This window comes from Schistocerca cancellata, chromosome 12, assembly GCF_023864275.1.
Source record: "Schistocerca cancellata isolate TAMUIC-IGC-003103 chromosome 12, iqSchCanc2.1, whole genome shotgun sequence".
Taxonomy (NCBI): domain Eukaryota; kingdom Metazoa; phylum Arthropoda; class Insecta; order Orthoptera; family Acrididae; genus Schistocerca; species Schistocerca cancellata.
In genome coordinates, this window is record NC_064637.1 from 134,136,938 (window position 1) to 134,379,980 (window position 243,043).

Sequence of the window (243,043 nt, forward strand, 5' to 3'; positions counted from 1 at the left end):
TAGTTTGACATTGGTCAAACAGAAAAGATCAAAAAGTTGAAGTATCCAGGGAATGGGTCATTCATATTAATGAATGTATCTTAATTTTCTTGTCTAATGACCTTGTTGTTGATGAGAAGTTGAACACCAACCTTCCTTCCTTCCTATTTAGACCACTGACTTAATTTAGGGTTGAATTAATGTAACAGATAATTGTATTTTAATGGTTCAGACTGCTACACTTTTAAATGTTAAGAAATCATTCTGAGGTTAGTTATATGGATGAAGTCCAAAAGCCATTTTAAAAAAAGGATGCAAAAATGGAAAGGGCCTATTGAACAATACAGAACAGATGCAGTAAGGAGTGCATAGGATGCAAAGATTATACATTACAACATGGTAGTGAATTCAGAATTCATCTATGCAAGTGAATGTCTAGCACTAAATTATAAATTAGACAAACTAAAAATATTAGGAATAAGAATTACAAAAAATTTAGATCCAATAAAAAGCAAATATCAACATTCAGAAGAAAAAGAAAAGAAGACTGGACATTTATATAGGGTGAATGACAACACGCTCTCCAGGAAGCTATTGGAAAAAATAAATCTAACGAACTAGGCCCATGAAGTTAAAAAAGATTCAGAAATACACAACATAAAAGCAGAAGAGACAGTAGAAAGGAAAATTTCCGGAGGAATTTAGGATTTCAAGCCAGAAGCAGTAGGATCCAGATGTGAAGTGGCCTGAAGAAATAAAAAAAGGGGAAATGATGAAAAGATGAAAGAATACTGGAGGAGAGTAAAAGAGTAAATGACAAGGAATTATGGAAACAGAGAGTGGAGGGGAATTGTAATAACCTTAGAAATAAGCTAACAGAGGTTGGGTCTTACCTAGTTTCCTGTATTGGTATGTGTTACAGTTTTAACACTTTTTTTTACTCACTCTCCACCTCATTTTTTCAGCACCTCATGACAGTTGGTCATTCTTACTCTCTTAATGAACTGTCCCCGTCCCCCAAATCCATATATCTGCTCTCTCTGAAGAAGAAACCTGTTGTTCTAAATCCGTAGAGTGCTGTATGTATTTGGAATTTCTGCAGAAGTATGCTATATTTTGAGACAAAGGCGTAAGCTGATTTCGTTTAGCATTAGAAAGCAGGTGTGGGAAATCATTGTCACATAATATATAGGCAAGAAAAATTACTTTCAAATTTCCATTTCATTTATTTAAGAAACATCAATTCCTAATACAAAGAACACCCCACATTTACAATTTCACTTGTCTACAGTGAAAGATCTGTTTTTATCTGTCGACATATTTGTGAAGTACTGCAAAATGATGAACCATGTTCCGGTGATTTATTCTTCACACATACTGGATGTTAAGAATTTATCTGATGTTTCAGGAAGACAGGTTGGCACTTGCTGAAACAGAAAATTCTTTTTCATACTTAGCCTTCTTATACTAACAGCTCTAATTCAGGTGTTGAGACCACAGCAGAAGAAACATTCTTATCTGCATAGAAATCTGGTGATTCATTCATTATTACGTATAGTTGGTTTATAATTCACCAGGTCAGATCGACAGAGAAGGTTCAATATAAAGTGTTGTTACTGTGTCACAACATAAGTTCGTTTAACAAATGGCATCGTCATCTCAGTGTGTACTCTCCACTTTGTGAGCCATAACAAAACTTCCAATAGAATATGCAGCAGTGAAATTTTATTTTATCTCTAGCTGCTGTAATCAAGTGCATAAACTTTATTCAAATCTGTTTCATTTGCAAGGTAACAGACCACGACACTGCCAAAAAACAGTGCAAGAAGAAGGAGACTAAGAAACAATACAAAGCAAAATTAAACATTTGTATTATTTAAACTGTTAGCTACAATACAACATTATCAAAAAATAAAATTATAATTTTGATGAGTTATACATCAGTTAAATGCTTCAACATTAATAGTTAAAATACACATTTGATTTGCACCATAATTCAGCGTAAAAAAATGAAATTCTTCAGAACAACTTAATCATGCACTTTTTTACTAACACAAATAGTGCAGTATTTTTAGGTATCAAATATAGACATCCAGAAAAATGTGACTAGAAGTATAGATTGTGGCTCTCATACTGTACACTAAATATGAACTTGGCCCATAACAGAAATATTCATCCCACTGAAAACATGGAAATTGCTATTACAGGAGGCACTAACAGCATCAACATACACAAACCACCCAATGTTCAACTGCTGGAGGATTGCAGGAATGCTGTTCTTGTCAAATACAAAGTGACATGTCTAAAGAAAGAGGGGAAAGGGTTAATAGCAGCCACAAAAATGTATAAATAAGTACAACATTGGTCCCCAGACTGCTGCAAATGTTCTAGATAAATGGTTAAAGTAAATTATCCAAAATTTCAAACAGTTTCCATTATCACCTGTAAATAAATGCTTTTTATTCAGTTGCCCAGAAACAGCTTTGGGAGGGGGAATAAGAAATTTAAGTTTGGCATTTCCAGTTCTGCTGCCAATGTCAATGAAATAGCCTGCAGAAAAAAATCTGGAAACAACAAGAAAATGAAGGATAAGAAGTAACATCATTTGAAGGAAAAGTCCTTTTTAACAATTTAACTAATAGAAAAAAAGAGGTATCAAAGTTCACCCAACACACCATTTTGTTAAGCCCCTTTTTCTGTATTAAATGCACAACACAGTATACTGATAAAAATCAAGTAGGAACTACTATTGTCGGATGCTTTCCACTGCACCAACGGCTTGACACAAGTTTGGAGATTCTGACTGTTGAACATGTACATTAGTTCTTTCATTAGTCTATCAACACAGTAACACAAATAACCTGCCACCAATGAGGTAAATCACTTAATTTCCACAGTTATCTTCTACGTGTATTTTGCATTTATCTTGTTTCACGCGAGTCACACGAGATCAATCTCTCTCTCCTTCACGCGAGCACATAAATGTGTTGGGAAGATCTGGGGGAGGGGGAAACTGCCAGTGTCAGTCTTTCGGGCAAGACAAGTCAATTGCTGCTGTGCCACTTGGAAGTGACCTCACTTCGGAAACTGGCACTCCACTCGTAGGGTCCGCAGTGGCGAGGTCTCTGTCAGCGCCAGCCGGAGAGGACACGCGATCCTGCCCACGAGAGGAAGTGGCGGGCCGAGGTCGACCCACGTACGTTTTAGGGAATGGCGGACGTCAGCGGGCATCGGGCCACGTCCGGGCCTGTGGTCACTGAGACTGCTGTGCTATCGACTGCAGCTGCTGGCGGTAGAGCTCCGCCTCGCGCTCCTTCTTGCTCAGCAGCAGTTTGTACGCCTCTGCCTCCCGGCGTGCCTCCTCCAGCTGCCGAGTGATTGTGGCGAGGTCCGTCAGCTGTGCCTCACTGCTACTTCCGTTGACCTGTTTGGTAGAGCAGAATAAGTAACGAGTTCATTTGTGTAAACTTAAGTTACAGCCAGAATTTTGAAAGAGAATGCCATCGCACCTCTCAGGGAACTTGACGGAACATTACCCAAATACTGCAATGTGATGGTAGGGTATGAGGGAAAGCACTCGATGATGTGCAGCTTCTGCCCCGATGACACACAAATCGCAGGTATTGCACTTGATGACCCTAAAGTGGTACTGGTACAAACGACGACTACCCTCACACAGGTTTATTACAATTGTTTTGTGTTAAAACATTACCGGTACTTGAAAAAATTGAATCTGTGGCACGATATGCACAAAGGTGAGTTGAAAACATAAACAATTTGCACTAACACCGATTGGCTGGCTGATGTAGCTCTGTTAACATCTGAATTGAGAATATTGTCCAACCATCAATACTTGGCCTCACATGTTCAGTATGTTGACAATATGGGGAATATTTTGAGGGCCTTCTATACTGTTCGTCGATATTTCTAGCACTGACAAGACATCAATACGCGCCCTCAGACTGTCAGTATCTTAACGGTTTGACAATATTATTGAATGTGTCTGTGTCCCTTAAGCAAAGGAGGGAAAGGTGAAAGGAGTGTATAGATGGTCTACACAAGGGAAATGAACTTCACAGCAATATTATAGAAGTGGAAGAGGACATAGATGAACATGAGATGGAAGATATGACACTGTGAGAAGAATCTGACAGAGCACTGAAAGACTGTGTCGGAACAAGGCCCTGGGAGTAGACATTTCTTCAGAACTACGGTTAGAGTTGGGAAAACCAACATGACAAAACTCTTCAAAGGACTTAGAAGAGCAGTTGAATGGAATGGACAGTGTCTTGAAAGGATGAACATCAACAAAAGAAAAACAAAGATAACAAAATATAGTCAAATTAAATCAAGTGACGCTGAGGGAATTATATTAGGAGATGAGACACTGAAACTAGTACATCAGTTTTCCTATATGGACAGCAAAATAACTGATGATGGCCAATGTAGAGAGAGATATAAAACACAGATTGGCAATGACAAAGAAAGTGTTTCTCAACAAGAAAAATTTGTTACCTTCGAATATTGATTTAAGTGTCAGGAAATATTCTATGAAAGTATTTGTATGTAGTGTAGTCATGTATGGATGTGAAACATCGACAGTAAACAGTTTATACAAGAGGATAGACTCTTTCAAAATTTGGTGCTACAGAAGAATATTGAAGATTAGATGAATATATGACATAACTAATGAGGAGGAAATGAACAGAATTTGGGTAACAATAAATTTGTGGCACAATTTGATCAAAAGAAGGGGTAGGAGAAAGTAGCATTCTGGGACATCAAGGGATCACCAATTTGGTATTGGCAGGAAGAATGTGTGTGGGAGATGGGGGATAAAAACTGTACAGGGACACCAACAGATGAATACAGTAAGCAGATTCAGAAGGATGTAGTTTGCAGTAGTTATTTGGAGATGATGAGGCTCACACTGGGTAGAGTAACATGGTGAGCTTTGAACTGGGGACCACAACAAAATCACACTTCTGAGAGTTAAAACTTTTAAATACCTGGGATCAACAATATCACAGAAAAGATCAACTGACATAATTCACACAATTTGAACAAAAGGCATATGCGAGTCAGTGTGATGCAAAAATGGCCATAAAAACCAGAGACAAAATTTATAAAACAGGTATAAGATTGGAACTATTGTATGGCGGTGAAGTCTGGACATAAAAAAAAAACCTCAGCAACAGAAACTCCATATAATAAAGATGCAGAGGTTAGGATAGGTGATTAGGGGTAACATTGAAAGATAAAGTGCATGATGAATTTGTAAGAGTTAGTTTTAAAATTGTGCCTATAGACGAAAAAAAATCAGAATCCAGGCTCAGATAGTATGCTAATGTAACATGAAGTCTGCTGACCATGTCATGCAAAACTGTGTTTCCATGGCTGCAAAGGAGAGGGAAGGATGGGACGGCTGAAAGCTTAATGTGTGACAGTCTTTTTATTGTGCCCGTTGCGACTCAACATGTCATCTTTATGGTGTGTAGCACTCAGTTCTTTCCATAACTAACGTGGTTCCTCTCTGATCGGTGAAAGTCAACTGAGTTCGTGCCACTCCAGAATGTTTATGCTTGTTGCTAACCATAGCTCTGTAACAGACTTGTTTGGCATGGCAATAAATAGCCTTTGTGAATCCAAGTGTCAATTCCTGTGTGGTTTTCATCCCTAGAAATCATCAATATTTACAAAAATGAGTGAAGATGTTGTACCAAGTTGTTCTAGTGTCCCCATCAAGTTTCATGTCACTTCTGTGAAACATGTTCATTTCTTCTATAATTTGTAATCCAGCTGCCCCGATAGGAGGAGGTGGGGCTTGCCGTACTGCCAATGCGCTATGAGTTGATTGTGAGCTTCCACTCTCGGCATTTTCCACTCGGGATCCAAGTTAAAGTGTGCGACCTATACAAATTTATGGGTGATCCAGTAAATGTTAAGATTAAACAGTAAGAATGGTACAAAACAGAAGGACACTTCCCAGGAGAAGAGATAGATCAGTGAGGCATGTGCTAAAATTAGTCTGGTACTGCCAGTAGTATGGGTGAGCTATTACCCGGAACCCAGTACCAGTTGCAGGTCGCCGACAAGTTGTTTTTCAGTATTTCACGTAATTATTGACCAAATGTAAAATGCTGTCATAACCTACTCATTAACATGTATAATCTTACGTGAAAAGCTTAACACAATAGGGCAAGTATTACAGTTAGAAACTGTGTTTGTCTAGCAACAGTTCAAAGTTCAAGTGACAGCACACTAATACCTGGACTTTATTTGTACAATATTTGAGAATGAGAGCACTTAGTGACTTCCAACAAACTTTACACGTAATTTCAAACATTTATGAAATCTTTTGTTAGTGATGAAAGTAAAAAGTTTTATCCCTTACTAAATTTTCACTGCTCATGCAGTCTAACTTCAACATCAGGCATGACATTTGAATTAATAACTTATTTCCTACTGACTATTCACAACAGTTTGCGGACAGTACCCACATATACCACTGAATGTACCTCCAAAATTACACTACCTGTGAAGTAAACAAACATTTGAAGCTGTTTTATATATGGGAGTTTGGTTCTTTAAAGAATTGGAGGTTTATTGGCATTTACTAATCATCATCATCATCATCATCATCGTCATCGTCATCCACTAAATGTCTCTTGCCATCTGCAACCCATATCTGTAGTTTTTCTCAATTCATTCCACTGATCACACTTTGCATTACTGATGTTCTGAGTCTGACCTTCAATTTTCTTCTCAGGATTTTTGCCATTATGATTAAAGTGATCTTTTTTTTTAATGTAACATCTTGAATCAGATACCAAACTAGCTTGATTTTTCTTTTTGTAACATGTTAATCAGTGACATTATTTATTTATTTCATTATTCTCTTTCATACTCACATCTCTACTTCTTCTAATAATTGCAGAGATGTTGATATTGGAAAATTAACATTAGTGGGGAAGAGTCACTGTCAGATGATGGTATGGTGGTTAGTTTTGGTTAATCATTGAAGAACCACTCACAGCACACAAACATTAAGCAAAATGTGTGTAAAGTAGCTGTTTGGCAGAAGCTGAGACCAACAACATGGCTTCAACTGTTGTATGACAAATATTTTTAACAATTTTGTATGATACTGGAAAGTTCAGTGTGGAATACAAATATATACTCTCCTTACATCATCGGTGTGGGGGTAATCTGAAGTACTATGAACAATGAATAAATTTTGAATTGCGAAGATGCCTAAAATCATTTATTCACATAGATTAATGGTTTCAGCAATTATCTGTTGCCATATTTGGGTCTATGTTTACATCATGACACAATCTTCTCCTTTAGTACAGTAAGTGGTGCTATACAATGTATGTCCATGTTCATATCATGAGCTACACTAGAAGTCAGCATGTCAATTTACTTTGTAAAGTGGTAACGAATGTGAGCAACTGTAGTCGGCACACGTTTGTGTACATAACTGTCATTTTGAAATTGATTCTACTCTAGCTCACGATACCAACACGGACATACAATGTATAGCACCACTTACTGCACTAAAGGAGGAGATTGTGTCATGATGTAACATAGACCCGAAGATGGTAACAGAGAATTGTCAAAACCAGTAATCTATACTAAAGGTAACAACTCATGTTATAGTTGAGGTGTAAAAAAAGTCATTCTTGTTTCCATGATTTTCAACTGCACAACAATATGGTGACTGGTTGTCATAATTCATTATGTAATTTGTGTGAAAGGAAGATTCAATTGACAAAACTAACATATTATGAGGTAGAATTGCTAGAGAGAGAGAGAGAGAGAGAGAGAGAGAGAGAGAGAGAGAGAGAGAGATAGAGATAAAAAAATAAAATAAAAACAACCCCGACACCCAGAGGAGAGAGACTCACTCTTAGTAAGATCTTGATCTTAATTAAATTTCAAAATGGTACAAAGATAGCCAATTTGCCTTCAAGGTTAAGAAATTGAGCACTTCAAAATATGCAAAAATCGGTATCCTAAGAATAAAATATCTATGAGTCACAACTGAAAATTCAACTCATACAAATACCTTGCTATAACAGTTTGAAATGGTACAAAATGGAATGATCACACAGGCTGTGTTGTAGGTAAAGCAGTTGGTAGAAATGGGGGAAATTTTGTCAATCTACTAAGGAATCCACAAACAGAAACCGATCCCAAAATATCATTCAGATGTGTGTCATATGTACTAAATAGGACTACTGGTAGAGATTGTACAACAAAAGGAACAGCAGTATGAATGGTCAGAGGCTTGTCAAACTAATGGGAGAGTGCCACAGCTATGCCAAAAAAAGTAGAATTGGCAGACACATGAAGAAACATGTAAATAACTATTCTGAAAAATCCTACTTACGGAAGACTAGTATTACATGAGGAATATAGGCATATACTACATTTCTCGGCATCCACATCACATATGGACTGCAAACACAAAATTATACTGTACACGTAGACATTTGACATGTCAACTGCCACAAGGCTGCCTCCAGACACAGCAGACTCCAAAGCATGTTGCTGTGTGCCCGTTGGAAGCCACGCACTCCACTCTGTTTAGAACTGTATATACTGCAGTACTGTGCATAAACTTGTAGTTTTGACTGAAATGATACTGGTATATAGTAAATCACCTACACTACTAGCCCAGCAGCTAGAATTTTGTGTTTTGTAACTTTACCTTCAACAGAGTTTTTATTATTAATTCTTACAAAATTTCAACATCCCTCTACATATACAAGGGTTGTCCAGAAAGTAAGTTCCAATCGGTTGCAAAATGGAAACTGCAGTGGAAACCAGGAACGTTTCATCTGCAACAGTTAGGTACACCTTCTACCTACTGCTCTACATAGTTGCCACTCCAAATTCGAGTGTTGTCATAGTGTTGTATCAACTTTCCAATATCCTCATCATAGAAAGCAGCCGCCTGTGCTTTCGGCCAGTTATCTTCACTGGTCTGCAACTCGTTGTCTGTGGAAAAATTTTGTCTTCATAGACAGCAGTTCTTGTGAGCAGAGATGAGACTCAGGGGGGAGCCAATGATGGACTGTATTGTGGGTAATCAAACATTTCTCATCGTAAACCCTGCAAGGAGTGTCTTCATTGCCTCTGCAGTGTGCGGCTGAGAATTGGCACGAAGAAGGAACTGCTCGACAGTTGTGTTATGTGGGCTGCATGACACAGGCGAGATCTCTAACCAGGCCCTCATACTTGGCGGGAGACACTATTCCCTATGCATCTTTATGTGCTCAGTGTTCACTCAAAACTGAAAAGAGTGACCCGACCCGACCCGACACGACCAACAGGCATACTAGAGACACTTCCCAACATATCTGCGCATAGCTTTACCAGATTTTCGCAGTGGTTTCCATTTCGCAGCCGATCGGAACTTAGTTTCTGCACAACCCTCATATTATAAAGTTGACTGCTAATTTATATTTTGGTGCAAACAGTGGGATTTACTTTATCATATATGCAAACTTAAGTGGTTTTAGCTAAAATGGACGTACATTTGTTCTGCCACATGTTCGACTTCCACGGCGGAAGGTACTAGACCAGTGGATGCTGCATCATGACAATGCCCCCTGTCATACGGCCAGTTCCGTCACCAAAGATTTTACCTAAAAAGACATATGTATTGTCCCACTCTGTTCACCCAATCTGGGTCCTTGTGAATTTTTTGATTTCCTGAAACTGAAAAATGTCTCAAAAGGACATCACGTTGAAACTCTGGAGAACATTCAAAAGAATGTGACTGATGTAAACAGTCCTACTAACTGAAGCCTCTCAGTGCTGCTACTGAGGCTGGGAATGATTCTGCCGGTGTATAGCTGCTAAAGGGAACTACTTTAGAGGGGACAATATTGTTTGAAAACAAAAACAAAAAAATAAAAGCTTTGGTGGATAACGAATCAGTCTCTTGACTTGTCTCACACACCATGTATACTGTATTACAGAGAGTGCAGCTTATGGCCACTGGCGGGTACACAGTGTCAGAGGAGAGGCTCTGCTGCATCTGCCAGCCCCTCCCCCACCACTCCAGATGCAAATGGAAAGGGAATACATGATCTGGATTTACTGAGCTATATCCAAATACACAACCTGCTCAGTGTATCCTGTGACACAGTTAGCTATTCCGCATGACACTGGTTCACATTTCATAGCATACTTCTGAAATCTATCAGGATGTACCAAGCGTTCCAGCATGCAGGCTCCCAAAATGTCAAGTCAAAAAACTTGTCCTGCTCCACATCCACATCCCATATGAGGACAGTTAAAAAGTCATTAACACTCTTTGCCCAGTGATAATACATAAAGAGAGACTGAACTTACCACGACCTTTGTCACAGGTGGTGACCTGACCAAAACCTTCGCCGCAGGGGGATTCGAACTTGAACTCGAAGCCGTGACCACGGTAGGCGAGACGACGGCAACCCCGACACTCGACGCGACAGACGAAACCACGACGGGGGCCGCCGTGCGCTTGAGGATGTTGGGAGCGTAGCTGACGGCAGCTACGGTCGAAGTCGGCGGTCGGCCACGCCGGGGCAGTAAGGCGACGGAGGCACGGGGCTGTTGTGGCTGTTCGGGCAGGGTGCGCTTCTCCACAGAGCTCCTGTACAGTTTCTGTTGCAGTGGCGATGAGGGTGTCGCCCGGATAGTTATCACTTTCTTCCTGCCCTGCGGGATGCTCGCAGTACTGGCCGTGCCGTCTGCCTGCACTGTCCCCGTCAAATTCAGTGCCAGCTTACCCGCCTCTGAAATGGAGTTTTGTTTCACAAATGACTGGTTTGAATCTTGCTTAAGAAAACAAACTAAAATTTGAACAAAATAGTCCACACCATGCTGGAAGAGAGAGAATTTTAACAACTGGGAAGACATTGTGAAAGCCACAGGGATCAGTTTTGCATCCGCTCTAATTCCTTCTGCTTAATATTCATGGTGCAGAGTTGGTATGTTCTGCATATGTGACAAGCATTATAATTCAATTTAAATAATATAATTCAGTTTTAAGTAATGTCTGCCATATGTTAATCAATTATTAAGATCTTGTTTGCCACAACGTTCATCACAGTCAAAAGTACACTGTACATTTCACGCACTGGCAGTGAGAGCCCCAGAACAAAAATGCACATAACAGAGTGGAAAAATGGTTGTAAATAGGAGTAATTCACGAACAGTTCTTAAATTCAATCTGGTTGGATTTCAGTCAGGGAGCACATTTAAGGTCATTATTTCTAGTGCTTGATAGACGAAAAAAAGGTATCATCAACCCAGCTGCACACTTAAAAATATTACCAAAATATGCACTGCTATTTCTGATTGTGTAATCTTAAAAGATAGGTTAAGAAAAGGCAAACCTCAGTTTGTAGCATTTGTAAACTTAGAGAAAACTTTCGACAATGTTGACTGGAATACCAAAGATATGAGGGGTAAAATACAGTGAGCGACAGGCTATTTACAACCAGACGGCAGCTACAAGAGTTGCAGGACATGAAAGGGAAGCAATGGTTGAGAATGAAATGGCACAATGTTTATGAATCTGTGCACTGAGCAAACAGTTAAGGACACCAAACAAAAATTTGGAGATGGAATTATGTTTCAAGTAGAACAAGAAAAATTTGAGGTTTGCCAGTGACATTGTTATTCTGTCAGAGACAGCAAAGGACTTGGAAGAGCAGTTAAATGGAATGGACAGTGTCTTAAAAGGAGGATATAAGATGAATATCAACAAAAGCAAAACAGGGATAATGGAATGTCATCAAATTAAATCAGGTGCTGCTGAGGGAATCAGATTAGGAAACAAGACACTGAAACTAGTACATGATTTTGCTATTTTGCCAGCAACTGATGGCTGAAATAGAGATGATATAAAATGCAGATTGGCAATGGCAAGGAAAGTGTTTCTGAAGAAGAGAAATTTATTACCTTCGAATACTGATTTAAGTGTCAGTAAGTATTTTCTGAAAGTATTTTATCAAGTGCAGCCACGTATGGATGTGAAACATGGACAATAAACAGTTTAGACAAGAAGAGAATGTAAGCTTTTGATACTTCAAGATACAGAAGAATGTTGAAGATTAGGAGGATAGATCATGTAATTAATGAGGTGGTACTGAATAGAATTGTGGCACAACTTGATCAAAAGTTAGGACACATTCTGAGACATCAAGGGGTCACTAATTTAGTGGTGGAGGGAAGTGGGGGGGGGGGGGGGGGCAAAAATCATACAGTGAGACCAAGAGATCAATATGATAAGCGGGTTCAGAAGGATGTAGGATGCAGTAGTTAATCAAAGAAAAAGAAGAAGAAGAAGGATGCATAGTATAGAGTAGCATGGACTGTGTGTGTGTGTGTGTGTGTGAGTGTGTGTGTGTGGGGGGGGGGGGGGGTGTGAAATAGCTAAAAGTATGGGATACCATCATGAAGTTGAAGGGCAATAGACAGATTCAATATTCATAGATTTCCAGAAAGCATTTGACATGGTGCCCCACTGGTGACTGTTAACAAAGATCCGAGCATGCAGATTAGGCAGAGACAAGGGTATCAAAATTCCCCAAGGAAGTGTGAAAGGACCACTCTTTGCTGATGATGCCACATTGTATGGGAATGTGTTGCCAATGAGTGACTGTAGGTGGATGCAGTATGACTTAGACAAAATTTCTAGTTGGTGTGACGAGTGGTCGCTTACTCCAAATGCAGAAAGATGTAAGTTAATGAAGATGAGTAGGAAAAATGCTCCCATAATATTCAAATACAGCATTAGTAGTGTGTGCCTTGAAACAGTCACTTCAATTTAACATTTAGGTGTAAGATTGCAAGGCGATACGGAATGGAATAAGCATGTAGGGACAGTGCTAGGGAAGGTGAATGGTCAGCTTCAGTTTATTGGGTGAATTTTAAGAAAGTGTGGCTGACATGGAAACAGCATGTAGACTACTAATGTGTCCCATTCTTGAGTACTGTTTGAGTGTTTGGGATCTCCACCAGGTTAGACTGAAACAACCAATTTAAGTAATTCAGAGCATGGTGCTAGATTTGTTACTAGTAGGCATGATCAAATGCAAGTACTACATGCTTCATGAATTCAAATGGGAATCTCTCAAGGAAAGACAATGTCTTTTCATTAAGCACTATTGAAAATATTTAGAGACTTGGCATTTGAAGCTGACTTCAGATGTTTCTACTGCTGCCATCATATGTTTCATGTAAGGACCATGAAGAATGTATGTCCATAACAAATAATATTAAAAATAGTTACTGGAAGAAACCGGAATAATCTTGGAAATCAGGAAGTAGTTTTCTCAAGATACACAAACCAAAACTATGATACTTCAAGCTCTTGAGTTTCTCAAATACTCATTATGTCCCATGAAACTCATATTCACGAACAAAAGGTGATGATGAGGATACAAGAATTGGAACTGAGGCAAGCAAAATAATTTCTTGTGGTAAAGTGCCATCTAACTATCCCCATCTTTTTCTTCAGTCATTCCTCAGACTACATAACTCTTTCCTTTCTGTGTTTAAAACAGTCTTGGCTTGCCGAAAACTAAACAGTATCTCGCTACAGGGTCATCTGTCAGGGATTTGATGAACTGATAAACTGATAGGTAATCTGAATCCCGTGTGTCAGCAACAGCCATCAGTTAGACATGACAGGTAACCTTTTTTTTCGTTAATTTTAAAAAGTTTTCCAATTATTTTGAGCAAAATGTATCATAAAAACACAATTCTTGTGAATGAAATTTCCAGTTTTATTTCTTATAAATTGGCCTCACGCCTTTTTATTTCATATGTTGGTATTGGAAACAAGAAGCTGCACTCGGTTCACTTGCTTTCTCAGTGTTTCTTGTTCATTGGTGTTTTAATTGTTACATGCTGATGGTTGGGAGCTGTTCACATCTATTTTGAGTCAGTCTACCTTAAATCAGTGCAATCATTCTTCAAAATGAGTAAAATAAGTAGTTTCTTTACGTCAATTAGAAAAAATAGGAAGGCTGAAGAAGCAGAAATTGTCCAAATTATTGAAGACAGAATTGAAACTCCAGTTCCATACTACAGCACCTCTCTTCAGAGTAAGGAGACAATGAAATTCAGAAGGACTGAAAAAAAAAAAAAAAAAAAAAAAAAAAAAAAAAAAAAAAAAAAAATGAAACACATGCTCCTGCAATTCGTTCATCCGATTTTTATAAAAATGTCTGCCCCACAGGTGGCAATTACAGAGTGCACCAGATCCATATTCTTCAAGGAAAAAAACCTTGTTTCACAAAGTGCCTAGCACCCAGCGGATGTTGGTCTGTGAATTATTCATATGATTTTGAAATGCATCCCTGTTGGTTTTGGAAAAGTTTTGAACATGTTCTAAGCTGATTTTTGAATGCATGCATAGTGAATGTGATTTCTCTGCCAGGGAAATTTCCATTGCATCAAGAAATAAATAACTTCACCGCAGACAAAAGGAGACAGGGCTATACGAGCTGAGCCAAATAAAACGGAATGGTGATTACCAATCGCTGTTTGTTTATGTGGTTCATTGGGTGTGTGAATGATCAGCGTTGTTTTAATTATTAGCAGAATCAATAGACTCGAACTACCAGAGTGGAAATAAATGACTAATAGGAATAACAGATAAGAAAGATTACATATTATCTTCTTGGTGTGCCCAAGAAAATGAAATTTTGATAGAAAATTTTTGCCAGTTTGCTACACTACTAAGGGCCAGTTTTACAGCCCTGATTAGCAGCCTTTGAAGTTCTATTCTCAGAATAGCACAGAAAACACATTGTACGAACACATAATAATGCCTAACCAGAGAATAAATGAGGAATAACTAAACTGGTGATTCTGGTAGAGTTAGTGAAGTTAACCAGAGAATAAGTTTTGACAATGGCAGGAATAGTTACAGAATTAGTGATGACAAGATTTTCTGTCAGGACAGGGAAGGAGAAGAAACAGGGACATCACACAAATTATATGGAAGAATATGATTTTTCCAAATTTCTATAAAAATTTCATACTACTGCTACTTTTCAATCTCATGCTTGAAAACTGGAGCGTATGAATGAAATGTGAAACAATTTCCTAAAATAAAACTTTTTGCTTGTAATAGGCCTAACAGGCATTTGATTTGGTACTTCATTAATTAAATTATGTTGTGTTATTTATGTAAATGAGGTAGATGAAAATGATCATTTGTGACAAAACAGTCTGCTTATTTGGCATGTGTTACAACTGCTGCAGTATTAGAAAGGTCTATTTCATTTTATCTAGCAGACAGTGACAAAACAGATGTAATCAAATTGAGAAACCACACCACTCTTGGGTACCATTCGTATTAACAGTTTTTTCCGTGCTAGACAATGACACTTTGATTTTTCAAGTAGCAAAATGTTTGACGAACTCTGATGAGGTAATAGATTCTTTTGCAGAAAGGAAAGCATGCCACGTACAGCTGTAGCAATATCAGAGAGAAAAAACGCTGGGACTTAAGGATTAAAGAAATGTGTACTGTCTTGCTTGTCTCCTGTCTTTACAGGTTTTATGTTTTCTGTATTTAATTATTTCATTTTATGTCAGACAAAGATGAAAGTTGGCAATAAAGAGTGCAAATTTTCTGAAGAGTTCTTATTCTCCCGGTCAAAAATACTCTCAGCCAATATATTTCTTTAAATTTTTTATTTTTTTATTTTTTTTAAGAGGGGTAGGATGTCAAACTGGCCGCCTGGGAGTAGGCGAGGCACCACAGGACATCTTAATTTCCACTGTCCTGAATATGGGTTTGGTGGCTTCCTTTACAAATAATGCACATTTGAATGCCACAGAGCGAAATACAGTGATGTGTGATAGACAAATGTTGTGTGAAGATGTGTGGCACTGCACTTTAGCACATTTAAGAACAGATAACATATCTTACATTTCGTCAAACATATACGTTTTATATATCAATCTCCTCAGAAAGAGGTGCGGTACAAAATGAACATTTTTCTTGAAAAATCGATTTTTCCTATCTCAAATGGTCAAGTGGGAAGGGGTGGGGGATGGGGGGCGCCAAACATCAAGTTTTTGCCCTGTTTCGAATACGTCATAGATCTGGGGGCTATTAGATGCATATGTCTGTGTCATAAAGATATGTCAGCAATGGCAGAATATTAAAAGCAGCCATCTGGATGGAAGCCCAAGCAGTATATACTGGAGAAGTCTATATTCACAAAAGTATAAACACACTGATAGAAAAAAAATCGTAAAACCAAGAAATAGTAGTGCAACATAAATGAAAGTTGGTAGGTGAGTTTTTACATCTGAAGGATGATGTCTATTCAGATTTTGCACCAGCCACATAAGAGTGGCACTAGTTGTGCCACTGTGAGGACCCAAATCAGGTATACTTTAAATACAAGCTGTAATGGTCATGGGCGTTAGTTATCTTTCACACTGGACGTGGTGAGTTGATGTCAGTCAATAATGCCTCTAAGGTGACAAAGACGCCATTATTTACTCCTCACTGAGTTGGGTTGGTTGGGGAAGGAGACCAGACAGCGAGGTCATCGGTCTCATCGGATTAGGGAAGGATGGGGAAGGAAGTTGACCGTGCCCTTTCAAAGGAACCATCCCGGCATTTGCCTGGAGCGATTTAGGGAAATCACGGAAAACCTAAATCAGGATGGCTGGATGCGGGATTGAACCGTCGTCCTCCCGAATGCGAGTCCAGTGTGCTAACCACTGCGCCACCTCTCCAGGTACTCCTCACTGAGTTTGGAGGAGTTCGTGTAAAAGGCCTCCAAGAAGCTGGATGTTCCTTTTTTGATACTGCGGAAAGACCTGGCAAACATGTAGCCACTGTACATGATCACTGGCAGCAGTGGTCACGAGAATGTACAGTTGCGAGAAGACTGGGCTCCGACAGCCACGTGGCGTTACCAAGAGGAAAGACTGTAATGTGCAGTGTATGGATCTGACAGTTCGTACTGCAGCTGCAGCAGCAATCTGAGTAGCAGTTGGCACCAAAATGACAGAATTAACTCTACAAATAGCTCGGAGCCAGAGGCCTGCAGTGTGCATTCCACTAACCCCAAGCTACTGACATTTGCTATTTCAGTGGAGTCAAGTAACAGCTCACTGGAGGGCATGGTGGAGGTCTGTTGTGTTTTCTGATGAAAGATGGTTCTGCCTCAGTGCCAGTGATGGTCACATGTTGGTTAGAAGGAGGTCAGTTGAGGGCCTGCAAACAACGTGTCTGCATGCTAGACAAACTGGTCCTATACCTGGAGTTATGGTTTGGGGGTGCTGTTTCATGTTACAGTGGGACCACTCTTGTGGTTATCTTATGTACCCTTACTGCAAAATTTGTTCACCAATCTGGTGATTCGAGCCATTTGTGAACAGGGTTCCAATGGATGTTTTCCAATAGGATAATGCTTGTCACGTACCACTGTTGTAACCCAACATGCTCTACAGATTGTCGACATCTTGTCATGGCATACTTGATCACCAGATCTGCCTCCAATTGAGCACATTAGGGACATAATTGGATGGCAACTTCAGTATCATTCACATACTGCATTAACCGTCCCTGTATAGACTGGCCAAATGCAACAGGTGTGGAACTCCACCCCACAAATTGACATCTGGCACCTGCATAACACAAAGCATGCACATCTGCATGCTGGCATCCAACATTCTGGTGGTTACACCGGTTATGAAGGCAACAGGATTTCATATTAGTAATGGCTTATCTCGCACTTACATTAACCAGTGATCTTGCAATTTTAATCACTTAAGTAGGTTACCTAGATGAATATATTCATGAAATTTCATTACTCTACATTAATTATTTTTTGGTGTTGTGATTTTTCCCTCGTCAGTGTAATACACATAGCAAAATTTCATTTGAAGAAGTATTCACAATTTATGGTTTATGAAAACCACATGCTCTTCAAATTTGATCCTGCTAATAGCCCGTTTTATGCCTGATGTAGCTTATCTGAAATTGCTAAGTTCCTTGTTTCTAAATACTATTTTGTCTATTTCTGAAAACAATAAAATTCAAAAGTTGTCTTTATTCAAAATTGTTGTAGAAGGCCCCAAACTTAAAATGTAATCCTTTAAAAAAAATCAGTGTCATAATAATGTAACCCAATATGGCTGTTTCCAAAAATGTATAATTTTTACCTGATAATTTGTTGGTTAATGAAATATTTCAATTAGAAAATTTGAGTTTCTAAAAACTCTTGGCAGACTTTAGTAAATCTCAATGCACATTCAAACTTCTGCATCATAAAATAGTAGCACCATTTAAGTCAGTTTAAGGGCAATGATCCAGTTGTCAATCAAAATAATTTCTCTGACTGATGTGTGTATGTATGTTCTACTCCATCTATCTTTTATGTTGTTATTTAAAAAGTAATAACTTCATATTTTAACAGTTTGAGATTATTATCCTATATGCGGCTTTAAATAGGAATCATTCACACACCACAGCCATCATTCAGTCATGTTCACAGGTCTAATATTCAGTATACGGGAAACGTTCATTATGTTATTCATCAGTCAGTTTCTTCAGTCAGCATCCAGCATTCGTCGAGCAAAGTTCCACGTTACGTAGTCAGTTTTGAAAGTCAGCTTGTGTATAGCAGTCAGTCATTTAAAGTTCCATGTCAGCAGGCAGTGCTGAAATATGATTGAGTTATGTACAAGGGCTGTTTGGAAAGTAAGTTCCAATCGGTCACGAAAAAGAAACTACAGTGAAAATCAAAAATGTTTCATTTGCAACAGTTTGCTACCCACTTCTCCACATAGTCATCGCTCTGACTTAGAAATCTGTTGTACCAACTTTCCAACACCTTTTTTCATAAAAGGCTTTCCACCAATTCTCTGCATTGGTCTGCAGTTCATTGTCTGTGCCAAAATGTTGTCTGTATGCCTGGTGGTTCATGTAGGCAGAGAGGAATATCAGAAGGCTGTATGGTGGGTGATCAAACACTTCCCATCAAAAATACAGCAGGCGTGTCCTCAGTGCCCCTGCAGTGTGCGGCTGAGAACTGTCATGAAGACGGAAATGCCTCAAATTACGTTATGTGAGGTTGTATGAAATCAGGTGAAACCTCACAATGTGCACCCATGCTTCGAGGAATAAACTAATGTTCTAGGCACCTTTACATGCTCACTAGGTGCTAAGAACTGAAAAGAGCGATGTGATGCCATTGACAGGCATACTAAAGACACTGCCCAACACATTTGTGCAAAGCTTCATCGATTTTCACTGTCATTACCATTCTGTGATCTATCAGATCTTCCTTTCTGAATAGCCCTCATACATACAGTCACTTTTATTGAACAGTTATTGTGTGTCAACGATGTGTTATTCCCATTTGTTAGCACAGTTTAGAGTCATCAAAGTCTATTGAGTTTACTGAGTTGGCATGTTAAATACCATGGAATGTCATATATAAAAGCTGATCAGGCAGCGATAACAAATCAGACAAAAATTAAAACAGTGTAGTGTAAAAATCAAGCAATGGAAAATCCAGAATAGAATGTAACAATATCATGAAAAGGAAAGTTCTACTCACCATATAGCTGAGATGCTGAGTCGCAGATAGGCACAACGAAAAGATGTCACAAATAAAGTTTTCGGCCGGTAAGGGCTTCGTCAAAAATAGACACACAAACACACACACACACACACACACACACACACACACACACACACACACACAAACGTGTGCGCACAATCACAACTCATACACATACGACTGCAGTCTCAGGCAACTGAAGCCATAATGTGAGCAGCAGTACTAGTGCATGATGGGAGTGGCTACAGGGTGGGGGTAAGGAGGAGGCTGGGGTAAGGAGGGGGAGGGATAGTAGGGTAGGGGTGGCGGACAGTGAAGTGCTGCAGGTTAGATGGAGGCCTGGCGAGAGGTGGGGAGGAGTGGGGCGGAAAAGGAGAGAAGTAAAACTGGGTGCGATGATGGAATGAGGGCTGTGTAGTACTGGAACAGGAACAGGGAAGGCACTGGACAGTTGAGGACAATGACTAACAAAGGTTGAGGCCAGGAGGGTTACGGGAATGTAGGCTATACTGCAGGGAAAGTTCCCACCTGTGCAATTCAGGAAAGCTGGTATTGGTGGGAAGGATCCCTATGGCACAGGCTGTGAAGCAGTAATTGAAATGAGGGATGTCACATTTGGCAGTGTGCGCAGCAACAGGGTGGTCCATTTGTTTCTTGGCCTCAGACTGTCGGTGGCCATACATGTGGACAGACAGCTTGTTGGTTGTCATGCCCACATAGAATGCAGCACAATGGTTGCAGCTTAGCTTTTAGATCACGACTGGTTTCACAGGTATCCATGCCTTTGATGGCATAAATGATGTTCATGATCGGACTGGAGTAGGTGGTGGTGGGAGGATATATGGGACAGGTCTCGCATCTAGGACTATTACAGGGGCATGAGCCATGCGGTAAGGAGTTGGGAGCAGTGGTTATGTAGGGATGGACGAGTATATTGTGTAGGTTCAGTGGACGGCGGAATACCACTGTGGGAGGGGTGGAAAGTATAGTGGACAGGACATTTCTCTTTTCAGGACACAATGAGAGGTAGTCAAAACCCTGGAGGAGAATGTAACTCAGTTGCTCCAGTCCTGTGTGGCACTAAGTTATGAGAGGAACACTCCTCTGTGGCCGGACAGTGGGACTTTGGAGGGTGGTGGGAGACTGGAAAGACAAGGCACAGGAGATTTGTTTTTGTATACATCACTGCAGATGCGCTGACCACATGTGGCTAGGCTGTATGGAAGGGACTTCCTGGTATGGAACCGGTGGCAACTGCCGAAGTGGAGGTATTGCTGGTGGTTAGTAGGTTTGATATGGATGGAGGTACTGATGTAGTCATCTTTGAGGTGGAGGTCAACATCTAGGAAGGTGGCTTGTTGGTTTGAGTAAGGACCAGGTGAAGCAAATGGGGGAGAAGTTGTTGAGGTTCTGGAGGAATATGGATAGGGTGTCCTCACCCTAGATCCAGATCACAAAGCTGTCATCAATGAATCTGAACTAGGTGAGGGGTTTCTGATTGTGAGTGGTTAGGAAGTATTCCTCTAGATGGCCCATGAATAGGTTGGCATAGGATGGTGCCATGCGCGTGTCTGTAGCCGTACCCCAGATTTGTTTGTACGTAATGCCTTCAAAGGAGAAGTAATTGTGGGTGAGGATATAGTTGCTCATGGTGACTAGGAAGGAGGCTGTTGGTTTTGAATCCGTTGTGCATTGGGAAAGGTAGTGTTCAATAGTGGTAAGACCATGGGCTTTAGGGATGTTAGTGTAAAGGGAGGCGGCATCAACAGTGACAAGCAGGGCACTGTGTGGAAAAGGGACATGAGCTGAGGAGAGCCAGTGGAGTAAATTGTTGGTATCTTTTATATGGGAGGGTAGGTTCTGGATAATAGGTTGAAGGTATTGGTCTACAAGAGCAGAAATTCTCTCACTTGGGGCACAGTAACTAGCCACAATGGGGTGTCCTGGGTGGTTAGGTTTATGGACTTTAGGAAGTATGCAGAAGGTAGGTGGAGTGGTAGGGGTGAGCAGAGGGATGGACTCCGGGGAGAGGTTCTGGGATGGGCCTAAGGATTTGAGGAGTGACTGGAGATTCTGCTGGATTTCTGGAATGGGGCCACTGTGGCAAGGTTTGTAGGTGGAAGTAACTGACAGCTGGCAGAGTCCTTCTGCCAGGTAATCCTTGCAATTCAAAATAACAGTGGTGGAGCCTTTGTTCACAGGTAGGATTATAAGGTTTTAGACAGTGGACTGCAGTTCTTTCTGCAGATGTAAGATTAGTTTGCATGTCGAGTGATTTGGGGAATGATGGTGAGGCAAGGTTCGAGGTTAAGAAGTCTGGAAAGCAGTGGTGATTTGGAGGTAGTGGGGATGGATCATGATTGGATGGAGGAGTGAACTGAGTTAGACAGGGTTCAACATTGCTCTTTGGTTGAGTCTGATTGGTAGAGTTGGTGGTGAAAAAATGTTTCCACTGTAGAGACTGGGAGAAGAAAGGAAGGACTAACAAGTCCTGCATGATTGAATTTGGGAGTGGGGCAAAAGTTGAGGGCTTTGGAAAGGACTGATATTTCTGTGCAGCTAAGGCTTCTGGAGGAAAGGTTCACGATTGTGTTACAGGTCTGTTTAGATTCTAGATTCTGTGTGGTGGTGGGAGGGCACTAAGGATGGTGGGATAAGTGTAGTAGGTCGGCGAGACAGGGTTTGTCAGTTATGAGGGAACGTGGGAGAATTTTGGAGGTTGTTGTAGAGGTGGTGCACAGTGGCACTCCAAGGCGGGAGTAGGAAGTGAGCAGGGTGGAGAGCTTTTTGAGGTGGCGTTGCACATGTTACTCTAGTTCCTGGAGGGCAATAGTTGTGGGTTCTAGGAATTTGGGATTGCATAGCAGGGGAATTTTGCAGATGGAGAGAAGGTACTGCAATATGGTTTGGGCTTGGTTAATATGATTTTGCAGGACTATGTTGGTGAGAGCTAGGGATTGGCAGAATCTGTGTGGAAGGAGGGGTGGCAGCTGGAGATGGGTAATTTGATGGTAATGCCACTAGGGGGGATTCCATGAGCCAAGCAACAACACAGGAATAGTATGTGGGACTGGGTTCTGGCTAGGGATAAGGAAACTTTTCTGTACTGATGCACATGGAAGGAGCAGGGATCCACAGTGGTGGAAAAAATACAAAAAATTACATAAATAACGTAGAATTACGTCCGAAAAAATTCGCAAAAATATATCCAAATATGTGTGAAAAATCACAAGAAGAATGAAATGTACGCAAAAGGGGGGAAACAAGATGACATACAAGGGAGCTGACAATAGCAAAAGCCCCTTCCCTGCTCCCATTCCAGCACTACACAGCCCTCATTCCACCATCACACCCAGTCTTCTTATTTGTCTCCTTCTCCACTAACCCCCCCCTCCCCAACCCCCCCTGCCCTCCATCTAACCTGCAGCATTTCATTGTCTGCTAGCCCTACACTACTATCACTTCCCCTACCTGCCCCAGCCTCCTCCTTACCCCCACCCAGTCGCCACTCCCATCATGCAATGGTGCTGCAGCTCGCAGTGTGGCTTCAGTTGCCTGAGACTGCAGTTTTATGTGTGTGTGTGTGGGGGGGGGGGGTCTGTGACTTTTTGTTGTGTGTATCTGCGACTCACCATCTCCACTGTATAGCAAGTAGCAACATTACTTTTCATAATAGTGTCGTCCAAAGTTATTTAAAAGTCTTTCAAAGCTTTTAGCATTCAGCAACTGCAATAAAGAAAAAGAGGGATACTTATGAGGCACCACTGTGACAGGTCAAGAAAAGTTACAAGTTGTTTTCTTGCAATCACCCTATGGGTCACTCTGAAAAATATAACTCCCGTCAGAGAGGGTTTGTCATTTCATTCATGAGGAAGGCTACAAATTTGTTACTGGTGTGGTCAAATTCGCGAATGCTGAAGAGTTCTAATGATTTTTTTTGGTCACTTTTCAATTAAGTTTCAAAGTAAGTGTTTCGTAAGTTCTGTCTAATGTAGGTGTTGTGAAAACTGTCAGAATGCACCTCATGTAACGAAAAGGAAACTTGCAATAATGACAGATGTTTTGCACCCTCGTTTCATCTAATCATTAGCAAAACTCTCGCTCAGTGGTGACACTTATGTTACTCTATGCTAGTGCATTCTCATGCGATATTTACAAACTTAAATATTTTTACCACAGGGACCAGAATTGCCAATACCAGATAAAAAAATATTTTACACTATCAAAACATTAATATTAAATGTCAATTGATAAAATTTCAAAATGTAATAGAATCATACAGAGACAGGGATTTGAGATTGATGGATAAGCCACTCTGTCAATTCACTTTTGTTGTAAGAAGCAGAATGTGAGAACCGTATGGAGGTTGGTGAATTCTCTCACGCTCAGCTTTTTGAGCCTTAAAACCACTGTTACATGGGGGTACTCAACTTTTCCAAGGTGCAGCATTAAGCCTACAGCCTGGAAAATGTCACTTCAGTGTCAACAGTTCTAAAAACACTGACTGTCGTTACTTACATCTGTGTAAAAAATATTCTAAATGCTCTCTGATAATTTAACTGCTATGATACATAATCCTTCATCTTTCAGATGTCTGCACCTTAGAGCCTTAAACCACAGGTTGTGCTTGTGTTTCACAACAGCAAAGCAAGGCCTCTGATGGCCCGGTGCATCATCTCGTGCCCACTCACCCGTAAGCACGACCGTCTGGCCACTCTGGATAGCGGAGGCCACCAGCGTCTGCTCTTCCGTGGGCAGCATGTGTATGCCGTGGGCCTGCAGCAAGCGCAGTGTGTTCTGGCTGTTGGTGTCTATCACTGAAACAGACCATGAGCAACATAACCAACCATAATGTGACCTGGCTAGAAACTAAAGCCAACACTAAAGAAAAAGTCAAAGGCATGCTCAATGGCAAAGTCCTTCACAGAAGACTGAATGACTAACAAATGATTGTCAGGGTCATCTGCAACCATTCTGCATAAAAGCCGAGCCTGGCAGCAGTACGCAGTGGTAAACATTACTGGGACTCCAGCCACACCTCATTATCAAATACTCATGAGCCCTTGGGTGACTTTTCCTCCTCCTGTGACAATTATGCAGGTGTTGTACCTCCACTACTGTCTGTGATATGACATGTGCCACACCCTTCCATTAGCTGTCCATACGTCCACTTCATTCCTTTGTGTTTCAAATTGCATGATATGGCAGTCTGAAAAGATGACTTTTAACAGAATTGATCAAGGTAGTTCCCTGCATATACAGAGAGGTCATAAACAGTCTAAAAAGCTTGTAATGGTGTTGTAGGGTATGTTGTACTGAGAAATAATTGTTACGAAAAAATATTCGATATGTTGTACCATTTCTGAGTTAATTAGCATTGAAGTTAGCCAATTAGGATGTTGCACACACAAATTCGAGTAGCCCAAAAGGGACAGAGTAAGCAAGTGCGTTCTTTGTTTGGTTGCTTAGAACCGAACAAAAGAGCGATACCAAAATTAGTCATGGGACGCTAGTAATGATTTAATCCGAAAGGTCAAGCAATCTCATATGCTATCATCCACGCCGTGAGAACTGTCACTAATTGTTTCCAGTGGGCCATTTGAATCTCCACCCACAATGGCCTTATTGACAAAGACAATGTTAATTAGCTTGGAATGGCACAGTGTATAACAATTTTTTTTCTTAACAATTATTTTGCAGCACAATTTACTCTGCATCAACCTTACAAACTCTTCAAACTGTTTATTACCACATTGTATATCATCTCTGTATTAGACAATATGCTGAATAAATATCCACCTCAAATTTACTCTAACACCATGCAGAGTATATTTCAAAAATTGAACAATGACCTGCCTCATGCATCAGTTCTCTCCCCTACATTACTCCATTTTTTAAATCCACCACACACTGCTAACTGTATCTTACATGTTATACAGGGTGAACTATTAAGGTGAAATCAATCCACAAAATTTCATAAGTTGTTCAAGAATATTTTCTAAGTATTCTGTTATGAGGGGCCCATGGTATCCTGTGGCTTGTTCAAGAGGAAGGGTGTAATTATGATTTATTCAGACTGTTACTCCAATTACCTTTGTTTTCTTGAAAATACATTAACAACAGAAAAAAACTACAATATGCAATTACCAAAATGTACGAGGGATGTTCAGAAAGTATGTGTACTGTGACCTAATGGTTTTTGTTTTGTTTTTTTGAGCATTGGCAACACTGAGTGATACAGGGGGATCCCCCGAGAAAACCGTGCATCACAAGAACACAGTAGTAGGTAAACTAATGTTGTAGTGTCCAGTTGCATGAAAGATGTTGGTTAGAAATTCTGCCAAGTGTGAGTCACATACTGTGACCCACTTTCTACTTATGGAAGGAATAACAACTCTGGAAATTTTTTTATGAATCAAAATGGTTTATGGCGAACATGTTTTGAACAGTACAAATGTGTTTAGGTGGTTTAGGGAGTTTAGTGGAAGGAGAAAAAAATGTTTACGATGAACAGAGGAGCAGAAGACTTTCCATTTTAAATGAGTCGGTGCAAGAAATCGAGGAAACTGTTTTCGAAGACCGCCGATGGAGAGCAGATGAAATTTCTGTGATGTTTTGACAACTCTTCACAACTCTCTTATATGAGATACTCATAGAAATACTGAGATACTGTAAACTGTGCACAAGATGGGTCCTAAAACAGCAGGCAGAGCAGCACAAGAAAAGTTGGATCAGCAGGACCTGCAACTTTCTTGATCGACTTGAATTGGAAGGTGAGTATCTTCTGAGCTCTCTTTTGAGTGGACATGAAAGATGGGTGGCTCATTAAATGCCTGAGACAAAAACACAAGCATTACGGTGGCATCACACAATTCCCCATCTGTCAAAAAGTTCAAAGCCACAATTTCGGGCAAAAAAAAACCACGGCCTCAGTGTTTTTGGGCCAAAAGGCAGCATTTTGGTTAAATTTCTGTTTCATGTGGAGACCATTAATGCACAACAATACTGTGCGACCTCAAAAAATCTCGAAATGAGCATTCAAAGCAAAATGCTGATGAGAGGAGTGTGCCTGTTGCATGACAATGCCTGGCCTCACAAAGCCTTAGCAACTAAGGTGCTCTAGAGCTCATTTGGTTGAGATATTATGAGCCATCCTCCTTATTCCCCTGACTTGGCAACTTCAGATTATCGTATTTTCTCTCCCTGGAATGCACACACGAGTGGAATTAAATTTTCAACCGATGAGCTGGTGCAAAAAGAGGTTCTGAAATGGGGGAAGGAGAAGGCCAGAGAGTTCTTCGAGGAGGGCATAAGGAGGCCTGCGCCATGACTCACCACATGCAATGAATGGGTTGGTGATTATTTGGAAAAATAGTCAACAAGCGTATCAATAATATTCTGTTTTTTTTTTTCCCCAAATACAATTACAAAATAAATAAAAAAATCTGGTAGACTTCCTTTGTGAACATATCTCATACAACATAAAACACAGATCAATGTGACAACACCAGATAGGAACAGCTCAGCACAGTGTCACTGTGCCACTCTTCCATTGCATTCAGTGAACCCTTACATGAGGCGCATATAAGCCAATTCTTAATCAGTGAACTTATCAGTATGCTGTCTGTCGAAAGAGATCCACAACCGTTTGTATTCCTGGTGTACGAGAAACATCAGCACAGCATCTTGAACTAACAACAGATGCACATTTGACCAGTCAGTTGTGAGCAGTGGACGTGCAACTGTAGTGTGTCAATGTTTCTGTGTCACAAATCGAAATGGAGCAACATCTATAAATTGAGATATTCTCCAGAACGTTTTGAAGGAGAGAAAAGTGTATGCAAAGTTTGTTCCAAACACCTCGATTGCCGAGTAAAAAGGAAACATAGATACCTGCTGCAAATTGATTGAAGTGCAAAATGTGGACCTAAAGAAGCAATGGCAGCCCTATGACAATCTGTAAGGGAAGGGGTGGGAGCGTGTACACCTGTAGGTATGGCGTACTCATAATACCTTGGAAGAAGAATGGTGACCTATAAGTAGTCATTAGAAAGCTCCAGTTTTGACTCCATTAAAAACTTGCATAATATCAACTTGTAAATCATTTACTTGAATGAAAAACACCTGGTTACACTATAGTGTGCACACTAATGTTTCCAGATACTATTCAGAGAAAATATTCCACAGTCACAAATCTTTCAAACTATCTGAGGATAACTCTGACTACATTACTTAGCTCTCGACATTCTCTTTAGAAAACAGCTACAAAAGTGAAAAGCAGCAATAATTTATTTCAAAGATTAACTAGAACTTTGTGGAAAACTGAAGCAGAACATCAGCACTCTACTCAGTTTATTCACCAGCTGAGTGTTGTTCAGCCAAGTTGTTCAGCAGTTCCCACACCTCAACTACTGTGTGTTCATCTTTGACATGCCACACACACTGTACCAGATAACGCTTATGCCTACGACTGCTCAGTGGCTCACACAGCTAAGCAATCTCACCTCACTTTGCATACAAAGACAGCGAGCTCTTACTCAGTTATGGGTAAAAATGCAGAAGAAGCATGCTCCCCCTTTATATGATATACAAGTCTTTGATTGTTTGGAAATAATTTTATTTATTCATCTTCATTAGTGTTATCACCTTCATAGTCAGCCCTATTAGAAATTATACACTTTCAATTCACAGATCACTTTTGGAACTTGATCTTTGGGATAGCACTTGGCTCTTCCAGGGATTTCATCTGAGCCTGTAAAATGATGGCCCTTTAAGGTTCTCTTTATTTTTGGAAACAGAAAAAAGTCACTTGGGTCATATCTAATGAATGTGGAAGCTGTGGCATCATTACAGTGTTGTTTTCCACCAAAAAATCACTAACTAGCAATGAAGTTTGAGCAGGTGCTTTATTGTGCTGCAAAAGTAATGAATTGTTTTGTCACAAACATGCCCCCCCCCCCCCCCCACATGTTTTCCACAATCAGTGTCAAACTTGTAGGTACTCCTCATTGATCGTTTGACCTTTTGGCAAGAACTTATGATGCACTATGTCGTTAAAATTGAAGAAAACAGTGAGCAGAACCTTCACATTTGACCGCACATGCCGAACTTTCTTCGGTCTCGGCAATGCAGAACGGCTCCACTGGGACGATCGAGCCTTAGTTCGATGTCACACCCATACGCCCAAGCTTTTTCACCTGTTATGGTACATTTCAGTAGTTCTGCATCATTGTTTACTACATTTAGCATTTCCTGAGCAACTTCCATTTGCCGCAGTTTTTTGCTCAAAATTCAACACCTTTGGCGCAAATTTTGCTGTCACACATTTCATACCCAAAACATCTGAAAATATTTCATAGAATACACAAATTGATATGCCAACATCATCAGCATCTTCTCATACTGTGATTCAGTCATTGTTCATAATCGTTTCTTTCAGTATCACCATGTTTTCATTAGTTGTTGATGTGCTACGGCATCCAGAAGATTCATCGTACTGAATTTCTTCATAGCCATCTTGAAAACACTTTTACCACTCATAAACCCTTGTTTTACTCATAACAGACATATCAAAAGCAATATTCAACATTTCTAAAACTTTGTTACATTTTATTCAATTTTTATCACCAAATTTAATGTAAATCCTCTGATCCATTTTTAAAACAAATAATCAGCACACTCATAAGCAAACACATGTAACTAAACATCCAATATGGCTATTAGTGAACAGGTATGTTTCAGGCATGTGTACCAACACAACAACAAAAATCGTATGAATCAGACTAGTACAACATGCAAAACTACAAAATTTCCAATTTTTATCAAACACACTCCATAATATAGCAAGGTTCTGTTCAAGAACCGCTATGAGCTTGTTACCCAGCACTTCCTATATCGAGACTGCTTGTAAACCGGAGTCATCACCTTAACCTGACTGAGGCTTCTCGCAAGTCAGAAACTCTACTCTAAAACATTTGGGCTTCAACCTTCCCCCTGCAGCCAACTGAACTGCTTTACACATGGGAGAGGAGGAACTGCTACTATTGTCCTCAGCTGAATCCCAGGAAGAAATGCACTCTGCTGGTTTCTACACTCCTGGAAATTGAAATAAGAACACCGTGAATTCATCGTCCCAGGAAGGGGAAACTTTATTGACACATTCCTGGGGTCAGATACATCACATGATCACACAGACAGAACCACAGGCACATAGACACAGGCAACAGAGCATGCACAATGTCGGCACTAGTACAGTGTATATCCACCTTTCGCAGCAATGCAGGCTGCTATTCTCCCATGGAGATGATCGTAGAGATGCTGGATGAAGTCCCGTGGAACGGCTTGCCATGCCATTTCCACCTGGCGCCTCAGTTGGACCAGCGTTCGTGCTGGACGTGCAGACCGCGTGAGACGACGCTTCATCCAGTCCCAAACATGCTCAATGGGGGACAGATCCGGAGATCTTGTTGGCCAGGGTAGTTGACTTACACCTTCTAGAGCACGTTGGGTGGCACGGGATACATGCGGACGTGCATTGTCCTGTTGGAACAGCAAGTTCCCTTGCCGGTCTAGGAATGGTAGAACGATGGGTTCGATGACGGTTTGGATGTACCGTGCACTATTCAGTGTCCCCTCGACGATCACCAGTGGTGTACGGCCAGTGTAGGAGATCGCTCCCCACACCATGATGCCGGGTGTTGGCCCTGTGTGCCTCGGTCGTATGTAGTCCTGATTGTGGCGCTCACCTGCACGGCGCCAAACACGCATATGACCATCATTGGCAACAAGGCAGAAGCGACTCTCATCGCTGAGACGACACGTCTCCATTCGTCCCTCCATTCACGCCTGTCGCGACACCACTGGAGGCGGGCTGCACGATGTTGGGGCGTGAGCGGAAGACGGCCTAACGGTGTGCGGGACCGTAGCCCAGCTTCATGGAGACGGTTGTGAATGGTCCTCGCTGATACCCCAGGAGCAACAGTGTCCCTAATTTGCTGGGAAGTGGCGGTGCGGTCCCCTATGGCACTGTGTAGGATCCTACGGTCTTGGCGTGCATCCGTGCGTCGCTGCGGTCCGGTCCCAGGTCGACGGGCACGTGCACCTTCCGCCGACCACTGGTGACAACATCGATGTACTGTGGAGACCTCACGCCCCACGTGTTGAGCAATTCGGCGGTACGTCCACCCGGCCTCCCGCATGCCCACTATACGCCCTCGCTCAAAGTCCGTCAACTGCACATACGGTTCACGTCCACGCTGTCGCGGCATGCTACCAGTGTTAAAGACTGCGATGGAGCTCCGTATGCCACGGCAAACTGGCTGACACTGACGGCGGCGGTGCACAAATGCTGCGCAGCTAGCGCCATTCGACGGCCAACACCGCGGTTCCTGGTGTGTCCGCTGTGCCGTGCGTGTGATCATTGCTTGTACAGCCCTCTCGCAGTGTCCGGAGCAAGTATGGTGGGTCTGACACACCGGTGTCAATGTGTTCTTTTTTCCATTTCCAGGAGTGTATGTAACTGAGTGGTGGGAAAATCTGTCTTCATTTTTTGCTTGTAATTGTTAGAAGTTATCTACAACTTGTACAGAAACTAGACTGGAGTTACAAAAGACGAAAGATATGAAAGGGAGCAGTGGTTAGCCTGTCTCCGATACAGTTCGATATATACATTCAGTAAGCTGTGAAGGAAACCATGGAAAAATCTGGAAAGATAATTAAAGTTGAGGTGAATGAAATAACAATTTTGAGTTAACCAATTCTTCTGTCACTTCCTGGTAGAACAACATAATTATAAATGAAAAGCAGAATACTTTATATCTTCTATAGAATTAATTTATTTTGTTAACCGGTTTTCCACATACAAGGCCATGATCAGACTTCAACTATTGTCATCAAAGAGTACAATATTGATGAACAATACAGAAAAATATTATGCTCATCAAGAGTGAGGCATGAACACAAAGTAAATGTCATCTTTGACAGTGTAATGGGAAGCAATTAAAAAGGTTAAAAGTTAAACACTAAACAAATATAAAGGAAACAAATCAGGCAAACATTAACAATGAATTAAAAAGGCAGCATCTATCTAACAATTTAAACTAAATTAACAGTCCCAATAAAATAAAATTCATACTTGATAATAGTATAGAAGAATAGCCTGAAGAGATATTACATATGGAAACTGATACAGAAACAGAGTAAAACATAGAATTGACAACTGTACCAACAGAATGACTGAGACTCAGTCTCAGGCCCTTTGCTTTTCTCAGGCAAGTGCTCTACTGACTGAGCTGTCCAAGCACGACTCACGACCCATCCTGACAGCTCTACTTTCACCAGTATCTCACCCCTACCTTCCAAACTTCACAAAAGTTCTGCTCCAAAACTTGCAGTATGAGCACATCCGGAAGAAAGGACACAGGAGAGGCATAGCTTAGCAACAGCCTGGGGGAAGCAAAGCTATGAGGCCAGGTGGTGAGTCATGCTCATAGCCCTGTCGGTAGGACACTTGCCCGTGAAAGGAAAAGGTCCCAAGTTTGAGTCTTGGTCCGGCACACAGTTTTAATCTGCCAGGAACTTTCATATCAGTGCATATTTCACTGCAAAGTGATAGTTTCATTCTGGCACAATAAAATAAATAAATATAGGTGTGTATTTTATTGTCATTACCTATGTACTCCATATATCTGTTGTTACAGTTGTCAATTCTCTCTATCACTCTGTTCCTGTATCACTTTCCATATGTAATATCTCTTCAAGCTACTCTTCAGTTCTCTTGTAAAGTATTAATTTTATTTTATTGGGATTGTTAAATTAGTTTAAACTGTTATACTGTTTCCTGAAGTTTAGTGTTAACTTTTTTTCTTGTTAGCTCCCTTTATATTTATTTACTGTATAACCTTTAATCTTTTTAATTGCATTGCCATTGCACTGCACATTTACTCTGTGTTCATGTGACACTCTTGCTGAGTAAAATCTTTTTCAGTGTTGTTCATTACTGTTGTGTCTTCTTTGTTGATGTTAGTCAATTAAAATCTGATAATGGGCTTGTAAAACAAAAACCGGTTAACAAAATAAATTAATTCTGTAAAACATTCACAATACTGTGCTTTTTCTTTTATAATGACTTTGAGGTCGGCTGATGACATTGTAATTCTGTCAAAAACAACAAAGGACTACGAAGAGCAGTTGAATGGAATGGCTAGCATCTTGTAAAGACGAACATCAACAATAGGGATAAGGGAATGTAAAAATTAAATCAGCTGATGCTGAGGGAATTAGGTTACAAAATGAGACATTAAAAGTAGTAGATGAGCGTTTCTTATGTGCAACAAAATTGATGATGGTTGAAGTATAGAGCATATAAAATGCAGACTGGCAATAGCAAGTAAAGCATTCCTGAAAAAGATAACTTTGTTAACATTGAATATAAACTTAAGTGGTAGGAAGTCTTTTCTGAGAGTATTTGTTTGACAAATTTTCAGGCAAGAAGACAATCGAAACTTTTGAAGATTATATGCATAGAATAAATACCTAATGAAGAGGTACTGATTGAACTGGTGCATAACCTAACCAAAAGAAGGGATTGGTTGGTGGAACACACACTGAGGCATATAAAGGAATATTCCGTTTGGTAATGGAGGAAAGAGGAAGTTGAAGGGAGGGAGGAACGGGAGAGGGGGAGGGAGGGAGAGAGGGAGGGAGAGAGACTGGGGGTGGGGGGCTGTAAGGGAGGGGATGGGGTAAATTTGTCGAGGACACCAAAGCTTGAATATTGTACACAAGTTCAAATAGATGCATGTTGCGGCACTGATGCATAAACTTGCCCAAGATACACTAGTGTGGAGAACTGAATCAAACTAGTCTTCTGATTGAAAATCACAGTAACAAGAACTGTTTCTGGAATGAAATTTTCGCTCTTGAAGCAGGGTGTGGGCTGATATGAAATGTCCTGCCGATTAAATCTGTGTGACAGACCAAGACTCAAAGTTGAGACCTTTGCCTTCTGCGGGCATGTGCTCTAGTGACTGAGCTACCCAAGCACGACTCACAACCTGCCCTCACAACTTTACTTCCACCAGTATCTCATCTCCTACCTCTCAGACTTCACAGAGGTTCTCCTGCAAAACTTGCAGGACTAGCGCTCTTGGAAAAAAGCATATTGCAGAGACATGACTTAGCCACAGCATGAGGTATGTTCCCAGAATGAATTTTTCACTCTTAAGTAGAATGTGCGCTGATATGGAACTTCCTGGCAGATTAAAACTGTGTGCTGGATGGGGACTCAAACCTGGGAGTTTCTGTGAAGTTTGGTAGGCAGCAGATGAGGTACTTGCAAAATTACTGCTGTGAGGACAAGTCATGACTTTAGCTTGGGTAACTCAGATAGTAGAACATTTGCCCTTAAAAGGCAATGGTCCCGAGTTTGAGTCTTGGTCCAGTACACAACTTTCATCTGCCAGGAAATTTTAATAAAACTGTTACTTTATCACAGTCTGTACATGTTTGTGACTGTGTAATAACTTCAACTTTATAATCCCTGTTGAGTTCTATCTTCTGCATAGCTCCAATACTAGAAACATTTCATCTATGTTCAGACCAAAGTGTGTCCACTTGCAAGTGAGTGGCTGGTTTCAAGGGCCTGCTTTGTTGCAGCTGAATGTCCAGATTAGTGCTGCTGCAGGTACCTTTTTACAGTCTTCTATCTTTCAGGCAACAAATGTATAGTCAGTTCACTCACAATATCTTACAGTTTGTGGGTGCACATGTCAGATCACTGGATACTGTGTGCTGAAAACATACCTGTCTCCTCCACTTTTACTTCCGGCAGTTTGTCTTCCGTCGTAACGTGCTCGGATGCTTTCACAGACTCCTGTAGGAATACCTTTGGAGGGTTCGGTTCCTCTGGATGAACTGTAACAAAAGACAGATATTTCAACATTAGATATATATTTTGCAATCATTTACTCAAATGGATAGCTGACACAAACTAAATGATAACATGTTTTAACTCATATACAAGCTTCAGAAGACAGAAATGAAATGTTTTCCTACCAAAAGAACGAGAAATAGAAAAAGGGGGAGATGGGGAACAAAAGAATGGACAAAACTGTAGCTTGTGTAGAATTCTCTTGCTGAATTTTGGGATATTTCAGTATAAAAAGGAGAATTCTACTAAAAATTTGTTAAGGTAACTCAGAGAAAGATGGGCCAACCAGAATGTAGCTTCAGGAAGTGTGATTTGCAGACAATGGACACATGCCTAACTTAATAAAGAACAGTTATTGGAAGGAGTAAAGCTAACAACTCACCATGTAGTTCAGGCATTGCATTGCACAGTTGACAGGCATGCAAACAAGAGTGAAATTGTCACAAATATTTTGGACAATATTGGGTTGCAGCATCAGGAGAATGTAGCCAGTTATGACAATGGCACCTGTGAATGCATTTTGTCAGTCTGTTAGTTCTGAAGAAGGACAATGCCTGGAACTTTAGTGACAATTTCATCTTGTTCATGCTGCTATCAACTGATCACTGTAATGTATCCTTTATCCCCCAGCTGTGGCATAACTCTTTCCATTTAGTTTCATGATTTTATGTAATGTTTTCATCTTTTTTATCTCACCTGAGCAATTTTATATCTGCTGCTGCCTTATTTTGTGTTATCTTAAAATGACTGAAAAATGTAGATTCAGATGTAATTGGTTTTCTCCTGGTGGAAGTTGAGCTGAGCAGATGTAAAGAGAGGTCTGCTCATATTTTTAGCATATTTTGTTAACAGACAGTGAATTTCAAAATACTTTGACGCTGACTACATTAATTAACAACCTATTTCATGATTTTATCTAGATGTTATTAGAAGAAAGACAGAGAGTTATTGAAAGAAAAGATTTCTTCCAGCAGTTGCTGTCTATTATATCAGACACTACCTAAGCTATGCAGTGAGCAGTTACCTCTACTCCTCCCAGTATCATATAATTAAAGAAAAGTACTCTTATTTTTCAGAACCTCATGTTTCTTCTTTAGGGCAAGGTAAGATGAGAGACAAAGGACAGTGGGAAGCAAATGGAGAACGAGTCATTCAAAAAGATTAAGAAACCAAATAAAATGGAAGCAAATATTAAAGAGAATGTGATTACGACACAGACTATTTCTTTCATAATTGCCTCCCTTCCTCCTCATTGTGCAAACCTAAGTTCTGAGTGGTGATCCTCTCCCTGCCCTCATTTGCTTCTGCTTCATCTTTTCCCATCCTTAAGAAGGAGTTCTTGTTCTGTAAGCTAGGTATACATTTTTTTGAATTTTTTTAAATTTATGTGTGACTTTCAAATGTACTAGGAGTTGCCCCTCCAAAAGATAATTACTGGGCAGCCTATCTGTCCCTCTGCTTACTTGGTACTATTGTTAGCCTTTTTGTTCCTTTAAGCCTCTTTTATATTTCTGCAATAATTATTTTATTTTATGATTTATTGTACAGTTGTTTTATCATAAAATGCAGTTAATATATTTGGACAGTAACATTTCTAACATGGGATCAACAGTTTTTGCAGAGCAAACAACAACTATAATTTCAGACCTACTTGCTCAGTTGCTTTTCACAGAGATCACTCTCACACCCAATAATTCATAATATACTAAATCCAGTTTCATGTGCAGGTGTTGGACAAAACTATGGAAACATTTCAAGCAATGCATGCCTCAACATAAATGCAGATGCTAATCAAATGGTTCAAATGGCTCTGAGCACTATGGGACTTAACATCTGTGGTCATCAGTTCCCTAGAACTTAGAACTACTTAAACCTAACTAACCTAAGGACATCACACACATCCATGCCCGAGGCAGGATTCGAACCTGCGACCGTAGCGGTCATGTGGTTCCAGACTGAAGCGCCTGGAACCGCACGGCCACACCGGCCGGTGGATGCTAATCAAGCTTGTACATTGCGCTGTTATGTTTGACCACGAACGGCCCCTGTGCAATGTTCTCAATACAGGGTTGAAAGTGTCAGTTATGGTCAGAACGATGTTCTGTGTAGTTGCAATTGCATTATGTCAGAGCTTAGTGAATTCAAGTGTGGGCAAATTGTTGATGCTTGTGTGGTGGTTGCTTCAGTAACCAAGGTAGCTGAAGCGTTTGGTGTTTCAAGGGGCACCGTATCGAACATTTATTCTGCATACAGACAATGCAGAGAACTATCATTCACTAAGTCGCAACACAGATGAAAGTGGGTGTTGAGTAATCATGACGGACGTTCACTGACAAAGACTATGACGAAAAATAAGAAGAGGGCAGCTGCAGAAGTCACTGCAGAACTGAATGTCAAGCTCTCAAACTCTGTCAGCACCAAAACAACGTAAAGGGTGCAGCATAAGCTAGGGACTGAAGGGCGAGGTGGATTCCCAAAACCACTCATCAGCGATACAAATTCCCCTAACAGGGTGTATACGTAGACAAGGAAAAAAAATTCCCGGATTTTTCCTGGATTTCCTGATTAAAAATACACTTTCTCCCAGGTGACAGTATATTTTCCCTTATCAATCCTTTGGATGGTTATGGTTTTATATACGGGCACACAATTTCCCAGCACTTTAGAAAACAAAACTCAGGGGAAAAGACACGTTTTGGAAATATCATTGATGTGCAGCAACATGTACACTGCGTATTTTCGTATTACGGAAGTATACATTGGAATTCCACCAAACACAGCATGTTACTTTCCGAATGATTGAAATCGAGATTTCGATGCACTTTTGTAAGCCCTTTGTAGCTCATGTCACGTAATCTCGCCAGCCGATGACAGCAGATATTCAGAGCATGGGACACGTGATGTATTCAGCCAACAGCAACATCACTGTTAAGTAGCACGAACACACAAACAAGGAAAGTTAATAGTTTAAATTAATATACATAGTGTTGCTACAAGAAAAGCGAAGCTTTCACATATAATATTGGTCTCAAGCTGAAAGAGAAGATAAGCTTTCGCATATACTGTTGATATTTTTTGCGCGCGTTACACTTTAAGATATATCACACAAATGTGCCAGTAAAATTTTTAATAATGACATAAATGTCTGATCTTCAGGGTTCGAAATTCTTCTAAATGAATGGCTTGTCATCAAAGAAGATTTTTAAATGAGAGTCAAATGCTCTGTGATTTAATAAATTAATGGTACATTCTTGCACATAGTTCAACTTACGTAAAAGGATTTTTACTTTGAAAGTAACGCTTTTCAAGCACTATTCGCAATGTTTTCCCGCAACCTGTTAGAAATAGGTTCGTTTCAGCAGTTGCCAGAGAGCGCAGATAACAGGCGATACTGCGCTTGGGTAGCTATCACGATGTAGGAAGCCCGGATGTACATACGTGTAAAACATTGAAAATCATACATTATGCCATAAAAGAAACAAGACATCAGAGGATACTGCAAGAGCATTGGAATTTCATGAACCATATTAAAATGTGCACATGTAAAGTGCATACTTAAAGGGCATATTCCCAATGAGGTAGACCTCGACCTGATATTAAGCTTTTCAGTGTGGTTTTCGGGATGTAAATTTTCTTGGAGCACAATTACTGTATTATAGCATGTTTGATTCTTTATTATGGCATAATGCCATACGTGGTATAAAATGAAAACCTGCACTTGAAATGCAGCGAACAGTTGAAACTAGCCAGTATGTGGAATTAAACATTTCTTTTCAAATACATTGACTGCCTCTGCAGAAAAGGTTAACAAAAGTCAAATTTCTTTTGCAAACAGGCAAAAATAACTTCATTGTTCCGCAAGGCGTTTAATGTTTGACTGTCAGAAAGGTGGAAATAAAATAAAATCTGAAACTAATGACATATTTCAGGCTTCCGTAATTATGTGAATAAGTTTTAATGCCGGTCGGAGTGGCCAAGCGGTTCTAGGCGCTACAGTCTGGAACCGCGTGACCGCTACGGTCGCAGGTTCGAATCCTGCCTCGGGCATGGGGTTTGTGATGTCCTTAGGTTAGTTAGGTTTAAGTAGTTCTAAGTTCTAGGGGACTGATGACCTCAGAAGTTAAGTCCCATAGTGCTCAGAGCCATTTGAACAATTTGTGTGTGTGTGTGTGTGTGTGTGTGTGTGTGTGTGTGTGTGTGTGTGTGTGTGTGTTAATTCACTTGTTATCTCCCGGCCACAGATATCCATTTTGTTTTCATTTGACGTGGGAGTAAACGAAGGGGAAACAGCAAAATCACTAAATGTTAACACTGGTCCCGTGGAGACTACCCACTTTAACTCGGACTACTCTGGGCATCAGACCCGGATCTATGACATTTGCGAACCGGGTCAATACTAAAAAAAATTGAATTTTCAAAATATGTTCATTTTGTAGCGTACATCTTTCTGAAAAGTCTGAAACATAAAACATATGTATTCAAGGACATGTAAGACATATTATTTGGTCTTAAGTATGCCAAAGTGCAGTGCCACGCCTCTTCATAAAGCATTTTTCTACCGCACGTCCAAACTATATTAAGGAGAGTGGAAACTGAAATGTCCTGTGGTGCCTCTCCTGCTCCCAGTCAGCCAGTTTGACAGCCCGCCCCTCTTTAAAAAAATCTCGCAATTAATAGCGGATGGGATTATTTGTAATCGAGAGAACAAGAACTCTTCAGAAAATCTGAACTCTTTATTGACTATTAGTTAATAACTTGCTGTTTTGTGTGACATAAAATTAAATATAGGATATATAAAACCAATACTGACAAGAGATAAGCAAGAAATTACACATTTCTTCAAACGTTAAATACTAGCATTTTTTTTTCTCTAATCTTGCTACAGCTTTACATGGCATGCTTTCCTTTCTGCAAAAGAATCTATTACCTCATGAAATTTCGTCAAACGTTTTGCTACATGAAAAATCAAAATGTCGCTAACTAATACTGAAAAAGCTGTTAATACAAATAATACCCAAGACTGGTGTGGTTTCTCGATCTGTTACGTCTATTTTGTCACTGTCTGCTAGATAAAACAAAACAGGCCTTTCTAATATGGCAGCAGTTTTGTAACACACCAAATAAACGAGACTGTTTTGGCACAAATGGTCATTTTTATAATACGACAGAATATAACCCATGAAGTACCAATATCAAATGCCTATTAGGCCTACTACAAGCTAAAAGCTTTATGTTAGGAAATAGTTTCACATTTCATTCATACGCACCAGCTTCTCAAGCATGGGATCGAAAAGTAGTATTACGAAATTTTTATATGAATTTGGAATCGACTTATTCTTCCATAATTTGTGTGATGTCCCCGTTTCTTCTCCTTCCTCGTTCTAACAAACAATCTTGTCACCACCAATTCTATAGCTATTGCTGCCACTGTCAAAATTTGTTCGCCGATTAACTTCACTAACCCTGCCAGAATCACAGGTTTAGTTATCCCTTGATTTTTTTCTGGTTAGGCGTTACTATGTGTTCGAACAACATGTTTACCGCGTTACTTCCAGAATAGAACTTATGCGGCTGCTAGCTGGGGACTGTCCTTAGTAGTTTAGCGATCTGGCCAAAAATTTTCTGTCAAAATTTCATTTTCTTGGATGCACCAAGAAGATAATACATAATCTTTCTCACCTGTTATTCCTGTCGGTTGTTTATTTCCATTCTGGTAGTCTGAATCTATGGATTCTGCTAGTAATTATAACAATGCTGATCATTCGCAAACCCAATCAACCACATAATCAGACAGCGATTGGCACTCATCCGTCTGACTTTACTCCCTGAGCTCGTATAGCCCCGTCCCCTTTTGTCTGCGGAAAGTTTATTTCTAGATGTGACGAGGATTCTCCTAACTGAGACATCACGTACACTATGCATTCATTCAAAAGTCAACTTATGATTCATTCAGAAATCAACTTAAAATGAGTTCAAAAATGTTCAAAAACCAGCAGGGCAGTGTTTCAAAATCGTATGAATAATCGATAGCTGGATGCTAGGCGCTTTGTGAAACAAGTTTTTTTCCTCAAAAATATGAATTTGGCACCCCTTTTTCCTGATAGCATCTAGCTGCTTACTGCGACTGAGTTCACAGCCAACAGCGACATTCCTGTAGCCAGAAGCGGGAGAATCTACTACTCAAACGTGACTCAACTACACATGCGCACGAGCCCGCGCGTAACTGCTAAAACAAATCAAATGTAAACAGTTGTGACTTCACGCTCATTGGAGGCAATTTGTTGTTAGGAAGCACTCCGTAGTCTTCCTAAAGCCTTTGACACATTTTCAATTGGCAGACGCTTGCATGAGCACTATGTGTTATTGTTGTATATGGCGCATTTCCTTTGCAATTTAAGTTATTTTCGTTTTAATCTCTCATTTATGTTTTATTGTTGAAGTATTATTCTGCAGTAGCGGGATACAGTAATATCCTTTGTTGGAGTGTCGGTTCTTACCAGCCAAAATTACAAAAATGTAACTGAAATCTAAAACAATGAAAAATTCTCGGAATTCTAAAAATATCCCGGGTTTTTCCGGTTTTCTCCCGGATTAAAAAATTCCTGGGTTTTTCCTGAGTTGTATACACCCTGCCTAACCAGGAAAACGTGGTGCCGGAGTTATAAATCTGGACTATGGTCCACGTACGAAAGTCATTTGGTCAGATGAGACTTGTTTCACATTGTTTCCAACCTCTGGCCAAATTTACTTCCCAAGAGTGAAACTTGGTAGGGGTTAAGTGACAGTTTGGGCAGCCATACTGTGGTACTCCATGGCCATCCACAGTTACTCTGCAAGGTTGCATTACTGCCAAGAATTATGTGACTGTTTTGGCTGATTATGTCTATCCCATAGTACAATATCTGTTCCCTCAGTGGTGATGCTGAGTTCCAAGATGACAGGGCCACTATTCACATTGTTATCGTCATATAGTTTTGTGAGCACAAGGACGAACTGTCACATCTTCCCTGGCCATCACAGTCACCACATCTCAATATTACTCAGCCTTTGTGGTCAACTTTGAAGAGAAAGGTGTGCTACTGTTATATATCCCAGTCACTGTTACCTGAACCTGTCACTATTTTGCAGGAAAAATGGTATAAGAAAACTATGTATTACCTGCTTTATCCACTCTGAGATAACTGGAAGCTGTTTTGAATGGCAACAGGTTACCTACACTGTATTAGGCATGACATTGTAATGTGTTCTGTTTTTGGTGTTTCCATATTTTTGCCTGTCACCTGTAAATATGCAAACATTCTATGTATTCACCGGCAATTTTGGGTGGAGTTTATGAGTTGTACAGATCAATATTATTTTCATAAAGTATATGATGGATTTAATACAATCACAAAACACCTAGAAAATGTATCTCTGAGTGAGCCTACATTCAAGTTTTACAACTCCCTAAGAGTATGAAAGTCATTTTCGTGTCACTTAATGGGTGGTGGTGGGAGGATGTATGGGACAGGTCTTGCGTCTAGGTCTATTACAGGGGTTTGAGCCATGAGGTAAGGGGTCGGGAATAGGGGTCATGTAAGGATGACGGCAGAATACCACTGTGGGAGGGGTGGGAAGCATAGAGGGCAGGCCATTTCACATTTCGGAGCATGACAAGAAGTAGTCAAAACCCTGGCAGAGATTGTAGACCTAGATGCAAGACTTGTCCCATACATCCTCCCAACACTACCTACTCCAGACCGGTCACTAACATCACCTATCCCACCAAAGGCTGGGCTACCTGTGAAACAAGTCATATGATCTACAAGCTGAGCTGCAACCACTGTGCTGCATTCTATGTGGGAATGATAACCAACAAGTTGTCTGTTCGGATGAATGGCCACCGACAAACTGTGGCCAAAAAACAAGTGGACTACCATGTTGCTGAACACGCTGCCAAATATGACATACTTCATTTCAATGACTGTTTCACAGCCTGTGCCATATTGATCCTTTCCACCAACACCAGCTTTTCTGAATTGCGCAGGTGGGAACTTCCCCTCCAATACATCCTATGTTCCCATAACCCTCCTGGCCTCAACCTTCATTAGTCACTGTCGTCACCCATCCAGCACTACAAAGCCATCATTCCACCATCACACCCGGTCTTTTTATTTCTCTCCTTTTCCGCTACACCTCCCCCCCCCCCCCCTTCCCCACCCTCCATCTAACCTGAAACACTTCACTGTCCACCAGCCCCACTAACGATCCCTTCCCCTCCCCACTCCAGCCTCCTCCTTACCATTACCAGTTGCCACTCCTCCCATCATGCACTAGTGCTGCTGCTCGCAGTGTGGTTTCAGTTGCCTGAGACTGCAGTCGTGTGTGTGTGTGTGTGTGTGTGTGTGTGTGTGTGTGTGTGTGCGCGCGCATGTGTGGTCTATTGTTGATGAAGGCCTTAATGGCCAAAAGATTAATTTGTGACAGTCTTTTTTGAGTGCTTATCTGCAACTCAGCATCTCCACTATATGGTGAGTAGGAACATAAATACTAGTCAGTCATCATTGTTACACCAAATAATTTTAACATTTATGATAATTTACAGTAATAGACTTGCTCATATGACCTAATCAATGCAGCAATTTGTAAAATCCTTTGGGTTGTAAGCTGAAAATGTGGTATCAATGGATTTTCAACAGTGCTCTATAATATACATACACTTCTGTGTATGGCTATAAAGTAGCTGTGTAGAAAGAAGACTTTTCTTCAGCATCACATTCATGAGCCACATTCCAGATTGCCGGTCTCAAGTAGCTGTACACAAAACCAACTGAGATACACGTAGAGACACAGCTTGCATGAGATAACTTATACAAATCTCACACCCTTTTCCTGGACAACATTGTACTGAAGATGTTTTCTACATTGGCTACATTATTGCCGGCACTATTGAACACTTAACCACAGCTCTGGTAGCTGTCACTCTTGGAGGTTCTCATGTGGCTCTCGCTGCTCCTGTACTCGTCTCCACATCCCTCTCTATGAGCAGAATAAAAGTTGCGAACCTTTCTGCGAGGATGTCTGTGAGGATGTCTGTGAAGATGTCTGTGAGGATGTCTGTGAGGATGTCTGCACTTCCTCCTGGTGAGCTGGGACCGGCACCTGCCCGAGGACCAGTGCGAGGCTTTCTGTTGCCTCGAGAGTGGCAGAAGCAGTCGCCGCTGCCGTGATGGATGTCTGTAACCGATAAATAATAAATAAATATCATGTTCCAGCACATCCCAGTGCAAGTCTTTCAATGGGATGTCATTCCAGCGATTTGCGTGTCCTTAAAACCAACAGCACCCAGTTTTCTCCAGGCAGTCACCCATCCAAATACTAAGTGGGCCCAATGTTGCTTATCTTCCGTATTCAGATGGGAACTGGTGTTACCAACATGGCAAGGCCATTGGCTCTGTAACCCACGAGGGTACTTGTCACATCCTGAGTTCGAACTGCAGTCTCACATTAGGAGATTGCTCGAAGTTGACAATGGAGTCTTATTAAGACAATGAATGAATTTAACATGAATTATTTTCTAAGAGACTAGATTTTAATGTGAAAGTGGTCAACATTTATATGTTTGGTGAGAAAAGGAAGCTGAAGCAGATAATTCAACAGAGAAAAATGTTCAAAAATCAAAATACGGAGAGGCATCTTTCAGAAAGATCAGAGAAGAATCACAAAAAAAAATCCAGCTGTATTACAAGAAGCACATTTTCTCATCACTGGGTTAATGCAAGCACTTGTCTATCATCTTTTCCCAATCAAGAATTAAAATGTGGTACACTTTTTAATATGAAAGATTCACACTCAGCATAACACTGACAATCAGGAAAGTACTGAGATAAAAGGTTAACAGAGCATAACCTTGTCCACATTTTATACCATTCATATTTTGCAATAAACTACTAGAAAACTAGAATGGCACAGTGTCTCCGAAGCAAAAAATTTAATGCCTTGTACAGATATTCTTAGTCCCATCACAAAAGGTGTTGAAAATACAATCAATGAAAAATACCTAATCTACAACTAGATACAACTCATCAATTAATGTAAGTCTATAGAGATGTCGGCATTGTTTTCCAATGCAAGAGAATCTCGTTCATTAACAAATATCAGGCACAGTAAACTACTGTGAGCACCATCTCATCACCTCATAATGTACCAGACCTAGATTCTTTTATTCACTATTCAATACACTTTGGTTGTGATGCACTCGCTACGAGATTCTGTGAATCAATGTGTTTCATAGTTACAGTTTAAACTTTTGTCATTTGTTGTATGTTGTTAGACATGTGTAAAAAAAAAAAAAAAAAAAAAAAAAGCATGTGTATTTCACTGTTACTAATGTAATGTAGAACCAATTTTTCAAAAACAACACAATGTAGCTTCTATTTTACAGTATATTTCATTATGTAAGAAACAGATAATCAATCTGAAATGTATAACTTCTATTCAAAACCTAAGAAACATGAAGGCGTATTTGTAATTCCATAATTAATATGAAATTCAATATCATTTGAAATTAATTGTTGAGGAGTTCATATTTGTTAAAATTTGCAAGGAAAACCAATTTTCCTCAAAACTTTCATAATTTCAATTAGTTTTTGTCATTTGGTAAAACAATAATGTGTATTCAAAGTTTTGTAAACCCATAAATTTTAATTATAAGTTTAATCTTATAAACATTTAAAGAATGTTATCTAATATTGTAATGTTTACAATTCTATTTTTATGGGTCATCTGGTGCTTACCAAGACAGTAGAGTCAAATTAAATGTTGAGAGAGAATTGGGACAGTGTTAAAAATGTGAGAATAGATTGCAAATTTTCAGATCATGTATATACACTGAGGTGATGAAAGTCATGGGATAGTGATATGAACATATACAGATGGCAGCAGTATCGCATACACCAGGTATAAAAGGGCTGTGCATTGGTGGAGCTGTCATTTCTACTCAGGTCATTCATGTGAAAAGGTTTCCGACATGATTATGGCTGCATGACAGGAACGAACACATTTTTTAACATGGCATAAAATGCATGGGAGATTCCATTTCAGAGGGAATTCAATACTCCCAGATCCATACAGTCAAGAATGTGCCAAGAATACCACAACACAGTGGCCAACAGCCTTCACTTAAAAACTGAGACCAGCGTTGTCTGTGTAGAGTTGTCAGCAGTAACAGCCAAACAACACTGCTTGAAATAACCCCAGATATCAATGTGGATATACGACAAATGTATTTATTAGGACAGTGTGGAGAAATTTGATTTTAATGGGCTTCGGTAGCAGATGACCAACGTGAGTGCCTTTGCTACACATTACCTGCAGCAGTTCTTGGGTTGTGGCCACATCGGTTGGACCCTAGATGACTGGAAAACTGTAACCTGGTCAGTTCAGTCCCAATTTTGGTTGGTAAGAGCTGATAGTACAGTTTGAGTGTGCTGCAGACCCCACAAAGCCATGGCCCAAACTTGTCAACAAGGCACCGTGTAAACTGGTGGTGGCTCCATAATGGCATAGGCTGTGTTTACATGGACTGGGTCCCCTGGTCCAACTGAACCAATCTTTGACCGGAAACGGTTATGTTCAGCTATTTGGAGACCATTTACAGCCATTCGTGGACCTCATGTTTCCAAACAACAATGGAATTTTTATGGATGACAATGTGGCATGTCACCAGTCCACAATTGTTTACAATTGGTTTGAAGAACATTCTGGACAGTTCGAGTGAATGATTTGGCCACACAGACTGCCCAACATGAATCCCATAAAACATTTATGGGATACAACTGTGAGGTCATTCCACGCACAACATCCTGCACCAGCACATTTTCACAATTATGAATGGTTATAGAGGCAGCATGGCTCAATATTTCTACAGGGGACTTCCAGCAACTTGTTGAGATCATGGCACATTGAGATGCTGCACTCCGCCAGGCAAAAGGGGGTTGAGCACGATATTAGGAGATATCACACGACTTTTTTCACCTCAGTGTATACTGTGAGCTGTCGCTTTGAAAGGAGAAAATATAGTGCCAAAATGCATTTGAAACAGTCTTAATTATTTGGTGGGATGCATGAACAAGATCGCACATGCACAAATATCTTAATTAACTTTCTGCAGCGAACAATCATAATCACCCCATTATTTACTTGAAGACCATGAGACAATTGTTTGCTACAATTTATTTGATGTTTATAATATGTTGCAGATAGGTTGTAGAAGTGAAATACAAATTTTTGGACTCTGTTTTATATTGTGATACAATCTGTAGCTCTCACTACTCTAATGCCACCTCCCATACATGCATTGGCATTCTCAACATGAGAAGTTTTAAGAGCTCTGCTGGAATTGAGCCCACTCCTGGGAAAAAGCTGGGAGAGTTATCATCAGTGGCTGGCAGACTACATTTCGAGATCTAACTGCCCAGACCACATCATTTACATCTAGACTCCATAAATCGCTGTGAAGCACTTGGCAGGAGGTACTTTTTCTTCTACTCATTTCATTCACAGATGGGAAGTGGGAAGATTTACTATTCACACACCTCTGTAGGAGATGTATTTTGCCTGATTTTATGTGTATCATCACTATGGGACAGACACACAGGGGACATTAGATTATTTCTAGTTTGAGCTGTGAAAGACAGTTCTCAAAACTTTCTAAACAGCTTCTGTCGAGATGTACAGCATCTTTCTTCAAGTGTCTGCCATTGAAGATTTTTTATCATTTATGTTACATGTTCACTCAGTCAAAAAGGCTGTGACTGTTCACACTGAACTAATTTGTATAAGGTCAATCTCCACTGCTAGCCCAACCAGAATGCATGTCCTGCCACTTGAGCAGTGTTTCGGTACAATGCATACAAGAATTTTGTATGCAAACTTTTTTGTTGATAAACTGTGGTTTCCCAGTATCCTACCAATTAATTGTAGGATGTATGGTTGCCCCAGCGGATACCTCTACACATCACTACTCTCCAAAATTTGTATGACAATACTGAATCTGGCTTTGAGTAGTTGTTCCTGTAATCAAAGGATAACACACTTGTATGCAACTTCCCACTTTTCTACATGAAGAGCTAGTCACCAGTATTTGCACCAGGCTCATACTTTGACAAGATCTAAATGGATATTTCTGCCATTTTCTGCACACAGAATTTCCTTCTAGATAGGTGCATCATCTGTAAGAAGCCTGAGGTTGCAGTAATATTATCTGATAAGTCATTACTGTACTGGATAGCAATTATCAGCCCAAATCTGTATATTTAAAAAAAAGAGGAAACTTATAAACATTCAGCATGTATCTACATTTACAAATTAATTTGTGATGTGAATGTAAACTGACTCGTTCCACATCATTACGTTTTATCATGCAAATGATTCATGGAACATGAAACTGAATAAGTAACTTAACTAAAAAACGGATGCACCCAGTGCAGGAGGAGGAAACAAGATGAAACTTCTCAGGCTGACAGGGTATGTAATGTTATTACAGTGAATGCAAAATCGAGTAACATTTACAAAGAACTTGGCAGTATGAGCCCATTCAACAGAAGGATGTTGCATACTGCTGTGGCCTGGATGTATGCACTGACTCAGTTGGTGAAGGTGTCATAAAGCCACTGTAACCTCTCCTGAAGCAAGCTAGCCTACAAGTGATGTAACTGGTCATCGATATCCTGAATACTAGCATTATGACGTTTGCGCTCACAACACACGTGTTCCTTTGTTGTTGTTGCGATCTTCAGTCGATTTGATGTGGCTCTCCATGCTACTCTATCCTGGATGAGTCACTTCATCTCCGAATAACTACTGCAACCTATATCCTTCTGAATCTGCTTAGTGTATTTATCTCTTGGTCTCCCTCTATGATTTTTACCCTCCACCCTCCATGATAATAAATTGGTGGTCCCTTGGGGTCTGAGAATGTGTCCTACCAATCAATCCCTTCTTCTAGTCAAGTTGTGCCACAAATTCCTCTTCTCCCCAATTCTATTCAGTAACTCCTCATTAGTTACGTGATCTACCCATCTAATCTTCAGCATTCTTCTGTAGCACCACATTTCGATAGCTTCTATTCTCTTCTAGTCTAAACTAGTTATTGTCCATGTTTCACTTCCATACATGGCTACACTCCACACAAATACTTTCAAAAAAGACCTCCTGACACTTTAATCTATACTCAATGTTCACAAATTTCTCTTCTTCAGAAACACTTGCCTTGCCATAGCTAGTCTACATTTTATATCCTCCCTACTTTGACCATCATCAGTTATTTTGATTCCCAAGTAGCATAACTCATTTATTACTTTAAGTGTCTCATTTCTAAACTAATTCACTCAGCATCACCTGATTTAATTCAAATAGATTCCATTATCCTCATTTTGCTTTTGTTGATGTTCATCTTATATCCTCCTTTCAAGACACTGTCCATTCCGTTCAGCTGTTCTTCCAGGTGCTTTGCTGTCTATGACAGAATTACAATATAAAAGCCAAACCTCTGAGTTTTTATTTCTTCTCCGTGGATTTTAATTCCAATTACAAATTTTTTCTGTTTCCTTTACTCCTTGCTCATCATACAAATTGAATAATATTGGGGATGGGCTAAAACCCTGTCTCACTCCCTTCTCAACCACTGCTTCCCTTTCGTGCCCCTTAACTCTTATTTACCAAGATCAAATATGAGGATTTTACTGGCCATGAAAGCACCTCTGTATCACACAGGCAATTCACAGACACATAAGCTATGTATGGATGAGCATCCTCCTTTTGAAAAATGACATCATGATATTGTCACAGGAGCAGTAACACATGGGGTGCACGATGTCCATGATGTATCATTCTTCCGTCAGAGTTTCCTAAATCACTAGCAGCTGTGACATGAAGTCATATCACATGCAAGGAGTGAGTGCACAACATTTTGAATTGGAACCCATGTCCAGAAATGTCATCCATCGACACTACAGAGCATCAAAGTTATAGGCACCAATGCCTATAAATGTAAGTATAAACAGAACGATTCCATGATGATGTTAAAAACTTTCTAGGATGAGGGAGATGGATAAATATATCAATCTGAAGTAAGGGTCCCTATACCGCAAATGAACCAGTCAAAAGTTATAAGCATAAATCATTTTGATACCTCTGCCAGTGGCCAACATGTACAGATACTGTTGTTGCTAAGATTGTAAGGTAGACAACTTTAAGTGGTAGTATGGAACAAAACAAGAAAATATGTCTAGTAAACACGGACTCCAAAATGCATACATACCTTACAAGCTATGTGCACTTGTTAAGTAGATGAGATGTGGTTCACAGTAGCAAAGGTGAACAAATGCTCATAGTTCCTCTCTCAGACTCTGGAAGTTGGCTACCCTACCATCTTAGCAAAAACAGTATCAGTACGTGTATACCACAGTCAGAGATATCAGAACGGTTTTCCCTTATAACTTTTGACTCATTTGTTTCTGGTACAACTATTTCTCTCCACCACCCTAGAAAGTTTGACACATCATCATCACAGACCTGTACATACATACCTATACAGGTGCCGGTGCCTACAACTTCGACACTCCGTATTGTCACCATATGACGTTTCGGAACATAGGTTCCTATTCCAAATTCACTCACCTCTACAAGTTCTAGAATTTCTGAATACCATGTTTAGGGGTGTGAACAATTTATTTACAGGTAGGAAAAGTGGATTGCAACTGTTAGAAAAATGCATGCTAAATTTCAGCACCCTGGCAAATGTTTGCTGTACTCAAAAGAAACAACATTCAATGTTTATAACAGGGAGAAGGTGGCTGGATTACTCTAGAAATAGAAATTTGGTTTCTTCTGTTTTGGTTGCACTATTTCTGTCAGAGACTTCAGTTGTCGCCAAGATGCACAGTCAGTGGACTAACCTCGAGCATCTCAAGAATGTCGTGCCGGTTGGCCTCGAGTGCCATCGTGAACGCCGTCTTGTCGAACTTGCTGACGTAGTGGGGGTTGGCTCCGTGCTGCAGCAACAGTCGAACACACTCTACATGCTCCCTCTCCACTGCCCAGTGCAGAGGTGTCATTCTCAGCTGCACAAATGAGGATATCACCAAAATGTGTTATTGCAAAACTTAACAAAAATTCAAACCAGAATGTTGTAAATTTGTGAACAAACAAATTTTCAACTTTTCCATTTTCATGTGCCATATTGCTGTATAAACATACATAACACCTAATTAAGTTTCATCTTGCTGTTACACGCTTGATTTACTTATCAGAAACAACAATGTTCATCAGGTGGCTACTTTGACACAGCACTTTACCCTTGAGTACATCATATAAGCTTTCTTCAGAAATATTATGAAACAACGATTTATAGCAAAGTTATTTCATATTTCTCATCACCCACTAAAATGAAAATATACTGAAATTAATTTTTGGTAGATGTGACATTTTGTCCACGAAAATACCAAATTACCATAGTTGAAGATACATACTAAATATAAATTTCATGTGTGATGCATTATATCAAAGTCGTAAGGCTTGTGTTGCGTGGTTTGAAAATAAACCATTAAGTGTGGTTGTGTATGCTACATGATTTGTATCTACATAACAGTTACAGTCTCCTGACCTTTCCCTTCCCTCTCATACAAAGCAAATTCATGACTGAATTCATGGGTTGTAGTACTAATTTCAAAATTATTTATACATATTTGTTAGAATATAATTTACAACTTCGCACTTGGCACCTCATCTAGGTGTACTTTGAGTACCTTGATACAATAAAAATCTCTGTTGCCAGAGTCAACTGTTGTTGGTAACAATGTATTAGTGACAGAGATCATATCAACTATTGCAAATTGTAACAGGGGATGAATGGGTCAGCACATAGCAAATCACTAAATGGTGGACATTATTAACAGATGAGCAACTGTACTACCTCCTCATTGTGGGCTTCTGAAGCAACCACATCACACACATATCTTCGCTCACCACACGTCACAGAGCACAGAGATTAACACCTCCAATAAACACTGGAGGCATAGAAAAAGACTGCCCAGACTTTAGTAGAGTGCATACAAAACAACTTTGCCCGTACCAGTGCAGTACGGGATGGGAAAATAGTTTTGGTGGGGCCTGCGTAGTCAACGACCTCCACACACATATGCATATTTTGCAGAACTTGTAAGAAACAGCTGGTGTGTCTGTAAATGATTGTAATAACATGTTATGTCAGTGAAACCAATAATTCATCAACTATGGACATTCAAAGTCAATAATTTCTCACTAGAGTACCAAAAAAGAAATAAACAAAAGATCAAACTGAAGCCAAACAAGTCTGCTTGCTTGCCAGCAGGAGCAAATCTCATAAAACAAAAAAGGAGTAAAAAAGGTAGCACTGCAGACAATGCTGCTTACTACGTTACTGACAACACAAAATGAATTTGATGTTTTAATGGAAAGGTTACATAATTATTCCATTATAAAACTGCTGATCCATTCAAAAGGTATGGTATTAAACTAAGCTATTATAAAAATAATAAAATAAAGCATGTCCTTCCTCGCAGTTGCAACAAACTTGACAAACATAAGCAACCAGCTGTTTACAGGATCACATGTAGAGACTGTCCCAGTTTTTACACAGATACTACAGGTAAATCATTTTCACATGATATAGTGAACACATCTCAGCTCTATCTTTAAATGTACCTCATAAATCTGCAATGGTAGCTCACCTTTATGACACCAAAACTGGCTTTTAGATATCAATAAAGATCTCACAAACTGCCACAGAAAACTTTCAGGTTCAAAATTTAGTATAATGTAGGCACTACAAATATGCAGATTTTCCAACCCACTGACATTGTGAATGAATGTACAGATAGTGAATACAACAAATCAATTCCTGTTTTCAGTAATGACTGTCTCTTAGCACAACAGCCTCACAAGAAGCAATGAACACAATTTCCTTGTCCCTGCCTCACACATAAATACACCCTCTTACCTCCATCAACTACCTTGTTCTTTATTCCTCTCATTTCTCTGTTATATCTGTCATTAATCCCATATGAGACAGCTATCTTGTTAAATTTAACAACTGTGCCATTCTGTTACTATTAAATGAAAAACTGAAGCAAATGTAATGCACTTTGTATCTATACAGTCCTTGAAGTGGAAGTAGTAGCTCAGAATCTGATTGGGCAGCAATCAGAAAATAAAAATATTGTGACAAAAGACAGAATATTATTATTAAATACATCCCTAATGTTCATGGGATCTGTCAATATGGAAAAAAAGTTTGACAGTTTAAAATGGTGCAAGATGTTCAACTTTCTGAGAAAAATGTGATTAAGCTATATGGAAAGAAGGGATTACCTGTCTTTCCCTATGGTTTAATCCTATTTCCCAAGAACTTTGAGGGAAGAATAAGAATGGATGACTGAGAACAAAGCACTTGGATTAAAAAGGGTGTAAGACTACACTACTGATTAATCTATACATCAAAGAAGCGATGACAGAACTAAAAGAAAGGTTTACAAGCATCAACCTTAATTTGAGGAACAAATTTCTGAGAATACGTGTTTGGATCCCAGCACTATATGGTAGTGAGTCACGTACTGTAGGAAAACCGATGTAGAAGACAATTGTAGCATTTGAGATGTGCTATAGGACAATGTTGAAAATCAGGCAGACAAATAAGATAACGAATGAAAACATTCTCCATGGAATTGGAAAAGAAAGGAACATATGGAAAATTCTGATAAGAAGAAGGGACAGGATGATAGGGTGTGGGAGCTGTATGAGGCAAAAGACTGCAAGGGTAGACAGAGACCAAAACACATCTAAAACAAGGGTGCTACAGAGAGTTGAAAAGATTGGTACAAGAGAAGAATTCATGGCAAACCACATCAAACCAATCAGAAAACTGATGACAAGAAAACACTTGACTCCTCTCTGACTCCACACAGTCATTTCATACTGGGACAGTGAAAGGAACTGGATGTCATACCATGTCTTTGGCATCAACGTCAGCGCCCGTGTCCAGGAGCAGTTCAACAATGTCTGCGTGGCCCTCCTGGGCTGCTACGTGCAGAGGGGTTCGGTCGACCTTGGTCCGCGCATCCCGTGATATGCCTGCTCGCAACAGCAATTCGCATGTCTCCAGGTGGCCATTGGCTGCTGCTGCGTGTAGTGGGCTTGTCCCCAGCTGAAAATATGCCTAATTGTTTCTAACAAATATTGGAGCAGAACAACAAAGTAGGCATGTTAACTACATTAATAACAGATTTGCACAATGGATTCATGCCAGAGTACACAGAAAATAACTATGCAGTATACTATCTTTCATGTGTAGATGAAAAAGATGTCTGCCAAGATGTTGTGATTCATTCCAGTAGAGTATGATCACTATCTAAGACTTACACACACACACACATACACACACACACACACACACACACACACATGGTATAAGTCTAAAGTTCTTCTTTCTTTTTTCCTTAAATAAAGGTTCTTGGATGATAAAATCACTGTAATAATTATTATTTCAATGCTTTCAAAACATCTTTTCATGATGATTTAAGACTCTGAATAACTTTTTCAGTGTCTTAAGTTTTCTTGTCCTTCACTGTCTTGCTGACTACAAAATTTCTCAAAGAGAGAAAAGAGAAATACAAAACCTATGGAGGCACATAATGCATATTACATTGGGCAAACACTTTCATCTACCACATCTGTTCATGCCAACTTTACATCATTCTCTGTTTTCAGCTCCTGAACATTCATTCTTAAAACATTAAAGTTTTTCGACAAAAATGTGTGTTAGCAATCAAAATCAAATATAATCACATTTTATTATGACAACAGAAATTCCAGGATGAAAATAACAAACAAAACATGAGTGCACACTCTCACAGCCGCTGGAAAAACATATAGACCTTTGGCTTTAGGTATAGATGGTGATGAAGACATTAACGGCAGTATCTTCGCATTAGAGAAGAAAATAGGCCATGCCTTTTTCAAAACAACCATTACAGCATTTGCCAAAACTGATTTATGTAAATGAAAGAAAATATCAATTTGGCCAACCAAACGGGGATCTGAACTGCCATCATTCGAATCAGTCAGTTACAACAATGAAGCTGTGTATTTGGGAGTCTGTGTGAGAGTATGTTTCCATCAAGACCATAAAAATAGCATATATTTTAAAGTTAGGGTGACCTTTTTTCATTTTTTTGGTGTCATTATACATCCTCCACTATCTATCTGCAAGGAGTAATTGGTTCTCATTCGGTTTTGTTTGTTAGCTGAAAAATAATTATCTCCCTGCTATAAAATTTTAAGTACCTAGCCAGAGAAACTTCTAAGGCAATAAATCTTAAATATTTGGAGTAAGAAACATAATGCTATGACTTACTAACGGACTTTCATCATTTCTATATACTTCTCAGTTCACAATAAAGGTCTTCATAAATAATAAACTCCATGTTCACTGATCTTCGCCTTTTATGGGGATTAATTGAATACTGAGCACACTGGTGGATGACTGCTTGAAACCTAGCAGACTGAAACAGTTATAGATGATTCAAAATATCAATTTGTTGCCACACAGTTCGTTCATAACCATAATTCAGACTAGAGACATCACAAAGGCTTATTTCAAGCCTTAACAACTTCCAGTCCAGTGGTAGCAAGAGCTATGCACACTCCAAATCAGTTCATGGCAATTGCACACAGAGCACTACTGGCTTCTGTTGACAATATATACACTTCCCACAATGCCTAATTTCATGATTTTGTACATTGTCTAAGCTGGAGAATGCTTACACCAATATTTCAAACAAATATTTAAATAGGCTGATTTCATACAGTTTATGGTCATGAATTTAGACAGTAGCATAACATAATTAACATACATTTCTTTGTGGCTCTCAGTAATGTGCATGCCTTTCTAAATATTGTTAAATCAGGTCTCACTTCTTTAGTGTGGAACTCAAATAGTGATCTTTATTGTACTTCCTTAAACTAAAATTACTTTCAAAGTATTGCAGTCATAAAACTTAGTACTTTAAATCAGTAAAGGCCAACAAAAGTTTATTAGCAGAATCAAAATTTTTAGAGCACATGGCACTAAAAAGTTTTAAATGTGTTCTTCTCTAAAATAAGTACTTCCCAGCAAAACTAACAAGGAGAGATCCCTAGCGGTGGGATCGACTTTTTGTAACCATCTATCTAGTGATGTAGGTTGAGATCCCAGCGATAACGCTTTGCAGCCATTCATCCTGGTAAGACCTCATTATTGCCAGAAAAAAAAAAATAAATAAATAAAATAAAATAAAGAAAGAAAAAACACTGGAAGTTTACATGACACTCAACAACATTAAAAAAAGTAGAATCATATCGACTGATTGTGTGGTGTAATGGATAGGCTAAGTACAGATCATTATTTTTATTCAATTAATTTGTTTAAACATAATTTTTTATTTCTACTCCTTTGTCACATCATTTTAATCACCTTATCAACTTCTTCATTCACTCCAATTTTTCTTCCTATCATTCTTTTTCTGCTTGAAATCTTTTTTCATGTTATTTTACTTAATATTATCTATTAATTTAAATTCAATACAGGGTGTGAGAGCTGGGATCTTAACCTACATCACCATGTAGACGGTTCTAAAAAAGCTGATCCCACCGGTGAAGACCTCTCCTTGCAAGTACAGACTATGAATTAGCTAAATGTAAATTAATTTTGATATTTACTGGGTAACTGTTCAAAGGTAAATTACAACAGGATGAAAGCTAATATTTATTCACTCTAAGAGTAATACATGAGTAAGTGGAAAGGCTCCACTCTGCTACATTTCAGAATGTGTTGACATTGGTCACCCCTCATATATTTTATGCACTTACACTGAGCCAGTCAAGCCATGTGGGTACACATTCGGCCCAATTACCTCAAGCACTCTCTCATTCCCTGTGCCACCCATACAGCCAATACACGACACGAGAGACTCACCCAATCGGTGGCGAAGGGCGCGCCACGGCTCATGAGCAGCCGCACCTCGTCTGTGTCACCGAGCTCGGCACTCGTCAGCAGCCGCTTGCCTAGCTCGATCAGATTGTTGTTGGCACGCTGTACAATCGCCTCACTGCCAGTGAAGCCTGCCAGCATGCTGGCCTGCAACAGCATTCCCATTTCCTAGTTTCAAAAATAGCAGTTCCAGTCAGTCACATAGTGCTGTACAGAAATGTTGGTATAATTTCAGCAAAATTGCAAGGAGAGAGAACAGCTTGTCAGTATGTACCGCTGAGTGACAAAATTTTGAGAACTTATCAATAACAGCTATTTAACCAAAACAATAGTAACAATGGGACCTCATTTATCGAGACCAGGTGGGACCGTGGGTAATCGGGATTACTGGAAATCTGGATCCAGAAATTCAAAAACCAATTAGAATATATTGAAATAATCAGCAACCATTTGCATAAAAGAAATTTAATTTCCTTAGCCAGTTTCAGGTACTCGGCATCCTTCTTCAGAAGGTTATAACTGCAGCATTATTTGTGAGTGTCGACGACAAGATGTATGCAGCATATTGCTGTGGGCACAGGATGTATAGTGCCCATACAAATTGGTATAAAGAAGCCAAGCAACAAGTACAGACATCGTGCCAGAACTGGAGCTAATCTGCTAACGATATGCGTGTCATTAGCCGATTAGCTCCAACTCTGGTGTGATGAAAAATGGAATAAATAGTGCAATTAGAAATACGGGAAAGCTGGAAAGAAGGGGTAACCAGAGAGAGACCAAAATGAAAGAGTGAGAAAGATGAACATAAAAAATAACAAGTATTATGCAGTGAATAATTGTGTAAATAATTAAATTCTAGACACAAGGAAAAAATCTACAACTGAAGAAAAAAGTTTCCACTGAGAATGTAAACACTGTTGGTGAAGCTCGCATTCTATGAGCAAATAGAGGATGCATCAAAATGGATGGCAGAATACAAGGATAAGTTGAAGACCAAAATGTATATACTGGCCAACCATTTTGTCTCCATGCAATTTTACAGTTTTCTTGGTCAAATTTTCCTTGTAGTTCAATATAATTTCACAGATTCTATTCTCACATGATCAGTCCTAGTATTATATTTAAATGCTCCATCTCTTTGTAAAGTCTTGTCACAGTGGCTACTGTGTATAGCGTCATTTGACAAACTGATTCATGACTGATGCAGATCATCAGATACAAATATTCTTTTAGACAAGGCTGCTACTGCAAATGATTTCATGTATGTCTTTGTTGCCTTCTATTTCACTTTTTTTTTTTATATTGACACATGGTTCATCATCTTATTGCCTAAACGTCATCATGCTTTGCATACTAGTCCTATATCTAAAAAAACAGTAAGAAAAAATGCATACAAGGATTTAAAAAAAAAAGAAAAAATGAAATCCATCAGTAGATTAGAAAAATCATTACATGCACCAACATTGCATTGACACAGAGGAACAACAACTATATTTTATTATTTACTAGGCTTTTTCTCCACGTCTTTGCCTGTGTATGTGTTCAGCACATATTAAATACACCTCCTCTCCCCCTCTGTGTTCACCCCTTCCTCCCTCTAAGTGTCCAGCTCGTTCTTACATGCGTGCTCTCTCTCTCTCTCTCTCTCTCTCTCTCTTCATGACCACCTCCCCCTCTCTTTGTCCCCAACACAACACCCCTACAATGAAGAGCAGCAGGGAAATATTCCATGTGGGAAAAATATATCTAAAAACAAAGATGATGTAACTTACCAAACGAAAGCGCTGGCATGTTGATAGACACACAAACAAACACAAACATACACACAAAATTCAAGCTTTTGCAACCAACAGTTGCTTCATCAGGAAAAAGGGAAGGAGAGGGAAAGACGAAAGGATGTGGACGCGCGCGCGCGCGCGCGCGCGCGCGCGCCACACACACACACACACACACACACACACACACACACACAGAGATATGTCTGCTTATATGTGCGGATGTATATTATCCGACAGACGTCTACGGGTGTTTGTCCTTTGGCAGCCGAGAAAAGAATAATGGCATTTTGATCCTGTTTGGGAAGATTTGGTTATAACATTGACACAGCAATGCACTAAAATAGAAACTTTTTGATTGCCCTTTATGTTACACTAGAATTATTTTACAGTCACACAATAAACACACAGGCAATGGTTAAAAAATGAATGGACTCATTTGAAACTAGTCACCATTAAGGAATATTATGCAATTGTGAGAGAAAACTAAATAAATAATAAAATCATTATGCCCCTGAGAAGCAGTAAATCTTCTGGTTATGATGTTGTTTCCAAAGAGAATTAAAATCTTATGCTGACTTGATAAGGGCAGCTTTGAGCTATGTTTGGAATGAGTCTATGCTTCAATGCACAGTTCCTGACAACACTTTAATATGCAGTAACAGCAATATTTAAAAATTAAGAGAAGCATATCAACAGCAATTACAGAAACTATGTAAAACCTAAATCAGGTAATCAGGATAGGGATCTCAAGCAATGTTCTCCCAAATACTAGGTCAATGTTTTAATCACTGCACCCTCTGATACAAGAAACCATTCACTGATCAAAATTCAACAGAAAATGAAATTCACAATGCAGAACCCCAGGTCTTCTTCTTCGGCTTTTCCTGCTCTCGGCTCAGTTCTGAGTTTTAACTGGCCATCTATGTACCTCTTTCCTTTGTGTTTGTATTGTCAGGCCATCTTTGGAATCTTTCATTTCTTCCATCTGTTCCAGATTTGCCTTCCACTTTTGTTTCTGTTCTTTATTGTCATTTACTGCAAAAATATTAATTTCTTACCTAATTTTTTCATTAGGATTTCTGTAGCACTTTTTTCAGCAAATATTATGGACAGTAAGTCTCTCAAGCCAGTTCCTGCCATTATTATGCGGATACACCCTGAGGAAGACATTAGAAGCTGAAACCCACCTAATCATATAATGATGTGTTCTAAATCACTGCCTTTGCTTCTTACAACATCCACAGCCTTCAGATAAAGTGGCTGATTTAAAGTGACACAACACCAACTTTGATCATGTTTTACGCATTTTTTTCAGTGCTATTATACGAGATGTAGATATTATGTTGTACAAAGTTGGAGGATAATTTAAGAATGGGAGGCACATTATTTCTGAACGAACTGACTGTTGGTGATTTGTGGCTTCTTCCGGGAGTCTATTTCACTATGGCTCATCAGTGAATTTCTTCCACTTTCCATAAAGCCACAGAATCTCATATCCAGAGAACGATAGCTTCAAGCACTCTAGGTCAGTCACTGAAATTGAGATCCTTTCCAATAATGCTGTTTAAGCCAACATCATTTGCTTTGTGATAGGTGATCAGCTGAGGTACACCAACTGTTGACAAAAAATTCAGAATCTGAATGTCTTCCTTCCTCATCAGTGATCTTGTCAGACTCTGCAGCTGTGTAGGGTGTGACTACCACATCCCTTCATGGAATGGAAAGTATTCACCCCATCATTCATGCAGGTGTTGAAATGCAACACAGGAAATCGGGATTATCAAAGATGAGCTGGATGAATCCTTCACTGGTTATTTTAGGATGCTCAGGTTGTGCAATTGAGGGCGTTTCAAATAGGGAAGCTTCCATGTATGGAGCTTCGAATCCAACTGCACTAAGAGTGTTGACAATACGCCTTGATCCAAATCTTTTGTACAGGAATGTACTGAGCCCAATTGACAGTGAAGATAGGAATGACCGTGAACTTACTGCAGAAATCATTGCATGTGACAAAGCAACAGTTTTTTTTCCATTTACCTAGAGTTCCTCATTTGTTTTTCAAAATCAATGACTTAGAGAAAAGGAGCAATGATTCAGAGATCAAGGATTGATTGGACATCTAAAAAGAAATCACCGGGGGGGGGGGGGGGGGGGGGGGGGAGGGGGGGGTTGCTGCTGAGATGTGTCATAGACCTGTGTCCTCACAAAGTATATCTGCAGCAGTGCATATAATTCTTAGATGTTCCTCTCATGGATATGATAACTTGCTGTGATAGAAAATATCAGACAGTATCTTATAATTTGTACTTTTGGAACACAAGACTGCTCTTTTTATGTCTGTCAACAATTATTTTTTCTTCACCATACTTCTAGAAGAGTCAGGCTTTTATGGTCCTTACATCTGACTCCCAGCCATTTGTGATTTGGTTCTTTAACTCCTGCAAAGTAAACTGGCAATCTGCTGATTGTTTGATGTAGGAAAGAAACTATCTCCATCGTTACATCCATCTGTGTGGATCGAGGAGTTCCTTGTTTTCCTCCACCTGTTAAAATCCCTCTGACAAAACCTGAGATATTGAGCATCTTTAGCACAAAAGTCCTCATCACAGATATGTTCCAATACTTCACAAGGCCAGGCATTACCTCGCCTTTCAGCTACCTCACTAACAGAATCTCTTAATTCAAGTTTCATCACTTTATGAATAATATTTCACTTTGCATGGGGAAGTCTGCTAAGTTTCTCCCAATTACCATCAATTTCCTCACCACAATAAAAGCAGTGTTTATCAAAAATCAAAAACCTCCTCGTACGACTGAAGATTCGATCTTAATGGTGCAGGGCATTTTGTCAACAATGATCTAATCATTTTTAGTCTATTTTACTTCTTCTGACAAGAACTGGCACTTCAACTTCAGCCATACCGGTCAATAATTTACGATGTGCTGCAATTTTTCTATCATTACTGGATTGCAGTAGCATTTCCAGTCCTGTCTCTTTCGCCTTAACCACATCACCATTTGCCAAATTGGCGTCGCATATAAACCGTACCTCCATTCAATCTGGAGAACAAATTTTATTATGCACTGACTGCACAACAAGGAAATGAGAATTTTGCAAGACACTAAAGAATTTTGAACAAGTCCCGCGCACAGCACAGGAAGATTAGCCACGGGTCACAATGGAAACAATAACAAAGGAACAGAGGGCATGGCAGCCTTGGCTGTTTATGACATGTCAACTGAGAGAGTTCTATAGATACCTCTACACCTGAAGTTGGGACAGATATATGTCTTCCTATTGGGATTTTCATTTCATTGAATAATTTTGACTTACAAAAAAATGACAAAATGGATTTACTTCAGCTTTCAAGTATATGAATGCTTAATAGTGACCAAAACTGAAAAACTAGATCCTTTCACAACATGAAATTTCATGCTCTACAACTCTGATAACTTGACTTTTTTTTTTATTTGGAATAGCAATATTATGAGAAGGAAAGTTGCTACTCACCATATAGTCGCAGATAGGAACAACAAAAGACTCTCACAATTACAGCTTTCAGCCATTAAGGCCTTTGTCAACAATAGACCATGTGAGAGTGGTTTCAGCTGCCTGAGCCTGCAGTTGTGTGTGTGAGTTGTGTTTGCGTGAGTGTGTGTACATGTGCATATGTGTGCCTATTGTTGACGAAGGCCTTAATGGCCGAAAGCTATAATTGTGAGAGTCTTTTTGTTGTGCCTATCTGCGGCTCAGCATCTCCGCTATATGATGAATAGCAACTTTCCTTCTCATAATATTGTTACATTCTATCCTGGGTTTTCCATTCTTTGATTTATCTGGAGTACCCATTTTTGAGTTACAGGCGATGGAGCCAACTTCTTAGCTAAGATCATAAAAATGACCGAACTCTGATAACTGACTGCAGTCAAATGGCTGCACCAATTCTGATATTTAAGCAGGTCAATCAACACAAAATTTATTGCTCTTTCATTTTGGTAGTGTTAACATTTTCAGTAGGATGCATAGTTTCCGACTAATAGACGAAAATCTGAAAAAAGAGGCAAAACTTCAAGGTATTTTTGCCAAAAAATGTTGTCCCAAGTGTTCTCAAGGTTGAAAACTTGGACTCTGAAAATTATCAACTATGTTACAACATAAGATAAAAAATAAAAATGGGTATTTTTTGTGACACCATTACTGAACAACAAAGCAAAACCTTAAAAATGTAACTATAACCATCAATATTTAAAGGAATGAAGGTGACATTTTCTCACTCAGATTGTAATGCTTACTTGAATCCATTCTTAGTTACACAATTAGTTTTAGCTTAAAAAGCAACTCTCAGGCATTTTTCATGTCACTGGCATCTTGCTCTAAGTAAACACTCAAAAACGGTTTTTTAACCCAAAAATAGTTGTTTAATTAAGAAGAGGCCTAAGTGGAAACATGTCACCATTGCTCAACAAATTTATGGTTGTGGTTTCTGCTATGAAGAAGATGTACTTACAGGAATGATGATGCCAGGTTCATTTGTTGATTCGTCTGTTACTGTCACGTGTTGCATTTTGTGAAGTTGATATTCCAAATGCCTGAAAACCACCTGTTAATGAGTCACCAAGAACCTCACAAACTATAAGTGACATTATTACACAGCAATCGCAACAAAAACTGTCTGCAATAACATTCTTCTTATAATCTGCTCTTCATTTTTACTGTGAGCATAACTTAGAGCTAGAAAAACATGCACAGATATAATACACGTGTATAGCTTGCCCGCAAAAGAAGAGTGTGCCACTTCTCTTTTACAAACTCCTGTTTTCAGTTGTTTAGCTTCAGTGCCCAATTAACAATAAAGTATACAGTATGACAGACTAGGTGTCTTGCAGCAAGAAGGAAGAGAAATATTCTAGGTTTTAAAAAATGTGGGTGGGATGGGAAGAGAAGAGCATCTTGTACATTTGGTACCAAGTTAATTATGTGACACCTTTTCAGTTTTCTGAGGACAGTATTTTTTATTAACATTTCAGCTGGCATTTTGGGGAGAATATCAAGAGGTATACATTTTCTGTCCACATATATCATTTCAGGTAATGGTGTAGAAGGACAACAAGAATTATAGAGGGTGACTTTAAGTAATGGTTTGCATCTGCATCTATACTCTGCAAACCACCGTGAGGTTCATCACAGTGGGTACATCCCACTGTACCAGTTACTAGGATTTCTTCCTGTCCCATTCACATACGGAGTGTGAGAAGAATGATTGTTTGAATGCCTCTGTGCATGCAGTAATTATTCTAACCCTATCCTCACAATCGCTCTGTGAGTGATATGTAGGGGGTTGTAGTATATCCCTAAAGCAATCATTTAAAGCTAGTTCTTGAAACTTCGTTAATAGACCCAGTGTAGTTTACATCTATCTTTAAGATTCTTCCAGTTCAGTTCATTCAGTATCTGTGTGACACTCTCCCACAGCTTAAATAAACCTGTGACCACTTGTCCTACCCTTCTCGATGTACGTTCAACATCTGCTGTTAGTCCTATCTGGTATGGGTCACACGCACTTGAGCAATATTCTAGAACCAGTCACACGAGTGATTCATAAGCAATCTCCTTTGTAGACTGACTGCAGTTCCCCAGTATTCTACCAATAAACTGAAGTCTACCATCTGCTTTATCCACAACTGAACCTATGTGATCATTCCATTTCATATCCCTACACAGTGCTACAGCCAGGTATTTGTATGAGCTGGCCAATTCCATCAGTGACTCATTGATATTATAGTCATAGGATACTATGTTTTTCATTTTGTGAAGTGCAAAATTTTACATTTCTGAACATTCAGAGCATGTTGCCAATCCCTGCACCATGTTGAAATCTTATCAAGATCTGATTGTATATTTATTTTCTTTCAGATAGTACTTCGTTATAGATAACTGCATCACCTGCAAAATGCCTGATTTTACTCTTAATTTTGTCTGCAAGGTCATTAAAATACAACATACTGACACTAATACTTATTTCATCCATCTTTTCAGTGATACAAGAATTAAACTGGGCAATTCTCCTGGGTTTTCCTTTGTAAAGAAATATTTGAAAATGGAGTTATGCATTTCAGCTTTTGCTTTGCTAACCTCAATTTCAGTTCCTGCCTCATTCTTTCATTCATTCATTCAGTCAATCATTCTTTCATTTAGCTTCAGTATCCATTTAACAATATAGTATACAAGTATACAGAGTTACAACCTAGGTGTCTTGCAGCCAGAAGGAAAAAAAATAATCTAGATTTCTTTTTAAATTTTGGGAGGTTTCACATTAATAATGTGACATCTTTTCAGTACTCTACATGAAATATTTTTTAGTAATATTTCACTGGCATTTTGGGGAAAATGTCAGGAGGTAGATACTTCCTGTCATGTCAGCATATATCATTTCAGTTAATGGTGTAGTAGCACAACAAGAATAATAGACAGCGAATTTAACTAAGAGGGGTAAACTTACGGTATCATATCTAACAAGAGAACCCAAACAGCTCAAGGCAATTCACATCTGCAAATTTTCAGTGAACCTGTAATGCAGTGCTCCCCCCCCTCCTTCCCCTTCCCACAAGTAAAAGGAATATCAGAGAGGTCTAAGTACAACCAGGTAAAATATGCAGGAGGAAGTTCTTGTGCTCCAAACTGTACATCAAGAAGAATGACAATGAGTTTTTGTGGAATAGTAATATACATGTAGATGAGAAAATAATCATTTGTGACAACCAGTCAAACTACCTGAAGCACAAGAAGTAAAATGGTCAATCGGAATCACAGGTACATCTGTCCACAGAGGTGTAGAATGTGCAAAAACACGATAAGTTCCAGGCCCTTTAGGTTAACCAATATTGTGTTGACCAGCTCTTTGAATGCTTTGCCACAACAGTCAATTGGCAAACACACTGTCATAATGACAGCAGAAAGTATGTTAAGCTTCATAAAACAGTTAGGACCAGTTTTAATAAGGTTATGCAAGCTTAAATGGAGAATCATTGCTTGTGGAGACTTCAGTGAAGCACTTCTATCAGACAGAGCTGGTCAAAGAACCTAGAGTTGTCAATGTTCAGCTGCAGTAAAATCTCCTATGAAGATTCAAGTACATAGCACAACAAACACTGAAAATTTGTTTTCAGACCCAATAACCTGCAGCAATTTTGTTGTAAAACCAATATTCAACAGCTTATCTGACTATAAAGGTCAAATGTTAACTGCAAAATATAGTATAGATTGTAAAAGAGAAGTAGTGTGTTGTAGACTCAAGCAATGAATGCACTGTGGTATTCAGAAAGAAACTGTAGAAGATTGTTGGGGGACACATTTATATAGATGAAGTTAGAAAATTTTGCTCTTTCTTAAACATATTCCTGTAGCACTTTGAGTCTTGTTTTCCCCTACAACAAATGTCTACATCCACACGTTTACTCTGTATTTCCCAATTAAGCACCTGGCAATGGTTTATCGAACCACTTTCAAGCTATTTCTCTACCGTTCCACTCTGAAACAGCATGAAGGGAAAAATGACCACTTAAATCTTTCCATGCAAGCTCTAATTTTTCTTAGTTTCTTATGATGATCATTATTCTGTGTGTAGATGGCTGCGAACAAAATATTTTTGCATTCGGAGAAAGCTGATGATCAAAGTTTCATGAGAATATCCTGCCACAACAAAGAATGCCTTTGTTTTAATTATTGCCTTCCCAATTTTTGTACAGCATCCATGGCACTCTCTCTCTCATTTTGCAATAATACAAAATGAACAGCCCTCCGTTGAACTTTTTCGATTTCTGCAGTCAATCCTATCTGATGCAGATCTCACACCATGCAACAGTACTCCAGAAGAGGATGGACAAGCATAGTGTACACTCTCTTTAGTAGGCCTGTTGCTATTCCTGCCAAAAACTCACTGTCTTTGATTTGCTTTCCCCACATTATCTATATGATAGTACCAATTTAAATTGTTCGTAATTGTAATCCCTAAGTATTTAGTTGAATTCACAGCTTTTAGATTTGCATGATTTGTCATGCAACCAGAATTTAACAGGTTTCTTCTAGTTCTCATGGGGATAACTTCATACGTTTCATCATTTAGAGTCAACTGCCATTTTTGCACCATAGAGATATCTTGTCTAAAGCATTTTGCAATAGCCTCTGATCATCTGATGATGATTATGATGATGATGATGACGACAAGGGTAAAACTAAACAGATGTAAACATAAGGGATGAATAACTCCTGGGATGCATCTTGAGTTAGGGATAGACAGCTCTACTTTACTTAAATCAGAAGATGGGCTGAAGTGAAAACATTGAAACCTAATTACCACCATTATTGTAAAATCATCCAGATTGTTATTAAAAAAGCAAAACACATCCACTACACTAAAAGTGAAACACTAGAGGACTAAGGCAAAAGGAATATGGAACATTAATAAGCAAGAAATGGCAGAAATGATAACTATTTCAGTTCACTGCCCACTTCCTCACAGCTGAAGCAAATATTGCATTCACTAGTAAAAAACAAAATACGAATGCATTAAATTTACCTGTGCTGTCACTGCACGCATTACCAACTGATATTAGCTTCAAAAATATAAACACTAAGAATGTTACATAGTTCATCAGGTCACTAAAAAGTAGTAACTATGTTGGTTATGTTGATATTTCTAGGGGACTATTAAAATCTTTAGCCGACTTTACAGGATTATCCTTATGTTTCCTTTGTAATCAATCACTCAGGACATATTTCCTGGCAGACTTATATAAGCTGTAGTAACAACCATCTATAAAGGTGAAGATAAGCAAACGACCCCTCAGCACAGATAAATTTTATTCCCCTAGTCTTTCCAAAACTATTGAAGATAGAAGACTATGATAAAATACAGATTCACTTAACTGAGCAGAAACTGTAAACCGCCTCTCAGTTTTGCTTACTTGAAAGACTTGCAACCCTAGCAATGCTTTGCAACTGCTAAGTATATATGTAAAAAAGACCCAATGAAATGGATTGGCAAAATCAAAACAGATCTGAAACTAGCAGGAATTACACCAGAGGACATCCAAAACAGGGAAATCTTCAGATCCAAAATTCACAAGTAACAAGTTGACCAAGAGGAGAAACCAAAGAAGAAGACTGGAACAACGTGGTCTCAAGAAAGAAAAGAAGCCTACAGTAAAGAAAGAAAGAAGTATGGGCACAAAGAAAGGCAAATGCAAGCGACTAAGTACTTTGTGTAGTCCTAATGAGCTCATTCGTGTGTCCCCTAACTCCTTCTCCACCCTCTCTCTGTCCATCTCCTCCTCTCCCCATCCCCCCCCTCTTTGTCCATGGACTTCTGCCCCTCTCACTATCCATCTCCTCCTTCCCTTCAATCTGTCCATTTGCTCCCCCTTCCTGTCTCTCTCTGGCCTTTAGCCTTGTTTATTGTTAATGCAAATGAAACCTTGATTGGGAACTAAAGTCACTTAAAATGAATGGGTAAATTGATTGGGATCATCAATATGAGGGATACAGAAGAGACCTCTCCAGGTGCTAGATATGCGAGGATAATAGCTTCAATTACAGTATTTATCATAGTTTTAATCTATGAAGGTTATGAATGCGAGGTTTCATATGATTCATATTCCATAATAATACTATAATCATAAGTTGATGAGCCATAAATACAACATTCCTTTTTCCTCTTATTACTGACTGCCAATGGCCTTGCCACAGTAGTAACACCAGTTGCTGTCAGACCACCGAAGTTAAGCACTGTTGGGCTTGGCTAGCACTTGGATGGGTCACCGTCTCGGTCTGTTGAGTGCTGTTGGCAAGCAGGATGCACTCAGCCCTTGTGAGGCCAATTGACAACCTGCTTGATTGAAAAGTAGCAGCGCTGGTCATGAAAACTGACAACGGCCAACAGAGATGTGCGTTGACCACACGCCCCTCAGTATTTGCATCGAGTGATGCCTAAGGGCTGAGAAGGACATGGTGGCCGATCGGCATCATTGGGCCTTCAAGGCATGTTCGGACGGTGTTTGTTTTGTTTGTTCTTAATACTGACTGCGACAAAGAAAACAAAGCAGCACAGTGTTGTGTATACAATTTTTGTTTAAAATTACATATAAGGAGGAAGAATATAATTATGTCAAACAAATAATTTTTCTAATGGTTTAAATGCCCTGATATCTAATTTAAAACAACTGTGAGAATGAATATGAAACCACACATTTTCGTGGTCAAGAACTATTTGAGATTTTTAGTAACAATGTTGAACAACAACTCTTTTTATATAGTAGTATAGATACAGATTATATATACCATATATATTTAAAAAATGTGTAGTCTATCTCCAACCAAATGTCTGTTAAAGTATTATGAAAAAATCTGAAGTAAATTGGTCATGAACTTTTGGAGAGTTTTGCTAACATTTCTCTTTTTTACAGTGCAAAAAGTAGCATGTGTCCATCTGTATGTTTATTAAATTATTACTTAAAAATTGAAGTAATTTCATTAAAAACTTTTCAAGATTTTTGCTACAACATTTCCCAGTTATAAAGTGCGCGTAAATTTATACACCACTTATACTTAAAAAATGTGTAGCCTTTGTCCGTCTGAATTTTTATATGAATATTGTGCAAAGATTTGAAATAAACTGGACGAGAATCATTAAACATCATTAAACGACAACTTGTCTTTATATAGCAGTATAAATTGTCCACAAATAAAGCAATTCCGGACCTCGCAAACAAATCCTAGCAAAGCCAAAAGAGAAAAATTATTCTGCTGGTATATTTTGTGGTCTTGCAATAGCCTTTGATTGCATACATCACAAATTTCTACTTGGTAAACTGAAATGTTATGGCATTAACGGTATTATTGTCCATATAGGGAGTCTCACCTGTATAACAGAGACACGAGGGTCTCATTGACAGACTGTGTCAAAGGCATGAAGTTTGCTTCAGGATGGGGGAACGTAAAATGTGGGTCCCACAAGGGTTAGTACTGGGTACCTTCTTGTTCTAAAACTTTGAGAACGTGATGTATTCTAGAACAGTATCTCACCTTAGCAATAACAATATTCTCAGCAAATCGCAGTTTGGGTTTCAGAAGAGTTAGTGCACTGAGAATGCCATTCATATGTCCACTCACCAAATTTTACAAGCATTAAATAATAAAATAGCACGGGCTGCCGTTTTCTGCTACCTACCTAAGTCATTTGACTGTGTGAATCACTGTATTCTCATAGATAATGTGAAGTTTTACATGATTGATGGTATAGCTAACCAATGTCATACCTAACCAAAAGATTGCGGAAAATTGTAATTTGTAATTCAGCCAATATAGTCCAAGGACGTAATTCTGGCTGGGGATAAATCATGTATGGTGTTCCTCAAGGTCCAATTTTAAGTCCACTATTGTTCCTCATATGTGTAACCATCTTCCGTCTAATACATAAAAAGCAGAATTAGTGCTTTTTGGAAATCGCACTAGTATTGTAATAAGTCCAAGCATACATACAGGAAGAGAAGAATGGTAAACAATTTTCTTAAAAGTATCATTTGGTGGAAAGGTCCTGCCGCAATGAAAAACACCTATGTTTTAATGATTGCCGCTCCCCCCCATTTCGCATAGCATACCTGTGGCAATATCTCCCCTATTTCGCAATAATACAAAACAAGCTGTCCTTCTTTGAAGTTTTTTCTATGTCCTGTGTCAACCCTGTCTGATGTGGATCTCACACTGCACAGCGATACTCCAGAAGAGGACGGACAAGAATAATGTAGGCGATATCTTTAGTAAACCTAATCTAGGCGATCTCTTTCGTAAACCTAATGTAGGTGATCTCTTTAGTAAACCTATGTTCCAATATAACTGCTACTAAAGTGGCCTTTGGTTCACTTTCCCCGCAACATTTTCTATGTGAGTGTACCAATTTAAGTTACTTGTAACTGTAATTGCTAAGTATTTAGCTGAATTCACAGTTTTTAGAGTTACGTGATTTGTTGTGTAACTGAAATTTAGGGATTTCTTCTAATACTAGTGTAGATGACTTCAGCCTGTCATTATTTAGAGTGATTTACCACTTTTTTATGTAATTTTACTCCCTAGGTAGGTGAAGGATTCAATGGTCTACAGTCGCTCATTGTATAGTGAGCATTGGGCAATTGTATTTTGTTCACTCACCACTAAGATTTTTGTTATAGCTTTATTAACAAAGGGGAAGCTGTCATTTTCCAACGTTATGGCGCTCCTCCACACTATACCGACATGTCTGTCGCTTTTTGGATGAGGAATTCCCACAGCCAGCGTAGGTAGGTGTGGATGGGTTGCATAACTGCCTTACCTTAGGATCAATCCATTTCAAATCAACACACTCAAAATTTTTTCTTTGAGCTATCAAGCAATGCATGTATAAAGTTTGTATCTATGATTCTTGACATCTAAATAAAAGACTGAAAGTAGCTATTCATTCTGTTGCATTATACACTTTTTTGTCGTTTATAAAGAGACTGCATATTAGTTCGGTGTGTAGAGCAACAAATGCACCACGGTACATGATATGGAACATATGAATAGACTTAATAGTTCAGTTAAAATTTTGCAATGTATCTGAATAATCTCCTTCTGAAGGCTGTATAACACTTTTGAAACTACAGCATAACCTTATGGGAACACTGGACACTGAAGAATAACCCATCTGTTGCAGCATTTTGTTGTACCAGACAGTGTGAGCGTGGATAACCAAACAGCATGTGATACATATGCCTCCACGGACGGTCTATGGTGCTCACCTCGCAACCTGGACACGTGGCACAGCAAGCACTGTACCGTGTGCACAATAGCCCAGTATAAGCCCGGCATGCCAAGCCCTCGGCCTCACATTTACTTGCTTATTGTATGCCTCACCTGTGAACCTGTATATTGATTTGTTCAACCGTTATGAGATTTTGCACTGTTCTATACTTTATTCAATGTTATTGTGAATCTATTCTTGTGCAGTGCTCCTTCTGAGATTGTGTCTTTACACCTTTGCAACACACTTGTATGTAAGGTGATGTTGGTAGTGTTGGCACTGATACCTGGTATAGATTAAAACACTAACTCCATTAAACACTCATAACATACATCAGTGAGTAGCGGTATATGTACAATAGTGTGATCAACATGGGAGTCCACACAATCAGTTAATCCAACATGTCAAGTGTCATATAGACACTGTATGTTTCTTGCAACACAGTATTTCAGGTTCACCATTCATTATGCTGAGTGGTGACATTCATTGACAAGAGTGCGCCCGTTACACATGCTTGACAGGTAAGAGATCTTGATACCTACAGGTCTAACATAAATGGCCTCTACCATACACAGCCCTAGTAAAATTGGTGAAAAACAATAACACAGCCATTTATTGAACATATGAGCAGTTTTAATACTAGTAGTAGGCCATCTTCAGATAACGTACCATCCAGCTGACGATGATGATGCTCAGAACGGCTATGCTGACCCCATTGCAAAACTGATCTTTCGTATATTACCTTTGTGGTACATACACATGTTATCCAACCAAAAGATCAGGTTACATAGAAAAATCAATCAGATACAGTCACAGGCAGGTGTGGATACAAGAGAGACAGTGGTAGGGGGGGGGGCGGGGGGTGGGTGATCGTACATGCATCAACTTCCAGATTTCACAACTAACTTTCTGAAAATAAACTGGCATGAAAATGGTAAGTAATTCTAGATGATACATGCTATGTTTAATGCAGGTTACGTTTCAATTGCTAGCCCATGTGATTGGGCTAGTGGCCTGACCAGCTGCACATAATGCTCCAGGCAGCAAACGGCAGCCATTCACAGGCTGACCATAGCTGCTGCCGTTAACAAACCTGACAGTTTGTGAGCTCACAGGTAGAACCAGCAAGTCACAGGAAATTGATTAGGAAAAACAAGGCAAGGAAAGATGGGACAAAGCTTCCACAAAGAAAAAAATAACAGAAAATCTGACTTCTGAAACATAGGGGGAAATGAATGAACGAAACAGCACTCTCTCATTTACATGTCTCATAGCCACAGTCTATAGATATTTTCACAATAGTAGTGCTATGTCAAATAATGATAACTGTGACTGCACATTTCAGTTTTATACTGTGTAAATTAGTATGTACCCAGAGTTGTGGGAGTTTTTTGGCATTATAGTTCTTAAATCAATTGTATGACACATTCACGTCTCAAAATTCTGGACTAACGCTTTTTAAATGTTGTATTTCTCTGAGTTGCAATTTTTTGGAAGTTATGCTCAAGATTATACATTGAGGAGACAAAAGTCATGGAATAATGATGTGCACATACGCAAATGACGGCAGTATCATGTACACAAGGTACAAAAGGGCAGTGTATTGATGGGGCTGTCATTTGTATTCAGGTGGTTCGTGTGAAAAGCCTTCAAATGTGATTACAGCCGCACAACGGGAATTAACGGACTTTGAACATGGATTGCTAATTGGAACTAGACATATGGGACATTCAATTTTCTAATTAAATAGGTAATTCAATACTCTTGAGATACACAGTGTCAAGTGAGTGCTGAGAATACCAAATTTCAGGCATTACCTCTCACCACAGACAACGCAGTGGCCGATGGCCTTCAATAAACGACCGACAACAGCAATGTCTGCGTAATGTCGTCAGTGCTAAAAGATAAGCAACACTGTAGAAATAATGGCAGAAATCAAAGTGGGGCATACGACACATGTATCTGTCTGGGCAGTGCAGCAAAATTTGTGTTAATGGGCCATGACAGCAGATGACTGATGCCAGTGCCTTTGATAACACCATGATATTACCTGCAGCACCTCTCCTGGCTCGTGACCATGTTTGTCGAATCCAAGATCACAAGAAAACCACAGCCCGGTCAGATGAGTCCTGACTTCAGTTGATAAGAACTAATCGTAGGGTTGGAGTATAGTGCTGACCCCAAAAAGTCGTAGACCAAGTTTTGCAAGGTGTTGGTGGCTCCATAATGACGTGGGCTGTGTTACATGGAATGGACTGGATCCTCTTGATGTTCAACTACTTGGAGACCATTTGCAGCCATTCCTGGATGTCGAGCTCACAAACATCAATTGAATTTTTATGAGTGACTACATGCCATGTGAAGTGAAGGGAGACGAAAATTTAATAGTCATGAGTGACTGAAAGTCGAGAGTAAGAAAAGGGAGAGAAGGAAACATAGTAGGTGAATATGGATTGGTGGTAAGAAATGAAAGAGGAAGCCGTCTGGTAGAATTTTGCAAAGAGCGTAACTTAATCATAGCTAATACTTGGTTTAAGAATCATAAAAGAAGGTTGTATACATGGAAGAATCCTGGAGATACTAGAAGGTATCAGACAGATTATATAATGGTAAGACAGAGATTTAGGAACCACGTTTTAAATTGTAAGACATTTCCAGGGGCAGATGTGGACTCTGACAACGATCTATTGGTTATGAACTGTAGATTAAAACTGAAGAAATTGCAAAAAGGGGGGAATTTGAGATGGGACCTGGATAAACTGACTAAACCAGAGGCTGTACAGAGTTTTAGGGAGAGCATAAAGGAACAATTGTCACGAATGAGGGAAAGAAATACAGAAGAAGAAGAATGGGTAGCTCTGAGGGATGAAGTAGTGAAGGCAGCAGAGGATCAAGTAGGTAAAAAGACGAGGTCTAGTAGAAATCCTTGGGTAACAGAAGAAATATTGAATTTAATTGAGGGCAAGATAGACACTGCCTACAGGAAAATTAAAGAGAACTTTGGAGAAAGGAGAGCACTTGTATGAATATCAAGAGCGCAGATGGAAACTCAGAAGAAATGGAAGAGGATGTAGATGAAGATGAAATGGGAGATACAATACTGCGTGAGGAGTTTGACAGAGCACTGAAAGACCTGAGTTGAAACAAGGCCCCAGGAGTAGACAACATTCCATTGGAACTACTGACGGCCTTGGGAGAGCCAGTCATGATAAAACTCTACCATCTGGTGAGCAAGATGTATGAGACAAGCGAAATACCCTCAGACTTCATGAACAATATAATAATTCCAATCCCAAAGAAAGCAGGTGTTGATAGATGTGAAAATTACCAAACTATCAGTTTAATAAGCCACAAATTCTTTACAAATGAATGGAAAAACTGGTAGAAGCCGGCCTCGGGGAAGATCAATTTGGATTCCGTAGAAATGTTGGAACACGTGAGGCAATACTGACCCTACGACTTATCTTAGAAAATAGATTAAGGAAAGGCAAACTTACGTTTCTAGCATTTGTAGACTTAGAGAAAGCTTTTGTCAATGTTGACTGGAATACTCTCTTTCAAATTCTAAAGGAGGCAGAGGTAAAATACAGGGAGCGAAAGACTATTTACAGTTTGTACAGAAACCAGATGGCAGTCGTAAGAGTCGAGGGACATGAAAGGGAAGCAGTGGTCGGGAAGGGAGTGAGACAGGGTTATAGCCTCTCCCCAATGTTATTCAATCTGTATATTGAGCAAGCAGTAAAGGAAACAAAAGAAAAATTTGGTATAGGAAATGAAACCCATGGGGAAGAAATAAAAACTTTGAGGTTCGTCGATGACATTGTAATACTGTCAGAGACACCAAAGGACTTGGAAGAGCAGTTGAACAGAATGGACAGTGTCTTGAAAGGAGGATATAAGATGAACATCAACAAAAGCAAAACGAGGATAATGAAATGTAGTCGAATTAAGTCGGGTGATGCTGAGGGAATTAGATTAGGAAATGAGACACTTAAAGTAGTAAAGGAATTTTGCTATTTGGGGAGCAAAATAACTGATAATGGTCGAAGTAGAGAGGATATAAAATGTAGACTGGCAAACTGGGCCCAAACTCTTTGCCTTTACAAATGTCTGCTTGTGTCTGTGTACGTGCGGATGGATATGTGTGTGTGTGCGAGTGTATACCTGTCCTTTTTTCCCCCTAAGGTAAGTCTTTCCGCTCCCGGGATTGGAATGACTCCTTACCCTCTCCCTTAAAACCCACATCCTTTCGTCTTTCCCTCTCCTTCCCTCTTTCCTGACGAAGCAACCGTTGGTTGCAAAAGCTTGAATTTTGTGTGTGTGTTTGTTTGTGTGTCTATCGACCTGCCAGCACTTTCATTTGGTAAGTCACATCATCTTTGTTTTTAGATATAATTAAATGATTTATTATTATTACAGTAAAAGTTTTATGTATTATACTCCCACCGAGAATAAAATTCTGGATCCATGCCTGGTCAGGGTAGAAACATCAAGAATTTACAAACCACTCATCACTATGGATTCTGTTTATGAAATCTGCATACTCATATAGCTATCCTCGGAAATTTAGTAATTCACATGCAGCAGATATCAGAATGCTGAAATCCCAACTTCGAACACACTCCAGAGGCCACCAATAACGCATCTCACAAGCACAGTGTCAACTGGGACTCTAAGACTGCACAGGCCAGAAGGTATGAAAACCACCAGTTAAGAAACCAACCGAAAACAGTGAAGCACAATTTTCAGTTCACTTGCTGGTCAGTTTGTTGGGTGGTATTGTTACCATCTCATGAACCGCGAAAGATCAGGGGTCTTGACTAGCACTGTGCTTACAAGTTTGATTATTGATCGCCTCAACAAAGTGGCAAGATTAGGATTCCAGTATCTTAAAATTGAGCACATTTGAGTTAGTACAGTTCCACAGAATACAGGTGGGTGGGCAAATGAACTGAATAAGCATAAGTCAAATCATGCTACGAAACCTGCAACACTTATTATTGTTATAACTTCAAGTTGAACAAATGTATTTCAAGGAAGACGCAATACATGAAAGTCGCAGATCAAGTAAACAGAGTAAGCCATGTGTACATTTTAACAGTCAAACCATAACCGAGTTCAAGTCTAGCGGCTGCTGGCTGGCTGGTCGCTTAGGTGGCGCTGCTGCTGCCTGGCTGGCAGACAGCGCCGCATGTAGAGGACTCACATAACTGCACGGCAGCACTTTCAAAGATCGGCAAGCCACAACAATTATCACCTTCTGAAAGAATACCACAGACAACAACTGCGTGTACCAAATACTCCAGCTCCATAATTTCCAGTACAAACAAGGTTTGAGTTTGCAGTGGGGTTGGTCATTCACCTGTATGTTCTTAGCCATCCACAATTCTGTCTCTATTTCCGACACAGAAATGACTTCCAGCATTGAATACCATCGACATCCAGTTACTTCTTTTATACATCCTGTCTCTGAACCACTCTCAAACGTAAACGTAGAAGAGGAACCGGAGTTCAAGAGCCCCTTTTTCAAGGCATTTGTTTGTTGTTTGTGTAGACATGTAGGAACCGCACAGACTCAAGCTTCTTTGGTGTGCGCACCCTTCTTCATCAGAGTACCTATAATCATTCTTTTGTCAACATACCCACCAACAAGTCAAGTCGGTATCAGTGGAGAAAACCCATTGTGATTATGCAAAACGACTATTTAGCTTCTGAGTGTCACATTTACACATGTTCAAAGTCATCTTGGACTTCCAATTTTTAAAATTCTTTTTTATTTTTCTGCTTTCCAAACCCCACAAAGTTCACCTGTATACCTTGCTGGGCCAGTACCCCAGAGAGATTTATGTGTATTTCCAGAATAAGTTTTTATACAGGCACTTCCAGAATAACTCTATAGCTCTGAAACGTCATGTGCTTTGCTGCCTAACTTCTTGGTAAATTGAAAGAGTGACCAGATCAGGAGTCCTGCTGCATTCAATGTGTTCTTCTTCACAACTGTCCAACCAGTTGTGTACTCCATCAAGATATGGAGAAGAGCACCTATGGAGTTTTGAAAGCAGGAGATAGATAATAGCACATGAAATGTTACAATCCATAAAAAAAGCAGTGTATCTCACTTCTTTTGCTGTTGTGTGTAGCCATGCAATATTTTGTTCTTATCCTAGAGCTGTGTGATAATGTCTCAAATTTTTAGAGGGTGGAAATAAAGTACCTGCTTATTCACCATGCAAAGTGAAAATTATTTAATCTGACAAACTCTGGGAGGTTGCATGGGACACCAAAACAATTTTTTTTTCTACTGTCACAATTTCCTGTGAGCATTATTTAATGCAGAAAATGGCATATTCATTCCTTAGTTGTAACGACTGATGTGTTTTTGTGACAGATCCTGTTGTACCTGTAGAGGGCATGATTTGCTCTCAGTTGTAATTCACATTTAGTTGTACATCTTTACTAATGGAGCAGAACACCTGGAATGAGTACACTGCTACGGTCGATGCTTACTATACAGAAAACCACAATGGACAAGCAGTACACTGAATTAATCAACAATATCCCCATCACCATACCCAGCATCAGTGTTCTGCTGTGCGTCAATGTCTGTGCGAGACTGGGTCATTTGACAGATTACCTGGAGAGGGACATAGTTGCACAATACAAACTCTGTAATTTGAGGAAGCTGTCCTGCAGCAAATGGACAAAGATTCTTCCATCAGAACTCATGTATATGTGTGTAATATGGGGATGAATGAGCAACTATTACTTCCATTTCCCTTATAGCGTGTGCACCATCTAGAGCCAGTTTATTATCTACTCAGAGCATAGTTTTTGCAGTGGTACCTGAGACAGTATCAAATGCATCTGCATTCCAAACCTCTGTGCTGTTTACAGATTATGCAACTTCAAGTCGTGATGGAGTCTTCACCATCCACAATTCATATGTTTGGAATGAGCTTAATCCACATGCCACATTTACTCACACTCATCAAGCGTAGTTCGATGTGAATGAGCGATGATGTGTTGGTGACTGTTTAATTGGGTCACATCTCCTCCCTAGGCCACTGAATGGCAGTCTTTTTTAAGCAACCTTCACACTAAAAACCAACTCCAACATACTCGGTTGACAGGTGTTTCCAACTCGAAGTTTGACTTAGTTTTCAACTGCTGTTTGAAGTCACGAGTCTGAACAACAAGTTGAGGTAAGTTTTGTCTCGAGTTTGTAATTTATGGTCAGCGAGCAAAAACACGGCAGAGTTTTGTGACTTGTGCATGTGCACTTGCTGTGTCATCTGCTGTGTTTCTTTCAACAATGGCAACTCAATTGTCATCAACAGATCCAACAACACAGTTTTTGTTAGAAATTGAAATGAGGAAACCTCTGTAGGATCCTTCTGATTCTGCAAACAGAGACAGATATAAAAGGAAAGATTTGTTGAAAGAAGTTTCGGATAAAACTGGTTAATGCTTGTGGAGTGTGAAAGGAAATGGACAAATATGAAAATACAGTACAATCATGAGCATTCTAAAATGGTCAAAACTAAAAGTGGGTCTGGGACAACTGTGATTCTACATACCGAAATGGATATTTTACGAGCATATGAAGTATTTGGAAGGCGTCAAAAAGTCAGGGAGACGAATATTTACAATTGTATGTAAAATGTCATCCACTAGTGTAACTGAAGATATAAGACTTTTGGTCAAAAATTTTGTAATTGCAACTGTATTTTGTCATATCATTTTGTCAACATCTGATACAAAGTAGTTTGAAAACTAATGGCTTACATTGTTAGTAAGGATTTGGTTTGGAGGTTTTTAATTGCATTTGTCTTTTCACTCAATATTCATTTATTAATATTTCTCTTGCCATACAAAGTAGATTGCAAATTCATCCCTTATATTCTTTGCAGTTCTTAGTACATTGCCTCCCTTTCTCTGAAGACATTTATTTTGCAGAGACATCCTCCAACTGCCACCCAAAACCCTGCCTGTTTCTGGATCTTTGACATCAAAACTGCCAGATGGTGAGTAAACTGTGGCACTTTTTTAGTTCTAAGAAAACTGTGCAAAGACACAGTTGCAGAAGTCACAAATGTTTTTTTTTTTTTTCAGGACTTAAGTGCATAGTTGTTCTAAGACATCGAAAAACTGCTTACAATAATCCAAAACATTTCTCCACAAATCTTATAGCATGAAATATTTGGTAATTAAACATTCTTCCCTGGCTATCTTTCTCTTGCCATTCTGTGTTTGGTTTCATCGTGTACTGTGAAAGAGCAAAAGCATCTCAAATGGGAAATCTTCACAGTCAAAATCTATTTCCACTGCTTATCTGAAACAAAAAACAAAAACACCGAACATGTATTTACAAAGAGTTTGAAACTGTTGTCAACATTTTTCAACAGTTATATGTTTTTGATTCTTGGAGTTAGTTTTCGGTGTGAAGGTACCTTTGCAATTTCCTCATCAGAGCACCGCCGGAGTTGCTGGATGAAGTGCCGCTCGCTACAAGACAGTGCATTAAGTTCCAGCATGACAGAGCGCCGGCACATTTCAGTCATCATATGCGTCGGTTTTTGAACTGATAGTTTCCAGAAAAATGGATTGGCAGAAGTGGTCCTGTACCATGGCATACTTGATCCCACTGGACTTTTTTGTGTGGGGAAAGATGCACAACTTTGTTTACAAAACCCCGGTTGAATCAGAAGAGAATCTTCTTGCCTTGATAGTAGCAGCAGCAGGAAAAGCTAAGGACACTCCTGCAGTCTTTGACAGTGTTAGACAGAACATGACATGCCAGTGTACCCTTTATTTAAAAGTCAGAGGAGGCATTTTTGAACATCTACTGTAGTTTCAGTAATTGTGTTGTGTTAATACTGTTGTCTCTTGGCAATAAAGAATTAAAAATTCTGTGAGTTACTTCTTGCCTACTGTAAGAAAGATTTGATGTTCTCATAAACTGGTGCCTCATAGGAAAATATATTATAATGTTCACAGTGTCCCATGCAACCTTCCCGAGTTATTCCACTTGATTCACCCGCTGTTGTTGTTGTTGTTGTGGTCTTCAGTCCTGAGACTGGTTTGATGCAGCTTTCCATACTACTCTATCCTGTGCAAGCTTCTTCATTTCCCAGTACCTACTGCAGCCTACATCTTTCTGAATCTGCTTAGTGTATTCATCTCTTGGTCTCCCTCTACGATTTTTACCCTCCGCGCTGCCCTCCAATACTAAATTGGTGATCCATCGATGTCTCAGAACATGTCCTACCAACCGATCCCTTCTTCTAGTCAAGTTGTGCCACAATCTCCTCTTCTCCCCAATTCTATTCAATACCTCCTCATTAGTTATGTGATCTACCCATCTAATCTTCAGCATTCTTCTGTAGCACCACATTTCGGAAGCTTCTATTCTCTTCTTGTCCAAACTATTTATTGTCCACGTTTCACTTCCATACATGGCTACACTCCATACAAATACTTTCAGAAACGACTTCCTGACATTCAAATCTATACTCGATGTTAACAAATTTTTCTTCTTCAGAAACGCTTTCCTTGCCATTGCCAGTCTACATTTTATATCCTCTCTACTTCGACCATCATCAGTTATTTTGCTCCCCAAATAGCAAAACTCCTTTACTACTTTAAGTGTCTCATTTCCTAATCTAATTCCCTCAGCATCACCCGACTTAATTTGACTACATTCCATTATCCTTGTTTTGCTTTTGTTGATGTTCATCTTATATCCTCCTTTCAAGACACTGTCCATTCTGTTCAACTGCTCTTCAAAGTCCTTTGCTGTCTCTGACAGAATTACAATGTCATCGGCGAACCTCAAAGTTTTTATTTCTTCTCCATGGATTTTAATACCTACTCCGAACTTTTCTTTTGTTTCATTTATTGCTTGCTCAATATACAGATTGAATAACATCGGGGATAGGCTACAACCCTGTCTCACTCCCTTCCCAACCACTGCTTCCCTTTCATACCCCTAGACTCTTATAACTGCCATCTGCTTTCTGTACAAATTGTAAATAGCCTTTTGCTCCCTGTTTTTTACCCCTGCCACCTTCAGAATTTGAAAGAGAGTATTCCAATCAACATTGTCAAAAGCTTTCTCCAAGTCTACAAATGCTAGAAATGTAGGTTTGCCTTTCCTTAATCTTTCTTCTAAGATAAGTCGTAAGGTCAGTATTGCCTCACGTGTACCAACATTTCTATGGAATCCAAACTGATCTTCCCCGAGGTCGGTTTCTATCAGTTTTTCCATTCGTCTGTAAAGAATTCGTGTTAGTATTTTGCAGCTGCGGCTTATTAAACTGATAGTTCGGTAATTTTCACATCTGTCAACACCTGCTTTCTTTGGGATTGGAATTATTATATTCTTCTTGAAGTCTGAGAGTATTTCGCCTGTCTCATACATCTTGCTCACCAGATGGTAGAGTTTTGCCAGGACTGGCTTTCCCAAGGCTGTCAGTAGTTCTGATGGAATGTTGTCTACTCCGGGGGTCTTGTTTAGACTCAGGTCTTTCAGTGTTCTGTCAAACTCTTCACGCAGTATCATATCTCCCATTTCATCTTCATCTACCTCGTCTTCCATTTCCATAATATTGTCCTCAAGTAAGTCGCCCTTGTATAGACCCTCTATATACTCCTTCCACCTTTCTGCTTTCCCTTCTTTGCTTAGAATTGGGTTTCCATCAAAGCTCTTGATATTCATGCAAGTGGTTCTCCTTTCTCCAAAGGTCTTTCTAATTTTCCTGGAAACAGTATCTATCTTACCCCTAGTGAGATAAGCCTCTACATCCTTACATTTGTCCTCTAACCATCCTTGCTTAGCCATTTTGCACTTCCTGTCGATCTCATTTTTGAGACTTTTGTATTCCTTTTTGCCTGCTTCATTTACTGCATTTTTATATTTTCTCCTTTCATCAATTAAATTCAATATTTCTTCTGTTACCCAAGGGTTTCTACTAGCCCTCGTCTTTTTACCTACTTGATCCTCTGCTGCCTTCACTATTTCATCCCTCAAAGCTACCCATTCTTCTTCTACTGTATTTCTTTCCCCCAGTCCTGTCAATTGTTCCCTTATGCTCTTCCTGAAACTCTGTACAACCTCTGGTTCTTTCAGTTTATCCAGGTCCCATCTCCTTAAATTCCCACCTTTTTGCAGTTTCTTCAATTTTAATCTACAGCTCATAGCCAATAGATTGTGGTCAGAGTCCACATCTGCCCCTGGATATGTCTTACAATTTAAAACCTGGTTCCTAAATCTCTGTCTTACCATTATATAATCTATCTGATACCTTTTAGTATCTCCTTCTTTCATGATTCTTGAACCAAGTGTTGGCTATGATTAAGTTATGCTCTGCACAAAATTCTACCAAGCGGCTTCCTCTTTCATTTCTTAGCCCCAATCCATATTCACCTACTATGTTTCCTTCTCTCCCTTTTCCTACTGAGGAATTCCACTCACCCATGACTATTAAATTTTCATCTCCCTTCACTACCTGAATAATTTCTTTTATCTCATCATACATTTCATCAATTTCTTCATCATCTGCAGAGCTAGTTGGCATATAAACTTGTACTACTGTAGTAGGCGTGGGCTTCGTGTCTATCTTGGCCACAATAATGCGTTCACTATGCTGTTTGTAGTAGCTTATCCGTACTCCTATTTTTTTATTCATTATTAAACCTACACCTGCTTCACCCCTATTTGATTTTGTGTTTATAACCCTTTATTCACCTGACCAAAAGTCTTGTTCCTCCTGCCACCGAACTTCACTAATTCCCACTATATCTAACTTTAACCTATCGATTTCCCTTTTTAAATTTTCTAACCTACCTGCCCGATTAAGGGATCTGACATTCCATGCTCCGATCCGTAGAATGACAGTTTTCTTTCTCCTGATAAATACGTCCTCTTGAGTAGTCCCTGCCCGGAGATCCGAATGGGGGACTATTTTTCCTCTGGAATATTTTACCCAAGAGGACGCCATCATCATTTAATCATACAGGAAAGCTGCATGCCCTCAGGAAAAATTAGGGCTGTAGTTTCCCTTTGCTTTCAGCCGTTCGCAGTACCGGAACAGCAAGGCCATTTTGGTTAGTGTTACAGGGTCAGATCAGTCAATCATCCAGACTGTTGCCCCTGCAACTACTGAAAAGGCTGCTGCCCCTCTTCAGGAACCACACGTTTGTCTGGCCTCTTAACAGATACCCCTCCGTTGTGGTTGCACCTACGGTACGGCTACCTGTATCGTTGAGGCACTCAAGCCTTCCCACCAACGGCAAGGTCCATGGTTCACCCACATCCACATGAAACTCTCTCTACCAGTTTAAAAATCTTTGCAGGAAAATATGACAATAGAGAAAAAAATTGTTTTGGTATCCCATAGTCTCCGAGAATTTGGTAGTATAAATAATTTTCACCCAGTATAAACTAGAAATATTGGAATTCTGACTATGTCATATTTAACTACAAAACAAGATTCACTGGTTCTTACCTGGTAAGTACAAATTTCTTCCATATTTAATTGATTTTGACCGCTTAAAAGAAAATAAAAATAAACGTCTACATTCAGGCTGTGTTACTGCAATTATTTTCAAAACTGATGCTAACTTGGTTATTTAAAGGTAGCTACAATTACTGGCAAAAACATGATATGCTCACCAAATCATGTTTCTCACAAACCTGATTGTTCATAAATCTCTGGCTGGGGCATTGCTACTTTCACTCTACTCTATGTGGCTGCACTCCCGAATTAGCAATTTTTATATTAGTAGCTTGCAAATTTCCTCACTCCTCATCCACTTTTCTTACATAGTTACTCAGCTCCCTGCAGCTTTTAATTAACATTACGAAACAAACACCTCACACTTGTCACACCTTTGCAAAATGTGTGAATCACTAAATTATTTCTTAAACTTAAACCTCACCTTCCAATCAGTGAACCCCATTTAAGTGATACCACTGATCTGTTATTCTGGCCACAGACACTGGTCATGTGTGCTTAACCGAGTGTGTGTTTCCTTTCTAAATGAGGCTCCGGCCAAAAGCTCAGGCTGTAAGTCTTTCCATTGTATTTGGCTGCAACTTAGCAAGCCATCTTTAGGGTATTATTATTATTATTATTATTGTATGCATCAATATCTTTAGGGTGAGTATCAATCTATTCCTTTGAGAATAACGTTGATTTGTTATCTTCTCTTTTCCTCTTATCACACCAAGCTATGCAAATGCTGGATTGATTATGCTCCATTCCTAATGACCTTGATATCAAATGGACTTTAAAGCTGTAACATCCTTTCCATTATTTTCCTCACATTAAGTAAACTTTTCATCAGCATGAAGGTTGATTTGAGCACCACAGTCCTTTACTGGGCATGTTCTTGTTAGAGATCGTATGCCATTGCCTTCCTTCGAGCAATGAACTACTTCCCCAGTTAGTTATAGGGGGACCTACAGTCTAATGTTGATTCCAAATTATGTTGCAACATAGCATTTTCCACATAAATAAACATTGCCAGAGGTGAAATAAGTGACAGATTAAAATCCTAAGAGTAATTGGTGATTGAACCCGTGACTTCTGGATTTGCAGTCCGGCACTTTAGGACTAAGCCATCAAAACGCACACATTTATAACTCCAAATATCTGCTTACTGAATTTTCCTGTCACATATAATAACCCCAATTGTAAAATAAAATCTTTTTTATCAGTTCTATTCTCAGATCTCCTTTGCCATATTACACAAGACAATGTGTTCCACCTCTTACATCTACATACATACTCCAAAAGCCACAATATGGTGCACGGTGAAGGGTGCTCTGTACTTGTACTACTACTACTACTACTACTACTACTATTACTAGTAGTAGTAGTAGTAGTAGTAGTAATTTTCTTTCCTTTTCACTCAGAAACAGAACAAAGCAAAAATGCCAAATCTATATGCCTCCAGGTGAGCCTTCATTTCTCTAATCTTATCTTCTTGGTCCTTACGCGAAATATATGTTAGCGGCAGTAGATGTGTCTGCAGTCAGCCTGAAATGCCAGTTCTCTAAATTTTCTCACTAATGCTCTAAGAAAAGAACCTCACTTTCCAACCAATCAATCCCGTTTAAGTTTCCAAAGCATCTCCATTATATTTATTATTTATTGGTCCAAGAATCAGTTTCGTACATTGTTTCTACATGTGATATAGGACAATGGTAATCTAGTTAGTTTACAATACAGGAGTCATTTTTGTCTACATTGTTGACGTAATAAAAATGCATAATAATGTAGGATGGTGAACTACATTGCTTCTACATGTGATAACAGCAGTTATTAAGTGAGATGACATGATAAGCACAATGTAAACTGTACTATGAATTGACAGCTAGTGAAATTTAGTAAATGAGGTTTACTTATTACGATGTTCCATAAACTCAGACAAAGAATAGAAGCAATGGTCAAGCAACAACTGTTTTACCTTTATTTTATATGCATTTAATGCTGGTATGCATTTTAGGTAAGAAGGAATATGGTTATATAACATAGCTCCAGAATGATACACTCCTCTTTTGCATAAGTTTGTATTTACTGTGTTCCTGTGTAGGTTCATCTTCTGTCTAGTATCATGTGTGTGTATAGCATAATTGTGTTTGAAGAGATTTTTCCTTTTTTTAAGATGCTCCCTTTTGTGAAAATTTGTGTTTCGTATACATACAAGCAAGGCAGTGGCAATATTTTCAGAGTTTTACAAAGAGGTCTACAAGAATCCTTACATGTAGCTTTTTTTATCACATTTATAATCTTTTTCTGTATTTTAAATGTTTTTGTAGCATTTGTGGAATTCCCCCCAAAAAAATATTCCGTACATAAGTAGTGACTGTATACTGCAATTATACATTGTCAGCACTGATGAGCAGCTTGTATTTTGAGTGAGGATCCTAATAGCATATGCTAGTGAATTCAGTCACTTATTTAAATTGTTTAGGTGTACCTCCCACTTCAGATCTGCCTGAACGTGTACACATAGAAATTTTGTATGACTGACCTTCAACACATCTTTTCCTTCGATTGTGAAAACAGGTTTTGCAGGATGGAGGTTTTGCGTGGCATGAAAGTTAACCGCCACAGTTTTTTCAGAATTTATGATGAGCCTATTGGTCTTGAGCCAGCGTGTTAAGGTACGCATAACTGATACTGCAGCCTCCTGCAGACCTTAGTTGCGTGTCATCCAGATCTACTGGTAAAAAATCTAGTAGACCACCTCTGAAATGCTTTGATGTCTTCCTTTAATCCAACCTGGTGCAGATCCCAAACACTCAAACAGTACTCAACAATAGATCACACTAGTGTCCTATGCACAGTTTCCTTTGCAGTTGAACCTCACTTTCCTACACTTCCCCAATAAATAAATTTCTACCCTTCACCTTCCTTACTACAATCCTTAAATGCAGAAGCCATTTTATATTGCCCTGCAGTATTATGTACTACAATCCTTACACTCTCATCCCATCTCATATTGCTATGCAGCATTATGCCTAGATATTTAATCGAATGACTGTGTCAAGCAGAATATTACTATTGTGTACTTGAACATTTGGAGTCAGTTTTTCCTAGTCACCTGCACCAATTTACATTTTTCTACGTTTACAGCTAGCTGTCATTCACCACATCAACTGGAAATTTTGTATAAGTCATCTTGTATCCTCCTACAGTCACTCGATGACACATTCCCATATGCCACACCATCATCCGCAAACACCAGCAGACTGCTACTTACCCTTACAGCCAGATCATTTATATATCTCACAGAAACTTTGGTACAAAAATTTGTCCTAAGTCTTAAGCTGTAATAATAATAATAATAATAATAATAATAATAATAATAATAATAATAATCATCATCATCATTTAAGACTGATTATGCCTTTCAGCGTTCAGTCTGGAGCATAGCCCCCTTATAAAATTCCTCCATGATCCCCTATTCAGTGCTAACATTGGTGCCTCTTCTGATGTTAAACCTATTACTTCAAAATCGTTCTTAACCGAATCCAGGTACCTTCTCCTTGGTCTGCCCCGACTCCTCCTACCCTCTACTGCTGAACCCATGAGTCTCTTGGGTAACCTTGCTTCTCCCATGCGTGTAACATGACCCCACCATCTAAGCCTGTTCGCCCTGACTGCTACATCTATAGAGTCCATTCCCAGTTTTTCTTTGATTTCCTCATTGTGGACACCCTCCTGCCATTGTTCCCATCTACTAGTACCTGCAATCATCCTAGCTACTTTCATATCCGTAACCTCAACCTTGTTGATAAGGTAACCTGAATCCACCCACCTTTCGCTCCCATACAACAAAGTTGGTCGAAAGATTGAACGGTGCACAGATAACTTAGTCTTGGTACTGACTTCCTTCTTGCAGAAGAGAGTAGATCGTAGCTGAGCGCTCACTGCATTAGCTTTGCTACACCCCGCTTCCAGTTCTTTCACTATGTTGCCATCCTGCGAGAATATGCATCCTAAGTACTTGAAACCGTCCACCTGTTCTAACTTTGTTCCTCCTATTTGGCGCTCAATCCGTTCATATTTCTTTCCCACTGACATTACTTTCGTTTTGGAGATGCTTATCTTCATACCATAGTTCTTACATTTATGATCTAGCTCTGAAATATTACTTTGCAAACTTTCAATCGAATCTGCCATCACAACTAAGTCATCCGCATATGCAAGACTGGTTATTTTGTGTTCACATATCTTGATCTCACCCAGCCAGTCTACTGTTTTCAACATATGATCCATAAATAATATGAACAACAGTGGAGACAGGTTGCAGCCTTGTCTTACCCCTGAAACATCTCTGAACCATGAACTCAATTTACCGTCAACTCTAACTGCTGACTGACTATCCATGTAAAGACCTTTAATTGCTTGCAAAAGTTTGCCTCCTGTTCCATAATCTCATAGAACAGACAATAACTTCCTCCTAGGAACCCGGTCATATGCCTTTTCTAGATCTATAAAGCATAGATACAATTCCCTGTTCCACTCATAACACTTCTCCATTATTTGCCGTAAACTAAAGATCTGGTCCTGACAACCTCTAAGAGGCCTAAACCCACACTGATTTTCATCCAATTGGTCCTCAACTAATACTCGCACTTTCCTTTCAACAATACCTGAGAAGATTTTACCCACAACGCTGATTAAAGAGATACCTCTGTAGTTGTTACAATCTTTTCTGTTTCCATGTTTAAAGATTGGTGTGATTACTGCTTTTGTCCAGTCTGATGGAACCTGTCCCGACTCCCAGGCCATTTCAATTATCCTGTGTAGCCATTTAAGACCTGACATTCCACTGTATTTGATGAGTTCCGACTTAATTTCATCCACCCCAGCCGCTTTATTGCACTGCAATCGACTGACCATATTTTCCACTTCCTCAAATGTGATCCTATTTCCATCATCATTCCTATCCCATTCTACCTCGAAATCTGAAACATTGCTGATTGTATTTTCACCTACATTGAGCAACTCTTCAAAATATTCCCTCCATCTGCCCAAGGCATCCACAGGATTCACCAGCAGTTTTCCTGACCTGTCCAAAATACTTGTCATTTCCTTCTTACCTCCCTTTCGAAGACCGCTAATTACCCTCCAGAATGGTTTTCCAGCAGCTTGACCCATAGTCTCCAACCTGTTTCCAAAGTCTTCCCAAGATTTCTTCTTGGATGCTGCAATTATCTGTTTGGCTTTGTTTCTTTCTTCAACATAACTTTCTCTGTCTACCTGAGTTCTAGTATGTAGCCATTTTTGATACGCCTTCTTTTTCCTTTTACAGGCTGCCTTGACTGTGTCATTCCACCAAGCTGTTTGGTTCATCCTACTTTTACACACTTCTAGTACTGTGTCCCTGTACCTTGCCCATTCGTTTTCCAATGACTGTAATTGACTACATTCAACTAACTGGTACCTTTCTGAGATCGCTGTTATGTACTTGTACCTGATTTCCTTATCCTGAAGTTTCTCCACTCTTATCCTCCTACATATGGACCTGACCTCCTGCACTTTCAGCCTCACAATCCCAATTTCACCGCAGATTAAGCTGTAAGTAAACAATAAATTTTTAATTGTTGACTCTCACTTTGAACTGACTGTATGCCAGTTGTATGGTGCACACCCAAGTAAGGATTTGTGTTAAAGCTTCCACTCACTTAATAAGAGTGGAAATGGGCATGGTGGAGTGATGAGGCCACATGTAAACACCATTACATGGTTTGTTCTACATCTGCACCTACACGGGCACTCTGCAAATCACACTTAAAGTGCCTGGCAGAGGGTTCATTGAACCATCTACATAATAATTCTCTGTATTCCAATATTGAACAGTGAGCAGAAAAAATGGACACGTATATCTTTCTGTACAAGCTCTGATTTCCCTTATTTTTTTATGACGATCGTTTCTCCCTTTGTAGGCTGGCGTCAACAAAATATTTTTGCATTTGGAGAAAGTTGGTGTTTGAAATTTCATGACAAGCTTCTGTCACAACGGAAAAACCTTTAAAATAATTGAAAAGCCACAATCGCATCAATCGTTTATTAGATGACCTGGTGGTTGTGACAATGATTTTATCAGATGGTCTGCCTCATATGCCATGATGTCCATATGGTTTTATAAATGTTAATCCACGTTTCAGATCTGATGATGGCACCTTCAGAGTGCTGAAACTGGTCATCTAATAAACGATTGAAGCGATCGTGGTGTTTCAATTATTTTAAAAACAGAGTGATCGCCCCACGACACACCATGTGTTCACTGCGCAAAAGTCTTTGTTTTAATGATGTCCATCCCAAACCCTGTATCATGTCAATGACACTCTTTCCCCTATTTCTCGAAAATACGAAACATGTTGTTCTTCTTTGAACTTTCTCGAGGTACTCCGTTAATCCAATTTGGTAAGGATCCCATAATACACACCAGCACTCCAAAACAGAGCAGACAAGCGTAGTGTAGGCAGTCTTTACTAAATCTGTTGCACCTTTTAAATGTTCTGCCAATAAAATGCAAAAACACCTAATCTACTGCATAATTACAGCAACAGAACATTGATTAGGGCATTTACAGAAAACAACTTGGTGAGGAACCACTAAGGAATGATTTCATTATCTAAATAGAAGCATATCACCAGTCTTAAGAAGATTATCAATATCAATTAAAACGAAGAAATCGTGATGCTGTGGACACTAACTGCTGTTGCACGATAATTTATTAGCACAAGTTTCTATTATATGATCTGTCATCAATGGGTGCACTAATTCTCCACTAAAAGGCCCTTCCTGAAGGAAATAATGTACAAATAACTAACACATGTATGATCTCTCGCAGATCCATGCAGAATGAAAGTTAATTATGCTAACCATATTCCACAGAAAAACAGAATATGTCACGGGATACTGATTATGACTAGTCACAAGTTGAAAATAATAGTGCATCATGAATTGGATATCCTGTTGTTTATTGTATGTAGCAACTAGGTTGCTATGATTGACTGCTGTAATTTATTTGAAAAATTAAACATAAATTCGACACAATTTCTACAAAGGCAAGTGTACTATCAAATTATTGCGTAGAAATCTGTGTACCAAAACTACGCAAAGTAAACTTATTAAGGTTTTTTTACGTGGCTGCTCATGGGCAGTAGAATTAAACATCAGACGCCACTAATTTTATTGGTAAACAACCCTAAAATTATTACTACTAATGTTTTATCGACGAATACCGCATACAGGACAATCAGTAGGCAAATATTTCATGTTTATTACGCCTTCGTTTAAGATTTTACACCTTTACACCCTAGACCTTACAAGGTGGTTTTTGTAACAGAAAGAAATGTATATTTGTGAATTAGTTTCAAAGACTTGGTATTATCAAACCATACGGCATACAAGGCCAAATTTTCAACCCTTCTTCGGCTGAAAATTATACAGAAAAGAAGCAATTACATTGCCGAATTAATTACTTTTACGTAAATCATCATCATACAACAAAACTGAAGCAAGTACTCCAAACAGTACACTGAAACTACGTTTCGCTTTTGTAAACAACTCTGCGTGACAATCTCTATTAAGTATACATTATGATTCATCCGTGAAGGTTCCCAAAGTTAATTTTCAATCATATATATTTCATCCCGCTGCACAAGAAACAAATTCGCCATCATTTTAGCAAAGAACAACTGAAGTTCGAATGACATTAGGTGACAGGGTTGGGTTGAGCAGGTGCAGCACACGTGGTGTATAGTGTGTTAAGCTGTTAACCTATACCCAATGACGTTACATTCGCATAGCATGCTTAAAAACATCAGGTCCCAAAATTATTAGGCAAGAATAAGAACAATAATATGCGTTATAGATCCAACAAAGACTGCAATAACAGACACACGTAATACAAATAAAAAAAAAATCAATTCTCGGGTATTTATAAAACAGGATGTTTTCCCTAACGCCATATTGGCGGCACACTTCCTGTTCCTGTTTGAAAACGGAAGTCTTCGGCGTACTCAGTAATTATTTTTCGAATCTGAACTCGTTATATGGATTGACATACATTATTTTTGTACTTACAAGAATCACGGTGATTTTATATCATTTTTGACACTGTAAATCCACGAAGTTGGCATTCCCATCGCAGCACAACAAGCGTAACTTGAAATTCACGCCTTCTATATCGACTACGCAATGGTTCCGAAAATAGCACGTAGAGAGACGAAAAATATGTATGAGTATGGGTGAATTAATTAAAAGAGTTATCACTCTACTTTCCAAAATATTTCCTGAATTTAGCATTTCGACATCTGGATTTAAATGAAACATAAAAACAAAATTTATTCAACTTTGATATTACGGGAGGTGAATATTCGTCGGTAAAATATAATCTTCCTTAAATGGATGTGGTCGCTGTAAACGAATGTATTCTTAACAAACCTACAAAAAATTTGATGTCTTTCGAAATCTCACAAGCGATTCAGTTAATATGGAAATGATCGAAAATTACATTTTAAGTAAGTCGGATTGTCTGAGAAATGAGATCACACCTGTGCACATTTTCTGCTTCTATGCACCCATATACAAATGAAATATTCCTTCCATTTGTCTATAGTGCGTTGCGTTTATATGTATGAAGTAGTGAAGGAAGCTGAAAATCAGCAGTTACAACGCGTTATTTATTGCGAAAAAAGATACGTATATATTTCAAAATGCTCACATTTCGCCTCGCTTCGAGTTTCGGTTGGAAATAAACGTACGATGTGTGCAGTCACCAAAATATCTTGTTTAGTTACAAGTCGAGCAACCTTATGAACTTGCATAGACAACAGATATCTTTTTACAAGTGTAAACCTGTTATCAAGTTAGCAACTCGTTACTATCAACATTTGATCCAATCTTGTTAGTATGAAGCATTTTTTCTATTGTGTGATATGAAACGTTGCATACCTAGGCTCTCAACACCAGTCTAACACCCCAAAAGTATTGTGATAAAATGAATTACGGCCTTCTTGTGACCTTTAAATGGACGAAACCTAGCCACTTGCAGGATGGAAAGGAGGTAGTAATATACCCATGTTTCCTTCTTTCTGTCCTGGATTACATCATGGTAATGGGGCACAATTATTCTGAAGGAATCAAAAGTGATGACTAGCCATTTACCTTACTCATTTAGAATCATTTGATTTTGTCCCTTCACACAGCTGTCAAACTAATTTTAGTTTCAAACTAAATCGTTATTCTTAGGAAGAAAATCTTAGTAGAATGCTGAAAACACTGTAGCAGACTATGACTTTGCCACTTTAATTTTGTTTTGCAACGCATTTTAATGTCCAGGAGCCTTTAAAACAAGAGGCAACTGATTTTCTACATCAATAAAAATAATACAATGACTGCTGTTTTAAGTTTATGTGATTAAGAAAAATGAATACTTATTTCCATTTAATGAATAATATGCTCCACAGCATGTTTGGATCTCTGTTTCAGAGAGGAAATATGTAGCTATAATCAAGCAGGCAATGTAGGTCTGTGGTGCTAAACCCATAAACAGGCTTCTGTAGAGTGCAGCCTTTCATTCACACAGCACGAGGACACAGAGGATGGCGAGCATCTCATGCTGACAGCAGGTTAGACCTGGGAAAGAGCCCCAGATCTCAATCTGATGAAAGGATGAGTAGTTCTGGAGGGACTATTAACTAGGAAAATTTCCTCCTCCCATCTGAGATTGAACCCACGACCTCCAGGGCTGGAGTCTTGTGCTCTACCCATTACCTTACAAAAGCCACATGTTCAGAGCTGTAAAATATTAATTATCTCAATAAAGTGGAGATTGGTGGATAGGCTAATTTACTAGTGCTATAACGTGGCATGGTGACCCAGCTTACATATTCGTTTAAAAAAGAAAATAGGCTCGAACAGTAACTTAGCTGGTGATAATGAAATACCAGATTCATAATACAACTACTAAGTGACCAAAGAACAACACCACTGAAACTTCCTGGCAGATTAAAACTGTGTGCCAGACTGAGACTCGAACTCAGGACCTTTGCCTTTTGCGGGCAAGTGCTCTACCATCTGAGCTACCCAAGCACGACTCACGCCCTGTCCTCACAGCTTTACTTCTGCCAGTACCTCGTCTCCTGCCTTCCAAACTTTACAGAAGCTCTCCTGCGAACCTTGCATAACTAGCAAGTTTGGAAGGCAGGAGACGAGGTACTGGCAGAAGTAAAGCTGTGAGGACGAGGCATGAGTCGTGCTTGGGTTGCTCAGATGGTAGAGCACTTGCCTGCAAAAGGCAAAGGCCCCAAGTTCGAGTCTTGGTGCGGCGCGCAGTTTTAATCTGCCAGGAAGTTTCATATCAGCGGACACTCCGCTGCAGGGTGAAAATCTCATTCTAACACCACTGTAGGACACACAGTAAAACTGTAGATAACCGTGGTGGTGTCAGTGAACTAGAAGGGGGACAAAAATGACTGAAAAACTCCAGACCAGTTTCACTTCTATGCTTCTAGCGTCTACATAATCCCAGAAATATTTATGTATAATATATTATTTGTTTATCAGGACTGGAACAACATTAACACACTACCACAGCACGATTTCAGAGAGAGTAAACGTGCAGAATCAGCATTCATCAATGTAAAATTTTGCATTGTCCTCATGAAGGAGAGCCTTCACAAATGCAGAATAAGGCAAGTTTATGGGGACATCAACGTTAGCAACACTGCTGATGAGAGTGTTTCTGCGGCAGATTGGAGTATATTGGAGTATCTGTGAATGGCACGAGCAGGGCAGTTCGATTTTGAATCTGATGTAATGCGGCTATGTTGTACGGTGCTCTGTGCTAATAAAGAAATATTATTCCATGTCACCACACTTTCATTTACGACATGTTTCCTTATACCATTTAGGGAAATCTACCACAGTGGTGAGCCCATGTGTTATGAACATGCAACCATGTGATCAACAACAGAATCTCCAGGTAGGAGTATCAGCAATGTAGAAAAGACAGATTGCTACTTTCCACCAAGAAGACCTAGAATCAGCAACTTCACCACCCTTCTGATCAGCTCCACAAATTCACCTGGGTGTCTGACCAGCAGTCCAGCTCGTAGAAGGCTGCAAATACCTACTGTCAATAACTGATTGAGTCTCACACGGGGTAGGAGCCGTGCCTGTGAAAGACATCACGGCAGAATCCACTTGAGTTTTTATCAGTGTGTGGTTATACTGCTTTGATTGTCCTGAAGCAGTTACCACAAACCAAGGGAGACAATTCAAATACTCTCTGTTTGAGGCACTCTGCGGCCTTACCCACACTCGTACAGCCATGTAACACCCACAGAGTAACAGACTTGTGGAGCATTGGCATTGCACTCTGAAACTCACATTATGTGCCATGGTGGACGGACGCCTCACCATGCACATTGTTTGGTGTTCATACAGTGTTTAAGGAGGACGTATGGGCTTCCCTGTTGGAGGTCCTGTATGGTGAATCCCATATGCACCCAGCAGAGTTTATCCAACAAACACCAACTGCTCCCCTGGCAGACCTGCCAGCATTAGTGCAAATGGTGAAGCGCCACATTCAAAAATTGTGGGTACCACCACCTCTGCCATACACCACTTTGAGTACCTTCATATACAAAGTGCCATCAGACTGCAATTGAGTCATGGTGCATAATGAGACAATATGACCAGCTCCACAGCCACTGTACTCTGGGCTGTTTCCGGTTGTCAAGTGTGGCCCACATGCCTTCAACGTCTTGCTCAACAGGAATATGACGATGGTCTCCCTGCCTGTACTGTCTGAGGAGACACCAACGCTAGCCGACCAGAGAGTGTGTGCAGCAAAGTGGAGTATATATGAGCAGTGTGAGCAAGACAGTTTGGTTGAGAACTTGATTTAATGTGGTTAAGTTGTATGCTGCTCTGTGCTAATAAAGAAGTGTTACTCTGTATCACCTCACTTATATTTATAGTATGCCTCCTTATACCAATTAGGCAATCTACCACAGGCTACACATTAACAGCTAGAAGCAGCCACTGCTGTAAAGTATACTAACAACAAATTATGAGTGCTGATTCAAATAATAAAATAGTGCAGCAGTTAATTTTTTTCATGCATAGCACAACACATTTCAGGAATTTATTCCCATTTGCAAGTGCTGTGAGAATTTAGATTGTTTTATGCACTTAGGTGACAAAAGTCATGGGAAGGCAATATGCACATATACAGATGGCAGTAGTATCATGTACACGAGGTATAAAAGGGCAATGCATTGGCTTGTGTTTTCTGTGGTTGTAGACTTAATTTTAGTATTGACCTTAATGATACGTTTTCACACGGGAATGGTTGGCTCACAGTAGCTGTTGTACGTGGTGGTAGTGGTGTACCCAGAGTTGGTGGACTTGAAAGTTTTGATGATAGAGACATAATTGCTTATCGTACTTATCATGTTGCAGAACTTGCAAATAAGGACTTTGGTAAATCAGCATATATGTCAACATCTGCACTGTCTTTGTATACCCGTAGCAAGAGAAAAATATCTGTAAATGAATCTGTCTTCATTTGGGTTAAAGGTAAAGGTGTATGTGAATATGTGAAGTTTGTTGGTGACTGTCATTTGTACTCGGATGATCCATTTGGAAAGGCTTCTGAAGTGATTACAGCTGCACAATCGGAATCAACAGACTTTGAATGCAGAATGATAACTGGAGCTAGAGACATAGGACATTCCATTTAAGAAATTGCAAGGGAATTCAATATTCCAAAATACTCAGATGATCCATTTGGAAAGGCTTCTGAAGTGATTACAGCTGCACAATCGGAATTAACAGACTTTGAATGCAGAATGGTAACTGGAGCTAGAGACATAGGACATTCCATTTAAGAAATTGCAAGGGAATTCAATATTCCAAAATACTCAGATGATCCATTTGGAAAGGCTTCTGAAGTGATTACAGCTGCACAATTGGAATTAACAGACTTTGAATGCAGAATGGTAACTGGAGCTAGAGACATAGGACATTCCATTTAAGAAATTGCAGGGGAATTCAATATTCCAAAATACTCAGATGATCCATTTGGAAAGGCTTCTGAAGTGATTACAGCTGCACAATTGGAATTAACAGACTTTGAATGCAGAATGGTAACTGGAGCTAGAGACATAGGACATTCCATTTAAGAAATTGCAAGGGAATTCAATATTCCAAAATACTCAGATGATCCATTTGGAAAGGCTTCTGAAGTGATTACAGCTGCACAATCGGAATTAACAGACTTTGAATGCAGAATGGTAACTGGAGCTAGAGACCTAGGACATTCCAATTAAGAAATTGCAAGGGAATTCAATATTCCAAAATACTCAGATGATCCATTTGGAAAGGCTTCTGAAGTGATTACAGCTGCACAGTCGGAATTAACAGACTTTGAATGCAGAATGGTAACTGGAGTTAGAGACATAGGACATTCCATTTAAGAAATTGCAAGGGAATTCAATATTCCAAAATACACAGTGTCAAGAGGATGCCGAGAATACCATGTTTCAGGCATTGCCTCTTACTGTGGATAACACAGAAGCCAACGGCCGTCACTTAAAGACCGAGAGTAAATGGTGCTAGCATAGAGTAATTGGTACTAACACACAAGCAACACTGAGTGAAATAGCTACAGAAATCCATGTGCGATGTATAACAAATGCATCCATTAGGACTTTGTGGTGAAATTTGGCTTCAATGGGCTTTGGCATCTGACGACAAATGCAAGTGCCTTTGCTAACAGCACGAAATTGCACGCAGCGCCTCTCCTGGGCTCGTAACCACAGCAGCTGGACCCTAGATGACTGAAAAACCGTGGCCCGGTCAGATGAGTCCCGATTTCAGTTTGTAAAAGCTAATGGTAGGGTTCGAGTTTGCCACAGGCCCCGCAAAGCGTGGACCTAAGTTGTCACCCACTGTGCCAGAGGGTGATGGCTCCATAATGGTGTGGACTGTGCTTACATGGAATGGAATGAGTCCTCTGATCCAACTGTACTGATCACTGACTGGAAATGGTTATGTTTGACTACTTGGAGACCATTTGCAGCCATGTACTTTATGTTCTGAAGCAATGATGGACTTTCTATGGTTGCCAATGTGCAATGTCATCGGACCACAGTTGTTTGCAATTGGTTTGAAGAATATTCTGAACAATTTGAATGAATGATTTGGCCACTCGGATTGCTCAACAAGAATACCACTGAACATCTATGGGACATACTTGAGAGTTTAGCTCATGCACCTTGCACTGGCAACACTTCCTCAATCGTGGACAGCTATAGAGGCAGCATTTCTCAATATTTTTGCAGGGGACTTCTAACGACTTGTTGAGTCCATGCCATGTTGAGATGCTGCACTACATTTGGCAAAAAGAGGTCCAACACGATATTAGAAGGTATTCCATGACTTTTATCACCTCAGTGTATCAAATATTTTAAATTCACAAGGCTGGATATAAATGGAAAGTTTTCTTGTAAGTTTCTCATCTGACAGTGCTGTCGTCCTTATCATCAGGATAACCTCCATTACCACTGATAGTGAATCATTACAGGTTATTTACTTAGATCATTTCAACTGTACTATGTCCTACAGTATTGTATTACGGAGTAAATCTGTGCTTGCGTGAAATATACTCTTAGCCAAGAAAAGCACTTTTAGGAAGGTTTGTAATGTCAGTTCATGAATTTTATGTAGGTTGCCATTCAAGAATTTAGGAGTTCTCACATTGCCTTTATTGTTCACATATTCTGCAGTAGACGTTTTTTTTTTTACTTTATTTATTTTATTTTACTGATATGCTCATTCAAAAGGAAATGCAAAATTACTGCAAGATTTGTCCAGTAAACAATATAAATTTGGCATTTCCAGACAGATTAAAATCCTGTGCCTGATCAGGACTTGAATATGGGACCTTTTCGTGCAAAAAAGAAATGTCCCAGGTTAGAATCCCAGTCTGGCACACAGTTTTAATTTGTCAGGATATTTCAAATTAACACACACACCACTGCAGAGTGAAAATTCATTCTAGAGAGAAAAATGATTTGCTCCTGGATAACATTTTCTTGAAAGTGTGTAGGTAAGTGTACACTATTGTGTGTGTTCAGTTTCAACTGACTCCGAACACAAAGAAAATAGTTGAGAGTGAGAAACTTGGGGATGCTGAATGTATACAGAGAAATGCAGCACAAATGGTCACAGTTATGTTTGATCCATGGGAATGCGTCACAGAGATGCTGAAGAAACTTCGCTGGCAGACTCTTGAAGACAGACATAAACTATACTGAAAAAGCCTACTTACTAAGTTTCAAGAATTGACCTCAAATGATGATTCCCGTAGGGATCATGTGTTTAACACTAGATTAATTACAGCATGCACAGAAGCATTGAAACAATCATTCTTCCCACACACGATACATGAATGGAACAGGATAAAAGCCACAATAACCGGCGCAATAGGATATAATTCCTGGCATGCACTTCACAGTAGATGTAGGACCTCATATTTGCAAATGTACATTCAAAGTATTCCTCGTTTTGTACTCTTTTTATTCCATAGTGGTATTCACTGCAGTTGTTTAGAACCTTCCACTCTAACATGTGTTATCAGCTTTCCGTTGCCAAAGAGCTTTGCTTCAGATGGTCATGCGCATGGAATGTAAGAGAGAAAGAAAAAAAAACACAAGATGGCCAAAATAAAGAATGACATTACAACAAGAATCAGTCAGAGAGTAATGCCTCTTATTTTTAAATTTTTATTTCACAAGAAAACTAGATGCCATAACATAAGATAACATCTACAGAGCCACTATGAAACATTACTTTTCAGTATAATCACCAAATTTGCTGGCAGTCTGTATACCTGTAAGGTAAAAATCACAGTTGTGTTCCCTCACACATTGGTGCACAGAATTTTTCAGTATCTCTGCATCTTCAAAGGGATGCAGCTGATGAACTTCTCTGTATGTGTTGAATGAGTGGACATCTTGGACATCTGACAGTTTAAGGTCAAGTCTGTACAGTGAGTGGGGCAAGATTTCTCAGCCGGTTTTTGCAGTTTCACCAATGGTGAAGTGACTGATGCATGGTCTTGCATTGTCGTACAAAAGAAGAAGATATACTGCAACTTCTGATGGGTGAACTTGAAGGGAAAAGGTTATTTTCACCACTTTCAAGTCTGTGATTTGTAATGTTTCCATAAGGTGAGGATCAACAGCCATAAAGTATTTTATAAAATGCATTTTAACCATCAGCTGTTTATTTGTCCCCTTGGTCATCTACTGGTTTCACTTATTAACCATCATGCAGGGTGTAGGATACAACAGATTAATTACAAGCATTCCATATTCCTTTGATTTTGATATTGTTCAGCTTCAAAGGAATATCGTATGCTTTTAATTAATCTGTTGTATCATATATCCTGGATGATGGTTAATAACTGAAACTGGTAGATGACTAATGGGACAAATAAAAAGCTGATGGGTAACAAAAAAAGAAAAGAAAAAAAAACTTTCACGGGTGTCATGCAGAGAGCTGGCTTTTACTGCCGTGCTCACGCAGTCAGTTCATTGTGTACGCTCGGGTGACAGTAATTGGTTAAACACGTGATTATATAATAATGCATTTATTGGCAAAGGTTGGTATACTAACAAACTTGCAAAGTATTGTCTGAATGTTCACATAACCAATCACGTGACTGTGGTAAATTTCTCGATTACTGATCCCAAAGGATGCGCAATCCTCAGTAATAGAGTGCATAGTATGATATCGTGGGCGCAGAGAGACAAAGGACGTGGGTCCATTTGAACAAGCAAATTATCTCTCATCTCACAGGGTGCCATTTAATTCGCGAACATGACGGCACGGAGTGAAGAATCAGCTCCTGTTCAGATTTGCGAGCATGTTGGTGGAGAGCGCGTGTTGTGCTAGAACCACACAGTCCGTGGCTGATGGAATCTGTGATTGGTGTAAATGTCCACATGGCACAGAGGTTTATCTTGCACTGGTTGGCCTAACGGTAAAATTTGTGCTACTGGGTGAACACTGGCATGCTGTCATTCAATTCTGTGGTTCACCCGGTACACAGATCTCGCCTTGGAGATTGGAGCTCAGTAGCAACAAGAAGTGAAAGTGAACCATCTGCGGCCAGCATATTTCTGGGCCTTGCACACTTCATGCTGACATCAGCACAAATGCAATGGCGGCGGGCCAGTCAGCAGTGATAGGGCGGAATTGCATGACGTGAAGTTGGTGCACACAGCGGGTGTGTCCTCACATGGCCCACTAGTGACAGTGACAAGCAATGCTGTCCAGAAGCTGACTGTTGTGATGTTTGGCTGGAAATGTGCAAAGAAGAAATATTACCTTGGAGAACACTGCCACAAGTACAAAGGGCGTTCAAAACGTTTTTGACAGTCATCTCTAATTTTTTTTATTTTTTGCAGGAGGAGAATGAAATTTTTTGTGAACATACTTGGAACATTTAGCTATACATTGAGCCTACTTAATGTAGCCTGCATCAGCTGTGACACATCTGGCCCAATGTTCTTTCCATGATGCAAGTGCACCTTGGTAAAATTCCGGGGACTGACTTTTACACCATTGCTTGACACAGGAAATAAGGTCTTTCTCAGCCGGCCAGTGTGGCCGAGCGGTTCTAGGTGCTTCAGTCTGGAAACGCACGACCACTACGGTCGCAGGTTCGAATCCTGCCTTGGGCATGGATGTGTGTGATGTCCTTAGGTTAGTTAGGTTTAATTAGTCCTAAGTTCTAGGCAACTGATGACCTCAGAAGTTAAGTCGCATAGTGCTCAGAGCCATTTTAAGGTCTTTCTCACTATCAAATGTTTTACAACACAGGTGGGCCTTCAGACAACTAAAGAGGTAAAAGACGGAGCTAAGTCCGGACTGTAGGGAGGATGAGGAACAATTTTCCGACCCATTTTCCTGATTTTTTTCCTGTGTCACAAGGGCTGTAAGGGGTTTGGCATTGTTATGGTGTAGTCTGATGAGCTGCCCATGAAGCTGTGGTCTGTGGGTGTTGATGGCACATCGCAGCTTGTCCAATGACAAACAATAATGGTCCTGGTTAATTGTGGAGCTAGGTTCCAAAAAGTCAATGAAAATGACACCATACTGATCCCAAAAGAAGGAGGCCATCACCTTTTGACCTGCTGTTCATGAAAGTCTTGGTTTCTTCTTCCAATGGGAACCCGGATGATGCCACTCCACGGATTGGGTTTCGCTCTCAGATTCGGACAAAAACAACCATGTTTCATCCTGTGTAATGACGCCATCAAAACACTGTTCCACTCTTCAGTAAAGGTCTTCATGAGACCCTCGCACACATTCTTCCTCATCGTTTTCATTTCTCTTGTCAAGCCAGTGCACCCCACATGCACAGATTTTTCTGTACCCTAGTGACTGTACCAGTGATACTACACTATCCAGTGACAAACAAGACATTTCAGCAAGCTGTCATGTCATTACACAGCTGTCATTTTGGATTATTTGATCAATGGTCTCCTTATTCACATCACTCACTGCTGTTGATGGTCTGCCACATTGTGGATTGTCCAGTAGAGAGAAATCACCTTCTTTAAACCACTGCTGGATACTGCTGTGATCCACTGTGTCCTCCCCATTAACAGGGAGCAACTTCCTGTGAATCGATGTTGCGGAGTCATCGTCGGTCTTGAAGAGGAACTCTATCACCGACATTGTTGCAATCTAACATCTACTTCACAGTCCATTATGGATCACATGTAAATAAAAGAAAATACTTTTATATACCAACTTATAGCTAAATGTTCCAAGTATGATTAATTAAAACTTCCGGGCTGAATTGTCGTGGTCCATATATAAAACTGCTTCTCCTTCCTGACGTTTCGTTGCCCACAGTAGGCAACAAAACATCAGGAAGGAGAAGCAGTTTTATATATGGACCATGGCAATCCAGGCCAGAAGTTTTAATTAATGAAGACACCGGCCGTGAAAGCTTATACGTTATGATTGTTCCAAGTATGTTCACAAAAAATTTCATTCTCCTCCTGCAAAAAATAAAACAATTAGAGACGACTGTGTAAAAGTTTTTGAACGCCCTTTGTACAAAGGCTGTTTAAATGTGAATGAAATACATTAAACATGGATCCACACAAGTATGCATGTATCCTTGGGGACCGTGTCCACCCATATATGCAGTTTGTTTTTCCTCACCACAATGGTATCTACCAGCAGGACAATGCAACATGTCACGTAGGTCACAATGCAAATGCATATTTAAGAGAGCACCAAGATGTTAACTGTGATCTCCCTGCCACCAAACTCCCCAGATTTAAACCCAATTGTTAATCTGTGGCCCCACTTCGATCGGTTGTTCGCACCACGGATCCTCAAATGAGACACATAGTGTAGATGGCCACAGTACTAGAGTTGCCATGGCTCCACATTCCTGTCACTACCATCCAGAACCTCATCAATTCTCTTCCTGTAGGATGCACAATGATCCGCCCTGAAAAGGGTGGTTATTCAGGCTTCTGACATGTGATTGCATTAATGTGACTGCCAGTAATACATTATGCCGACGAGACCTCAGTCTTATTCTGTGGTGTAGAGTGTATAGAATTACAATCTTTTGCTGCTAGTGGTGTGACAGAATTAACAAAATACTTCATTATGGTGAATGTGGCCAAATCTCCATTACTGGCATTTAAAACAAGTGGTCCTCACCACACAAATGTAAATAGTGTATGTACCATCTTGGCAACAGAAACTGGTAACTGTAAATTTTTGGGTGTGAATGTTATTGAAAAGCTGTGGTGGATAAATCACATTAATTTTGTATGCAAAAAAGGCAATAGTGGCTTCTGTCTCCTTATCCAGCTTGCAAGCTTCTAGCTAAACCTTAAAAATAGTGTGCAATGGAACAGTTTATGGCTTTCTTAACTATGGGATTGAATAATGGGGCTGTACAGCTGATGTACCCTTAAATAGAATACTGCTGATACAGAAGAAAGAAATGACACTTGTACATGGAATATGCCATAGAGAAACACACTGTGAAGTGTCTGTGCAGCGTCAGTACTTAACATTATATTCTTTATACACATTAAATTACTTGCATTTTTATGAGTCAGCCAGCTGAAGAAATCAGGTGCACTGACGTACAAGATCACAACAACAAGATAAAATAAACAAGGTGTGGTGTCACCGCCAGACACCACACTTGTTAGGTGGTAGCTTAAATCGGCCGCGGTCCTGTAGTACATGTCGGACCCGTGTGTCGCCACTGTCAGTACTAGCAGACCTAGCGCCACCACATGGCAGGTCTAGAAAGACGGACTAGCACTCGCCCCAGTTGTACGGACGACATTGCTAGCGACTAGACGTACGAAGCCTTCCTCTCATTTGCCGAGAGACAGTTAGAATAGCCTTCAGCTAAGCACATGACTACGACCTAGCAAGGCGCCATTAGCCTTACCTACTTTGAGAGTTATAGTATAAATGTCTCAAGAAGAACGCTGTATTCATCAGAGAATAAAAGTTAAGTATAAAGCAACTACGTACTTTTCTTGCTACCATTCAATAGTTATCCTGTTTCAGAATTCACGCCCGTCTGCATTACATCGCGTGCCTTTCGGCTACCTCAGAGTGGCGTGGCTCTTGCTACGCCACAACAGTTTGGCGACGTCGGATTAACGGATTGTTCTCTTTTTCTTTGCTTTGCTCTGACTTATTTGTGTCATGGCATCGCCACAATCTCCAGATGTACTGTCCGAATTTTATCGCTTGCAGAATCAGCAGACGCAGGCGTTATTGGATGCCCTGGGACAGCTCGTCCAGGGTCAACGTGCGCTGCAAAATGATGCGGCCGCCGCCGCGTCACAGCTACCGCAGCCACAACACGCAGTTGCACCCTCTTTTCGTCAATTTCGTCCCGACGACGAAACATGGACGGAGTGGTCACGCCAGTTTGGATTCCATCTCGCCGCCTACAGAATTCAAGGTAACGAGCGGCAGCCTCACTTATTGTCTTGTGTCGGCGTGCAAACGTACCGTGTGATAGTGAAATTGTTTCCCCGACGCGACGTAGCAACTCTGTCCTACGAAGAAATTGTGTCGGCTTTAGATGCCTATTTCAAAGAAACAGTTAATGTGGTTGCAAAACGGTATACGTTCTTTCGTACGAAACGTACGGCCGGTCAAACTAATAGGGAGTGGGTTGCAACTTTGCAAGGCCTTACTAGGGATTGTGAATTTCAGTGTGACTGTGGCCTTCCTTATTCAGATACAATGGTGCGTGATGCAATAGCACAGAACGTTTCTGATGTTCGCATACGAGAACAGATTTTGAAACTAGTTAATCCCTCCCTTCAACAAGTGATAGACATATTGGATAGGCAAGACACACTTGACTGTGCTCAGGAATCTTTTGAAGCTTCGCCAGCAGTGTGTAACATTAACCGGCCCGCTGGACGCGCTGCGCGGCCCGGTAACCGGCCCTCGCGCACTTCGACGCAGCTGACGCCGCGCTCTAAACCAGGTGTGCCTCGCCAGCCCGCAAATGCAGTGAAATCATGCCCGCGGTGTGCCACTAGACATTCGCGTGAAAATTGCCCGTCACGCCAAGCTATTTGCTTTTACTGTCACAAGAAAGGACATGTTCAAAGTGTTTGCCAGAAAAAGCTCAGATCAGACAATCACAACCGTTCCAGGCCCTTTGCTTCGCGCCGGAATCGAACCACGGACACTCAGGCTCGGGAACCTTCGCCCATGGACATTCACGTAGTTAATGCCACTCCGCCCAGTGTTACTCTTTCTAACAGTGACTGTGTTCGTCCCACAAAACGTGTGCGTCGACGTCGACGGCAATCCCGTCACGTCGCAAGTGATTCTGTACCAGTGTCTGTTCAAGTTGCACAAAACAGTCGCTCTTGTCGTCAGCAGGACAATAAACTTTTTGTAGATTTGGACTTTGCCGGACAAGTGATACCATTCCAGCTCGATACCGGAGCTGCAGTTTCATTGCTCAATCACGCCACGTACAAACAACTGGGCGCACCGCCGTTGCGTGCCGCAAAAGTTCAGCTCACTAGTTATTCAGGACAGCATATCCCTGTGTTAGGACAGTGCAGCCTTCTTGCAACATACAAGGGACACACAAAACTTGTGTCGTTTTACGTTCTTCGTTCTTCTGCTGCAGTGAACTTGTTTGGTTTAGATTTATTTCAATTGTTTAACTTGTCTATTGTGAATCAGGTTCTCTCTGTGAACCAGACTGTGCCTTCAGCCAGTGTTTCTAGTCTATGTGAGGAATTTGCAGACATTTTTGCACCGGGCCTTGGTTGCGCTAAGAACTATGAAGCACATTTGGAACTCAAAGTCAACGCGCAACCGACATTTTTCAGAGCGCGCAATGTTCCCCACGCATTGCGTGACGAGGTCGCAAGAACATTAAACGATCTAGAATCACAAGGTGTCATTGAACGTGTGCAGGCTTCTCTCTGGGCCTCACCCTTAGTAATTTTGCAAAAACCTTCCGGCAAATTGAGACTTTGCGTGGACTTCAAAGCAACAGTGAATCCACAACTAGTGACTGCTACATTTCCTTTGCCCCGCCCGGAAGATCTTTTTGACAAACTGTGCCCGGGAAAATATTTTTCAAAGTTGGACCTAGCAGATGCGTACTTGCAAATACCGGTGGACGAAGAATCCCAGCGCGTATTGGTGGTTAACACGCATCTTGGACTGTACAGATTCAAAAGACTGCCATTCGGGTGTGCATCCGCCCCTGCATTGTTTCAGCAATATTTACAAACTATTTGTGCGTCAGTCCCTACGGCAGCTAACTATCTGGACGATATAGTGATCTCAGGAAAGACAGAAGCAGAACATTTACAAAATCTCAGAACACTATTTCAGGTCTTGCGACAGAATGGTCTTCGCTTGCGGAAGGACAAATGTGTGTTTTTTGCTCGTGACTTGCCATATCTGGGACATGTAATCAATGCTCAAGGCATACATCCGAGTCCAGAGCACCTCCGTGCCATACAGGACTTGCCTTCGCCGCAAAATGTGAAGCAGCTACAGAGTGTGTTGGGAAAAATAAATTACTACCATAAATTTCTTCCTCATGCCTCTTCCATTTCAGCTCCGCTTCATCGCTTACGCCGTAAAGGTGTTCCGTTTGTCTGGTCGCCGGAATGCGAACGCGCCTTTCGCCAATTGAAATCGGCGTTGCTTTCACCTACTTGCCTTACGCCATTCGATCCCCAGAAACCCCTTTTGTTGATGGTAGATGCCTCGGAATTCGGGATCGGTGCTGTGCTTGCTCACAAAGATGGTTCGCATGATCGCCCTATTGCCTTTGCGTCCAAATTGCTCTCGTCAGCGCAAAGAAATTATTCTCAGATAGAGAAAGAAGCTTTGGCTCTCGTGTTTGGTGTTACGAAGTTTCACGATTTCTTGTATGGTCGTCGCTTTACCATCATTACAGACCACAAACCTTTGACATCGCTTTTTCATCCGAACAAGCCTGTACCTCCACGTACAGCGCAGAAATTCATTCGCTGGTCTATATTCCTCTCGCAGTACCGCTACGATATCTTGTATCGGTCCACTGCTAAGCACGGAAACGCAGATGCGTTGTCCCGTTTGCCTGTTGCTGAGGATAAAGCATTCGATTCTTCCGAACTTGCTTGCATGTTCATTGATGCGGAAACCGATGACGTGGTCGAATCGTTTCCGATTGATTTTCGTCGTGTAGCTACAGCCACAGCTGCTGACCCTGTCCTTGCTACCGTTTTGCGTTTTGTTGCTACGCAATGGCCCTTGTCGAAGTCGCGGATCGAGGATCCGATGGTTCGCCGATTTTTTGCTCACAAGGAGAGACTTTTTGTACGACGTGGTGTTTTGTTGTTGCGTTCTGATAATGATCAGTCTAGGGTCGTGGTCCCACGTTCGTTACAGTCATCTGTCTTAAAGCTTCTCCACCAAGGACATTGGGGTATAGTGCGTACGAAACAACTTGCTCGTCAGCACTGTACTTGGTTCGGCATCGATGCTGCGATTACGAATCTGTGTTCTTCTTGCATGGCGTGTGCCGAACAACAATCCGCACCGCCGCGGAAATTCTTTGCATGGCCGAAAGCCACTTCCCTTGGCAACGCTTACACATAGATTTTGCTGGTCCATTCTGGAATGCTCGATGGTTGGTTGTTGTCGATTCCTTCAGTAATTTTCCTTTTGTTGTCCGGATGTCTTCCACGACGTCATCTGCCACCATCCAAGCGTTGTCTGCTATCTTTTGCATTGAAGGTCTCCCACAGACTATTGTTTCCGACAATGGTCCACAATTCATGTCCGCAGAATTTCAGTCATTCTGCCAGGCCAATGGTATTCAACATCTGACATCCGCGCCGTTTTCGCCTCAGTCAAACGGTGCTGCTGAACGTTTGGTCCGGACTTTTAAGTCACAGATGTTGAAATTGAAAGAGTCGCATTCTCGGGAGGACGCGTTGTTGCTCTTTTTGTCGTCGTATCGCTCTCAGCCCCGCGATGGTCGCTCGCCGGCTGAGTTGCTTCACGGTCGTCCTCATCGAACCTTGATGTCTTTGCTGCATCCGCCGCATCAGGTTCCTGTGCAGCGGCAGACTCCAGCTTCTGCTCCTGGCGACGTCGTATTCTATCGTAACTATCGCGGTTCACGGCGTTGGCTCGCAGGGCGCATTCTTCGCTGCCTCGGCCGCGCGATGTATTTGGTTATGGGGGCCTCTGGTGAGGTGCGTCGGCATCTCAATCAGCTGCGCCTCTGTCGTCGCCTGGGTTCTGCCGCTCCCCGTCTGCTTTCAGCGACGGAGCCGTCCGGTCAGCGCCCTGGGGACCCATCTACTGGCTCGCCTCATCCCCAGGTGTTACCGACGATGCCTTCCATTCTGCCCCATGGCGTCGCGCCGCCGCAGCCGCTGCTGCAGCCGCCGCCGGCGCCGCCCGCCGAGGACGCTTCGCTGCAGCCGCCATCCGTCTCCCTGGGTCACGCGCCGCCGTTCGCTTCCCGTGACCAGCTGTCCTCCGCCATGGACCTCTTGCCCGCTCCGGACCACATGGCGTCATCGCGCGTCGGCTACCCCGACGCAATGGAGGTCGACCCTGTCTCATTACGGGCGCATACGCCGCATGTTGACGTGCACCCTGGAATAGGTTTCCAGGCGTTTCCTAGCTCCCCTCGGACCGAATGGCCGGGTGCGGGTGGCACAGCCTCGCCTGTTAGGCTCCCCACCTCATCGCATACGTCAACATGGGGCCCTCCCCACGGCGGGCGGAAGCCTTATAACACGACCGTTCGCCGATTTGCGGGGGAGGAATGTGGTGTCACCGCCAGACACCACACTTGTTAGGTGGTAGCTTAAATCGGCCGCGGTCCTGTAGTACATGTCGGACCCGTGTGTCGCCACTGTCAGTACTAGCAGACCTAGCGCCACCACATGGCAGGTCTAGAAAGACGGACTAGCACTCGCCCCAGTTGTACGGACGACATTGCTAGCGACTAGACGTACGAAGCCTTCCTCTCATTTGCCGAGAGACAGTTAGAATAGCCTTCAGCTAAGCACATGACTACGACCTAGCAAGGCGCCATTAGCCTTACCTACTTTGAGAGTTATAGTATAAATGTCTCAAGAAGAACGCTGTATTCATCAGAGAATAAAAGTTAAGTATAAAGCAACTACGTACTTTTCTTGCTACCATTCAATAGTTATCCTGTTTCAGAATTCACGCCCGTCTGCATTACATCGCGTGCCTTTCGGCTACCTCAGAGTGGCGTGGCTCTTGCTACGCCACAACACAAGGGTACTTCAAAAAGTAAGTTATATGTGTCACACCATACAAAGACCATTGCACAACAAGAGTGTTGCACTGTCAAAAGAGAGTATATGTTCACAGTTTCCTGCAGACACATTTCTGTTGCAGTATGGATAACAGGCACACTGAACAGTGCCTGTGAGTGAAATGGTGCAGCTACTGAGAACGTACTCCAAAGCTGGAATGTGCAGGACCGTATGATTCTTGTGGGCAAAATGTCTAAATTGCATGAAGATTCACTTTGAAATTCTGGTGGTATACAGACGATACACTATGTCACATTCAGTTGAAGTGAAATGGTGCCAGCAATTAGACCAAGGTTGCACAGACGTGAATGATGCTGTTTGGGAAGGAAGACCACTGACATCAACCACAGACGACAATGTTCTGGCAGTACAGTTTCTGCCAATGTGGATGTTCACACAGAGGTTCTCAAATGGTTCCATGATTGAGGAGAAGGTTTCTGTTGCTGAGGAATTGAACGATTGGTAGAACTTCCTGACCATTGTTCACAGAGACTTGGTGATGAAATATAATGTCATGCATCTGAGTCATTTCAAAGTGTAGTGCAGCATTCAATAAAAGTTATATAGTCTGCCATAATAAGGTGTAACTTAACTCTTCCATCATTATCAAAAATATTTGAAAAGGTAGTCACCATACAAATTCAAAATTTCATAAAAAATTTCAAATAATCTAAAAAAATCAGAATGGGTTTCAAAAATGCAAAACCACAGTGTCTGCTATAAACCATTTTGTAGATAAAATTAGCTCCTCTCTAGACAACTCACTGCATGCCACAGGAATTTTTTTGTGACTTATCAAAGGCCTTTGATAGTGTGAAACACTCCTTGCTACTCAGTAAAGTGGGAAAGTATGGGATTAGAGGCACTGAATTAGAATGGTTTAAGTCCTCCTTAATCAACTGAAGACAAAGAGTGGTTATATCATCAGAGGGAGGAACTTATGTTTCAGAATGGGAAACCATTTCACAAAGAGTACTCCAAAGTTCTGTCCCATTCTGTTTATGTTTTACATAAATGATCTATCACTTAATATTGGGTGTCACTCAGTTTTATTTGCAGATTACACATATGCAATTACTGAAAGTAACAGTGCTGTTCAAATTCCCCAAACTGTATGAAATACTTTTAAAAAAATTAGACACCTGGTTTGATTTAAACAGGTTAAAATTAAACATGGAAAAGACTCAGTTAATAAAGTTTAAAGTAAAATAAAATAATGCTCACCCAAGAAGAATATTATTGATGCTCAAATCAGTCCTAAGAATGCAACTACATAAAAATATATCATGAGACTCACTTCTACAGTACCTTGCAAATAAATTAAATAGCCTAGTATTTGCAATTACGATATTGTACAATGCTACCAGGATGGAAATAAGAAAAGTAGTATATCACAGCTGCTTTGAGTCAGAAAAAAGGTATGGAGTTGTATTTTGTGGTAACTCACACCATATGTGTAAAATATTAAAACTTCAGAAAACCATATTAGAAATATACACAATGTAGGGCAAAGAAAATCATGTCAACCACTCCTAAAAAACATGATTATATTAAGTGTTCCCTCAGTGTATGTCTATGAGCTGATTATCTTTGTACATTGTAACCATGATTTACTTGTAGCAAATCATTTTCAACATGATTACAACATGAGATATCAAAATAATTTTGTGCTACCGACCCATTGTTTAAAATTTTATGCTCAAACTCTACAGTATATGGATATTGAAATACACAACAAAGTGAAAGGAAGAGAATTGCTCAGTATAAATTTAGAAACATCAAAAGAAACCTTATATGAAAAATTAGTGTGGAAATGTTACTAATCAGTAGATAATTCATGAATGACAACCTGAAAATTTGAGCAGGAGAGAGCAAATACTTAGGACTGTTAATTTTTAAAAGTTTGTTACTTTCTAAGAAAAATAATTAGCTGTTTAATTAATTAATTGCTTAATTAATTTAATTATTGAGTACAGTATATTATATTAATGATATTATAAGAAAAATTGTAAACCAGTTTTTGTGTTTTGACAAGTCTCCTGTACATTAATTCAATGACTTGAAATTGTATGTTACAAGACAATAAACTTCTACTTCTACTTTTCAAAGTACCCTCATAACGAATCCCAGCAACAGACAAAGTTAAAAATGGCAGACTTAAGCCCATAACAAACTCTGAAACTCACTAAGATCAATGTAGGATATGTTAACACAAAGTGAATATATTTTCTGATAGAAAATGCTTGTGTTCATTCAATGAGTTTTAAGATATTGCATGTGATATGAATCAATCAGTGGCAGCTGCTGTGTCAGAGCACAAGAGCATGTGAACATCCTAACTTTTTATGCTTTACAGATTTATTGGTTATTTTTCTGTGAATGTTGTTAAATGAAACTTACATGAGGCAATCTTAAATATACAGCTTTTAAATCTACCGTGCTAGTGCTCCTGCAGACTCTGTGAAACTTGACACCACGACTGTGAGCACATCTTCAGTTGTAAATGTTTTAAGGAGCTTCTGCACATGTGCACCTGACATGATGTAATTGCCATCTGCATCAAATACATAAGGATTTGATTAACAATGTGCACAGCTATGCCTTACCACTCAACTAAAAGTTTATATTTGTGCCACTTGATGGTAGCACACTACTGCAGACATTGATCTTCATTTGTCTGACAGTTGGCAAAAAGTCTGTTAGATGGTAGCACACGCCAGAGATATGTAAAGTCACTCACTATACAGTAAAATTAGATCAGATGTTATTGTTACATTAGCACATTAGATGTAAGAGGGTTGCCCAGAAAGTAATCCACTGCATTTTTTGTCTGAGCTGAAAACAATGCTACGATTGCAAAACATTATGTATGTATGAGGGTTGGAATTTTAATAGTGGCAATTATTTATTACCAGCTTGTACAAAATAGATACATGTTTCAAAGTTTTATTGACCTTCAAAGTAGTCACCAACATTGTGTATAACCCATTGGCACCGATGTGGAAGTCGTAGGATACTCTTTGCAGTGCCAGATGTGTTGACAGTTCGAGCGACGCGGTTTATTGCCCAACAAATTTGTAGCAATTCTGAAGTGAAGTTATTATCCTGTTCAATTGTGTCCACTCACTTCTCTGCACACCAAATCCTGGTAGACTGGCAGGTGGATCTTGAATACCTTGATGTTTTATTGTTGCAGCATTCTATCTCATGCACCACCCTTCTTTAAGGTCAAACTTCTTGTTGTTTTTTCCATTACGCCACAGTGGAGTGTATGATATCAAGCAATCTGGAGGAGAGCCATTTAGGACTGTGTGAACTGGAAGGTCTTGGGGGTAGTCGGGGTGTTGTAGCTTTCTCCATTCTCGATCAGTTACTTCTTGGCATCGTAATTCGGGTGGAGGAATGTTACTGGTAGTGTGCAGGCAAGGAATTGGCATTGATTTTAGTCTACCCATAATAATTCTCATTGAGTCATTCAGATGAGAGTCTAATTTCCTTGTAGGAGCACTGTGTTGCCATACTGGGGCACAGTACTCAGCTACCGGGTCTACTGGTGTCAGAGCTATAGTCCATAGCGTGGAAGCTTCAGCACACCAGGTTGCCAGCCAGTTTCTTTATGATGTTATCTTGAGTCTTTGGCTTTCAGCTAGTGTTTCCAGGTGTTTTTTATACTCTGACACCAAGGTTTTAGGACATAAATTGTTTCTAATCATCTGTTGACAGAAATTCACGTTGAACTGTTGGTTTACGATTCTGGTGTTTAAGTGGAATGCACAGCCTTCTGTCTTGGCTGCATTTGGTTGGAGTCTCCATGCTTGTGATATGTTTTGAGATTTTATAAGTCTGCAAACGATATATTTTCTCCTTGCTCAAGTGTGCTGGTTTGTATGGCTATATAATGGTCATCGATGCAGCAAAACTTTTTGCTAGTAGTGTTTGGCATGTCACTGGTATAAAGGTTGAAGAGCAAAGGTACTAGGATGGATCCTTGGGGGTGTCCATTTTTTATGGTAAATGACTAACTCTGTTTTTGTACAACTTGAAGTTAATGGTTGGTTAACACATTTCCGATGAGTGTTGCCAGTTTCTTACTTAGACATGCTTTTTTAGATTCAGCAGTAACCCATTTAGCCACACAGTATCATATGATGATGACAAATCAACAAAGGCCACCGATGTCTTAAGTTTCTTCCAGAATCCAGCTTCAATGTAGGATGTCAAAGCTTGGACCTGTTCACAGTAGCTGTGCAGCTTCTGAACTCAGCCTGATATGTTGGAGTTATGTTATTTATTACTCCTTCAATTCTGTCAAGAGTAAGCTGTTCCAGTAGTCTGAAGCACAAGCTGAGCAGTGCAGTTGGTTGGTAACTTGAGAACTGATGTGTTCAACAAGACAACACCACTGGCAGGAGATTGATGGATGGGTAGTTAAATTGGCAGCAAAACAGGAAGCAATATTGTAGGACCAGACAGAGATTAAAATAAAATAAGTTATTGAGTATTCAGAATGAATCTCTCCCTCTGCATTGCTTCTATTTTTGTTTTTACGTTCCCGATATACTAGAACTACGTGCCAAACTGGCAATCAGACCCAGAACTTCGTCTTTCGTGAGCAGTGCTCTGAGCAGGTGAGCTGTCCACATGTTACACACACAAACAAACACACACACACAATTTTAATCTGACAGGAAGTTTTATTATGGAGTGCACTGGATGCAGTAGTTAAGCAAAGATGAAAAGATTAGGACAAATGGAAAGACATAAAAGATGGCATCAGGTCATTCCAAACACAGATGACTGGAAAAAAATTAATGTGGTTATGAATAACTACCACAATCAAAGATTTATTGTTAGTACTATTTCTTCTTTCTTCAATAATAACCATCTATGGACCACATGAAGTGACTTCATCATATGTTTGTTTTCTTTTTCTGTTTTTACAGTATTTTTTCAATGTTTCTCAATTTTTCAATCTGCCTAAAAAATGGTGCAGTTTATGATGTTTTTTTCTGAAAATTTCCAAACTTTCTAACCTTGTTTTGAAAAGATGGCCTGTCTAGAATTTCTGCTTATATAACATTTATTTCTGCTGAGCCCTCATGTTTACTCCTCAAGCCACCATAAGGTATGTGGTGGAGCAAATCTTGTACCACTACCAGTCATGTCCTTCCCTGTTCCACTCGCAGATAGAGTGAGGGATCTATATGCCTCCACACGAGCCATAATATTTCTTATCTTTGTGGTCCTTATACAAAATGTGTAATGGCTGCAGTAGAATCATTCTGCAATCAGAAATAATACGTTAGAAAAGCTACTACACTGCCCTCAGTTTCATATATAATAGAACCCTGAACAACTGATTTGCATTTTTGAGATTTATGTCAAAGTTGTCAAATATTTTTTTGGTCGTCTGTATAAGTTCATTCAAAGAGAGTGACCTAAAATAAAATTCTTCTTTTCGTAGGAGCATCAGATAGTTTTCAGTTTGGGGGTAGATTTCTTCATTACTTCTTCTCGTCCACACACTCCCAACTTTTCTTGGATGGAATATTTTCTATCATACCTTCTCCAATTCTTCAATTTTCCCTTTTTGTTGAGGACTAAACATTCCACTGCATAAAGGCACTTTGGTTCTATGACATTGTTGTACTGTTAGATTTTTTTTTCACAGAGACTCATTTTTTTAATGTCCTTCATTAACTATTTTCTGGATTCTATTTTTGTTTACTTCTTTATCTAGGCCACCTGCCTACATTATTCCCCGTGAGTATTTAAATTTATTCACTCTGTTAATTCTACCATATGTTGTGCTTAGGAATATTGGAGCATTTTAATGTTTATTATGAATTATCCTCTTGAAAGAAATTTGTTATCCAGGCTTTTTCACCATTACTTTCAACAGGATGACGCAGTTATTTGCTATATCAATGTTTTCAGAAAATATTACTATATTATCTGTAGAGGCTACATAGTTTGAGTTTTATTATTATTATTATTATTATTATTATACACTGATGTGCCAAAGAAACTGGTATAGGCGTGCATATTCAAACACAGAGATATGTAAACAGGCAGAATATGGCACTGCAGTCGGCAATGCCTATATAAGACAACAAGTGTCTTGCACAGTTGTTAGGCCACTTACTGCTGCTACAATGGCAGGTTATCAAGATTTAAGTGAGTTTGAATGTGGTGTTATAGTCGGCACATGAACGAAGGGACACAGCATCTTCGAGGTAGCGATGAAGTGCGGATTTTCCCATAGGACCATTTCACGAGTGTACCATGAATATCAGGAATCTGATAAAAGATCAAATCTCCAACACCGCTGTGGTCAGAAAAAGATCCTGCAAGAATGGGACCAATGATAACTGAAGAGAATCATTCAGTGTTACAGAAGTGCCATCCATCTGCACATTGCTGCAGATTTCAATGCTGGTCCATCAACAAGTGTCAGGTGCGAACTATTCAATGAAACATCATCGATATAGGCTTACTGAGCCAAAGACCCTCTCATGTACCTATGATGACCACACAATACAAAGCTTTACACCTTGCCTGGGCCTGTCAACACTGACATTGGACTGTTGATGACTGGAAACACATCGTCTGGTCAGATGAGTTTCATTTCAAGTTGTATCAAGTGGATATATGTGAACAGGTATGGCAACAACCTCATGAATCCATGGACCCTGCATGTCAGCAGGGCACTGTTGAAGCTCGTGGAGGCTCTGGAATGGTGAGGGGCGAGTGCAGTTGGAGTGATATGGGACCCCTGATATGTCTAGGTATGACTCTGTAAGGTGACACGTATGTAAGCATCCTGCCTGGTCACCTGCATCCATTCATGTTCATTGTGCATTCTGACAGACCTGGGCAGTTCCAGCATGACAATGCAACACCCCACATGTCCAGAATTGCTACAGAGTGGCTCCAGGAACACTCTTCTGAGTTTAAACATTTTCACTGGCCACCAAACTCCCCAGACATGAACATTATTGGGCATATCTCGGATGCCTTGCAACGTGCTGTTCAGAAGAGATAGAAGAGATATCCACCCCCTTGTACTTTTATGGATTTATGGACAGCCCTGCAGGATTCACAGTGTCAATTTCCTCTAAAACTACTTCAGACATTAGTCAAATCCATGCCATGTTGTGTTGTGGCACTTCTGCGTGCTTGCGGGGGCCCTGCAAGATATTGGGTAGGTATACCAGTTTCTTTGGCTCTTCAGTGTATATGAAACTGAGGTATTATTATTATTATTATTATTATTATTATTATTATTATTATTATATAAGAAACTGAGGACAGTGTAATAGCCTTTTTAATGCCTTTCTGAGTGCCTTATTTCTGCCGTTTACAAGTGTTGCTATCATCTTTGCTTCTTTAGGATACAAGAGCGCAAAGAAAATACAATCAGTATGGAGGGGTTACTCCACCCGAAAGCACTTTCCTCACATAAGATGTGAACTAGAGCGAGAGAAGGCTGCCATCAAAATCCAGCGAGCAGTTCGCGAGTGGCTGTACTACCGCACAGTCACTTCAGCAGGGGAGCCCGACCGACACATGTGGCGCATCACCAAGGAGGATCTGGAGAGGCTCGAGGAGGAGGTTGCACAGTATGTGTCAAACAGATACATGCTAAGCTTTTGAGAAGCACCATCTTCATACTTCCCAATGAAAGGAGTGCACTTATTGTGCCATAGAGGCAAAGGATATTTTTTACTTTTTAAAACGATCTTTTTTTAAGCATCCAGCATTATCTCGATACCTACAATGTTTGTTTGAAAGTATCTGGACATCAATTTATGGACATTAACGTGGAGTGTTTCTACACTTCACTGTTATGACAATGAAACCTACTTGGGACATGTTCAGTGAGTTGTCTGAATGTCTGTGGAGGGATGGCAGCCCATTCTTGCTCAAAAGTTGAAACTGGAGAAGGTGGTGATGTTGGACATGGGGTCTGGAGCGAAGTTTACATTCTAACTCAGAGGTTCCCAACAAAATTTTCTCGAGGACCCCCTCATCGAGCATGATTGGTACCTTGTCATATCACAGTATCGAGTACCTAAAAGAGCCAAATTAAGAGTCTTTATATAAGTTTTCTATTTTTGGTGCTTAGAAAAAACATTGACATATTCATTATCGAAAAAATATTGAGCTTAAAACTTTTCCAATTTAGCCATCATTGTTTTTGTTAAATTTCTGATTATTGCTCAGAATCTTTGTCTTCAAATCTGGGTGTTTAGTATAACAAACGCCTTACAAAAATAAAAATTGAGTATGAACTGAAAATGACAGGAAAAAATTAAAACTGAGTGTATTGGTCTTTCAAGTGTACTACACTTGAGATTGTATTGAGTAGACATGTGTGAAAAATAAGAAAACACTAATTTCATACAAAGTATTATTTATTAGAAAAAATACAGTTACAACAGAGTACTCCATCAGTATACAGTTAGTTTTTATTTTCAGTTCTTAACGAGATGAGTTCAATCTGACCTTTGAGTCCATTATTTCTGAAATATTAGGTTCCAAACTTGAAACTTTCACTCTGAAATCCGACCGTATGTCGAGCCGATTCCTATATTTGTTTTTCATTAAACACATGGAAGAAAATGCTTGCTCACACTGATATGTGGTTGCAAATGGAAGGATATTTTTCATTGCCTTATCTCCAAGATTCTTGTAATCCTTGCGTGCCGATGCCCAGAAATCTGTAATTTTACCACCGATGAAAATGTTTATCATCGTACCACATCTGGACAGATCCACAAGTTGATCTTGCTCATCTTCAGTGAGGCCTTTGATTTTGTGTATTTCTTCACAGCTGAAGGGATTTTGAATCCATCTGTCGTCAGGGTCAGGTTCAGGGAAATAATCTCTAAATACTCTCTAGGCTGCGTATATGCTCGGCTACATTGATCTTGATCTGGTCAGGCAAACTCTTCTCTGATGACTTCAAGAATTGTTTTAAAGTAGAAAAGTTAATTAGCGACTAGTTTTCTATCCTTGATGCCCAGATCTGACACTTTTTGAACATAGTACTAATCTTATCCTCAACTTTGAATATGTCTACACTTTTTCCTTGTAAACTCAAGTTTAACACATTCAAGTGTTCAAACACATCAGCTAAGTACACAACTGAGCAAAGCCAAGAGACGTTAGTGAGAAAATTCGTGTACTTTGTGTCAAGAAGGAAGACACGAACCTCGTCTCTAAATTCAAAAAATCTTGACAAGATCCTACCTCGAGAAAGCCATCTTACTTCCATATGAATAAGAAGTTGCTCGTGCTCACTGCCAATCTCTTTACACTCTAGGAAGAAGCTAGACGCAGAAGTTAGCATTCGCTAAAGCTATGCTCATGCAGGAAGCAGCCAAAACGAAAAATCTGTTATCATACGAAACATATTTAATATATTTTTTATTCTTAAAGCATCTTGTGGACCCCTCTGGCATAGCTCACGGACCCCTTGGGGTCTGCAGACCACCTGTTGGGAACCACCGTTCTAACTCATCCCAAAGACATTCAGCATGGGGCTCTGCGCATGTCAGTCCATTTCAGGAATGTCGTCGTCCACAAACCACTGCCTCACGTATGCTGCTGTATGACACGGTGCATCATCATGCTGATGCAATCACCATCTCTGAATTGTTCCTCTATTGCACACAGTACACAATCCTGTAAAATGTATTCATATTATTCCACATTTAGTTTTTCTTAAGTGCTATAAGGGAACTGCACCCTAACTGTGAGAAACATCCACATATCACAACACTGACTGCTCTGTACTTCACTATTTGCCCTACAATGATGGTTGGTAACATTCTCCAGGTGCTCAAAAATCATAAATCCTTTCAGTGGATTGCCACAGGGTACAGATTCAGCACTCAAAGTCACCCGTTTCCAGTGCACTCGAAATACCTGTTTCCAGTCGCTACTGGCCACTAGTATCACTCTTTACACCATCTCAAATGTCACCACTGAGTACAGAAATGTGTGACTTAATGGATTTGCTCAATCACTGTCCCCTGTTGAAACTTCCTGGCAGATTAAAACTGTGTGCCCGACCGAGACTCGAACTCGGGACCTTTGCCTTTCGCGGGCAAGTGCTCTACCATCTGAGCTACCGAAGCTCTCCTGCGTACCTTGCAGAACCAGCACTCCTGAAAGAAAGGATACTGCGGAGACATGGCTTAGCCACAGCCTGGGGGATGTTTCCAGAATGAGATATTCACTCTGCAGCGGAGTGTGCGCTGATATGAAACTTCCTGGCAGATTAAAACTGTGTGCCCGACCAAGACTCGAACTCGGGACCTTTGCCTTTCGCGGGCAAGTGCTCTACCATCTGAGCTACCGAAGCACGACTCACGCCCGGTACTCACAGCTTTACTTCTGCCAGTATCCGTCTCCTACCTTCCAAACTTTACAGAAGCTCTCCTGCGTACCTTGCAGAACTAGCAGTCCTGAAAGAAAGGATACTGCGGAGACATGGCTTATCCACAGCCTGGGGGATGTTTCCAGACTGAGATATTCACTCTGCAGTGGAGTGTGCACTGATATGAAACTTCCTGACAGATTAAAACTGTGTGCCCGACCGAGACTCGAACTCGGGACCTTTGCCATTCGCGGGCATGTGCTCTACCATGCTTCTGTAAAGTTTGGAAGGTAGGAGACGGATACTGGCAGAAGTAAAGCTGTGAGTACCGGGCGTGAGTCGTGCTTCGGTAGATCAGATGGTAGAGCACTTGCCCGCGAAAGGCAAAGGTCCCGAGTTGGAGTCTCGGTCGGGCACACAGTTTTAATCTGCCAGGAAGTTTCATATCAGCGCACACTCCACTGCAGAGTGAATATCTCATTCTGGAAACATCCCCCAGGCTGTGGCTAAGCCATGTCTCCGCAGTATCCTTTCTTTCAGGAGTGCTGGTTCTGCAAGGTACGCAGGAGAGCTTCTGTAAAGTTTAGAAGGGAGGAGACGGATACTGGCAGAAGTAAAGCTGTGAGTACCGAGTGTGAGTCGTGCTTCGGTAGGTCAGATGGTAGAGCACTTGCCCGCGAAAGGCAAAGGTCCCGAGTTGGAGTCTCGGTCGGGCACACAGTTTTAATCTGCCAGGAAGTTTCATATCAGCGCACACTCCACTGCAGAGTGAATATCTCATTCTGGAAACATCCCCCAGGCTGTGGCTAAGCCATGTCTCCGCAGTATCCTTTCTTTCAGGAGTGCTAGTTCTGCAAGGTATGCAGGAGAGCTTCTGTAAAGTTTGGAAGGTAGGAGACAGATACTGGCAGAAGTAAAGCTGTGAGTACCGGGCGTGAGTCGTGCTTCGGTAGCTCAGATGGTAGAGCATTTGCCCGCGAAAGGCAAAGGTCCCGAGTTCGACTCTCGGTCGGGCACACAGTTTTAATCTGCCAGGAAGTTTCATATCAGCGCACACTCCACTGCAGAGTGAATGTCTCATTCTGGAAACATCCCCCAGGCTGTGGCTAAGCCATGTCTCCGCAGTATCCTTTCTTTCAGGAGTGCTAGTTCTGCAAGGTACGCAGGAGAGCTTCTGTAAAGTTTAGAAGGTAGGAGACGGATACTGGCAGAAGTAAAGCTGTGAGTACCGGGCGTGAGTCGTGCTTCGGTAGCTCAGATGGTGGAGCACTTGCCCGCGAAAGGGAAAGGTCCCGAGTTCGAGTCTCGGTCGGGCACACAGTTTGAATCTGCCAGGAAGTTTCATATCAGTGCACACTCCGCTGCAGAGTGAATATTTCATTCATTGTCCCCTGTTCTTTTTAACTCCCTACACAAAGTCTTTGTGCCAGCTGTATCGTTGCCAGAACTTCGGAACTCACGAGTGATTCACTGATTTCGTGCGGTGTTTTTACAGCCACCATTCACAATGCTCTACAGTTCCTGCCCATCAGGACATGATGTGTGCCTGGTCTCAGTTTGGTCATTCCTTTGTGTTTCCACTTCAGCATCACATCACTAACAGTCAACTTGGGCTGCATTAGAATGATTGAAATGTCCCTGATGAATTGTCGATCAGATAAATGGAAATGAGTGTTTGCCATCATTGGCCAGGAGGCCCCTTGCACAATGACTAGCCCACATTTATTTATTTAATTTTTTTTGCATAGAGTCAACAAAAATGCTGACTATTGCAAATTTCATTGTTGTTTACATAATTATGAAGATGTTCTTAAAATACAAACAAAACAAATAATTGATATAAATTAGCAAGACTATAATACAAGCACACAAAGGGACTGTAGTGTCACAGAAGTAGGCATAAAATTAAAATATTTCTAATTTCATGTTTTCACATGTTTTCAACTTAGAATTCAGAGAGTACAAACATTTATTTGCCAGGAATAATTTGAGTTTCGTTTTAAAGATATATCCATCATAGGCACATAAGTCTTTTGGCAATTTGTTAAACCAAATTTGGCCACTGATGTATGGGCTGTGATCTGTTATTTTTAACTTTGTTCTCTGCCTAAAGTAACTACACTCATGGAAATTGAAATAAGAACACCGTGAATTCATTGTCCCAGGAAGGGGAAACTTTATTGACACATTCCTGGGGTCAGATACATCACATGATCACACCGACAGAACCACAGGCACATAGACACAGGCAACAGAGCATGCACAATGTCGGCACTAGTACAGTGTATATCCACCTTTTGCAGCAATGCAGGCTGCTATTCTCCCATGGAGACGATCGTAGAGATGCTGGATGTAGTCCTGTGGAACGGCTTGCCATGCCATTTCCACCTGGTGCCTCAGTTGGACCAGCGTTCGTGCTGGACGTGCAGACCGCGTGAGATGACGCTTCATCCAGTCCCAAACATGCTCAGTGGGGGACAGATCCGGAGATCTTGCTGGCCACGGTAGTTGACTTACACCTTCTAGAGAACGTTGGGTGGCACGGGATACATGCGGACGTGCATTGTCCTGTTGGAACAGCAAGTTCCCTTGCCGGTCTAGGAATGGTAGAACGATGGGTTCGATGACGGTTTGGATGTACCGTGCACTATTCAGTGTCCCCTCGACGATCACCAGTGGTGTACGGCCAGTGTAGGAGATCGCTCCCCACACCATGATGCCGGGTGTTGGCCCTGTGTGCCTCGGTCGTATGCAGTCCTGATTGTGGCGCTCACCTGCACGGCGCCAAACACGCATATGACCATCATTGGCACCAAGGCAGAAGCGACTCTCATCACTGAAGACGACACGTCTCCATTCGTCCCTCCATTCACGCCTGTCGCGACACCACTGGAGGCGGGCTGCACGATGTTGGGGCGTGAGCGGAAGACGGCCTAACGGTGTGCGGGACCGTAGCCCAGCTTCATGGAGACGGTTGCGAATGGTCCTCGCCAATACCCCAGGAGCAACAGTGTCCCTAATTTGCTGGGAAGTGGCGGTGCGGTCCCCTACGGCACTGCGTAGGATCCTACGGTCTTGGCGTGCATCCGTGCGTCGCTGCGGTCCGGTCCCAGGTCGACGGGCACGTGCACCTTCCGCCGACCACTGGCGACAACATCGATGTACTGTGGAGACCTCACGCCCCACGTGTTGAGCAATTCGGCGGTACGTCCACCCGGCCTCCCGCATGCCCACTATATGCCCTCGCTCAAAGTCCGTCAACTGCACATACGGTTCACGTCCACGCTGTCGCGGCATGCTACCAGTGTTAAAGACTGCGATGGAGCTCCGTATGCCACGGCAAACTGGCTGACACTGACGGCGGCGGTGCACAAATGCTGCGCAGCTAGCGCCATTCGATGGCCAACACCGCGGTTCCTGGTGTGTCCGCTGTGCCGTGCGTGTGATCATTGCTTGTACAGCCCTCTCGCAGTGTCCGGAGCAAGTATGGTGGGTCTGACACACCGGTGTCAATGTGTTTTTTTTCATTTCCAGGAGTGTATTTTTATTTCTAGTGTTGTGGTCGTGTATGTCATTGCATATTCTTGAATATTTTTGATGATTAACAAAAAATAAAATTACGTTACATAAAAACAGGGAATACACTGTAAGGTACTCATGTTGCACAAAAATATCTCTAACAGAATCATTATGACCCAGATCATACATTATTCTGATTGCCTTCTTCTGCAACAACATTAATCTATTGAGCTGTGTATCAGCAGCACAGCCCCAAAGTTCAATACCATAATTTAGTAAAGGATATATTGTTCCACAGTAAACAGTTTGAATAGTAGGGTTTGTAACTATTTTTGCAAGATGACTGAGTAGATATAATCCACTACTAATCTTTCTACACAAAAGGTTAATATGCTTTTACCACCACAAGTTTTCATCTAAGTACAGGCCTAAGAATTTGCAGATATTAGTGTCTGCTGCCTCAGTTCCATATATATCATTTATAGAGGTATGATGACAGTTAACAGTCTTGAATGATAATAATTGTGATTTATTAACACTGACCTTTAGCTCTTGTCCTTGAAAATACTTAATTATAGTTATTATTCCATCTGTTGCAGAAGATGTAAGTTCACAGGTATTTTTGCCATAAAACAGCAGAGATGTGTCATCTGCGTAGCTCACTATTATGGAGTTTTGTGGCTGGGTGACATCATTCACATAGACTAAAAAGAGAAAGGGGCCAAGAATAGATCCCTGGGGGACTTCTTGTTTGACAGTTCAAAGTTTCTGAGCTCTCCTGACTGCTGTTACTGCCTCTCTACCAACATTTATACTGGTTGGTCCATCTCTTGTGATACCTAGTACTTATTTTTGTATTACATATGAATGTTCTGATATTTTGATCAGCTAGTGTATTTATCCCAATCCTACATTAGATAGAAAAAGGACTGAAACATGTTTGTAGTGTAAAAATCATTTCTTTTATTCACATGTTTTTAAAAGTGTAGTTGCAGTATACAAATTATAAAGTAGTTGAGAAAACTACCAAATTGTGGTTGACAAACATATACCACCAGACTTTGAAATTCTTAGTACTGCCTACGGCTTAACATAACAGTTCAAGAGAGCAACTTAGCTTTTGGAAATATTTGTACCTTTCTCAGGGAAGGGAGGGGATGGGTTGCGAAAGATTAAATAGGAAGTACAGGTCATGTAGATGCCAGGATGAGAAGAACTCACGAGGTGAGATGAAGGGCAAGGCATCAGGAGAATAGAAGCTCTACATCTACATATACACACATACTTCACAAACTACTGTACGATGTGTGGCAGAGGTTACCTTGTACCAATACTTCTCGTTTCCTTTCCTGTTCCACTTACAAAGAGAACAAGGGAAAAGTGACTGTCTGTATACCCACATAGGAGACGCGATTTCTTACATCTTCACAGTCCTTATGTGAAATGTATGTTGGCAGCAGTAGAATAGTTATGCAGTCAGCTTTGAATGCCTGTACTCTAAATTTTCTCAGTAATAGTCCTCAAAAAGAATGCTACCTCCTCCCACTCTATCTTGGTTGTCTCTCTTCCTAAGAACAGGTGTGTATCTCTCATCCTGAAGTCTGAGAAATCTGGCTTTTCTTTCTAACCTTCCACAGCCTATTACTGTTTTGTCCCAGAGGAAAGAACAAATATTTCTTGAAGTCGGAATAATTTCTCCCTATTTAATGTCTGTCTACTGACAGTACTGAGAATTTCGCCTGTTGATGGTAAATATTTCACAGCCATTCTATTATATAAATTTTAAAGTAAAATCTTTTAAAAATTTATTTTGATATTAATTCAACACAACACTTGATTATACAGTGTATTCCAGGATGAATGGTCAATATTCAGGGATATGACAGTAATGATCATCTGAACCAAAAGAGTCTAGTAAGTGTGGAATCTAAAGTTTATATGTTAAGAACTGTGAGCACTTCCTGATCTTCATTACAGTGAAACAAACCTTTTGTGCTGCAAGCTCTTTGTTTCACACATTTTGAGGGGAGATAGTATGGACCAAAACAAGAAAAAATTGTCTAGTAAGTATGGCTCCAAATTGCATACCTTAAGAGCTATGACACTTGTTCACCTCCACTAATGTGCTACACATTTCTTCTACTGAACAGCTTCTCACAGTTCTCAAGGTATACATTTTAGAGCCACGTTTACTAGAGTTTTTTGCTTTGAATGTTCATTCCTGTCACGTCCCTGAATATCTACGATTTCTCCTGAGGCACCCTCTATATAAGTCACACATGTGCAATATACATGGTGTAAAAGAATTATATTTTAAAAATTCTTGAATGCCCTGGCCAGGTTCAAAAAATGCCAGTAGATTGCATTTTGTTGTTTATAACCAACAGAACTGAGTTCATGGGAGCACACATTGCTTCTTCTGTTGTGGATCCTTTACAGCAGCCAAAATGAAGAGCTCCTATAAGGTTATTGTCAGAAAATAAGTTTGCTATTTTGTTTAATCATATTCCACCCTTTGCTTTTATGACAGTTTAAACACTGCTGAGGACACTTTCAGTAAGGTGTCTAAAAGCCTGTGAAGGGATAGGAGCCCATTCTTCTTCAGGAACTGAAACCAGAGAAGGTGTTGATGTTGAGCACAGGGGTCTGGAGCAAAGTCGACATTCTAATTCATCCTACAAAGGTGTTCTGTTGAGATCAGGTCAGGACTCTGGCAGGGCCAGTCCATTTCAGGAATGTTATTGTCCACAAACCGTTGCCTCACAGAAGCTGCTTCATGACAGGGTGCATGGTCATGCTGGTAGAAACAATCATCATCTCCAAATTATTCCTATACAGTACACAGTGCTGAATTTAGTGTTTTCTTAAGGAACCACACCCTAACAAAGAAAAACACATCCATAATTCACACTACCTCCTCCATATTCCACTGTTGGTGCTACTCTCCAGACATTTAATAAACCCAAACTCTTTCATCAGATTATTGTAGGGTGTAACATGATCTCATTTCCAGTCATTTACCATCCAATGTTATTGCTCTTTACATTATCATAAGTATCGCTTAGTACTGACTATGAGAATGTGAGGAGTTGCTCAACCATTGTGCCTCATTTTAACTTCCGATGCACAAAATTTTTCTAGCCAGACTGTTGGTAGAACTTTGGAATGTACGAGGGTCAGCCAGTAATGAAAGAGACAAATTGGTCTGCAGAAAAAACTGTTTGTAGGGCAAGTTTGATGCTTTTATGTCTTTAAGTTGGCATCACTGGGATGAGCCCTGATCAGCTGATTCATCAACATTGTTATGTTTATAACCTCTAAAATACATTACAAGATGGTGAGTCCAGTTGAAACGTCCACATTAGTTGAACAATGTTCTGTTATTCATGTTTTTACTTGCTGAAGGCGAGAAACCAGTCAATATATACTGTAGAATGTCTAAGGTTTATAGCGAAGGTTCTATGAATTGTGCAAATTCTTACAAGTGGGTAGAGCAGTTCAAAAAAGGTCGCAACTCAGTGACTGATGAACAACATTCTGGCCGACCTGTTGCAGTTAAACCCCCTCACTTGAAAGTCGAATTGATGACATTATTCGTGCCGACTGCCACGTCACTGCGGAAATGATAGTTGATAAGGTTCAAGTTAGTACTGGTACATTTCATAACATTATCTGTAACAAGCCGAAGTACCACAAAACACATGCAAGATGGGTCCCAAAGGAGTTGATTCAGCTACACAAGGAAACGAGGTTTAGAGTGTGCACAGAGCTAAAGGAACGTTATGAAAGACAAGGTGAGCTCTTCTTCAACAAAATTTTAACTTGCAATGAAACTGGGTTCACTATTATGAGCCAGAATCAAAAAGACAAAGCATGGAATGGAAGCACACCAACTCACCTGTCAAGAAAAAGTTCCAAACCCAAGCATCAGCAGGAAAAGTCATGTTCATGGTGTTTTGGAATGCTGAAGGTCCAGTTTTTTGTGATTATCTCGAAGATCAGTGTAAAATGAACAGCCAGTACTACTCGGATTTGCTTTTAAACAAGGTGAAGCCAGCCATAAGTGAGAGACGTTGTGTATCTCAGAGGCGATGCGTGATTCTCCAACAAGACACCATACATCCTCATATTGCTCAACTAACCCATGAAACCACTGACAAAATGGGAAGTACTATCTCATCCACCTTACAGTTCTGATTTAGCACCTAGTGATTTCCATTTGTTTGGTGCACTGAAGGAGGCATCACGTGAGAAGAGGTTCTACGACAACGAGGATGTGAAAAAGTTTGTGGGAAATTGGTTCAGACATCAAGATAAAGAGTTCTTTGCAGCTGGAATAAGAAAACTTGTACCCTGTTGGAAAAAGTGCATAAATGTTCAAGGGGATTATATTGAAAAGTAGAAAAAGTATTGTTTTGTAAAAATAAATGCCTTTTTCTCCAGACCAATTTGTCTCTTTAATTACTGAATGACTACCATAATTCCTTCAACTCTTGTCTTGTGATTTTTGATAACCACACTCTGCAATGCTTGACAATCCATGTCCGCCAATCATGAGGTTTGCCTGGTCTCTGTTTGTCTGTGCTCATTCCTCCACATTTAAAATTCACAATCACATCACTGACAGTCAATTTGGCAGCTTTAGAAGGGTTGAAATGTCTCTGGTAGATTTGTTACACAGATGACCTGAAGTGACTGGTCCAAGTTCGAAGTCACTGAGCTCTCCTCACTGATCCATTCTGCTGTTACTTGTTATGCATTTATTTATTTACACATCAAGTTCCGTAGGACCAAATTGAGGAGCAAATCTCCAAGGTCATGGAACATGTCAGTACATGAAATTAAAACATAAAAAGTAATAACAGATAAAAATAAATGTTCATGAACCTAAAAAATTTCAGCCAATAAGTTTAAGTAAATGCTATCAACAATACAATAAGAATCAGCTTAATTTTTCAAGGAACTCCTCAACAGAACAGAAGGAGTGACTCATGAGGAAACTCTTCAGTTTTGATTTGAAAGCGCATGGATTACTGCTAAGATTTTTGAACTTGAATGGCAGCTTATTGAAAATGGATGCAGCAGTATACTGCACACCTTTTTGCACAAGAGTTAAGGAAGTCCGATCCAAATGTAGGTTTGATTTCTGCCGAGTATTAACCGAGTGAAAGCTGCTTATTCTTGGGAATAAACTAATATTGGTAACAAGAAATGACAATAAGGAATATACATATTGAGAGGCCAATGTCAAAATACCCAGACTCCTGAACAGAGGTTGACAAGAGGTTCGTGAACTTACACCACTTATTGGCCCAACCACCCTTTCTGAGCCAAAAATATCCTTTTAGAATGGGATGAGTTACTCCAGAATTTAATACATTATGACATAAGCGAATGGAAATAAGCAAAGTAGACTAATTTTCGTGTCAAATGATCATTCACTTCAGATACTGTTCGAATAGTAAAAATGACAGCATTAAGTCTTTGAACAAGACCCTGTTCAGTTTCACTAATCATATGCCCATTATGTGAAATTAAAATGTCAGGTTCTGTTGAAATGTGTGTTAGAATCTGTAAAAACTGAGCCTTATTGTGATTTAGCGTTAGTTTATTTTCTACAAGCCATGAACTTAGGTCACGTACTGCACTATTTGTAACCAAGCCATTGTTGCACACAATATCCTTTACTATCAAGCTAGTGTCATCAGCAAACGGAAATATTTTAGAGTTACCTGTAATAAGGAACAGGAACAGGAGTGGCCCCAACACTGATCCCTGGGGGCCCCCCCACTTGGCAGTACCCCACTCAGACCCCACCCCACATCACAGCTGTTATCAGCATTGTGAATAATGACCTTTTGCTGTCTGTTGCTAAAGTAACAGGTGAACCAATTGCGAGTTACTCCCCGTATTCCGTAATTGTCCAACTTCTGGTGTGATATTTTGTGATCAAAACAATCAAATGCCTTAGTCAAATCAAAAAAATATGCCAAGTGTTCGAAACCTTTTGTTTAGCCCATCCAGTGCCTGACAGAGAAAAGAGAATATAGCATTTTCAGTTGTTAAACGACTTCTAAAGCCGAACTGTATATTTGATAGCAAATCGTGTGATATAAAATGATCAATTATCCTTACATACACAAGCTTTTCAATAACTTTTGCAAACATTGATGGCATAGAAACAGGTCTAAAATAATCTACATTATCCCTTTCTCCCTTTTTATAAAGCGGCTTTACTACTGACTACTTTAATTGGTCAGGAAACTGACCATTCTTAAAGGAAAAATTACAAATATGGCTAAATACAGAGCTAACGTGCACTGCAGTACTTTAATATTCTGCTAGGCACTCCATCGTAACCATGAGAGTCCTTAGTAATCAGTGATTTAATTATTGACTCAATCTCCCTCTTGTCTGTACCACAGAGGACTATTTCAGACATCAATCTCGGAAAGGTATTTGCCAAGAAAGTTATATAATTTCCTGTACAAACTAAATTTTTATTTAATTCACCAGCAATGCTCAGAAAACACAATTCTCCCCACTTCCATTTCTGCTGATGGGTCTGCCTCTCATGACATCTAGTGGTCAGTTCCACATTCCAAGTGGTGCCCAGATACTTCTGATCAGAAGACAGATGCCCACAGTAGAGGCTTCCAATTGTGAGTATGCCATGCTTATGCACTTCACTTCACATTGGTGCATGCTCCATATGACTTGCTCACTTTCTGTATGGTTGACTTATTAGTCACATGTGTTTAGTAAAAAATAAAATAAGCATTGAGTTGCAACACTTGGATAATAATTGTTCTTATCTACATGATAAGTATAACTGTAATAGCCACTGAGGAAAATGGATGAAGGTATTACGAATATTGACTTTTTTTTATAAATTACCTTCTGAAAACTTTTTGAGAGTATCGGGAGGAGGAAAATTTGTCTATATCTAGGTTTCATGTTGCTCATCACGTGATAGGTACTTTTCTTGTTTTTTTTTGTGTGACATCAAATGAATTAACATTTACTGTACAAACTACCGAAATGGTTGGCGGAGCGAATTAAAGTGGCCACTTCCAGAACAAATAGAAGTGCACTGGCCCTGGATCAAAACCACTTCATAGTTTAACTGTGGTGGCAGGTGTTCTGGCCAGCTTGTATGGGGCTTTTAGGCAGTTTTTCACATCTGCACAGGAAAACACTGGGCTCAATCTCATGTCCTGCCTCAGATACATGGTAAACAAATGCTTTATAGCATAATGTAACATTTCAGCATGTAATTACACTAGGCACAGTCAGGAAGGGGACATGGATTCCTCCCTGTGGAAGAGAGGGGGTGGGGAGGGGGGGGGGGGAGTTAGATGACAGTAGCTTTAAAATGCATTTGGAAGTAACCAACTACCATACTATAGTATAGAAACAAAAACAATCAATTATTGACAAAATTATTCAATGGGATGCATAACAAAATCTACATACCAAGTGGTGGCAGTACACACACATAAAAGAAGGTTGTAATTGTCAAGTTTTCAAACCAGTGGCTCCTTCTTCTGGCAGAAGGGTTGATGGGGAGGAAAGAGGGTTGAAGGAAAATTACTGGAGAGGTCTAGGGAAAGGGGTACATTTTGGGAAAATCACCCAGAACTGCGGGTCAAGGGAGACTTACTGTACAGAATGAGATCCTGTATGGTAAGTCTCCCCTGACCCACAGTTCTGGGTGACTTTCCCAAAATCTACCCGTTTTGCTAGACCTCTCCAGTCCTTTTCTTTGCCCCTCTTCCTTCCCCTTCAACCCTTCTGCATGAAGAAGGAGCCACTGGCTTTAAAAAAAAAGAACGTGTGTTTTATGTGTTTGTTCTGGCACCACTTGGTGAGTAAATTTTTTATCCATCCAGTTAAATAATTTTTTCACTACTATAACATAGCCTATATATGGGTATTGTTAGTTCTCTGTGAAATAGGAGAAGTACAACACAGTCCTGACCTAGAATTGGCTGGATAAAATGCATCATGAGACATGAAAGAAGGGTTTGGTTAAGTTGTCTTTACTATGTACTGTGGCTTTTCCATTGCATGATGATGTCGGAGCTGTTGGTGCAATGAATGACGGGAAGTGAACACAACAAATCATGAGTCAGTTGTCAGCAGCCAATCAGAAGGCTCATGTGTAATTTCCTATGCTTCATAAATAAAGTCAGCTCATATTTTGTTTCGACAGATTAGAACATAACCACATCGACAGAATTTTTGGCAAAACTGAGAAGAAGACATAAAGTAGGTTATTGCAATGATGAATGTATATCTCAGGCTATGTGACATCAATCTATGACAGCAATCATAAGTTCATGTTGATATTTGTTGGTTTCACCAACTCACATCCAAATTGTCACATTCCAACTAAACCTAGGCCTCAGGCTATGCTCCAAGCCAGTCTGTCAGCACATCTAGTTATCTTCCCAGTCTCCATATTGAGAACAATCAGGAGAGAAGCTGGAGTAATGAACTGAAATTTGTCCCAAGACCAGAAGTTGAACCTGTGTCTCCTGCTTACTAGTCACTTGTGCTATGCACTACACTATACAGCTGCATGGATGACCCTAGTCCAGTGCCCTCCCTAACACAAGCCTTGATTCGTACTTCAACTCATCTTGTTTTTTCACCTCTTAATTGAGGTTTATGTTAAGGAGGGCATTAGACTAGGGTAATCCACGCAGCTGTGTTAGCCACAATGTCAGCGTGTTGCAATGGATAGCACATCTGCCCTAGTAAGCACGACATCTGGGTTCAAGTTCCAGCCTTGGCACAAATTTTAATTAATTACTTCAGCTTCTGTCCTTATCAAAGATAAATTGAAGACTCAAATGTCTCCAGGAAAATGTATTTCCATTTTAAAAAATCAATTTGCATATGTCGCTAAAAGAAGTCATTAGATTCAGCAATTCTCATCGGCTACCATATACTATCACCCGATTCGCTACGACCAATGGAAACAAACTGCCGACAGCTGCACCCAGCGGTAGATCCTGTTACACTGTAACTGCACTTCAGCCAAGGATTTATTACACAAACTATGTTAGTAACCCTTAACTTTTTCACCAGGTGGCAGGAAGAATGTGACAGCTCTCAGCTCCCCAGCCCTGATGAGCTGCAGCAGGTTTGTCAGCAGGTGCGGCTGAAGCTCGCTCACTTCCAGTCGAGCTTCCTGAAGAACAGAAGCCTCCTTCACTCACTTCAGCACAGGGTGCGCCTCTTGCAGGAGGTGCAGTCTGTCCTAATTGGTGAGTACACAGCTCATTCAACTAAATGATCGAAAGTATTCAGATGGTCACCTGAAACTGCAGTAGCAGCCTATCTGCAGGACCATTTCATGAATTGGCTTCTAGCACAGAGGTTGATCAAAAGATTGTGGGAGTCTTAAAAAACTGTTGTATGACTCCAATGACACAAGTAAACTCATAATGGACTCATACACATTGACATCACACACAGCCAGGAGAATAATGGAACAGGCTTACAATTGGTTCAAAGCAAACAGCTTAATCCTTAATCTTACAAAGATCCATCTTCAGGTAAATCTACCATTACAAGGTGTAACAAACTTTAATCTTATGCTAACAAATACAATTTCAGTCACAGTTTCCGTGCCTCTCTATCTGCTACTGTTCTCTGCCAGTTGAAGCCTGCAACTTTCTTCAATTCTTTATCACATAGTCTGCCTTGTGATCTCTTTTCTTCTCTGGGACTCCATTCTTGTACTGTCTTTGTCTGTCTTTTGACTCAACAATATAAGGAAAAAGTAGATTGCTGCTCACCATAAAGACAACGTGTTGAGTTGCAGCTAGGTGCAACAAAAAGATACTTACACATCAACAATTGGCCAAGGTCTTCAGAAAAAGAAACAAACACACACTCATTCAACAAGCAAGCACACCTCAGACACACATGACTGCTATCTCTGGCAGTTTGGACTGGAATATAACTCTCATGTGGTACAGAAGCAGCAATCAGGAGGAGGTGGGGAAAGGGAAGGGATAGCAGAGTATCGATGGGGGAGAGAAAATCTCTGTCTGGCAGAGTGTGCAGGACTAGACAGCCAACAGGTGTAGAGTTGGGAGGCTATAGGACATGGAGGTTAGGATGGGGGTAAACCAGGAGCAAAAAAGGAAAGGAGTGGGGGAGAGGAAATATGAACAGGTGCGTTGGCAGAGGGTGACACACGAAGAGGATGAGGGGGCAAGAATAGGGAGGAAGTAATATGACAGAGGCGGGTGGAAACTGTTGGTGGAGGGTGTGGGGACAGTAGGTTACCATAGGTTGAGGGCAGTATAATTTCAGGAGCTGTGAATGTGTTGTAAGGGTAACTCCCATGTTTGCAGTTCAGGAAAGGTGGTGGTGGAGGGGAAGATTAAAACAGCTCAGGTAATGACATTGCTGCTTTCACAGGTGGCCCAGACCCTGATGGGACAGGATAAGCCTGTGACAGGACTGGAATAGGAAGTGCTGGGTGGGAGGATTGGGCACATCTTGCACCTGGCTCTTCCACAGAGTATGATACCTGTGGCAAGGGATTGGTACTGAGAGTGGCACAGAGGTGGTCGATGTTGTGGGGGTTGGGTGGGCAACAGAACACCAATTTAGAGGGGTGAGAAGGACCTTGGGTAGGATGCTGATGTAGTAGCAAGTTCCGCCAGAGTTTGGGCAACATGTGGCCATTACCTTTGACCATGACTCGCTGTCATCAATAGCGGATGTCTATTCACCATCACTCTATAGCCCAACAATACGACACAATAATGTTTATATGAAAAACTTGTACTAGCAGTGAGACATTGGAAAGTAATTTAATAAAAGATGTACTGTGTTTGGATCTATTGGTTGAAATCCCAAAGAATAATAATATTGTTCAAAACAGATTCATTTCAACTTCGATATAAATCCTTTTCATTTTTCAGAAACGCACATGTGAATGGTGGCTGCACACAAATAACTCACTGAATAACCATTCAGTATCTATCAACAGTGCACAGTTTGGAAATACTTTGTGCAGACACAGCATTTACACCAATCAACATGCTCTAAATAATAATATATAAGTCCCACAACATGAAAATAACATTTGTGGCATGCATATCACCCAAAACTCTGCTGACTCCAGGTGAAACTAAGACAAAAAAGTACCTCAACAAAATTCCAGATGAAATGCCGTGAGCTCTGCCCTGAATACTCTTTGATTCAGCGCAGATACTTTAATCCTGATCACCATTCATAATTTTTGCAACAAATTCATATAAATTCCCTTGATAAAACACAAACATTTTTGCAGTCATTTTGCAGCCTCTTAAAACTCATTTATACATTACTTCAACATTTTTAAACAAATCCCAAAGACATAAGTCACCACATCTGGCACTCAAGTCAAAACACTAACTTTACCTACTTTATAAAGCACAACTACAATTACACACATATTGAAAGTTATTGGAATGTTAAAGAAGGAAACTCGTGCTGATAAGACCATGTCTCTCTGTGGAGGATTCCATAGTTATGGTACTATTTACATAAATAAACTAAATTGTTTATAAAATGTTTTAATTTGTTTATTTAGAAAAACAATCTGTTCATTATATTGCATACATTACCCTCTTTCATCTGGTGAATCACTTATGTGACTCCCATGATGAGTTCAGTTGTTAGAGTTTATTATAAACAATAATGGTAACAATGTTAATAACTTTTTTTAACTATTTAATCTTCAGATAAAAAGGTCCCTCCATCTTAGCTCACTCTGCAACCATGCCGCCAGAACACGTCCTTCATTCTGTCTGGGAAAACCCCGAGGGTCACTCGCTTGCCGTATTCACATGCACTCAGCTCAGCTGTTCCAGTGCATCTTAAACTTGGCTGCCCCAACAAACATTCATGCTGGGCCACAGCTGACCTGTCAGATTCAGTCTGTACTTCAACAGTCGAACCAGCTGCTTGTAATGTTACAACAGGATGTAAATGGAAGGCACTCCTTAGTATGGAATGAGTGGCAGCTGTTTTAATGGAGAGATTGTTGGTGGGTGATAATTCTGATGTGGATAGAGGTACTGCTGGAGTGATCCATGAGGTGGAGGTAAACATCAAGAAAGACAGTGCCATGATACAGCCAAGCTAGGAGCTGCATGCAATGGACATTTGGAGTCAGGTATATCACAAAAGGCCTTGGCCATAGTGGTGCATGAGGCTGCATACATCTTCAGTGTTCCAAACAACACAGACTGTAGGCAGTAGCTGACTGGAGGAGTGGTGTGGTCTGACAAGACACGATTTGGCCACTTTTCTCATGGCATGAGGCACTGAATCTGGTGATGGCCCAGTGGGATGTTTAATCTGCAGCATGTGGAGGGTGCAGTTCGGACCAAAGATGGTCTTGTGATATTTTGGGTGTATTTTTTGTATCACTACTTGGGCTCATTCATTCAATTTCCTCTGAACTTGAACCAAAATGTTTGTTTCAAAATTTTTAATGACCAGGTATTCCCATCTTTTCTACATCTTCATGATGAAAATGTGTGGACACTCCCATCTTCCAATATGACAACAGCTGTGTGTGCATGTTCCTGGTTTGACAAAGAATAAGATACCTTCATGCATCTCTACTGACCCAATCTTAGCCCCACAGAAAATGACAGGGAGTATTTGGAACACTGGATGGAAGTTAGCAGTCAACATCCTTGAAATCTAATAACTCTACAGTATGTAATCACCAATGAGTGGCCTCAGCTGGGTGTGGCATACCTGTAGGAAGTTCTGGACTCCTCACTGAATCAAAATCATTATCAAGGCTGGAAGCCCTGTTATGAGGTGTGCTGAAAAGTAATACCTCAGAATATTTTATGAGAATACTTTTAAGGACAATAAATGTTATTAACATTCTACATCTTTATTCTTCATGGCTACATATCTGCAGACCTCTGCCACTGGAGGGCTCTAAATTGTAGCATGTGATAGGCAGTGTGTAACGTAACTGAGTGCGTGAAAAACAGTGCGCTATAATTGAGTTTAGAATTTGAAGAGTTTATCCACACAGTGAGCATGCTCTCTTTCAGCATGACAAGAGACTGAATTATTATGTTCAAGAAGAAAACTTTTCTCTCTCATTTTGTGTGGTGCTCTTTAGTGGTAATTGAAAAACAAATTTTGATAACAGGAAATTAACTGGAGTGCCATTAATTAAAAGAAGCAGCCAAGTAAAAATACATAAAAAAGATTAGTTTAAATTATCACATGGCACAGATAAATTTACCACTAAGAGAGGGGAAATTAATAATTCAAGATATTGTGTAATCTACTTTAATACCGCTGGAGTGGACTAAAAGTGCACATTGTTTGTTGGCTGTAAGTCGATCATTAATATTATGCATTATTCACAGAAGAGCTGCCCAGAAACTGCATTTACAGATTGGTTTAATAGGCCTCATGGATGCACAAGTGGCTGCTACAAGTTCAAACATCAGTGATGTTTGGCAGCGGCCGGCAAACGATATGTTGGCAGTCTTGCAGTTCTCCTAGCTAAAACATAGAACAGCTGGCAGGCAAGGTTAGCATTATTGAAACATTGAAGGACAATAACAATTATTCATATATCGATGACCACTTACATAGATGAATAATTTACACATCTTGAAAATATCTTTCAAGTACGAAAGCAGAGACATCAATAGAGAGCTGGCCTCAGGAGAGGGCAAGCCAGACGGTGCTCGTGTTTATGTACGAGCAACTGGCTTAGGACGGTCCTCTTCACGGTGGCATCATGAAGTATGAGATGGTTTATGTGTTCAGTACCAGTATGAAAATGTTAGTGTTGAAAAGGACACTGGCACAATGACAGATGGTCTAAAAACAATGTACTCCTGAAACTCTTAAACATATATAATAGAAATTAATTTACAGATTACTGTGTTTCATCAGAAGGGGAAGTAAAATGGTGGTACAAATGTCTTTAAATTATATCAGATTTTTTAATGTTGCATAACTATAAACACTCACATTAGTAATAAAAGTGATAAATGGTGTCTACAAAAATTGAAGAGAAATTAAAATGCCACTCATTGTGGTATAGCTTGTCCCATTTGTGTATCCTATTTACAAATTTTACATTGTACAAAAGATAGGAGCGGTTCAAAAGCAGCATATGTCATTCTCAGAAAGTTTTTAATCTGAAAAAGGTCCACTGATTTTATTTCATTCAAAAGTGTTTCTTGATGACGTTAAATATATATACCTATCTCTCCATTTCAGTACCCAAATATTTTTTAAAAATTTATTTTAGTAACATTTTTTCTTCAATAATAACAATAATTGTAAAATTAATATTAATAATAATAATTCAACAGCAGAGAAACTGTCCTTTTTTTAACTATAGCACTGCAAACTTCCACATCCTATCTAATGGTGGAATTCTAGAGGAAACACTTCTGCAAGTACTGCAGCAATTTCCTGAAATTAACTTGCTGAAGTGGCTTGCAAGAGTAAATTTCTGCAAGTTTTGCTCTACTGTAAATGCCTCATCAAATGGTTAGTTGCTAGTTGTCACATGTCTTTAAGATAGCAAAAATAAAATACAGGGAACAAAATGTTATGTACAACTTGTACAGAAATGAGGCTGCAGTTATAAGACTCAAAGGACAGGAAGTAGCTGAGAAGGAAGTGAGACAGTCTTTGCAAAATATCCACCATGTCACTCAGTCACATTGTGCAAGTGGCAACAGAAAACACCAGAGAGAAATTTAGAAAGGAAACTCTGAGAGAATAAATACAAATCTTGAGCTTTGCTAAAGACATTGTAATTCTGTCAGAGATTATTTCTTTTTTTTTTTTATTATTATTATTTTTATTTACATGTCAAGTTCCATAGGACCAAATTGAGGAGCAAATCTCCAAGGTCATGGAATGTGTCAGTACATGAAATTACAACATAAAAGTAATAACAGATAAAAATAGATGTTCATGTACGTGAAAAATGTGTCATAAGTTTAAGTAAATGCTATCAGCAATACAATAAGAATCACCTTAATTTTTCAAGGAACTCCTCGACAGAATAGAAGGAGTGACTCATGAGGAAACTCTTTAGTTTCGATTTGAAAGCGTATGGATTACTGCTAAGATTTTTGAATTTGAGTGGCAGCTTATTGAAAATGGATGCAGCAGTATACTGCACACCTTTTTGCACAAGAGTTAAGGAAGTCTGATCCAAATGTAGGTTTGATTTCTGCCGAGTATTAACCGAGTGAAAGCTGTTTATTCTCAGGAATAAGCTAATATTGGTAACAAGAAATAACAATAAGGAATATACATATTGAGAGGCCAATGCCAAAATACCCAGACTCGTGAACAGAGGTCGACAAGAGGTTCGTAAACTTTCAGCACTTACTGCCTGAACTGCCCATTTCTGAGCCAATTATCCTTTTAGAATGGAAAGAGTTACCCCAAAATATAATACCATATGACATATGAGAATGAAAATAAGCAAAGTAGACTAATTTTTGTGTCAAACGATGACTCACTTCTGATACCGTGCGAATAGTAAAAATGGCAGTATTAAGTCTTTGAACAAGATCCTAAATGTGGGCTTTCCACGACAGCTTACTATCTATATGAACACCTAGAAATCAGAACTGTTCAGTTTCACTAATCATATGTCCGTTCTGTGAAATTAAAATGTCAGGTTTTGTTAAATGGTGTGTTAGAAACTGTAAAAGCTGAGTCTTACTGTGATTTAGTGTTAGTTTATTTTCTACAAGCCATGAACTTAGGCAAACCTACATTTCTAGCATTTGTAGACTTAGAGAAAGCTTTTAACAATGTTGACTGGAATACTCTCTTTCAAATTCTAAAGGTGGCAGGGCTAAAATACAGGAAGCGAAAGGCTATTTACAATTTGTACAGAAACCGGATGGCAGTTATAAGAGTCGAGGGACATGAAAGGGAAGCAGTGGTTGGGAAGGGAGTAAGACAGGGTTGTAGCCTCTCCCCGATGTTATTCAATCTGTATATTGAGCAAGCAGTAAAGGAAACAAAAGAAAAATTCGGAGTAGGTATTAAAATCCATGGAGAAGAAATAAAAACCTTGAGGTTTGCTGATGACATTGTAATTCTGTCAGAGACAGCAAAGGACCTGGAAGAGCAGTTGAACGGAATGGACAGTGTCTTGAAAGGAGGATATAAGATGAACATCAACAAAAGCAAAACGAGGATAATGGAATGTAGTCGAATTAAGTCGGGTGATGCTGAGGGAATTAGATTAGGAAATGAGACACTTAAAGTAGTAAAGGAGTTTTGCTATTTGGGGAGCAAAGTAACTGATGATGGTCAAAGTAGAGAGGATATAAAATGTAGACTGGCAATGGCAAGGAAAGCGTTTCAGAAGAAGAGAAATTTGTTAACATCGAGTATAGATTTAAGTGTCAGGAAGTCATTTCTGAAAGTATTTGTATGGAGTGTAGCCATGTATGGAAGTGAAACGTGGACGGTAAATAGTTTGGACAAGAAGAGAATAGAAGCTTTTGAAATGTGGTGCTACAGAAGAATGCTGAAGATTAGATGGGTAGATCACATAACTAATGAGGAAGTATTGAATAGGATTGGGGAGAAGACAAGTTTGTGGCACAACTTGACCAGAAGAAGGGATCGGGTGATAGGGCATGTTCTGAGGCATCAAGCGATCACCAATTTAGTATTGGAGGGCAGCGTGGAGGGTAAAAATTGTAGGGGGAGACCAAGAGATGAATACACTAAGCAGATTCAGAAGGATGTAGATTGCAGTAGGTACTGGGAGATGAAGAAGCTTGCACAGGATAGAGTAGCATGGAGAGCTGCATCAAACCAGTCTCAGGACTGAAGACCACAACAACAATGAACTTAGGTCATGTACTGCACTATTTGAAACTGAGCCAATGTTGTACACAACATCCTTTACTGCCAAGCTAGTGTCATCAGCAAACGGAAACATTTTAGAGTTACCTGTAATAAGGGACAGGAACAGGAGTGGCCCCAGCACTGATCCCTGCCCCCCCCCCCCCCCCCCGCCCCCCTTGACAATAGCCCACTCAGACCCCACATCACAGCCATTATCAACATTGTGAAAAATGACCTTTTTCCGCCTGTTGGTAAAATAAGAGGTGAACCAATTGTGAGCTACTCCCCGTATTCCGTAATGGTTCAACTTCTGGAGCAATATTTTGTGATCAACACAATCAAATGCCTTACTTAAATCAAAAAATATGCAAAGTGTTTGAAATCTCTTGTTTAGCACATACAGTACCACACAGAGAAAAGAGAATATAGCATTTTCACTTGTTAAACGACTTCTAAAGCTGAACTGTACAATCAATAGCAAATCGGGGTGATATAAAATGATCAATTATCCTTACATACACAGCCTTTTCAATAACTTTTGCAAACACTGATGGCATAGAAATAGGTATAAAATTATCTACATTATCCCTTTCTCCCTTTTTATGAAGCGGCTTTACTATTGAGTACTTTAATCGCTCAGAAAACTGACCATTCCTAAAGGAAAAATTACAAATATGGTTAAATACAGGCCTAACATGTGCAGCACAGTACTTTAATATTCTGCTAGGCACTCCATCATAACCATGAGAATCCTTAGTCTTCAGTGATTTAATTATTGACTCAATCTCCCTCTTGTCTGTATCACAGAGGACTATTTCAGACATCAATCTCGAAAAGGCATTTGCCAAGAAAGTTATATGATTTTATGTAGAAACTAAATTTTTATTTAATTCACCAGCAATGCTCAGAAAATGATTGTTAAATACTGTACATACACCTGATTTATCAGTAACAGAAATATTTTTACTGTGAACTGACTTTATATCGCCAACCTTGTGCTGCTGACCAGACACTTTGTTCACAACTGACCATATGGTTTTAATTTTATCCTGTGAATTAGCTATTCTATTTGCACATCACATACTCTTTGCTTCCCTAATAACATTTTTAAGCACCTTACAATACTGTTTGTAATGTGCTACTGTAGCTTGATTGTGACTACTTCTAACATTTTGATGTAATTCCCACTTTGTTCTACATGATATTCTTATCCCACTAGTCAGTCACCCAGGGTGCCCATTACTGCTGGTACCCTGTTTATAATGTTCTAATGGAAAGCAACTCTCAAAGAGCATGAGAAATGTGTTAAGGAAAGCATTATATTTATCATCTATATTATCGGCACTATAAACATCCTGCCACTCTTGTTCCTTGACAAGGTTTAAAAACTCTCTATCGCTCCTGGATTAACTTTCCTATATAGTTTGTAATTACATATGACATTGGTTTGAGTACAAATGCCTTTCAGTGTTAAAATTTGTGCATCATGGTCTGAAAGGCCATTCACACTTTTGCTAACAGAATGCGCATCTAGTAATGAAGAATGAATAAAAATGTTGTCTATGGCCGCGCTACTGTTCCCTTGCACCCTAGTTGGAAAGAACACAGTCAGATCATATGACTTTAGGAGATCTACTAACATCCTTTTTCTTGCACCATCATATACAAAATTTAAATTATAGTCACCAGATATAACTAGTTTCTGGTACTTCCACCAAGTGAATCAAGAGCCCTCTCTAGCTTGAGCAGAAATGCTCTGAAGTTGGAGTTAAGGGACCTATAAACAGCAACAATCAGAATTTTAGTTTCACTAAATTCAACTGCCGCTGCACAACATTCAAATATCTGATCAGTGCAGTGTCATGATATGTCTATGGACTCAAATGGAATACTGTTTCTTACGTACATATCCACTCCCCCACCCCGCAAGTAACTCCTTGAGAAACAGCCAGCTAATCTGTATCCTGGTAAAGGAAGCCTCTGAATTGTCAAATTATTTAAGTGGTGCTCTGATATACCTATAAAATCTATAAGCAGTTCACTAACTTTATCTCTAATACCTCTCATATTTTGATGAAATATGTTAATTCTTTCTCTACTTGGAAACAGTACATCCTCAGAAGGTTTGCGCTTAGAGGGACTTCCTTTAAGCAGGTATACCTATCAGCTGACTTCAATCTAAAAATGGTGCAGCTCTAACACCAACTACTACAGGAATTTTTCCCACCACCACCCACTACGCTGTCACCTATAAGCTTAGCCAGCCTCCCCTTCCCATGCCTATTGAGGTGTAGGCCATGCCTAGTGAAACCCGATTTACTGATAAACCCAACTGACACCACTGAGATGTGACCCATGCCCTCTGCCATCAGCGTCCTCCCCAGCCCCCCGTTAATGCACCTAACAGTCACATCAAGGTGAGGCCAATCATGACGCTGAAATAGTTGAACGAAATCTGCATTAGTGCCACCAGTTTGAGTAGCTATCTTTACCAGGTCACCACCTACATCATATTCCCTGTCCCATAGCAAAAGAATTGGAACATCAGCTATAAGATGAAAAAAAAAAAAAAAAGTAAAACAAGGGTAACCGAGTGTCATCAAAGTAACTCATCTATGCCAATGGATTAGGTTAGGAAATAAGACTTTCATAGCGATAAATGAGTTTTAATATTTGGACAGGAAAATAAATGATGATAGCCTATATAGAGAGGATATAAAATGTACACTGGCAGTAGCAAGAACAGCATTTATGTGAAAGAAAAAATTGTTAAGATATAAGATTAAGTGATGTGAAGGCTTTTCTGAGAGTACTTGTAGCATAGCATGCAGGAACTAGATAGAGGCAAGACAAGGCTGCCAGGTGCAGCATTGGGAGGCTGTGGAGGACAGGGGTTGGGGGGGGGGGGGGCGGAAAAGGAAAGGAGCAGAGAAGGGGAAAAGACTGGTGGGTGCACTGACAGCGAGCATTGCACAGTGAGGGTGAGATGATGTGAACTGGAAGGAGGCATTAGGACAGGGGAGTCTAGGGTGTGGGAACAGTAGGTTGCCGCAGACTGGAGCGGAGAGTGTGTGGTGAGGATATATGTGCAGTTCTGAACAGTGCACATGGGAATTATCCTCACCATATCTTCTTTACTCCTGAAATCAAACTGTGCTGATGGGAATTATCATTACAACACATCCTTTGCACCCGAAATCATTCCACCCTCAACCTACGGTAACCTACTGTCCCTTCACTTTCCAGCCAACAGTTTCCATCCCCTGTCTCCTCACTCTCATTGTGTGCTACTCTCTGCCCACACACCCACCAGCCTTTTCCCTTCTCTTCTGCTCCTCTCCTTTTCTGCTCCCTGTTACCCCTCCCCCCTCCACCATCTCCTGACACTGAGCCTTGCAGCCGCATCTTGCCACCACCAGCTAGTCCCAGCATGATTTGCCAGGCAGCGTTCACCTCTCTGGCCCCTCCAGTGCCCTACTATCTCTCCCCACTCCGCTCCAGGTAGCTACTTCTGTTTGACACAGTTGCATTCTGCCTGGAGCCACCAGAGATAGTGGTCATGTGTGCATGAGGTGCAGTTGCTTGTGTCTGTGGGCAGTTTGCTCAAGTAGTCACATTTGTTTTTTGTCAGCCCTTTTACTTTGATCTGTAAAATACTAATACTTTGTCCAAAATTCTTCATACTCTTTGTCTGGCTCTGGGAAGGATCTTTGTTGTAGTTTGTTTTCTTGTGTTGTTGTCTTGAGTAGTCACGAGAGACTGATCTACTATGGCTGCCAGCAGTGTTGACTTTTTGCCGTCTTGCCTTAGCAGTCCATTGCCCGGGTACACCGCCTTAGGGGTTGTCTACATGTCACACCCTCCAGTTAAAAAAAGGCAGATACATTTAATCATAGTTCAGTATCTAATGATTGAACTATGATTAAATGTATCCGCCTTTTTTAAACTTGCAATTATATCAGTAGAAGTAGTCAGTAATATTAAGTTAGTAATTTTCACAATTTAAAAATGTGTATAAAATTTATGCCAAAAAGTAAAACTAAAGTATATGTAAATACTTAACTAGATATACATGTAAAATTAAACTTTATGTATATGTCATTGTTTGCTGTTGTTGCCATACGATAAATAAATAACTTGCTTGTGTGATTGTGTGTATGTTTTTCCTTTCTGAAGATGGCTTTGGCTGAAAGCTCAAATGTGTAACAGTCTCTTCTTCTGCAGAAAAGCATTTGTACTGATAGTACTCAAAGGGTTTTGTACACACCTTGGGTGGTTTGGATTATTATTATTACTCTGAGTCTTACCCTGAATGTATCGAGTCCTTATTTACTTCTTTATTTATTTTTTGTTGGTCAGCGCTGCCTAACCTGGAAGACAGCAGTGACCTGGATCTGTCATTCTTCCGGAGAGTACCCCGACAAGCTGCTGTATATGCAAGGCTTCGGCACCGGTTCTCATTTCTAATGCTGGACCAACCAGATGATGAAGAACTTCCCAGCACACCTGTAGACACTGGTGATGCAGCGGATGGTACTGCTACATCACAGCAGTAATCACTGTACTGCCACAGTACTGTTAGCAGTTCTGTGCCATTCGTACATTTTCATTTGGTTTATGCTCACCCAGAGGACACAATAATGTTTGCTGCATGTGGTAAACACCTTTTCTCAAGATGGGGTCAGAAGGAAGAGAGAGAGAGAGAGAGAGAGAGAGAGAGAGAGAGAAAGAGAGAAAGAGAGAGAGAGAGAGAGAGAGAGAGAGAGAGAGAATTTTCGACATGTATATCACTAAAATGATCCTACATTCATCCCTGCTCCATGTATATACCTTCCTTAGCCCACCACATGCCCACAATGCTACCAGGGAGCGGAAAATATGTAAATTGACATATTTTGTATATGTGATGTGGCATAATGTTCTGGGGTAAATCATCTTTAAGAAAGAAAATCTCCACTGCTCAGAAACATGCTGTAAGAATATTATGTGGTCCTCAACTATGCTCATCTTGTAGATAATTGTTTAAGGAGTAGAGCATTGTGGCTACTGCTTCACAGTATATTTATTCTCTAATGAAGTTTGTTGTAAATAATCCACAATGCTGCAACAAGAATTTTTGATCACTTACCCTGTGATATAAAATGTCTGACAGTCATCAAAGTAAAATTTGAAAACAAACTGAAAACTTTTCTGCTTGACAACTCTTTTTATTCCATAGAAAAATTTATGTTATTGCAATGTATAAACAGTGAGGGGTAGGAACTACTAACTCACATCTGTATACTAAAAATAAAAAAAATAAAATAAACTTGTAAATGTTTAGCATGTAGCCACATTTACAAATGAATTAGTGATGTGAGTGTAAAATGACTTGTTTCATATCATTATGGTTTATTGTGCAAAATGATCCATGGAATATGAAAATAACTAACCAGGTGGCATTCAATCTCATGATGGGCAGTAGTCTAATGCCTTGCCACATCAGTGCACATGAAGATGGTGGACTCTGTCCCTAACAGGATGTAAAGTAATATCTAAGGAATATGGGTGACACTAAGACACTGCACACCATGTATCCACCAGTTGACAACCAGTAGCATGCCCAGTTACTGCTACTGTCCATCCATTCAGCATGTTTGTTGTTGTTGGTGCAGCTCTCTTCATCTCTGACTAACTACTGCAACCTACATCCTTCTGAATCTGCTTACTGTATTCATCTCCTGGTTTCCCTCTATGAGTTTTAACCCCCCCCCCCCCCCCCCCCACCGACACACTTCCCTCCAGTACTAAATTGATGATACCCTGATGTCTCAGAATGTGTCCTACCAAACAGACCCTTCTTCTAGTCAGGTTGTACCATAAATTTCTTTCCTCCCCAAATCTATTCAGTAGCTCTTCATTAGTTATATGATATACCCATCTAATCTCCAGCACTCTTCTGTATCATCACATTTCAAAAGCTTCTATTCTCTTTTTGTCTAAACTGTTGTATCACCCAAGGGTAACAACAAAAGAATCATCAGAGCTGAACATCTTTTAACCCTGCAGATATATGTTGTACTGGTTTTCCCCATAACATATACCGAGCAAGGTGGTGCAGTGGTTAGTACACTGGACTCCACATTCGGGAGGACGATGGTTCAATCCCACGTCTGGCCATCCTGATTTACGTTTTCCGTGATTTCCCTAGATCACTTCAGGCAAATGCCGGGATAGTTCCTTTGAAAGGGCACGGCTGATTTCCTTCCCCATACTTTCCTAATCTGAGCTTGTGCTCTGTCTCTTATGACCTCTTTGTCGACGGGACGTTAAACACTGATCTCCTCCTCCTCCTTCCCCATAACATACTGAAAGATCTACCTGGTGGCAGCCTGAGCTCAGTTTGCAAAATTGTTATTTATTTATTGTTCAAGCATTTAATGTACTTCAATTGAGGGAATGAAAACAACAAGGACCTAAAGCACGTCATTGGGCTGAAATAAAAGCAAATGTACGAGAAATCAGCTAGACAGCTTTTTATTAACGTTCATATATGCAATGTGGGCCTGCAGCACAGATAAACCTGAATCACCATAAGATGAACAGATGTCATGAGCATGCATACATGATACAATATCAAAAGCAACAGTGATGTGCTTAGGTCCTTATCGTTCTCAGTGCCTCAACTGATACATGTTGTATCATTACATATCAGCTGGACATTTTGATTGTACAGTGGCATTAATGTAGTGTATTCTTGGATTTAGTGTATGTATACTGTAGAACAGATTAAAACGTAATAAACAGACGACATTCAATAGTGTACTAAGTTCTTTTTCACTTATGACCAAATCTCCTGCATTTAAATTTACATAATTTATATTGTTTATTAAAGCTGAAGGTAGATACTTCTTTTTGCTTGCTTTTTGTGCATCATATTTTTGGATTTACCTCTTAATAACCAGAAAATTCATTTAAGGAATAAAACAGATTTTTCTCCAGTATTTCTCTGATTGTGCGCTTCCACTTTTAGTTACCTGTTCATATTAAGTAAGATTTTATCAGACTGAATGCAATGCCTCTCACCCCCCCCCCCCCCCCCCCCCCCTCCACCCGCAATGAGTTTAGCTTTTGCAGAAGACTCTTGTGATTAACTAAATCAAAAGCTTTTAATAGGTAGCAGAATACTGCAATTGTTGAGTTTTCCCTGTCAAGTGTTTATAGTACATAGTCAGCAAGTTCTCGTTTTATTGAAGTCATGGATCTACTTTTTTTTGGAATCCATTTTGGCTTCTGGATAGGCTATTCTGTGATTCTGTTGTACAGAATATGTTTGAAGATTTTTTTTAATATCACAGCTACATTACTAACAAGTCTTAATTTTCAACTTATGCAGAGTTACCTTTTTTTTGTACAATCCTGGCAGTTTTTCAACCTTCAGTAAATAATTCTTGTGTGATGGCTTCATTAATAATCAGGAGTTTAACAATAAATTTGGATGATAGGTTGATAACGCTATTTGAGATACCATAAATATCATGGGTTTTGGTGTCTTTCGACTTATCTACACTTCTTTGTTACTCCTTCCTCAATTCTCAGAAAGAAATTTATGAAGCTACATAGAGGACTTATTTTCTCTAGTAAAAAATTTATTGCATTAGATGCTGGAGTGTTGTTTCTGCATTCATTTATGTAGTAGTCCTGTTGAATAGCTATTTTCTTTGCAGCGCATGTACCACCCCCCCCCCCCCACCCCTCCTGCCCCCATCCCACTTTTCAAACTTGAACTCTGCTTTTTGGTACGTGGTCTCCTTTAGTATTTACATTCAACCCAAACTTTCCTACTATACTTACAGTTTCATATTTATTAATTCTGTGCAATACTTTAAGTCTTTTGCTTGAAACAATGATTCTCTTTGTAATACATTTGTTCTGTCTTTTTTTATTTGTTACAAAGCAAGTGTTCTGTGTGTTGGAGTTCGAGAACAGTCCATCATTAGTCTTCACAGAATCAATGTTTGGAAAACAGTGCCATAGAAAACTACTAGAGCAATTGGTGATGTATTGATAAACAGAAAATCTGTAGAGACATAACCACAACCACTAGATGAACATGTGTCTTAATCAAAACACTGTACTAAGTTAGTGTGTCTTTAGCACAAAGCCCAAAAATTTTAACCCATCATGAAGAAGCAGTTTTTGGACTTTCTTGTTTAAAATTTCTTGTGTTTTGTATGATGTACAAATTCAGCTAATGAACTGAAGCAGTAATCTAATGTGACTGCCCTTACACTTCTACAAAGCTATAAGAAAGCAGAAATAATTCATATTATGTGGGAGGACATGGTACATTTGTATGGTACAATTTGTAGTAGAAATTTTGAAAGGTAGGCTAATGTTCTTACTGACTGGACATGGAACTTTCCTTTTTGCCTTGTGTTATGTTTATGAATATTTAAATTTTGGCCAAAATATTTTAAAACAGTTTCAGACACAATTACAAAAGTTTAGAGTACATAATGGAGAGATATGTGTTGAGAGGCCAGACGAACGTGTGGTTGCTGAAAAGGAACAGCAGCCTTTTCAGTAGTTGCAGGGGCAACAGTCTGGATGATTGACTGATCTGTCCCTGTAACATCAACCAAAACAGCCTAGCTCTGCTGGTATTGCAAACGGCTGAAAGCAAGGGGACACTGCAACCATAAATTTTTCGTGAGACATGCAGCTCTGCTATATGGTTAAATGATGGTATCCTCTTAGCTAAAATCTTCTAGAGGTAAAACAGTCCTCTGTTTGGATCATTGGGCAGGGACTGCTCAGGAGGATGTCACAATCAGGAAAACAAAACTGGTATTCTACAGACCAGAATATGGAATGTTAGATCCCTTAATCGGGCAAGTATATTAGAAAATTTAAAAAGAGAAATAGATGGTTTGGAGGGGGGAGGGAGAGAGAGAGAGAGAGAGAGAGAGAGAGAGAGAGAGAGAGAGAGAGTGTGTGTGTGTGTGTGTGTGTGTGTGTGTGTGTGTGTGTGTGTGTGTGTGTGTGTGTTTTTGGGGCTTACGGGTAGTGTCGAGTCATCAGCACTCTGACACACATTAAGAGATACAAATGTGGACAAATTAAGTAAAATGGAAGCATACACACAAAGAAAGTGGAAAAAGATGAAAAATGCAATATAAGAAAATAAAACATAAGGAAAACGAGAAAGGAGTGTCAAGGATGTCACAGGAAATTGTCACTGACTGGCCACTTACGTAAAATATGGGCGAGGCAGTCACTCTGTGAACAAATTAAGACCATCTCCCTAAAATCTTGATACAAACATTGGACAAGTCACAGAACTTTAAAACTTTAACCACATTCATTTGAGTATTTCCTAAAAGAGATGGCAAGTCCACCGGCAAGTCAGCCACGGCCCGCTGGTCAGAAAATTAAATGCAATCCAATAAAATGTGGCACACAGTGACCTGGACGCCACAAGTACCACACATCGCAGGGTCTTCTCACTGGAGGAGCAAGCCGTGCATCATAGGACTGTGGCCTATCCGAAGCCGAGTGAGCAGAACTTAATCCCGTCAAAGTGGCTGGAAGGAAGTACACCACACACGCCTTGTGGGCTTGACTAAACGGAGCTTATTACAAGTCATTTCCAGCCATTCATCCTTCCACCGATGCATGACTCGTGAGCTCAACAGCGAGGTGAGTGCGTGCAGGGGGATGGCACACTGAAAGACTTGCGGATCGAGGCACACCTCTTTGGCTGCGAGATCAGCTCTTTCGTTCCCAGCAATGCCGACGTGCCCTGGAACCCAGCAGAAAGCCACTTCATTCCCCAGTCATTGCAGTTGGAGGAGGGCATGCTGGATGGTCTGGACTATTTTATCTGCTGGATACAAATGTTGCAATGAGTGAAGGGCACTTAAGTGAATCGGAACAGACAAGAAATTTGGGACAGGAATAGCGTCTCATCTGCTCCAGTGCCCACATGATCGCAGACAATTCTGCATCAAAGACAGTAAACGTTTGAGGCAGTCGGACCTTGAGAACACGATCCGGAAAAGCAATAGAGCAACCAATGGAATCCCCGTTTTGACCCATCCATAAAAACAGCTACATAGACGTGGTGCTCAGATAAAATGGCAGAAAATGTTGCTTTAAAAACAAAGGCAGGAGAGCAATCTCTCTTGCAACGCACCAATTCTAAAATCACTCTGGGCCTCTCCTGTAACCAGGGTGGCACGTGGTTAAAACCCTAGATTCGGAGCCGTATGGGCTCCACACCGAGGGACTCCAGCACATGGATCCGAAATGGCATCATGGCTCGGGGATGGTGGGAAAATAGATGGTCCAGAGGTGAATGAGCAACAATATAGTGAGTGGGTGAGGATGGAGCTGTAAGAAACTGACACACCTGGTGCACCAGGAGGAGCTGCCGCCAGATGGTAAGTGGCAGTTCCCTGGCCTCAGCCCAGAGGCTGGGCATGGGACTAGTCTGATAAGCACCCGTGGCCAGTCGAATCCCCGCATGGTGGACAGTGTCAAGGATACGCAAATGAGAGGGCCTCGCTGACCCATACACTGTGCACTCATGCTCACCTGACCACACAAAATCCGTGAGTACTGCGGGTGGCCCATTCTGCTCTCTCACAATGTCTGACTACTGAGGTCGCTGATACGTCTGTGAAGGGCCAACACATAGCCATATAATAATTTCAACTGTGGGTGCCCTTTTTTATGTGTGTTATATATTTTATATGAATGTGTGGTGTCTGTTCCTTCAGGGCAGTGATTCGTATAATCTAAATTGAAGGGAAGGGGAAGGGAATTGATGTTGGTCGGGGAGGCCTGGCATGAAGTCGTCATTTCAAAACATCCCAAAGGTGTTCTATAGGATTCAGGTCAGGACTCTGTGCAGGCCAGTTCATTACGGGGATGTTTTTGTCGTGTAACCACTCCACCACAGGCCGCACATTATGAACAGGTGCTTGATCATGTTGAGAGATGCAATTGCCATCCCCGAATTGCTCTTCAACAGTGGGAAATAAGAAGGTGCTTAAAACATCAATGTAGGCGTGTACTGTGATAGTGGCATGGATAACAATGAGGGGTTCAAGCTCCCTCCATGAAAAACATGAACACACCATAACACCACCACCTCCAAATTTTACTGTTGGTACTCCACATGCTGGCAGATTACGTTCACTGGGCATTTGTCATACCCACACCCTGCCATCTGATTGCCACATTGTGTACCGTGATTCATCACTCCACACAATGTTTTTCCACCGTTCAATTGTCCAATGTTAACACTCCTTACACCAAGCAATGTGTTGTTTGGCAATTACCAGTGCGATGTGTGGCTTATGAGCAGCCAGTCGACCATGTAATCTATGTTTTCTCACCTTCCGCCTAACTGTCATAGTACTTGCAGTGGATCCTGATGCAGTTTGGAATTCCTATTTGATGGTGTGGCTAGATGTCTGCCTATTACACATTACGATGCTCTTCAACTGTCGGCAGTTTCTGTCAGTCAACACACGAAGTTGGCCTGTACGCTTTTGTGCTAAACGTGTCCCTTCACATTTCCACTTCACTATCACACCAGAAACAGTAAAACCTAGGGATGTTTAGGAGTGTGAAAATTTCGTGTGCAGATGTATGACACAAGTGACACCCAATCACCTGACCACACAAAGTCTGTGAGTTCTGCAGGTGCCCCAATCTGCTCTCTCACAATGTCTGACTACTGAGGTCGCTGATATGGAGCACCTGGCAGTAGGTGGCAGCACAATGCACCTAATATGAAAAACGTATGTTTTGGGGGTGTCCGGATACTTTTGATCACATAGTAATGTGATTGGTAGCAGAACAAAACAGATAACAGTCATGGTATCGAGACTTAGCCACTTTCAGTAAAACATGTACTTGAAACATTGCATCACACAGGCATTTACTGTCTTCTCAAGAAATTTAGTCAGCGAAATATTTACTTTCCATTCACAATCGCAAAATATTCAATGTATCAGTTAACAGGTTGCTAGTTTCACATACAGTAACATACACTACATTGTTGGCTACTACTATTCTGATCTGTAATATATTTCCCCCACCCGTAATAGCTGAGTGAAGTATTTTAACACGATACCAATGATACACTTTACCTTGTTCGCTTACAACATGAACTCTTTCTACTCATACTAGTGCAACTGAAACTACTTTATTCTTATTGTTTTTAAGCATTTAATTAACAATGTGTCATCAAAAAGTTTTACTGTAATGCACTAAAACTTCTGTCCGAACTTTACCCCTGCACATAAGAAAGCCTGCACAGCATGTGGTACAAGGAGCCACAAGTCGTCCTAAATAAATGTAGCATCTTGTGCAAGAGGACTTCCAGTTTATAATGTCTGTGGTATTAAAAGCTTTGGTTTGCCTTATTTTAACACACTGACTGCCACATGCTTAGTGATGGATGTTTCACTGCCAGGCCAGTCACGCAGGATGTGGCTAAGCTGTGACCGGCAGCAGCCACATTGCAGTCAATGTCTTAACTTCATTTTTATACTGAAATATGATGGTAACTGCTGGCCTTGATATCAATTTGCTCACTATTTTAGTTGACAACAAAATGAGCTTGGGAAAAATTAAAAGTTTTAACATGTTGCACATTATTCACACATCTGCACAAATTCTTCTATAGGATAATTCAGCATTCGCACCAATGGCTTGTTCACCTCTCTTTAGCCAGCGATCAACTAGTCATACCTACCTGAATCTTTGTATTGCTATGTTTGATTAGTTTACTATGTCACTTTTACCTCAAGTTTCACCAACAATGCAGGTCATTATTTACATCCTCTCAGTATCTACTTAATTGCCATTTTTGATCTGAAGAGTGCTTTGTTACCATATCATTTTTATGGAATGCTCCTGGGATAAAAGGTTTAGCTGAGACACACCACTGCCCGCAAGATGCCTGTACATACTGTATCAAGCTAGGACACATTCTTCTGGGAAGCTCCTTTCAAGTCCCTAACATGGTTAATTGAAAATAGCTTTGAAAATCACAGAATAATTGTTCTCTCTGTCATCTATAATACAATTGATCCCACTCTCTAGAGCAAAAAATTTACACACTGACCACGGCTATCAGAGACCATCTGTAACATCAAATGTTAATTACAGAATTCCAAAATGGAAGGAAGACATACATCCCGAGGGCTTCAGGTCCTGTCCGGTAGAGGTCTAACCACACCTGGCAGATGTTGCACTCTACAATTTGTGTGGACACCTCATTGGATAGATGAAACCTATTCCCACAGATAAGATCCAGCACCTGGCTGTAATCGTTACATTGAAAATTTAGTTGGAAGTAACTGCCCACAAATAGTCCTCTGCACCCACTACACGCCAGCTACCCAAAGGCTGAAATCAAGAAACAGCTTGCTCTGAGCTAAGAACAAACTTGTGCCAGTCTAAAGTGGAGATATGATCAATTTTGGAAGAAACCAACAGAACAACTAGCCACAGCTAAAGCCTCCCTCCCGGCCATCACAAAAATTGCAACTGTGCTGAGATTTGTTGGCTTCAACTCTCCACCAAACTGCATCATTCCAACCTAACTTAAGCCTTGAGCTTGGCAACAGGTCAGTCTTTCAGAATATTCTAGTTTTCTTTCATTTCACCAACGAAAAAGTCAAATTAATATGTTCTATTTTGTAACACATTTACTTTTCTATTTTTCTGTTTGCTGTGAAGTGGCAAATGTGTATAACAGTTATATTCCCATAATTTGTATCTTTAAATAATATTTTAATGCTTTATATATATGAATTTTTGCTCGACAGATTTGCTTTTTCATCAAAGCTACTTTTACTTCTTTTTCACTGTACTCATTCCACACTGGAAACAGAATGGGAATTGGTTACCAAGTTAATGTAAACTTTGGTAAAAGTGTAGTTACAGTGTGCCTGGGTCACACGTGGCATGCTGTAGTTGGTAACTTGAAGGAATGAATGATGGAAAGTAAGCACAACAAATCACGAGTAGGCTGTTGGTAACCCATTGGAACGCTCATTTGTAATTCCCATGTTTTGTAAATTAAGACAGTTGATATTTTGTTATATTAGGTTACAAAAGAAACAAATTGTTGGAATTTGTGACAAAATCAGAAGCAAAGCATACAAGTAGATCAATGCAATACAAATGTCTCTCTCCAGCTACACTACACATCAATATTATGGCAATCATATTTTCATGTTGAGATTCATTGGTGTCACCAACTCCCAACCAAACTGTCACATTCCAGCCTACCCCAGCCCCTATCGATCAGTCTGTCAGCAGATCAAGTTTTCTTCCTGTTTTCCACATAATAAAACCCACCACATTAAATTCAGTAGTTCTCATTGGTTAGCATATACTATCATCCAAATGGCAACGACCAATGGAATAAAAAAAAGAAAATGGCAATGACCGATGGGAAAAAAAAAGAGTTGCCAAATGCAGCACACAGTGTAAGTGCTATTTAAAAACCACCTTGCCTTGTAATTTTATGCGCAGTCTGAGAGGAATCTGTTACTATAGGTGACTGAATGTAAAGGGAAGGAAGTAACAGCAAACTGTTATGCACACAGTGTTGCAGCACAATAAAAAGGCTGAAACAGTCCTCAACCTCCTCCATATCGGACAGGGCCCTCCGATGGTCTCCTATCCCCTGTTGTCACAATCACATGTAAATATGTTTCGTTAGCTCATGCATCCACAGCCGATCATGTTGTAAGGGCCAGGTCCACTAATTTGGATTGATGTATTTACCATACAAGGGGAAACAAGACATTTTTCTCGAGGGTATGCTGCTTTACAGTACCGTTAAATAATGACATCCGCTTTGATAAAATATTCCTGAGGTAAAATAGCCCCCGTTCAGATCTTTGAGCAGGGACTACTCAGATGAACATTTTCATAATGGAAAAAGACAACTGGCATTCTACAGACTGGAGTGTGGAATGTTAGGACTCTTAATTGAGTACGTAGACTAGAGCATTTAAAAAGGGAAATGGATATGCTGACATTTGATATAGTGGAAATGCGTGAAGTCATGGCAGGAAGACCAGGACTTCTGATCAGGTGAATACAGTGTTAACAAAATCAAATTGGGGTAATGCAGGAGTAGGTTTAATAATGGTTAAAAAACAAATGCAGGTAAGCTATGAACAGCATAGTCAATGCATTCTTGTAGCCAAGACAGTTACCACGCTACAGCCCACCACAGTAGAACAAGTTATATTCTAACTACCTCCACAAGTTATTAAGAGATTGAAAGAATGCAGGATGAGAAAGGAAAAGGAGAACATGGACCAGGGAAAGGAATGAAAGAGCCTGGTAGAATTTTGCACAAAGCATAATTTAGATACCATGAGACAAGGTTGCATACTTACAAGAGACCTGGAGACACAGGAAGGTTTCAGATAGGTAGCATGATAGTAAGACAGAAATTAGTAAACCACATTATTTGCAAAACATTTCCATATGCAGATGTGGACTCTGGCCACTATAAGTGAGAAATCTCAGAAGGCTAAGGAATTAAGGAGGTTAGACTTGCACAGGGTGGGGAGGGGGGCAGATTGTGTAGAGTTTCATCAATACCATTAGGCAATGGTGGACAAACAGTGGTAAGGAAGAGAACAAACGAAAAGTGTATTCCAGAGATGGAATACTTATGGCAGCACAGGATCATGTAGGCAAAAAGTCAAAGCCCAGGAGAGAGAGAGAGAGAGAGAGAGAGAGAGAGAGAGAGAGAGAGAGAGAGAGAGAGAGAGAGAGAGAGAGAGGGGGGGTGAGGGGGGGGGGGGCAGCTGGTGTAGGGACGTACCACAAATTGAATTACAATGATAATAATTCAGAGTGCATATAATTGAAAACAGCCATACAAAACCAGTGTGCCATACACTACAAAAAGTCTGCTGTACACAAGTTTTCAACAATGGTCCAGGGGAACAATCAGTTTGCTTAACATAATTTCAGCATCATAGATATAAATTCCACTTTGACATCAATACAAAGAGGATTTATCACTTAATGTACAAAATACAATGTATTAGAGTGTACACTTGTGTAATGTGAACCATAGAAATTTTTTTTAGCATCTCAGATGTTACCTGCAATATAACTTACAACAAAACTACACATCTGATGAACAAAATAAAATTATACAGAAACAACAAATGGTGTGCATAGTACCACATACATACATCTTCCACTAGCATACATTTTCTTTGGAATTTTAATTCACAAACCAAAAACATTTTAACCAATGTTTTGCTTCATAGTACAAATATTCTGAGAACAGTATGGGTAATGTCAATTTGCAGGTATCTGCTGGCAATTAAGGTTGTAGTCTTTATTTCTGAGCTCGCCCAACTACAATCTAATGTGTGTGTTCTGCTGCTATTTGGTGAGTAGACTATCCAGTTACCTTATTTTGTCAAAAATTGTATTCGTATTTACATTTTTAAAAAAAATTATCACCCTGACACTAAATAAACAATTTTTCAGTGCATATGAGTGTTCACACACACACACACACACACACACACACACACACACACACACACACACACACAAACTTTTTGATCTTCCAACAAGACAAGGCACTGCTTCACTATTTCGTATCCTGTCACTTTCACAGTAGCCTACCTATACAAAAAACTGAAATTTTTATGTAATTTGAAATCACATGTAAAATGTGTAGAACAGCTTGATTTCAGTGAAAAATGTATAGTATAATTTGCCTTTCAGTCTTCTGAGATTACCAGTAACTGTGGAATGACTATTTTAAATGCAGTCTACCTCAAAATATCAGGTACTGTAACTCTTCCCCAAGTACACCATTCAGTCATTACTGTCATCACTTTTCAGAAATTCCATGACAATTTTCTGCAGTTGCTTGCTGAATGATAAGAATGAAAACTTTTCCATAACCCAATCCCTGCCCTGCAAACCCATTCTCTTGACAAGAGGCTTATTAGATACGAATTTGCTCATTGCTTCGGCGAATTTATCTGGTTCAGGTTCACAAAGAAAGCCAGTAATTCCATCAACTACTGTTTCTGTGGGGCCTCCACTGTTAACGGCTATTACAGGCTTCTTGGCATGCATGGCTTCCAGTGGCACAATCCCAAAATGCTCATTGGCTGGAGTGTAGACCAAACAGTGACTATGATACAACAAAGTTAGCTTAACTGAATCCGAAGGTGACTTAAAAAATTTTACTTTTTCCGACACTCCAAGCCTAACTGCAAGACACACTAGTTCTGTGAAGTGTTCTACATTCTCTTTCACTCTACTGTCATAGCCTCCCGCCATAATCAGGAAGACATTAGACCACTTATCTTCATCAAGAATCGTCCTCAAATCTGCAAATGCTCTTAGTACTAGAGACAGGTTCTTCTTACGTTCGTAACGATTGATAGACAAAAATAAAAAAGCATCATCGACAAGAAATGCGGGATCTTCTATGACTTCATTAAGCGGACGCGTTGCTGAACCTTCGAATAAGTCTGTGTTCACAGAAGGGTACAAGACGTCGGGTGTGACTTTTGCCAGTCTTTTGAAAGTTGCTTTGAAGACACTTGCAGTAAACTTACTGTTGACAAGTACTTTGTCGGCCATTCCCGTAGTCACCTCTTCCAACCAGTCCAAAGGCGCTCTGTACATCTGCTTCAGGCGGCTGTCTCTGTAACTGAGTAGCTGATCTGGAAAGTGACAGTAAAACACAACTTTCAGACCCCGGTATCGCAGGATCGGAATACAGGCTGACACCTGGTCACAAAACACAAGATCTGGCTTGATTCCACTGAAGAAGACAAGATATATCGCTGCGTACATCATACGTAGATAGGCGAATACAGCGTGAAAGCGGCCATAAATACTTCGGGGCAACCAGTCGCCTACTACTGTAACTTGAAAGCTTCCATCCTTCGTTTCAACAAAGCAATGATTCGAATCATGGTGTGCAGTCACGAATTGAACGTCGTGACCTTCCTTCTGCAATGCCAAGGCAACATCAACGACCAATCTTTCAGCTCCTCCGATGCCCAAATCAGGGTGCAATAAAACAATTTTACCCATACTTCAAACACACACCTTCACCGCATTAACCACCTTATCTCTACGTCACGGTGCCACTGCCACATGTGTTTATATTTTTGAAGACCCGAAAGATTACTGTGAAAGATATGACAACGAAGGTCAAAGGTGATAAAACACAGACATGAATTCATTGATCTCTGCATGTGTGTTTCTTCCATGGAGGTGGAATTATTTTTACCTCCATGGTTTCTTCTGTGACGAGAACTAAGGCACAGTCTGTGGCAAAATGTGTACGATTACAACTGGCGTTCGGCAGAAATCGGTTACATGACGTCCCTCGCTCTCCCTGTGGTGCGATCTTCACCTCGAGTGCCAAATTTACGAAAGCGTTGTGAAGGATTTGTGTTTATATTTTACTCGTCTCATAACATCCATTTAACAGATCATCTGATAGTGTTGTACAGTATACATGTCAATTTTTGCCGTATGTTATCCATAGTTACATAATTCTCTAACACTATTTTCACCAGCACAGAGGAAACGAATACAGCATACAATAAAATTACAATCACAGTCCACATGCTTAATTACTTAGCCACATATACCGACAAGAACTGAAGGTAATGAAAATAAATAAGAACACAAAATGAAAAGTATACACACCAGAAATAAATTATCATCGTAATTTATGCGAGTAAGGGAAGCACAGGGAAACTTTAAATCTATTACAGTGTAGTGCATGATAAAGTCATAATATTATGAAATAGCATTAATTTTTAATAATAATAATAAAATCTAACGAGATTAGTACACAAGTAACAAAAATTTACAGAAAGTACGGTCTAATAAATAGAGGAATCAGTAACGAGAATTGAGATATATAGGTCAATTCTAGTTACCGATTCCAACCATTCCGTGCTACATAATTTAGGGGTGTGCACTCAAAAGTAGTAAGATTTCTGGATTTGTAACTGCTCTCTGAATGATTAATATTGGAATCGATAACCAGAAAAGACGCATATAGGTGAATTCTAGTAACCGATTTCAACCATTCCACAGTTCGTTATTTAGACCATTTTAACATCAAGTGTGTGTACTTAAGTGTTACAGGATTTCTACATTTCAGATTACTCTTTCCGCTACTATTAAAAAGAGAAAAAATTGGAAGATGTACCTACAATATTTATTGCTTTTTCTTAGTAGTTTTGAGAGCGATGAGAAATCTAGAAATTCTACAAAAACATAGACCACAGATTTACTGCAAAAATGTCCAAAATGATGAACCATCAAGTAGCTGAACTAGAATTGAACTCCTATGTAGGTCAGGTCTAGCTCCGAATTCCAACCTTTCGATGGTTCATTAATTAGATCGTTTTTCCAGCAAGTGTGCACACTAAAATGTAGGCTAGTAAGATTTCTACACTTGTAATTGCTCTCTGAATTACTGCAAAAAAGTTACTAATATTGCAATTGGGAACTACAATTGGACGTACATAGAAGGTCAGTTCTAGTTACCGATTACAGTTATTGTTATTTCAGCATAGTAGTTTTAAGAGCAATTACAAATGTAGAAATACTACTACATTTCAGTGTATACAACATTTCCAAAAATAATTATATAGGAGTCGTAAAACAGTTAGAATCGGTAACTGTATTTACCTATATAGTTTATTTATAGTTATCGATTCCAATATTTGTTATATTTGTGGATTTTCGTTAACTGTGTACTTTTTTTTTTTTAGCGTGTCGTTTTGTCCGCATTTTGTGCTATTGTTTCTTATTTGTTGTCATTCATTTCATTTCCCCGTTTTTCTATTTCATTTTAATATATCCCCACCCAAACCCCAACGAATGCCATTAAATTCAATAATAAAATGAACTCTATTTTACGATAGTATGACTTCACTATGCAATCTACTGTAGTGCAATTTAAAGGCTCTCTGTGCTTTTCTACTAGCATAAATTGCGAGAATAATTCTTTTCAGACATGAAAATTTGTTTTCAATTTTTGTTCTTAATAGTTTTCGTTATCTTCAATTCAATTGTAGTATCTCTTAAAGGTTTTATCACTAATGCATTAACATCTGAATTCAACAACAAGGGTGACACGTTTCTGATAAATTTTATAAACGCCATTGCTTTGAAACAGCATATAACAAGTTATAAAACAAAAGCAAACAATTTAAATTTCATACAGTGGCTATAGACCACTAAACGTCCGCCATTTTAAGGCTAATTGAACTGTAATGCCTCGCCAGAGCAAATAGTATCAGCTAGTATGCCACACTGACAGATCCTGATGCAAACTGACATTCAATAGTCAGTCGCTATTTAATTCACGAAACTGTTTTCAAAAGGCAAACATGTATAATTTTCTAGGAGTTGTGGGATACTGTATGATACATTTTACCCCAGAAAAAATGACAGTTTATAGCAAATACATAAAACCAGCCACGTTTTTGAAAGTTATTTATTCATTCCTTGAACCGATTTTCGAACCTTTTTAGGCTCAGCTACCGATGGTGTACAAGAAGCTACATAGCTATTCCAAGTGTTGTGCTGGCTGCTTGCTCTGTGACAAGAAGATGGAACATGCTTTAATGCATCGCCCTGAGTGCTGTTTATCTGACGATTTGGATTCAAAATTCAGCTTTATACTTACCGCGATAGTAAAAGTGTGGCTGCAGTTTTACATATTTATATGGAAGAAACAGTCAGAGGCTCCTAAACATCCGTAATGGTAAGCTTAATTTAATGGCAGTTCAATTTGCCTCAAATATGTTGGGTGTATTGCCACTCTACGAAATTTAATCTCTTTGTACAAAACACATAAGTATACCAAAATGAATATGGCACCTGCAGTGAACTCAATAAGAGCTCACTGGGCATCTGCCACATCGATCAAAAGTTATATACATATGGTATAATCAGTGATCTCAGCATTGGTCTCACTATGTGTAACAGCTATGGCTCTAAACAAAGAGTAGTAATATCTCTGGCGTGAGCATTGTATTCTACACATGTTATCAACATTAAATGGTGAGTGTCATGTGATCTCGGGATGATGCTGTTTGGAGTTTGAAACATCTAATATTACACATATTTGATGCGTTTCCACCATTTGTTTATTTGTAACAGCAATGGAGAATTATTTTACTTGCGACATGTACAAAGAGGAATACACAAAAGGAGAAAAGTTCATGCTGTATCAATATTTTGACGTACTGATACCATACTGTGCTGCTTTGGTTCCATTTTGAATAAATTTTATGTATTTGTTATTATGTGTGCAAAATGTGTAAGGATTGTTGAGAAAAGTCTTTGGTCATATGCAGCAGTCATTTCTTGGTATTCATATCCAAAAATGGCAAGAAACCCCAACTCAAAAAATGGCGTTTTCTTTTTAGTCGGCGCACGACAAGCAACGGGACATAGCATCTCCAAGGTAGCGATGAAGTGGGGATTTTCCTGTATGACCATTTCACAAGTCTACCATGAATATCAGGAAACATCAAATCTCCGACATCGCAGCAGCCGGAAAAAGATCCTGCAAAAATGAGAACAACGACGACTGAAGAGAATCGTTCAACATGACAGAGGTGCCACCCTTCCACAAATTGCTGCAGATTTCAATGATGAGCAATCAGTAAATGTCAGCATGTGAACCATTCATCGAAACATCATCGATATTGGCTTTCGGAGATGAAGGCCCACGTATGTACTAGTGTGTGTGTGTGTGTGTGTGTGTGTGTGTGTGTGAGAGAGAGTGTGTGTGTGTGTGTGTGTGTGTGTGTGTGAGAGAGAGAGAGAGAGAGAGAGAGAGAGAGAGAGAGAGAGAGAGAGAGACAGAGAGAGAGAGAACCGAAAGTAAACAAGAAGTTAAATACAGGGTGTTACAAAAAGATACAGCCAAACTTTCAGGAAACATTCCTCACACACAAAGAAAGAAAATATGTTATGTGGACATGTGTCCGGAAACGCTTACTTTCCATCTTAGAGCTCATTTTATTACTTCTCTTCAAATCACATTTATCATGGAATGTGCGACCGAACCGCTGAATCTTTCCATCAGTAAATGGGGTATGTTCTCCACTGACTCGGTTGTTTTAACCCCCTCCACTGACGGAATGACCCACTTCCCAATTCCGTATGTATAAAACCAATACGGACTTGTAGCTGTCACGCCTTTGCGCTTATTGCTACGTATTTTAACTGTAAATAGCTCAGTCCCAATGGTAAGAGGCAGTAGTGAATTCACGTAGTTAATATTTGAATCCAGCACAGCTGCCACAAGCTCAGCTTACTTTTACTCCACTCCTACCCTCGCCATTGCACCACATTAACTAGGTGCTACGTGGACCTTGCTAAATTCACTTGCGTGTACATTTTTGACCGTTACTCGCCAGTATTTACCTAATGAATAGTACACTCCTAACCGGACTATTTCCCTAAGAGCTGTGATGATTGAACGGGTTCGATCCACGGCCTACAGTGCCCTACAGTTCACACGGTAACACTGCCTACCTGACCCACTTAACTTGGTAGTGAGCTTATGTATCCAATCACCACTGCTAGCAGCAGTGGATAATCCTATCAGCACGACGAGAGCAGCAGACTTACCGTCGAATCCTCCTGAAAATACTTATAACTACGGTCGCCAGCTCTGAAGGAGCAAAAGAATAAATCAATTTTTGGGGCTCGTTTCAAAGTGAAATGGCTTGAGTTGAATTTAAACTTAATTCTGAATATTACTATTTCTGATCATTCTAGATGATTCTACAAAGCAAATACTCTCTCAATTTCTGTGAGGTGGCTTGGTAATTACTACCAAGACAGTTTATGCAACTTCGGTTAACAAAATTCTATCCTTCAACTTATTTAATGATTTTGGATATTACTCTTTGGACCATTGATACAGAATTAGTTAGGTGGCTTTACTTGAAAGGTTGCTCAGAAAAATTTAAGTAACTGTAAATAGGCGACTCATTCTGGTGTGACCATTGCTCTTTTCAACATTCTTATACGCTAAAGTATTCTACAACCAAAAGAATTGTAAATGAAAGAGGCGATGGTGGCCTCAGTCTGATTTCACTATACTATGTTTGAGGTTACTACACTTTACAATGAACAACATGCGTCGTAATTTTACTCATTACTATATTCTGTCCTCTGCACTTGCATAAAAGAAAACTGGTATTCTCCTTTAACATGTATACAATGTTCGACTTAACAATTGCAAGCAGTCTTGCCTTGGGTAGACGTGTCGGTGCTGGTGGTGAGATGCATGTGACTAACGCAGCTCTTCACGCCTCATGCCCTTAATGGCGGCTGGAACTATGAGCTGTAGCACTCGTATAAGCTACTGCACGTCCGCCATAAAATCTGGGCACAGGAACTCTTACAATCAGCCCCAGTGGCATAGAGGCGGCTTCAACAACCATTCGTCGCGTTTTACTCCAAAAAGGCGACGATATTCGCCTCTTCGCTGTTGCACAATCACTTTTGCGTGAGCACAGTTACGCACGTCCGATCACGTCAACACTCCCCAGGCCATTCCATTGTTCAGTCCCTGTGTCTCCAGCTACCTCTAGCTACGTTCGTATCACCAAGAGTGGGGGCATTCCCCTACCACCTTTTTACCGAAATCATTTAGTATTTAAGAATATTTATATTTACTACCCTGGAGTCCATACCAGTCATAATAATTTACTACTAGCGCTTTACAACATTAAATTATACAGTAATAACTTATAATTACCAAGAAAGAGAATACATTTGACTCTGAGAGCTTAGTGCAGTGTCTGACAGGCAGCGCTATTCCCAGTTTCGCCAATAGATGGCATCAGGGTGCACTCCCTGGCAGTCTCACACAAGCGCGCCCGTTTCCAACGCGCGGGCTCCAAATTACTGTCAGCCCACCATCATTTCAGTTCCGTTACAAATGGAAACACACAGCAACAGAACGTACCAGCGTGACTTCAAACACTTAATCATGGAATGGAATGGAAACACACAGCAACAGAACGTACCAGCGTGACTTCAAACACTTTGTTACAGGAAATGTTCAAAATGTCCTCCGTTAGCGAGGATAAATGCATCCACCCTCCGTCACATGGAATCCCTGATGCGCTGATGCAGCCCTGGAGAATGGCATATTGTATCACAGCCATCCACAATACGAGCATGAAGAGTCTCTACATTTGGTACCAGAGTTGCATAGACAAGATCTTTCAAATGCCCCCATAAATGAAAGTCAAGAAGGCTGAGGTGAAGAGAGCGTGGAGGCTATGGAATTGGTCTGCCTCTACCAATCCATCGGTCACCGAATCTGTTGTTGAGAAGTGTACGAAGACTTCGACTGAAATGTGCAGGTACTCCATCGTACATGAACCACATGTTGTGTCGTACTTGTAAAGGCACATGTTCTAGCAGCACAGGTAGAGTATCCCGTATGAAATCATGATAACGTGCTCCATTGAGCGTAGGTGGAAGAACAAACTAAAATGAGCTCTAACATGGAAATTAAGCGTTTCCGGACACACGTCCACATAACATCTTTTCTTTATTTGTGTGTGAGGAATGTTTCCTGAAAGTTTGGCCGTACCATTTTGTAACACCCTGTATATACTAATAGCAATGTGAAATCAAGATCTATGATATATATGAAAGCCAGAAAATGTGACATGCTGTACAGAGTGAAATGCTATGATCTCTATAAAATACGTTTTCTGCACAGATCTGGTACAGAACACTTCCTTCATTTATTATTATCATCATAACACTGACATCCTCACACCTCAGTTGTATAAGTCACTAACAAATCAATGGAGTGAATGTGAAAGATAATACAGTAATGGGAAACACAATCACACACACACACACACACTTTAATCAAAGTAAAAATTCAGATGACATTGTGGAATTGCCCTCAAGTTATTATCTTTAGCATTGGATTAACAGGCATAAAATATCAGTACCTAAGATGCCATCAAACTCCTTTCTGTATGTCATTGTCCATTTCCCTTCACACTGCTACGTGGTCTATGTGACAAATGGTTCAAATGGCTCTAAGCACTATGGGACTTAACAACTGAGGTCATCAGTCTCCTAGACTTAGAACTACTTAAATCTAACTAACCTAAGGACATCACACACATGAATGTCCAAGGCAGGATTCGAACCTGCGACTGTAGCAGCAGCGCGGTTCCAGACTGAAGGGACTAGAACCGCTCGTCCACAGCGGCCGGCGGTCTACATAACAGCAGGTGACACTCAGGAGCTACAAAAATCTTATGGAATGCAACTGTATTGTAAGTTCACGCAGTTTTCATTGTGTTATCGATGGGGGGTGAGAGCAGGGGGAATTGTCTCATACATATTTGTAATATTTGGCATACATTTGAATTTGCAGTACATTTAACCAGAAATTGGACTTTTTTTTCAGTTATATTTAGTTTGTAACATAGTGGGAGTATGTACATTACATGCACTAAATAAATATGTCAAGTGTTACCACTAAGCAAAATTGTTCTCCAACCTGAAGTAAAGAGGAAAATAAATATATGAAAACTGGACAAAAAAGGTGGTGTAATCGATAATGTGCGGCAAATTCGGTACTTTTTGGGCTACTTTCACAGACACTGGCTTGCTATTAAACCGCTTTAAATGCTATCACAGCAAAAGTTTACCACAACAGACTCAGCAATACGATAAAGTTACATATAGAACCCAAAGGTAGTGGTAGCTGACCCACATATCAAGAAGTGAGTACATCTGGACTGTGACACTTGTTGCAAATAAGCAATCATAAAGAGTCCGGTTTATTCCTGGAATCAAATGCAAATTGTTGTGATGTCTACGAAATGCATGCCACCTATGACGAGAATCTTTTTGCACTAGCCATGGAATGACATTCTAAACGTACAAGGCGCTTTACAGACAAATCTACAACGTCCTGAGATCAGTGACACGAATTTGGTGGTTCCCTGGTCAGATAGTAAAATTACTTTCAAGAAGGTGGTTCACTTTCACATATTAATGGATTTCTGGAAACTGTTTTAATCAGTCAAGTAGGCCTCTGATACGAGTTTTCCCTGATTTCTGAATGAAGCTTCAGCGGTGCTGAAAAAAAATCTGATTTTTTCTATTTTTTCTTTCAAATTCTTCTGAAACTAGGTGTTTATAATCGAAGAAGCCAAAAAAGCATTAAATTCCACAGCGATTCAGTGCCAAAACGTTGGTATTTGATGAAATTTTTCCTGTAGAAAAGCTGTATCAGAACACAGCAATAGTTCACATTCCTCAAAAAACCCTCATTTCATCGGTATAAAACAAGCAATATTTCACAACTAGCCAGTTTGACGCAAAATTTTACAGGGGAAAAGTTGTACAGCATCAAATCGTATTTTCAAAAACTCTACTACAAAAAAACTACCAGCTAAGTAAATATCGCCATTATTCAGTTATATGTTCAGTGAAGAACCAAAGAAACTGGTACATCTGCCCAGTATTGTGCAGTGCCCTCACAACCAGAAGTGGCGCAACACAACGTGGCATGGACTCGACTAATTGTGCTGGAGGGAAAAGTAACAACATGAATCCTACAGGGCTGTATATAAATCCATAAGCATACGAGGGGGGAGGGGGGGTGGAGAGCTCTTCTGAACAACACGTTGCAAGGCATCCCAAATATGCTCAACAATGTGCATGCCTGGGGAGTTTAGTGGCCAACGGAAGTGTTTAAACTCAGAATAGTGTTCCTGGACGTTTGTGGTGTCGCACTGTCCTGCTGGAATAGCCCAAATCTGTCGGAATTCACGATGGACATTAATGGATGCAGGTGATCAGACAAGTTGCTTATGTATGTGTCACCTGTCAGAGTCGTATCTAAACATACCAGGGGTCACATATCACTCCAACTGCACTTGTGTCACACCATTACAGAGCCTCCAGCAGTTTGAACAGTCCCCTGCTGACATGCAGGGTCCATGGTTCTTGAGGCTGTCTCCATACCCGAACACATCCATTGGCTCGATACAATTTGAAACAAGGCTACATTTTTCCAGTCATCAACAGTCGAATGTCAGCATTGATGAGCCTAGGCGAGGGTTAAGGCTTCATGCTGCACAGTCATCAAGGGTACATGAGAGGGCCTTCGTCTCTGAAAGCCCATATGGATAATGTTTCATTGAATGGTTAGCATGCTGATGCTTGTTGATCGCCCAGCATTGAAATCTGCAGCAATTTACGGAATGGTGGCACTTCTGTCACGTTGAACGATTCTCTTGAGCTGACTAGGTCCCATTCTTGCAGGATATTTTTCTGGCCACAGCGATGTCGGAGATTTGTTGTTTTTCTGGAGCCTTGAAATTCATGATATATTTCTGAAATGATTGTACTAGAAAATCCTCTTTTCATTGCTAACTTGAAGGTACTGTGTCCCATCGCTCATGCGCCAATTATAACACCACGTTCAAACTCACTTAAATCTTGATAACCTGGCATTGTAGCAGCAGTAACCAATCTAACTACTACGCCAGACACTTGTTGTCTTATATAGGCGTTGCCAACCACAGCGCCGCATTCTGCCTGTTCACATATCTCCATATACCAGTTTCATTGACGCTTCGGTGTAAATAATATGGTTAATGACCACTGTAAACACTCTTACACCAAGTCTGCAACCCCCTGGACCACTCCAAGCTACCGCTGAAGTCGTGTGATCTTCAGTGCATTCAGGTATAATCGTTTTGACATTGATTATTCTTGACTGTACTCTGTTGTTGATTGTCATCACTGTTATTGTCATTTCGATATATGTTTTTTATTGAGTACCAGTAACTAGCTTTTCATTCAATTTCCCATCCATATTTGTAAATAGACATTTAGTAAATAGTGAGCTTTGTGTCTAGATCAATGTGCTGAAACGCTGAGTGGCATGAGAATGACAAAAATCATATGACTGGGTAAAAGTGATTCTCGAGATAAATTCAGGGATGAACTATATTAATTAAGAAATTTAAAAATAATAAAGAATTTTTACGATGACGACCATGTTTACGAGTGTGGCTGTAGTGCACTGTTGTGGTTTGGTCTAGCTGTCACAGTGTCCGCATGTAGCGCTTGCTGCTATTGTTATTCTGCATTCGTCTCCACACGCAGACCAACTGTAGTACACCGTGTTACCAGACGTCTGTGATAGTGTAGTGTTGTAGGAACTGTGACCATGGTGTATTCGAACTCTGAAAAGATGGAGATGATACTCATCTATGGCGAGTGTGGACGAAATGCAGCTGAAGCCTGCAGGGTGTATGCAGAACGGTACCCAGACAGAGAGCATCCAACGTGCCGCACACTGCAAAACATCTACCGCCGACTGTATGCAACAGGTATGGTCGTAGCACGCATACGGGTCCGTAACAGGCCCATCACAGGAGAAGCCGGTGCAGTTGGTGTTTTATCTGCTGTTGCCATGAACCCACACATGAGTACACGGGACATTGCGAGAGCCGGTGGACTGAGTCAAAGTAGTGTCATGCGCATACTGCATCGTCACCGCTTTCACCCGTTTCATGTGTCGCTACATCAGCAATTACATGGTGATGACTTTAATCATCGAGTGCAACTCTGTCAATGGGCATTAACAGAGAATGCGTTGCACTTCTACCTGTTTACCGATGAAGCGGGTTTCACAAACCACGGGGCAGTGAATCTACGGAACATGCATTACTGGTCTGTGGACAATCCTCGCTGGCTCAGACAGGTAGAGCGACAGCTACCGTGGACTGTAAATGTATGGTGTGGAATCATTGGTGACCACCTCATTGGTCCTCACTTTATTGAAGGGGCCCAAACAGCTGCAACATACATCGTGTTTCTACAGAGTGATCTGCCAACGTTGCTCGAAAATGTCCCACTGGAAACGCGTCGACGTATGTGGTATCAGCATGATGGTGCACCTGCACATTCCGCAATTAACACTAGGCTGACCCTTGACACGATGTTCGACGGGCGTTTCATAGGACGTGGAGGACGCATAAATTGGCCAGACCGTTCTCCTGATCTTACACCTCTGGACTTCTTTCTGTGGGGTACGTTAAAGGAGAATGTGTACCGTGATGTGTCTACAACCCCAGAAGATATGAAACAACGTATTGTGCCAGCCTGCCGCGACATTACACCAGATGTACTGCGGCGTGTACGACATTCATTACGCCAGAGATTGCAATTGTGTGCAGCAAATGATGGCCACCACATTGAACATCTATTGGCCTGACATGTCGGGACACACTCTATTCCACTCCGTAATTGAAAATGGAAATCACGTGTGTACGTGTGTACATGTGCGTCAGTGAAAAAGACCAATAAAAAGGTGTTAGCATGTGGACGTAATGTGCTGTTCCAGTCTCTTCTGTACCTAAGGTCCATCACGATTCCCTTTGGAGCCTTACGTAATTTGGTGCTCTCCGATACACACAATCGAACAGCGGAGGAGTGGTACTCAAGCGTCAACTTTAGGTTACAATATCTCCGGATGTAATTAGCATTTTACAATGCAACAAATGGCACTGATTACGTATTTGTTTATATGTTCAGATGTGCTAACAAAACTAACGGGGTTCCATTTAAAAAAACGTAGGTTTGTGTTAAAAAACATACTTCTGTGCATTTTTATATGGTTTGTATTAACCAATTACACTAGCCCCTCTCCTCACGTTCGGTCTGTGGAATCGATTCGTCAGTATTTGATGTGGTTTACGAAATATACCCAGCGGTAATGTTAGGTGACTCACCCTGTATATGTGCATGGTAGATTCAGTGTCTTTAGAATAGGATAAAGAGAGCGACATGAACCTTGCAGTTTTATGTTGCAGATGATTCTGATAGCTCGTTTCAGGGTTTTGAAAACAGATTGACTACAGGGTGCATTCCCCCAAAATATTATTCCATATCGGATTGCTGACTGGAAATGTGTGTAATATGCCTGTATTACTATTTCTCTATTACAGCTTGTGCTTAGTATCCATAGCATGTAACAGATCGATGATAGCTTGGTTGGAAAAAGCTTCAATGTATGTATTCCATTTGAGATCACTCTGCAGATATATTCCTAGGAATTTAACATCATAAACTAATTTTACAATTTTGTTGTTTATTTCCAATGCGTGTTCATTTTTTTTTGTTTATAGTGGGATATATGAAAGTTCATGGCCATCGTTTTCGCAGTGTTAATTATAAGTTAATTTTTTTCAAACCGGTGTGTTAGCTCCAGCAGTGGTGCATCTGTAGTTAATTGAAGCTGTTTTCGGTCTGACCCTGTAATCAAAATAATCATCTGCAAATAAAGTTTTCTGTTTAGCAAGGACACTGTCATTCAGGTCAACAATATACAAAAGAAAGAGGATAGGACCTAATGTTGATCCTTGTGGTACACCATATTTGATGGTAGTTTTTTCTGATTTGAATGTTGTTCTTCTTGAAATTTTTTCAGTTATTGTGTCTTCTTTGAGAACAACTTTTTGTTGCCAGCTAGTAAGATATGATCTAATCCATTCATTTGGAATACCTCTAATTCCCTTTCTTTCCAACCTGTTTAGAAGGATACCATGATCTAAAATGCCAAATGCTTTGGATAGGTCCAAGAATATTCCAGTAGTCATTTACTTTTCATCTACAGGTTTTAGAATGGAGTGCAAATATTCATAGGCTGCTGTGGATGTGGATCTGGATTGCCTGAAGCCATGTTGATGATTTGACAGTAAATTTGTTATATAAAATTTGTATCAGTTGGTATTTGTAATGTATATCGCTCTGTGGTGTTTATCCCATGGATACTTCCATGATTTATCTTCTCAAATAAAAATCTTGATAATAACTATAAATCTTATCTTTGATGGAAAATTTATAGCTAATTTAACGTGGTTGGCATCGCTGGAAACGAAACAGCTGTTGGCGGCAATGTTGTGTAATTCGAATACAAGGCGTATACAATGATTGATAGGTAATTCGTGTCTTATTTATCAGTCCAGTAGGAAACATACGTGCAGGTAGGCCACACACAGTTGTGTTTAACTACTCTATATTTTTTATTCTGTCCGTTCGTTTAAGTAATACTATCCCGCTAGAAACGAAGGCATTTCTCAAAACTTCCAATTCAAAACTCCATACACAGTGTGGCCCTGGAATCAGTTACAGAAGTTTTAATGTCTCAACTCAGGCTTTTGTGTTCATAGATCATTTTACTCTAATGGGTAGGTGAAAAACACAAAATTAAAACAATAGATACAGGTGCGGAGCCAGAATTCGTTTCTTGAAGGGGAAGGCGCAGGAGTAGTAGACTTAATTTGTTGTTGCCTCAGCCAAACATCTGAATTTGGCTGGGCGTCGTCGCAGTGTGCCACAGAAGATTAAGATTTTGATGATGATGATATATAAAATGCTTTAATATAGTAATAAACTGTTTGATTACAGTAAAGTATGTAAAGTATTTTGAAATGAAAATCATTGGTACTAGTATATTGCTTAAATATAACGTTCAAGAATTTACGAAACATTCACATGGAAAGTGAAGGAGTCCACATGCCTTGCAGTTAATTCAAGAGCCATAATAGCAACAACCTTTTGCTGACGTAATAGCACTGTCAACATATTTCGCTTAGTGCTTAGATTATGATCACAGATCTGCAAACTATTCGTATGTGAGTATGTAAATGACACGAATGTTTACATTGTCATTACTGTCTCCATTTAGGAACTCAGTCTTTCTGTTATTGTTCAGTTTTTCTATAGTGGTGGGTCTTTCCCTTTGTTTCCCCTTAACCATAACCCTGTGCTTTACCAGCTCCACCTGAGACTCACAAACTGTCTGATTTGTTGAGCAGTTACAGCCAGCCTATGAAGGTGTGGATTTGCCTGGCTGAATGTAGCCTACGAGGCCCGTCCTTGGGACAGGGCTTCTCAGAAGCAAGTGAAAAGTGTTGAATTTAGTTTTTTAATTTTAAGAACTCCATGCCATTTCTGGGAATTTTATTTGTATGCTGCTGTGTTATCAAAGTATTGCCTATGGAAATTTGGAAAGTAATGTATGTAAATTGTAAATGCTTGTACTAACACTTTTCTTTGTACAAGGGAGGGGGATGGGGGGGGTGGTGGTATTGTGATGCCTCCCCACCAGATCTGCACATGAAAAAAATGTGTACCAACATACACAGTTAAATGTAATGCTATAAGCAGTATTTGTGGTGTGTCATAGTCAGACAATTCTCTATTTATATATTTCTACACAATTACCGTGAGGAGATACTATGTCAGTACAGGCAGTGATGGTGTTCTGATGATGCCTTAGCAACCTTTGAATGTAAATTACCTGCTATGCCACAGATCAGTGCGGAGTATGCTACTTCTGATTAAATCAGTTCTTAGTATATATTAAATGATGTCTCTTAGTTACTGTAGTAAAAACCTTCATTGTTAAGTGTGGTTGAAATTATTTTTCCAACGAACATTTTCTTGTATAAAGTATCTGCCAACCATTGGTGCCATAAAATTGTAATCTTTTTCTTCATGCGGAAAAGTTTCCATGTGTGAGATTGAAGTCAACTTTTGGATTTATCTTCTGGGATTCATCTGCAGCGTAGCTTTTTGATGCTGAGACTGAAATTTTTCAAATTATTTCACAATGGACACAGCTATGAAAGAGGTACCATCAGCATACATAACATCAACTTCTGTTATTGGCACAGATAGCTCATTCATGTGAAGAATTAAGAGAAGTGGAGACGAACAATACTTCACTTGTTAAGTAAACATTCACACAGGTATCTTTATTTCATGAATAGTCGAACAATGTCGACTGCTGTTCCTCTCGCACTAAGACGCAATTTCTGTAGCAATGTGTCATCACATTTGTAGTTGACTGTTTTGGTTGAGGCGTCTAGGTATATCCCACAAACTTTCTGTTCATTTACTGACTTTATGCATGTTGCAAATGTTTGAAATGCTATCTTGGTTGACACCTTTTCTCAAATTATGCTGTGCATCAAGCAGGAATTATTTATTCATCCATAGACCATGCAGTACAAGGGTATCAGACATGTCACACGCATTACAGATAATACATACATGTATAAAACTTTCACAAAATAGGATAGTGCAGAAAGATGATGATCTTGCCTCTGAAGTAGTATTAAAAGTTTTTTTTCCAAACAGAAACCACTAGAGAAATATATTAAACAATAGTTTCGTATTTCAAGTGAAATTTTTCTAATTTTTCTGTTCCAGGTAAAAAAATGGCAGGAAAAGGTAATCCAAATTTAGAAAAAGTTCTTGAGGCTCAGGATCTGATCAAGAAGATGCATGAAGTTTCACAGCTGATGGGTGTGGATATCGATCCGAAAACTCTGGTGCTCAGCATGCGGCTGATGGAACACGGAGCTAATCCAGCAGCTCTTGCAAAATTAATCAAAGATATCAAAAGGATTGTAAGTATTCTGGAAGAGACAGACAAGCAAGACAAAAGAAGGGAGAACAAATGAAGCATTTAAGTGAGAATGTCATAAAGATTGTTCTTAGATTGCCAAATATGTGCAAGCTGTGAAATAGTGTGGAGTGTAATTATTGAAGAGTGGATTATTTTGAACAGTAGCTCAAATTTATTTATAGAAAGTAGTTGGGGGTTTGTGCTACTGAAGCAAACAGATACCTTTTTGTGAAAAGGTATTTACTGATGTTCAGAAGATTAACATGTTACAAGGAACTGCAACATGTGTAGTTCAATGAAGTGCATCATCAATGATATAAATGTTTTGGATTATTGTACTTTATTATCGAATTCAAAAGCAACTGAGTATTAAAGAAATGCCTCTGTGTGTAATTGTCTAATGACCTAGTTTTACTACAATGGTATTCAGTTGTCCATTCATTGTCTTATTGTTCTAGTTTTATTTCTGGTTTCATTTACACCTAGGAGCTACTTAAAACTTAAACAGTTGGATAAAAATACTCACCTTCATTTATACAATAAGTGGAGCAGGATATAAAAGAATGTTTGATATGAATTGTCGGCTTTGACCTGTGACATAAGAAACATGCAACAAACACTGTAAATAATACATGATAAAGAATTACATACAAACCTGGTAAGTGGAAGGTGGAAAGAAAATAACTGTTAAATTTGTGAAAAATACTTGCAAATTGACACTATTTTCTTTTCCACCATCCAGTTATCTTGTTTATACGTAATTCTTTCATGTTTTTGTGCATTTGTTCTATGGCACATTCCTCTGATCAGCTTTGAAACTTCCTGGGAGATTAAAACTGTGTGCCGGACTGAGACTCGAACTTGGGACCTTTGCCTTTCGCGGGCAAGTGCTCTACCTACTGAGCTACCCAAGCACGAGTCGCGGCCTTTCCTCACAGCTTTACTTCTGCCAGTACCTCGTCTCCTACCTTCCAAACTTTACATAAGCTCTCATGCGAATCATGCAGGACTAGCACTCCTGAAAGAAAGGGTAGCTCAGTTGGTAGAGCACTTGCCCACGAAAGGCAAAGGTTCCTAGTTAGTCTCAACCCGGCACACAGTTTTAATCTGCTAGGAAATTTCTTATCAGTGTTCACTCCGCTGCAGAGTGAAAATCTCATTCTGATCAACTTTAATTGGCGTCTCTTACGTCACTGTAATTGCCAAGCTAAGTTGTGTAAATTTTCCCCTATGATTTTCGCTTTCTGTTTACCCAGTTTCTAAAATTTTGTCTGTTTTCATGACTTTCCTGATCAATCTTTTCCTTTTAGTCATTATCTCGTATTAACGATTTATGTACAGCGTTTTCCAACTTTTTTGTTGCTTTTCTCCCATTTTTCTATCTTTTCCACCCTCTGCTTATTTTTTTGCCACGCTTACGATTTTTAACTCTCCAAGCTGTCCTCTCTTGCCATGATGAATCTCATCTCATATTACATCTTCAAAAACATGCCTTTGCATTATCAGAAGTAAGGTCCTACATTCTGTTTTTTGAAACCTGCTTATCCCTTGGAATTACTTCAAAAAGCCTAACGTTGATGCAATCCAACCCTACACCATGCTCTTTTAAAATGTCAGATACAGCAAACTCTTGCTCTTACCTGGCTAATCTGTGACCTACATGCCTCATCAGCCAGTTTCCACTCTACCAGACTTCTCTCCTTCTACAAAATCCTGCCCCTCATGTCTGCTTGAATGGTATCATCTACCAAGCCAATTTATGACTGCAACAACATGCCAGACTTCACCTCAGAAAGCTATCCCACCTTCTTCTAAACTACCTGAGCAGTGGTATTTCCCTTCCTGTCCCTCTGCTGCTCCCTATATAGCCACACCATCTGCCACCAATCCTCTCGTACAAACTGAGCTTGGCCAACCTCCTTAACATCCCACAGCCTTCACCACTGCCTCCCAGACCAAGAATAACCCATAATCCCAAGAACCAGTCACAACAGTACAGTGTCCCTATCCTCTCATCTCAAGCACTCTCCTCTCCTCTCTGTATTAACTAAGGGCCCCATTTTCAGCCCTAAACCTGCATTTGATCATGCAGGTCTGGTGAAGGACCTTCCTTCTTTCACATGTAATATCTGTTGGAAATATCACTTTGCAACCCAACCCCAAAACTTTTCCAACAGCAAACCTGACATTGAACCGTGCCTTACACACTGTAAACAATATGACGACTGTAATATGATGTTATGTATTTTGAAAACAGGCTGAGCTACTTATCAGCCTGTTGCCACAACCAAGTTTTGTCAGATTCATTGGCTTCACAAACTCACAGCCAAAGCCAATGACTTGTATTGAACAATCCCCTTGACCTGTGGAGAACAAGTCGTATACTTGCTATTGGAGGCAGGATAAATGAAATAAACCAATAAAAATTTTGATAAAACGTTAGTGTATAAATTTGATTAAACATATTCCCATTGTTTTTATAATTATAATAATTAAAAAATGTTACCTTTATAGTTGTTACCTGTATTGTTGGAACTTTGCGTGCATTTTACATTGTTTTTCATGAAGTCATTGAATTTTTTATTCATCATTGAAGCTGATCAGATTTTAAGATGGAGACATGTGCTTGCTTATATTTGGTACTAGTATACTATGTTTTTGCCATAAGTAGTCCACACCCGTGCTACCATTCCCATAAGTAACTGTGTAAATGTAATGATCACCTTCCAAGTAGTCAGTGAAAACTTAAGTATCCTTGACCACCACATATCAAGGGAGAGGCCAAGTATTTAGTTTCCAGATGAATTAACATGTCAACGAAGAGTTGCAAATAAAATTATTATTGATTATATTGCTCAGTGGCAGTGAATTCATGTACATTATCTTGATGTATTGACACCTATTCACTTGATATGTATATTTTGACTGCATCAATTTGATTTGAAATATTAATCCATGAAATATAAGTCTTGACTACTATATCCTTGTGAAATTTAAGAATGCAATTGGTACTGATTTGTGGTTCCAACCAATTTGGTATTGTTAATACAGGGTGTAAAATCAGGACTTCTGTACTTATTTTGTATGTGACATACCATTGGAGACTTTATAATAGTAATTAATAGTGCATACACTATAAAGTATGACTTCCTTTGCATAAAATATGGAGTAGTAAAATTTATGATGGCTTAGTAACAGTGTAATATTTTCCTTCTTTAGCGTTCTAACGTTAAGAAACCTGAGTTCTCCAAAGATGTGTAATCTCTCTCTTAGTTTTTCAGCTAAAGTGAGCAACAAGAAAATTATTCAAAGCAGATAACCACAATCCTACGAGGCACTTTTTTTAAGTAAGTACAGTTTTGCCACGCTGCGGCTGCAGCGCTGCGGTCAGCGTTCTGTGCATGCGCAGTGGTACCTACATCTGTTGTCTACGCACTGACACCATTAAAGTCTGATTCTTCCCTGTTTACATTGTGTACTGAGTGTTTAAGATGCATCTGATAATCATGAGTCCCACCGACTGAAGTACGGGCTGTTATAAGATTTCTTAGTGCTAAAGGCCTAAAAGCGATCGATATTCATCATGAGATCTGTGCAGTTTACAGAGAAAACATTATAAGTGATGGAATGGTAAGAAAGTGGTTGAGAGCATTTAAAGATGGCTGCACAAATGTGCTTGGTGAACAAGAGTGGGCGTCCTTCGGTCGTTAATGAAAGTTTGGTGCAGGAAGTGGACAATAAGGTGAGAGAAAACAGATGCTTTACGATTTCCTCCTTACAGGATGACATTCCTAATGTTTCTCGTAGTGTTTTGTATGCCATTGTGACCGAGCACTTGAATTACCGAAAATTGTGCGCACATTGGGTACCGAAAATGTTGATTGATGTGCACAAACCAAACGTTTAGACAGTGCATTGACTTTCCTTGAGTGGTACCACGACGACGGTGATGATTTCTTAAGCCAAATTGTTATGGGCGATGGAACATGGGTGGCCTACGTCACACCAGAATCAAAGCAACAGTCTATGGAAGTTGAGCAAGTGCATCGTTTTGCTGCAAGACGGTGCCCGTCCGCATGTGGCGAATCAGACCAAAGATCTCATCACATCTTTCTGATGGGAAGCTCTAGATTATCCTCCAAAGAGCCCCGATCTCGCGCCCAGTGACTACCATCTGTTCCTGCACTTGAAGAAACACCTGGGCGGTCAGTGTCTTCAAGACAATGTCGAAGTCGATGCAATGGTTAACAAGTCAGGCAGCAGACTTCTATGAGGAGGGTATTCAAAAACTGGTACAACGTTATGACAAGTGCCTCAGTATTGACTGAAATTATGTAGAAAAGTAGATTAAGGTACAGGCTTCCATGTAAAAATAAAATTGAGATACCTTACCACATTTTTTTTTTATTTTAAATTTCCATATGGTACTTACTTAAAAAACACGCCTCATACATCACGTTTTCAAAAACCGTAACATTGTTAATTCTATAATACATGTGTCTTGGTTGTATTGTGGTTATTAATTAATTAAATTGCTGGTTGGCTGTTTTGACACCTTAAAACAATATATTCAAAATGTCAAAAATGTTATCCTTCCTTCCTTCCTTCTCTTAGTGTGGTTCTGTATTCTGAGCAACAATCTTTAGTAGGGTTTGCATTAAATTAGAAATCACTCCAAATTCAAGAGTGTCTTATACAGCATTTATATAAAAAAAAAGTTTAAATTTGATATAAACATTATTGCAACCAGAAAATTATTTTAATTTTGTTAATATCCAGAATTGTCTTCAACACCCATTACATAATGGATGAAAGTAATTTATTTGCATTTGGGAATGTAAAAAGCCCCCTTTTATCAGCTTAACCAGGAAAACTGATTACAAATTAACAAGCAGTCTTAAACTGTGCAGGTATCCTGCTAGTTATTTCCATTTCACAATACACACTGATGAAACAAAACACTATGACTACTGTCCAACATGAGACTTACCTGGTGGCATAGTGGACATGTGGTGCTATAAGAGGTAGTATGTAAACAGAGTGGCGACAAATAAGGATTCATTCTAGTCGTGACACGGGCTGAAAATGGGGGTGAGGAGGAATAATAATGCACCGACATAAGTGTCTTTTGACAAAGGGCAAGTTAAGGCGCATTGCCTGGGGAAAGTTGCCTCAGAAACAGTGAAACTGGTTGGCTGTTAGCATGCTATCTGTGGAAAGTGGTTGAAGGACAGTGACAGCATGAGCGGCAAGGTGTTGGACATCCACACCGTATCACAAAATGTGGTCAGAGGCTTGACCTCTCTGTAAAACAGGATAGGCAGTGATCTGTTTCATTGCTTTAACTCAACTGATCTAGTTATTAGCCTTTGGTTGTCACATTTGTTCCTGAAAGTAGCTCCTGTTTCTGAATGGTTGGAGTGTACATTTGAATACCTCAACATTTGTTGAAACACAATTTTATGATCAGCTTAACAGTTGGAACTCTCAATTCACCAGATCGATAAGAATGCATCACATTATTCATGTGAGAGTGATTTATTATTATTATTTTTATTTGTTTATATTCAGCCTACAACCCCCCCCTCTTGAGTAAGATTTTATCAGATGTGGTTTGACCCCCGCTCCTCCTCCTGCTCCTCGTGAGGTTTACCCTGTAATTTTTAAATAATTAAATTTGACAGTATTATGATGCTGAGTAGCAGATACATACAACAAAAGGACTGCCTGTTAAACAACACTTTTGGTCAAACAGGCCTATCAGAATTGGACAAAACTAACCCCCCCCCCCCCCCCCCCCCCCCCCCCTCCAACGTTCCATGCTCTATGTGTCAGTCTTATTTTCAGATTGCTGTCCATGCAACCCTATAAAAGTTTTGTCCTCTTATTAATGTAGCACCTAGATTTAGAAAGTGTATTAAACAGTGATTTTTAACATACGATCAAAAACAGTTTAATCATGCCACAGCAAATAACAGCCCTTTTTCTCAACATGTACTAATCATACAGGAATGAATGAGATATTATTAGGAGAGGAAGATTTTTAACTGGCTTCTGACATTTCTTATTTAGTTTGTGCTAAAACGTAATATTCAGGGAAACTTTTTAGCATAAAAGACACTTTAGACTATCATAAGCAAAACGGCATCGTCATTGCCAGCTTCATACCTATATTTTACGAAGCTAACTTATTAATGACAAATAAGACTCTCCCTTTTCATATTATCTTATTACAAATACCATTTCATTTGTTTTAAAGTACTTAATAACTGAATAATTTGTATATGTAAGTAGGCAAGGATTAGACTCCTACATCAAATATTGCTTGCACTTAGGTATTGCAATGCTCTGTAAAGAATTTTGTTCAAAATTATGTGCATGAAATGTATATACAAGGATGTATCATAAATTCATGATTATTATTTCACGTCATTCTGTTCATTTTTAAAGATGTTTTCTCTTTGTTCCCACCAATGACTACACTTACTCCACATATTGTCATTATTTAAAACTGTAGAAGTGCGAAGGTTTTGCAGGTGTCCTCTGGTACATTACTTACTGTCTGATGTGTCCACAAACCACCACGTGGCATTTGAACTTACGGTGGACAGTGACCGTAATGTTTCGGCTCAGCAGTGTATAACACCATTTGTTCCGCATTTTGAATTTTGTCCTTCTCGATGGCATCTACAGAAAACAATAAATGAATGAACTCGTGTAACTACAGCTACACGTACACTGGCTGGTAGCTACATTTAGAGCTAGCTAGCCCACCAGATTTCAATCACAAGTGTAAAATTCATTACAGTATACGTTCCAGACCGAATGTAATCAAGACATCCACTTGCAACATGCAGTTGTTCAGAAAAATGGAATTACAAACGCAGCTACACAGTTAAAAATGTACATTTCAATCAGTCATCTCCCAAAAATGGGAATCAAAGTTTCCGTGCATGCGTTGGTTTATACATTAAGATGACAAAAGCCACAGGATTCCACCTAATATCGTATCATATGTCCTTTTGCCTGGCGTAGTGCAGCAACTCGACGTGTCGTGGACTCAGTTAGTCTTTGGAAGTCCCCCTGCTGAAATATAGAGCCACGCTGCCTCTATAACTGTCCATGATTGCGAAAGTGTTGTGAGTGCAGGATTTTGTGCACGAACTGACCTCTCGATTATGTCCCACAAATGTTAAATGGAACTCATGTTGTGTGATCTGGGTGGCAAATCATCCACTCAAATTATCCAGAATGTTCTTCAAACCAGTCGCAAACAGTTGTGGCCCAGTGACGTAGTGCACTACTATCCATAAAAATTCCATTGTTGTTTTGGTACGTGAAGTCCATGAATGGCTGCAAATTGTCTTCAAGTAGCTGAACATCCAGAGGACCCAGCCCATTCCGTGTCAACACAGCCCACACCATTATGGAGCCACCAGCAGCTTGCACAGTGCCTTGTTGACAACTTGAGCTCATGGCTTTGTGGGCTCTGCCTGCACTCAAACCCTACTATCAGCTCTTACCAACTGAAATCGGGACCTATCTGACCAGGCCACAGTTTTCCATTTGTCTAGGGTCCATCCAATAAGGTCATGGGCCCAGGAGAGTCATTGCAGGTGACGTGCTGTTAGCAAAGGCACTCGTGTCGGGTCGTCAACTGCCATAGCCCTTTAATGCCAAATTTTGCCACACTGTCCTAATGGATACATTTTTTGTATATCCCACTTTGATTTCTTCACTTATTACATGCAGTGTTGCTTGTCTTTGTCACTGACAACTCCACACAAACGGCACTGCTCTTGGTCGTAACGTGAAGGCTATTGGCCATTGCATTGTCCATGGTGAGAGGTAATGCCTGAAATCGGATGTTCTCATCGCACTCTTGAAACTGTGGATCACATGAAGCCCAACTCACACTTTTCTCACGTGACATACTGAAAGCTCTCGGTCAAGTCTGTCAGGTAGATGCAGTATTTCTTGATTTCAGAAAAGCATTTAACTTAGTAATACACCTACACTAATATTGAAAAGTTTGTTCATATGGGGTATCAACTGAAATTTGTGACTGAACTAGGATTTTTTGGTTGGGACAATTCAGCATGTTATCTTGGATAGAAAGTCATCATCAGATGTAGAAGTAACTTCAGGTATGTCCCAGGGAAACGTGTTGGGACCCTTCTTGTTCATACAGTATATTGACTTTGCAGGCGATATTAGTAATAACCTCAGACTTCTTGCAGATGATGCCGTTATCTCTGATGAAGTACTGTCTAAAAGAAGATTCATAAATATTGAATATCTCGCTAAGATTTCAAAGTGGGGCAAAGACTTGCAAGTTGCTTTAAATGTTCAGAAATGTAAAAGTGTGAGCTTCACAAAACAAAAAGTCATAGTATCTTATTACTATAATATCAATGAGTCACTGTTGGAATTGGCCAAGTTACACAAATATCTGGGTGTAACACTTCATCCCATTTCATATCCTTATGATCATCCTCATTCAAAGCGTGGAGAAATGTCAGAGTGCAAGGCTTCCATTTCTGCATTCGCAAATTCCTGTGAACACTGATTTTGCTGATCCCAGTCTCATAAGAGCATTAACTAACAGGCTGTTTTGGGGACTGTGTGTACACCTGTATCACTGCATCAAAACATTCATTGCGGGTCAAACAGATCTCTCTGCTGGTATGCCCCTTCTATATATCAGGCACCATTCGAACTTCAAACTTTGTCGCTAATTCTTGTAATTGATAACCATGAAGGTTGTGGTGTTCGAAATTCAGTTCTCCAATGTTGTCACTCTGAAAAACCTAAAAAGACTATGAAATGGGAACCTTTGTAATTATAAAATGCTGATCCAAATGTAATAAATTTTTGAAATATGAAAAAAGGTCCTCCTTAGGTTTATTGGAAGTTTTCATGTCCTTTAGGAAACTGATGAAGGAATGTGTGATAATGGAATGTATCTAAGCCTGCTTTATTTTGCTCATGACATGTAGTGTTTGTCAGGGAAACTTAAAGAGCAAATGAAAGCACTTACTAGAGCAAGATAACTAAAATACTGTGCACTGAACATACAGGAAAGAAGGTGTAAAGAAGAAAATAGCAGTGAACGCTTAGAAACCACTTGAGTTTTTGTATTGTAGACACCTGAAGACAACTGGGTGGTCAAGAAAGAAATATTGGTGGTCGTGGACCCCCAGGGGTCTGCGAGCTATGCCAGAGGGGTCCGCAAGATGCTATTAGAATAAAAAATATATTAAATATATTTCGTATGATACCAGATTTTTTGTTTTGGCCGCTTCCTGCGTGAGCAGAGCTTTAGCGAACGCTAACTTCTGCGTCTATCGTCTTCCTAGAGCCAACTGGCACTAGCACACTAGCGCAAAACTAGAATTAGATAGAGGCAAATAGTTCTGCTGTATGCCGTTAGACTGCGCGATTTAAAGACAAAGATTTTGAGCAATAATAAAAAATTTAACAGTAACAATGATGGCTAAATTGAAAAAGTTTTAAGCTCAATATTTTTTCAATAATTAATCTGTCAATGTTTTTTCTAAGTACCAAAAATAGAAAACGTATAAAAAGACTCTTAATTTGACTTTTTTAGGTACTTGATATTGTGATATGACAAGGTACCAATCGTGCTCGATGAGGGGGTCCTCGAGAAAATTTTGTTGGGAACCCCTGGTCTACACCTATGTATATGATTAATGTATGACTCACATTTAAGTACTCATCAGAAACACTATTTCTTGATTGTTCCACTGTTGAATACCACATGGGAAAAATATACATCTGAATATTTCCATGTGAGTTCGCTTATTGTTAGTGTAGAGTGTAGCATGATGTGAACTGGTTTAAGGACAGATATGTGTAACCAAATATTCTTGGTGATGATCCAAAGCCATTTACACTACTGACCAAGAAGAAATGCAGATGATAAATGGGTATTCACTGTACAAATATATTATACTAGAACTGACATGTGATTACATTTTCACACAATTTGGGTGCATAGATCCTGAGAAATCAGTACCCAGAACAACCACCTCTGGCTGTAATAAAGGCCTTGATACACCTGGGCATTGAGTCAGACAGAGCTTGGATGGCGTGTACAGGTACAGCTGCCCATGAAGCTTCAACACGATACCACAGTTCATCAAGAGTAGTGACTGGCGTATTGTGACAAGCCAGTTGCTCGGCCACCATTGACCAGATGTTTTCAATTGGTGAGAGATCTGGAGAATGTGCTGGCCAGTGCAGCAGTCAAAAATTTTTTGTATCCAGAAAGGCCCGTACAGGACCTGCAACATGCGGTCGTGCATTATCCTGCTGAAATGTAGGGTTTCGCAGAGATCGAATGAAGGGTAGAGCCACGGGTCGTAACACATCTGAAATGTAACATCCACTATACAAAGTGCCGTCAATGCGAACAAGAGGTGACCGAGACCTGTAACCAACGGCACCCCATACCATCATGCCAGTATGGCGATGACGAATACACGCTTCCAATGTGCATTCACCGCGATCTCGCCAAACACAGATGCGACCATCATGATGCTGTAAACAGAACCTGGATTCATCCGAAAAAATGACATTTTGCCATTCGTGCACCAAGGTTCGTCATTGAGTACTCCATCGCAGGTGCTCCTGTCTGTGATGCAGCATCAGGGGTAACCGCAACCATGGACTCCGAGCTGATAGTCCATGTTGCTGCAAACGTCGTCGAACTGTTTGTGCAGATGGTTGTTGTCTTGAAAATGTACCCATCTGTTGACTCAGGGATCGAGACGTGGCTGCACGATCTGTTACAGCCATGTGGATAAGAGGCCTTTCATCTTGACTGTTAGTGATACGAGGCTGTTAGGATCCAGCACTGTATTCCGTATTACCCTCCTGAACCCACTGATTCCATATTCTGCTAACAGTCATTGGATCTCAAACAACGCAAGCAGCAATGTTGCGATACGATAAACCGCAATAGCGATAGGTTACAATCCGACCTTTATCAAAGTCGGAAACATGATGGTACGCATTTCTTCTCCTTACACGAGGCATCACAACGTTTCACCAGGCAATGCCGGCCAACTGCTGTTTGTGTATGAGAAATCAGTTGGAAACTTCCCTCATCTCACCACATTGTAGGTGTCGCCACCGGTGCCAACCTTGTGTGAATGCTCCGAAAAGCTAATCATTTGCATATCACAGCATCTTCTTCCTGTTCATTAAATTTTGCATCTGTAGCACGTCATCTTCGTGGTGTAGCAATTTTAATGGCCAGTAGAATAGTAAGTATCATGCTATCATGTGTATGGCTAATATTTCCTTACTTGAATATAGGAGAGACTACTACTTTTTTCCACCAGTTTTGCATCTGTTTCTTCTTTTTCTTATGGCTTTGCCCACATCTGTGCAGGGCCAGAATGTTTATTAATGGACTTGGCATGATTAATTTAAGTTGTGGCCAGATGCCCTTCCTGTCACCCACTGGGATGGAATGCTTGTACCCCTACTGTCTGCATATAGTGTTATTCGTGTGAAAGTATTCACATGTTTTCTAAATATTTGTGACTCGTGTAACTGAGGCGGAACTTGGATACCAGCCTGGTGCTCATCTTATTGGATGTGAGAAACCGCCTAAAAACCACTACCAGACTGGCTAGCACACCAACCTTGTCATTAATCTGCTGTGTGAATTTGATTGGGAGCCAGTGCACTTCCCTGTCACAGAAGTGACTAACACGCAACGCTGTTTGGGTGGATCACTGTTTTTTTATCTCTATTTACTGATGATGTTTTTTCAATGAAGCAAGTCATTGAGAATGAATATACAGCAACTACTTTGTATTTATCGATTACATTAATGACTTTGACAGAATTCTGCTAAGACAAGGACAGAAGACAAGCACAAACATCTTATAAAGGTGCCAAAAAGTTGTGTTTTTGGAAACTCAGCACTGTTCTTTCTTTTTTCATCCAGACATATTTCACAACTTCTTTGGTTTAATCACTAGCTTTTTATTGTGTATTTTCAAATGTTAAGATTAGTTACAAGTATTTCGCTCTTCCCAGAATGAGATTTTCACTCTGCAATGGTGTGTGCTCTGTTATGAAACTTCCTGGCAGATTTAAACTGTGTGCCAGACTCAGATTAGAACTTGGAACCTATGCCTTCCACGGGCAATTGCCCTACCGACTGATTACCCAAAAGTGGTTCACGATCCATCCTCACAGTTTTACTTCTGCCAGTACCTCATCTTCTACCTTCCAAATTTCACAGAAGGTCTTCTGTGAAGCTTGCAAGACTAGCACTCATGGGAGAAAGTATGTTGTGGAGACATGGCTTAGCCACAGCCTGGGAGATGTTTGCAGAATGAAATTTTCACTTTGCACTGGAGTGTGCACTGGTATGAAACTTCTTGGCAAAGCAAAACTGTGTGCTGGATCAAGCCCTAGTACTGAATCTACATGATCATTCCATTTCATGTCCTACACTAACTGTTACATCCAGGTATTTCTTGGAGTTAACAGATTCCAACTCTAACACATTTGTATTCCAGTTATTGGACCCTGTTTTGCTATTTGTGAAGTGCGCCTTTTTTATATTTACAAAAATTTAAAGCAAGTTGCCACTCCTTGGACCTGTTTGAAATCTTATCCATATCTTATTGCCTATGCCTTATGGTTGGTGGAATGTTTTTCTGAATAGTAAGCATAAAACTTCAAATTAAACTCACTGGTTCACTTTTGGTTTTAGGGTCTGTTGTGCTACAAAGATTCCGTTTAAGAACTGTAGCTATTAATCCCAAAGAGAGTGATTTTGTGTTTTAACAAAAGCAAAATGTGCAATAACACTTGCTGATTCACTGAAGTGACTTGGAATTTTGTGTCTTGAATAACAACAAATCTGCACCTCACCTATGAATTGCTTTGCTACATTTCTGTAATCTCACAGTGTTCGCAAGTAACACACCCTTACTTTGTAGATGAGGCACATTATACATGGAGTCTCTCTAGATCGTAGTTTTCCATGCTCTTCCTTCAATGGTCTGTTGTCTGACTTAAAACAAATAACTTAGGCTATTATACGCACTTAAGTTTGCCTGCAAAGCAAATCATTTTCTTTTCTTGTCGTAGCATTAATTAACCACTAACGTATTTGAACTGTACTTGTTCTGTAGCTGTAAATCACTTGTGGTTCATAGCAGATCCCCATATTGTGCTAGAGTGTGCTAATTTCATCCTTCAATTTGATGTCTAGTCTGGAAATATGATTAATTGTTTGTACAGAGATAAAGTATTTCAGCGTTGGTTGCATTTACATATAGAGGGTTTATAAATGGATCTCCAGAAATATAGGGTATGTGCTACTGACCTCAAAACACCACAAAAAATCCTTCATTAGGGCATGGATTTATAGCTAATGTTGCAGCAACATACATCTACAAAAATTTGTCAAAGTCACCTCCTCCTGTTTCAGAGCATGCCCGGAGCCTGTGTCCCAGTTTTTGCACTGCTCTGTTGAAAATTCCTGGAGTGTGTCATATTTGGTCAAATCTATTTTCGAAATAGTTCCTCAGAATACTGACAGTAGGCATGGCAGTTGAATGTACTAAACATTTTAAATGTCCCAAAAGATAAAAATCCATTGGCTTTAAGTTAGGTGATCACTGATCAGGTAGCCCGTGCAATGGATCTGTTGGAGCAGTCCATTGGTTTGGAAACTGGTTATCAAGGTGCTGGCAATCTTAGCTGGAGCACCATCATGGATAAAAATCATCCATTGGATGATGTCTAGGGATACATTATCCAGTAAATAAAGCACCTCATTTCTGAGAAAACATAAGTATGTTCATCCGATACGACATTGTGGCAAGACATAGGGAACAATAATCAAACAATGAAAACTCCAAGAAGGAATATCAACAGTAGGAAAAGAGAGATTGCTACTTGCCGTACATCAACTTGCAGACAGGCAGAATCTTTTAATTTTACCTGTCTGCAACGTGAGGTGTATTCTGTAGGGAACAATAAGATGATCATGAATGATTCCACACTGCATGTTGAAACTGAGCAAAAGACAATTTGACAAACTAAAAACAAATGCCAAGACTATATATAAAGAAGACAGTAAATAAAAATGTATGTCTGATAAAATTCTTTGCATTATCAGGGGTCATTAAAGAGAATTAATTTCATAATGCACTAAAGTATTTTCAGTTGGATTTCTTGTAATGTTGTGGTGTCGGGGCATATCCCTACATTTGTAGACGGTAATTTATAAACACCCTGTATCTTTACTGTGACATTTCTCCTTTTACAAGGCCCGTTCAGTAAAATTCCAGAACACAGTCCACAAAATTTTTCTGTTCTTACCTTTCACTTATTGTGTATGGTCTCCTTTCAAAATACTCTCCTCTACAACTGATACACTGCTCCCAGTGCCATTTCCACTTCCGGAAGCAGTGATATATGATATGTGATTTATTCATCTCATTACGTACAATTTTCAGATCATTTGATTTGATGTACGGAGACATGTCAAGGTTTACAAAAGAAACTTTTTTCACTTTTTCAAGAGAAATACAAAATTTTACATTTCTAAGTTACAGCTACACATGTACATAAAATAATACATGTAATACAATCCCTATGTTCAGACTGTGAAGCTGTCCTCAATGAATCCATCGACAGAATAACAACATTTTTCCACCAGAAGAGTAAAGACCAATCTTTTCAGTGAACCAATCTCCATTTTAAATATTTTATTGAAAATTTTTAACCCCATATAATCTGGCATTTGGGCATAAAGTTTTAAATGATGTGTTGGAAGTTTGAAGTTATCTCTGTGGCGAGCGCTGTAGTTGTGGTCAAAACAGAAAGTGTCTAATGTATGTTGATTTTTATATAGGAACACCACCATCTCATATATGTAAAGTGAGGGTATAGATAATATTTTTAAATTTTTTAACAGTGGTCGACAAGATTCCTGTTTTTTTGCGACACACATGTTTCTAATTACTTTCTTTTGTAATACTAGGAGCCTAGTAACATTTGCTGAATTTCCCCAGAAGATTATGCCATAACGAATAACTGACTCAGAGTAGCAGTGATAAACTATCTTTCTGGTATCCATGTTTGTGGCACCTGACAAAATACACATTGTAAATGCTAAGTTGTTCAGTTTATTTGCTAAGTAATCTATGTGTACAGTCCCTTCCAATTTAAATTTTTGTCAAGATTTAGGCCTAAAAACTTCATGTGGTTTGCTTCTGTGATATCTTGATCATTGCAAGTTATCTTTATTTCACTCCTTTTTAATGATTTAGCTTCAAATTGCATCATTTTGGTTTTAGTTACATTTAATTTTAATCCATTTTGATTGAACCAAGATTCAAGTTTTTCTAAAGTTTTTTTGGCTTTTTCGGCTTTTTCTGGAATATTTTCAGATACCCCATTTTCAATTAGGACTGATGTATCATCAGCAAATAAGACTGAATGAACATCAATAGCAAGTGGTAGGTCATTTACGTAACAAAAGAAACAGATAGGGACCCAATATCGAACCTTGTGGGACTCCTTGGGGAACTGTTTTCCAGTCTGATGAATAATTGGTTCCATTTGATGTTAAAATTACTCTTTGTTTCCTACCTGACAGGGAAGAGCTAAACCATTTTAAAGCAGTGTTCCTGATTCCATACATCTGTAATTTGTGGAGGAGTAATGCATGATTCACTGAATCAAAAGCTTTAGTTAGATCACAGAATATTCCTATGACCTTTCTACCTTTATCTAACGTGGAGCATATTTTTTGGATAAACTCATTTATAGCATTCACAGTGCTTTTACCCTGTTGGAATCCGAACTGATTTTTAAAAATTATATCATTTACTGTAAGAAAGTTATTAATTTGTTTTACTGCAATCTTTTCAAACACTTTAGAGAAGATCGGCAAGAGAGAGATAGGGCGGTAATTCCCCATATCTTCTTTCGATCCTTTCTTGAATAGAGGTTTGATATCAGCATATTTCAATACATCTGGAAAGCATCTCTGTTCAAAAGATTGATTTATAATAGTTGGCAGTGGTTGAGAAATAATATCGTACACATACTTGATTACATATGTTGTTATTTCATCCCACCCATGTGAGGTTTTGTTTTTTAGAGACAATATTTCCTTTTCCACATCCCTTTGGGTGATATTTTCAAATTGTTTAAAAGATGTGTTCTGTCTGTTTTCCAAATTTGTGATGCTCTGATAGAATGTCATATCCACGTCTGATCTTACTACATTTAGGAAGAATTCATTGAAACAACTTGACATCTGAACAGGGTTTACTATAATTTCATTTTCATGTCTAATTTTCAAAATCTCATGAATTTTTACTTTGGCTCATAATTCAGACTGAACAACTGACCACACTGCTTTTGTCTTATTTCTGTGTTCTCGTATGAATTTATTATTTGCCATTTTTTTAGCTGTACTACAACTTTCCTAAATACAGCTTTATACTGTTTGACATAAGTAACAAACTCTGGATTTCTGTTTGATTTTAACTCAGTGTGGAGCTCTCTCTTTCTGGCACCAGAAATTTTTATTCCTGTTGTAATCCATTTCAGTTTACCACTTACTTTCTAGTCTTGGTACACCTCTTGCTGACTCGCAAGAAGCACTGTCTGCAAATTTTCTTTTGTCTCTTCTACCATTGCAAATCTTCGTCTTTGCAATGAGAATTTCAACTTCGGAAATAAAAAAAGAAAAAAACTTCCCAGGTCTGGAGAGTACGGTGGATTGGGCAGTACAGTGATTTCATTTTTTGTGCAATAGTCATGCATGGTGTGGGGCAAACTTGGCGGCAACACGATGCATTCCAAGATGCTGTGTTAGGATTTCATGACATGATCCAACTGTGATGTTGCATTCTTCTGCAATCTCTCAGACAGTCAGTCTTCGATTGGCATGTACAATTTCATTTATGTTCCTGATATGAGCATCGTTCAAGGGCATCCTGAACAAGAGTCATCATTAACTTCCATCCGGCCATTTTTAAACCATGTGAACCATTCGTAACACTGAGTACAGCTTCAGGGCTTCAACACTCATCATCGTAGGCTTCCTGCATCATTTGGTGTGCCTCTGTAAAGATTTTCTTAAGTTTAACACAAAATTTAATGCAGACTTGTTGCTCCTCTGAGTCTGCCATCTCGAAATTCGCAAACTGTGCAACACAATGCTTTACTCGACACAGTACTGAAAATAACTAACAGACACACAACTATGAAATTTCTAGCAATTACACATTAAATGCAGACATGTGCAGGGATGCCAGCTGCATTTCGCTCCAACACAGCATTGGTGTGAAATTATGAATGTTCTGGAATTTTCTGAACACATTTTGTATTTCACAGATTTTTTAAGCACTTCATAGGTGAAAAGATGTAATTTGTATATTTTGGGAGGTGCTAAGTGCCATAATTTGTGTTGTAAATAAAATCACTTCTAAAAATAATTTTCACATACTGTATAGATGTTTCTATTGGAATTACTATTTTTATTTTCAGACTTCCTACATTGGAAAGGAGAGATGCAAGATGAAGAAAATGTTTTCTTCACGAAGGCATCAGGTGAAAAGAATTGTTATGTATGCCACTACTCAGGAGTTTTTGACAGAAAAGGCAAAACAGGCCAAATGGTAAGAGACCTGTTAATCAAAATGGCTCTACCTGTCTTGTATCTTTAAAAGCTACTATTGTGTCATCAGGCAAGGTTAATGTGAATTTCTGTAGAACACATGCAGATCGGACATAGGTAGCATGTGCCTGATTGAGCAATGCCCACTGATCCAATGCAGCGAGGTCTTCCACATACTGCAGTCTTAAAGAAAGTGAGAGAGTGTGTTCATGATGATGGATACACATTTTGGACAGTTTGGATATAAATAACATAGCATAAGCTGGAGAAGTCATACGAATATGTAGATGATGCTAACAGTGCAAGACTGTGGCAGTATTTGCAAGATAGCCTTATCACCGATTCTTCGGTTCCATATTACAAAGTGCAGGGTAGAGAGGATGGCAGAGAGAGTAACAAATTATCATAAAACACCTTCATGCCAATAATAACCCCACACCCCTACAAATGGAAATGACAAAAAATTCTGTGGTAAAAAGGTTTTGAGTAATACCTTGTATGGTAGAAATCCCCCCCCCCCCCCCCCCCCCATGAACCGTGGACCTTGCCGTTGGTGGGGAGGCTTGCGTGCCTCAGCGATACAGATAGCCGTCCCGTAGGTACAACCACAACGGAGGGGTATCTGTTGAGAGGCCAGACAAATGTGTGGTTCCTGAAGAGGGGCAGCAGCCTTTTCAGTAGTTGCAAGGGCAACAGTCTGGATGATTGACTGATCTGGCCTTGTAACAATAACCAAAACGGCCTTGCTGTGCTGGTACTGCGAACGGCTGAAAGCAAGGGGAAACTACGGCCGTAATTTTTCCCAAGGGCATGCAGCTTTACTGTATGATTAAATGATGATGGCGTCCTCATGGGTAAAATATTCCGGAGGTAAAATAGTCCCACATTTGGATTGCCGGGTGGGGACTACTCAAGAGGATGTCGTTATCAGGAGAAAGAAAACTGGCGTTCTACGAATCGGAGCGTGGAATGTCAGATCCCTCAATCGGACAGGTAGGTTAGAAAATTTAAAAAGGGAAATGGACAGGTTAAAGTTAGATATAGTGGGAATTAGTGAAGTTCGGTGGCAGGAGGAACAAGACTTCTGGTCAGGCGAATACAGGGTTATAAATACAAAGTCAAATAGGGGTAATGCAGGAGTAGGTTTAATAATGAATAGGAAAATAGGAATGCGGGTAAGCTACTACAAACAGCATAGTGAACGCATTATTGTGGCCAAGATAGATATGAAGCCCACACCTACTACAGTAGTACAAGTTTATATGCCAACTAGCTCTGCAGATGACGAAGAAATTGAAGAAGTGTATGATGAAATAAAAGAAATTATTCAGATAGTGAAGGGAGACGAAAATTTAATAGCCATGGGTGACTGGAATTCGAGTGTAGGAAAAGGGAGAGAAGGAAACGTAGTAGGTGAATATGGATTGGGGCTAAGAAATGAAAGAGGAAGCCGCCTGGTAGAATTTTGCACAGAGCACAACTTAATCATAGCTAACACTTGGTTTAAGAATCATGATAGAAGGTTGTGTACATGGAAGAACCCTGGAGATACTAAAAGGTATCAGATAGATTATATAATGGTAAGACAGAGATTTAGGAACCAGGTTTTAAATTGTAAGACATTTCCAGGGGCAGATGTGGACTCTGACCACAATCTATTGGTTATGAGCTGTAGATTAAAACTGAAGAAACTGCAAAAAGGTGGGAATTTAAGGAGATGGGACCTGGATAAACTGAAAGAACCAGGGGTTGTACAGAGTTTCAGGGAGAGCATAAGGGAACAATTGACAGGAATGGGGGAAAGAAATACAGTAGAAGAAGAATGGGTAGCTTTGAGGGGTGAAGTAGTGAAGGCAGCAGAGGATCAAGTAGGTAAAAAGACGAGGGCTAGCAGAAATCCTTGGGTAACAGAAGAGATATTGAATTTAATTGATGAAAGGAGAAGATACAAAAATGCAGTAAATGAAGCAGGCAAAAAGGAATACAAACGTCTCAAAAATGAGATCAACAGGAACTGCAAAATGGCTAAGCAGGGATGGCTAGAGGACAAATGTAAGGATGTAGAGGCTTATCTCACTAGGGGTAAGATAGACACTGCCTACAGGAAAATTAAAGAGACCTTTGGCGATAAGAGAACCACTTATATGAACATCGAGAGCTCAGATGAAAACCCAATTCTAAGCAAAGAAGGGAAAGCAGAAAGGTGGAAGGAGTATATAGAGGGTCTATACAAGGGCGATGTACTTGAGGACAATATTATGGAAATGGAAGAGGATGTAGATCAAGATGAAATGGGAAATACGATGTTGCGTGAAGAGTTTGACAGAGCACTGAAAGACCTGAGTCGAAACAAGGCCCCCGGAGTAGACAACATTCCATTGGAACTACTGACGGCCTTGGGAGAGCCAGTCCTGACAAAACTCTACCATCTGGTGTGCAAGATGTACGAGACAGGCGAAATACCCTCAGACTTCAAGAAGAATATAATAATTCCAATCCCAAAGAAAGCAGGTGCTGACAGATGTGAAAATTATCGAACAATCAGTTTAATAAGCCACAGCTGCAAAATACTAACACGAATTCTTTACAGACCAATGGAAAAACTAGTAGAAGCCGACCTCGGGGAAGATTAGTTTGGATTCCGTAGAAATACTGGAACACGTGAGGCAATACTGACCTTACGACTTATCTTAGAAGAAAGATTAAGGAAAGGCAAACCTACGTTTCTAGCATTTGTAGACTTAGAGAAAGCTTTTGACAATGTTGACTGGAATACTCTCTTTCAAATTCTGAAGGTGGCAGGGGTAAAATACAGGGAGCGAAAGGCTATTTACAATTTGTACAGAAACCAGGTGGAAGTTATAAGAGTCGAGGGACATGAAAGGGAAGCAGTGGTTGGGAAGGAAGTAAGACAGGGTTGTAGCCTATCCCCAATGTTGTATATTGAACAAGCAGTAAAGGAAACAAAAGAAAGATTCGGAGTAGGTATTAAGGTCCATGGAGAAGAAATAAAAACTTTGAGGTTCGCCGATGACATTGTAATTCTGTCAGAGACAGCAAAGGACTTGGAAGAGCAGTTGAATGGAATGGATGGTGTCTTGAAGGGAGGATATAAGATGAACATCAACAAAAGCAAAACGAGGATAATGGAATGTAGTCAAATGAAGTCGGTGATGCTGAGCGAATTAGATTAGGAAATGACACACTTAAAGTAGTAAAGGAGTTTTGCTATTTAGGGAGCAAAATAACTGATGATGATCGAAGTAGAGAGGATATAAAATGTACACTGGCAATGGCAAGGAAAGCGTTTCTGAAGAAGAGGAATTTGTTAACGTCTAGTATAGATTTAAGTGTCAGGAAGTCGTTTCTGAAAGTATTTGTATGGAGTGTAGCCATGTATGGAAGTGAAACATGGACGGTAAATAGTTTGGACAAGAAGAGAATAGAAGCTTTCGAAATGTGGTGCTACAGAAGAATGCTGAAGATTAGATGGGTAGATCACATAACTAATGAGGAAGTATTGAATAGGGTTGGGGAGAAGAGAAGTTTGTGGCACAACTTGACCAGAAGAAGGGATCGGTTGGTAGGACATGTTCTGAGGCATCAAGGGATCACCAATTTAGTATTGGAGGGCAGCGTGGAGGGTAAAAATCGTAGAGGGAGACCAAGAGATGAATACGCTAAGCAGATTCAGAAGGATGTAGGTTGCAGTAGGTACTGGGAGATGAAGAAGCTTGCACAGGATAGAGTAGCGTGGAGAGCTGCATCAAACCAGTCTCAGGACTGAAGACCACAACAACAACATGGTAGAAATAAATATTGGTTTGACCTAGCAATATGGTTAACAGTTGATGGATTTTGGATCAGTTGCACAATGGTTTTCTGCATGAATATCGACACTTTCAATGAAAGTTAATCTACATCCTTTGACACCTGTGGGCTGAGGATGACACGGCGGCCAGTTGGTACTGTTGGGTCTTCATGGCCTGTTCGGGCAGAGTTTGGTTTAGTTTTATTTGAGCAGGTTAAAAATACACAAGGAAAATCAGAACTGATGTAAGATACATCTTTTGATAGTTCTGCCTGTTGACATTAACTGTATCACGTGCATACATTTAATTGTTCATTTTGCTGTCAATGTCCATTTAGTATTGTAATGCATGGAATGAATTGGTGGGCGAGGGTAAACATAGTATATTGTTTAACTGGCATGTGGATTGGGCATGGTGACAGAACATAAATGCAAAAGGAAATGAGGATTTATTCCTGTGAAGTGATGTGTAAGAAGCTGTTGAAATCAGTAGTGACATTAGAATTTTCTAAGTTAAAACTGTAATCTGTTCACCTTTACTAAGAGAATTCAGCATTCATGATAGTTTTTATGTTTTTGTTTAGTACAAAAATGCATTGCACTCAGCATGTCGTACCAAAGAAGTAATAAAACATCTTAGTGATTTATCATAGTGGCATTCAGCAATTATCATGGCAGAGGATACATCCCATTGTACCTATTATTAAGGTTTCATCCTGTTCCATTCGTGTATGGAGTGCGGGAATAATGACTGTTTGAATGGCTCTGTATGAGCAGTAATTATTCTAATCTTATCCTCAGAATCCCTATGTGAGTGATACATAGGGGATTATAGTATATTCCTAGAATAATAATTAAAGCCGGTTCTTGAAACTTTGTTAACAGACTATCTCAGGCTAGTTTATGTCTATCCTGTGGAGTCTACCCATTCAGTTCGTTCAGTACTCTGTGGCACTCTCCTGTGCATTAAACAAACCTGTGACCATTCGTCTTGCCTTCTCTGTATGGTTCAATATCCCCTGTTAGTCCTTCTGGTATGAGACCAATGTTCTAGAACCAGTTGCACAAGTGATTTAAAGTAATCTTCTTTCTAGACTGATTGCACTACCCCTGATTGCACTTCCCCAGTATTTTACTGTTGAACCAAAGTCTACCACATGCTTTACCCATTACTGAATCTATATGATATATCCATTTCATATCCCTACAAAGTGTTACAGCCAGCTATTTGTATGAGTTGGCCAACTCCATCAATGACTCATTGATATTGTAGTCATAAGATACTTTGTTTTGTCATTTTCTAAAGTGCAAAAATTTTACATTTCTTAACATTTAGGGCAAGTTGCCAATCTCTGCACCACTTTAAAATCTTATCAAGCTCTGACTGAATATTTATGCAGTTTCTTTCAGAATGTACTTCATTATAAATAACTGCATCATCTGCAAAAAGCCTCATTTTTAATATTAATGTTGTCTGCAAGATCATTAATACATAACATGAACAGCAAGAGTTCCGACACACTTCCCTGGTGCACATCTGAAGTTACTTCTATCGTACTTTTGACCATAAGTGTAGGAGCAGTCTATCTATCTATATCCGAATCCCGCTCCAGCTACTGCCAGGTCTGGGTGCTGACGAGTCCTCTCCATTTGGCTCGGTCCTCCCACCACTTTTCTTCCTCCACTTGCTGCCAGGTCACACCTCTCCTTTCAACAGATATTCTCACTCCCATTTTCCACCGTGTTCTTGGGCGCCCTCTAGGTCGTTTCCCATCCATCTTTAGTTCTTCCATAATTTTGGGGAGTCTCTGCCCATGCATCCTCTTAACATGCCCATACCATCTTAATCTCTTTCTTTCAATTTCTTCTCTCATACTTTCTTGTTTGAGGTCCTTTCTAGTCTCTACATTCCTTACTCTGTCCATTCTTGTTTTTCCCTTAACTGCTCTGAGAAATTTCATTTCCCCTGCTTGCAGTCTGCTCCAGTCCCTTTCTTTCATTGTCCATGTTTCTTCACCATAGGTGACAGTAGGGAAGTAATAATTCTTATACATCAGGAGTTTTGCTCTTTCTGAAACTTCATTATTCCAAATCAGATGTTTTATTGTTTGGTAGAAATTGCCTCCCTTCTGTAACCTCCTATTAATTTCGTTAGTTATTCTTCCATCCCTAGATACTTCACTCCCTAAATAAGTGAAACTTTCTACCACTTTGAGGGGTTCTCCATTCAAGGTAATATTTCCATTGATTCCTTTCTCTCTTCCAAATACCATTACTTCACTCTTCATTATTTCCTTCCACGCATCAAGCTGTAACTGTACATCTACCTCTTTATCACCCCATATTACCATATCATCTGCAAAAATCATCTTTTTGTCTTTTTCTTTTACTATATCTTTAACTGCCCTATCCATTCCCTCCATCACAACATTAAAAAGCGCAGGAGATAGAATACTTCCTTGCTTAAGTCCTTGTCTTATTTCGAAGTATTCAGAGTTCCCCAATGGTGTTCTAATTCTACAATTGTGGCCTCTGTACATTGTCTTTATAACATTAATGTATCCATCTTCTATATCTATCTTCTTCAGTTCTTCCCAGAGTCTTTCCCTGTCAACTGAGTCATATGCCTTTTCTATGTCTATAAAAACCATTATCACCCTTTTGTTATACTCCCAACTTTTTTCCATCAGTTGACGGATAGAAAATATCAGGTCGATTGTGCTCCTTCCTTTCCTAAACCCATGCTGTTCTTCACTCGGCTCCTTTTCTATCTTTTCACTTATTCGATTTAGTAAAATTCTTTCAAAAATCTTGGCTGTATGACTCATGAGGGTTATTCCTCTGTAGTTTTTACAAAGTCTTTTATTGCCTTTCTTGAAGATGGGAACAATGTCTCCTGTTCTCCAGTCGCCAGGTAGGAGCAGTACTGAGTCAAATGCTTTTTGGAAATCAAGAAATACTGCATCTACGTCAGTGCCTTGATCCAAAGCTTTCAGTATGTCATGTGCAAAAGTGCAAAATTGTTTTCACATGATCGATGTTTTTGAAATCCATGCTGGTTGTCATTGAGGAGGGCATGTAAATATGTAAATCAACTGCCTTAGATAATTTTCTGAAAACTTACTGCAGCTGTAAGTATTTATTTGTGATTATGAATTGCTCCCTATGCCAGCAGCTGCCTCTCTTTGCTCTTATAGTGATGTCACTGTGGCAGCCAATCACAGCCTGCTTCTCTTCTGGTAAAACCTTCCTTTTAATAACATTGGCACTGAGTGTCAGAGTGGTATATATTACGACTGTCACAAATGACCAAACAATACGTTTAACTTCATGTGTCTGTCAGATTACTTGCTAGTGTGCTTCATTGCAGCCTATTGTTGATAAAACTCTTGTATAAGATGTTATGCACTAGATGATTTACACTCCTGGAAATTGAAATAAGAACACCATGAATTCATTGTCCCAGGAAGGGGAAACTTTATTGACACATTCCTGGGGTCAGATACATCACATGATCACACTGACAGAACCACAGGCACATAGACACAGGCAACAGAGCATGCACAATGTCGGCACTAGTACAGTGTATATCCACCTTTCGCAGCAATGCAGGCTGCTATTCTCCCACGGAGACGATCGTAGAGATGCTGGATGTAGTCCTGTGGAACGGCTTGCCATGCCATTTCCACCTGGCGCCTCAGTTGGACCAGCGTTCGTGCTGGACGTGCAGACCGCGTGAGACGACGCTTCATCCAGTCCCAAACATGCTCAATGGGGGACAGATCCGGAGATCTTGCTGGCCAGGGTAGTTGACTTACACCTTCTAGAGCACGTTGGGTGGCATGGGATACATGCGGACGTGCATTGTCCTGTTGGAACAGCAAGTTCCCTTGCCGGTCTAGGAATGGTAGAACGATGGGTTCTATGACGGTTTGGATGTACCGTGCACTATTCAGTGTCCCCTCGACGATCACCAGTGGTGTACGGCCAGTGTAGGAGATTGCTCCCCACACCATGATGCCGGGTGTTGGCCCTGTGTGCCTCAGTCGTATGCAGTCCTGATTGTGGCGCTCACCTGCACGGCGCCAAACACGCATACGACCATCATTGGCACCAAGGCAGAAGCGACTCTCATCGCTGAAGACGACACGTCTCCATTCGTCCCTCCATTCACGCCTGTCGCGACACCACTGGAGGCGGGCTGCACGATGTTGGGGCGTGAGCGGAAGACGGCCTAAAGGTGTGCGGGACCGTAGCCCAGCTTCACGGAGACAGTTGCGAATGGTCCTCGCCGATACCCCAGGAGCAACAGTGTCCCTAATTTGCTGGGAAGTGGCGGTGCGGTCCCCTACGGCACTGCGTAGGATCCTACGGTCTCGGCGTGCATCCGTGCGTCGCTGCGGTCCGGTCCCAGGTCGACGGGCACGTGCACCTTCCGCCGACCACTGGCGACAACATCGATGTACTGTGGAGACCTCACGCTCCACGTGTTGAGCAATTCGGCGGTACGTCCACCCGGCCTCCCGCATGCCCACTATACGCCCTCGCTCAAAGTCCGTCAACTGCGCATACGGTTCACGTCCACGCTGTCGCGGCATGCTACCAGTGTTAAAGACTGCGATGGAGCTCCGTATGCCACGGCAAACTGGCTGACACTGACGGCGGCGGTGCGCAAATGCTGCGCAGCTAGCGCCATTCGACGGCCAACACCGCGGTTCCTGGTGTGTCCGCTGTGCCGTGCGTGTGATCATTGCTTGTACAGCCCTCTCGCAGTGTCCGGAGCAAGTATGGTGGGTCTGACACACCGGTGTCAATGTGTTCTTTTTTCCATTTCCAGGAGCGTATATACATGGAAATCCTTAATAGCTGTATAACATGTTCTCGGGTTACTCCTGAGATTGTTTTTACATCTTTTTGTTTTTGTACTATTAGCAATGACATGTTGAATTCAGTCTGCAAGAAAATCCCGAATCCCTGCCCAAATCTTTTCTGATGCTTGGTAAGCTTATATTTTGTTCATGAAATGGCATTGCTGGACTATACTAAATGCCTTCCTGAAGTCAAGAAACGTGGCATCAACATGGATACCATTGTCTGTGGCTCTCTGGTGCTCATAGACACAGTGAGCTGTATTTTACAAGACCTCTTTTTGCAGAATACAAATTGCTTTTTAAAGAGGATAGCATTGTTCCTCAAAAATGATATAGTATGTGGGCATAAAGCTTGTTTCATAAATCTAGATCAGATTGTCATCAGAGATACACTCCTGGAAATGGAAAAAAGAACACATTGACACCAGTGTGTCAGACCCACCATACTTGCTCCGGACACTGCGAGAGGGCTGTACAAGCAATGATCACACGCACGGCACAGCGGACACACCAGGAACCGCGGTGTTGGCCGTCGAATGGCGCTAGCTGCGCAGCATTTGTGCACCGCCGCCGTCAGTGTCAGCCAGTTTGCCGTGGCATATGGAGCTCCATCGCAGTCTTTAACACTGGTAACATGCCGCGACAGCGTGGACGTGAACCGTATGTGCAGTTGACGGACTTTGAGCGAGGGCGTATAGTGGGCATGCGGGAGGCCGTGTGGACGTACCGCCGAATTGCTCAACACGTGGGGCGTGAGGTCTCCACAGTACATCGATGTTGTCGCCAGTGGTCGGCGGAAGGTGCACGTGCCCGTCGACCTGGGACCGGACCGCAGTGACGCACGGATGCACGCCAAGACCGTAGGATCCTACGCAGTGCCGTAGGGGACCGCACCGCCACTTCCCAGCAAATTAGGGACACTGTTGCTCCTGGGGTATCGGCGAGGACCATTCGCAACTGTCTCCGTGAATGGAGGCGTGAATGGAGGGACGAATGGAGACGTGTCGTCTTCAGCGATGAGAGTCGCTTCTGCCTTGGTGCCAATGATGGTCGTATGCGTGTTTGGCGCCGTGCAGGAGAGCGCCACAATCAGGACTGCATACGACTGAGGCACACAGGGCCAACACCCGGCATCATGGTGTGGGGAGCGATCTCCTACACTGGCCGTACACCACTGGTGATCGTCGAGGGGACACTGAATAGTGCACGGTACATCCAAACCGTCATCGAACCCATCGTTCTACCATTCCTAGACCGGCAAGGGAACTTGCTGTTCCAACAGGACAATGCACGTTCGCATGTATCCCGTGCCACCCAACGTGCTCTAGAAGGTGTAAGTCAACTACCCTGGCCAGCAAGATCTCCGGATCTGTCCCCCATTGAGCATGTTTGGGACTGGATGAAGCGTCGTCTCACGCGGTCTGCACGTCCAGCACGAACGCTGGTCCAACTGAGGCGCCAGGTGGAAATGGCATGGCAAGCCGTTCCACAGGACTACATCCAGCATCTCTACGATCGTCTCCATGGCAGAATAGCAGCCTGCATTGCTGCGAAAGGTGGATATACACTGTACTAGTGCCGACATTGTGCATGCTCTGTTGCCTGTGTCTATGTGCCTGTGGTTCTGTCAGTGTGATCATGTGATGTATCTGACCCCAGGAATGTGTCAATAAAGTTTCCCCTTCCTGGGACAATGAATTCACGGTGTTCTTATTTCAATTTCCAGGAGTGTATAAGCCTATATGTCCTATGACCCTTATTGAAAATAGTAAATACTTGTTCTTTTTTTCAACTGATGGCATTCCCCTCTCCTACAACGACCTATGATGAAACTGACACTAGAAATGGAGAAAGTTCTATTGCATAATCTTTGTAGAATCTCAAAGATTTCTATTTCAGATACTTTTCCACTATAAGGTGATTTTAGTTTATGTATTCTGCGATCGCTTATTGCAGTGCCTGCCTTTTTGGTGTTAGTGTGATTGTTCAAAGGAGGGGCCTTTTACATTCATCCACTATAAAAGTTTTGGGAGATGAAATTCAACATTTTTTCACTTCTCTCTGTTATTTATTTATTTTTGTTGCAGTATTATCACTGAGCATCTGAATGATTTCAGTCCATTTACTGGCTTCATGTGAGACCAAAATGCAACACTAAACAATTTTCTCCGGTGAAGTTTTAAGATTTTCATCACATGAGAAATAGGACTAACTGTTGTTGTTACATCTTATCTGAAGATGCACTGGCCTACATATTTATGTACTTATGATTAGAGATCAGATGGTACCAGAATTTCTTAGGTGCCCATACCCAACATTGAGACAATAAAGCTGTAGCAGTTTGGTTGTAGATATTTACATGAGTTTGCATTATTGCGTTTTGGTAAAGAGGGCCTGAGGGTGGTGCTAATGTGCTGCCAAAACAAATTGTGTGGTAGAGTAAAGACATTTCAAGATACAGCTGTGATGGTACTTTTTCTCATATAGAACTAATTGATTCAAAGGGAAGGTCACATACAGGGCTGACATCGTCTCTACATGACATCTCCAAATTAAGAGATATGTAGAAGAGGATATGTCAAGATGTTGTCATTTGTAATTTATCATTTGAACAATATAATAAGTGATTAAGCAATTAACATAAACTTGTTTACACTCTAAGACAAAAAATATGCACCACGAAGGAATTATCAGACTGGGATGGAAATTGGTAGATGTGATGTACATATACATATGAAAAAATGGTTACAGTTTCAGAAAAACTGGATCTTTTTTTTTCCAAGAGAAAGAGCTTCACAAATTGAGCAAGTCAGTAACATATTGGTCCACATCTGGTCCTTATCCAAGTAGTTACTCGGCTTGGCATTAATTAATGGAGTTACTGGATGCCTTCCTGAGAATATTGTGACAGATTATGCCAAACTGGCATGTTAGATTGTCAAAATCCTGAGTTTATGGGAGAGCCCTGCCCATAATCCTTTGCACATTCTCAGTTGGGGAGAGATCCGGAAACCTTGCTGCCCAAGGTAGGGATTAGCAAGCGTGAAGACAAGTAGTAGAAACCCTAGCTTTGTGCGGGCGGGTGTTATCGTACTGAAATGTGAGCCCAAGATTGTTTGACACGAAGGAACGGTGCATAGAATATCATCGATTTACCACTGTCCTGCTAGGATGTCGCGACTGACGACCAAAGGAGTCTTGCTATGAAAAGAAATGGTACCACAGACCATCACCCCTGAGATTGCCAGGCACTATGACAGTCAGGTTGGTATCACACCTCTGTCCAGGGCATCTCCAAATACGTCTTTGGCCTGGAATCTCATTGACTGGAGTAGAATTGTCTTCAGTGATGAGTCCCACTTTGAACTGAACCCCTATGACCAGCAAAGACATGCCTGTAGACACCTCGGACAGCAGTGGGATACCAACATGTCATACGGCCCAATAACCAGGTGCAACGGTTTAGTGTGCCATTTTTTTCATAGCAGGTTCCCTTTGGTTGTCATCAGTGACACTCTTACAGCACAGTGATACATTGACGACATTCTACGTCCTGTTTTATTGCTCTTCATGGCGAGCCATCCTGGGCTTACATTTCGGCTAGACAGTGCTCACCCACACATGTGACAGTTTCTACTGGTGTTTGCCAAACCTTACCTTTTCCAATGAGGTCGCTGGATTCTTCCACAATTTTAGAACATCTGGAGCATTATGGGCAAGACCCTACAACAAGCTCAGGATTTTGACAATATACCCGTGGTCTAGGGTTAGCGTCTTTGATTCATAATCAAAACGTCTTCGGTCCCAGGTTCGATCCCCACCACTGCCTAAATTTTGATAAATAATCAGCATTGGCGGCCGAAGACTTCCGGCATAAGAAGTCAGCCTCATTCTGCCAACGACCTTGTCAAAGAGGGCGGAGGAGCGGATAGAGGTTCAGGGCACTCTCTTGTCCTAGGGGTGGGAAATTGCCCCTAAAGGCGGAAGAATCAGCAGTGATCAACGACATGAGGATGCAGAAGGCAATGGAAACCACTGCATTAAAGACACGTAACGTGTATCCACAGGACATGTGGCCTGTAATTGATGAAGTGTCATGATGATCTCTCCCTTGGCAAAAGATTCCAGAATAGTCCCCCATTTGGATCTCTGGGAGGGGACTGCCAAGGGGGAGGTTACCATGAGAAAAAGATTGAATAATCAACGAAAGGATAACGTTCTACGAGTCAGGGCGTGGAATGTCAGAAGCTTGAACGTGGTAGGGAAACTAGAAAATCTGAAAAGGGAAATGCAAAGGCTCAATCTAGATATAGTAGGGGTCAGTGAAGTGAAGTGGAAGGAAGACAAGGATTTCTGGTCAGATGAGTATCGGGTAATATCAACAGCAGCAGAAAATGGTATAACAGGTGTAGGATTCGTTATGAATAGGAAGGTAGGGCAGAGGGTGTGTTACTGTGAACAGTTCAGTGACCGGGTTGTTCTAATTAGAATCAACAGCAGACCAACACTGACAACGATAGTTCAGGTATACATGCTGACATCGCAAGCTGAATGAACAGATAGAGAAAGTGTATGAGGATATTGAAAGGGTAATGCAGTATGTAAAGGGGGACAAAAATCTAATAATCATGGGCGACTGAAATGCAGTTGTAGGGGAAGGAGTAGAAGAAAAGGTTACAGGAGAATATGGGCTTGGGACAAGGAATGAAAGAGGAGAAAGACTAATTGAGTTCTGTAACAAGTTTCAGCTAGTAATAGCGAATACCCTGTTCAAGAATCACAAGAGGAGGAGGTATACTTGGAAAAGGCCGGGAGATATGGAAAGATTTCAATTAGATTACATCATGGTCAGACAGAGATTCCAAAATCAGATACTGGATTGTAAGGTGTACCCAGGAGCAGATATAGACTCAGATCACAATATAGTAGTGATGAAGAATAGGCTGAAGTTCAAGACATTAGTCAGGAAGAATCAATACGCAAAGAAGTGGGATATGGAAGTACTAAGGAATGACGAGATACGTTTGAAGTTCTCTAATGCTATAGATACAGCAATAAGGAATAGCGCAGTAGGCAGTACAGTTGAAGAGGAATGGACATCTCTAAAAAGGGCCATCACAGAAGTTGGGAAGGAAAACATAGGTACTCGCTGAGGAATGAAATAAATAGGAAGTGCAGGGAAGCTAAGATGAAATGGCTGCAGGAAAAATGTGAAGACATCGAAAAAGATATGATGTCGGAAGGACAGACTCAGCATACATGAAAGTCAAAACAACCTTTGGTGACATTAAAAGCAACGGTGGTAACATTAAGAGTGCAACGGGAATTCCACTGTTAAATGCAGGGGAGAGAGCAGATAGGTGGAAAGAATATATTGAAAGCCTCTATGAGGGTGAAGATTTGTCTGATGTGATAGAAGAAGAAACAGGAGTCAATTTAGAAGAGATAGGGGATCCAGTATTAGAATCGGAATTTAAAAGAGCTTTGGAGGACTTACGGTCAAATAAGGCAGAAGGGATAGATAACATTCCATCAGAATTTCTAAAATCATTGGGGGAAGTGGCAACAAAACAACTATTCACGTTGGTGTGTAGAATATATGAGTCTGGCGATATACCATCTGACTTTCGGAAAAGCATCACCCACACAATTCCGAAGACGGCAAGAGCTGGCAAGTGCGAGAATTATCGCACAATCAGCTTAACAGCTCATGCATTGAAGCTGCTTACAAGAATAATATACAGAAGAATGGAAAAGAAAATTGAGAATGCGCTAGGTGACGATCAGTTTGGCTTTAGGAAAAGTAAAGGGACGAGAAAGGCAATTCTGACGTTACGGCTAATAATGGAAGCAAGGCTAAAGAAAAATCAAGACACTTTCATAGGATTTGTCGACCTGGAAAAAGCATTCGACAATATAAAATGGTGCAAGCTGTTCGAGATTCTGAAAAAAGTAGGGGTAAGCTATAGGGAGAGATGGGTCATATACAATATGTACAACAACCAAGAGGGAATAATAAGAGTGGATGATTAAGAACGAAGTGCTTGTATTAAGAAGGGTGTAAGACAAGGCTGTAGCCTTTCGCCCCTACTCTTCAATCTGTACATCGAGGAAGCAATGATGGAAATAAAAGAAATGTTCAGGAGTGGAATTAAAATACAAGGTGAAAGGATATCAATGATACGATTCGCTGATGACATTGCTATCCTGAGTGAAAGTGAAGAAGAAGTAAATGATCTGCTGAACGGAATGAACAGTCTAATGAGTACACAGTTTGGTTTGAGAGTAAATCGGAGAAAGACGAAGGTAATGAGAAGTAGTAGAAATGAGAACAGCGAGAAACTTAACATCAGGATTGATGGTCACGAAGTCAATGAAGTTAAGGAATTCTGCTACCTAGGCAGTAAAATAACCAATGACGGACGGAGCAAGGAGGACATCAAAAGCAGACTCGCTATGGCAAAAAAGGCATTTCTGGCCAGGAGAAGTCTACTAATATCAAATACCGGGCTTAATTTGAGCAAGAAATTTCTGAGGATGTACGTCTGGAGTACAGCATTGTATGGTAGTGAAACATGGACTGTGGGAAAACCGGAATAGAAGAGAATCGAAGCATTTGAGATGTGGTGCTATAGACGAATGTTGAAAATTAGGTGGACTGATAAGGTAAGGAATGAGAAGGTTCTACGCAGAATCGGAGAGGAAAGGAATATGTGGAAAACACTGATAAGGAGAAGGGACAGGATGATAGGACATCTGCTAAGACATGAGGGAATGACTTCCATGGTACTAGAGGGAGCTGTAGAGGGCAAAAACTGTAGAGGAAGACAGAGATTGGAATACGTCAAGCAAATAATTGAGGATGTAGGTTGCAAGTGCTACTCTGAGATGAAGAGGTTAGCACAGGAAAGGAATTTGTGGGGGGCCGCATCAAACCAGTCAGTAGACTGATGACCAAAAAAAAAAAAAAAAAAACACGTGCAAGCTGGACAGAATTTGGTATCCCTCAGGAGGGTGTCCAACACTATCAATCAATGCCAAATCATATAACTGTTTACATAAAGGCTGGAGGTGGACCAATGTGTTATTGACTTGCTCAGTTTGTGAAGCTCCTTGTCATGAATTAATCATCCAATGTTTCTGAAACTGTAGTCATTTGTTTGTCTCTACATTTACATCATATCCACTGATTTCCGTCCCATTTGGATAATTATTTCATGGTGCATCATTTTTATTTATTTTTTCTCCGAATTTTTACAGTCTAATTTATATTGATATATTTATTTTAAGAAATTATTTCTTCCATTTGATAACAATAACTTACTCTAATGGCACTGTAGTTTTCCTTCTGTGCCAACAGTCACATAATATCATTTCTTTTATAAATGAGTTTTTATGTTCAAAACAGCAAGATGAAAATTGCTACTCATATATTGTAATATTCAAAGAATTTTCTTGTGAAACAACACATAATAATTTTATGACTCCACTATTTTCTTACTCTTCAATGATAGCGTATAACGGCACTACAGCAGAATATTGAAGTTTAGAATTTAGTTTGTAGAATACAGTTTGTATTTTGTACTGTAAGGTTTCCAGGTACTCAGGAATAGAGGACAAACGAGATGAGTGTGGTGTTATTTGCACTTTTCATGTCTTCGACAAGTTGTGAAAAACTGCTGTTTATCACACATGGTAGTATTCACTGTACTACATACACTCAGGTGACAAATGCCATGGCCTAGCGATATGCACATATGCAGATGGTTGTAGTACCACATACACGAAGTATAAAAGAATAGTACATTAGTGGAGCTGTCATTTGTACTCAGGTGATGCACATGAAAAGGTTTCCAGTGTGGTTCTGGGCACACAACGGGAATTAACAGACTGTGAACGTGGAATGGTAGTTGGAACTAGACACATGGGACATACAATTTCGGAAATCGTTAGGGAATCCAGTATTCCAACATCCACAGTGTCAAGAGTTTATGTGCCTAGAATATGAAATTTCGGGCATTACCTCTGACCGTGGAGAACGCAGTGGTGACAGCCTTCTTTAAACAACCGAGAGCGGTGGCATTTGGGTAGAACTGTCAGTGCTAACAGACAAGCAGTAATGCATGAAATAACCACAGAAATCAATGTGTGACAGATGATGAACGTATCCATTAGGACAGTGTGGCAAAATTTGGCTGTGGTAGCAGATGATGGGTGCGAGTGCCTTTGCTAACAGCACGACATCGGCTGCAGCGCCTCTCCTGTGCTCGTGACCATATCGGTTGGACCCTAGGTGACTCGAAAACTGTAGCCTGCTCAGATAATTCCCAATTTTAGATGGTAAAAGCTGATGGTAGTCCTCAGGTGTGGTGGTGTGGTGAAGACTGCCCAAAGCCATGGACCAAAGTTGTCAATGAGTAACTGTGCAAGCTGGCGGTGGCTCCATGATGGTGTGGTCTGTGCTTACTTGGAATGGAGTGGGTGCTCTGGTGCAACTGAGCCGGTCATTGACTGTAAAAGTTTTCTGTTCGGCTACTCGGAGGCCGTGACAATGCGCCATGCTACCAGGCCACAATTCTTTGCGATTGGTTTGAAGAACATCCTGGACAATTTGAGTGAGTGAGTTGGCCACCCAGATCACCCGCTATGCATCCCGTCAAACATTTGTGGGACATGATTGAGAGGTCCATTCATACACAACATCCTGCACCAGAAAAACTTTCGCAATTATGGACGAGTATAGAAGCCACACGGCTCAATATTCCCACAGGAGAACATGTTGAGAGCTGCACTACACCAGACAAAAAGACGGTTGACACGATATTAAGGGGCCGTCCCACGACTTTTGTCACCTAATTGTATAGCAGTGTAGATTTAACTTAAGGTATTGCAAGTATAGTAGACCTGTCTGAATAGCCAGGATGCTTCTGGGACAGGGGTGGCGAGCCAGTCCCCGGTCGAATCTGCATCACGAATTAACGATAAGTGGTGGTGAGCTGGCGAGGCTGGATGTGGCTTTTAGGCAGCTTCTTACATCCCACTAGGTGAGTACCTAGCTGATACGTCCAGCCTGAGATACACACTAAGTAAACATTTACAAAACGTAATAACACTTGCACATGAGATCTACGCTAGACACAGACAGGTGGAGCACACAAATTCCTTCCTAGAGGGAGTGGTGGCATCAGAAAGGGCATCTGGCCACCAAATGCCACTAACACTGCCGAAATTTATATATGGGGCCTGAAAAAAAGGTTAAGCACCCTCAAGAAATGAGACTTGACAGGATCAGAGGGCAGCCGAGTCAAATTTACAGAGGACTTTGGCCCTGTGAGCCCACTTATCACTACGGGATTGCACCTCCTCTGACTAGGACACATGCAATGGTTCTAATGGGGAGGGTATCGTGGAGGTGTTGTATCCTCTTCTGTGGCGAGCTGGCTCATAACTGTTGTAGCTGGTCCTCGATGCCTTGAGGACTGGCGGTGGGATGGAGTTGACGTCCTAGCTGGTCCCACACACATTCTGTTGGGGACAGATCTGGGGTTCTTGCTGGCCATGAGAGTACCTCAGCATCAAGCAGACAGCTCATGGAGACAAGTGCCATGTGTGAAGGATCATTTGTCTGCTGAAAAATGGCACCACGACGCTACCACCAAGAGGTAACACGTGAGGACCCAGAATGTCTGTGACGTGCTGTTGTGCCATCAGATTTCCCTCAGTCGCTACCAGCTTTGACCTGAAGTCACACCCGATGGCTCCCCACCCCATAACGTCAAGAGTATTGCCACTGCATCACTACGAAACATGGGAAGAATGGGATTTCTTTTCAGGCCACTGCCGTATTCGCGACAGTTGTCATTTGGGGTAGAGCAGAACTGGGCTTCACCGCTGAACACAATGTGATGCTATTCATCAGCAGTCCGTGCTTCCCACTCTTGGCCCCACTCCAAATGCACCTGTTTGTGTTGTGTTAATAGCAGCATACACATAGGGTGGTAATTCCTTAGTGCAACTGCTGCATCTCCGACCAATGGTGCACCGTGGTACAGAACTTTACAAGGAGCCCATTACTCGTTCTTGGATGACGGGAGTAGACATGAAGGGTTTATGAATTGCTTGTTGCACAACACAGCCATCTTCCCTTGTAGTGGACCAAAACCTTGATGATGAATAGGCTTGCTCTCACATTCCTAGGCAGTGCCACATAAGCCACTGCCACACTTGAATGCCCCACAAATCAGGATATTGGGAGTTTTGACCAACTGGTTAAATGGAGACACACACACACACAGAAGTGTAAGAATGGGACGTCTCCCCAGGTGACTGCCATGTTCGCCAACAATTGTCATTGAGGGTAGTGCAGAACCGTGATTTGTCGCTGTTCATCAGCAGTCCACAGTTCTCAGTGATGGCACCACTCCAAATGCAGCCACTTCGATTAAATATCTATGCATAATGTTGCAAAGTGATATGAAATGGAATGAGCACGTCAGGTTGGTAGTAGGGAAGGCGAATGTTCGACTTCATATAATTGGGAGAATTTTGGGAAAGTGTAGCTCATCCATAAAGGATATGGCATATAGAATGCTAGTGCGACCCATTTTTGAATAATGTTCGAGTTTCTGGTATCCCACCAGATCACATTAAAGGAAGACATAGAGCTGGTAGTTTGTTACTGTTGGGTTTGACCAGCATGGAGATATTAGAGAAACGATTCATAAACTTAAATAGGAATGTCAGGAGGAAAGACGATGTTCTTTCTGCGAGGCACTATTGCACAAATTTAGAGGACCAGCATTTGAGGTCAACTTCAAAATGATTCTACTGCCGTGAACATGCACTACGTGATCAAAATTATCCGGGCACTCCCAAAAACATACGTTTTTCCTGTTAGGAGCATTGTGCTGCAACCTACTGCCAGATAATCCATATCAGCGACCTCAGTAGTCATTACACATTGTGAGAGAGCAGAATAGGGCAGCCCGCATCTCGTGGTCGTGCGGTAGCGTTCTCGCTTCCCACGCCCGGGTTCCCGGGTTCGATTCCCGGCGGGGTCAGGGATTTTCTCTGCCTCGTGATGGCTGGGTGTTGTGTGCTGTCCTTAGGTTAGTTAGGTGTAAGTAGTTCTAAGTTCTAGGGGACTTATGACCACAGCAGTTGAGTCCCATAGTGCTCAGAGCCATTTAAAAAAAAAAAGAATAGGGCACTCCGCGGAACTCACGACCTTCGATCATGGTCAGGTGATTGGTTGTCACTTGTCTCATACATCTGTATGTGAGATTTCCACACTCCTAAACATTCCTAGGTCCACTGTTTCTGGTATTATAGTGAAGTGGATACGTGAAGGAACACGTACAGCACAAAAGTGTACAGGCCGACCTCGTCTGTTGACTGACAGAGACTGCCGACAGTTGAAGAGGGTCATAATGTGTAATAGGCAGACATCTATCCAGACCATCACCCACGAATTCCAAACTGCATCAGGATGCACTGCAAGGACTATGACAGTTAGGCTGGAGGTGAGAAACTTGGATTTCATGGTCTAGCATCTGCTTATAAGCTACACATCACGCCGGTAAATGCCAAACGACGCTTCGCTTGGTGTAAGGAGCGTAAACATTGGACAATTGAACAGTGGAAAAACATTGTGTGGAGTGATGAATCGCGGTACACAATGTGGCGATCCGATGGCAGGGTTCAAAAATGGTTCAAATGGCTCTGAGCACTATGGGACTTAACATCTATGGACATCAGTCCCCTAGAACTTAGAACTACTTAAACCTAACTAACCTAAGGACAGCACACAACACCCAGCCATCACGAGGCAGAGAAAATCCCTGACCCCGCCGGGAATCGAACCCGGGAACCCGGGCGTGGGAAGCGAGAACGCTACCGCACGACCACGAGATGCGGGCTAATGGATGGCAGGGTGTGGGTTGGCGGATGCCCAGTGAACGTCATCTGCCAGCTTGTGTAGTGCAACAACTGAATTCGGAGGCAGCGGTGTTACGGTGTGGTCTTGTTTTTCATGGTAGGGGCTTGCACCCCTTGTTGTTTTGTGTGGCACTATCACAGCACAGGCTTACATTGACGTTTTAAGCACCTTCTTGCTTCCCACTGTTGGAGAGCAATTCGAGGACGGCGATTGCATCTTTCAGCGCTGTGGAGCACCTGTTCATAATGCACGGCCTGTGGCGGAGTGGTTACACGACAATAACCTGCCTGTAATGGACAGGCCTGCATAGAATCCTGACCTGAATGCTATAGAACACCTTTGGGATGTTTTGAAACGCCGACTTCATGCCAGACCTCACTGACCGACATCGATACCTCTCCTAAGTGCAGCACTCCGTGAAGAATGGACTGCCATTCCCCAAGAAACATTCCAGCACCTGATTGAATGTATCCCTGCGAGAGTGGAAGCTGCCATCAAGGCTAAGGGTGAGCCAACACCATATTGAATTCCAGCATTACCGATGGATGGCGCCACGAACTTGTATGTCATTTTCCGTCACGTGTCTGGATATTTTTGATCACATAGTGTACATTTCGTGTAAGGACCACAAAGATAAGGTGCAAGAACTTAAGGCTCCTACGGAGGTTTTTAGACAGACATTTTCCCTCACTCTATGAACAAGTGGGACAGGAGAGGAAACGTCTGGTAGTGGTACAAAGTACCCTCCGCCATGCATCGTACGGTGGTCTGCGGAGTACGTATGCAGATGTAGACAGTGAGGCAACTTCCCAGCTGTGTTACACGCTAATAACACTGTCTCAGACGAGTACCCTGCATCTCGATGTCCTTCAAAGCGTTCACTCAACATCTGACGCTATTCACACCCCTTATATGCCTTACTAGGCCTGGTAACAATACTAAAACATCAACAATACTCTTGCACTATGGTGGCTGTTCTAGCTGTCACAGAGGTTTGCATTTCATTTACATACCTGCCAATGATGTGTCTACGTGTACAAAGCTACAGTGACATCCGGCCATGTACGATGGGTGCTTCACTTTTTTTTATCATGCAGTGTGTAACAGTGTACTTTACAGAGAAACGGGAAAAGGCAAAGGGAAAAAGAAGAAAGACGAAGAAGGCTGCCGCTATAGCAGACTATCTAGCTCGAGGACGCGTGACTACTCTTCGCCGTTACGTCAGAGAGAGCAGCTATGGCCGCTATAGCTCGCGTACCCCCAGCTGCGTCCGCTGCCTTGTCACGGAAAGAAGTGGCCACTTGCATCAGACTGTCGGTGTACGGTCAGCGGCCTCGCTGTCCGATCGCAGGGAAGTTTTATCTGTTACACAATAGCGCTGGCTGGGGAATCTCCGCGTGGGGTCCACTTATCTGCTGTGCTTGTCTCCGAGTGAGCAGTAGCTACAGTAGCTACGCGTCGGACAGAGCTAGCTAGTGACGTCACGAGAAGATCATCAATGTGCGCACACAATCTGACACACCATACACACGCATAGAACCCGCACGTCCCTTTCTCTGCCGTGTTAAAGTTTGAAACCAACGTCTAAAGGCACCCGTAGACGAGCAAACAATTTGTCAAACTTCGCATGTTCGTCAAATTAATGGACAGCGTGTTGTTTTGTTTGACGTGGCCGTCAAACATAGATTGTTTGAAATGTTTGAGAAATACTTTGATTGCGGCCGATTTGAAAAAAACAAGTTTGAATATTTACGCAAGCGTTTGTCAAACAGTCGCCATTTGCTTGCCTGTCTTCTGAGATGTCGGATCTTACGAATGTTGATTTTGCGCCTCGCATGTTCAGCGAAAGAACATCTTTTTATTGCAATTTATCGCTTTGTATCGACACACTCCACAATTTTCAAAACCTAGGTTGAAGGATTATACAGAGTGATTAAAACATCATGTCCCATGGAACAAATAGGGCGAACCACAACTGCACCGGGAAACTTTCAGACGTGGGAGGTATAAACCAATACAAGACAAAAATTTCTAGTAAAGAAGGGTTCTATAGTGCATACTGTAAGAGCTATGAGCTACTTGTTCAGTATTTTATGTGTATTTTACAGTAGCCACGATGAACATGTGCTCATATCTTGTATGCAGTTTAGAGACCATGTTTACTGGAATTTCTTTTCTTATTCTGGTCCATACTACCACGTCTCAAAACCTCCAAAGCAAAGAGTCTGCAGTGAGCAGTATCGAAGATGAACAAGTGCTCATAGCTTTTAGGCTTGCATTTTAGAGCTCCTGTTCACCGCATTTTTTTCTTGTTTTGGTCCATACTATCAAACCTGAAAGTTTGTCTTCGATAATTGCTTTAGTCGCCAGGTATCTCAAAGTTATAGATAGTCGTTGAGAAACTTTACGAGATTTCCGCATAACTGTCATTTTTCAGAGCGAGGGCAAAATAATTCTAACAAATTATTAAACATTTGACTGTCCTTTCGGAATGAGTTGATGTAATCATCACGTTCTGAGTGTAATACTTCCTGTAGTAGATGGTCTGAGTGTAATACTTCCTGTAGTAGTTTTTCATGGGCATATCTATAATGGGTAGTAAAATGAAAACGAGACAGATGGAAAAGAGTAACTAAAGTACTCGCCATAACTGATAATACATTTCCCCAGTGTGTGAGAAGACAGTCAGTGGCTATATGGAAAAATGTTTGCAATTCCCTAAGAAACCTTGGCTGTACCCATGCTTGCATGTCATCGTCCGAAGCAAATCGACATCCACGAATGTATTTCTTTGGTTCTTAAAGACTATGGAAATCGCATGGGGAGAGACTGTATGGAAGATGTGTAAAATTTGACAAACTTCGTTGGTACGTCTGCACGCGTTTTGACAAACCCATTGACAGTGAACAGCGAATTCGACAAACAAGTTCGATCGTTTCCAAGTGTCTTAAAGTCACGCGACTGGTGGGTGCGCGGGTGGGGATCAAAAAATCGTTTTCTGTCATCATGCACGTTGCGAAGCAGAGTCGTCGGTTATAGGAGATCAAGTATTGATTTTAACTTTTTGAACGAATTCTATTAGCATTACATGGTTATTAGTGCAATTAATCGAATTGCCTCGAAATCCTTAATATTAATAATATTAACTGTTTTTACATTTGTCCAGATGCAAGAATAACGGGCATCTTCTTTTTACAAGCGACAATATTACAATTCTTCAGTACACTCATGTATTTGTTTCACATTGTGTCATTTAGTTCGGCACTTCTACAGGAGCAGAAGACGAAATAACAGTTTCACGAAAAGCGTTAAGGCTTTTGACGATTCTTCAGCAATATGTGTTTTTTGTTACGCATCTATACGAAATGCAATCAATTTCTATCCATAATGGCCGGTTTTTAAAAAGTAAACGTTTGTTTATTATGATTAGTCCAGAGCAGATACCGGAACAATATCAAGGTAAGACGAATAACATGTTAGAAAACGTAGGTTAAAGAGAAAACTGTTTCAGTGAGTTCTGTTTCAGCATTCTAGTGTCTCAAAATATTCGTCATTCATCGAGTTTTAGATCTGAGGACTAAGTACATCCTCACTTTCAGAGATTGTGTTCGCAATTTCTTTTTGTACTCTTAAAACAGTTTTATCTGTGGAACGAAATAGTACTGCCTTTCGGACATCTTTCGACGCAAACAAACGCTGCACAGGATTTCATCATTTAATAAGCAAACCACTAGAAATACTACAATTAAGCTAAAGATCTGAACAGTATTTCATAAGCCGCCGCCAAGTGGATGCCACCACTTGTCAACTGAGCAATGTTCGTCTACAGGGAGGTCCATTGATCGTGACCGGGCCAAATATCTCAGGAAATAAGCATCAAACGAAAAAACGACAAAGAACAAAACTTGTCTAGCTTGTAGGAGGAAACCAGATGCCGCTATGATTGGCCCGCTAGATGGCGCTGCCATAGGTCAAACGGATATCAACTGCGTTTTTTAAAAAATAGGAACCCCCATTTTTTATTACATATTTGTGTAGTACGTAAAGAAATATGAATGTTTTAGCTGAACCAATTTTTTCGCTTTGTGATAGATGGCACTGTAGTAGTCACAAACATATGGCTCACAATTTTAAACGAACAGTTGGTAACAGGTAGGTTTTCAAAATTAAAATACAGAACATAGGTACATTTGAACATTTTATTTCGGTTGTTCCAATGTGATACATGTACCTTTGTAGTTCGCCTCCCGTAATGTTCGCACATGCATTGACAATGCGCTGACGCGTGCCGGTGGATTACGATAGCAAATATCCTTCAACTTTCCCCACAGAAAGGAATCCGGGGACGTCAGATCCGGTGAACGTGCGGGCCACGGTATGGTGCTTCGACGACCAATCCACCTGTCATGAAATACGCTATTCAATACCGCTTCAACCGCACGCGAGCTATGTGCCGGACATCCACCATGTTGGACGTACATCGCCATTCTGTCATGCAGTGAAACATCTTGTAGTAACATCGGCAGAACATTACGTAGTAAATCAGCATACATTGCACCATTTAGATTGCCATCGATAAAATGGGGGCCAATTATTCTTCCTCCCATAAAGCCGCACCATACATTAGCCCGCCAAGGTCGCTGATGTTCCACTTGTCGCAGCCATCGTGGATTTTCCGTTGCCCAATAGTGCATATTATGCCGGTTTACGTTACCGCTGTTGGTGAATGACGCTTCGTCGCTAAATAGAACGCGTAAAGAAAATCCGTCATCGTCCCGTAATTTCTCTTGTGCTCAGTGGCTGAACTGTACACGACGTTCAAAGCCGTCGCCATGCAATTCCTGGTGGATAGAAATATGGTACAGGTGGCAATCGATGTTAATGTAGCATTCTCAACACTTACGTTTTTGAGAGTCCCGATTCTCGCGCAATTTGTCGGCTACTGATGTGCGGATTAGCCGCGACATCAGCTAAAACACCTACTTGGGCATCATAATTTGTTGCAGGTCGTGGTTGACGTTTCACATGTGGCTGAACACTTCCTGTTTCCTTAAATAATGTAACTATCCGGCGAACGGTCCGGACACTTGGATGATGTCGTCCAGTATACCGGGCAGCATACATAGCACACGCCCGTTGGGCATTTTGATCACAATAGTCATACATCAACACGATATCGACCTTTTCCACAGTTGGTAATCGGTCAATTTTAACACGGGTAATGTATCACGAAGCATATACCGTCCGCACTGGCGGAATGTTACGTGATACCAAGTACTTATACGTTTGTGACTATATCAGCGCGATCTATCACAAAGCGAAAAAAGTGGTCCAGCTAAAACATTCATATTTAATAAAAAAAGTGGGGGTTCCTATTTTAAAAAACGCAGTTGATATCCGTTTGACCTATGGCAGCGCCATCTAGCGGGTCAACCATAGCGACATCTGGTTTCCCCCTAGATGAGTTCCGTTCTTTGTAGTTTGTTCGTTTGAGGCTTATTCCGTGAGATATTTGGCCCGGTCACTATCAATGGACCACCCTGTGTATACAGTAATCAGCCAGAACTTCATGACCGCAGACCTACTATCGATCTAAACCCGTCCAGGCAATAGCAGCGTCACCTGGCGAGGAACGACTGTTAGTCAGATATACGAGCGCTATCCACAAAGTACATTACGTTTTCGTTTGTGGTCGTTAGGGGCGGGGCTAGCGCGGCCATCTTGGTGTCATGGCATTCCGCCGCTCAGTCTGCATCCTGCCGTGCTAGTGAGAGGTTCGTTCTGTACTTCGTTGAGTTACTGTGACAGTTTGAAATGTTAGCGTTAATTGAAAACGCCGCGAAGTGTGAAGTGCGTGCTGTAATAAGGTTTCTGACTGCAAAAAACTGTACACCGATAAAAATCTATCGGCAGGTTTGTGAAGTGTATGGGGACAACATAATCACTGAAGGTGGAGTGCATCAATGCGTCATAAAATTTAAAAATGGCCGAACTAACGCTCACGACGGAAAGCGAAGTGGAAGACCCAGCATAGTGACTGCCGAACTTGTCGATTTGTCGATGCCGCGGTCCGTGAAAACCGTAACTTCACAATAACAGAACTCTCTATGAGTTTTCCACAAATTTCACGTAGTTTGTTGCACGAAATCATTACCGAAAAGCTTGGTTACCACAAGTTCTGTGCAAGATCGATACCAAAAATCTTGACAGAGATTCACAAAAATCAGCGAATGGCTGCAGCGTTAACGTTTTTGGATGCTTACGAGGAAGATGGCGACTCATTACTCGATCGCTTCGTTACTGGTGACGAAACATGGGTTAAGCTTTTGAACTGCGAGACAAAATTGCAGTCAATGCAGTGGGGGCAGACAAATTCCCCCCTAAAACCCAAGAAATGCATGCAGACAATGTCGGCAAGGAAGGTGATGGCGACTGTCTTTTGGGACAGAAAAGGTGTGATTTTTGTGGATTTCCTGGAAAGAGGCACTACAATAAACTCTCAAAGGTATTGCCAAACTCTGCACAATCTCAGAAGAGCAATACAAAACAAGCACAGGGGAAAGTTGGGCTCAAAGATCTTGCTGATTCACGACAACGCCCAGGCCCACATGGCAAATGCCACTCGTGAAGTTCTCGAATCTTTTAAGTGGGAGTTGTTTCCTCATCCACCGTACAGTCCCGACCTGGCACCGAGTGACTTCCACTTATTCCCAGCAATGAAGAAGTAGTTGGCTATGCAGCGTTTTGATGACGACGCACAGCTTCAAGAAGAGGTAAGCACGTGGTTGAAGGAATTTTACGACAAAGAAATTTCCAAGCTCGTCCATCGCTACGATAAGTGCCTTAATTTAAATGGCAACTATGTAGAAAAGTAGTATTTAAGTGTGGCTTTCATCTGTATATAATAAAAAAAATTTCCAATACTTTATTTATTTTTAATTCCAAAATGTAATGTACTTTGTGGATAGCCCTCGTATATACACGGTTCAGTGAGTGCTGTCCTTGTGTAAAATGCGGAAGGTGCCCGATCTATCTGAGTTTGACCGAGGGCAGACTGAGGGGACACAGTGCACGGAACACTCTGCCGGATGGGCCTCGGCAGTCGACGACCTGTGCATGTGCCCGTGTTAACATCCCGACATCGGCAACATCGCCGAAATGGGCATGTGACCAAACGGCACGGCTTGTCGGGTGCTCGAGGAGTGCTGTGACGAGTGTCTTCGACACCTGGCGAAACCAATGTAAAACCACGTCCAGACGTCATGGGGTTGGGCGGCCACCCCAAATTACAGGTGTCGGACGTTGTAGGCTGGGCAGACTGGTGAAACAGAACAGCCGGTGAACTAAAATCACACTAATTCTGGGCAGAGTACAAGTGTGTCTGAACGTACAGTGTACCGAACACTCCTAACGATGGGCCTCCGCAGCAGACGACCCGTGCATGTGGCAATGTTAACACCACGACATCGCCAACTATGACTGAAATGGGCATGTGGCCATCGGTACTGGAAGTTTGCGCAGTGGCAGAGTGTTGCACGGTCTGATGAATCCCGATACCTACTTCATTGTGCCGATGGGAGGGCGCGAATTCGTCGTCTTCCAGGGGAACTGCTCCTAGACACCAGTACTGCGGGGCGGAGAGAAGCTGGCAGCGGCTCTATTATGCTCTGTGGAACATTCATGTGAGAATTTGTGGGTACAGTGGAACATGTGCAAGGCACCATGAGGGCTAAGGAGTATCGTACTCTGGTTGCATACCATGTACACCCCTTCATGACGATCATATTTCCCGACGGCAGTGGCATTTTTCAGCAAGATAATGCATGAACCGTGGACCTTGCCATTGGTGGGGAGGCTTGCGTGCCTCAGCAATACAGATAGCCGTACCATAGGTGCAACCACAACGGAGGGGTATCTGTTGAGAGGCCAGACAAACGTGTGGTTCCTGAAGAGGGGCAGCAGCCTTTTCAGTAGTTGCAGGGGCAACAGTCTGGATGATTGACTGATCTGGCCTTGTAACACTAACAAAAACGGCCTTGCTGTACTCGTACTGCGAACGGCTGAAAGCAAGGGGAAACTACAGCTGTAATTTTTCCTGAGGGCATGCAGCTTTACTGTATGGTTAAATGATGATGGCGTCCTCTTGGGTAAAATATTCCAGAGGTAAAATAGTCCCCCATTATGATCTCCTGGTGGGGACTACTCAGGAGGACATTGTTATCAGGAGAAAAGAAGAGAATAGAAGCTTTCGAAATGTGCTACAGAAGACTGTTGAAGAGTAGATGGGTAGATGACATAATTAATGAGGAGGTATTGAATAGAATTGAAGAGAAATTTGTGGCACAACTTGACTAGAAGAAGGGATCGGTTGGTAGGGCATATTCGGAGGGATCAAGGCATCACCAATTTAGTATTGGAGGGGAGCAGGGAGGGTAAAAATCGCAGAGGGGGACCAAGAGATGAATACACTAAGCAGATTCAGAAGGATGTAGGTTGCAGTAGGTACTGGGAGATGAAGAAGTTTGCACAGGATAGAGTAGCATGGAGAGCTGCATCAAACCAGTCTCTGGACTGAAGACCACAACAACAAATGCACCATGCCACAAGACCAGGAGTGTTATAGAGTGGCCTGAGGAACACAATAGCGCGTTCCAGTTGATGTGCAGGCCCCCTGAATCGCCAGATATGAACCCGATCTAAAACATCTGGGATGTAACTGAACGTGGCGTCAGAGCTCATTGCCCCACTCCCCTGAATTTAAGGAAATTAGGTTACTCAGGTGTGCAGATGTGGTGCCAAATCCCTCTAGCGACCGAAATTTCATCTGGAAATTGAGTTTATTTCTAATCATTATTAATGAAATGTCAGAACATACCGGAACACGCAACCTATTACTACCAAAATAACAACGAAACAATATAGACGGCATCAGAATCGACGATATTGGATGGAAGTCAGGACTTGAAAACATAACTTGATGGTGTCTGTATAGCTGAAATAGGCCTGTAATTCAAGTAAAAAATAATATCCATAGCAGCCTAACTGGTAATGCAAAATGAAAGACAGGCCCAGATGATTACAAATTGTTGATACCAAAGTTTCATTGCTTCCATGCCACGATGCCGCCGCTGTTATCCGTCCCAAGGGTGTTAGGTAGGCTGGTAGTCATAATGTTCTGATTGATCAATGTACATACTCTGCAGGCCATTGTACGTTGCATGGCGGAGGGTACCTTTACCTCTACTGGCCATTTCCATTTCTGTCCCACTCGCAAATGGAACGAGGGAGAACCATTGTGTAAATGCCTCTGTATGACCACTAGTTTGTGCTATCTTACCGTCGTAGAAATGTACGTAGGCGACAGATGAATCGGTATCAAATTCCTGTCCTCCAAACTTTCTCAATAGTATTTCGTGAAAGAACGTTTCCTCTCTAGGGATTCCCATTTGAATTCACGAAGCATCTCCATAATACTTGCTTGCTGGTTGAACCTACCTGTACAGAATCCAGCAACCCACATCTGAATTGCTTCGCTGTCTTCCTTTAATGAGATCTTGTGGGCATCCCACACACACCAGCAGTATTCAAGAATGGCTGGCACTAATATTTTGTACACTCTCTCCTTTATACACCGAAGAACTAAAGAAACTTGTACACATGCGTAATATCGTGTATGGCCCCTGCGAGCACACATAAGTGCTACAACACGACGTGGCATGGACTCGATTAATGTCTGAAGTAGTGCTGGAGGGAACTGACACCATGAATCCTACAGGGCAGTCCATAACTCTGTAATCGTATGAGGTGCTGGAGATCTCTTCTGAACAGCACGTTGCAAGGCATCTAGATGTGATCAATAATGTTGATGTTTGGGAAGTTTGGTGGCCATCAGAAGTATTTAAACTCAGAAGAGTGTTCCTGGAGACGCTCTGTAGCAGTTCTGGGCGTATGGGGTCTTGCATTGTCCTGCTGGAATTGCCAAAGTCCGTCGGAATAGACAATGGACGTGAATGGATGCAGGCTATCAGACAGGATGCTTAAGTACTTGTCACCTGTCAAAGTCATATCTAGACTATCAGGGGTCCAATATCACTCCAACTGCACACATCCCACACAAGTACAGAGCGTCCACCAGCTTCAACAGTCCCATGTTGATATACAGGGGCCATGTATTCATGAGGTTGTCTCCATACCCGTACACGTCCGTCTGGTCGATACAATTTGAAACGAAACTAGTCCGACCGGGCAACATGTTTCCAGTCACCAACAGTCCAATGTCTTTGTTGACAGGCCGAGGCGAGGCTTAAGCCTTTGTGTTGTGCAGTCATCAAGGGTACACGAGTGGGCCTTCGGCTCCGAAAGCCCATCTGATGATGTATCGTTGAATGGTTCAGACGCTGACAATTCATGACCTAACACTGAAATCTGCAGCGATTTGCGGAAGGGTTGCACTTCTGTCACGTTGAACGATTCTCTTCAGTCGTCATTGATCCCGTTCTTGCAGGACTTTTTCCTGCCGCAGCGCCGTCGGAGATTTGATGTTTTACCGGATTCCTGATATTCACGGTACACTCGCGAAATGGTCGTACTGGAAAATCCCCACTTCATCGCTACATCGGAGATGCTGTGTCTCATCGCTCTATAACACCACGTTCAAACACCACATTCAAACAAGTCTTGATAATATGTTACTGTAGCAGCATTAACCGATCTAGCAACTGCGCCAGACACTTGTTGTCTTATATAGGCGTTGCCGATCGCAGCGCCGTACTCTGCTGTTTACATATCTCTGTATTTGAATACGCATGCCTGTACCAGTTTCTTTGGCGTTTCAGTGTAGATGAGTTGCACGTTCCTAAAATTCTTTCATCTAACTGAAGTCAACCTCTCGCCTTCCTGACTACCGTCCTTACAGACCCATTCCATTTCATATCGCCTTGCAACGTTATACCCATCTATTTAATCGACGTGACTGTGTGAAGCTGCACACTACTAATGCTATACTTGAACATTACGGTATTGTTTTTCCTACTCATCCGCATTAAGTTATATTTTTCTACATTTAGAGCAAGCTGCCACTCATCTCACCAACCAGAAATTCTATCTAAGTGATCTTGTATCCTCCTACAGTCAACGAGGACATCGTCAGCAAACTCCACCGATTGCTTCTCACCCTGGCTGTCGTATCGTTTGTGTATATATAGAATGAGAGCAGTCCTATCACACGTTCACGGGGCACTCCAGACAATACCATGAACACTCGCCGTTTAGAACTTAGAAGGTTCTACCACTTAAGACATCTTCGAGTCACTCAGATAGCTGCTAACCTATTCCGTGTGTTCGTACCTTCTTTATCAGTCTGTAGTGGGGCAACGTGTCAAAAGTTTTCCGAAAACATCGTTTGTCTTTGAAGAGTATGAAACCACCAAAAGTGAATGTGTTAAAGTAGTGAGAGTTTTTCACTCACAGCCCTGAGAAATCGGTTCGGAAGGCAAGTCGTAAATTAGCTACTCCAGTGACGTCTGTGTGGAGACTTTTCAGGAGACGCTTACAGCTACGACCTTATCGTTTGCAATTGTTACAAGCTCTAAAGCCTGCAGTCTACTGTTAAACTGCCAATTTTGAAAACGAAATGTTGCTGCATGACAAGGAAGATTTTCTGGATCGTGTCATCTTCGGTGACGCATCGACGTTTCCCCTAAGTGGGAATGCAAATACGCACAATGTGCGCGTCTGGAGTCATCGAATCCCTCAAGACGGTACTGATACCGTAAGTTTCCCCTAAAAGGAATGTTTCTTTTGTGCCATTTCCTGGCGAAAAGTTCATGGGCCTTTCCTTTTCGGTGAAGCATCTGTAAATGATGTTTCCTTATCGTAGTGCAGTAGAACTATTGCTATTTCCTCAATTGGAAGAAGCTGAACCACATAACTTCGACAGCAAGATTGTGCGCCGCCTTACGGGGACAACTCAGTACGCAGTTGGTTGAACGACATTGTACCCACAAGTGACCAGATGACAGGCCTTGTTTTGCATGATCTACACGTCCACTAGATCTGACGCCATACAATTTTTTACTTTTGGGGGCTCATAAAGGACAATGTGCCTCTCGCCAGTTGATCTACCCGACTTTAGAAATAGGACTGAAGCAGTTACTGCAACTATTGCTCCAGACACACTGATCATGTGGGAAAGAACTCTCCTATCGACTGGATGTGTGCCGTGTGACGAATTGTGCCCATATCGAAAAGCTGGTACAGGTGCTCTCCCATTTACCGTATTATTTATGATAGTAAATTGAATGTAATAAATGGTGCAAAGCCTTCCTGCACAACTTATTTTTTTAATTAGTAGCGTTTTTTTCAAACCGCTGTGTAATTCAACTTGCGGTACTATACTGGAGAGCGAAGGAAAGTGGTACACCTGTCTAAAATCGTGTAGGGCCCGCACCAGTACGCAGAAGTGGCACGGACTCGACTAATGTCTGAAGTAGTGCTGGAGGGAACTGGCACCATGAATCCTGCAGGGCTGTCCGTAAATCCGTAAGAGTACGAGGGAGTGGAGATCTCTTCTGAACAGCACGGTGCGAGGCATCCCAAATACGCTCAGTAATATTCATATCTGGCGAGTCTGGTGGCCAGCGGAAGTATTTAAACTCATAAAAGTGTTCCTGGAGCCTCTCTGTAGCAATTCTGGACTTGTGGGGTGTCGCATTGTCCTGCTGGAATTGCCCAAGTCCGTTGGAATGCACAATGGACATGAATGGATGTAGCTGATCAGACAGGATGCTTACATATGAGTCATCTATCAGAGTCGTATCGAGACGTATCAAGGGTCCAATTGTAACCTCCCCCTCACTTATCGACCTTAATGACAGTGAAAAATGAAACTGCGTGTACCTAATGGAAATTTGGGAAAAGCAATCGTCACCGAAGTTAATCTGTCGGTAAAGAGGGAGGAAAGGGTTACATCTAAATGAAAGGAAAAGTGCTAATGAAACTGGTGGAAATTAATTTTGAAAAGGGGTAAAGTTAATAAAGAAAGTAAATGTGCGGCCGTTACGTTAACAGTTAACTAGCAGTAATTAGATATTTGAGATTTGGGGGAAATTACGGTCGCCAGTCCTAAGGACAATTACTATAGTAACTGAAAAAGAAAGGTTATTACACATATAATTAGCACTAGAAGCGTGGCAACTGAAGGTTGACACGTGTTGTGTGAAAACTGAAAGTTTGTCAGAAGTAATAAATTTCGCTACACTCTGACTTAATTTGGTAAAAGAATTAACAAAACCGGAAAATCGAAACTTAATTTAGTGACTGAAGTTAATAGTGAGCTTTCTTTCTGAAGCACATCGAAATTCAGTAAAATACGGTTAGTCTCGGACTACCTCAACAATCATTTCAAAAGCTACTTGAATCTATGCAATTTAGAAATAAGAGATTTAACTTTGAACTTGAATTAAATGATTCTGAACAATTAACAATAGTAAAAGTTAGTACGTACCAAGCTGAGCTGCAGTCACAGGTAAGCTAAAATATGGTAACAAAACTCGCACTCTTAATTTGTGCTTGTGCAATCTAAATACTGTAGCCAGCTATGAATACCTTAACTGAACTTTGAAATTAAAGCAGTGAAATAAAATTATGCTGGCGTTTGAATTTCAACGACACTCGGGTTCATTCCGGAAAAGGAAGGGACCCTGCTTGGTAATGCAACTGGGACAATGAGCAACAAAGGTTCATGCTAAGTTGCTGTGATTTTGCGAGGCAAATGGAACAATTTTAAAAGCTGAGGTCTGCCATACAGTTCTAAAACTTTACGTGCTTCCAGTCTTCCTTGTTGGTTGATTGAAGGTTTGAAGCTGTCGATCGAGGAGGTGGCGACAGTCACTCATTGTCGGCCGTCGCTGTTGCAGAAGCTGGATGTTGGCGCGCCTTCTTCTCGACACGGTCACCAGGCGAAACGGGCTCTTGATGTGCGCCAGCTAATGCTTCCCGTCCGCGACACCATGTCAGAAACTATCATCGCGAGTCGAGCGCAATTACATGCTGCCAAACCCCGAAAGCGCGGCAACTCGCGGGAGCGTCACACAACACACCTGCTCTACTGCACTACCCCAGCCAGACTCTCTCTGCCCGCACTCCACGCGACAGAGTTCCCACTACCAAAGATCCTACACACTTTGATTCTTCACACGACCTATCGATGTATCCGTTCGATAGCATAGTTTTCCCTAGGCCAGACCCAGCGTATAAATACAAATAATATTCACAAAACCAACAAACATAAATGCATAAATATATATATATATACAAACAGTAAAACAATTACAATATATAAAGAGACAGAAATGTGATATCTTGAGGTAACAAAGCAAGGAAAAAAAATTATAGTACAATAGATGGAAATAGGAGGATATACATTTCCGGCGTTACACAATGTCACTCCATTTACACTCGCCCCACACCATTACAGTGCCTCCATCAGCTTGTAAAGTCCCCTGCTGACATTCAGGGTCCGTGGATCCATGAGGTTGTCTCCATACCCATACACATCCATCCGCTCGATACAATTTGAAACGAGACACGTCCGACCAGGCAGCATGTTATCAGTTATCAACAATCCAATGTCGGTGTTGACAGACCTAGGTGACGTGTAAAGCTGTGTGTCGTGGAGTCATCAAGGGTACCCTAGTGGGCCTTCGGCTTCGAAAGCCCATATCGATGATGTTTTGTTGAATCGTTCGAATTCTGACACTTGTTGATGGCCCAGCATTGAAATTGGCAGCAATTTGCGGAGGGGTTGCAGTTCTGCCACGTTGACCGATTCTCTTCAGTCGTCGTTGGTCCCGTTAGTGCAGGACATTTTTCGGGCCACAGCGATGTCGGAGATTTGATGTTTTACCGAATTCGTGATATTAACGATACACCCGTGAAATGTTCGTACGGGAAAATGCCACTTCATCGCAACCTCGGAGATGCTGTGTCCCATCGCTCGTGCGCCGACTATTGCTCCACTTTCAAACACTCTTAAATTTGATAACCTGACAATGTAGCAGCAGTAACCAATCTAACAACTGCGCCAGACACTTGTCTTATATAGGCGTTGCCGACCGCAGCGCCTGTTTACATATCTCTATACTTGAATACGCATGCCTATACCAGTTTCTTTGGCGCTTCAGTGTATAATTGTAAGTTGAGTGTAATAAATGCTACAAAGCCGTACATATTCATTTTGAATCATCCTGTACGACTTATTTTTCTAATTAGATCCTTTTTTCCAAATTGCTGTGTAATTCAACGTGCAAAACCATATTTTCAAATTAACAAAGCAAGGAATGGCATAGAGAATTCTCCATTGACCATCCTAAAGTGTTGTGTACAATAACTATCCTTACACAAGTCGATTAAAATGGTTTTATGTTAAAAGAATAAGTGAAAATTGAAGCTAAGGTATGCTATACACAAACAATGCACAGTAACGCCGTGTGCCTGGTCTGTGGGCGTCTGAATGGAGAATATTGCCAAACCATCAACATTTGCCCTCACACGTTCAGTACGTATTGGCAATACTGAGAATATTTTGAAGGCCATCAATACTGCTCGTCAATATTTCTGGTACTGATAACACGCACACTCAGACGGTCAATATATTGACGGTTTGCCAGTGTTGTCGAAAGTGTGAGGACCTCTTTAAAAGGCCCTGCACACGTTCAGTAGTTATTGACTATAGGCCTACAAGATTATCAGACTTTCAGCACGTTGAAGCGACGTCACACCATCAATAATACTGACATAAATTTTCAGTTGACAACGCGGTTTTACAAGGTTAAGATTTCTAACACCCAAAAGAAAGGGGATGCTGCAGTTATATTAACTATACCTGGCAAGCAACAGAAAACAACGAAAAAGAGGAAATGGGCTGGGGAGTGATTGAAAAAAAGGAGTGACATGTCACATGGTAATTTACCGACAAATCATGACGATGGGCCCGAATGATTTCATAAATTATTTTCCAACATGTTCTGAATTATAGGACAAGTTATTAATTTTTTTATATGAGAGATAAAATACAGAAACAATATACGCTTATGAGATAGTCAGCGGCAGTCGATTAGAGATTGGGAGAAATTTCAAGATTTCTGGCGACAAAACTGGTCATCCTAAACCCTGAAATGTAGTTCTGAAATATGAGTAAACACAATACTAAACTTCCATGGAACCTGTGAGGCAGTTATATACTGAGGTGACAAACATCGTAGGATTGATACCTCATAATATCGTGTCGCACCTTCTTTTGCCTGGCGTAGTCCAGGAACTCGACGTGGCATGGGCTCAACAAGTGATTGGAAGTCCCCCGCCCAAATATTGAGCCTCTATATCCGTCGATATTTGCGAAAGTGTTGCTAGTGAAGGATTTTGTACACCAACTGACCTCTCGATTATATACCATGAATGATCGATGGGATTCATGTTGGACGGTCTGGGTGGCCAAATTAGTCGCTCGAACTGTGCAGACTGATCTTCAAACCAATCGTGAACAATTGTGGGTCGATGACATGGCGCATTTTCATCAGTAAAAATTCCATCGTTGTTAGGGAACACGAAGTCCATGAATGGCTGCAAATGGTCTTCAGGCAGCCGACCATAACCATTTCCAGTCAATGATCGGTTCAGTTGGACCAGAGGACCCAGTCCATTCCATGAAAACACGGCCCACACTATTATGGGGCCACCATCAGCTTACAGAGTGTCTTGTTGACAGCCTGAACCCATGGCTTCGTGCAGTCTGCGCCACACTCGAGTCCTACTATCTGCTCTTGCCAAATGAAATCGGGACTCATCTGACCTGGCCACGGTTTTCCAGTCGTCTAGGCTCCAACCGATACGGTCACGCGTCAAGAAGGGCGCTGCAGGCCATGTCGTGCTGTTAGCAAAGGCACACACGTCGGTCATCTGCTGCCACAGTCAAATAATGCACTGCACTAAGGCCGATTTTACACTATCAAATTTCTTTGTCCAATATCTTTGTCAAAGCTATTTGATGGTGTAATAGGGAACTTTGTCAAATGTCGTCCAATATTTGAACAAATCTAGGGCCTCGCTGTAGATTTGATTAAAGAAGTCGCTTGTCTTCTGTTCACTGCAGTGTGACATATTACCACATGGAGCGCTAGCATCGCTGCAGCATTCTGTCGCCTGTAGTGTTTTTATAAACATTGCCGGTAAATACAATTGGTGTGTACTGAAAACTACAAAATTAATAGAGATGTATGAAGCTGATGAGGTGCTTTACAACGTGAGGCACCCTGAATACAAAAATAGATTAAGAAGATTGGAGACCTGACCTGACCTGACCTGACCTAGCCTAACCTAACCTAACCCAACCCTCTCCTGTAGCAAGGAATCAGAGTGTTACAGTGAGCCTGTCTTCTGCATATGTAGCAGTTCTTAAGTGAACATTGTGCTTTGTGATGTGAGGACACACTTCATTGAGCACATACAGAAATGTATGCTCATCCATTCTTAAGTAATTGATGTACGACTTGATGTCCTCCACTATAAGCTCACGTAACAAGTTTTGTTGAATGCTTTTGTCGTGTCATCGTAAAAACCCACGGCTTCACCCAGGTATGTTTCCTCTCCCCCCCCCCCCCTTTTCTTCTCTTCCACATGTGCACACAGTGCAATTGGGTACATGCAACTGCTGCAGTTAATAACAAGTTGTTGTCAGCCATCTTGAATTTTGACGAAAAATATGATGACAGTGTAATACCCCTTCTAGCGCTACATCAAAGATCTTTGTTAAATATATTTGATGGAATATTTGATCACATCTTTGATCAAATCTTTGACAAAGAAATTTGATAGTGTAATACCGGCCTCCGCAGTAGATTTGGTCAAAGAAGTCGCTTGTCTTCTGTTCACTGCAATGTGACATGTTAACACGTGGAGTGCTAGCATCGTTGCAGCGTTCTGTCATCTGTAGTGTTCTTATAAACATTGCTGGTAAATACAATTGGTGTGTACCGACAACTACAAAATTAATAGAGATGTATGAAGCTACTGATGCTCTTTACAGCGTGAGGCACCCTGAATACAAAAGTAGATTAAGAAGATTGGAGACCTGCCCTAACCTAACCTAACCTAACTCAACTCTCTCCAGTAGCAAGGAATCGGAGTGTTACCATGAATCCGTCTTCTGCAGATATGGCAGTTCTTAAGTGAGTATTGTGCTTTGTGATATGAGGATACACTTCACTGAGCACATACATTAAATAATTGATGTACGACTTGACGTCCTACACTATAGGCTCACGTAAGAAGTTTTGTTGAATGCTTTTATTGTGTTAGCCGAGCGGTTCTAGGCGCTACAGTCTGGAACAGCGCGACCGCTACGGTCGCAGGTTCGAATCCTTCCTCGGGCATGGATGTGTGTGATGTCCTTAGGTTAGTTAGGTTTAAGTGGTTCTAAGTTCTAGGGGACTGATGACCTTAGAAGCTAAGTCCCATATTGCTCAGAGCCATTTGAACCATTTTTTATTGTGTCGTCGTAAAACCCACAGCTTCACCCAGGTACGTTTCCTTTTTTTCCCTTGATTCTCTTCCGCATGTGCTCTCAATGCAACTGTGGTACGTGCAACTGCTGCGGTTAATAACAAGTTGTTGCATCTTGAACTTTGATGAAAAATGTGATGACAGTGTAATACCCCGTTTTAGCGCCACGTCATAGATCTTTGTCAAATATATTTGACGAATATTTGATCACATCTTTGGTCAAATCTTTGAAAAAGAAATTTGATAGTGTAATACTGGCCTAACGGATACGTTCGTCGTATGCGCACCCCCCCGCCCCTCCCCTCCTCATTGATTTCTGCTGTTATTTCACCAAGTGTTGCTTGTATTTTAGCACTGGCAATTGTAAACAAACGCTGTTGCTCTCGGTCGTTAAGTGAAGCCCGTCCGCCACTGCAATGTCTGTAGTGAGATATAATGCCTGAAATTTGGTGTTCTCGACACATTCTTGACACTGTGGATGTCGGAATACTGAATCCCCTAACGACTTCCGAAATGTAATGTCCCTTGCGTATAGCTTCAAGTACCATCTTACGTTCAAAGTCTCTTAATTTCTGTCTTGCTGCCACAATCGCGTCGGAAACTTTTTCACATGGATGACTTGAGTACCAATGACAGCTCCGACAACTCACTGCCCTCTTATAACTTGTGTCCACGATACTACCACCACCTGTATATCTGCATATCGTTATCCTGTGACTTGCCACCTAGATGTAATTCGTCAATGTATACTATATTGTCAAATTAATATTTTAAGCAGTGTCATATAGAATCCTCCACTGACCATCCTAAAGTGGTATATACAATGACTACCCTTTCATTGGACTGTTAAAATTGTTTTGTGCTAAACGACTACTTAAAAATTGAGTCAGAGGTGTGATATGCACAGTGGCGAATTGAAAACGTAAACAGTGGGTGGTTCATGAAGCTTTTTCAACATCTGAGTGTAGAATATTGCCGAAACGTCAATACTTGACCTTATACGTTCGGTACATATTGGCAACGCTGAGAATGTTCTGAATGACATGAATACTGCTAGTCAGTATTTTTAATACCGAAAATATTTCTAGTATGATAGCAACTAAGGCTGCGGTTTCACCAAAGAATGTTAAGATAGGTAGGAAGATATTTTTGATAAACAAGAGTGACGGGATATAAATTACAAAGTATCTGATAGTCAGCATTAAATATTCAGTGGTGAAGACGAAGATGTGGGGCAAAAATGGAAAAAAATCAAAAGCATCATTCAGTATGCTTTAGACAAGTTCCGAGCGTAGTCTTAAGGGATGGGAAAGATTCACCGAGGCTTAATAGCCGTTTTAGAATTCTGCTAATTAAACAGAGAGAGCTTAATCTCACATTCAAGTGAACTCAGAACATAGCTGACATACAAAAGCTGAACGAAGCGAAAACGAACGTAAGGAGAGCAATGAGAAAAGTGTTCATTGACTTCCAAAGTAAAATTTTGTCAACCGATCTGAGTAAAGACCTTAAGAAACTTTGGTCTGATGTAAAATCAGTAGACGGTTCGAAATCAACTGTTCATTCGCCTAACGATCATACTGGCACCGAAACGGAAGATAACAGAGAGAAGGTCGAAATACTGAATTAGATATTCCGAAATTGTTCCACCGCAGAAGATCGTATCTCGGCCCCTCCTTTCAATGATTGAGATAACCGATGGCGGAGCAGAAAAGCACCTAAAGTCGCTTGGTAGGCAACAGGGCCTGATGAGATACCTAGGTGTATAAGGCACTACAAAGATTATGCAAAAGAACTTGGTACCCTTCTGGCAGCACTTTATAGTAAACTAGCGACTGGAAAAAAGCGCAGATCATTCCCGTATTCAAGAAGGACTGTAGGGCAGATGCACATAATTATAGGCCTGTATCTTGATGTCAATTGTAGTAGAATTGTGGAACATGCTTTACGCTTAAGAACTATGACGTTTAGGGGGAAAGAAAAATCTCCTCTACAAAAATCAACAGAGATCACACGAAACTCAGCTCGCTCTGTCCCTCCACGAGATCCACAGCGCCGTAAGCAATAACACTCACAAGGGAACCTCCCCATCGCACCCCCCTCCGATTTGGTTATAAGTTGACACAGTGGATAGGCCTTGAAAAACTGAACACAGATCAATCGAGAAAACCGGAGAAGTTGTGTGGAACTATGAAAAAAATAAGCAAAATATACAAACTGAGTAGTCCATGCACAAGATAGGTAACATCAAGGATAATCTGAGGTCAGGAGCGCCGTGGTCCCGTGGTTAGCGTGAGCAGCTGCGGAGCAAGAGGTCCTTGGTTCAAGTCTTTCCTCGAGTGAAAAGTTTAATTTGTTTATTTTCGCAAAGTTATGATCTGTCCGTTCGTTCATTGACGTCTCTGTTCACTGTAATAAGTTTAGTGTCTGTGTTTTGCGACCGCACCGCAAAACCGCGCGGATTAGTAGACGAAAGGACGTGCCTCTCCAATGGGAACCGAAAACATATTGTCCACGAAATACATCTCACGTATTTAATGCACTCTCGTCCAAAGTAGCGAACAGTCAACTGCCAGCCAGGGAGCCTCGTTAGCAGGAATACTCTCTCTTCCGTACGCTGTAGTGGACTGACGTCGTGTGTTTCGATGTTTGTTTAGGTGTAGCGTCCCCATACTACGGCGCAGTTATCTCGCATCGGACGGACGGACGGACAGGTAATAATTGTCTGAAAATAAAAAATTAAATTTTTATACTCGAGGGAAGACTTGAACCAAGGACCTCTCGTTCCGCAGCTGCCCACGCTAACCACGGGACCAGGCGCTCCTCGGCTCCTTTTGTCCTTGTTGTTGCTTAACTTGCGCATAGACTACTCAGTTTGTATATTTTGCTTGTTTTTTTTTTCATAGTTCCACACAACTTCTTCCTGTCTTCCCGATTGATCTGTGTTCAGTTTTTCAAGGCCTATCCACTGTGCCAACTTGTAACTAAATCTGAGGGGGGTGCGATGGGGAGGTTCCCTTGTCAGATTCATGGCGTATTCCTTGTCTCCAGGAACGCATTTTACACAGTCCCACACTGCCGTCTAGCGAAAACAACATACGAGCATATCGAGTATCGGTCCTAAATTTCGACTGGATTCAAGACTTCCTTGCAGATAAGATACAACACGACGCTCTTCATGAAACAAAATCGATGAATGTAAAGGTAATTTCCGGAGTGCCCCAAGGAAGCGTGATAGGACCGTTACTGTTTGTAATGCATGTAAATGCTCCAGTAGAAAGCGTCGTATGCTCTTTAAAACTGTTCGCAGATGAGGCGGTTTCTTTAAGAAAGTAGCAACGCCAGAAGACAGTATCGACTTTCACACTGACCTGCAGAGAAGTGATGAACGGTACAGGCTCTGGCAGCTGACCCTGAACTAATATAACACTTTCGCTTTTTTTGGATTTCCGGCATACTCTTTTGCTATGGCTGTTTTCTACATCAAACTGGGCAACATATTGCGCATACATCGGAAAATTAATCTATTACCATGAAATGAATACCCATAGCTGCATACAGGCGTTGATATAAGTCAATGGGGACAGTTGAAAATGTGTGCCCCGACCGGGACTCGAACCCGGGATCTCCTGCTTCCATGGCAGACGCTCTATCCATCTGAGCCACCGAGGACACAGAGGATAGTGCGACTGCAGGGACTTATCTCTGGCACTCCTCCCGTTAAGACCCACATACCCAACTTACTGTCCCGTACTATAGTCATAGTGCCCCTGCCCATTATACTTATTACTCGCGGCTTTTCGCCGATTCCCGTAAGAGTTCGGGCACTGTTTGTGCATCCGCACAGAAGAAGATCGTCAAATGGCCGTTGAGCCTTATATGAAGATGGTATCTGTTCTTTCGGACATGTCCGAAGGACCAGATACCATCGGTCACCATGCAGCTCGTTGGAATGAAATTACATTGAAATGAATACCCCTAGCTGCATACAGGCAGTTGGCAGGGGCACTATGATTATAGTGTGGGACAATAAGTTGGGAATGTGGGTCTCACGGGAGGCTTGCCAGAGATAAGTCCCTGCAGTCACACTATCCTCTGTGTCTTCAGCGGCTCGGATGGACAGATCATCTGTCATGTAAGCAGGAGATCCCGGGTTCGAGTCACCGTGGGGGCATACATTTTCAACAGTCTCCATTGACTTATATCAACACCTGTATGCAGCTAGGGGCATTCATTTCGTTGTAATTTCATTCTATCGAGCTGCAGGGTCACCGATGGTATCTGTTCTTAATCTATTACTGTACAACTGAACTGTTGATGAGAAACTGCTGGAAACAGACATCTACCGTAAAATATTTAGAAGTAAGTATGCAGAGCGACCTTACGTGGAATGACCACATAAAACAGGTAACAGGAAAAGCAGATGCCAGACTGACATTGATAGGAAGAATCTTAAGGAAACGTAATTCACCCACAAAGAAGCTTGTTCGACCGATTCTTGAGAATTGTCCATCAGTGTGAGACCATTACCGGTGGGGCTGATGGACGAGGTAGAGAAGATCCAACGAAGAGCTGCGCGTTTCGTTACAGGGTCATTCAGTAGGCACGAGAGCGTTACAGAGTCCTGTCACCTGTGGCAGACGCTGTAAGAGAGGCATTGTGCATCATGGAGATGTTTGGTATTGAAATATCGAGGCAACACTTTCTGTGAAGAGTCGTGTAATGACCACGATGAGAAAATTCGAGGGGTTAGAGCCAATACAGAGGCTTACCGATAGTTGTTCTTCGCTCGCACCATTCGCGAGTGGAGCAGGGCGGGGGCTGGTGGTGGTGGTGGTGGGGGGGGGGGTTGGGAGTACTAGAAATACTCCGGAACACAACAATAGATGGTTTGGGAGTATGATGTAGACAGTACGCGCCATCAGGTAGTCAACACGGGATGCTTCACAATTCATATTACGCACTTTTAGATGTTGTGGACGAGACGTAGTCGATCACGTTTTACACAGGAACCCATGTCCGGAAACCTCAACCAATGACGTTATGGAGCGTAGAAGATATAGACACCGGAGCCTGTAAATATATGTATATACGAGGGGATTCCTTGATGATGTTACAAACTTTCTAGGATGGCGGAGAAGGAGAAATGTATCAGTTTGAGGTAAGGGTACCTGAACCGTACACGAACGAGTCGGAAGTTATAAGCGAAAACCGTTCTGATACCTCTGCCAGTGCAATACATGTACCGATAGTAACGTTGCTGAGATTACAGGGTAGGCAGGTTTCAGAGGTGCTAGTATGGATCCAAATAAGGAAAAAAGTCTCGTAACGTGGGGTCTAAAATGCAAACCTTAAGAGCTAAGAGCACTTATTCAATAGAGAAGATATGTCTCACAAATTGCGAAGATAAACAAATGCTCACAGTTACTGCGGTGGGCATTTTATAGATCCAAGTTTACTGGGCTTTTTTTTTCCATACTACAACCTCTGAAAGTTGCCTACCCTACAGTTTTAGCAACAACAGTACTAGTACATGTATTCCACCGCTAGAGATATCAGAACGGTTTTCGCTTATTAGTTTCGACTCGTTCGTTTCTGATACAGAGATTCCTTACCTCAAACTGATACACTTATCCGTCTCCATAGTCCAGAGAAGTTTGTAACATCATCACGACACCATCCTGTACATAAATACACTACTGGCCATTAAAATTGCTACACGACGAAGGTGACGTGCTACAGACGCGAAATTCAACCGACAGGAAGAAGATGCTGTAATATGCAAAAGTTTACCTTTTCAGAGCATTCACACAAGGTTGGTGCCTGTGGCGACGCCTACAACGTGCTGACATGAGGAAAGTTTCCAACCGATTTCTCATACACAAACAGCAGTTGACCGGCGTTGCCTGGTGAAACATTATTGTGATGCCTCGTGTAAGGAGGAGAAATGCGTACCATCACGTTTCTGACTTTGATAAAGGTCGGATTGTAGCCTATCGCGATTGCGGTTTATCGTATCGCGACATTGCTGCTCGCGTTGGTCGAAATCCAATGACTGTTAGCAGAATATGGAATCGGTGGGTTCAGGAGGGTAATACGGAACGCCGTGCTGGATCCCAACGGCCTCGGTATCACTAGCAGTGGAGATGACAGACATCTTATCCGCACGGCTGTAACGGATCGTGCAGCCACGTCTCGATCCCTGAGTCAACCGATGGGGACGTTTGCAAGACAACAACCATCTGCACGAACATTTCGACGACGTTTGCAGCAGCACGGACTATCAGATCGGACACCATGGCTGCGGTTACCCTTGACGCTGCATCACAGATAGGAGCGCCTGCGATGCTGTACTCAACGACGAACCTGGGTGCACGAATGGCAAAACGTCATTTTTTCTTATGAATCCAGGTTCTGTTTACAGCATTATGATGGTCGCATCCATGTCTGGCGACATCGCGGTGGACGCTCATTGGAAGCGTGTATTCGTCATCGCCATACTGGCGTATCACCCGGCGTGATGGTATGAGGTGCCACTGGTTACACGCCTCGGTTGTCTGTTGTTCGCATTGACGGCAGTTTGAACAGTGGACGTTACGTTTCAGATGTGTTACGATCTGTGGCTCTACCCTTCATTCGATCCCTGCGAAACCCCACATTTCAGCAGGATACTGCACGACCGCATGTTGCAGGTCCTGTACGGGCCTTTCTAGTTACAGAAAATGTTCGACTGCTGCCCTGGCCAGCACATTCTCCAGATCTCCCACCAACTGAAAACGTCTGGTCAATGGTGGCCAAGCAACTGGCTCGTCACAATACGCCAGTCACTACTCTTGATGAACTGTGGTATCGTGATGGAGCTGCATGGGCAGCTGTACCTGTACACGCTATCCAAGCTCTGTTTGACTCAATGCCCAGGCGTATGAAGGCCGTTATTACGGTTAGAGGTGGTTGTTCTGGGTACTGATTTCTCATGATTATGCACCCAAATTGCGTGAAAATGTAATCACATATCAGTTCTAGTATAATATATTTGTCCAATGAATACGCGTTTATCATCTGCATTTCTTCTTGGCGAAGCAATTTTAATTTACGCGCGCCTGCGCCTAACTTTGACGTGTTGTAGCGTCGCTGGATGACGTTTCCGGATATGGGTTGCTACAAACTTGACCTACTAAGGCCCCTCTACAATCTCTAGATGTGAGTAACATGAATTTGAAACACCCTGTACAGGGTGGCCAAAAACTCGCTGGACACCGTGCACGGTTTTAAACAAAAGAGTGAATTTATGTTTCGTTAGAAATACGAACAATACTTAACAATTATTTTTCAGTTGGTAATCATCTGGGTGATTTCAGCGGACCTTGGATCACACTTAAACATACCCGCAATTTATTTTCCTCAGTTGTGACTGTTGTTGGGCGACCTGATCTTGGTGCATCCGTAGCAAATCCATATTCTACAAGTCTTATCTCATACGTCATACACTGTTTGTCTAGATGGTGTTTTTGGTATAAAGTGTCTTCCCCGTTCATTGACAACTGCAGTAGCACCACTTTTATAAAATGTTTTTAACGGGAAAAACCGTTTCTTCTTTCGTTAAAATCATAACAATTTTGAAAACTACAGCTATAAACATGTCTCACCGACCACGCTTTCGACAATTCACTTGTTTGATTACCTTGTTTTTTTTGTTCGTCACTGCATTGTATGCCAATGTTACGATCTGTGGCTCTACCCTTTATTCGATCCCTGCGAAACCCCACATTTCAGCAGGATAATGCACGATCGCATGTTGCAGGTCCTGTACGGGCCTTTCTGGTTACAGAAAATGTTCGACTGCTGCCCTGGCCAGCACATTCTCCAGATCTCCCACCAACTGAAAACGTCTGGTCAAGGCGTAATTATCACTATTCGGTAATAACAACTTAACGGATTAAAACTTCATACTGTGCATCTACATCTATACAGGTACTCCGCAACCCACCGTACGATGCGTGGCACAGGGTACCCTGCACTATTAATAGTCATTTCCATTCCTGTTCCACTCGCAAACAGCGCGAGGGAAAAACGACTGTGTACATGCCTCCCTATGAATCCTAATTTCTCTTATCTTTGTGGTCCTTACGGGCAGTCTTTGTTGGCGGCAGTAGAATTGTTCGGCAGTCAGCACCAAATGCCGGTTCTCTAAATTTTCTCAATAGAGTTTCTCGAAAAGAAAGTCGCCTTCCTCTCAGGGATTCCCATTTGAAGCATCTTCGTAACACTTACGTGTTGTTCAAACCTACCTAGCAGTAACAAATCTAGCAGCTCGTCTCTGAATTGTTTCGATATCTTCCTTCAGTCCGACATGGTACGGATACCAAACACTCGAGCAGTACTCACGAACAGGTCGCACCGGCGTCCTATGTGCAGTCTCCTTTACAGGTGAACCACTCTTTCCTAAAATTCTCGCAGTAACGGAAGTCGACCATTCGCCATCCCTACCACAGTTCTCACGTGCTCGTTCCATCCCATTCCGCTTTGCAACATTGCGCCCAGATACACTCCTGGAAATTGAAATAAGAACACCGTGAATTCATTGTCCCAGGAAGGGGAAACTTTATTGACACATTCCTGGGGTCAGATACATCACATGATCACACTGACAGAACCACAGGCACATAGACACAGGCAACAGAGCATGCACAATGTCGGCACTAGTACAGTGTATATCCACCTTTCGCAGCAATGCAGGCTGCTATTCTCCCATGGAGACGATCGTAGAGATGCTGGATGTAGTCCTGTGGAACGGCTTGCCATGCCATTTCCACCTGGCGCCTCAGTTGGACCAGCGTTCGTGCTGGACGTGCAGACCGCGTGAGACGACGCTTCATCCAGTCCCAAACATGCTCAATGGGGTAAAGATCCGGAGATCTTCCTGGCCAGGGTAGTTGACTTACACCTTCTAGAGCACGTTGGGTGGCACGGGATACATGCGGACGTGCATTGTCCTGTTGGAACAGCAAGTTCCCTTGCCGGTCTAGGAATGGTAGAACGGTGGGTTCGATGACGGTTTGAATGTACCGTGCACTATTCAGTGTCCCCTCGACGATCACCAGCGGTGTACGGCCAGTGTAGGAGATCGCTCCCCACACCATGATGCCGGGTGTTGGCCCTGTGTGCCTCGGTCGTATGCAGTCCTGATTGTGGCGCTCACCTGCACGGCGCCAAACACGCATACGACCATCATTGGCACCGAGGCAGAAGCGACTCTCATCGCTGAAGACGACACGTCTCCATTCGTCCCTCCTTTCACGCCTGTCGCGACACCACTGGAGGCGGGCTGCACGATGTTGGGGCGTGAGCGGAAGACGGCCTAACGGTGTGCGGGACCGTAGCCCAGCTTCATGGAGACGGTTGCGAATGGTCCTCGCCGATACCCCAGGAGCAACAGTGTCCCTAATTTGCTGGGAAGTGGCGGTGCGGTCCCCTACGGCACTGCGTAGGATCCTACGGTCTTGTCGTGCATCCGTGCGTCGCTGCGGTCCGGTCCCAGGTCGACGGGCACGTGCACCTTCCGCCGACCACTGACGACAACATCGATGTACTGTGGAGACCTCACGCCCCACGTGTTGAGCAATTCGGCGGTACGTCCACCTGGCCTCCCGCATGCCCACTATACGCCCTCGCTCAAAGTCCGTCAACTGCACATAACGGTTCACGTCCACGCTGTCGCGGCATGCTACCAGTGTTAAAGACTGCGATGGAGCTCCGTATGCCACGGCAAACTGGCTGACACTGACGGCGGCGGTGCACAAATGCTGCGCAGCTAGCGCCATTCGACGGCCAACACCGCGGTTCCTGGTGTGTCCGCTGTGCCGTGCGTGTGATCATTGCTTGTACAGCCCTCTCGCAGTGTCCGGAGCAAGTATGGTGGGTCTGACACACCGGTGTCAATGTGTTCTTTTTTCCATTTCCAGGAGTGTATTTAAACGACGGCCGGCCGCGGTGGTCTCGCGGTTCTAGACGCGCAGTCCGGAACCGTGTGACTGCTACGGTCGCAGGTTCGAATCCTGCCTCGGGCATGGATGTGTGTGATGTCCTTAGGTTATTTAGGTTTAAGTAGTTCTAAGTTCTAGGGGACTGATGACCACAGCTGTTAAGCCCCTTAGTGCTCAGAGCCGTATTTAAACGACGTGACTGATAAAGCAGGACGGTACTAATACTGTATCAGAACTTTACAGGTCTGATCTTACTACTCCGCACCAACTTTCATTTTTCCACATTTAGGGCTAGCTGTCATCCATCACACCAACTGGAAATTTTGTATAAGTCGTCTTGTATCTTCCTACAGACACTCAACTTCGTCCCTTACTGTACATCACGGCATCGTCAGCGAGCAAACGTAGATTGATATCCACCCTGTCCACCAAATCATTTATGTGTATAGAGAAGAAAAGCGGTCCTATCACACTTCCTTGTACGTCTTGCTGTTACCTGTGTGTTATTTTTACCAACTATCCACTGATTTTTGCGCCACTTTGTATATTGACGGTTTGGCAATACAGGGTGTTTCAAAAAGAATATACGTATTACAAAGTATTGTTTTGTCCAAACTATCGATCGCTGCGCCTCGGCTCGGCTATCGGAGAAACGAATACATAGTCTAGGTTATATTAATAGCCGCTAGATGTCAGTTGTCTTCTGTTTTGCTAGGTAACCGTCATATGTATAAAATGGCTACTCCGCAGCAGAGATCATTTTGTTTTCTCGAGTTTGCGAACTGCAATTCCGTGATTACAGTGCAAAGATGTTTCAGGTTGAGGTACCAAATTGATCCTCCGAATGGGAGGAATATTCGCGGATGGTATGTAAAGGAAAGAGTCCTGGCCGCCCCCGTGTTCGTAAAGAAAATGTGTGCCACGAATTCAAACTGCTTTCCAACATAGTCCTTTAACATCAACTCGCTGTGCCAGTCGGGAGTTACAACTGTCTACAACAACAATTTGGCGTGTTTTGAGACGTTGGTTGGTTATGAAGCCGTACAGGTTACGGCTGTTACAAGCTCTGCGTTCTGACGACAAACGCAGGCATTTTGCGAGATTCTTGCTGCTACTGACAATGATAACACTTTCGCACAACGCATCATGTTCAGTGATGGAGCGGCTTTCCATGTTAGTGGTCAGGTAAACAAACACAGTGTTCGTATTTGTGGCCTACAGGACCCACATGTAGCCATTGAATATGTACGAGATTCGCCCAAATTCAATGTGCTTTGTGCGATATCCCAATCATCTGATTACGGCCCATTCTTCTTTGATGCAAACACAGTTAACGGTCAGCAGAATCTCGCTATGAAACAAAACTGGTTGTTTCCGAGGCTGCACGAAGCCAACTTCATTTTTCAACAAGACGGTGCACCCCCTCACTGGAGTCGCAAGGTGCTTGAATATCTGAATGAAACTCCACCGAACCGTTGGATTGGTCGTCAAGGATCTGGCGACTTAGTATGTCTCAGCTGGGCTCCACGGTCACCGGATTTGACGCCCTCTGACTTCTTCCTGTAGGGGTTTCGTTAAAGACAACGTTTATGTACCACCACTCTTAGAGATGGTGGTGGTGATTAGTGTTTAACGTCCCGTCGACAACGAGGTCATTAGAGACGGAGCGCAAGCTCGGGCTAGGGAAGGACTGGGAAGGAAATCGGCCGTGCCCTTTCAAAGGAACCATCCCGGCATTTGCCTGAAACGATTTAGGGAAATCACGGAAAACCTAAATCAGGATGGCTGGAGACGACTCTTAGACAACCTGGAAGAGTTGAAGAACCGGATCCGTACTGCCATAACATCAGTGACGAAGGCAGGGGCGGATCCAGGATCTCGGTCAAGGGCGGGGGGAGGGGGGGGGGATTTTTGGTACCTGCCTTCCAAAAAATTAATTCCAAATAAAACCATTAATACTTTATACGCGAGCGCGATATATATATTCTGTTTTTAGTTTAATTGTGTATCCCCCGTATATATTCTGTTTTTAGTTTGTGTATCGCTATGTGTTAAGTGTGTTTAATGGAATAACTTACTGCATTACCTAAAAAACATTCTCCAAATACGACACGTGCACTTGAAAAACTCTGTGATTATCTGCTAATGTAAAATAATCTATAAAAATGCTAATGTTCATTTGTTTCCATTCTTAAATCTTCGAAATTAGTTCACCAATTGCTTTCAT

General features: G+C 40.8%; 3 protein-coding genes, 1 long non-coding RNA gene, 1 other non-coding gene and 1 pseudogene across 7 annotated transcripts; 2 read left to right on the forward strand and 4 right to left on the reverse strand.

The window, feature by feature from the left end:
* Positions 1-1,200: 1,200 nt before the first annotated feature.
* LOC126109772 (GA-binding protein subunit beta-1-like) lies at positions 1,201-91,883 on the reverse strand. Of its 3 annotated transcripts, none has more exons than XM_049914826.1 (11): positions 91,766-91,883; positions 79,310-79,485; positions 62,850-62,931; positions 56,549-56,710; positions 53,543-53,740; positions 50,457-50,621; positions 43,563-43,734; positions 34,392-34,502; positions 24,281-24,406; positions 10,348-10,772; positions 1,201-3,403 (listed from the first exon to the last, which is right to left on the reverse strand). In XM_049914826.1, exons 2-11 carry the CDS (start codon positions 79,411-79,413, stop codon positions 3,233-3,235), a joined length of 1,716 nt encoding a protein of 571 aa, XP_049770783.1. In that variant the 5' UTR covers positions 79,414-79,485; positions 91,766-91,883; the 3' UTR covers positions 1,201-3,232. The 3 variants fall into 3 exon arrangements, with proteins under 3 accessions (XP_049770783.1, XP_049770782.1, XP_049770784.1); XM_049914825.1 differs by lacking the exon at positions 91,766-91,883 and adding an exon at positions 79,604-80,152; XM_049914827.1 differs by lacking the exon at positions 79,310-79,485 and having other exon boundaries at positions 91,766-91,871.
* On the reverse strand, positions 43,831-43,950 carry LOC126110074 (5S ribosomal RNA; annotated as a pseudogene).
* Positions 91,884-92,090: 207 nt separating the features above from the next.
* LOC126109657 (uncharacterized) lies at positions 92,091-145,127 on the forward strand. Its single transcript, XM_049914704.1, has 4 exons — positions 92,091-92,202; positions 116,999-117,227; positions 132,608-132,786; positions 144,770-145,127. Exons 1-4 carry the CDS (start codon positions 92,175-92,177, stop codon positions 144,964-144,966), a joined length of 633 nt encoding a protein of 210 aa, XP_049770661.1. The 5' UTR covers positions 92,091-92,174; the 3' UTR covers positions 144,967-145,127.
* An 11,156-nt stretch (positions 145,128-156,283) lies between these two features.
* Positions 156,284-158,682, reverse strand: LOC126109754 (alpha-1,3/1,6-mannosyltransferase ALG2). The gene has a single exon (XM_049914805.1). The coding sequence runs from the start codon at positions 158,519-158,521 to the stop codon at positions 157,283-157,285; it is 1,239 nt and encodes a 412-aa protein (XP_049770762.1). The 5' UTR covers positions 158,522-158,682; the 3' UTR covers positions 156,284-157,282.
* Positions 158,683-171,363: 12,681 nt separating this feature from the next.
* On the forward strand, positions 171,364-176,829 carry LOC126109905 (uncharacterized). Its single transcript, XR_007523742.1, has 2 exons — positions 171,364-171,528; positions 173,762-176,829. It is a non-coding gene; the product is annotated as an uncharacterized LOC126109905 (long non-coding RNA).
* A 57,602-nt stretch (positions 176,830-234,431) lies between these two features.
* Positions 234,432-234,505, reverse strand: Trnap-ugg (transfer RNA proline (anticodon UGG)). Its single transcript has one exon. It is a non-coding gene; the product is annotated as a tRNA-Pro (tRNA).
* Between the last annotated feature and the right edge of the window lie 8,538 nt (positions 234,506-243,043).

What these genes read in the sequence shown, in the direction of transcription:
- LOC126109772 (XM_049914826.1), bottom strand. Translation starts at nt 79,413, where the DNA reads ATGAAACCAAACACAGAATGGCAAGAGAAAGATAGCCAGGGAAGAATG. An exon ending in ACATTCTTGAGATGCTCGAG is followed by an intron (nt 43,735 to 50,456) that starts GTTAGTCCACTG and finishes TATCGGTTACAG; the next exon opens with ACATCCATCACGGCAGCGGC. An exon ending in AGTAAAAGTGGAGGAGACAG is followed by an intron (nt 24,407 to 34,391) that starts GTATGTTTTCAG and finishes GGTCTGTTTCAG; the next exon opens with TGATAGACACCAACAGCCAG.
- LOC126109657 (XM_049914704.1), top strand. Translation starts at nt 92,175, where the DNA reads ATGGAAATGATCGAAAATTACATTTTAA. An exon ending in GATCGAAAATTACATTTTAA is followed by an intron (nt 92,203 to 116,998) that starts GTAAGTCGGATT and finishes TTGCTTCTTTAG; the next exon opens with GATACAAGAGCGCAAAGAAA. An exon ending in CTCGAGGAGGAGGTTGCACA is followed by an intron (nt 117,228 to 132,607) that starts GTATGTGTCAAA and finishes CTTTTTCACCAG; the next exon opens with GTGGCAGGAAGAATGTGACA.
- LOC126109754 (XM_049914805.1), bottom strand. Translation starts at nt 158,521, where the DNA reads ATGGGTAAAATTGTTTTATTGCACCCTGATTTGGGCATCGGAGGAGCT.